We start from the raw sequence: 286040 nt of genomic DNA on the forward strand, positions 1-286040 counted from the left end.
TTTCTTGTCCTTGCTTGACTATGTGAGCCCCTGGCTCTCTTTCCTTACTATATCCTAGATCCTTAAGGGCAGGAACCAGGGCTTAAAATATCTTTCCTCCTTGTTCAGTGTCTCACCTTAGGCTGTGCACCAGCAGGTATTCGGTGTAAGCTGCTACCCTCCCGGGGAGGTACGTGCTGATGAGCTGCCGGCATTAGAAGGAGACAGGGGGTGAGAGAGACTGGCCCTTCCTGGGCGAGGATGCAGAGCAAGCTGGCAGCTCACTTCCAAGGTGAGAGGTGACATCCGTCCGTGGAGAGGAGGGCGGGGCATTCAAAGTCCTGGGAAGATCCCATTGCGCAGCATCCCGTTGGATTCAGGGGGTTGCAGGCAGCACACACAACCCATTTGAAAAGCAATATCCTGCCTCATAGAGATGAATGCAATCTGCGGGCACAGCGGCTCCGGGCTCACCGAGCCCGCCTCGGGGCCGCCAGCGCTGCCTCTCGGGTGCCACCAAGTCCGATTCTGCTGCTGTGTCAGCATTCTTGGAGTTGACCTAGAGCCAGAGGGCCAGCATGCTGGAACTGAGGCCCAGCGTTGTCTGGGTGGAAGGCTCCAGGGACAATGGCTGCCGTCCTGGGGGCACATGTGGACGCCAGAGGGGCTGGGCCAGCATGTGTGGGCTGGGGGGGTTGGCAGGAGCCGTCATCTGGGTCAACGTGAGTGGTCCGAGCCCGCAGTGTCCCGTGGAGTCCTGGAGCAAGGTGGCCTGTCCCATTTCCACGGCCTCTGCTTCCATAGCTGACATAAGTCACTGCATGGCCAGGACGTGCTAATGGTGTCAGCCCTCAGCGGCTGAGGACAGCATGGGGACCTGGCCTAGTGTCTTTCTCCGGAACACTGAGCCGCGTTGCTGTGCGCTGGCTTTCCCACTGACGGCTCCAGTGCAATTAGAGGCGGACTCGGATAGGGTCCTCGCAGTGAGAGCCCTGATGCTTCGAGCGCTGACTAGGACGCGGGCTGCTGTGTTGCCGGGGCCTGGACCTCACACCATGGCCTTTCCCACTCACCCGTCCTTGGAATGTGGTGGGATTCCTTGGAAATGGTCACTGTCTTCCTCCCCATACACCTTTCTCTGCTTCTGCCTGTGTGGGGCCTCCCCTCCTTGTGAGGCCCCCTCTCTGCCTTCTGAATCTCCTTCAGGAGGTATTTGGAAGTCCAGGAAGGAGGGATGTGGGGAATCTCACCCAATATTTTGACATCCCTGGAATTCCTGAAGAAGAGATGCTCCTGAGATGAACCGAGCTCGGGTTCAGTTTCCTGGCTTCACTGTCTACTCTCACCGCTCTCCTTCCCAGCTCTATTCCGGGGTCCCTAAGGGCAGGAACCAGGGCTTTATTCTCCTGTCACTCTCTGACGTCCTCCCCCTTCCTATCCCTTCCCAGCCAAGCGCCCAGTCACCCTCATCATCCACACTTGTCTTCCTTAGCTGGAAACAGGAGCTGCTTCTGCCCTTGCCTCCCTGCTCGGCAGATGTGTGATGTGGCCCTTGAGGAGGGTCCCATGTCCGGGTGATGCTGCAGGGAGTCTCAGGGCAGCGGTGGAGGCGGAACGGCCCCCACACCTGGGCCGAGCTTCACGTGCCCTGCCCGGGTGGAGACCTGCCGTCTGTCCTCAGAGAATTGCATGTCGCATGCCTGGCTGGCCCGGCCCAACACCTTGGTCGCTGCTTTGCCGGACTGGAACTGTCTCTTGCCCCACCCCCAGAGGCCCTGTGCAGCTGAGCGAGGCCTCGGTCAGTAGCGTGTCGTGTTTCTGCTTCATCTCCTGGACCCGGGGTGAGCTACCTTTCCCGATAAGCCTGGAGCTGAGCGGAAAGCTCACTTCTTGGTGGCTTTTCTGCTGAGGTTTCTCCAAGCCGAGGATGAGGCCTCTGAGGAGGGAAGACCTCAGTGTTTGCAGCATGAGGGACAAACAGACAGCCCCATACACCCCCCGCCCAGACACTCAAGCCAGCCCTGCAGGGGCCTTTCAAGGGGAACCGGACTGTGGGGCACTCAGGTGTAGCAGTTGCTGGCTTGCCTGGTCTGGGGCAGTGGTTGGGTCCCACCCTGGCCTTGGAGACTTCCTGACCCGGGAGTCAGGGTAGGTAGGAGTCTGCTATAGACCAGACAGTGAGCAAGTTTCTTTCCTTTCAGGAGGTCTGCTGTTTGAAGCCTGGTTCTCTGTGATCCAAGGCAAAAGCTCATCCTCCCTGGGCCTCAGGGTCTCTTTGCTCCATCAGGGCAAGAAAGCTCCTGGGCTCCTGGGTAGAGTGTGAGGAGATACTTTGCACTTGGAGAAGGAAAGTGAAACCAGAGTGCTGGCCATCATCAGGGTGCTATCAGGTGGGGGCTCACTGCCAAGGGACTCTGGAGTTCTTGTCCCACTTGGTTCAGATTCATCCACCCATCTCCCCATCACTCACCCATCTACCTAACTGTCCACCCATCCACCCATCCACTTCCATCCATCCATCCATCCATCCGTTCATCCATGTGTCCATCCATTTGTCCATCTACCCACCCATCCATCCAACCATCCATCCATCCATCCGTCCGTCCGTCCATCCATCCATCCATCCATCCATCCATCCATCCATCCATCCGTCCATCCATCCATCCATCCATCCATCCATCCATCCATCCATCCAGTTGTTGATAGTGTTAGGTGCTATGCAGGGCCACAGAGATGACTGCATCAATGTTCCTCCGTCAGAAGGCAGGACTCATAAGTATGTGCTTGTTTTGTCTCCCTACTCCTTCTGAATTTGGAGGATGGATGAAACACAAAGTTTATTACCTGTCACAGCCCAGGTGAAGCATGAGGAATGCTCAGTGGAGGGAGAGATCAGGTCTGGCTGGAGGGATCGGGAAAGGCTTCGGGAGGTGTCTTTAAGCTGAGCCTTGAAGGCTGCTCTGGTGTGGACACAGTGATGGGGAGGCAGCAGTGTCTCTGTGTGTGGGGGACGGAGACGGAGGCTGGTGGGCTTCTCTCTGTGGGCTCTTCCCTTGTGGGGAGGGGCTGGGTTTTTATCTGTTTCCCCGCTGAGGTGCCCAGCCTCCCTCTGGTGGCCCATGGGTGTTGTCTTCGGTTGGAGTCTGCGCTCCTGGAAGGTAAACAGACTCCACGAGGGAGAAGGCCCAGGCCAGGGCAGCTTAAACACAACCACATGGGGCAGTCAGAGAAAGGCCATCTCCTCCCAGACCCTGGGAGAGCTGCTTCTGCACCCAGGTGGGATCCTCATGCCAGCAGGGTGCCTATTTCCATAGGTTTCAAAGATGTAGGAGCGTTAACACTCAAGGGCCCCCTGGCTGTTGGGAAGAGGGAGAAGGCAGCAGCTGGAGGGTCCATGGGCAGATCAAAGGGTTGGCCTCCTGGGACCACCTCTCCCGGGCAAGCTTTTGGATTAGCTGGGGAAACTTTGCCCAACTTAATGAGAGCGGCCCACGAAGTTGCGCGGCTGAGTGATTGGTATGCATTGTTTTGTTTCTTTCATTAATTCCTGCTGCCATTCGGGTTGCAGGGATGAACAATAGCAGGGGCCTGTTCAGATCAATACCAGATTGCTGATAGCGCCTATCTGTTCTTGGAGCAGATTATTTGATAAATGGCGTGGGCCATACGTTTTGACAGGTGTGCGCCGTACTGCCCAGACCAAGCCGGTTTAGTGGAGCCCCATCACAGGGAGCCAGGAAAGCAGAGAGCATATTTCCTTTTTTGGTACAAACCCATAGAGAAATTGTTGCTTTTAAGCTATAGATAATGAATTTCTAACAAGAGATGGTGTGGGGCGGGGATAGAAAGGATCTGGGCTTTACAACCCCCTTGTGTCATTTCCCCTCCCACCCCACCAGCTTGCGGTTTAGCTGGGTCCTGGCTTGGATTGGGGCTCTGATAGGGGAGAATGTGAAGGGCTTTACTTTGAAGGTGCGGCAGCCCCTGATAGGGTGACTGGTTTACAGGTGGAAGAAGCTACTGTCCCCTGAGCTGTCGATGGGCCCTGGAGGGAACTCTGATGGCTGGAGGTGGGCTGCAGAGAGTGGCACCAGTCTCTGGGGGTGCGATGCACAGCTGGGCTCAGGGCAGACAGGGCAGCGTGTAAGGTCTGAGCTCCTGGACTGAGGAGACCGCGCCGACGGACGGTTGCCACGCCCAGTGGCTCTGCGCTGGCTTAGCAGTTGACACCCTCTGGCCAACTGCTTTCGCTGCTTCTTCACCACGGGGCGTTATGCTCTGCCGTTTGGTCAGTTTCGAGGGCTGCATTTCCCCTGCCTGAGAGGTTCAAGTTACTGTCCGTGCGCCCCACCTTTCCTGTTCACCTTGTGCAGGGCCGGCTACACAGAGGTTGTCCCCAGCGTCTGGGAGTTAACAGAGGAGGTATCAGAGGGGCCTGGATCAATGACTGATGTGTGGACAGAGTGAGGTGGGCAGGTGACCGCCTGCAGAGCCACATCTGCCTGCACCTCCAGCGCCCACACCTGAGTCCTGGGAAAGCAAGTGGGACTCGGAGCCTCCTTGGAGACAGAAGGACATGGTGTGTTGGAGGATCACGGTGAACAAAGCGCTTCCATGGCGGTGCTGTGTTTGAACTCCTCCGCGTTCCTGCGACATGGGCTGGGCATTCCCCCTGCCCTGTTGACATACCGCTCCCCAAAGTACAGTGACTGCTCAGTGACCACCACCCGGGATGAGGCCTGCTGAGCCCGTCTGCCTGCTCTACCTCTGGGGTGAACGGTGGCCCATGGACGGCAGCTGGGGTGCCAGGGATGGACTTGGCCTTCTTAGCTGCTCTGAAATCCATACCTCCACCCCCCAACAAAGGGGAACCTGGAGACCCTGAGGAGCCATCCTTCTTGGGATGCTAATCCTTTTCCAAGGACTTATTGCTGAATGAGAGGCAATTACACGGGGGATGGTGACCCTTGTCTTCCAGAGAATGCTGGGGAGGCTGGGGCCCTGATCTATGGAATGTCAGCCGTTAGATTTTAGACTTTGCTTTTAAAAATATCTAACAACCTCCTAAGGAATGATTTGACATCCTTAAGTTCAGCACTGGCACAAAAAAAGCTTATGGCAAAATTAACATAAATCATTAGCATTAATCATGCAGGGTTATTGATAGCCGTATGCAGGCGTGTATCACAATCCTGGCCGGGGACTCGGGTCGGGCGATATTTCTTCCAGCTGTCCTGGCCAGCTTCGCCACATATGGTGGTGGGGTCGGCTTTCTCTTCTAATTTTCCTCCTCAGCTTGAGCTGTCAGAGACTCCCCCAGTCCCATCCTCTCCTCCTCCCGCTGGGCGTTAACTTTGTGTCCTCTGCCTTTTCCTATCTCTCTTTTTGAGAGACCAGATTTCTAGTCCGGGTCAGAATCCATCAATGTCTGTGGCTGTCACCCCACCATGTGACTAGAGCAGCAAAATAGCTGGGTGACAATTAACAATAGGTGGCCGACATAGATCAGGTTCAATTTGGTAGCCTTCACTTTTACTTACACATTCATCTCCAAAGCGGAGAAACACTCCCCTGCCCCCGCCGCCTGGGTGCTGGTGTGCCCTTACCTTGCCCTGTGCTGCCTTGCCAGCCCAAGATGCTGGGGGCAGCGGACATTATAAAAGTAGAATAAAGCAAGGAACAAGGTTTTACTGTCACTGACAGCATTTTGAAAATTATTAGCAGGACATATGTTACCTCTGTTGAAAAATGAGGAGGGAAATTCCGTCGGTCTGACCCCGCTATAGGTCTCTCCAACCACAGTGCAATTGTGGTTGCATTAATGGGAGTAGAGTATAAAGAACAATGGAGGTGATGGGAGGGAGCTCTGTCCTACTATGCTGACCAGACCACGTTGGAAAATATTGTGGTCAGTAAAGATTAGGACAGGTGTAGATGTGTAGGGCCAAGGCTATATGAGGAGTGAATAGGAAACATTCAACTCAGACATATAAACACCCAGAGAACCATTACTTCTGGCTTTCTGTATTTGAAGAGCTTCCAGGGGAAGAGGAGGCAGTGAGTTCTGAGCAGCTCTGAGGGCTGAGAACTTCAGAAAGGTGAATATGTAACCAGAACAAGGGAAAACTTGAGACTTTCAGCACTGACCCCAAATGGTATTGCCTCCATAGGAAGTGGGGAGTGAGCTTCCCATCACCAGAGGTATTCAACACAGGCTATGTGGCCACTTGTAGGAGAGCTTGGGGAGGAAATAAACATTAAATGAGGAGTCAGAATAGGTGACATCTAAGGTCCTTTCCACCGATGCATAGCTTGAAATTCCATGTTTATACCCTGATCTGACTGCTGGAAAGAGAGAAAGAAGAGTGCAGTCTGCCTGGACCTCTCTTTTCTGCTGCCAGGCTTCAGTCTCAGTGAAAATATGGGCTCCTTGAACACATTTTTCTCCTTCCCCTTTTTGTAAGCCTTCAGGTTTACACAAGACTGTAGCAGCCTATAGCATGTGATCAAATTCAGAGAGAGCTATGTGATCCCTTAATGGAGAACTTGGGTGGGGGCATTTAAACATGTTTCTTTCTCACGTGCTTCCAGAATCTCTGAGAAGCTAGTGAACCTGGTTGGTAGGGGGCCTTAATCAGCGATGGATTTGGACAGTTCAAAGCAGGGGTAATTTCCAAATATTAAAGACTGAGACAGTCTGGATTTGATGAATAAGAACAGAGGTCAGCCACAAACAATGAGGGGTGGGTGGTTAGTCCTGGATGGCTGTCAGCCCTTACCCCCAGCTCTTGGGAAAACCATGGGCTCCCTGACCTTGGTAGTAACACAGCTGCCTTTCTTTGCTGTTGTTATCAGTTCTGTGAAACACTTGCTTGGAGTCCAGTCATCTTTAGGTGTTGGAGGGAGGGAGGGTTTGGAAAGCCTCTCTGTGCTCTAGGACACAGGATTCTAGAATGGAACTTCCACATTCAGGGAGCACTGCATGTCACGAAAACTACCCAACTCTCGCTGGATTAAATGAGAGGGAAAACGTTTTGGTCTCTGTAAACAAAAGTTCCAAGTCAGGTCTCCTTCAGGTAAGGTTTGATCCAGCAGACTATAGGACATCACCAAGGGCCCTCTTGGTATTGGTTTTCTTATCAGCTTCCACACAATATTACCTCCCCCTCCCAATAGCTCGAAGCCCTCCTTTCATGAATGCAAATGTTTCTGACATCAAAAGCTTTGTATCTATACATAATCATCAACTATTTGGCCAGAACTGGGTCAAATTAATTAATTCCTGTGGTCAGGGTAAGGTCATATATTGATGGACTTAGGACACTTAGCATCCAACCGTGGTGCTGCATGTAGGGTAAACCCCACCCAAACTTCATGACTGAGAAAAGAAGGGAGTCTTTCATCCAAGGAAATTTGGAGTATTGTTTTACCAAAAAAATTGAAGATGGCTGCAGGGTGGAAAAACTAAAACCTGCCCACTTTAGCCTGAAAGTGTCGAGTCCTTGGAAGACGTTCCCCACCTTAACTCTTCTCATCTCAGGTTTCCTGGTGGATCTCAGCATCTCTTTTCTCTGCCATCTCTTATCCAAATTTTTGCAGAGTTCAGACTCTGAGTCATCTTAATTTTCTCGGAGAAAATTAGAGGAAATTAATGCAGTTGAGAAAGAGATGTTCTCCTGATGTACAGCGTGTGTGGGCCGCCATTTTGGAAGAACCACTGGAGCCGATGTCCCACCTCCCATGAGTGATAAATCTACAAGATGCTCTTTGGAATGGGGCTTGCCTTGCATGAGACCAGCCATGCCTTCGTCGGACATGCACAGCCTTCCCAGGCTTGCAGAACCTGGGCAAACGGGTCAGCAAGATTTCTTCATTTTGGTCCTGGGAGAGTTTCCACGGAAGCTTGGTCTGCTTCTTGTAGAACTGTCCACCATTCCCCCGTGCTCAGGGGCAGCCTTGCAGAGGTTGGGGGTGGCACCGTGAACAGGCATGAATAGGTTCCTTAATTTCATGGTTTAAGAATACATTAGTTCACACCACTGTAAAGCAATTATACTCCAATAAAGATGTTAAAAAAAAAAGAAGAATACGTTAGTTGACCTCAGTATAATTCCTATATTTTAGTCATTTACATGTCATGACTCAGTACTCATTCATTAAATATAGTGCTTTTCGAATGAAGAACGGAGACGAAAATTTTTCTTAATGATGACAAGTGATATAATTTACTTTTATTTCTGTTGTATCATGGTGCCCGTGAGCCTGGCCGTGGCTAAGGGTCTGCCTGTGGCGCCATTGTGATCTCCTTTTAGCAGAGGGCTCCACTGGGCACGTCACTCGAGCCAATTCTGGTCATTTGTGTCTGAGTCGTCCCCCGTTTTGATCCTTGGTCCTGCTTGGTTTGAGCCTTTGGCTTCATCAAAGGATCTTCTCAGTAAAGCCACACCTGCTCTGAGGTGGGAGGTGTGGCCGGAGTGGGGGAGGGAAGGTGACTGGGGAGGCGGATGGATGCCGTTCAGGATCTTGGTTTTTGTGGCCATGAGGGAACTGGGCAGAGGGCTGGAGTGAGCCTGAGGATGGACGAGGCCCTCTTTTCCTCAATAGCGTCTCCTGGCCTGGCTGCACTGGACGCTGTTCACAGACTACGTTTATTGCTCTTCAGAGTTTGGGATGCGATGATTTGCCCTGTGCTTCCAGTGGGAGCTCTCTGAATAGGTACTTAGCCTCCTTGATGGAGTTGGTGTTTTGTAATTCCCTGAAAAATGAAAGTCTCATTTTGAAAACTGGAAAACGACTCCCTCCCAAACAGATCTTCCCAAGCCTGGGACTCAGGGACGCTCTGTCGTAACCCTCAGGACACACCCCACCAAGCCCCGATCATCCTCTGTTGTTAATTTCTTTTAGGGTGGTTCAGTGCTGCTTCAATGTGATTGCTTTATTCTACATGAATCTGTAGGGATATTAATACCGTTACAATTTATTTGCACAGAGCTTGTAGAGAGTGGGAAGAGCTGGAATCCACACATTCGGCACTAAACTCCTAGGATGTTTTAACTTTTAACGGACACTTTTTTAAAGAGAACCATTGTCTACCTTTACCACGTTTCCAAGGCAGACAAATGGCGTGCCACCCTGGCCCTGCAGCTGGCCCTGGGTTATAATCCTTGAGGCAACAGTGGCAGAAAACATTGATTATTAGTCAACTTAAAGAAAGCCCCAGTGCAACTGGGCATCTAGTGCTAAAGAGTGCCTTCCCCAAACTCTCAGAGGCCAGATGGTATTGGCCCTCCTCGGGTTGGCTCTTCCCGGGGGTCCAAGCAGGGCGCTGGGGCAATTTAGAGATGGAAGTGGATGCAAGCAGGCTGCAGTGGGTCTGAAACAGCACAGGGAGCCCTGGGTTGGGGGTCGGACCTCCTGGCTTTGAATCTAGACTTTTTGTCTGAGCCCTTTCCCCTGGGGTGTGTCAGTTTTCCCATCTGTAAAATGGCACAGATGGTCTCTGATGCCCCTTCTAGTCCAAGTATTCTGCAATATCCTTTCTTTGTTTTGACTGCTATTTGGAATTTCTGGAAAGTGGGCTGTGTCCAGACCTGCAGGCATTAGAAGGTGGATGAGTACATGTGAGAGTATGAAGGCTTTGTTTCTTCTTCGTGGAGCTTCTGCTGGGTGGGCGATGCAGCAGGAGGCATTTTAGCACGTCTGAGTGGACTCGGCGAGGATTCCCTTGCCCAGCTCCATGGAGGCAAATGGATTTGATCTGGGCCCTTAATGGTGCCAGAAACGAATGGACATGCATCAAGGCATTTTACGTCTACCTGAAGATGGGTGTGGTTGGTGCCAGAAGGTGGTGGGGGCGGGGGGAAGCAAAGACACAAAGGAAATAGTTGGAGTCACTCCCATTCCACTCCCCTGTCCTGTGACCCCGGTCACTCAGGACACAGCTATCCTCATAAGCTCCAGGGCAGAGCCTTCACCCCAGTGGTAGGGGTCTGCAGGAGGGTAAGAGGGAGAGGCCTCTCCCCTTCCAAGCCCAGTGCCTTCCGGCCAACCCGGGTCTAGAATGACCAAGGCCGCGCTCAGCTGAATTTGGGACTTGGAGGCTCTGAAAGGTCAGCTAATTTCCCGGCAGGTGGCCTTCCAGGAAGAGCTTCGCTGGTGAGTTATTCCCCAGCTCTGGGGCTTTGGGTCTCCCCTTATCCTTTGTACACGGTGTTGGCCTTCTTCCTGGACCACACAGCTTACAGCAGAGCTGAGCAGAGCTTCTGGGACTATTCTCGGCTGCATTTCAGTAGCCAGGGCTCTGCCAGTGTCCGTGGGCCACCGGGGTTCATGCTGGTGGCCGTGACAGGGCTCCTCTGGCCCCCATCATCCACCAGCAAGCCGGGAGCCCAGCCAAAGGGCTCAGAGTGTTAGGACCTTCCTGGTCTTCACTGTAGCCTCAAAAGTGAAAAAGGTACAGATGATTTTGTTTTTCCCCCCGTCAGAAGTCTTGTTTTTCTGGGGCCCAGGACACAGGCAGGGCAGAGTAGTGCTTAGAATACACACTTGGGGGGTTGGGGCCCAGCAGGAGACGGATGGCTCACTCAGAGGGTGCAAATTAGGGGAGTTTAATGAAAGGACCATTTGCAAAGGAGCAGGTGGGGCTTAGGAGTCCGTGGGGGTGGGAGTGAGGAAGCCCAGACCTGAGTGTTGCGGGACAGAGCAGCTTGGAGTCTGAAGACAGAGAAAAGCAGGGAGACAGTCACCAGTAAGGAGTGTCCCCACCAGGAGGGAGCTGGGAGAATGAATACCCCCAAATGTCCTCCCCCTCTCTGCCCTCTTACAGGGGTTCCCATCGTCTGAACCCGACAGGAAGCCCATGACACTGTCCACATAGGGGCAGCCTCCCTGTGTGGAGAGAGGACCCCCAAGCCTACACAAAACCCAGGGCTACAGCTGACTTGGGCAAATAACTTCCCTTCTGTGTGTCTCAGTTTCCTTATTTGTAAAATGGGGAAAAATAATGGCTCCCACCTCATAGCTGTGAGAAGTAAGTTAGAGAATGTCGGCAAATTGCTGAGCTATCGTGACAAGGCGTTCCTGGGTGTTTAGGAGGACCAAGTTCTGTGCCGTCCGCTGTATTAACAGAGTCCTTATATGCAACAGCTACTGAGAGTCACAGTCTGTGTTTGAGTCCGGGCAGCTTGAAACCTAAGGGCTTCTCTTAGCTCCTGCCCTTTTCTACCTGACCTGGGAAGTGGCTTGTGTAGGTGAATGTGATGATGGAGACTGGTCAAGGAGGTGTGAGCCGTGTGTGCAATTCGGGGACCCCATCTGAAGACCCAAGGCGACTGCTCTAAAGGGTTCCTGCCATGGGTGATCGGGGGGCCGTGGCTCCTACAGGTCTGTGTTAGATGAGGCAAAAGAATTGCAGAAGTGGTGACACTCAGCTGTTGGGAATGAGAGGCCTTCTTAACCCAGATGTGAGGCCTTCAGCTCTCATTCTGCTTCTTGTGTGTGAGTGGGGGGCAGTTTGCAGGACAAGCCCTGGCTCTCATACTGCCCCCGGGTACAGATCTGTCTGAGACCTGGCCACTCGGACGCAGTGTCCAGTCCTCTCTCCAGAAAGAAAGTTCTGCTACTTATGGGACGTGGAAGTTCTCTCAGCTGGGCAGGTACACATCTGCCTTGGGAGCCGGGGGCCAGAAACTCTCAAAGGCAGCAGGGAGAGAGCCGGCTGGGTTTGTCTGGGCACCAAGTGCACCCCTTATTTGATGATTTCTAGAGTGTGTTTTGATGATTTCTAAAGAGTTTAAAAACAATATACTTAATTGCTATGAGTAATTTCAGAGCTCATTGATGTAATAAATCTCTGGAGAGAAATATTCTTAGTTAACGATCAGCATAAAATTAGAGTCTCTCGGCGAAGCTTTTCTGTCATTCCGCAGTGGAGACAGAATGGTGGACACAGAGGCTGGAGGAGGCCTGTCTCTCCAAAGCAGGCTCATTGGCGTCATCAGTAGGTTTTGTGGCCTTGGGGCTTTGAACCTCCGACTTGGTGAATTTTGTTTAAAATGAGAATTGAATTACCCATCTGGCATTGGACAGCTCCCATGAGCCCTCACTGAGTGCTTTAGGAACTTACAGCTGCCCGACATATCCCTAAGCCAAAGCAGAATTCTTGATTCCTGAAATCCCCAGTATATTCCTCCCTCAGTCTGCCCCAGGTCAGTAAAAGGCAGCTCTAGCTGTTCAGTTATGCCAAACACCTAGGGCCATCCATGGCAGACCGATTGCAGAAGTGGCCTAAGTCCTCACCCTTTGCCATCTATCTTTGGGGTGCTGCTGTTTCCACTTGCTCCCACCAAAGGGTGTTAACAAACAAGACAGAAGCAGAGGTGTGAAGACGTTTTTCGACTGGGCTCGTCCACGCTTCTGCCTTGATCTTCACCACGAGGCCATGCCTGGGCTAGCCTGCTGGAGGAGGAGAGGCAGGTGGCCCGCTTGCCCAGCCAATAGCCGGCTGACCACCAGATGTGAGAGCGAGCCCTGTTAAGACAGGAAGAACCGTCCTGCAAAGCTCAGCCTAAATTGCCCAGCTCAGACTTGTTAGCTAAATAAATGCTTACTGTCTCAAGCTCCTGAGTTTGGGCATTTTTCATACAGCATCACTGTGGCAGACTGCAGCACCACCCTTAAGCCATCCCTCCTCTGCAAAGCCCCCACCTCCTGCCCCATACAGGTATCCTACTCTCCAAGTACATCCCTATTATGCTCACATCTCTCCACCTCCCCTGGTACCTAAGGTGCTGTCGTCGCTCATCTGGGACCAGTCACCTTGCACCTGCTCTTTCCCACAGTCCTTTTGCCCATTGGAGACCAAAAGGTCTTTTTGGCAACAGAGCGTCCTGCTCGCCTGCTCAAACCCTTGCGATGACTTTCGATTCATTTAAAATAAAACATCTCCTCTTGACCATAGCCTGCAAGGCCACATGTGATGATCTGGTTTACCCCTGTCTCTACTTCAGCCACAGGATCTTCCTTCTGTGCTTTGAACACACAGCTCTCCGTCCTGCCCCAGGGCCCTTGTACTTGCTCATGTCCCTGTCTGGAGGTGGCTGGCTGCCTTGTCCTTGGTGTCTCTGTCCAACTGTTCCCCCTCAGAGAGGCCTAGGTGAGCTGCTTCCTCCACCAGCACAAGCCTCAGAGGTGTGTTGCTTCTCACATTTGTCTTGTAGTTCAACCTTCTGGTAGAAGCCATGTGCTCAGACTGGCACATGCTCCAGGAGGATGCTCTGAATAACTGGGGTAAAAATCCATGTCACGGCCGTGCACGGGGAGAAATGCCGCAGGTGGCACTCTGGGCTGGGAGCAGAGCATTCTCTGGGGAACCGGGGCAGTTGGCCTTCCTGAAGCTGGTGGCCCAATCTGGGATCTGGCTGGCCAGGGGTGAGAGCTGCTCCTACAACCTGGTGAGAGATTTGGGGCTGAAGTCTCGGTGGGTTTGGATTTTCTTTTACAGATCAATCTGAAACTCCTCTGCTCTAGACTGGATGAGGTACACCTTCCTGGGGGCCCACGGGGACCCAGGCCAGGCAGCACAGGGAGGGTCCTGTGGACTCCAGCTCTGAGGAGTGTCCCGTCCTGGCTTGACGACCTGGCTGTGTGCACAAGGCACCGTCACCACCTCGTGGGTGGGGAGCAGAAGTCCACGCAGCAGCAGGGTGACACTGTACCCTGAAGTCATTACCGCCCAGGCCATGTCATCCTGGCACACTGCCAAAGCGTGGGACCCAGCTTTAAAGACACCAGGTGGGTCATCACCGCCTTTGTCTCACTCTTTCACTGCTTGCTGAGAGGTAAGCTTCCTTCAGAGGAAAATCCTATTTCTGTGGTTGGGGGTTATGGGTATTGAGTGGCATCAGAGTGATGGAGGCCAGGATGGAGGGTGGGGTGGGTGTGCCAGTGCCTGGAGGCTAAACCCTGCCCCTCCCCCTCCCCCAGGGCAGCGTGGGAAGGACAAGGGCTTAGCCCCATCCATCTGGGTTCTAGTCCTGACTGCACCTTAGCAAATCCTTTAAACCGGTGGTTCTCAAACAGGTGTCATTTGGCACCTCCCATCCCTCCACCCCCCCAGGGGACAGTTGATATTTTCCGGAGACATTTTTGGTTGTCACAATTGGGAAATGAATGCTACTATCATCTAGAGGGCAGAGGCCGGGGTTGCTGCTTAAGAAGGAAGCTGTGATGCATAGAGCAGCTCCACACAAGGAGCTATCTGGGCCGAAATGTCAGTGGTGCCGAAGTTGAGGAAACCTGCTTTAAACCTTCCCAGTTGCATTTCCCCCATCCATGGGTGTGCTTCACAGGGTGTGAGGGAATGAGGAGGGGGCTTGTGACACGCAAATAGCTACAACGTACACACTACTGACTCTATAAACTCAGGCCACAGAAACACCACACCAAACCAACCAACCAACCAAAACAAAAAGAAAAGAAAGAAAAATAAAAAAAATCAAATATGGGATGTTTCTAATGGTTCCACCCACTTTCGACCTACTTGGTGAGTGTCGCCCCAGAATGAGCTTCCTGGGGGTGATACCAGAAAAGCTTTATCAGAAGTCCAGGCTCTTGTTCAACTTGTCCAAAAGGAATTTGGACACACACACACACAAAAGAAAAGAAGGAAGAAAAACCCACTTAGGCTGAGGAGCGAAGAGAACAAAGAAGCAGTTTACTGAGGCAGAAGCGAAAGCACACACTCAAAGAAGAGTGCGGGCGGCCTGGCGAGTGAGGGTGTTTTGATCCGCTTTTTGTCTTATTTTCAGCCCTTTGAATGGGTGGGGTCTTTTTTATTAGGGGATGGAATATTCATTGAGGGGAGGGCTGAGGTGTGGCCGGGGTGGCACCAGGTTGCTTCAGCTCCTGGTCCTGTGCATTTGTCTCCTGAAGCCACCGTACATGCGCTCTAAGAGCTGTTTTTCCTTAATTTTCCCTTTGCGGGTCGAGAGTCCCATACGTGGAAGGTTGTACAGGGTCATCAGCAACCTGTGCATTTTATTGCGATGCTCCAGGGTTTTGCAAGATCAGAGTTTCTTGTTCAGATGCTACAAAGTTTCTGTTTTAGATGCCATTCCTCCATGTGTCATGGCCTCAATACGTGCGAAACAAGGAGGTGGTTTACCTTCTGCTTAACGCCTATACGTGAGGAGGCTGTCCTCGGGCAGGGCCCTGTCTTTCCTGCCTCAGGGAGAGGAGGTCAGAATGTGCAGTGCCCTCGCTGGGTCTCGGGTCCCCCCCGCCACTGTCCCTGTTAGAGCCAGCCCCTAGGCGCATGGAGTGAGGTCCTAGCAGTCATAAACCTTCACAGTTCATAATATGGTTCCTGTAGATGACCGCGTCATCTGCTGCTCCAGGGAAGAGAGAGAGATTCATCCCAAGGCTGGAGGGACACCCACCAGAGGGCCTCTGATTGAGGGGTGGGTGCTGCTCTGCGTTCCAGGCAATTCCCAGGGGCTTCCGTTCAGCAGTGACCCCATCAGGGACTTCAGAGTTGCAGCCCATCCACCTGAACCCATTTAAGGGACTGGTCCATCAGCCAGGGAAGGGGGTTGGGCTGGCTTGGGTAGGAATGAGGTCCAGGGACCTGGATGCACCCAAACAGGGAGATTGGTGGTGCTCAACTGGGGAGGGGTCCTCAAGGACATTCAAGCTTTGTTCTGCCCCAAAGATTTCAGATTCTCATGCAGCAGCAGTGGCAGCAGTTTTGCTGGTAGAGGAGGCCTCCCGGACCGCTGCCCACCTGTCCCCATCGTTGTCCGGGTGTTCCTGAGCTCAGAGGCACGAGGGGCCCAGCTCAGTCACCTCCCTTTGCTTTCCCTCTGCTCCTGGTGTCCCCAGGCGCTGCTTCAGGGCTACAGGAGTGGATGCGCTTTCTCCCTATGAGACGAGTTACACCTGTGCACGGAAGGTGGGAGGTGGAGACATATGAGCATTCTCACCCCCTCCAGCTCCGGGAGCAGGAGGGGTGTCTGACCTCAGCACGGAACCTGAGAGAACGGGGCTGCCACCTGTCTGGTTCCACCCTCCCTAGAGCCATTCTCAGACAGGTACAGAATGACGTGAAGGGGCAAGAAGCTTGTGTGTAAAGCAGACGTGGTCTTAGTAAGGTCTTCTAACAAGATTCCTGCAAGCCTCCTTTGTGTATAGTCTACTGCTGTGTAAAAAGGAAAGATCTTCATCAGTGCCCATGGTTTTAGTAGATAGCAACAAGGTGCTTTCTATTTTCATTGACGATTCAGTACGACCAAGGCAGGAAAGGAAACTAAGGAGCGGGGTGGCCTGGAGTAAGCTTTAAGCTCAGGGTTAGGTACAATGTGCCGTCTGCGCTTGCCCCAGACCTCGGTCCACAAGAACCACAGCGGATGCTGAGACAGGCTTTTGAACAAACAGCTTTCAGGTGTGTTGATGCGGGTGGTGTAATGAAAGTTGGAAAAACTAGAGTGATTTGAAGAGTGTGTTTGTACTCTATTTGGTTTTCTGCTCGAAGCCAGCAAACACTCTCTCTCTAATGGGACTGGTTAATTCCGTCAAAGGTGGAGAGCGGGGCACATGTCCTAGCAGCCTGTGAGTGATCCGTGCAACTGGGAAGTGTGTTTCTTCACTTTATTCAAAGCAAACTTACTCTCTCCTCTTGCAAGTCTAGAGAAAACACCCTAACCTCTCAGACGATGACATTACTGTCACCTGCTTAAAATAGTATGGCGTGCTTCAAGTCTCAGAATACTCCCCAGGGCTCTCTGTTTTCCATGAAAGTATTTATTTCAGTCAAAATACTTCGTGTTTTTCTGCACTCCGACACTTCGCCGAAAAGGAGTCGCAAGAGAATATAGCGACTCAAAAGACCACCATCTCATTTTTTAAGGAGCGATTTCCCCTCTTTGTCTCCTTGGGTATGGTCAGTGGGCAGGTGTGGCCCTGAGCTGCCCACATGGCTACATTTATCTCTGGGGTCTGGAGCCTGCCTGGGAGGGGCTCCCAGGGCTCCCACACCACTGTCTGGACTTGCCAGCGCTGTCCTTTTAACGCCTGCGCTATTCTTTGCCCCTGATTGAGGACAGGGCCAGGTGCTCCCTCCAGACCCCCCTCCTGCCTCACGTACACCTCATCCTGGGAGGCTGGGAGGGCCGCCTTCATCACCCGCATGATGAACCTTTTGAATATTCGGACGTGGGCTCCTGGCTGGAGATGTCATGTCTTTCCCTCTGTTGGTGGTCCGGAGACAACACGGACTCCCTGCTTTACCTGTGTAGTCCCAGGGCGTCTCAGGTGCCAGGAGCCGCTGCCGTGATCGCCTCGTCTCCTGTCAGATGTGGTTGGAGAGAGACGAGGACAGCATGACCACTGGGCACCACACACTACAGAGGTCAGCTTGCAAGGACAGCAGGACGGCGGTGATGTGGCCGTGACTAGTTGTCAAGTGAGTGCAGAAAAAATTGGCAAGGGTGGGGGGGACGTGGCAGGCAGGGTGATGGAGGAGGTGGGGGGGGACCGGGAAGAGAAAAGTCCTGTCATCCCTGATGAAATATTCAGTGTTGTCGGTGATGTTCCATAGGCTGTTTCCCCCAAGGGGGTGGATTTCTAGATCATTCTTCAGGCCCCTTGCCGGCGACTGGAGCACTTTGTTTAATAGATTGGCGGTGCTCATCAGAGACATCTGTAACGCATTACCAGCAGTTTAATGTTGGGGGGTGCTGGAAGGTCTGAGCGGGTTTTATTGTGTGTCAGCATCACACACGCATGCACGTGTACAAGCCGGCCCCGGCAGCTGGGACACACGTGATCCCTGCCCCCAATGACTTCCGCCTCCAGCACTCCACCTTTTTAAGCCTATAGAACTCTGAAACTGCTGTATAGTAACAAGTTTGTGAGATTTTGGAAAGGAAACCACAGTAATGATGCCAGTTCTTAGGATCATAAATAATCATAATTAACAGGACTGCTGTATATTTATGTTGGTTTGTTTTCAGACACTTTTCATTTTATTTTGAATTTTTTCATATTGTGTTGACTTGAAACACTTCTGTCTAGAGCGTGGCGTGCTCTACAAAACACTAAAGAGCGGCATACTTTATTTGTCCTCAGAAACAGACCACAATAATATAGTAACTTCTATCTGCTGGCAGGTTCACAGGATGGCGATATTAGTCTCGTCGAAACCGCTGTGTATTAGGGAGAGAATCGAAATCCAATGGTTCCGGGTTTGCTCTTGGACCAATAGCGTTTTTCCTGACTTTCCCCATGTATCTATAACGTGCTGCCACAAGAAGGCACATGTACATATTTTTCCGTTTAAATTCTTGATAAGCTTGGGTAGGATAACTTGACTATGAATAATTGTTCTGTGTCTGAAAATGTATGATGACTCATGGTTAGAAGCCTGGGAAGGAGAACAATAGCTCTCATTCTGACATTGAAAGAGAGGCTGTGGTCTGGGTCCTTAGTGATCAATAATCTATAACCCATACATTGATTCTGGGGGGAACACTCAGAAAACATCATGTCCTGTGAAAGTGCTAAAGTGCTCCCGGGGTTAGAAATGAGACCTCACTTCCATCAATCTCATGTGTAGAGTAAATTTCCAATTGTGGATTGTGGCTGGGTCTCTCTCCCTCTAAATTTCTCCCTCTGCACCTCCAAGGAGAGGTTTCCATCTCGACACGCCATCTGTGACAGTCACCCCCTCTGACGCCCCGGCTCAGAGGGAGAAGAGGGCTCTGGCCGGGAGACTGTGGACAGCTTCGGAACGGGCTGATCTTTCCAGCTGGAAGAAATGAAACAAAAGTTTGTTTTCCCTTCTCTCTCTTTGGCTTTCCCTGGGTTGTGATTTTCAACTTTTAATATGTGCTCACTGGTGAAGCATTGTCCCTACTTAAATTATTTGCCTCCCTGTATGGCAGTTTTGTTGGGAAATGAACTATTCGTGGAGCTTTTAACATCACTGTGGGTTTAAATTTAAGCCTTAGGCCAGGTCTACACACTCAAAGACCACAGATGATTATGATTATGGTTTCAAGCTCTCCTTTCCTGTGATTATCAGCATATTTCACCCAGAAGCAATAGCAGTTTTTTTTCCTTTAAATATTATATCCTCTGGCCGGGGGAGGCCCCTAACCATGGCCTCAGTAGATGTTGGGTTGCCTTACTCTGTTATGATTCATCAACTCCAGGCAGCTGGGCTTGTTTGTTCAGTGTAGATCCCAAAGTGCACAGGTAGTGGAGGACCCAGAGGGGAGACGTTTGGGGACAGGGCAGGAGGGTTGGGAGATGACCGTGAGAGTTATTGAAGATGAAGAATGGCAAGGAGACACCCAAGGACCTGGGTGAAAGGGAGAGTCTGAGACCTAGTCTCCCTCCCTCCGCACTGTAACAGGTACCGGTCTGGCGCCCCCTGGAGGTCCGGAGAGGCAGCACCAGGCAGTTACCGTGGAAACGGGCAGGGGAGCTGAAGAGGGGAGAACATGGCAGCGCCGGGTGGTGTCTGCAGTAGATGGATGGAGCGATCTGTGTTTGAAAAGCTCACACTAAAGACTCCCAGCGATAAATGAGGGTGCTTGGTAGAGGGCAGGAGGAGAGAGCCGGGATCCAGAATCAAGGCAGTGGGGACTACAGGCCATTGTAGTTTTGGTATTTAAAGTTAATGGGTGTGTACATGTCAATCCCAAACTCCCAATCTATCCTTCCCTACCACCCTTCCCCCCACCACCCCCACCCCGGTAACTATAAATTTGTTCTCTAAGTCTGTGAGTCTGTTATATTTAAAATAGATAATCAGTAAGGACCTACTGTATAGCACAGGGAACTCTGCTTAATATTCTGTAACAACCTAAATGGGAAAAGAATTTGAAAAAGAAAAGATACATGTATATGCATAACTAAATCACTTTGCTGTACACCTGAAACTAACACAACATTGTCAATCAGCTATACTCCAATATAAAACATATAAAATAAAATAAAATGACAAAAAATTAAAGTCATTGGGACCCCTTTTCAGCCTCCTGGATGCCGGTGACACGTGGATAGACCGGTTTCACAGCAAGGTCAGTGGCTGGAGTAGCCCACCATGCTTCTCTTTCCATCCTGTCCCTGTAGGCATGGGTTCCACGTCCCCAGGGCAGTGCTGGAATTCACTTTCACTCTTCATGAGAGGATGGAAGGAGCTTTGCTCTCAGCTGATTCACTGAGTTCTCTAATCACGTTGGGTCCCATGTCCCAGCCAGTGATGGATGTTCGGTCTGGCTGAGAAAACACTCTTATCGTTAATGTTGATATTCTGATGAACTGGCAAAAATGGACGTTTTCTTATTGCTTACTATGTACCTAGCACTTTACATGCTCCGTCGTCAACTTTTTCATGAGTCGGTAAAGTGGGTAAATGTTTTTCATACCCATTTTACAGAGGAAGCAAGTTAGGCTTATAAAGATGCAATACCTTCCTCAAAGTCGCACAGCTAAGTGGAGCAGGGGGTTTGAACTCAAGCAGTTTAATATTAGACCCTGTGCTCTTGGCCTCTTTATATCTGGACAAAGACCTCATCCTCGTGTATTTTCAAGTGGACTTTGCTCAGCGGGTGATGCGGGGAATAAGGAGCACAGGACTAGGAGCCGCGAAGCCTGAATTCTTCCGCCCCTGACTCGCTCTGTTATCCTGAGCAAATCACATTTGCTCTTTGGCTCTCAATTTCCTTATTTACCAGAGGCTTAGACTGGATTGACCCCCTGAGATCCACCCAGTTACTACATCAGGATATGCTCCTAAAATGAAGTTCCAGGATACAACCGGGGCATTAACTAGGACTTCCAGGATGAAACAAGAATTTGGGCGCAGCCTGGTTGCTTGTGGTGCTGTAAGACCTGCTCCAGATGTCACACTTCTCCTTTGACAGTGAAATGTCAGAGACCAAACAGGTATGCACACTGCAAAATTGCACCAGATGTCACATTTCTCCATGGACACTGCAGTGTCCGAGACTAAACAGGTACAGGGTGTTGGCTGCGGCCGGTGACTGACCGTGGGCAAGCGCTCTCCCTCACCTTCCGTTCTGCAGGCTCCCCCTCCCCCAGCCCCTGCCAGCCTCTGACAGTGTGTGTGTGTGTGTGTGTGTGAGAGAGAGAGAGAGAGAGAGAGAGAGAGAGAGAGAGGGAGAGAAGCGGGGTGGCGGGGCATACTGCTTAATGAACCCTGGGACGGAGCCTCGTGCAAAGCACTTGGAGAGCTCTTTGAAGGCGAATAACCTTTCTTTATTCTATGTTAAACTTTGCTTTCTTGAATATTGAACTTTCTTAAGGTAGAGTTTATTCATCAGCATGCCAATAAAAACTGCATGTCCCTTTTGGTTCAGCATCAGAGTTGAGGAGAGCTGAATTCTGAGGGATTTTTAAAACTCCTTGCGGGGAAGTACCCTGTTTTTTATACTTGGGGCTGAATGTAGATTTTGACTGCATAAGCCTCTGCGCTGGTTGTCACTCCCACTCCATCCATTTCCAGCCTTCTCTGCCTTTCCCTCTGCCCCTGGAGGCTGGCCATGTGGGTTGTCCTTGGTGGCTGGTTCCAGCTGCACTTGGCCACTGTGAGCCCCCAGAAGGAAATCAGAGGCAGGGGAAGAACTAGGGGGGGGCATGCTGTCTCAGTCCACCCGGCTTTGGGGCACCTCCCACTTCAGCTCTTGTTAGGGGTCCTTCCTCTGCAGTTCCAGTGCACACTGGGCTCTGGGAACACTGCTTCCTCCCTGGCCCCTCTAGGGGACCAGCTGTTTCTCGTTTCCTCCCTTGACTGAGCCCACACTCTTCTCTGTGGCCTCATCTGGGATGATGATGGGTTTCCTGCCCCTCATTCCCTGCCTCCTGCAGCCCCTCTCACCTCGCAGGGCACCTGCCGATGCTCCTAATACCAGCACGAGGTGGGCAGGCCAGCTGGGGGTGGGGGGGTTGCCAGTTCATTGAGGGCACGAAAACCCTGGCGAGATGCTGACAGCCAGAGTCACAGAACAGGTTCATGCACGAGCTGGGACTCAAACCAGAGTCTCCCGATTCCAAGTGTGGTATCAGCTCCACACTTCTTCTCACTGAATTGTTAAGCTTGCTAAAAAATTTCGAGCGGTCGTGACAGGAGGGCTTTCTTAAATATTTAGCTTGGCAAATAGGAGCAAAGCAGGCGTATAACTCACAATTTTCCAATTGTTTCCACTGCCAAAGGCAATAGCTCTCATTTAATCTTAAAGGAGAACCGATACGTTTTAAAGAATATTAATGATATTGAGATACACAGGAAGATAGTTATTTCCCCTGTTGACCAACAGGAGAATAGAAAGTAAATAATTAGTGAAAGACAAGTGGAATGTGTATTTACATGCTATGATGTATGCAGGGGTAAAATGAATGGGACAAATGCATTTTTAATTTGAGCGTACTTATTACTTGTGAACGTGAAGGCTGTGGCGCTGTCTCGATCCTGCCACTGCGGGAGAGTTTTTCAGCAAAGCTCACCCCTCTTGCCTTGCTTCCAGCATGGCAGCTGCTTCTCTACCAGGGTGGGCGCTGGGATGGGTTTTTGGAAGGAGACTTGAAGGATGAAGGGGAGATGGATTCTCTTCCCCTGTCACCTCCTCCCCAGTTGCCCATCCAGGTCTGTGCATAATTGCCACTCCCCCACCCCAACCCCACGACTTCTCGTCTGGCATTCGAGGCCGTAATTCCATTCCTCCTCAGTGGACCTCAGAGGGAACAGCCCACCAGGAGACGCGTGTAAGGTGTGGCGAATCTGTCCACTGAGGTTTTCAATCACTGACCTAAAGCCGTTGCCTCCGGAGTCCTGGGCTGCCGGTCGGCCCCGTGTTATTGGAGTGGCAGTGAATTCTAATTATAGGCTTCAGTGGCATCCAAAGGCAGTTCCAAACTTCAGCCAGGGCTAGTAGTTCCTCTTGGCATCCGACACAGACACCTGACTTGTGGGAGGGGCCGTGACGGCAGGACTCGGTGGAGGCGAACAAGGTGAGTGATCCCCTTGGTGGAAGTTAGTCCTCCTGCCCTAGAGGCTTCTGCTCAGGCTTGCAGTGGGTTGTTCCCCTCTCCACCCTCTGGTCCTTATCAGATTGAATATCTCTACAGATCTGTGTGACCTGTGGGCTTCCAAGCTTTTGTCAGTGGTTTTCAATGCACGGCAGAACAAAGTGGGGAGCTTTAGAAAGTTCCAGTGCCCAAGGAGCAGGCCGAGCCAATTAGGTTAGAATCTCTGGGATAAGATCTAGCTGATTCCACTCTGCAGCCAGGGTTAAGAATCACTGCTCTAGGCTGTGGGTGATGAGTAGCCTTGCCTGCTTTCTCCCCTCAAGGATGAGTTTTACTAGGGGCTGGTGGGGGAGGAAGGGCATTTACTGGAGGCAGCCTCTGCAGGGTGGCGTTTGTTAGCTGGCAATCTTATCCCAGCTTGAGGTTGATTCTCAACCTTACGAATCCAGAAACTGGAGTTTATTCATGATTCTGAGAGTGGATCTATCTTAGGTATAGACTCACATTAGTCAAGGTCGTGAGACTGATGTATAAACCCAGAAGCCCAATGTGTTACTTAACAGTGAGAAAGATAATAGTCTGAAAACTGGGCTTCCTGCATCAACATGAGCTGGCCTTTCTTGCGGCCAAGCTATTTCCTTGCAGCAGTGTTTTCTACCCTCCCCCAAATAGGCAGGTAGTTGCATCCGTAGGTAGAATGGGCCAGCTCATTCTTCTCAGATGACAGAGTCATTCAGGCGGGGCCTCTCCTAAATAGTTTAATTTTTAAGTTTTGGCTCCCATTTCCCACAAGCCTGATGAACTAAAATTTGCTAGGGGAAATCCAACTGGTTTCCCCGGCCTTCCTGGTGGCGCAGTGGTTAATAATCCGCCTGCCAATGCAGGGGACACGGGTTTGAGCCCTGGTCCGGGAAGATCCCACACGCCGCAGAGCAACTCAGCCCGTGCACCACAACTACTGAGGCTGCTCTCTAGAGCCCGCGAGCCACAACCACTGAAGCCCACGCGCTTAGAGCCCGTGCTCCGCAGCAAGAGAAGCCACCACTCGCGGCAACTAGAGAAAGCCCACACACAGCAACGAAGACCCAACGCAGCCAGAAATAAATAAATAAAATAAATTAAAAAAAAAAAAAAGGAGACTTGACACCTCTTGGATACTTCTTTGAACAAATGGCAGAGGAAGGAGATGGGGAAGTAAAGCCAGGAGAGGGGTGGTTCCTTGACCTCCGTGGCTATTTTTGCTTGTTTTCAGTGTGGGAGACCACACTGGAAGCTGTAAGCAGCAAGGAAGCCGCAAGGTGAATGGGGCCCTGGGAGGGCATGGCAAGTGGAGTCAAGTGGAAGCAGGAACTTAGAAGCAGCGGAAACTAGGAGGCAAGGAAAACACGTGGACACTCGGAGCAACAGCGAAGAGAGAGTCTTGTTGAGGACAGAGATGACGTGCGGAGTGGCAGGGGTGCGGTGGGGTTGGTTCAGTGACAGAGTCACACGGTCACACCAGAGCATGCGTTTCAGGGGCAAGGGGGCCACTTTGCAGGCTTCAGCCGGGGCCTTCCCTTGTAGAGAGGGCGCTCCTTCCCCAGACCCTGTACTCCCCTCTCCTGAATTCTGCAGGGACTGTCAGTGCTTTCAGCATTGGACCTGGGCATGAAGGGAGGCCAGGCCAGGCCAGCAGGGGGGTCTGGTTTGCCCGGGGCCAGGCTGCTTCCTGGTGGATCCCCGTTTGAGATGCCCACAGCCAGCAGCTGCCCACAGAGCCGTGCTGGTATGAGTGGGGTATGTTGGCTGGTTTAGAAAACAAATGAGGAAAAACTGCTTTTTTGCATTGTCTACACCAGTCGTATTCCATAATAGCTATCACTAGGAGGATAAATGAAGAAGGCCTTTCTTTCACACTGCCGTCTCTCACGGTGATAGGCATCTCAAGCTGATTTGCAAATGCACGGTTCTAAGTGGTGCGTGGTCGGAAGCAGTTAGCTCCTAATGTTATGCTGCCTCATGGGCAGCAGTCGAACCTATTAATGAACTAATCCCAGACTCTCCAGCGGACGCCGTCTGGGCTCCTCTGCGCCACACTTTGCATTTCAGCTAAAATCAACAATGTTAAAGAAAGAAGAATTTAAATGGATTCGGCTGCTTGTCTCTGGAATCAGACAGTGTGCTCGGCAACTCTGCAAGAGGGGCATAAGTGGAGGAAGGTCTCTGAGCTCGGGGAAGGGGATGAAAACTGTCGGCCGTGCACTGGGCATCCTGCCACCATCACACATCGGCTGTGGGCTCAAGAGCTCTGACTCGGGAGCCAAATCTCTTGGGCCTACCCCTCACTAGCTCTGTGACCCTAGGCAAATGACTTAGCCTCTCTGTGCCTCAGTTTCCTCATCTGTGAAATGGGATAGTGATAAAACTTTACATACGAGAGCTGCTCTGAGGGAGACCGAGTTATTTTCGAAAAGGGCTTAGAGGTGCTTGGCACATAGAATGTGCTATGGAAAGGTTTGTTAGACCAGTTCACTTAGTCCACAAGTATTTTTAAAATACCTATCTATGGCAGGCAAAATCCTTTGTGCTTGGGATTCAGCTTGAGCAGGGTAAGGTTCTTGCCCACATGGAGCTTACATTCTACTTGGAGTGGTAGGAAAGGGGCAATTCCAGATGGTAGTAGGTACTATAAAGGCACCATCAGCTTGAGGCAGACCTGTCACAGAGAGCTTCCTGAGCATGGAGCATTTGAGAGGAAACCTAGGTGATGAGAAGGCATCGCTGTGCCCAAGCTCTCCCCAACCTCCCCAGGTGGCTGATGTGAGGGGCAAGCGGGTATCGAGGCAGCCACATGCTGGACAAACATGTGGGACCTGGAAGCCAATGCAAGGTGTGTGTGGGATGGACCTGGGTCCTCTTCCTTTTGCTTCCTTTTTGGAGTAGAAGCGTCCCAAGCAAACAAACACTTGGGAGATAAGCACAGGTAGGGCTGTGTCTCAGGGTGAGGGAACAGACTGGGAAAACTGCCTCTTCAAATTTTTTCGAGCATCTACCGAGTGATATCTCAGGAGCTGACCTGCCAAATGCCTGATTTGAAATCTGCTGTCGTTCTGTGATAAGGATGGGGGTACACTCCATTGTCCATTCCCTTGGAGGGGAGCCACCAGAGAAATGTCTCTTGGGCCTCAGCTGCAGTAAAAGCAGATCCACTGCCTTTTTAGTTTTCTGGACAGAGTTCTTGATGCCTTTCGTTTCCCTCTTTGCTCTGCCTCCAGGGAAGCTCAGAGTTACATTTTCTGTGTCCCTCTGGGCGCTGCGTGTCTATGTGACTGTATTAACCTTATTTCTGGCTCTGGTACTGACTTTCGTGCTCTTGCCTTACCCAGGTCCCTTCATCTCTTTACTTCATCCTTTTGTTTCATGGGCATCCTTTTGAGAAGGGGTCAGGAGTCAAATGCTCCTGCCTTGAAGGTGGCAGCAGGTAGGGGTGCTCATCCCCCAGGGAAATTGCCTGGAGCAGGAGGAAGACATGGGGCTTCTGCCTGTGCTGACCCTGCAGGTGGCAAGCCTCGGCAATGGGTACTGGGGGCCTCTGACTGGTGCCTCTCAGAGCTGGAATATCTTGCTGTGTTTAATGGGTTATTATATGTTCAGAGATAACACACTTAAAAAAATACAGTATGGTCCCAAAGACAGCCAACCACTTCACCTGGTATTCAGCGGAAGAAGGAATCAGTGACCAAAGATGGAGGAAAGGCTGAGTATGCAGCACTTACCAGGAGAAGGATGTTGGTCTCTAATGCTCTGCTGGCCTAAGGGTCGTCCAAGGCCTACACAACTTTCCCTGCACGTGCTGACTTTGGAACCTCACTTCCTGTAAGTTCTGATTCCACTGCCTGTGTAGGCAGCGGGAGGATGGCGGGAAGATGGAAGGCACTGCTGAGTGCGGCACAGTCCTCAGGGATTTATTTCCTATTGACAGAGCTGTCCCCAGTGCTCCCTTGGGAGAACAGTGGCCAACACGTGCCAATCTGGCTCTGACCCTCACGGGTTTACCCTGCTGAGAGAGGGCATCTCAGGCTACTTCTCCAGCCAATTTGGGTTAACAGAGCATTACAGATCACCTGTTGAAAGACAGCTGGAGGCTGGGGTGGGTTGTCTTGGCTGGAAGTTGTGGACCTGGTGTGGCTCCACCTTACGGAAGACTTGTGTTAGTGAAAATCTAGAGTTATTCTAGTTTTTCGTTGTGGGTCATTTCAGCAACACCCCTCGTGATGCCCTTACCCGGGCTCACCAGATGTCAGTGTAGAAATGGCTAAGAGTGGGATCCTTCCACTACTGGAGGCATCATCTTTCTTCCCAAATGAAGGAGAAGTCACCCCTTCGGGTCTTGAAGCCCATGAATGCAGCTGAGACCCTGGGTGCTCAGGAAGCATCCGGATGAAGGTTGAATGTCTGAAGATGGGTCCATCAGCCTTAATTTGCACTGCATCACATTTGCAAGTTGCAAAGTGGAATTTGCAATTGCTTTTCGGCAATGTTCAAATTAGCACTTCTTAGCATATTAATGAACTACTTTTTTTTTTCCATTATGTGACCAATTTTAATGTGAATAGCAGCCTCCATGCAAAGATTAGGTCAGTGTTTCATGAGAATAAAGTTCTAAAGCTTCCTATGTAGGCTGAGAATCCAGCCTTTGGAGGGGCATGGCTTCAGCCCAGACCAACAGTCCAGAATGTGTGGATTTTTCAGACCCCCGGCCTGGCAGGCTGAGGTCCTGAGGTCTGGGATGAGGTTTCTGGCTACTGGCTCAAGAGATTAGACAACCATGAGGGAGGATGCAGGCTCTGTGCCTGACGAGGCTGGTGACTCAGCCAGGTGGGCAGGAGTGTCTGTTTATCTCCGTGTCCGAAAAAGAGATCAAAGTGTAGGCCACACGCATCACATCATGTTCATACTTACAGAGGGAGAAACTTTCTTCAAAACAGGTCAAAATCTGCCATGAAGGGGTGTTACGTGAATTCCCCTTTCTAAGATATTTTCCTGTACTGATGCTCCTCTGGTATATGTTTCAAGTAGCTAGTCCCAAGTCTTAAGAGCATTGTCCATAATCACCCAAGCGTTTTTTGGAGCAATGTCAAGAGAAGTTGGAAGGATCCCTCCCTATAAGGACCTTGTAGCTCCTGGCCACGAGCAGCCCGGTGATGGGATCCAATGCACAGAGGAGAAGAAACCAACACATGGGGCTTTTAAACGTGTCCAGAGACCACAGAGTTGTGTACCATCTGTCCTGCAGAGCCAGCGGTGGGTGAAATGAGAGACCTTGTATGGCCTCCCAAAGCCCTGGAGCTGGATGAGAAACCAGAGCCCGAGAAGTCGGCCTGGGTGGTCTCCAGCCGGCTGCCCTGCTGGCTGAGGACCGTGGCCTGGGGCCTCTGGAAGGGATGGTGACCTTCTGCATCAGGGTGACACGGCCACACCAGGCTTTCCAAAAGAAGGATGGATCCCAAGTTTTCTAACTGGCAGTGCTTTCTTGGTTCATTATTCAAAATGAAATGATTATTCATCCCCAGCTTGAATTACCAGCTAAATAGTATTTTCCTGCTGAGCATACATTTGTAACGCTATCCATTTCATCCTGCGAGATCGCATTACCTTCCAGGGCCTACGGCTACCTGGTCCTTGGTATCTATAGATGGGTGCGTGGGTGTGCTGATTGCATTTTAAAAACAAGAGTTTGTGTATCTAATGGATCTGGAAGTAATCAGTAACTAAGGTAACAGAGGGGGAAAAAATGTAGCTCCTGATGAGTAATTTTAAAACTGTGACTACTTCACAGTTTGATAGATTCCCAGGGAAGGAGTCCTTCAGTCACAGTGTCTCCCAAAATGCAACTGGGCCAGCAGGTGCTCTTTTTGGAGACCCTGGGAACCTGGTAGGCATTTTGTTTCCTGGGAGAAAAGAGCCTACTGCCTCCCATCATTCCTGTGAAATCAGTCCATCAAGGAAAAACAACCTTAGTCAAGACCCTTCCAGAAGAGCCCAAGTCACATGAGCTTGTCAAACCATAGATTATCTTGGCTTGTGTCACTGAAAATGCCAGCTTTAGGTGTGGCTCGATCCAGGGGCAAGAACACTGTCGGCAGGGTTCACCTTTGATTTCTTCTGCCTTGACTCCATTTTCAGGCAGTTTGGACACTCTTTGTGGTGGTGAGATGGCTGACAGCAGCTCCAGACATTTATCTATCCTATCAGGAACTCTAGGGAAAAGATTCTCTCTTCACGCAAACACCTGTTATTGAGTCAGTCTGGCCCTGATTAGGTCCTAAACCCACCCCTGAGCCAGTCACAGTGGCGAGTGGGATGTGATGTCCTTGTTGTTTCGGTCTGGGTCACTTGTCTATCCCTGGAGCTGCGGGTGGGTTCAGCTCCTCCCAAGACCACATGGATGGAGCGTGGGGGAGGAGTGGTTCCTCAAGGAAAATCAGGATGCTATTTCCAGTAAAAGGAGGAAAGAGGCTGGGCAGGCAAAAACAACAGATGTCCACCCTAACAGCTTTTCGGTTAACTATTCACATAAGTCCAGGAGCAAGTTATATCCCGAGAACAGAAAAGGAGGCTGATTCTACCAATTTAACTATTTATATTTTCTCAGTAAGTGGTTGGCCCACAGTCTGTGGGTTTCCTTTTATACAGAGGCTAGTAACTTTCACCCCTTATTTGCAAGCTCGTAGCATCTGCCGGGCTCACCTACCAGAAGCTCGGATCTCCCCCGGCTGGGGTCAGACTGGACAGGAAAGCTTGCTGCTCTGCCCCTGGCCGGGGATCAGTAGTGGTGCCTTCACGGGCTCTTTCTGCTCCAGCTTTCTGAGTGTGGAATTCTGCTGGTGGAGTCAGAAACAGGGTCTGGAAAGAGTCCTCACAGATGGTCACCAGTCTTTCAAGCATTCTTCTTCTGAGACACGGCTATACTCCCCTGTCCTCCTGTCCCGGATGTTGGCTCCTGGGATGTCTTCTGGAACTTGCGGCTCATTGGGTGGCCACAAGTTGAGTCAGTCTTTTCTCCTTTAACTCTTGCAGATTTAACCATTTGAGCCCAGAAATTCTGGAAAAAGCCACACCTCATGTCTCTTGACTCAAGGGCTGGGAGGCTGCGCCTGGGAGACTGTCCCTCTATTTTTGTCTCTTCTCCCTCCTCCCCTCCTTCCCAAACCTCCTTCTCTCCTAAGCTCCTCCCTGTGGTAGGTCCTGGAAGGAATTAGCGGTGGTCTTTTAGTCCCTTAGCTGATGCCACTGTTCCATTTTCTGCAGGTGCCACAGGCTGGGGTGGGGTGTAGTTTGGGTCCGAGGAGGGCGAAAAGGAAGAGCTGGCAGAGGTATCAGTGGCTGCCCTCCCGCTACTGGCATCCCACGGTTCCACCCCGGCCACCTTGGATCACTGGAAGGTTTAGGAGACAGACTTTGGCTGCTGGTTCAGGCCTGGAAACGAGCTCCCTGGCTCGCCCTTCACTCCAGGTGTTCAACTTCTCATCTCATGCCCATTCGGAGTTTGCCGTCCCTCAGAGGCCGGGTCCAATCCCATGAGGACAATTCAGAGGCAGGGGGCCGTGGACACCTCCTTCCCACTTATTAGGGCAGAATCGCTCTGACGAAGTGGCAACGGCCCGCCAGAGTCTCATTATTTTGGGCTTCATTGAAATGCGCCGCAGAGCCATCCCCGGTACTTTATGTACTAAACTTAACTACAGTAATGTATTCAAATCATTCTGAATTTATCTAGACTGAGCATTCTTTCCTCCTCCACAGTTTTTTTTTTTTTTTAAAGATAGCAAATGTGCTTTTGGAGACAACAGCTTAGGGCCTCCTATTCTGCACGGGACGCACAGGTGACCCCTTCGTGCCCCCCTCTGCCAGCAGCGGCCACCCAGGGCTCACCGGATGGCAATGGTGTTTGGGGACCTGAGGTGGCTCCGTGTCCCACCTCTTCCACTTGTCCCCCTACGTCCCTGCCCTTGCTGGGAAGTGCGCTCTGGAGTGGAGGGGATGGTGACACCCAGATACCAAACTGGGGACTCAGGAAACTACAGGAGAGAGGAGAGGGCGCAGAGGAAGGACCTGGCCTGGAGGTAGGAAACCACTTGTCACCCCAGTTTGGACACCAGCTTTCGGGGGGACTTTGGGACACTGTGTCCTCTTTTCTGGACCTCAGTTTCCTTGATATGAAAACTCACGTTGATGAGGGTGGTGCCTTTGAGCCAGTTCAGGGGCTCTTAGCCTGGGCTCCATCATGAGCTTGGGGATGGTCCGTGGACCTCTTGAAATCGTAAGCAATATTGTGTTTTTTTTTTCTGGGGGAGAAAGTCCATAGCTCTCACTGCGTTTTCAAAGAGTGCTTGTCTAGCAGGGGCTAAGATTTCAAACATCTGCAGGCGCTCAGGACCCCAGGCACCTGTGTGTGCATCTGCTCAATGCCCCGGTTTTACAGATGGCGCTGCTGAGGCCGGGTGAGGGGACCGGCAGGGAAGCTGGGCAGGGTTCTGGTGGGGACCATTGGAGACTGATCCTGGTGGGGCTCCAAGAGGAGGGAGGCTGGGAAGAACCAGCTAAGCTCCGCTGGACTCCCTCCTAGAACCTTCCAGAGGGAATCCCAGCAGAGAGGAGGGGTGTAAACATGAGCCATGTAGGAAATACATACAAACCAAAGCTTTGGGCCAAAACGACCAGGATTGTGTGGAATTGGTTAATGACCATTGTCTGATGTGAGTTTCTGCCTTCACGTCTGCCTCCCAGATACAAAATGGAAGCTCTGCTCCACTAGGGGTCTTGAGCACAGCTGAGGGCACACGGCTCCTCCAGGGCCATTCTCTCTCTGCCATAGACTGGCGTCTCCATTGTTGCAATAAGCAACTTCCTTGTGTTCCTCAGCATCTCTGCTACTCTTCAGTGTTCCAGGTCTCAGGGCCACATGAGGCAGTGAGCTTCCTTGAGTTGATGGAGGTGAAGGGCCCCTGCTCTTTCCTCTCAGGTGGAATCATCTGCGCTTCCTTCATTATTCCTGAATTTGTCTCCTGCTCTCTGTTTAACTGGTGGAACACTGGGGACCACGGTCTCTGTTGTCCCGTGGCTTCTCTTGGTGTAAAATGGCTGAGCCCCCATCCATCTTGCCTGGGCTCTTCCTGGTCGGAACTGTAAGTGGCGCTGCTGTAAATATCCCATGGGAGTCTGTGCAGCTACAGGTCCCATTTGGTTCCAACGGGAAACCCTGCACATCCCGTAAACAGTTCAGCATCCCTGCTTGCCTGGAAAGCGTTCTTCTCTGTAGCCTTTGCCAACCAGAGAGGCCTTTTGAAGCAAGTTTGCTTATTATTTATCCCCGACACTCAATGCTTTCAACTCTCCAGTCATGGAGGAAATATTAATAAAGAGTTGTTTTTAAAAATTTGGTTAAAAGACGTAATTCTGCTGTCTTTGAAAAGGCAAAGACAAGCTTGCTCTTTGCTTATGGAAGTGTCATCCTGTACAACTGAGCCAGAAGTTCTGTGTACTCACCATTAAATACATTTTTTTTTTTTTTTTGGCGGTACGCTGCGGCCTCTCCCGTTGTGGAGCACAGGCTCCGGTCGCGCAGGCTCAGCGGCCATGGCTCACGGGCCCAGCCGCTCCGCGGCATGTGGGATCTTCCCGGACCGGGGCACGAACCCGCGTCCCCTGCATCGGCAGGCGGACTCTCAACCACTGTGCCACCAGGGAAGCCCTAAATAAAATTTTATAATGAAAATTTTGTCTTATGAAGGTGAAACTTTGAGAACATATTAGAATCCTCATTTTTCTATGCATAGCAATCAAATGACCTTCCCATACTGCCGCATAAAGTATAGATTTAAAGTTAAATGATCCAGTCAGTCATTTACCATTTTCTTAAAGAGTCATTTCTTCTGTAACTATGGGTGTTTACGTGCGGTTTTCTCTTTTGGTATTTACCTTTTAAGAATTGAAGAAAAACTGACATTCTTTTTCGGAACGGTTTTTTAATAGCCTTTGTTTATTTTTAATACGTGGCGTTCCAGGCCCTTGCTCTAATGATTTTTTTCACACTGCATTGATAATTAAATTCATTCATTTTCCCAGCTGCACAATTCCTTTAAATAAAAAGTTATGGGTAATAACACCTCATACTCAAAGTACAGAGGAGGAAAGGGCATATCAGGAGCTCTTCATCGAGGGAAATCACTCAGATTGTGTAGGTCATGGGTTAAGGTGAAAAACCTGTGTACAGGTCCTCAGGTGTTCAGGTCCTCTTAATTCATGGATTATGACTTATGGGTTTTGACTTTCTGAAACTGAAAAATATGCATTTTTCTTTATGTTCATAAAGATATAATTTATCTCCATCTATCCTATTTAGATTTTTAGTTTACAATGTGTAGTCATCGTGTCAACAGAAGCACTAAAAGTGTTGGTTTCTCTTAAATGATTGGAGACTGTTTGCATGCTGTTACCAACCATCATATACATTAGGAGGGCAGTAAAAGTGAGCTGAGATATTTAGTGACATAAAAAGAACCATGTAGATTTGTGAAAATGTAAAACTGTGATCATGGAAGAGATTCTTGAAGTAATGAGAGAAATGCTTCGTCTCTGGGCTAGTGATTCACTTGTAGCTTCTGTAATTTCATGGATGCTATAAGGATTTGGTTTTTACACATTTTAATTTAGTCCAGAGATGTTCCTATTTTAATTATCCATACACAAGGGCACAGTATCTTTCTACGGTTATTGCTATATGTTACTTTTATATATAGCAATAGCAATTCGAAAAAAAAAAAACCAACAAAACGCTTTCACCTAGATGACCAAAGGGTTATACTCATTTGTTTTAATGACACTGTATGGACCTTTGCATTTTTAAATAGGATTTTTAAATACACGAGATGCAAACACTCATGGATGTGCACGCAGACGGTTACACACAAGAGAATAGAAAAAGAATCTTTTCGATGTCCCCCTTTTGTGAAGATTTGGTAGATGTTTCGGTGGCAGCCCCTGAATGGGGATACCTGGAGCCCCTCGCTTTCCTCGTTGAAACCAGAGGGGACAGAATCGGGGAACCTGAGAGCAAATTGATTCCCACTGAGCCTCAGCGATCACATTTCAATATAGAAAAGCCCATTTGGTGAAATGTAATATTTTCACTATTGCATTGGGCTCAATCTGTAGCAAGGAAAGAGACAAAAAATATGTATAACATATAAAATAAATACATTTCTAAATTATGTATATTTATAAATATACATAAATATATAATATATAAAAAGAACAAAATCTGATGGAAGCCAATGTTGGCAAAAGCTAAGATTTAAGTCACCCAGCTCACACACTATCGTGCGTCTGTGTAGAGGTGATTCCTTTATAACCAGGGGGTAATTCTGCCCCCTCCCATGGAGAAGCAGCAAGCAGAAATCGGTTGCATTTAAATGAATCCTCCCGCAAACCCTCCTCCCCGGAGAGGCTGTGGGACATTGTGCTGAACACAGACCTTCTCTGGCAACTCTGCGGGGATGCCTGGGAGCTCTTACCAGAAGCAGGCCCCCGATGTCACACGCTCAGAGCAAAGCCTTTGAATTCTGCCAAACTACCTAGTCCCACGGATGAGTCCCACAGCCCGGTGGGCCAGCAGAGAGTGTCACCTGTTTAATAGGGTGACACCTGATTTGCGGAAAGGAGAGGAAGTAAAGGGTTCACGTGAGCTCCCAGGAGCCTTGGAGGAAGGGCGTAAGCCAGAGTCACAAAATTGGGCATCTTGGGGGCCCGATCTACCCACAGATGTGTTCTGCTCGGTTCTCAGATTATTAAAGAGAAATATGAATTTGTTGCCAACATTTAATGATCGGAGAGTTCACACAATTATCTGCATTTCTGGCTTCATATGAATGTTTGGAAGTGCTGGGAATGTTGGGTCCTCACATCCTTGGAGAACAATCCATCAGAGCGGACCCCCTGCCCCTTTAGATGCTGCAGACCCCTCCCAGGCCTCCCTGGGTCTTCCACTGGCAGGCTTCCCCCATGGGCGATCTGTCTGGCCCTCCTGCTGGTGTCTGCTTGGGGACAGTTCGGCCACTGCCTCGGACAGCCCTGCCTCTCCTCCCTGTGCAGCCAGCTGGGGTTTGTTGCAAGTGACAGCTGGGCTAAGAAGTGTCAGCCGCATTGCTCAGAGGTGGGATCTTTCATACCCTCCACTGGGACCATGTTCCTTTAGCCTAGACACAACCATGCTTCTGAGAGCAAACTCCTCCCAGCCTCGGGAAGGAGGCTGATGTGTAAGGGGTTTACTGCGCAGCCCCCTTGCAATCTGCAAAGCTGGGGTGGAAGGCCAGCTCTACGCACCTGCCTCAGGTAGGACGGCATTCCTGTGGCATTTAAAGATGCTGTTGCCTCTGAAATTGGTGCCTGCTGAGATCTGGGGTCTCACGACACTGTTGTCCCCAATGATTAATTTTTTCTTTCCCTCCCAGTGGTGGTGAAACGTGTGTAGGTACTCAAGTGTGGTGTGTGTGTGCGTGCACACTCCCAGGTGGGGTCTCCACCAGCTCTATTCTTGTCTGGCACAAGGGGAGGCACTGTGAGAGTAGGTATGGCTCTGTGCAAGGCCATCCCCACAGCTGGGATACAGCTCAAAGAACCTGCTAATCGTCACTGTCCCCTGCCAGACTGGGGGTTCCTGGAGGATGGGGCTGATGTCATTTTCATCCTGTGTCTCCAGCACAGACTCAGTTACTGGTGCTGACTGAATGCCCGGACGGATAGATGGATGGTGAAGGGGTTCTGTCCTCTCCGTGCATCTGGGACCGGATGTTGCTAACTTAGCCTGGTTATTTGGTCCAGCAGGCTCGTGAGGCAGCGGGAGAAGCAGCCTAGGCTGGAGGGGGTGGGCCAAGAGGGCCCATGGGTCCAGGTCCTAGTCTGGCCTCTGCCACTTCTCAGCCATCTCCTTTCCTAAAAGAAGGAAAGAGGGGTCATATTTTTAAGGTTACTTTTCCTGTTAAACTTCTTCATTCCCCTCTCCTCTCCCCACCCCCTGTGTTGTCTGCTCAGCACAACTGCCAGACCCAGCCCTAGAACACGGTTTTCTGAAGGGCCTCCAAGATCTCACCCCAACCTGAGCTGGAGGTACCGTCGCTTACCTGTCTGGGGGAGTGTGTGCTTCAAAACTTTCATAATCAAGGAGAACTCGCTATCTCGAAACTGGACACGTGTCCTTTTCCTGCATTCTCCAAGAAGCATTCTCACCTGCATCCCGCTGCAGCCGTTGTTGGTTTGAGGACCCGCCCAGGGTGGCTGCACTTCAAGGCACCGTTCACTAAGTGAGTGCACAGCCAAAGAGGTGTTTGCTGAGATGGTAGTCACCTGAGAGGAGCATCTGGCCCAAGCTGGGCTCCGTTTTCCTGGGAATCTGTATTCAAAAGCTTTGATTTTGTTCACTGTGTCTAAGGGGAAATGAAGATGAATTCAGCACTTGAGACCCCAGTAAGGACAGAGACTGTCTCACACCGGGCTCAAGGAGGGTCCCAGTTCAGGCTACTCCAAAGAGGAGTTGGAGTATGTTTTGAGGGCACGCACATGGCAAAGGAGCAAAACCCTGTGGCCAAGGAGCTTTTGCTAGAAGTGTAGACTCCTAGATTATGTCGGTGACACAGGTTTTCTGAGAAAAAGGAATTGGCCAAAGGAAATTACCAGAACACATAGGATGAGTGAAATGATTCCCAGCTAAAGATCTTGGAGGAAAGGAATTCTTTTTCTTGTGTTGAGCATAAAGCCTTCCTGAGAAGATTCCAGAATAGAAGGTGGAGGGCGTATCTCCATCAGGGGTTACAAACCCAAGTGGCTGCCCAGGCCAGACGGGGGACGGGGGTCCACTCCCTGGACCACCCTTCTTGTCTTTGCCTGTCTGAACCCTACCAGAACGGTTGGAGGGGAAAGTAACTACAGGAGGAAGGAAAAGGCCCAGGTTAGTCCGTCGTGCGTCCTTGGAGGCTCATATGTACATATATCTCTGCTACACCTCCCCCTAAAGGTTTTACTGTTTAACTGTGTCCACATGCTCCCATCTTCCAAGAGCTACTAGTTAACCTGGAGTGGAGTCAGTCTGGGCATCTGGGTTTTCTTAACTTGTGCTGTCAAGAATTTATGCATGTTTGACATCCACACTTCCCCCTTCCTCACTCCCTACACACACTCCCCTGCCCCCCTCACCCATACACACACTGACCAGACTGTAACATCTCCCAGGGCGAGGCTGTTCCCCGAGGTACCCAGGACCGGTCAGTACAGCAAGTGCCCATGTATCTCTCTTTGTTGGTGGACTGGTGAGGTCAACGAACATTTGACCTCAGAGGTTTTACAGGCCTGGGATTCTCATTGTGAAGGCCACCCAAGACAAACTAGGAATTGTTTTAAACATATTGCCCCGAATGTGAAGCAGACACAGGGTCTGAATAGTCTAGAGGCAGTTGGAGCCCTAGGCTTTCCAGATCTGGCTAAATTAGAGAGCTACACGATTTACTGAAACACAAGAATATTCTGCTTTTACTGCACAGAGGCACCATCCCCAGTTATTTGTTTTACACATTTTCCCCATTAGAAAATGCAGCATAGGAATTAGAAGACGACCGGGATGTTCTGTGTTGAGGGGTTTTTGCATATCTACTTGGTAACTTTGTATCTGTAACAGCTTGGGCAGAGCACCCTTAAAGAGCCTTGTTTGGATTCGTCTGGATAATGTTTTCCAGTTCAGAGTAGCTGCTAGAGCAGTAAGAAAATGCTTTTTGGCAAAACTCAGATCCATTAGCTTTGCTGTTCACACCTGCAGGGCTTTTCCATCCAGGCATGGGGGTAACATAAGCACCTTGATATTTGCAAGGACTCTTTAGGAAAAATAGGGAAGAAAAAAAAAAAAAAAACAAGATGCCTAATCAGAAATTACCTTCCTCGTAGTAAAACCTAAATGCATGAGAATTTATAAAAATAGATTTCCTTTAAATGCCGGGGAAGAGATTTAGAAGCAATTGGGCCGATTGGGATGCGTGCGACCGACCTGCGCCAGGTTCTTCTTACGTTAATAAATATTCATTCTGTTTTTTTGGGGGGGATTCCAAGTACAAGACAGAGGGTCCTTGTTGTAGAAGTCAGATCTATTTCTACAGCAAGAATTTCCGATTCTGAAGTATCAGGTATTCTTTTCCAAAAATGTAACTCTTTCCTAACAAGTCAAACCTCCGGTGGGAAATCCGCTCCAGGAGATGGATTCAGCCATGGCCTTTCCTTCCCGCTTGCAGCTAAGCAAAGCCAGGTCTGAGGACGATGCTCTCTCCCCTCTGAATCACCAATTTTTTGGACATGCAGGAAAAAGCTTCATTCAATATTGATAGTGTTTTGATACATTAAAATCAACAGCAAGTCAGGAATCTTATGTAAAATGTGTACAGATGGCATTTTTTCCTGGTTTCACCTTTTTTGACCAGAAGAGTCCATTTTTAAAGGGATTTCTCCTCTCTTTAAAGCCTGCAATCGGTCTAGTTCTCAAGAATGCAGGTCCAATTGGTACCGAAATGGCTCCTCCCAAGATGTCTGGGAAGGTGTCGTTATTATTAGTTCCATCTATTTTCCACATGTGTTCAATTTAGCAAATTTGGAGCTTCAAAAAAAACCTGAAAATAATTTTTCTTCATCTGAGACACAAGAGAGTAACATTGTCCACAGAGGTAAAAATAAATGCCTTGTCATTCTAACAAATATTTTAAAGCACACCAGCAGATATATTCCAAGTGTATTTCACTGAAATTTATTTGAAAGACAAAGAGAGAGAGAAAGAGAGAACAAGAGAGACTTCGTTTTAGTTGCAGCTGTTTCCAAAGAGTTTGGGCACATATATTCTTTCATTCCTTCCCATGATTTCGATAAAATTAGGTCAAAGAAATGTTCATTTGAAAACAGTGCTTTGTCATATTATCTACAACACATGTCTAGCAAATTTATGAATCCAGCATTCATCGGCGTGAAGTTCCCAATCCTAATGAATGGTTTAGACAGCATTGTCATCAATTTTCCGCAGGTGCAGCCGAGGCAATCAGTCACTTCAATCAAAAGCCTCCGTCAACTTGCATGGCGCTGTCATTTTTTACACTCGGATTGCTGAAATTAACAAAAACGATCACTCCCGGGATGGCTTGACACCCCTCCCGCCTGTGGGTGGTGCTTTTGAGCAGCGCTTTGCCGCTAGCAGAGCTGCAGATTTTGAAAGCCTTTTTTTTTTTTTACTTTATACTAACATAATATTTCTTTTGTGATATTATGGAGATAAAATTGCACTGTATGTTTTAACACACATTACAACAACCTCTTAAGGCAAAAAAGTAAATTCATGCAAATGAGTTAGAGAACGTGAAAAGATTGGTTGCGGGGTGTGGTGCAAGGTGGGACCCGGAACTGCTGGGAAAGGCTCTGATGGCCTCCTGGGAGGCCGGCAGTTTCTGAACTTCCTCGCCGCTTCCCCTGTCAGGCCACATAGCAGATGGCAGTTTGGGCTCTGAACTTTGGAGCTGTTGCTTTAAGAGTTAAGATTGAAAAACCAGGCCACCTGGTTTCTTTCACCTTGTCTTTCCTCTGAGTTTACCTTTCACTTGCTTCCAAGTCTCTGGAAATCTTCTCCAGGGAAGGCTTTATCGATATCGGGAGAGGCACATTTTATTACAATATGGGTGATGAGAATTATACTCTTACCTTTGCAGCTAGTGAGCTGCTTCTCCTCAAAGGGGTAACAGCACCTTCAAATCCTCTCACCTTAGAAGACTCATGACAAGATCAGAAGAAGTAGAAGCTTTGGCTTTTTATATCACTGAAAAATAACCTTGTTTCCAAAACTCTACAGTCCAAAAATCATTTCAATAGTTGCAGCAATACAAAGAGAAAGCTGAGAGAGAAACTCTGCATGTGTCAAAGCTGAACACGCCTGTCTTAATCCTGAGAACACCACCAGGTGCCTTCTAAGTCTTTAAAATATATGGACAGACAGAAAGCACTTAGCATCGGTTCCTCCATGATGAATAGAGTTCACCTTTGTAGTTTGCCAAAAGTCAGGAAGCTTTTCTTTCCCATTTGTTTCAGCAGAATCAGGAGTAGAGATGCAGGTGGGACCAGATAAACTCACATTGTCTTGGCCTTTTTTGCTTAATGACAGCAGTCGGACTGCTCGTAGCAGCGGGTAAGAAAGATGTGCTAATATTAACTTATTTAAACGATCGGGTTACTTTTATTGACAGAAGCGCTTGAATTTATTAAACTGGCTGGAAAAATATTGAGGTGTCTGTCCCATATCACAAATGGTCAGTTACCCCAACGTTTCTGTGGCCGCATTAAACAATCCACATGGCTTCTGCAGAATGCAAATTTTAAGACTATAATAAAAATGTACTTTGTAATAACTAGTTGTGTCACTTTGCAAATAGCTTTGATGCAGGAGTCCTGCCTGCAAACGGTTGAGAGCTACATCTGTGTCATCCATACCTGCGTTTACGATCCCTTCCCTCAGAGAGCAATTAGGGACTGGCGAAGGCTGGAGTTCTAGCTAATATTTGAAACTACATGTGCGCCTGCAGCTAAATGGGGAAAAGGGGCTGTGATCATCTGTGCCTGGAGAAAATAATTCTAACAGCGCCCACCTTTTAGACACTTGATAAAAAATGCAGTTGGGGGAGCCTGCAGAGTCTCGAGGGGGTAGCTTTTCCACTGAGGAATAAAGATTGCCACCCAGTAGCCAGCTGGATTTGCTGGAGGAAGTCTACATGTTGGCTCACTTCCGTGGAGTTTGAAGTTAAATGGTCCTGTCTGCTGCTTCTCTTGTTTGTGTCACTTGTTAAAGATCTCTTGAAATGCACCATTACAGTTTCTCTTTAGTTTATTACAACAGAACTAAACTACTCAGTGTGCATTTGGGCTACCCCTAATTTCCTATGAGCTCCGGTGGCATAGATCTTTTCTTTTCCTTTTATTACCAAAATATAAAAACATTTGACTTACTGTCACTCTTCATGTAACTGTAGATGTCGGAATAAAAGGGGAAGTGAAATGGAGTGTCCATAAATCAAACAAATGGATGCAGGGGAAAGAATCAACAACATATACAACCAAAAATACGTATCATCTTAAAGGAGATGCTTTGTGTCGTCCGTGAGTTTTTATACCATGCTTTCCATTAGGCTGTTTTCTATTTTACAGGGAAGGCAAATATTTCCATATTTGATTTTTCCTTTCTCTTCCAATCCAAATGAGAATTTCTTTGTTGTTGTTGTTATTTTCTCGATAAAAGGAAGGGAATTAACATGGTTTTTTCCCCCATGAATATATGTGGTGAAAAGATTGCGGCGTGTTTTGACTAAGCATGCAAAATGTTTTATTAATCAGAGTACCAGAGTAGAAATGAAAGCACCACGTCTTTAAAAGTGCCTGGGCGTCCAGGTACACCGGGAGATCGGTAAAACCGTTGACCAAGCACAATATACGTAGACAAATGTCTTCTCATTGTGTGATGCGTGAAGGCCATGACAGATGGCTTCTAACAACAAAGCGTGGCCACCGAGACAAAATTAGTGTTGTTTTAATTACCAGTGTCTGTGATGTTATCTATCCATAACTGCCTGAAATAGACCATCACCGAGGGTGAGCGGACCACCTGAGCTGATACTTCCACACACGGCTCTTATCGGCCCCCCCCCGCCCCGGTCACAGCACTGTGCTTAAAAAAAAAGTTTAATGCTTCCCTCGAAACGTTTACTTATAGCGAAAAAATTGTTTCTTGTTTAAGGGAAGTGCCTTTATCTTTTCCTTTCAAAGCGAAGAAATGAGCTGATCTTATTAAATGCTATTTGGAGGTCAGAGTAATAGGCAGAAAATGGAACTGGCCTTGACATTCTTCAACTAAAGTTTACACTCTTGGAGCGGTGTTTTTTGTCAGTCACAAATAGCATTATGACACTAATAGGAAGGAAAATTCTTTATTTTTGAAACCTCCTTGAGCTGAGATGGGCCGCTCTTCAGACGTTAGTAAGTGTGTATGTTGTGAAGATGAAGTATCCCTTACTTTCTGAGCTTGCGGGAGATGAAAGATAGGCCAGCTTTTGAAAATGGCCTGCGTGGCACATGCTATAAATGAGCAAGGGAAGCAATCGAGCTAATAGATTACAGTAATTATCCAATCTTTGGCTAGTTTGTATTGGCAAACTATAAATACAGTACACATTAGAACAAGGTGCTTACAGAATGTACATGAAAGGTCATTGTAATTTGCAAGTCGCTAGTCATTAGAATATGCTAAAAACCATTGCTTCAGGGCTCAGATTTTAATGATGAATACATTGATTATTAAGTAGCAGAGGAAAAATGTACAAGAGCTGCTGTGGTGTAGTGATAGGTCGCTTTATTTTGGGAAGGAAATCAACTCAGCTTCAGAACGCATGCATTGAGGAATATAATTGCAGTGAGGAAAATTCCTCAGAGGAGCTTGGCCCATATTAAAAGCAAAAACTTGAGACATGTTTGTGATAAGATTACTAATAAATCTCTGCTAAGTCTTAGACTCCTGACAATAATACAGCAACAGAGTACTTCATCTTCTCCAAGCTTTAGAATTTAAGATCAGTCACAAACAATCTAAATTACGACTGATGCTAGGCAGATGCAGTACTGGACGATGCTGCTCGTCGTAAATCTCTCGTTCCTTATATGCAAATTAAACTCCATTTTAAAAGATAATTTTTCACATGGTGATCGCCTTTATTTGCAAAATGCTGGTGATTTTTAAGGGGGAGAGAAAAAGCCAGGCTCCAGATCCGGGAATGGTTTTGTGCGAGAGGGGGGTCAGGAGCACGTACCCTGGACCCATTGGGTGGCTGCCACCAACTTCGGAGAGAAGTTAGGAACCACGAGGCGCTTCAACTTGGCTTTGCTGTGCCCAGCAGCCGCCTTGGCAACTGGCCGTCGGGGTTCCCTGGTTCCATCTACACTGTGAGGCTCTCTGACCTTTTATAGCAGAGCTCGGTGCCCATCCTGCTCTTTCTGGGATGGAAACATTTTCTCTGACAGCCCCTCCTCCCCCAAGACAAGCTCCCCTCGCAGAGTGCACTGTGCTAACCTCCTGACTTTTTTCGTGTTTGTTTGTTTGCATTTTAGAGGTAAAGCAGCTTACATCTGTGTCCTGAGGGTGAAGAGCTTGTTTCTCTCCTTATCCCCGCCTGTCCTCTTGAAATGTTTGTGTCTCAAGCACTAAATTTTTATTGTGGGGCTGTTGGTGGGAAACTTGGAAAGAATTAAAAAGAGTTTCAAAAGAGTGGGCTGTGCCTGCTTTTTCTGAAATCTATCATTCCACCACGACAGTCATCAGCGCCTGGGGTCTGTGGGAAATGTTCTGCTTCGGGTAGAGCCAAGGGCAGTGGTACCCGGGTGTGGTGAGGTCTCCCCAGGTCCCCAGGGACACTGACGCTGGCTGCCAGCAATCCGGCAGAAGAGCCAAGCCAGGGGTTTTCACAGCCCACCCGGCTCCCCAGGGCAGCCTGGAAGTGGGTTGCCGGGGACAGTTTCATTCTTCATGTGCCTCCAAAGAAACGTCAGGACAGAGGGTCAAGGTGGCAGTGGGTTCTCTTCCGGAAAGCTGCACCAGACTGGAAATCTGGGTTGCATCAGAGGCTTGGCAAAGTGCCTGCTTTTCCCTGGTGCTATGGGCAGGCTCCTACTTATTTTTCGGATGTTTTCTTGGTTCTATGGTGTAATGGCAGGTCCCAAGGAAGTGTGAAGTCTAAAGTCTATTTGTGCTTCCCTTTGTCTGTCATTCTACCCCACAGTCTCCATACACACACACACACACACACACATACACACACACACACTCTCTCTCTCTCTCTCTCTCTCTCTTCAAGTTAATGGACTTAAAAACCCAAGTGCTTGTTGATCGGTGCCGATAAAACCCTTTCCAGGGGGAAGGGACTGGCAGCTCCTCAGGGGCGATGTCATCAGAACCGGGTGGTGCATCACAGCCTGTTGGGTCCCGTGTAGCCAGTGATTTCATCAGCCTGTGCATTAAGCGGCAACACCGCACAAGGGTAAGAGTATAAATATGCTTTACAATGCTCAGCTTCCTATCATAAGAATACTTCCTGAGTGGATGTAAATTTACAACAGGTGCTTATCAAATGTGAAAATGCTTGCAAATCAGAAACAAACTTGAGGGCTGTGAACATATTTCAGTGATGCTTCTTGCAAGGGCTGTGCCTGATGCCAAGCAATAATGTGTTCCTCTGTAGTTTCTACATGAAGTGTCTTTCCATGGTTTGCCACAGGGAAAATGATGATGGCTGAGCCTCGGATTCTGGTGTTAAGATGCAGATTTGTTTAAGAAAACCCGTATTTACCACTGGGGCACAAATGCAGCTGATATGCCCTAAATTCACATGAGAGATCTTTACTTTCAGAAGAACTAATATTTTCCTTAATTGCATGTTTCTACCAGAAGGCAGGCATCCTCTAACCGTCTCTGCAGAGTCCGTGATAGAAATGTTTTTTAACTGTCTCTTTCTCAATGACTGAGTATGTTGTATCCAGAAAATAAGGGGAGGGGATGGCTTCTTTTGCTGGTTGGACTGCCCTAAACAGTAAGTCCCTCAGTATAATTGGGCCTTGTATGTTTTTCTCTGAATGGCACTTTTATTTGTTTTGAAGCTTTAAAATAGTCCCCACCCCCTTGCCCCCCAAATCTTTAAGGTTTGCTCTCAAGATGTACTTGTTATGCAGGGAGTAATTAGCCTGTTACAGAGATATTAATTAACATGTTAGGAATGTTTTCTTTATTAATGAGAAATTCACACATTCTATTTAAATTAATTTGTATAGTTTAAAATTAATTTATCGTGGCCTTTGATGACCTCAAATCTACTAAGACAAAACCGGAGTATTGTACTAACTGGTAAACCATTCATTAAACATTTTATGCAAATAGTGTTTGTTTATAAACAAATTAACTGCAAGGATTTTCAAAACAGGTGCTGTGTTGTGAATGCGTACTAAATGATGTGGTACTGAAAGAATTAATTAGACCTTCAGATGTAATTAGTTGCAATAATTTGCGTGATTAGCGGCTTGGTTAAGAAGTAAGACACACACATTGTAATGCAGGGGAGAGTCACTGCAGTGGTTTTGTCTTTCATATGGTGAGGATAAGCCTTCTCCATGTTTAGGAAATTTTTCAAAAAATTGCTGACATAGCTGGAGTTAATTGCCAAGTGTCCTGTGGGGGGGAACGCGGTGGTGGTGGTGTTTTTTCCTTCTTTCTCCCTTGGCTTCTTCCCGTGTATAGCCACTGGCTGCGCTGCTGTTTGTTTGCACCTTTATGAATTTTTAAAAGAGAAAGTTGTTAACCCCAGATCTTTGCATCCCCAGAGGAAATGACGACACTTAACACTTTGAGGGTTAAAAGACAGAGAATGCAATTATTATAAGCCAAATGAAACATGTCCCGCATTTCAAGATGGGCTGTTATCGCTCAGGGAATAGCTGCAGTCATTTTTTTGACATCCCAGTGGAAGTGTCTCGCCTCTTCTTGCAGAAGATGGGCGGCCACGGTGAACGGTTTCGTCTGACGGGCTGTGAAAACGGGTAATCGTCACTTCTGATGGCTTGTTTACATGATGCTGGTGTTCTAGGGGCAAGGCCACCGAGGTGCCTGGACCACCGCATTCAACTATGTCTGTTCTCTAGGGCCATGTTGCGGTGACATGGTTTTCCAAGTCTTGGGACCCGCTGACCCCTGCCCTCTCTGCTGGGGAGCTTTACATAGCATGATCTGGCTTTGGAGAATCCTGGTGAAAAACAGACTAGAATTATTTCATTCATTATTTCAAAAATATCCTTTGCGTATTCTGGGGACATAGTAGTGATCGATACCGATGAGGCTCTTCTACTAATGGCGCTTTGTGTAGGGCAGAGACAAGTGAACATACGATGTTTCAGCTCATTTTAGCTATGAAGAAATACGAAGAAAATAAACCACAATAATCCGGTGGAAACTGACTGAGGGGAGTGGAGAGGGATTAAGTCTGTACAATTTTTCAGAGCTTTTATGTAGGTCCCACGTGCTTGCAACTTTCGCTCCATTCTATTTTAATATGAAACTTCTCTGACTGTAATACATGTTAATTTCTCTGTGTGTGGCTGTACTAAATGGCACAGCGTATGCATAGATACCTAGCATGGGGCCTCCTGGCAAAGCAGGTGCTCACTGAATGACTGCTGGATGTGAATCCGAATCTCGCTTGATCAGACGCCTGTGGACACTGTTATGATTTTGGTTAAGCTCTAGAGAAGAACTGGGATTATGCTTCTCGTTCAAGCATACAGTTCCTTCTGCAGCCCCTCTGAGCATCTGTCGCTCTCGCGTCCTTCCCTAGGCAATGGTGAGGAGACAGGCTAGAGGTAGTGGGTAATTGGTGAAGGGGAGCCCAAGGACTAAAATAAGCCTGTTAGTTAAATGTGTGTGTGTGTGTGTGTGTGTGTGTGTGTGTGTGACATGCCCTTCTCTTCCCGAAGCCTGGTAAATGACAGCAAGACTTGAAACGTATGGGTTTCACAATTTACAAAAGTCTCCTTTACTAAGGGTTAGCTAGTTCCTCCACGACCAGCCTGAATGGCCTTGGGATGATGTCTGAGTTCCCTACTGGCTCGAGCAATCAACGACTACTCTTGGCCTGGGAAAGACTGAGGATTTAAAGATGAAAACTTGTGAGTTTCCAGAGGCCCAAAGCTTTCTCTCCTCTGAATTTCTTGGTGGTGTTTGATTCTGTTCATCCTCATTTTCAGTCGCTGTTTGCCAAGCAGTCATTAAAATAGGGCCTTTTTGGACGATGTTTGAACTTGAACAAAATTAACATTTGCGTGTCATCAGTAGCCGCAGTGCATCATTCTGGGCAGTGAAGGATGAAAAGTCAAAGAAAGTGGGCCACTTGATTAAAATGAACAATCAAGGAAAGTTCTGAAAGATGGATACAGAGAGCTGGGCTGTTAATTTATGTGGACTCGATTCCAATTGCAAAGGGACATTTTTTTCCCCTCTGAAACTTTTAAGAAATTAGGTTTTAAAGCTGAACCGGTACACCACTCAACTTAGAAGAGAATTTGATTGTATGTGGTGCCTTTCCCAACCTGGCACTCTCTAATATTGCATATCAAGAGCTCCTGGCTGCAGAGTGGCAGGGAGGGAGGGCCAGTTTGAATGATTCCTGAGAAGGTGATGAACAACCCAGGCTTTCTGCTGAACCCTTGGAGAAGGACTTCCTGTGACGTTTTAAAGCTTCTCTTCTCTGGGCCTTTGCGCTTCCGTCCCTTCCTTGAACTATGATCATAAATACCATCGCATCCTGCAAGATCCAATTTGGATGTGGTCTCCCCCCACCCACCCCAGGTATCATTAGTAGTTTCTCCCTCTGAAATAACCTCTATGGCAACATTTCTATACGAGTGTGATCTGTTTCTGTGTGTCCTTAGGAAAGTAGCTGGCCTTTACAGTAGAGCACCTGTACTGTACCTGTGCAATGGAACCACTCACAGGATCGCCTGAAGGTAAAAAGAGAGAACACAGACCACGTGCTCATGATGCGGGCTCCTGACAAAAGCAAGGACCCTCTTGCTCTTTCTGCTTCTGCATGGGGAGGAGAGTGGCCCGCAGATGAAGAAACCCACCTGCCTCTCACAGACTTGCTTTTAAGTCTGTCTTTCTCTCCCAGGCTGGAGGAAGGCTTGGTGACTCATTAAGGATGGTTCTCTAAGTTACATATTCTTGAAATCGCCTCTGATTACAATACTTATTGTCTTTTTTTTTCTTTTTTTTTTTTTGCGGTACGCGGGCCTCTCACTGTGTGGCCTCTCCCGTTGCGGAGCACAGGCTCCGGACGCGCAGGCTCAGCGGCCATGGCTCACGGGCCCAGCCGCTCCGCGGCATGTGGGATCTTCCCGGACCGGGGCACGAACCCGTGTCCCCTGCATCGGCAGGCAGACTCTCAACCGCTGCGCCACCAGGGAAGCCCTACTTATTGTCTTTTGAGAACACACTCATTGTTCACATGCTACCAAGGAAGACCCAAATAACAGCCTAGCTCTTCTTCTTACTGGTGTGTTACTGCTCTTTTCTGAGCCTCAGTTTCCCCCGCTGCAGAACAGTTCTTGTGTGTTAGAGTTCCTCTCCACTCGGATACTTTAAGAGCCTATATTTGGTCTTGAAACAATTACAGAACCAGGGGATACATTAGCCCAAGTTATTTCCTTTGCCTTCCTTATGTCCTCTTTAATTTGGGGTTGCACATTTATTTTGGGGTCATTTTTTCTCCCTCTTTTCAGTGTAATGTACGGAAAAACAGTGTTTAAAAGAGCTCTTGTAGAATCAGACTTGGATTTAAACAGAATTCTATGAAATTCTTGCTTAAGCATGTTTGGGGTGAAAAAGATTTGTAAAGGGGGTCTTCTCTTAGACTTAACTAGGTGGAGCTAGAAATAAGTTGCAAGGAAGAAGGAAGTAGGTACCCAGAGAAATCCAGTGCATCCTTAAGGGTCTGGCTGCCTAGGACAGAGAAAGGGTGCCTGTTTGGTGGGAGGGCTCAGGTGATGCTAAAAACAAGGAAAAATCTGAACAACCGCAATGATTACTACTAACCCTCATCTTCAAAGAGCCATGAGCTGTTTAGTATCTACAAAATATATGAGGCTTCAGTTGAGGTTTTTATCGGAGAGATGCATCTGGGGCCGTATTTCATCTTCACTCAGATGAAGGCAACCTTGAGGGCTGGACGGAAGGAGGTTGAGGTAGGTGGAGAGAGTTCTGAGGATAGAGAAGCAATACCCTTGCAGGTGCCTTGGAAAGCTTGGTGTCCTGTGCTGGCGTATAGAAAAATTCATTAGGTGAGGCCGCCGTCTCGAATGGCGTCAGCTTGGGTGTTAGTCTCATCCGGCCCCCTTACTTGAGCAACCTCTCTGGGCCTTAATTTGTCTGCTGATCGTGTAAGAATGACAAGCTCTACCTTGCAGGGTTGTTACAAGGACTAGAATCTATGGCGCAGGCACTCGACAAGTGCTTTGTTATTAACCGCATGGATGCCGTCCCGCTGGTTTCCAGCTGTCCATTCTAGTTGGCGGTCTGTCTTCTCCCTGCCTCTCCCCTCACTGTTTTGAAGAGCTAGTATTGATAGACCATGTCATAGGTATATTGCAGGCTCCAGCATGAACATCTCCAAGTGAACATTTTGGAAACTCAAAGAAAAAGGGTTAGAGGTGTGAGAAGACTGGCATCAAAAGACGGCTCAAAGAAGAAGACAAGTCATCTCGTCAATGTAGGAATTCACTGATCTTGGCTCAGAGATGGGGTTATGGTCAACGTTCCTTATTTGGTCAATGTCCCTGGTTGAAAGGGGGAACCTGTCGAGAGCAGTGCCCTCACCAGGTGGTTTGTTTCTTTTTGGAAATTCCTCTCCATATCCGAGGTGCCATGATGACTCACCTGACCATTGCCTTTCGTCTGATCTCCTTTGGGGCAGCTCTGTCTAGAGCCTCTGCTTGGTGTTTCCTACCATTGGCAAGATGTAAAGGATGCTGGAGAACATGTTTCTCTGGTTCCTAAGCATCAGCAAATTTGAGTATGCGTCCGAAGGTAATTGTATTAGCCAACAAGATAGTCCTTCCGTAATGGTTGTTACGAACCCCAGTGATCAAGTGTGTATGTTCCAATGATTATAGGAATTTTATTTTCATCTGGTTTTTATATTGCTATAAATATTTTGCATTTACCAAATAAAGTGGTTGCTACGTAGAGATCATAACTTCTGGGACCTAAAATTTGCTTCAGATGATAGGCAAATTATAGACTACAATATGTGATCAAACAGCAGTATGGGGAACTTAAATAGAGTGAGCCCTGAGGACGGCGGCTGCTCAAGACTATGGGGGATGGACTAAATGGGAGTTTTAGCAAAGCTATCGCTGATTCCAGCAGATAAATTATGCTCTGCCTTTTTGTATCTCTTTGGGACTGTACTACATAAATTATGACCAAATATAATTTAGGCTATCAGCCTATATTTCTGAACATCCATCTTGTACATTTTAAGTACAAAATTACCATTTTGCAGAAGTATAAAATTGAGACAAATTTTTTTCCATCTGTGCATTTAACTTCTGCATACTTTATAGCAGCTAAAGGGTTCGAGAGGACCTCATTGCCATCCAGAGGGGATGATAGCCCCGCGACTATATAACTGTATTAAGATCTACATAAATGGGAGTAAAGTTCGAGGGACAGTAGAATGTGGAATTATATATTCTTTCTTAAATGGAGATGTAATTTTTATATAAAACTGCTCATCTCTGCTTTCCTGAATAAGAATAACTATTTATAAATTCAAACTTGCTGATGAAGAAGTCTGCGTTTATGAAAAGCCCTTTGAAACATGCAGAAAAGGGCAGGCTCTCAGTGACCAAGAGTGTACCATGGGGGCTTCCAGAGACGTCTAGGGTATTGGTCCGGACTTGAACACTGGTGTGGTCCACAGAGATGGTAGGGGACCCTTGGAGCCCCACTCTACTGTCGCTCAAGCCAACCTCAGCTTTCTTTTTTTTAATATTTATTTATTTTCTTTATTTTTCTTTTGGCTGTGTCAGGTCTTAGTTGCGGCATGCGGGATCTTTCGTTGCAGCGTGCAGCCTCTTTTCTCCAGTTGTGGCGTGCGAGTTTTCTCTTTCTAGTTGTGGCGCATGGGCTCCAGGGTGCGTGGGCTCGTGGGCTCTGTAGTTTGCAGCACGCGGGCTCTCTCGTTGAGGCGCGTGAGCTCACTAGTTGTGGTGCGCAGGCTTAATGGCCCCACAGTATGTGGAATTTTAGGTCCCCGATCAGGGATGGAGCCCTCGTCCCCTGCATTGGAAGGCAGATTCTTTACCACTGGACCACCAGGGAAGTCCCCAACCTCACCTTTCTTAGTGATGTCAAGTGGGGACCTTGGATATCTCTTGTGCCTACCCATCAGGGGTAAGGCATGGGGCTCCTTGTGGCTTCAGGTCATTGGCTTCCCAAGAGGCCAAGGTGGAGCAGGGGGGCCATGCTTGACTAAGAAGCAATGAGGAGAGAAGAAGGGGGGCAAGGCAGTTTCCTTCCATCTGCCTGGCAAATGGAAGTCTTCCAAGGGTACTTGGTAAATCTCCAGCAAGGGACCAGAGCAGCCTCTAGCCTGGATTTCCTTAAGACTCGGGGTGACACTGCATCTGAGGACAGTTCTTCTAGTGTTGTACTGCTGGTCATCTCAGCTGAAGTTGGAGCCTCTAATGGTTAACACCATGGAGTGATAGCAGAGAGGGATGATGTAAGACTTTAGACCATTCAGGCCAAGTGGACAGAGCTGTTTAACCTTCATCTCATACCCCTCACTCCTTCACATACCACAGATAGTATTTTTTTTTGAAAGATCTTAGTGAATTTTCTCTTAATCTTTCTTTGTTTCTATATATGACTCTTTGTTCCCCCTCTCAAACTACTTTTTCATTTTTATTTTCCCATGTCTTTTCTCTCTTCCTGGGTGTGTGTCTATTTCAGCCAAACAAGGTGGCTTGTTGGTCTACTCAGTACCTGCTGTGAGCGAGCTCTGTTCCAGCTGCTGAGGGAGGTGCCCCCAGCTTCGCCCTCAGGGGGCTGCAGCACAGGTGGAGAGAAAGGATGTCCAGGGGCCCTGAGAATGGACAGTCAAGGGTTCTTATCTAGCCAGAGGTTTGGGTGTAACTCCTGTGAAACATCCAGACACAATGGCGATGACCCTGGACACTAGTAGGGTTTGTTTCATGTGCCAAATAACATGTTAGATCACCGTTTACTCACAAGTTTGGGGACACATCGAACGGGATCAAGGGGAAGAAGGGTTTTGAGAGGGGAGGGATGCCTGGCCCTGCTCTGTGGGGGTGGCTTTGGGAGGATAAAAGTCCCAGCTCCACCGCTCCTGAGCACACTGTTCTGAGAAGGCGTCACCAGACGCTTCTTTCGTGGGGAAAGTCTGGTCCTATCTAACGAGGAGGACTTCTCATTTTCTCTAGGGGACATGGCACACAGGGGTGTCTGAGGGATTGGATCCATGACTGGCTCTTCTAAAGGGGCTCAGGGCCACTGTGGGATCCATCCTTGTCTTAGGTTCCCTGAATTCAAAGTGGAGAGGTGTCTAGCAGAGGAAGCCCAGCTTTTACATCGTTGACAAAATGATTGGGGGAGAAAGTGACAAGAAGCAGAACCCACTGAAACCCAAGATCGGGCCCTTGAAAGCCCCTCCACCTGCACCAGCCTCGGGTGGAGGATGTCAACTTACCATTTTTTCATTCCTTCATTCGCTAATTAGTAACTGTTTATTGAGGACCTACTATGAGCCAGGCATATTCTACCTCAGACTAAGTTCTACCTAGAGCTTTCATTTTTATTACCTAGACCACTAGATAATAAATAAGAAATATAAGAAATAAGTTTAAAAAATTCCAGTTGGTAAAAACTGCTGTTCATATCTTTTTTTTGCAGTACGCGGGCCTCTCACTGTTGTGGCCTCTCCCGTTGCGGAGCACAGGCTCCGGACGCGCAGGCCCAGCAGCCATGGCTCACGGGCCCAGCCGCTCCGCGGCATGTGGGATCTTCCCGGACCGGGGCACGAACCCGTGTCCCCTGCATCGGCAGACAGACTCTCAACCACTGCGCCACCAGGGAAGCCCCATATCTTCTTTAGAAAGTAGAACAGAGCCATCATTTAGAAAGTGACGGGAATTGGTGGCTACACTAGCATGGGCAGCAGGAAGTCCTCTCCGAGGAGGTGACGGCTGAACCTGGAAGGTGAGAAGAAGCCAGCCATGGTTGGGGGCCAGCAGAGGGACACACATGAGAAGGGCCTAGGAAAGCACCGTGAAGACACCATCCCCCCGACCCCCATGCCCCCTGGCTATACCCCTGTCCCTGGTTTACTCACCTCATTAGAGCCTTGAATCAACCCACTTTTCCAAAGTCACCAGCAAGTGAGTGACGCAGGGGGCAGCCGAATGCAGGCTTCCTGCCTCAGACTTCCTCCCATCACCCCTCTGTGTGTTTAGACTTGGATAGAGCTCCTATGATTTGGGACAGAGAGAAGCAATGATTGTCCATCACCTCCATCACCTTCAGGTCCTTGTAAATCAGGGGCAGCAATTTTGAGAACAGAGCAATGTCAAACCTGTTTAAAGAGGGTACTCCTTCCTGATGGCCACCTCTCCCCCCTCCCCCAGGGCCGTGACATCACACAACTATAGGGGCTGCCCTATTCCCAGTGGAGTACGTGTGAATGGGGGCCTGCGCCGTGCATCAGGGATAGAGCCACCCCATGGTTCACGTGTGCCCTGGAAACACTAAGCCCAGATGTACCCGTCATCAACACGTGACTCCTCTCTAAATCACAGGCTCAGATTAAGAAATGGTGCAAGTGGAGGTCAGCTTAGAGCAGGGACAGATGGACAGGGCCCTGCAGTATCGGGAGAGGAAGGTGGCTGACTCTGATCCTTTCTCAAAAGCCCAAGGTCTCACCCTTGGTAGAGCCTGGTCATCAGAGCTGAGACTGACTCTTACCAGTTGCAGATGCTGGGGGAACTAACCATTAATTCAACACGAGGAATAGAATGACCTTGACCTGGAAATGCACCTCTGGTTGTTATCAGCATACTTTATCCCTGTGGTCAGTCACCCCAGGAAGCCAGCCAGTAATCCCAAACCAGCTTATCAAATCACCATGAAAGGCCTTCCCTGGTGGCGCAGTGGTTGAGAGTCCACCTGCCGATGCAGGGGACACGGGTTCGTGCCCCGGTCCGCGGAGTGGCTGGGCACGTGAGCCATGGCCGCTGAGCCTGCGCGTCCGGAGCCTGTGCTCCGCAGCGGGAGAGGCCACAACAGTGGGAGGCCGGCGTACCGCAAAAAAAAAAAAAAAAAAAAAAAAAAAAAAATCACCATGAAAAAAATCATAGACACTGGGCCCTTATCATGGGTACACGTTTTTTGCTGAAGGCAACCATCCAGTCAGCTTGGACCTAAGCCTGAAGTCTGTAGGAGAGGTTTTGGGTGGCACCTGGGGTGGCAGTTAAAATGGTGAAGGGGCGAATGTGTGCAGGGAAGCAGGATGGATGGTCAGTGGAAGCCTGAGGAAAACCAACATCAAGGGGCAGGTGGAGAATGCAGAAGCCATGGAGTGTTCAGGGAAGTAGAAAGAAAACCGATGGTCAAGGGGGTAGATGGTTTCAAGGTGGCAGCAGTGGTCACCAGTGGTACATGCAGCAGAGATATCCAGCAGGTGTAAGGTTTGAAAAGTGCCTGTTAGATCTGGCTGTAGGAAGGTCATGGATGATTTGAGTAGGTGCGGGGAGCAAGTGAGGGTCGAGGGTGGTTTGTTTAGGCTGGAAGAGCCTTGAGCCAGTGATGATGGACAGACTGAAGGAGAGGAGAGAGAAGGAGGTTTGTCTTCAGCAGAAGGATGGTTTGCTGAGACAGGAGGGAAGGAGGTATGGTCACGAATGTTTCTAAGTCCATAGGTGGCAGACCGCACACTGCATGGTGGGTGAGGAAGAGGATGGAACAGGTTTGAACTTAGATGGTTGGCAGCGGGGAAAAGCTGGAGAAGGTGAGGAAACGGAGCCTGTGGCTGAGAGCAGTGAGTTTGATGAACTGACGCGGGCTCTGGGCTGAGCGTAACGCGGAGCAGCCAGGAGGGGGCTGATACAGGAGGGGAAAGTTGGGGTCCATTTCCCAGAGGTCTCCAGGAAGTCAAAACCCAAGTGTCTGGAGACTGAGAGGTGAGGCAGCTGTGATCAGAGACACGGGCGTGGGCATGTCAGAATCCTGAGACCAGCCCCACCTACCCTGGGACAACTCTGGTGGGTGGCTGTGCGGAGGAACAGTCAGCCTCGAATCCTGGGTCTCCTGTGCGAGTCATGCAAGATCCTTTACCTCTCTGGGTTTCCCCTGCCACAGTGATGCTGCTTCCATGATGGGGTTGGAGCTGCCATAATGCAAAGCAGAACCGTGTCAGGGATTGGGCGAAATGATTCACGTGATGGTCTCAGGCCAGGGCCTGGCATGGTGCGATGCTTAATACATGATACCACCACCATCACCACCACCATCATCTCATGGAAACAGGACTCTAGAAAGCTCTGTGGCAGGTCCTAGGTGGGGAATCATAGAAGAATGAGAATGTGCAAGGCACTAAGGGGGTGGGAACGGGAGCCTGCTCTGGGGGTGCTGAGCATGGATGGGTGCATACCTGAGTGTGTTGTGAGGCAAGAGGGTGGAGACGGGTCTGTGTAAACCCAAGTGTTTCTTCTTTCCTTGCTTCGTGCCTCAGTTTCCCTGTATTTGAAATAAAGAATTGGAGAAGGGGCCTTTTAATTCCCTCCAGTACTCTCATCCTGATTCTGTCTCCCTGTCCTGGGGTTTTGCTGAAATGTCACCCCGCCCACTCCTTCTGCAGGGCCTGAATCTCTCAGTGACAAAGTCACATGGTTCCAGGGGCCCCAGATGTTTCCCCAAACAGGAGGACGGTGCTTTGTGGCCAACCAGAAGCCAACTATTTGTACAGAACAAGGCTGCTAAAATGCAAAGTGGAAACGTGTCAGGGGAAAATATGTCCTGTCCCCCAAAGAGAGACGGCCCCTCGGTGAGTCAGACCCACAGGACAGTGGAGGACGCTATGCAGAGTTTCTGAGGCCTCCTTGTCTGTTAACTAGCGCTCTCACCTGACAAAACCAAGGGGTGACTAACAGTGGGTATGGGGCTGGGGAGGGACAGAGGGCCGGTTCAGTGTCCAAGACTTTGGCCTCTGCTTTGGACGGCGTGTGGTTATCAAGTGGGGTATCATCCTTCCCAGTGGGTTTGGGGGCAGTGGGGAGCATGTCTTCTATCAAACGACCCATCTGTGGAGTCATCTGGCCGTGGGGAATGACCTCAGGGTCATTCAGAGTGAGCAGAGCTCTTCCAGCCACCATCCCCCCAACATACACAGGCTGCCAAAGACTTGGACTTGGAGAGGCAAGGTCAGTCCCGGCCCCGCTGGGCAAGGAGCAGGGAAGTGAAATGCAAATCGACAATACAAACTGCTAGAGCCAAATTCTCCAAGGGCAGCATAGCCTGTGCCCGCAGGTCCCGTCTCTGCCTTGAGCAAAGGTGCTGGGACGTGCCTGAGGCCAGAAACCAAAGCCTTCAGGGTGAGACCTCTTCCAGAGCCGCACGGCTTCCTGATTTCCAGCCTGTGCTTTGGTGTAGGAGCGGAAGGCCCGGCGAAGTGGAGCCCATCCTGTGGAGGAATGCAATCGTGCGCTTGTTTGCCCAGCACCCTGTTTGTTTCCCGCACAGAACAATGACCTCTCGTAAGCCCGTGCTTTCCAACTTCACCAAGGGTTACCGTACGGCTCCGATTCCTCCCCTGATTATCTTGAAGCCTGTCAAGCTGTAAGGTTCTCCCTCCGCTCTCTGCTCTTTCTTCCTAATAGACATGAAACAGGCCAGTCAATAATATTTTACTTGTCTTCCCACTGCGTGTCTCTTCTTCTGATCAGTTTAGGCGGGTTTGACTGCAGAAAGTCAGAAGGGAGGTTAAGATCTGAAAAGTTCAGCCAAATGTTATCAGCCTCAGAGATGTTGCTAAGGGAGAGGCCCCCCAGCCCTTGGCGACCGGAGCCAATAATAGCTGCGATGCACTGATAGCATCAACGCCTGTCAAGGATCCAGGCGTTTGTGGTTCGTCTGTAAACGCAAACACCTGTATCCAGTCAAGCTATGACGGTTATCCTCTCTTTCCCTGTCATTCCCTTCGGTTCCTTGAAGGGGCTGCCAGGATGTTCTAAGCTGTGAGTTGATTTATAAAGTGAAGGGTCTCTCCGAAACTTTGGCACGGCCAGGGAAATTGACTAAAGCGCGCCTCTCCTTCGGGGTTGACGCTGCCTTTGACGATGGTGAGTGAAATCGACAGTCTTCTTTTAATTACATTTTTGAACCTGTGGCACCGACGGCCTGAGCAGTGGGAAACAGGGGCTTAGGCGGACTTTAATTGTCTCAACATGCCCCCTTGAAAGGGCGCTTGGTACTTGTTTGAGATGTTTCTGTGTGATGAATTAGATCAAAGTGACTAATAAACAGTGTCCGTGGAAGCTCTTCAGAACACAGTATATGAATATTTGAGATATTTCCAAGACTGAACAGGCAAGGTCCAACTGTGAAATAAACTTAGAGTATAAGGAGAAGATAGCTTATGTGTCGACCTTCCAGCAGGGTCGAGATTCGTGATGGGCATCGGGCCTTCCTCAGTGAAACGTCGGGCAGGGGCTTTGATGCCTGGGTCATCAGCTGCAGCGGCCTGGAGTAGAGAGAGGAGTCGAGGTCACATTGTGTCCTTCCCAGGTGTCACCTCATGGGACAAGTGGCTCCCTGAGGAGCTCTGCCCGCTTCGGCTGGGAGGGTCCGCATGCACTCAGGGTCCACGTGCCCGAGCTTCCCATCTCAGCAGTGTGAAGGCGCAGCTGCTCGGGGCAGGGCGGCCAGTCCACACTGCCCCCCATCCATGTGGCCACCTGCATGTGACTGTTCATTGGGTATACCTGGTCTGACATGTTTGCTCATCCTCTGTCATCAGCAGCGTGCGGCTTGGGGAGGGCTAGGGAGACGATCAAAGGATTGGGGAATCGGGTCAAAGATGGGCACTTGAGGGTCGTGGGTGAGGGCACAGTGTCTGGAATTAGACCTGGGGCAAGCTGGGCTCTCCCACGTACTGGAACTGCGTCCTCGCACCTCAGTGTACTCACGCAGAAAGAGGGTGAAATCAGTGTCCATTAGCTTGTTGTCAGGCTTATAGGAGACGATGTATTAGGATGAACAATATAAAAACTGGATCCACAAAAGTGGCAGTTTCCTAGGGCTGCAACACGAGAAGCACTTAGCAAAGCACCTGACACTTAGTAAGTGCTCACCGGTGTCTCCTCCGCCACCTTATTACTATTATCCTTCATCTTCCAGCCCATGATCTGGGATTCATGGAAGAATTCAGGTGTCCAGCTAATATCAGCATAAAGCCTAAAGAAAATATCCAACAGTGGTTTAACCAAGAACGTCCAACTCACACTCATAATGCCCTGTGGCGGTGTCCCAGGCTCCCCTCGAAAGCCCAGGTGAACAGGAGGGAATGTGGTCCAATCTTATGGCTAAGTTCTGTGCCGCAACCCCACTGGGTCAGTGTGAAGGTGCTTGTGATACTCTGGGGTTTAAAAGATTGTAGGCATCATGAGTCTCAGAGCTATTAAGGTGACAAAACCCAAAACTAATTTTTTTTTTGCCTGTAACGGTCCAGGTATACTGGTTCTATACTCCTTTAGAAAAAAATTTATATTGGAGTTTAGTTGATTAACAATGTGTTAGTTTCAGGTGTACAGCAGCGTGATTCACTTATACATATACATGTATCTATTCTTTTCCAAATTATTTTCCCATTTAGGTTATTACAGAGCATTGAGCAGAGTTTGCTGTACTATACGGTAGGTCCTTGTTGGTTATCTATTTTAAATATAGTAGTGTGTACACGTCAATCCCAAACTCCCAATCTATCCCTCCCCACATCCCCCTGCCCTGTAAACATAAGTTGGTTCTCTGTGAGTCTGTTTTGTAAGTAAGTTCATTTGCATCATTTTGTTTTAGATTCCACATGTAAGCAATATCATTTGATATTTGTCTTTCTATACTCTTAGTTGTTCCTATGAATTTTAATTAAAAGTAGCAAGACTGTGATGCGACAGTCCTTGGGCAACATACGCTGGGGAGAGGATGTCATTCCATGTGGGAAACTCAGGTGAACTGTTTCTGATGGGGGCTTGGCTAACTGGTGAAAATCGTATGAACTGCTGGATTGGAACCCTTTGCCAGATCTCTGTGGAGGAGGGTCTACGCCCCCGTCCACTGTTTTCCATTCTCCTTGCTCAAGTACTCATCATTTCCTGCTTTGGAGTCGGGTAGCAGCATGCGAAAGCCTCCGTCTTCTCCTTCCAGCGCAAGGTGGATTCCTTCTCAACAGCGATTGACTCACCTGTGCTCAGACTCCCACGTAGGAGCCATTTTCCACAGCCTGGTGAATGGGCTGCTACATCTGCCACTGCAAAATGGTGCGATTGTGTTTAATTTGTCATGTGTTGGGAGGCTTACACTAGACTGAAATGTTTGCTTAATGGAGGTGACCGAATCTACTGTTGGTCTGGGACTTTCCTGGTTTTAGCACTTAAAGGCCCACGCCCTGGAGACCCTTCATCTCAGGTAAACCAGGAGTGAGAGAAAAACATCTCACTCCTTTACGTTTGCAAGGGAAAGAATAACAGGAGATAAGAGAATGAGATAACAACATAGACAGGTGCCAAGAATTCAATAGAATCAGAAGCAATGGGTTATTTTGGGACACTCTTTACAGAGCACACGGATTGCTCTGAAGAGAACCAGAGGGAAATTTCTTTCTGATTGTGAAATAATAATAAAGGAAATTCTGTTCTATCCCTTCCCCACCAATCCCTTTAACACACCATTTTATTTCATTTCTAGAAAAATTTAATTCCTTTAGAAAAACATCATTTGAGAGGAAAGAACCAGGAATTTTTTCAACTGTGGACCTGCCCCACACAGGCGAACAGGCAGCTCTGAGAGTCAGGCCCTTAGGGATGAGAGCCCCTTTTGACACAGGCTGGTACCCCTACTGGGACATCCAAAGCGAGGCAGCTTCCGGAGGAATGGCTGCCTCCAGGTGGCAGGGTACCCAAGACACAAGCTGGGGGCAAACACAGCCTTAGGTTAGCTAATGAGGTAATGACATATTATAGAGAGAAGCCACCCAGCTCATGCCTAGACTTTTATTTTTCAAATCTTTCAAATAATATCATCCTCTAAAGTGAACATGTAGGTATAGTAATTAACACATCATTAATATCTCTTCTGTTGTTGATAAAGAATTCTCTTTTTGTCTTTCGTTTTCAAAGCTGGCTCTCTGGGAAATTCTGAGGGCAGCCCGTGAAGATTTGCAACGCAGGTGAGGGACCACTCAGGGGGGGCCACCTTGATGCTCGGGGCCATGGCTGCCACGGCTGCCTGCTCCCAGGGGCTCACCCGAGGATGTAATCAAAGTGGAATTCACAGTTGCTGCACACCAGCCCCTAATTCTGATAGTGAAACTCCAGTCACCTTGGGGGTTACTTCCACAGCTGCAGAAAAGCACTCGACTCCTCTCCCCAGAACCCGGGCTCCTTAAGAACGGACCTTTGAGACTGTGTGCTCAGTAGTGTCACCAGCTTTGCTTGGTTAAACATGGAAAAATGTTCCTCTGGATAGAACCAGCTCCTCATTTATTTCAGAGCATACTGTCTCTGACGTCATGCCGCCTGGTTTATGGCCTCGCTGCTCGGCGTCTCGAGTTGAGTAATGCCTGCCTGTGCACGAGGCACCGCCTCCATAACCACAAGGAAGGGGTAGCATCCAAGGCGAGTCTCCCAGGCATCTGCTGGGAAATCGTTTCCTTTGTGCCAGATGGATGAATGTTTTCCGTCTTTCTCACAAAAGGAAAAGGGTTGCATGACGAAGGTTAACATAACAATCTTCTCTTATTACCATGATTTATATGTGCATATGTCATCCAGGAGGTCTTTAATTGGCAGACTTCAGGGACCACAGAGGGAGATGACAGAGTGAGCTCTGGAGAAATGAGTGTCGGCTGCCATTCCTGGCTCATCCTCGCGGAGGAGGTCTAAATAAATCTCAGGGGGAAGGCAGTCAACTTTTAAACTTTTTATTAACCTGATCTCTGCTAATGAAATACAAAGAGGAGGAGATGTTCTTCAACTTCAGATGATTTGGGTCTCGTGATGTGGCAAATGACTGCCTAGGGTTCTTGAGACACGAAGCATGAGTCCTCTGGCAATTTTCATTCAAAGACAACAATACTGCAATTTGCAGTGATTATGACTTCAGTGAGTCACTTGGTCTCGTCTTGCCACATAGGATATGATCATGTATTTTTAGGAATGTCAAAAAATGTATTTTCTTTTGCGAATATATTCTAAGCCCTCGGAGAAAGGCGTCATTTTGAAATGGAAGCGATGCTGTCTTCTGCACTGTAATGTGTTTCCGAGAAGGGTCTCTACCCACTGAGACTAGCTCCCTGGGAGGTGGGCACGCACAGGACTGGAGATGGACCTCTTGGACAGCCCGGTCCTAATCTGGGTGTCACTTTAAACAATGCTGCAGTCTTTCTAAAATCATGATCAATGTCTATGGAAACATCTGTGTTTACATGGCCTCAGAGATTGCGTGGGCCTTTCTAGGCATTAAACTGTAGCACTATGGACATGTATCTGGAAAGGTGAAAACGCTAATTCAAAAAGGTACATGCACCCCAATGTTCATAGCAGCATTACTTAACAATAGCCAAGACATGTAAGCAACCTAAATGTACATCAACAGATGAATGGATAAAGAAGATGTGGTATGTGTGTGTGTATATATATATATATATATATATATATATATATATATAAAACTCAACCATAGAAAAGAATGAAATAATGCCATTTGCAGCAACATGGATGGACCTGGAGATTATCATACTAAGTGAAGTAAGTCAGCCAGAGAAAGACAAATTTCATATCATACCACTCATGTGGAATCTAAAAAAAATGATACAAATGAATTTGTCTATAAAACAGAAACAAACTCACAGACATAGAAACTTACGGTTACAAAAGGGAAAGGGGGTAGGGATAAATTAGGATTTGGGGATTAACAGATACACACTAGTATATATAAAATAGATAAACAATAAGGTCCTATTATATAGCATAGGGAACTATATTCACTCTCCTGTAATAACCTATAATGGAAAAGAATCTATCTATCTATCTGACTCACTTTGCTATACACCAGAAACTAATACAATGTTGCAAATCAACTATACTTCAGTAAAAAATAAAATAAAATAAACTCCAGCACCTGTGATACAGTGGTTCCCAAACCGGGCCAAGCTCCTTCATGAGCCACTGAGCTTTTGAAAGAGGAGTGAGAATATATAAACTTGCATTTATTTTCTAAATCATAATTTGCCCAAGACACAATGTCTTTCAGTGTGGTTCTCTCAGAAACCAACCCCATTACAAGAATTGGAGTGCAAGCTGTTTGTTTGAGGGTGCTCTTAGGACTCACTGGTAGGAAGGGGTGAGGGAGGGAGGTGTGACGGTTAATTTTATGTGTCCGCTTGGCTGGGCCAAGGTGCCCAGATATTTGGTCAAGCATTATTCTAGAGGCTTGTGTGAGAGTGGTTTTTGGATGAGATTAACATGTAAATAGGTGGACTTTGAGTAAAGCAGATAATGGGTGGGAGACCATACCCGTGATGTGGGTGGGCCTCACCCAATCAGTTGAAGGCCTGCATAGAATAAAGACGTACCTCCCCAGAGCTAGAGGGAATTCTGCCAGCAAACGGCCTTCGAACCTGAACTGTAACATTGGCTCTTCCCTGGATTTCCAGCCTGCCAGCCCATCCTGCAGATTTTGAGCTTGATAGCCTCCGTAATAGTGTGAACCAATTCCTTAGGATAAATCTCTCTCTGTATACACACACACACACATCCTATTACTTCAGTTTCTCTGGAGAACCCTGACTCTTAGAGGAGGGCTTTAGGTCCTGATTCCATCTGGCCTAGGGAAGAAGTGAAGGAAATGTGATACAGGGTGTGTCAAAGAGCAGATTTCTGCTCTGGGCAGTCGAGGCTCAATCAGCTGGGAACTCTGGGAGCGTGTTAAAACATGCCTCAGAGGTGTTCCAACTGAGCGGAGAGATGGTTGGGGTGTTAATTCACCAATTCCTGTCTGCCATTGGCATTAACTCCCTGGCACATGCTTGCAGCAGAATACCCTTGGCACGTGTACTAGAACTGTGAGTGCCAAGGGAATGTGGCAGGGCACTGATCGCTACATACAAAGACGACCATGTCAGGGTCTATAAAACTTTATGCTTCAAAAAACTTTATCCTTCAAAAATGATAGGAATATACATTTAGCAGTGATAAGGGTTCTGCAATGCAGGATTGCAAAGAATATATTACAGGCTATGTCTTTATGATAGGAAATATTTCATGTGCAACTTAGCCGTGGCTTAATGTGCCTTGGTTTATCGTGGACCAGCACAAGTAGGGTGGCCAGTACAACCTCGATGGGACTGAGTTGTGTGGAGAGACTGATGGGTTTTATTGAGGGCTCCTCTATGTACCTGACATGTATGTGGATCCAGAGAAGAGTTAAACCTAGAGCTGGCTATACCTGATGGTACCAGGGTGCCTGTCTTGGAGGATAGAATTCATTGGTTGAGGTTGGGTACTTAGTTTCTTCTTTGCAGGCAAACTCTTTATTTTCATGTTAATTCCTAAATGCCTGGTGAGCTAAATGAACTTACCATCTATAGTCTTTCAAGCGGACTGTTCCCTAGTCATGTGTTTCTAGCAGAGGCTCTTCTATCCTTCCTTTCTCTAAGCCAGAACCACGGGACCAGCTCTGATTCTTCCCTGCCACTCTCCTAGCCACACAGCCATAACATCCCATTTTTTCCTTTGAAGCCCTTCTCCATCCTTATAGCTTTGACTATTGCTATTATTTGAGAGGAAGATGAGCTTACTAGCCCACATTTTACATTTTAAAAAAAATTCCTTTGCTTATAGCTCAGATGTTCTAGGGGTCTACTATGCAGAAGGTAGGCTGTTTGCCTGCCAGCATCTCTGGGGTAATGGCTTTACCCTACCAACCTGTGAAACATTTGAACTAGCTCCTACGTAATAGGTGGTAAAATGCACCCAGAGTAATAATTTCATATGTTTAATAGCCAGTGTGCAAACAGGGCTGCCGTTCTCTGCCTCCTGCAAGTTCCAAAGAGTGCCATGCTTTTATAATCTTGTGGGGTGGGGGAACAAGTCCTTTAAAACTCAAAGTGGTTTGGGTGTTCTAATGTCCCTTGCTTTCCTTTTGTAAAATCCTGTGTGTCTGTGAGGCTCATGTGCTACTACTCACAAGGCGACAGCAGTGATCAGAAACATAATTTTCAATATTTATGATTGAAAATGTAATTTAGAAACGAAAGAAAGGGCACTGTTCCTCCTTAGCTTGAAGTGAAATCATTGTCTTGAGACATGATCTTTATACAGTTAATCTGGCCAGTATAATTTACCACACTGTGGCTGAATTGTAAGTCTGGCTCTCTGTTCATCAGGTAGGAATTATCTGTGCAAAATGCATATGAATTAGTAGGTGTTGTGTGGTGCCACGGTGATTTGATTTCAAAAATCTGGATGAGGCTTCACGGGCAAGAATCCAGTGAGTTAAACCTATAGCAGGTGTCGTCTCCAGGGAACAGGTTCGGTCAAGAAGTCAACAGCTGAGTTGACTCTAAGTGGGTCTCACATCAGGTCTGTAGGTCCTTATCCCACTTGGACTGCAAGGCACGGCTGCCCATTAGCCCATCTGGACTTGGTCAAGGGATGTCAACACACTTAAGGGAGAAAACCGGTGGCTGGTTGAAATTTGGCCTGCACTCTCTGGGTATATTTAACTTTTTGTTTTGAAGTAACTTAAGATTCACAACAAAGCTGTAAAAATACCATGGCAAGTCCCTGTGTATTCTTCCCAGGTTCCCCCAGTGACAGTACCTTATGTAACCACAGTACATTACCAAACCAGGAATTGACATTGGTGAAATACTATTAACTAAACTACAGACCTCATTTGCATGACGTATGTGGGTTTTGAAAATTGAATTGGTTGCCAGCATTGCACATTTGGGTGATGTCTTGCAAAAGTAAGATTTATTCAGACTGACCCTGTGTCCTGCAGGGTACCAGCCAGCAAGAGCTCACGAAGGAGCACGTGCTTGTTAATTTGCTGTGGACCTCACCCCTCCGAATTGACATACACCCTATTTGCTTTGGTCATGGACTTTACCTGCTGTTTCACTGTAGGCATTTGAGATGGAGACCCCTGTGATAATTGCTGCCAGCCCCCCAGTGGTCTGCTGGGGGCTGAGATTCAGCACGGCTGGAGGAGGGCTTTTGCTTCACGGGGTGACTCCCTCTGAAGTCTGCTGCTCAGCAGAGGAATTTCATTTGGAGTGAGGTGCGCTTTCTCTCTGCAACACACAGATGTAGTGGACGGTGGGACCACTCATTGCTGATGGGGAGGTGTTCAAGAGACACGGCATGTGCTTGTGGCCGAACTGCAGAAGCAGGGCATTTTTATTAAAAGTTTCTGGTATTGCTGGGGGGAAAGCCCCAGCATCCCTCCTGGATCTCACTAGCTCTCTGGCTGACCTGCATGGTGTTCTGTGGTATAGGGTTATCCTTTTACAAAGCAGTGGAGTAAATTTGGAGGCAGACGCATCCTCTCCCATTTCTCCTGTGATGACATTTAATTCATGATCAGAATAGGCATTAGATCTTGGTTTCAAGGACACTTTCCTGGCTTTCCAAGGACAGGGAAGATGGAAGATTTGATGGAGGTACCAGTTAAACAGAAGCTTATGATATGCTGTCCTTGGAGAGGTGTCAACACAGGAGAGGGCTTTGTAAATATAGAGCCCCTCAGGGGGCATTGTCTCCTCTCCAAATTTAATTCAGCAAACACCTGTGGATGCCCACTATGTGCCAGGCACAGTGTTGGTGCTGGGGCTGTGACAGATGGATAAGTCGTAGCCCCTTTCTTTGAGGAGCTCTTGGCGCTCTGGGAAACTGCCCTCTCCATCACTAATGACACTAACAACAGGGTGCCATGGCTGCTCTTTGACCAGAGCAGCCGGGAGAAGGATGTGATGAATACCGTCCAACATCAGAGGCTGGGGAAATGCACACACTCTTTATACCATAAAAAAGAGTGACAGGAGCAGCAAGTATTTTCTAGAAGGCTGCAGTCGAAAGTGGCTGTGTAAACGGTGGTGTTGGAAGTGGAGAAGGAAATGAAATGAACATCTGGAAAGAATGACAAACAGAATCTCTTTAAGAGTGCCTCTTTTTCTGCAGAGCTGCTGTGTCTCCCCGGCCTTGCGGTATTAGAGGATTAGTTCTGGATTCTCTTAGTAATTAATAGCATTTAAGTTCCAGGGCAGTCAGTTTTGATTAAGCAAACATTAAATTAATCCAATCTGCAAACACTCTCTAAGCACTACTGGAGCGGGGTGGGGGGGGAAGAGGCGGCTGGATGGACAGAAGGATGCATCCTCATTGGAGTGCCAGCCACCTCTGAGTAGTTACAGCTGGATCAATACGGCTCCTGGAGCTATAATAAAATGGCTTCGACATGCTCATCTGTGGCTGAGAACACAGTATACACATTGATTTCCTGGCCTGATATAACCCATTTACCTATTCAGCTACTCCGTTCAGGAAGGTGGAGGGGTCCCAAGGCCCAAGGGAGCAATGATGCCTGTAAGTAGGTTAGCAAATGCTTGGGAAATGTCTTAATCGGCTGCACAGTTCCTTCTCCAGGAAGACGTGTTTCTTTGTAAAGAAAAGGCCTCCTTAGAATCTTACTGGCTTCATCTGGGGGAAGCATTGGAAGTTGGGGGTGTCACCTTTTCTGCTCATGAGGATTTGCCCTTCTCATCATTTACCACTTTGATGTTGAACAATTGTCTTAGCTTCCTGCAGTGTAAGAGGCTCACTTACAAAATCATTCCAGGCACGTCTTTGACTCTAACTTAGGTGAATTTGGGGAAATCTCATAGAGAATTGGCCAGGATTGCTCACACGGGAAATATATCTGCCTGCGTCTATTTTTGCTTTCCCATATAATTTAAAAAGAAACAGAGGCTGTTTTGATATAAATTAACAAGAGCGGCATGGTATATCACATTTAGGTCTCAATGCTGTTTAATTATTTGAGGAGACTGATGCTTTAAAACCAGCCAATTGGCCCCTGTAAAATAGTCATCTTATCTACATACTTAATATCACAAATAATAAAGCTATTATTGTTACAAAGCATTAAAAAATTTTTTTTATTGAAGTATAGTTGATTTACAATGTTTTGCTAGTTTCAGGTATAACAAAGCATTTTTAGACCATGATGAATATGCCTGCATTTAAGTGTAAGCCTTGGGCAAGTGATTTCATGCTTTGAAAGTGTTTTAGGTGGGTTTCAGAATGGCCAGCGATTATTCTGAGTCTCATGCGGTGGTTACGTTGGGTTTGATCACTTTTGGTAAGGAACTGTCTCCTGGAGAAAGTGAAACAGATGGTTTGTGGGGTCAAGGTGTTTTCCTTTTGCCTCTGGCACAGAATCTGGCAAGTGTGGTAGGATTTCCACACATGGCAAACTGGAAGATGTTTAAGACCCGAACGTGGAGGAGGAAGTTCGGTCAGTGTACCTAAGACCCAGTCACTGGGCTTTCCATTGAGGATTTTGTGGGAGGTCTCCTGAGTGTCAGGACTGAGCATGAGGATTTCTGACTGGGAAAGGATGTGTAGTTGTAGAGCCCTATTGGAAAATCCACAGCTTTAAAAATAAATCGTCACTGGCTACCATTTCCTTCAAAATCATGTTCCCCTTGAGAGAGCAAAACAAACGTCAAATTTTCATCATGTCCATTCCTCATTTGACATCCTTAGCAGTCTTAGGAGATGTTTTCCCTTCCACTGGAGCTTCTTTGTTGAATCTGTTTCTTCATCTAAGCAGAAGCCTGCACGTTGCTATTGTTCTTTCAGAGTTTGGAGGTGGCTTCAGGGTCATCCTGGACATCTTCCCGGTTCTGTTTCGGCCTCATGCTAAAGCTCTTGACAAAAGTCCACCCCTAGAAGCTTCTTGAATGTGCTGGACATTTTTTTGTAGTCTTGTTTAGCCCTTTGTTTCCAAATTGTGTTCACAAAATCCTGATCAGTCGTGAGATATTCTCAAACCCCTCAATCTGTTAAAGTCATGGAGAAGCAGAAACCAGGTCAACTTTGTTTATCTCCCTTAACTGATCAGGTAATTTTTTATTTGTCCTATGGAGCACCTATTAATATTCTGATTGTTCCATGGAATGATGGGAAATGGTGTAAGTTCACTATGAATTTATTCTTTGCCTTAGTAATGAGGGTTAATATCTATTGATCATTTACCTTTTTTTTTTTTTTTTTTTCCGGTACGAGGGCCTCTCACTGTTGTGGCCTCTCCCGTTGCGGAGCACAGACTCCGGACGCACAGGCTCAGCGGCCATGGCTCACGGGCCCAGCCGCTCCGCGGCATGTGGGATCTTCCCGGACCGGGGCACAAACCCGCATCCCCTGCATCGGCAGGTGGACTCTCAACCACTGCGCCACCAGGGAAGCCCGATCATTTACCTTTTTAAGAGACAATGTGCTAATTTGCACGGACTAGCTCCTTTAATTCTTACAAAAATCCTAGGAGGCTGGGGCTGTTATTGAGTCCCTGTCACAGTAAGGAAAGTGGGACTTGCAGAGGTTGAGTAACTTGCTCAAGTTCACACAGCAAGGGCACAGCACAGCCAGGGTTTGGTCTGGGAAGGTCTGCTGCAGAGCCCGAGCACAGAGCCACCACACTCTTCTGCCTCTGAATGGGCAGTCCCAGATCGTTTTTATGTCAACCGGAAACCCTAAGTTCTGCTTAACAGGCTCGGGACACACAGTTGAATGGTTGAAATATATTATAACATGCCCCCGACAGCATGTTCCTCCTTTGCTTCTAGAGGCCACTCAGGATATAAAGAGTGTCTTTCATCGCTGCATGCATTTGTTGGTATCTTCAGAAATAGCTAGGGCAGGTGATGCATGCTGCAGTGTGGACGTCACATAGTCGTGGGCACCGCAGTCCTGCCATCTTTCCATGGCTGCTCATAGATACAGGTAGTGAATGAAGGCAGTTTGGTGGCATCAACCTTACACCAGTTCCTTTAATCTCTTAAATGATTATAGTACACCTTAGATGTTCATTCTGGCTTTTGATGTGGCAGCCTTTTTATTAGGTTGTATAGAATACAGCTTTTAATATCAATGTATGTCTTACACGTATGTTCAGAGAACACATTACGTTATCAGGTGCTGGAAAGAAAAAAGCTGCTAGTGCTCTTAAATACATCCAAGTGCCTTTATGAGATGCAATCAACCATGTATTAATTCCCTCTATCCATCATTAGTTGAGTGCTGAAAATATATGCAAGAGAAAATGGAACCTGGGTGGGAAGGTAGTGAAGAGGTTTTTACAAATGAGATTATTTGAGTAAATGATTCCTCAGACAGAAGGGTATTGTCCAAACGGCCCTTTAATTATTATTCACTTCCTTTGGCGCACAAGAGAATATTGTCAGGGCAGAAAGAGCACTTCACTGCCGTTGAATTAAAAGGATGAGTGTGAGGCCAAGGACCAGGTCCACACCGGATGCAATAGACTGCAAGGAAGGCATCTCTCTGACTCAGTCTGAGATGTTTGCTGATGTGGAACCTTGGTCCATGCCCATTAATGGCTGGGCGATTGTCCTGAGTCTTCTCCCTCTGTAGGTGGCTGAGTGACCCCTGAGTCCCAATCCCCCTTTTCTTTAATGGCACGTGCTCTGGCCGAGATATATAAGCAACTCTGTCTATCAACCAGCCTGGAACATCCCAGCCATCCAAGACTATTTTCCATTTTCTAAAAATGTGAGTTCTAAGTCAAGAACGAAAAGAAAGCAAAAACAAACAAGAATAACTTGGTTTCCAGCCTCTAGATTCCTCCATCAGGTGACTTGCTGCTTGTGTTTCCTTAAAAGGCAAATGTCTGGTGGACAGAGTCATCCAGCAGGGTCGGACTCCTTCACCTACAAGGTATTAGAAATGAGCCAGCTCTTTCCAAAGAATTTCCAGAATGATGCAGGTCGTTGCATTCTGAAAAAAACCATAACCTAGAGGTTTTCTCAAAGGGTCAGCGGGAAACAAAACCATCCCAATGTCATGAATGGGCAAAGTGCCAAAGACACCTCAAAGCAGGGCACCAAAGAGGAAAACCAATGTGATAACTTCAAAAATCAGAGTGGACATCATGGGAAAAAAAATCTGGACTTTTTTGGACTTTCTTGAACCTGATGTACGTTTACTATTTAGATTTTTAATTAGGTATTGTTGGGGGATGGGAACCAGGGAGCCCTGCCCTCTTTCTCCTGATCTTCCGGAGCTTGGCCTTTTCTGGCATGAACCTCACCCTGGGAGAGGTTGGCAGGGGCACCCCGCCTGTCCGCTCTCCTCTGGGACCCCTCTCCTACTCTCGGCCTCTGTCTGCAAGGTGTCCCGGGGCACAGCTGGGCATCTGATACTGCCCAGCAGGAGAGAGAGACTGAAAAAGTTGCTGAGAGGTGGTTATTAGATGCAGAGAAACTGTAACCTTGACTCACCTTATGGGTGTAATAATTACCAAAATGTGCTCCTCTACAGAGCACCTTGGAGAGAAGGAATTAAGCGAAGCCTTTATTAAACCTGCCTGAGAGGGTTGGGTGGGTGTGCATAACTGTCGTCCATGTCTGGGAGGTGTGCTAATGGGTTGGCGACGTTGTGTCCTTGCACCTTTTAGGTGGCTCAGACAGCAGTCTTTGTTCACATCCTGGCGTTTATAGTGACATAGAATTAAAATAAAAAATAATCTGATCAGTGGTCAGAAAGTAATGACAACAACAGTCTTGGCCTGGCCAAAAAGTTCATTCGGTCAGTGAATCCATTGTTCAATAAAGTTCTTGGTGAAAATGAAAGATGTGTCTTTTATTTTTGCTTAAAACCGAACGACCTTTTTGGCCAACCCAGTACCTGGAGATTTTACTTACCTCCATGTTTATTTTCAATGTTCTGGATTTTTAGCTGCCGTGTGTGCTGATCCCACCCCAGGCATGCCCACATTTCCATATATGGAAATCCTCACCTCCCTCCTCACTGGCTTTCTGCCACAGGGGCTGGTGGCCTCCATCCGAGGTTTTCATGGTTACTGCTTGCCTGAGTATTGGGATGTGGACAAAGAATCATCTCACTGCTGCTAGGTTAGGTGTTTATCTATTTTACTTATTAAGTCGTGGGCTAAACAGGTGGTGGGGTGAGGGGGGGACCTTCCCTGCCCTGCCACGTCCCACAGCTTCCCTTTAATGATGCTTAAAGTCACTTCATGCTTCCTCTCATTAAAAACAAAATTCTTTTTTTCATATTCATCACTAATACATGCTCATTGTGAAAAATTTAGAACACACATCTAAAGAAAATTATCAAATTAAAATCATCTGTCGTCTCAGCATTCAGAGATGGGAACTCAAACTTTTGAAATATAACGTCCCATTGTTTCTTATGCAGAGACATAGGTACATATCCGCATATAGATTTCTTTTAAAAAATGGATCACAATTGATATTCAGTTTTATAACATGGACTTTTCATTTAATATACCAAGGGCTTTCCCTCCCAGTATTCAAGTAGTTTTATATTATTTGTATTTATATTGTCCACTTACTATGTCATGACTATGATTTTATGTCAAAATATTATTTAAAACGTTATTTTAAATGATTAATAAATAATTTAATAGCTGCCTATTGCAAGGAAATTCCTTTATTGTTGGCCATGTCTACTATATAATTAAACTAACTTTCTTGGATTTCTAACTGAGATTGACTATTAAAAAGTGTTTAGTCAACACCTGTACTTCTAGCTTTTGAATTTTTTACTTTTCTATTTGATAATTGTTTGCCCATTTGATTTATAAGTTGATTATATATTAAAGACATACAAATTTTTATCATATATAATGCAATACATTTTTCCTTAAGGCTATTAAAACTTTTTTATTGTGAAATATAACACACATATAGAAAAAATGAGCAAAACAGAAACATGCAGCTCCATGATAATCACACATGAACACCCATGTAACTACCATCCAAGCCCATGGCCTGCAACCTCCCTGTGTTCCTTCCCAATTACTACCCCTTTTGCTATTAATTTTCAAGGTGTTTCATACGTTTTTCAATTTTTCTATTCCTCTTTTACTGCCTTCTTTTGTATTAAACAAGCATGTTTAGTATACCATTTTAATTTCTCTATTTTTTTAGCTCTGTATTTTTTTTTCACAGAGGTTGCTCTACGGGTTTAAATACACAGATTGAGGTAACAGTATTTCAGGTTAACGCTCACCTAATTCAAGTAAAATTTAGCCACTCTGCTTCAGTATAGCTCCATTTACTTCCTCCCACTTTATGGTATTATCATATATATTATATGTATTATAAGCCCAATGATGCAATTTTATAATTACTCTTTGCAATCTTATGCTTTTGGAAGAAATTAAAATAAGAAAAAGAAAAAAATTATATTTTAAATTTATATAAATTTTATATTTACCTAAATATTTACTATTTCTGGGCTCTGTATTTCTTCCTATGGATTTGAGTTACTATCTGGTAGTGTCATTTCCTTTCATCCTGAAGAACTTCCTGTAGTATTTCTTGTAAGGCGGGTCAACTACCAACAGATTTTCTTAGTGTTTATCTAGGAATATATTTTGCCTTCATTTTTTAAGGATTGTTTTGCAGGTTATAGAAGTCTTGGTTAACAGCTTTAAGTTGTTTCCCTAGCACTTTGAATATGTCACTCCACTGTATTCTGGGCTTCATTGTTTCTGATACAAAGTCAGCTGTTAATCATATTGTTATTTCTCTACATGCTGAGTCATTTTACACTTGCTGCTTTTAGGATTGTTTGCTGTCTTTGGCTTTCAACAGGTTGAATACAATATATTTATCCTACGTTTTGTTTGAGCTTCTTACATCTGTAGATTACACTTTTTCGTCAAATTTGGGAGCTTTTGGCTATTATGTTTTTGAATATTCTTTTCTCCTGCATCTTGCTCTCTCTTTCAAGAGCTCCCACTATATGTGCATTGGCATACTTGATATTTCCTATAAGTCTTTGTGTCTCTGTTTATTAAAAAATCCTTTTTTCTTTGTTCTTCATGTCGGGTAAGTTTTATTCTTGTCTCTTCAAATTTACTGATTTTCTATTCTGTCATCTCAGGTATGATATTGAGCTCATCTAGTGAACATTCATTTTGATTATTGTATTTTTCACTCTAGAATTTTCATTTTTCACTTAGGTCTTTTTTTATTTTAGTTTATATTTCTCTATTTTGGTTCTTGGTTTGAATAATTGTCTTTGTATATTCCTTTAATTCTTAATTTTTTTTTATGGAGGTGAAATTCACATGCATAAAATTAACTATTTTAAAGTGTACAAATCAGTGGCATTTAGTAAACTCGCAATGTTGTTCTAAAATATTTCCATCGCTCCAGAAAGAAACCTTGTACCCGTTAAAGAGTTGCTTCCCATTCATCTTTCCCTGCACTTGCCTGCACTTAATCTGTAGAATCTGTCTTCTAAGGGGGTGTAGCTGTTGATGTATCTGCTTAGTTTTTTAAATTCTGGCTTCCTAAGAGTTGAGGCAACTTTGCCTCAAGATTTAGTTTCAGTTTCTTCTGGTCTCTCTTGTGTCTTACCTGCACATGCCGGAGGTTCTCCAGGCAGCCAAAGGTGTGTGCATAGCTTATTTACCTCTTCCAAGATCTCCCCGTTACATTTCTGGCTATTCCACCGCTCACCCCAAGTGGGACTACAATTTCACACTAGCACAGCTATGCATTTTTCCCCATTAATTTTCCTCTGAGTTTGCAACTTTTACTGACAGCACCACCAGGTACAGATTTGTCCTCCACTCAAAAACATGTCAGCCCCCTTTGGCAGTGAAAATAATGTTTTTCACAGCCAGTTTTGCCCTGACAAAACCACTGTGCCAGCTGAGCTGGAGAAGTACATTGGGGCAACTGTAGTAAGAGAGCCACAGACTCCCACTGTTCTCACTCAAAGTTCACCCAGTTTTGCATGAATAAACACTTCCAATTTGTTGTTGCCCTTTGGTGCATTTTCAGAGCCCCGAAATGTTTGTTTTTGACAATTTTGCCCAGTTTTATAGTTGTTTTATGGTGAGAAAGTTTGCTGATCTCTTTTCTCCATTATGGTTAGAAGTCCGGCTACCCAATAATTGTTTGACCTTTTCATTTTCACATGATCAAATATATCAATGTTTTCTCTAGTGTCATACTTAGATATCTTTATTCCAAGATTATATTCTAATTAACAGAAATTTTATTCTATAGTATTATGGTTTAACTTTCCATTCACATGAGCTGACTACATTCCAAATTCATTTATTTCATTGTAAAGAAGTCAGACTCTGCTTATTTTTTCTCCTTGTTGTTAGCTACTTGTCCCAGACCAAGTTTCGAATAATCTTTTCTTTTTCTGCTTACTTGAAAAGCAACTGTATGAATATTGGAGTGATATGTTTGCTTATTTATTTGACCTTTGATTCTATTCCATTGATTTGTTTTTGTATCCACTCTTCATTGGAAATGCTACTATTTTAATTATTGTAGCTTTAGAATGGCTTCTAGTATCAAGTGGGACAAGACCCTCCCTTCTGCCCTCTTACTTTTCAAATCATAAAACAGACTTACATTTTTCACACCACAGAGTTAGCATGCATTCATTCATCCGCTCATTCATTGTTTCATCCTACAGACATTTTTTGAGCTTGTACTGTGTGTCAAGCAACATGATGACCAGGAAAGTGATGGTGAGCAGCAATGGCCTGGTCCTGGCCTTGCCTGAATTTGCATCTTAGCGTGGAGACAAGAAAAAAAGCAAATGAGAAAATTAATAAAATAATCGAAAACTAAAGCATGTAACGTGAAACAAACAGTTAAGTTGGTATGACGGAGAATAGCAGAGGGAGCCTGTTTTGGCTGGTGTGGTTGGGTGGGGGTTCTAGTCTGGAAAGTGGTGTTTAAGTCCAATCCTACAGGGGAGGTAGGAGCCTTACAGGAGCTAAAGATTGTTTTTTATTTCCAAACAGTTATCCATTATATGCCAATACCATTTCCTGTAAAATGTATCCTTTTAGCCATGGGTGGGAGGAAGCAGTCTGTGCAGAGGCAACAGCACGTGCCTGCCTACACTGCCACGGAAAGAGTCTGAGGAGTTGAAAGAAAAGCCGCGAGGCCAGAACCTGGAACGTGGGAGGGCTTGAGAAGGGTGCAGTAGGTAAGCAGACGGCAAGTGCTGCCCAGCCTTGTGGGCAGAGAGGGAAGTTTGCTTTGCATCCTTAGTACCGTGAGCAGCTCCTAAAGGGGTGTCTGCAGAGCAGTGGTGCACCATGTTTTCAGAAGACCGCTTCTGTTGTGATGTGGATAAGGGACCGGAGAAGGGAAAGAAGGAAGTGGGAACACAGCCTAGCGAGTGCTTGCGTGGCTGGGGAGAGGTGCTTGTGGCAGTGGTCCAGCCTGGTGGTCCGGTGTGGCTGCCAGAGGATGGGCAGCAGGTCCTGCTGATGAGCCAGACATGGGGCAGATGGAAAGACAGGTAAAAAGTGTGGGGGCAATTTTGTTCACCTGTAGGATCTGGAAACAGGCCTCTAGTAATGGGCAGAGAAGGAATTTCTGCTTAGGTGAGCTGCCTTTTTCCAGGTAGCATCTATCCTGAGATTGGCGCAGATGTTGTGAGCGTCTTGGGAGATGATTGACGTGGGGATGTAGCACACTTTATTGGAAATCCAGTGGTATGGACAGTGACTCTGAATCTCTTGGTAAGCGTCGCACACCAGGATTGGGAAGGACCCAGCATTGAACAGAAAAGGTGATCAGTGTGAGGAGGAGATGGAAACAATTGACTGACTGTTACGTCTTCGCAGAAATGTCAGGGTATTCAAGTGGGTGTCTGAGAAAACAGAAAGTTGCAGTCTGAAATGATGAGTAAGCCACTGCCAGTTGTCACAGAATGTGTGAGGAGCGTGTGTGAGCAGAGAGAGGTGGTGCTGCACTCCTGGGTGGCAGGCAGTGGTGGGCATGGCACTCATCCAGGCCTTCCTTCCAGAGGCTCTCCTGCAGCACCCTGTCCTCCACTCGCCACCTCTCCAGTCATATGTCCAGGCTCGCCCTCCTTGTTGGGATGGCAGTTCCACCAGGGCAGTGCGGTAGGTGGTTGAGATTCCTGCTGGTGTGCACCCCCTGTATCACCCCCTCTCCTTGAGTGTGAGTGAGACCTGTGAATAGGATGTGGTGTATGACAAAGGGGAGGGATTCTGCAGATATAATTAAGGTCCCAAATCCGTTGATTTTGAGTTAATCCAAAGGGAGATCACCCCAGGTGGGCCTGACCTAATCAGGTAACCATTTAAAAGTGGGTCTAGAAGTCAGACTTGAAACAGCAGAAATACTTTCTTGTTGGTCTTGAAGATGTAAACTGGTGCATTGTGGAGAAGGCCATGTGGCAGGGACCTGTGGTGGTGTCCGGTTGCTGAGGGCCTCAGTCCTATAATTGCAAGCAACTAGGTTCTACCAACACCCAGTGAGCCTGGAAGTGGACTCTGGGCCTCAGGTGAGATCACAGCTCTGGCCAGCATCTTGACTGTGGTCAGTGAGACCCTGAGCATAGGAACCAACTGAGCCATGCCCCCTGCCCCACAGAAACTGTGAAATAATGAATGCGTGTCATTTTACTCTGCTATGTTTGTGCTAATTTGTTATGCAGCAGTAGACAGTTTATACGGGCAGGGTCGCTTTGACTGCCTTGGTCGTTGCTGTGTCCTAATACCAGGCCCAGGGCCTGGCCCAAGTAGATATTTGATACATGATGTGTGTTTAATGAGTAAATGGATGGATGGATGGCGGACAGACAGGAACGCATGTGTGCTCTATCCAACCATGGGGTGTTGTATGTGCCCTAGCAAGCCATGGGGTTCCAGCTGCCTATGAGCTCCATGGGAGGCCCACTGTGATGGGATTCCTAACAGATACTGATATGACCGAGGTCCCATTTGCCTGGGTCCAGGGTGAGGGGCTGCTGTGAGTGTGTGTCTGCCGTGTTGCCTTAAGTTCCGCGTGCTGGGATTTAAAAGAGGCCCTGCAGTCTGAGAATATCATGAGAGGATCACCAGGTGAGCTTGGGGCTCATCTCAAGATGTGGGGAAGGGCACTTCTGGACTCCAGGACGGGAGGCTAGGGGTCGGGGGCAGGACACAATGGCATTGGACTTCTTGGGTAGGGTTTGGCCTACTGGTGGGAGCCTTGGGTAAATGGGGAGCGGATACCAATCCTGGTTCTACCAGGAGCTGTGTAAAATCTTCTGGTGGCCTCCCAATGCCTTGGAAGAAAAAATCTAGCTCCTTCCACATATGTGTCAGGCTGACATGCTTTGGCCTGGCCTTTGGATCTGGCCCCAGTTTGGGGCACCGGCCCCTTCTCTCACTTGGCTCTGGGAGGCTGGCCTTGTCTCTGTGCCCCAACATACCCAGCTCCAACCTGCCTGTCTGTTCCCTCTGCCTGGATGCTTGCCTCCAGCTCTTCTCTGAGACGGCCCCTTGCACCTCACCTCCCCAGAGGGGTCTTCTGGGCTCCTTATGTCTGAAGATACCTCTGCCCACCCGCCTACCCACCTGGTCACTTTTTATCACCTGCTTTGTCTCCGGCACAGCACTTATCACTCGCTGAAGTAACCAGGTGTACTCATTTGTGTACCTGCTTATTGGCTGCCTCAGCTGCTAGAATGTGGGCCGTGAGCTTGTTGGCCCACTGTCTTATCTCCAGCAACTTAGTACGATGTGCTCTGTACACAGTAGATGCTCAAATAACTTTTTGTGGAATAAAGCCGTTTTTCCTTCTGTCTTCATTTCTCTCCATCTCAACAGCTCGTCTCATTCTCCATGACCTCAGAGAGAGAACTCCTGAAACATTTTCAAAAGTGAACTGTGACCGTCATTGGAGAGAAGGAGATTGAATGAAGTCTGATGAAAATGGGAACAGGGCACATTGCAAAGCAGGGCTAGAGAGCGTGTGGAGGTTAATATTCCCCAGAGCACTGGGTACCAGCCCCCATGTTTCCCTGACCTGTGCTCAACCCACAGCTCCCTGGGAGGTCTTGGGGAAACCAGCTCAAATCCCTTCTTGTGGTTAGCACCATATGAAATGATCTCTTATCAAAAGCTCTTGGATTCTCAGAGGGTTAAACATCTTTGCCAGCAACAGTTAATGCTATAAAGATACAGGAAAACAAATGATGTGGATAGTTACTTGGAGTTTATTACACAGGAATTTAATTTATACAAAAAAGATACTGTTCCTGCCCTCGAGGCCCTTGTGAAATGACAGGTGAAATGGGACAATGATGGAACATATCTCAGAAAGCTTGGGATGGAAAATACTGAGGACTTCACTACTACTAATCGTGCCATTCATTCTCTGTACCAAGCGTCTTCAACGGACAGTGATATCTTGTTTTTTTGCCAGTGTTCTTGGATAGTCTCATTTAGACATTGACTTAGATACACAGTGATGCTTGGTACTTTTTCATGACCAGATATATTAGGGAAAAAAATAGGAATCACTCTGATTATCTCAAGTAGGAGGAGATTTGATAAAGATACGATGCTTCTAAAACCACTGGAAAGGCTGGAGGCATGAAGGTCAGGGTAATGGCCTGGCTCTCAGGCATGCTTCTGGCTTTCAGAGTTGAGACCTTGCTAGAAACCACCAGCAACGACTCCATCTGCCCCCAGCACATAGCCGGGTATTCTGCAGGCTGCTGCAAAAGTTCCTATCTGCAGAGCCCGCACGTTTGCCCACTGCTGTCAGAGGAGCAATGATCAGGTTCTGCCTTTTAAATACTGGGCAGCATCCGAGAGGTTCCGGAAAATGTAGTTTCCAGGTTTCTAGTCCCTGTGAATCAGGGGAGAACATACAAGAGGGGGTAAAGGTGCTGTGTTGCCAGCAGACAGCATGGGGTCAAGAAAACCACAGAAAGTCCATCACAATCCAGTGTGTGCTCTGTCCCAGAGATGCAGTTGCCTCCAATAATCTTTAGGCTCACAGACTAAGTACCCATTAATTCCTCTGATCTCATAACTGTGGGAAACTGGTGCCAGGGGAACCAGCATCAACTCCACTGAAACATCAAGGAGCTCAAGGTCAGCACATGCTTCCTTGTGTTAGATCAGATTCCCCGGCCTCAGCCTCTCCCAGTATCCTCGGCACCATCGAGCCATCCCTGCATGACTGGAGGAGAACTGGCAGTGGCCACAGAGAGAGGAGGAGTGGGGATGAGAAAACAGGTCCACACAGAGACTGCGGGCACAAAGGGAACATAGCCAGTACCTCTCTGCGGCAATTAGAGAGGTCCAAAGAAAGTGACTCTCGAGTGAACCAGGCTTGAGGGCACCCTGTGAGGTTTCACAGGCGTGATCTAGAGCTGTGCTGGTGAGTGTGTGCATGGATACACGTGCACGCGTTTTAAGTAAAGTACCAAGCAGAGTGAAATAAAGGGAGCGCCTTAGCCCTGGCGGCCAAGCCCCGTCCTTCAGCCCTCGAATAGAAGATCTGTTCCTGGGTCAGTCTCTGTTGCTTGTTCACTCCTGGTTTAGGGTCTGCCTGCCTCCTGAGAACCTGGGACGTGGCTCTGATGGAAGTTGGGAAGGAATTTATGTCGCAGCCCGGTCCCTGCAGCACAGGGCTGGGTCCTGCAAGCACGAGGCCCTGACCTAACACAGGCCTCAGGGAGGCCTTGAACACCTTTCCATTCAAGTTCAGATTGGTTCAAACATGGGAGCTCCCTTTCCCCGTGCAGGGACTCACCCACAAGCATGAGTTTCTGCTTTGAGGTCGGAGGCTCGGCCAAGTGAGGTGCAGGGACGCCGCTGCCTCGACCGTGGGAGGGATGCCACGGGGAAAGGCTCCAGAGGGGAGCAGAGCAAGCCCAGGAGCCTCCCCTGGGGGTCCAGAAGGGGGTTTCAGGATCAGTTCCATTGAGCAACCTTCTCTGGAGGAAAGTCATGTTACTGCTAAGCACAGTGATGGGCGCAGGGCAGAGACAGCCTCCAAGTTTGAGGGTCAAAGCCATGCCCCAGGTATGGGCACCCCACTCTCCACCACGCATGTGAATTTGACTTCAGGACATAAAAGGCAGTTGGCGGTTGGACAGACCAGCCAATCCACCACACCTCTGTCACCTTAAGCTCCTCCCCTTGTGGTACAGCCCACCCCCAAGCCACTGCAGGGAAAAAGGTTTCTTGGAGGCGGAATCCACCACACCTACTGCGATTCTGAAGTTTCTCCATCATCTAGTAACTTATCTAAAAGAAGGTCCTGCAAAGTTTGCATTCTATATTAATAGCTACATCTGCTTTAATGTAAAAGGTAATGTTTGAGCCTCGTGCCAGCATACGAAATGAACTCCAGCAAGGCATGCCCCTTTCACCCTGAGGCTTCACCCTGTGCCCCTCCCCCGGCTGCAGGGACACCCCCCTCCCCCCACCAAGCCCACGGGCCAGCCGGAGTCCTCTGGTGTGAGAGACTCTGCTGAGAGGATGGTGTCTTGAGAATGCCTGCAGCTGACCCTCCCCACCTCCCTCCACCCTTCCCTCCCTCTAGCCAGGTTCCCAGCAGCCAGGTAGTAAGGTTTGGGCCGTGATTTTTCAGGGGAGCGTGGTATTAGAGTTCTCTAGAGAAATAGAACCAAAAGGATACAAACACACACTCACGCACACACATATATGTAAAATGAGAAACTGTCCCGCATGATTATGGAGGCTGGTAAGTCCAAACCTGCAGAACTGACATCCTAGTTTGAGTCCAGAGGCCGGCAGGCTACTGTCCGACCGGGAAGAGCTGAGGTTCCAGTATGAAGGCCTCAGGCAGGAGAATTCTCTCTTCCTTGGGGGAGGGTCAGCCTTTCATTCTATTCAGGTCTTCCATGGGCTGGGGGAGGCCTACCCACACTGGGGAGGGCAAGCGGCTTCACTCAGTGCACTGATATAATGTTAATCTCATCCCAAAACACTTCCACAGACACATGCAGAATAACGTTTGACCGAATATCTGGGCACCCTGCAGCCCAGTCAAGTTGACCTGTAAGGTTAACCATAGCCGTGCTTAGGGCAGGAATTAGAGATGCCGAGGACTTTGTCTGGGTGGACACTGGGTTTCTCCTTTACTGAGCACCAGATCCTCAGCCCTCTCGTCTGTAAGACCCATGAAACGCGATACATTCTACACTGCCGGCCAGATCTGGTGACTGAAAGAGCAGGTGCTCAAGGATGAAAGGGAAGGGCTTACTGGTTTCTTCTGTGTCCAGGTGGGTCAGGCCTGACCTCTATGTGGTCTGAGTTGGGGGTCACAGTACAGAGCATGAAGGCGGCAGCTCTGCAGACTCTGAGGAATTTCAGCTCAGGTCCAACAGCAAGCCACGGCCACCCCCGGCCCTGAGCCCCATCAGCCCCCAGACCACTTAGCCCCAGCCAGTTCAGGGCTTGCCCACCACCCCACTCCCACCTGCACCGCTTGCCTGCAGCCAGTCGTGTAGCAGCTCTGGGAGCCAAGACGTTGTTGTAGCAGCTGGGCCTGGGCAGCACAGAGCAAGAACCGGGTTTGGGGGCCCAGCCTGACAGTCTGACTCAAGTAGACAATTGCCTGAGTAATGTAGCAACAAACAAAACACACTCAAGGGCTTCTCTCTTCCTCCCTCCCTCCCTCACTTCCTCCCTCCCTCCCTCCTTCCCTCCTTCCCTCCTTCCCTCCCTCCTTCCTTCCTCCCTCCCTCCCTTCCTCCCTCCCTCCCTCCCTCCTTCCCTCCTTCCCTCCCTCCTTCCTTCCTCCCTCCCTCCCTTCCTCCTTCCCTCCCTCCTTCCCTCCTTCCCTCCCTCCTTCCCTCCTTCCCTCCCTCCTTCCTTCCTCCCTCCCTCCCTCCTTCCTTCCCTCCCTCCCTCCCTCCCTCCCTCCTTCCCTCCCTCCTTCCCTCCCTCCCTCCCTCCCTCCCTCCCTCCCTCCTTCCCTCCCTCCCTCCCTCCCTCCCTCCCTCCTTCCTTCCCTCCCTCCCTCCCTCCCTCCCTCCTTCCCTCCCTCCTTCCCTCCCTCCCTCCCTCCCTCCCTCCCTCCCTCCTTCCCTCCCTCCCTCCCTCCCTCCCTCCCTCCTTCCCTCCCTCCCTCCCTCTCTCCTTCCCTCCCTCCCTCCTTCCTTCCCTCCCTCCTCCTTCCTTCCCTCCCTCCCTCCCTCCCTCCTTCCCTCCCTCCCTCCCTCCCTCCCTCCTTCCCTTCCTCCCTCCCTCCCTTCCTTCCTTCCTCCCTCCCTCCCTCCCTCCCTCCTTCCCTCCCTCCCTTCCTCCCTTCCTTCCTTCCCTCCTTCCTTCCTTCCTTCTTTCCCTCTTTCTCTTTTTCTTTCTTTTTTTTCCAGTGAGGGGAAAAGATGTTTCTTTCAGCCTCGACTGATAGGGTTTCAGCCACACAACAGAACTGGGTTTTCAATTGCTCCTCACACTTCATATAGCAGCTAGTTGGGAAATAAACATCTTTCATTTAGATAAATAAGCAAAAAAAAAAAAAAAAGGCAGAAAATTAATAACCAGAAAGATACACTCATTTTATGATCCTATTTCTGAAACAAAACAAAGCATGGGCTCTGTAAAAGGCAGGCTTGTGTGGTAGAGATGTGAGGGGGGAGCTGGGAGCTGGGCCGGGTCAGGCGTGGCAGAGTCCGGGCTGACTGCTGGCCCTGGGGTAGTGGACCCCGACCTCATCCACTCCCCATCCGGCTCTCTGCTCTCAGCCAGCCAGGGTGGGGCTCAAGTCTTTGAAGGCCTGGGGTGGGCCTCCCCCGCAGAGCCAGCCCTACGTATCACTGTGACCTAATCCCACCCCCAGGACTGCTTTCCTTGGAATGTGGCCCCTGTGAGGTCGTTCTTGCACAGAAGGCTCTTGAAGCTCTCCTCCGCCTGCATGTCCAGCCACCTCCACCCACGGCCTGTTTCTGGCATGGTTTCTCAGGCCCATCTCCTGTTCAGGACACATCACTGACATTCAGGACTGAGCAGCCGTTGACATGTATTAGCTCATTTAAACCTCATGACAACTCTGCCTGCTGGATGCTGGATTTGTTATACCCATTTAACAGATGAGGACGATGAGGCACAAAGGGTGCCCAGAGTCCACAGGTAAAGGCAGAGCTGAACTCCAAACCCAAGCATCAGGCTCTGGCTAGAGGAGGCCAGCTATAGGGTCAGGGACAGAGGCCCTGAGTAAATTTGAATAAAAAAGTAATAAAAAAATTAAAATGGGGGAATCCCAAAATAAAATTAAAACACTGAATTATATTTGAGATGATTGCTTTAAAAAATCTTGACACCTTGAGTACACAACATCTCTGTGCATGGCAATGGTGCCAGTCACTGGGCAGTAAAGGGGTTTACAGAAGTAACGTGACTCCCAGGGATGTGGTCCCGGGATGCCCCCGAGGTAGTAGTTGCTCGATGATTGCCTTTGCTTCCAGGGCTGTCTGCATGCTTACACGACTGTACATCGTCCTCAGGAGGTAGCAGGGAAATTCCCAGCTTCCTGTAGCCACTGCTGCTCCAGCCACCACCTGCACCCTCCACGCCCAGCTTTTCCTAAGCTGCAGTCAGGCAGGACCTACCTCGGTAACCGAGCACACCACTGCCCTTCCCTGCCCTCACACCTTTCCCGGTGTGGAACTCTCTCTCACCCCTTAGCTACCTCCTCTTTCTCTCTCCTAGTGACCATCAGTGTATGATGAAATCCCACCTACCCTCAAGTCCTGCTGGAATTCTAGCCCCTTCTTGACTCTGTCTGAGGGTGTCCGCCCCCGGTGATGTTTTTCTCCGGTGAGTTGTCCTGTGATCTGGAGATGATCACTCCGCCGGGGTTGTCATCTCCTGGAGGTCAGGGAGCTCGTCTGGCACGTCCATGCTCCCTGCAGGGCTTGGCAAAGGGCTCTCCGACCCCGCACACAGGTGCTGACTGGCCGGTGGCCCTGGGATCAGTCCACTGGGAACTTGTCATTTGGCAAAAGTCCTCAGAGTTGAGACCCTGTGCTCAGCCTTGGGTGGGCGCTGTGGCGAGACGTCAATGGGGGATCCGTCCTCAGAGGGGAGGGTAAGATACTTGCTCCAGTACCTCCGATAGAGGCATTGGCTCCTCTGCTTGGAAGCTGGGGTACATCGAGGCCTGTTCTCTGATGGCAGGATGCCAGGGTGGACTATGTTGGGCATTCTGCGGGGATTGGGGGCTCCCACCTTCTTGACACTGACCACCTGGCACACCTCCCTGGTCTGAGTGCCTGGGTGCCCAGCTTAAGGTCCTTCTTCACCACCTCAGGAGGCTTGGTGGGTGCCGTCTCCCCTGGAGCTGTCCCGGGAGCACCCCCTTCCCTTGCTCTCAGCTTACCGAGGTCCCGCCAGATTTTGGGGGTCCCCACAGTTTCCCACAAGAACCCCAAGTCCTGCATGTGGACCAGGCCATCCGGGAGACCGGCGGGCATGTGCACCAGGGGACAGCACGTACGCCCCCTCTGAAGGAAGTATTGGGGGAGGGGTGTCCCAAATTCAAAAGGCTCCAAGCTCCAAGCACCAAAACCAATGAGTGAGATGGGCCGTGTATGACAAGTGGTCTTCGTTTGTTTTCCTGACCTTTTTCTTAAAGAACTTTAAAATTTTTGACTCATTTTTGATTTACGGGCAAGTTGCAAAGATAATACAGAATGTTCCCATGCTCTTCACCTAGCTTCCCCTTAACATTAGCAACTTACATTCCCCGGGTACATTGGTCAGAACAAAGGCACCAAGGTTGGTCGCTTACTATTACCGAACCTCAGATTTTATTTGGATTTCACCAGCTCCCCCATTAACACCCTTTTTTCTGACCCAGGATCCAGTCCAGGATTCTACATTGAATTTAGGCGTTGCGTCTCCTTTCCTCTCCTCTGGTCTGTGACAGCGTCTTGTGTTTCTTGTGACTTTCTCTCGGTGAGTGCTTGCCAGGGATGCAGAATGTTCTCCCCACTTTGGGTAGAAACAGGAGGTAGGCTTAGAAAAATCCTGTTTTTTTTCCCCCCAAAAAGACAGTATATTTTCATGTGGAATTTCCTAATTTTTTTTCATTTAAAAAAAAGTTTTATTGAAGTATAGTTGATTTACAAGGTTGTGTTAATTTCCTCTGTACTGCAAAGTGACTCGGTTATACATATATATATTCTCTTTCAGATTCTTTTCCATTATGGTTTGTCACAGGATATTGAATATAGTTCCGTGTGCTATACAGTAGGACCTTATTGTTTGAACTTCCTAATTTTTTAATGTTACTAGTTTATAAATGCTGGTTACTACTAGTCAGCACCTCCAACTCTAGGAGGTAGGATTGGCATCAAGTCTACGGGAATGCTACCTTCTGAGCCTGTGCGCAGGTGTCAGGGAAGCCTCTGGAACGAAATCTCATTTAGCACAGGGAACTCTACTCAATGCTCTGTGGTGACCTAAATGGGAAGGAAATCTAAAAAAGAGGGGATAGCTGTATACGCGTAACTGATCCACTTTGCTGTACAGCAGAAACTAACACAATGGTGCAAAGCAACTACACTCCAATAAAATTTTTTTTTAAAAAAGGAAAAAAACCCCAGGTACCAGTCAAAGCAAATACATCTGCAAGCCCTACTCAGCCATGTGGCTCTGGTCCACGTGATTCAAAGATGAAGGGTCTTCCTTGGCTGCCCAGAACCATGGATTTGGAAAGAAGCAACATTTTAGTTTTTGCGTAGTTCCCTCTCACTCTTGCTACTGCCTACTGTTGAATCCCATCGTTTGATCTGTAACCATTTTCCTGTGGCTTCCTGGCTTTATCTGACCCCAGTGACCTTGATCAGGAAACCTTGTGCTGAGATGCTTTTCCTCAGATGTGGGTTGAGCAGGTGTCTTCTGGGTTTATAATGAACTTCAGTCCCTCAGGGCTGGAGTCCGTTTGGAAGACAATCCTGTCCAGGACTGGCCCAAGAGAGACTTACTTTTAGAAAATACCAGTGGATGTGTTTCTGAGCAGTCAGTCTGCTAGATTGAGTCTGCCCTCCCCGGCCACAGCTGGAGTCCAGATTCCTCCAATACCAGCCACTGCCGGCTCCTGTAACCAGGGCATTAGGTATGGCGCTTGGCAGATCTCCACTCCAGCCACTGCCACCCTCTCCTCTTTACAGATGAAGCCTAGGGAGAGTTAGTCACTGCGTTAAGATCAGTTAGCTGCTTGGCCTCAGACCTGAGGTTTGCCCCCAGCCCACTAGGTTAGGACCCAGACCCATCACCTCTGCGCAGTGCCCGAGACCCTGGCTGTTGTAACGGGAGAATGGCAAGTCTGCTTAGGGGAACATGTGTGTGAGGTCTGGAAGGAGGTGGCGTTTGGATGAACATCTGGGGAAGGGTTAACAGGATTTGTAGGTGATTTCCCAGGATGTACCCAGGTTTAATTGCATGAGACCCATCCCACAGAGGGGTATATATATAGAGCTCGGGAGCTTAGATTCCCACTTCTGGGGTCACAGGTACCAGCCAGAGTTCAGAGAAAACAGCAAGACTCAACGTTTGTGCAAAACACCAGCTACTAAAAGACCCCTCTGTTGGTAGATTTCCCTGCTCCCCACTGCAGCTTCTTGGGGCGAATGCTTGGGAGAGAAGAATATTTTGTGTTTGTAGAGTTGTCACACGACCCATCCCAGCCGGGCTCTGGGGCTGTTTGAAAACCCTCAGCTGCTTCTGAGGAGGAAGACGAGCCCTGCATGATCTGATCGGAACCCTGAAGGTAATGTTTTATGGGTCATTCAGCGCTCCGCACGGCCCGGAGATAGTTTTCAGTGGGAGCGACATTTCCAGGCCTCGTGGCATGCTGCAGCAATGTTACAATCGTCTTCCCCCTTATCTACATAAACAACATAACTTTGTCAGAACATTGAAAATCTGCACTTTGTCCCATCAGCTAAAATGGGCTGTCAGATAAGCCTTTTTTTTTTTTTTTTTCCTCTCTTGCATCCGATGAATGATGTAAATGGTTTTTGGCTTTGGAGTTTTTTTGCCAGGCACTAGAGTAAATGATCAGCGTAGTAACATTTTTAACCTTATCTATCATACTGAAACATTTTTTCTGCCTCCAATAAAACATGTCAGAGTCGATTAAGGACATTTTTCAATGAGGTATAATTCACAGATTTTAGTAGCGAATCCAAGAGCACTGAAGTATTAAAGGGGCTGTGAATAGTTAATTACGGATATGTTACCATCCTACCTTTTGCCTGAATTCCCAGAACGCTTTGGAGCTCTGCTCTGAAAATGCGCGGGGTCGGCGGAGCGGCAGGTACGATGGCCGGGGCTGTGTCACATCGTATCTGGTGACAGGGCTGTGAAAGATACAGCGGCTCAGTACGTTTGGCGGTGCTTATCTGGTACATGAGTGCACATCACTTCCCAAAGACCGGGATCACTTTGGACAGTATCATTAAATGTCACGTCATTACCTGTTATGGAGCAGTGCTTTAGCTTCAAGGGCCTCTTGGGACATGTGCAACAGTCAGAAGAATGATGGGCAAAGATGGAGCCGGCATTAAATTTTCAATGGAAGCAGTATTGGCTTTGACTTTTCAGAAGCCTTATCTGTTAGATGGTGTTTGTCACTGGGCCGCGGAGCTGTGGATGTTCGTCAGTTGAAAGTTGCAGGCAGTTGAACGATATGGACAGGTGAAGGCTCCGTGGGGACCGGGCCGGCTCGCGGAGAGCTGGAGGGGGTAAATTGAAGGTTTATTTATCCCATTCGCTGTCAAGGTCAGCTTGCTAGAGAGCTGTCCTATGGATGCTTACAAATGCCAAAATCCTGGCAAATTGTCGGAAAGAGCCTCCAAATCACTGACCTTTGTACAGCTCCCATCAACGTGCCTGTGTCTCTGAGCGGGGTCCTTAGAGGGAGTTAAATGGTTGGTAAAATGAGGCTTATGCTGTTGCTGTAATGTCAGCCGAGCTGCTATGTATTTTTTATTTTTGTGTTTTCAGCAACAAGGATGAAGTTAAAGGTATGAGTATTGAAAGAGGGATGTGAGGGGCTGTGCGCAATAATTATGCTGGTGTGGGTTTTGGCAAATGAGCCAGTCTGGATTTCTGCAGTTGAGGGTGTTTCGAGCTTCGAGTCAGAGGCAGGTATGTCAGCGTCTCCATTGTTCTGTCCTTGTTGCAAAGGGGAATTTCCACGTCCCTTTGTCCTCTTCCCCACCCACAGCCCCTGATGTAGGGTCTCATGGCTGTTCTGAGTGATGGGCTCTCTCGCCATGGACTTCTGGTCTGACTTTGCCAGGACAGCTAATTTAAGGAGCCAGGACAGAACCAATCATGTTGCCTTCCTTTGGTTGAGGGTGGGAATTTACTAAGCAACGTCGCAGTGACACAGACACCAAACATCGAGATAATTGCCCGGCAGTTGAGGAAGAGCCACACCACAAAATATTATGTATCCATTAAAAAGAAGGCACTAGGCAAATACCTGTTGGATTGAAGAGCTATCCATGGATCCTAAGAGAGAAGAGTGTGTGAATCCTATGATCAGACTTACAAAAGAATAAAACCACCTTCCACCCAGGGGTGCCAGATAAAATATGGATAATATATTTCAATTTCAGACAAATGAGAAATAATTAAAACATAGTTAAAAATTATTTGTTGTTTATTTGAAGTTCAAATTTAACTGGAAGTCCCGTGATTTCATTTGCTAAATCCGGCAACCGTCTCCTTCCCCCCACCCCCGCCGCCGGATATGACTTATGTCTGTACATGAGACGTGTGTGTGTTTATATGTATGTGTAAGGATGTGTATTTATATGTAGTTACATAGGCATGGAGTAAATAAAGAAGTACACATTCTAGATAATTAACAGGGTTTTCTGGAAAGGGCTGCATAGGGGTTGATAGGAGAGTGTGTGGTGGAGGAAGCAGGTGAAGAGAGGAAACAGAGGGTGAGGGGAAAAAGGAAAAGCCCACAGGTGTTGGGTCATGCCTTCACTTGTTCACTCTACAAATGGTTGTCCAGACTTTTTGTGTCAGGGTCTGGGCTGGACACCTGGGATTCCGAGAGGATGTGGCCAGGGGCTCCCCTTCTGGTGGGGAAGGCAGACAGGGAACAGGCATGCATTGTCCCGGTGAGGGCCGCCATGGGCCCTGCGTGGCTCACGGGAGGGGTCTCTGCTCGGGGCTGGATGGTCAGCAATTCCTCTTCTGTTGTTCGTTTGGAATAAAAAATAAAACACTGCCTCTTATGGGGCCTGCTTTCACTCTCTGGGAGTGCCTTCTGATCTCATCTTTCTCCTTAGCCCCCATGAGCTCAGGGGGATCCAGATGGCCTCCCAGTGCATGTTTGGGGACCTGGGGAGGGTGAGAGGGAGCTGCCAATGGGGGGTGCTGCATTCCATCTCTGTTCAAGGTACACTGACGTCACTGTGGGGACCGTGCATCCACTCTTTACAAGACGGTTCAAAACCCGCTTCTTATTTCCAAATTCAATTAAAGAGCTGTTAATATGTCCCAGGTTTGTTGTAATGAGCCCATAACGGAAACTGACATTATTATCAGTTCAAACAAAACACAAACGCTTCATCTTCTGTTTCCTCAGGGAAACCCCCAACTTCCCGAGCCCGGCCCCTAGCTGGCCGGGATGCTGGGAGGCGCGTCTGAGTTTTTCCTTTGCAAATACAAAGGGTTCTGAGGAGGGCCCTGTCTTCCTGCTCCACGCTACTCCCTTTGGTCAAACAAGACTTGGATGATCATGGTTCTGGAATGTTCTTTCTCTGGCCAATGTTTGATTTCCTTTTAGGGGAGGAGCAATTGCACAGAGACTGGTGATCAGGAATTTTCTGTGTCCTTGTGTGGCCCAAAGCTCTGACGTTCTGTGGCCTGGAGTATCAGCTTCTCATGATGCAAACTTTTCGAGGCTCCATCATCCATTCTCTGGAGAAGGAAGAAACCTGCTACCCAGCCAGGTAGCAATGTAGAAGGAGAAGGAGCATGGGGTGATGGTGGTGAGAGGGGACCAGGAGAGAGGGCAGAGAGGGTGACCTGGGGATCCCCAACCTTCAGCCAGGGTGGGGCGTGTCCAGATGGGCGCACCGATCAGACCCAAGAACTCACTGGATTTTGTGGACGGAGCACTGCAGGAGAGGCCGCAATCCGAGTGTAGGGGATGGTGCAGTGCCTGAGGGAGGTGCACATTGACCTTGCTTAATTTTCTAACAACCCACAGACATCGGTGGTGACGGCCTCAATATTTTCCGCTTAGGACAGTAGGTCACTGAGAAAGGTCATATCATTTGCCAAACCTTGAAAAAAAGCTAGTGAGTGGTTGAACTTGAGCTCAAAGATCTTGTATTGAAAATATTCTCCGGGCAGCTGAGAGATGTGAGGATTTGCAGAGAACACCCAACAGGTGTTCCTGGGAGCTGTGAACTCCTCCGCAGGTGACCCCGGGCCTCCTCTTCATGCATAAGCTACCCCCTTTCCTGGCCCCTTGGGTCCTTGACAGCTTAAACACATACTGTGGCTTCCCTTGTATGTCCTTCTCTGTATCCTGAACATCTTCCCTTCAGAAAGGGCACCGTGTTCCAGAGTCTCGCCTGGAAGGTCTCACATGCCCTGGAGTCCCTTGGTGCTCACCCTGATTTGGGGTGTGTGTCAGTGCTGATGAGGCTGTGAGCCTGAGCGCGGCCACGCTGAGAGCTCGCACTTCCCACATGCCCCAGGGTCCATGCAGCGGCTGGGCAGTACGTCTTGGCCCTGGCCCTGAAGCCAGTGCACAGCCTCTTTCTAAAGCCTGTTTTCCAAAAGGATCTGGTGCTTGGAGTCCTTGCTGCAAGACCCCATCAGCAATGCCTGGACGGAGCATTCTGATGCCCTTGTAATGGACTGAGTGCAAATTTCCTCATTTCTTCCATAAACTGCGCAGCCCCAGGGTCTCAGCAACTCCCACTACGTAGGTCTGGAGGCCTCCATTGCCCTGACCATGACAAAGTGGAAAGTGACCCGTGCGCTCTGCACGGAGCCCATCGGCTCTGTCCTGGCTCACTCCCAGCTGCCTGAGCTATGTTTCTCATGCTGCTTCACAAACTCCTAGAAAGGGTGGACAGCCACCAATTGGCGATCTGTGATCCGTGCCCAGATGACAGAGGTCAAAATGTGCCTTTCCCCCACTCACTCCTAAAGCTAGTTCTTTACCTATTAGCAGAAATTGTCCCTGCCTCTGAATGTAGTGGAAAAAGAAGACAAGATGCCTGAATTCGTGGAGGTTATTGGCTTTGGGGGAGCAGATGATAAATGAATAAACAAATAAGATAACTTCAGACTTATTGTGGAGAAAAATACCTCGGTGAATATGGTGGTCAGCTCTATGTAGGCCTCGAGATCTGAAAGTCCAAGGGAGGCAACCGAGGGAATGCAAAAGAACATCCCTGACTCTGGCAAAGTCATGAGCAAAGGTCCTGGGGTGAGAGAAGCTGGTGTGAAGGAAGCTTAGGCAACACAGAGGCAGGTGGTTGGAGATGAGTCGGGCAGGCAGGCAGAACTGGGTTGTGTAGGTCTTGTCCCTGGAGCTACGGTTGAGTCTTATTTTCATCCCGGCCCCTCTCAGAATCCCAAAGAGTGTGTGTACATTCCTGCGGTCCCTGCAACTCTGCTTGTGCTGTTCCCTTCCTGGGAAGATCTTCCCTCCTCTGCCTACTGAAATCTTACTCATCTGAGATGCCCCCTTGCCCGCAGAGGACCCATTTCTCTCTCCTCTGCGTCCCCATTGAACACTGCACCCTGTTTGCAGCACTGACATGGCTTTGCTGACTTGTTTCCGAGCCCTGGGCCAGGTCACATTCATCTGTGTGCCCCACAGTACTTGGAGCGTGGCACGCCAGCAGGTGACTTGTTCAGAAATGAGCCTCTGCCCTGGGAGATGAGGCCAGAGCTAGGCTTCCCATGTCGCCTCGCTTTGGAGGAGCCCTAGGCTAGGGACCCATGGTACCAGTTAGGCATCTGTGCCAGTTATCTTTAGCTTTGAGTGAGCTGCTGCGTAAGTGATGGCTCAGACGGGCGAGCAAAGGGAGAAGGCTGTGGACATCAGCAACATCTCAGGTTGTGGCACAGCATCTTTGAGGACCACTCAGCAGGGCTGCCGAAACCAGAGCTGTCGTTAGAACAGCCGATGGGGAGGTGAGTCTTTCTCACCCTGGGCAATAAAAATGCATCAGTCCTTGAGCAGGAATTGCTAGCGGGGGCAGCTTCTTTCTTCTTTTTTTCTTTAGCATTTTATTTTATTTTTTATTTTTTTAACGTCTTTATTGGAGTATAATTGCTTTACAATGGTGTGTTAGTTTCTGCTGTATAACAAGGTGAATCAGCTATACATATACATATATCCCCATCTCTTCCCTCTTGCATCTCCCTCCCTCCCACCCTCCCTATCCCACCCCTCTAGGTGGTCACAAAGCACCGAGCTGATCTCCCTGTGCTATGAGGCTGCTTCCCACTAGCTATCGATTTTACATCTGGTAGTGTGTATATGTCCATGCCACTCTCTCACCTTGTCCCAGCTTACCCTTCCCCCTCCCCATGTCCTCAAGTCCATTCTCTACATCTGCGTCTTTATTCCTGACGGGAATAAAGAGGCAGCTTCTTGTAGGTTAATGCCATGTGGAGCCCTCTGTCCCTGCTGACAGGCCCCAGACTCCTGAGCAGGCCCCTGGCCTGAAGTGGGGTTTCTGCAGGGTGGGGTTTCTGTCTGACTGATTGATGGCTGGCCTGGGCCATCTCCTAGCTGGGAGACATCCCACAGAGGGGCTGCATGGTGTATTGTTTCCGTGAGAGCCAATCCCAACTACCTGGTACCCTTCACGAAACAAGGTCTTCCTGGGACTTTTCCTGTGTGACCCCCTCCCCACCCCAATGCCCTTGCTTTGGACAAGCTCAGCTCCAGCCCATGGCGAGGTTGCACGTGAGTTCACCAGGAAGTATTTATTCTGCCAGAGCCCCCTGAGCACGTGGCCTACTTTGACTGCCTGGGCCTGATGAGAAAGGGGAAGCAACGCACTCAGCGCCCCTGAGGTCTGAGAGCCTTACATCCTCCTGGTACCCATCCTGCCTCTGCTTGGTTCCAGAGTCGGCCTTCTCCTCTGCCCATTCCCACCCACTGGCTCAGTCCTCTGGGCAGGATGCATGGACCAGTAGGGATCCCCCCACTGCCACAGCCTCTAACCTGTTCTTTACTGCACATAGGTCTTTCCTCCCTCAAGAGACAAGGAGATCTTTCTTCTCCTCGGGCAGCCTCCATCTCCTGCTCCCAACTTTGGTGGCAGGTGCAGTGAAATCAAATGACAGAAAACACATGATGGTTGTAACTATATGCCCTTAACTCATATTGGACCAACAGCTAACAAACTGTCCTTACTCGTGGTGGGTGCCAGTCAGCCCATGGTGAGGGGCAGGGAGGTGGGACTTGTCTCAGCTCCAGGGTGTGGGAAGGTCACGCACGGCCTCTCTCTGCCCCAGCAACCGACTTCTCGTGATGGCCGACAGTCAAGACCAGGGTGCAGCGTGCTCCAGCCAGCTCTGAAACCCCAGGCCCAGCAGAAAACCCGGCACTGAGTCATTGCTGAAACGCATGGCCCTGTGGCCTTTGAGAGGAGATTTTCTCCATCAGCAGCTGACTTTTCTTAAGGAGGTGAAACCGTGACCTTGACCTTGCGGCAGCACCGTTGTCATCAGAGCTGCAAGGCCATGCTCGGGGCCGCCTACCTATGCCACACAAAGTTGCAAAAAGTCCCAGGAATATTTACAGTTGGTCTTTAAACAGCAGTGGATATGAATAAAAGGGCAATACCTCACATCATTAGTCCATAAATATGCAGTTTAGTTTTATTTGTCAAATAAAATAAGCTGAGATTGAACTGCCTGGTTGAAAGACACAGACATACTTACACCCATCTCCTTGCCCCGCCTCCTTGTCCATCCTCCTGTCTGCAGCCCTTCAGGAATGTTCTTTTCCCAGGTGTGACTCCTCCTCTCTCCCTTTCTAGCTTTCCTGGGAAGAAGCATTCAGGCAGGTTTCCTTCCCCTCCCTCCTGAGGAAGCCAGCCGAATGCCTAACTGCCACTGAGACCATTGGCTCAATCTCCCCAGGGAAGGGACAGCTGGAACCCCCTCCCCTCTTTCCCTAGTTAAGGGAACCCCGTTTTCATTCTATAAGAGGCACGGAGCCTGGGCTGGGCTGAGAGTCAGCTCTGCTGGGCGAGGGGGACAGTGCTGTGCTCCCCCGCGGGAACAGAGCGGGAGAGGGTCGTGGCTCGCCAGCTGGGAGGTCAAGCTGTCCCTCCCAGTCCAGACGGGTCTGTGTAAACTGGTCAGAGCCTGGAATGCGAGCAGGAAGGCAGGAATATATTTCCCTAGGGATGTGGGACTTCAGATTAGGGGTGGGGGAGTGTGCCAGCCCTGTGTGCCCTGTTTCCGTCTGGCTCTGGGTATGAGAGCCCTGGGGAAGCTGGTGTACACTGGGTGTTGCCAGTGGAGAGGGCCCCTTGTCCAGAGCTGGGTGTCACCGTGGAGTGAGGAGGGTGGGAGGGTGAGGCCCAGAGGTCCCGATTAATAGGTGTGGCTGGGTGACAGCCCTGCTTCTCCATGGCACTGCGTGTACATCATGTGTCTCTGAAGAGAAGACTTGAACTTTATCTAACTTGGATACTGCTTAGCTAGAGCCAAACATGTTCCGATCTGAACTTGAACAGTTGTTGGTAATTTTTAAAGCAGAAATATTAAAGACATCTTATCCTGTCAACATACAGTATCGCCAAGACTCAGTATATTAAGTCTGAACTTTATCTCAGAATGTCAGTTTTTTTGCAGAAAAGGACTTTGACTTTCAAATTAGTGTTCACTTTGTAGGCTTAGAGGCTGAGCTCTACCAGGGAGCTCCATCAGGGGTGAGGGACGGCAAAGGGGGACCCAGCGACTGTAACGTTCACCAGTTCAAGGGGCTGCTGGGTCACGTGTTGGACTTGCTAAGTTTGCTTGTGCTTTTCCTTAGGTGCCGCGTTTGCTTCTCCGTGTATTCTTATGGCGACTATGGTAAAATGGTCACATCTAGATTTTAGGGAGGTGCTTACCGGCACCCTCTAACGTGCAGGACCCCAGTACATAAATAAACCGTCACCTTCAGACTTTTTCTCATTATGCCTCTTCAAGATATGTATGTTCATAGATGCCGCATTCGCTTAAACTAACCTGTGCTACATTTTTAAGAAGGAAGTCGGTCATGCAATGCAATTGTACTTTTCCATTGTAATGCTCTGTCTTACAGGTACTTCAGATGCATAAGGCTTTTGCATTACAAGTTGATACAAGTGATACCTTGAACTGAGAATTCAGTCTTCTCAGGGATCCAGAAGCAAAATGGGATTGAGAAAATTATAAAAAGTGGAAAAAGGACCATGGCTGTACCGGTCTGGCTTTGCCGGTCAGTTAGCTGTGGCCTTAGCACGTGAGGTGTGCGGAATTGTTAAACGGCGATGGGAGGTGTTGGTTTGAATGGGGTTTGATAAGAGCAGACCAGTTTTGACATGCTTTGTCAGGATGGTTTTGGGACATGGGAGGGGCTGGCTTTTCTATTGCACGTCTCCCATGAAATCCTACCCTTTTGGCATCCTTGTGAGTTTTATCTTTTCAAGTGATGGTCATTTTCTTGGTGCCAAGATACTGTTTTTGTGCTCAAGCACTTGTCAGAAATTGTGACATAAGACAGAAACTTACACTACTTGCCATGAACAAAAAAGAATGTGTCTTGTTAGCGGCACAGGCAGGATACACAGCCCGGGCTGGCAGCTTTTACTGCTTTTGCTGAGGAGAGGAAAATATCTAGTTCCATGATGCTCTATCCTTGAAGAAACGGGCAGGGTTTAACCTGAAGCACCAGAATGATGGCTTTCTGATGGCCCGGTCCTGCCGACCCCCTGCATTGCGTCATTGGGGAGCGACTCTCGGGGTGAAATGAACAGCCCAGAGTACTTTGCTGCGCCAGGTGTCTGACGCGGGGCCAAGAGTCTCCCCCAGATGCATTCCTGGTGTAGCCCACTCAGTGAAGCCACTTCCAAGGCCAGGTCAACCCCGTGAGTTCCTTTTTCTGGGCTGAAACAGGCATTCATGGAATGCGGCTGTCATTGTCAGGCTCACAAACTGGTTGAAATAAAAGGATCTGGCGTTCATTACATTGTTTCTTGTAGACCTAAGAATGAGGGAAAGAGCCCCAGCTATTTCAGGGACTTGGGTTCATTCCCTTTCTGGCAATTGTGAGCCGCCGTGCAGAGCCTGAAACTCCCTCCAGAAATGGAAGAAGATGCATTTAACAAGTATGTGAAGAGCCCACTCTGGGCAACACCTTCATCCACTTTAAGGTAAAGCCCCTCTTCACACGGGGAGACCAGGTAAGGTCGGATTGTGCTGGTCCTAGCGTACTCCCCAGTGTTCCGCAGAGTCAGTTACTGATGTGACAATCAGACGTGGGTCATTTAGAAAAGATACCAGATGAAAATATGGGGCCTCCAATCTTTATCACCTTTGCTCTCCATCCTCCCATGCTCCGTCTCAGTTTCTGTTAACCTGCGGTATTTCCAGAAGGACCATGCAGTTATTATCTCTTGATAATTCTGAGAGTCCCTTGAGAGCAGGACAGTATCTTATGTTTGCATCGCCAGCTAATAGCCAGAGTGTTTGGCAATAAAAGTTGATCCATAGGTGTTGATTGACTATTTGATCCACATTTAATTGCCCCTCCCATAAGACTGTGCAAAGTTATGATAGGAAATGCTGTGAGTGTCAAGTTTTAAGAACACAAAGTGCGGTCTCCATGAGAACATAAGCGCTTTTTTCGGATTTCTGAACAAGCTTCCCATGATGACTGCACTAATGCAGTCACGATGCCTTAATCCAGAATTTGAATTTACTGCCCATCTGCTCTGGGAAGTCCTCTCTGTGTCCCGCAGGGCAGACAGGTACCCACAGTACATGCCAGCCACAGGGCATCATCGCCAGGAAGGAGACTGCCAGGGCAGGTCTGAAAAGAGGGGTATGGACCATGGAGGAAACAGTCAAAAGTTGGGGCAGCCTGTGTCTGTGGCAGAGAGATGGAAGGGGATGCTTCGTTTTGGAAAGATGCGTGATGTGAGGTCGAGGAAAGAAGAGTGAGAAGGAAAACCTATTTGATGACTGAATTCCAGGATGACAGCCCCAGTCTTCAATGACAGGGACAACCAAGGCTGTGGACTTATGCTCAGCAGTCAATTAAAGTAGGAGGAAAGCTTCAAAGGAAAGGCATTCCAATAAAAATTTAACAAGCTTGGGGCTGCCTTTGAGGATGTGTGTGCGCTCACAACAGAACAGTTTTCCTTTTTTTTTGCTGAGCTAATTCTTGCAGTTCTTGGTGGATAACTGTTTGGAGATGGGACCGTTTTTTCCCTAAAGATTAAGTCTGGAGGCGTGGAGAGTGACTCTCAGATGAATCAGGAGGGGTGGTCTGGAGGGAGATGCCAGGAGGAAGGCCCTTGGTAGGGAGGCTGCAGCTGGTTGGGAGGTTGGGAAACACACCCAATGTCCCCCTTCTCTGTGACAGATGATGTCATCACGGACACACAACTTAGGACAGAGAGCATTAGGAACCTCTCGACAGCCAAGCACTGTCATGTCTCAGTGAAACTTAGCAGGCTTTTGTTGAAGAACATAGTAACCAAAGCAAAAAAGTCAAATAAATAACAACAACAACAATAATAATTATACCAGGAGAATGGTCAGCGCCCTGATCGGGATTCCCAGAACACATCTGCTGATGCGATGAAAAATGCAGTGCCGTTTCAGTCGTCCCATTTTGTTCCAGAGACAGATCAAAAAGAAAAAAAGATCACGAACTGCCTATCCCCCAATAACGCAGACACAACTGCAAATAAACACATCAGTGTCTCCACACAATGTGCCATTATGCAGAATCCATACTCTCAGCGATCCTTCAGTTATCAAGTAAGTGTCCTTTGGAGCCTGAGAGATGACGCCATTAATTCAGTCTTGGGGTTTGGGGTAAAGTTTGACGGTCGGTGAATAAAAAGTTGAGGCTAATTAAGTGGCATTCGCTGGGGATTTGGAAAAGAAGAGGCTTCTTGCGGGGAAGGTAATTATATCTTCATTGACCCTTGCATGGTCCCCCCACCCCGGCGTCGGGGGCGCTCTGCTGGGCGGTGTGACATCTCCTTTCGAGATGAGCTGCCGTCACCTTGCCAAGGCCCCCTCTCCCCGGATGCATTTTCTAATCAGTTCACATGATTGAGCTTGCAGCAAGTGATGTTTTACTTAATTCCTTTCCGACCGTAGGGTGTGAGGCTTGGAGGGCCTCTCGTCAAAACTTTGGAGGGCTGTGTCAGTTTGAAAAGAACATGACCTTTAAATTGTATCAGTATGTTTGCTGGTGCATAAGGGAAAGGAAAAGGTTCGCCCTGATGGAAAACCACTCAGAGAGAGACCAAGGAGTAATTCAGAGGGAACCGACTAGGGAAGTTAATTTGTTTATACATAATTTGCTAAGTGGGGCGAGAATGGGGTCCAGGCACCTGCCGGCAAGGAAGGGCTGACAGTTGGGTCTGGGGACATTTAGCCCATTTTAGGGTATTTTTCTTTCCCTTGCCTCTCCTGTCTGAGTCACAGATGTTGCTATGCTGTTTGTGGAAGAGGGAAATCAGTATCCTCCTGTTACTGAAATTGAGGGACAGATCTAAGAAAGAATTTTCTTCTCTACAACTGTCTGCTCTGGAGTTGAATTATTAACTCTTCCAGAAGGATTAGTGAGGGCCGTCCTGATGCTGTGTGACCGAGGCAGGAAGCGGAGGGCTGGTCTTGAAGAAGTGCATTAAACCCTGCTTTTCAAAGATCAAGGCCTATATTCTGATTTTCTTTTGAAAGTTTTATTAGAATAGAAGGAATTTAGGAAGTCCATCTGTTTTATACACACACACATACACATACACATACTTCTTGTGTATGGTGTATAGTTTTCACTGTGTGTGTAATTTTCTTTTCTGAAGCAGTTTGGCTTTGAGATTAGAAAACCTTTAACCGTGACCCTTTGCATTAGGGTTTGTTACTGCTTGCCTCTTTTTTTTTCCAGTTAAAATCTTTTGATTTATAATTCAGGAAAAAAAAAGGTTAAGATAATGGACATTTCTTGGTTGAAGGAGGTGACCAAAAATAGCAATTTGAGCTTGAAGCAGACATATATTTATTTTAAATTTTAAAATTTTGTAACCTTTCAGAATCAAGCAAGCTGCCCACCTTGCTGTTCCTCTCCACTGAGAGAAGAGAGAAACAGCTAACCCCGCGGAGGGGAGTGAGTGCGAACGGAGTTGGCTTGGCTCTGACGCTGGGATAGAGCACCTTTCTCTCTTGTAGATGGTTAGGTTATTCCTGGATATTAATAATTTTGCAGAAAAAGGGTAGCTCCCTCAAAAGGCACTCACATGAGGAGCAATGTATATGGTGGTCTGTCTCTTTCCGTAAACATGCTGTGACTTGACAATGTATTTGCTTTTTGCAGAAGAAAAGAGAGGGGAGCAGGTTCCCTCTCCGAGCCCGTTTATCCTCATGCTGTGAGGCACCAGAATTTGTCAGCTTAGGTGAAGTCCCCGTGCCTGACCATAGCACTGCTGCTGTGAGGTATTGACTGAGTCTGGGTTACTGATGCAAAGTGCAGAATGAGAATTGAAACACACTTGATGGAATTAAACCATTACTATTGGCTTTCAGCTCTTGCTTCTCTGGCTCCTGGCATAAATGCTGGGTATCTTAAAAATAAAAGCCAACAAACCCACAGAAAACAGCCACACGCTTTTGCTAGACAGAGGAGGCTCAAAACCTCTCCACGAGATCTGCGAATTGGTTTTCTCCGGTGTGGAGTAGACCCCTGCTTCATCTCTAACTTTGACGTATACTTTTCATTTATTTTAAGTAGAATGCTTTCATTTTTACTACGGGTACATGAAGATGCTGTGGCATCTTAGATCAATGAAATAATCCCCGTTACCACATTAAGCCGTATATAGGGAATCTTTAAAAGAAAGCGCCGTAAAAAAAGAACAGTTATACAGTTACTCTCATCTCAATGTTTATAAGCAAGAAGCACCATGGGATTTGGTGTCTGTCTCTTCCCAGGCAGTCCAAGGGGAATTTAACATGAAATAGCCTCCTAGGATACATGGATCTGGGTGTGGTCCCTTGAACCCTGTCCTCTATCAGTTAGGTTTAACATTCATCCAAATGGAAGGAACCAACATGCGTGGTGGTTCCTCTCTGCCACTGGAGGATGTTTACGTCCATATTTAATCCCAAATCTTGGGACTCTGATTAACCGTGAAGAGCAGTCCCTTTATGCCCCAATTAATCCAGGTACAGTTCTTTAGTTATATTTCCTCAAGGCTTTGGGAAATTTGAGTCTGGGTTACCACCCTGATGCTCACCAATGGGTGGCATGATCGGGCCGGCGAAGCAAAATGGCCCAAAGGGCCACGTCCTGGTTCCAGACATTCACTTATGCTCATACAATTGCCAAAGATCACAGCTGAAAGCAAAGAAAGCCATACTAACATTTTCTAAGCGATTTCCTTCTCCCCTTCATTTCAGAGGACGGCATTTCAGACCTCCGTCTGGTTTAGTCACTGATCCTCAGTCCCAATTCCTGATGCTCAGGCCCAGCGGATCCTTAGCCTTGGAAGGTGAGAGGGTAAATGGGATAGGGAAGGAGGATGGTGGGAACCTTCATCTGGTCCCAGGCTGTCCGCTCAGCTAGAAAGCCTCCGGGGGAGCCCACCACTCATCCAGGCTCTACCTCCTCTGGGTCTCGGGCTGGCTTGGGGTTGTCTTATCCTACTGTAACCCAGAGGTCTCTGGTCTCTTGTTACAAGGCTCTGCTGCCTTGGTAGGTTGCCCCTCTGAGACGCCAAAGGACCACGCAGCTAGATTTGCTCTTTTGAACCCAAAAGATTTCCTTGGCCTCAGAGCCTCATTCCTTCCAGACTCTGGGCCCCCAAGTTTCCAGGGTTGCCTCTGGCACTCCAGCCATATCTCTCCAGATTTTATTTCGAGGGTATTGCAGGGTGAAGCATGCAGTATGAGGAGGACCTTTGACCTTTGCCTGCGCGGTCCCTCTGGTCTGAAAAGCTCAGGATAATTTCTGGCGACTGCCCCCAAGGGGTGGGGGTGGTGTGGCTGCCTGGTTGGCGCCTGAGGCTGGTGCGCCCTGCTTTGGGTCGACAGGGGGCAGCTTGGCCTATTGAGCAGAGAGTATTCTCCTGGGGTCTGAAACTTTCCTGAGACTTGGGCCTGTCTAGGCGAGGTAAATCTGTGACTCTCCAGACATATTTTGAGTGAATTGGTTTCAGCTTTCACAAAATGCTAATGTTGATATTGTTTACGTCTTGTTGCATTGTTTTTCGCTTTAAAATTACAGCTTTAGTACATTAAGCTAATTTCATAATACTGTATTAACTTAACATTCTATAAATCACACATGTTAGATTGCATTGTTGCGGATGCACAAAATCCAAATTTACTACTCAAGCTCTCCCAAAACGTGTATTCATAATTTGCTTCAGCGAGCCCTGTGCCGCCATATAGGGTTAAGGAATTACACATTCCAATGGCAGGCACAGATCACGCCGCTCTCTCTCTCTGCAACTGTTCTCCATACAAATTGAAACAATATATTTCCAGCCATTTTCATAGTTGTAATTACTAGCAAAAATCGTAATACCGCAAACATATTTTAAACACCTGCACTTTGGGTCAACTCATTTTTTTCTTTTTTTTTCTTTGAGCTGAGCGTTTCCATTTGAATATGGTTGAGAAAGCTCACTGGTGGTAGCAACTGCTGGGTACCTTTTTTTCTAGGGGGAAGATGATAACTTTTGACTTGGAAGGAAGAGGTAAAGGGACTGGTGGAAGGAACTCAGCTTGCCCCTCTCTCTCCATTCCCCCCTTCTCTCCCTCTCTCTTTCACCTTGGCAAAAGGGATTTAATCAGAGCCGGACTGCCTTTTACACGCTGCCTGGCCCTTTTGCAAGGATGCAAAGTTCTGTGCTTCAGCCCAGCTTGCTGGTTCCGGGAACAAAGGGATGCTCTCCTTGGGGGACATGGGGGTGGGCTGGGGCCTTCGAGGAGCCTCTGTAGGTTTTTAAGCACACACTGTCTAGTCGGGCTCTGACAAGTCCATTGTAAATCAAAGGTCTGGTAAGTGGGGATGCCAGAAATGTTTGATCTCCGTCCAAGCCTTGAAACAACTTGCTTATTTTTTCTGCAGTTTGGCTCCTCACTAAAATAAAACATTGTGAGATGAATGTTCTGACGGGTCATTGTGTGTCAAGCTGTCACTCTGTAATGGTTACATATTTCAGCTGGATTGAGGTGGTGCCGGTTGGGGGAGGTCTGGGAGAAAGCGAGAGGCAGAGAGAGAGGGAAGGGAAGGAGACAAAGAGGAACAAGATTTCTGCTTTCTCCTTGTGGCTGATCTTCATTTAAACCAAACACTTGTCATGTTCAGGGGAAGTTTTATAAATTTTTAATGATATTGGGTACAACTGGTGCTTTGAAATTTGCTGTACTTTAATTTTTTCTTCGTTAGCAAAGGTTCACTAATGCATTGAAGTGCTAAGAGCGTATCCTAGGGATGCCACGATAATTGTGTTGTTAATAATATTGTGGCACTAGTAATGTTCTCCTGGTAATCAAGGCATGAGATTTTTTTTTTAATATATTCAGTTATTACACTGCATCTCGTACAAATCATGTCAATTACAATTGCCAGCCTGTGACAGTTAAAATAATTGTATACGTTTTCTAGAATTTTCCATTGGCTTGGCTAATCAAGCTAAAAAAAAAATCAACACATTATTTGCATTAATTTTGTTTCTAGTCTATTTCCGCTCCTAAATCATTTGTCCATCTACTTCAAAAGGCAGAACAGTAAGTATTTTAATAATAAATATACAAACACATTCACATCAACCTAATTTAGGAATACTTCTATAGGTCTAGCAAGACGGAATCATCTGGTAGGAAGGTTTGTGTGACTGGGTTTATGACTTTCACTGGCGTGCATGCATGCTGCTACTGAGCTCACACTGTACACGCTTGGGATATGTGGATTCTATGTTTATATAGCCAAGCCTTGTAAGGGCATTCACTTTAGCATTTTCTATTTCTGTATCCCATCCATAGTTCTGTCTAGGTCAGGAAAATTGCATGATTTTGGTCTTTCCTTTTTGGCTTCCCTGAAATAGCTCAATATTCCTCTGCACCAGGAAATGATGTACGTAATACTTTGCAGAAAGACCCTGCAAATTTGCAGCTCGAACACTAGTCTTCCACTTCAACGAGCTCTACCTCCTGACCGGCACCAACGCTTTCTTTATTTGGAACTAAAATAGCTAAACACTCAAAAAGTACTGAACGTGTGAGGCTGGCAGCTCACAGAATCCCCTGCAGTGTCTCAGCACATTTCCCCAAAGGCTGGCCTCTCCATCACCCAGAGTCGCTCCTTGTCACAGCCAAGAACGGGGAGGGATTTTGGTGACCTAGAGGCATTTTTGAATGAGGAGCCCAGGGTGCCCAGGAGCATGGGAGGAGGTGCTGGGCGGCCGGCAGGGGAGTCCTTTATTGCCTGGCTGTCAGCAACCCCATTGCAGTCGGAGACAGTGGGTCAGCACAGGGTGAGGTGTCCGCTTGAGGATGCCTCTCGGGCAGACCCTGAAGAGAGTCAGCCTGGCCTGTTTCACCTGCGGAAAAGAGGATCAGAAAGCAGGCAGGAGCATAGCCATTTCAGAAGGAGACCTCCAACAAGAAGGAATAGCAGCCCTTGCAAAACAACAGTGGCAGAGGGATCGGGCAAATGACAGGTGGACTGACAGGATTATTTGAGCAATTTTCGGCCAGCTCGGCGATATTATTTGGAGAATAATAAATAATCTCCCCAATTCCCGAGGTCCTCCACCCCGACCCTTGCTTCCCACCCCCTTCTCGGCCATGTCTATGGTGTCAAGATATTGCATGAGGGTCAGTGGCTGCAGGTTCTGGGGGTCAGGGAAGCAAAATATATTTCCCCCTTTTCATGCAATCATATTCTCTTAAACATGGCTTGAACAAATCATCTCTCAAAAACGTAGAATTTATTTCTCAACTCTGCCTGGAGGTACAGCAAAGAGAACAGATTTTTTTCCTCTCTCCGGCCCTTTGAGTCCTGACCATGCAGAATGGATGGCTTTAGAACTGTACACAGACAGGAAAATCAATGCGTCATACCAGGAGGCTTCAGGGGTTAGGTTCCCATGTCCATGTCAACAAGGCTATTGGTTTTTTTTAATGCTCCAAAGTTATCACTTCCCGCCTGCAAGAGCCACCACTGTGACTTGTGTGGTCAAACCTTAACAAAAGAATTTCCTTTTGCCCGCCACTCGGTGCCCTGGAATTTAATTACTGTGCAGGGAGAATTTTTCCAAGTATGACAATCGGAAACAAACTGGCAGGCCCCCAACAGCAGGTGTCCCCAAGGGCAGCTGACTGGTGCATTACGGAGGGGCTCATGATCTTACTGGGGGCCAGGACGCCACATATGTACCAGGCCTCAGGTCTGTGGGGGGGGGTGGTGACTGACCCTGGGGTCTCTGGTCCTTCTGGAGCTTCTGGGATACAACTTGCTGGGAAAGAGGACAGCTAGCCTTCTTCGGGAAGGTCACCTTTGTATCTGTTGGAATGTGGGCTGTAGAGAGAACTGGGACTGTGGGCATCTCTCCGGCTTTACACCACCAATGCTCTGTTAAAGATGCTTCAATCGGTCAACAGAATTATGCACCATCAGGTGAAAATAACACTTGTCATTAGATTTTAAACTGAATGTCCGAAAATGAAGCCGTGGCTAAATCTTTGTCAGTTTCATCAGTCCAACGCTTCACTTGGTTTACTGTGCTGGGAAGAGTCCCTGGACCCCAACAGCAACCCCGTCTGTAGACTTGGAATTTCTCAGATTCACCTAGATCGCAGCCTCACTGGGTCCAAACCCCTCCTGGATGCAGACACCGGGCGAAGCAAACCCCCGTGCCCTCCTAAAACAGCCCTGCGATTCCCCCTTCCATGCTGGCCACACCCTCCCCCTTCTGCTTTTCCCCGGGCTGTCCTGTCGGCGGTGACACAGTGCTAACGCCAGGGTGCTGGAGGCTACGGTGAGCATTGCTCACTCACAGCGGGCGGATGAAAAGGCAGTGCAGATGTAATTTGTTTTCAATGGCTGTTTCAAAAGAATAATTGCGGTGACATTGCGGGATCAATACTATAGATTTTTGTTTTCAAGTACACTGTATGCGTGGTGCTAAGAGGAGACAGGAAATACAGCACTGCAGCCTGAATACAATAAAAATGGACTGAGGTCTGCGGGTATTTGTCGGCTGCTAGCCGTCTGCGTCACGAGCATCATTGGCGGGATTGCCGAGTTTGTCCTTTGGGTGGGTATTTCCTGGTGAATGTGTGCACATTGCCTGTAGTTTTCCTCCTTGGCTTCTTTCGGGACCTGTTTCCTGAATCCGTGTAAAGTAACTGGAGATAGACGTCCGTGACCCGAGGCTTGGCTTTGCCTGCTACCAAGCGGAGGTGGCCAGGGCTGGCGTGTCCCTGTGTGCTGGAGGGGATGGGGGATGGCGGTTGAGATCTGTGGATGGGGCTGGACACTTCTGCGTGAAAGCAGCAGCTTCTAACCCAGAGTAGGTGTGGGGCCACTCGGGTGGCAGCCATATATCTCCCCTAGCTCTTCTTTCGGGGGGGCTTGTAATGGACAGCCCCCGCCCGCAGTGTTTTGGGGTCCTGCGTGGAATCAGGGACTTCTGTGATTAGGGGAGCACGTCCCCAAGCTCCCCTTCAGAATATCTTAAGCTGCAGTCTCGACCTCGGACAGGATGCTCTTTAGAGAAGCACTCTGCTCAGGAAGCTGGTCTGAAGGTAACGACTGTCAGGTTAAGACCTGTCAACACCAGAGGAGGTGATCAAGGCTTCCCGAGTTCAGGTGGGTTCCCTGGCTTGGGGCAACTAGACAAAAACGCAGACCCCAGGGTGAAAATTATATGAACAAAGAATGCGTAATAAAGCGGAATAAATGTAATGAGATGTGAAGGAGAGCGTGGTGCCTGTTTTCCCCCCATTCTTTCGTAATCAGCCCTCGAAAGAAATGGAAATTCTGCCAAAATACCTTTCTGGTTGCTGGCTTCCAACTGTAATTGAAAATGATGTGTTTTGGGATGAAAGAATTGTCAGGTAAACAGCAGGATTCAGAAGGACGCCTGGGTTAGGAGAATTGGACCATCTGGCCTAATCGACTCATTTGACAGATGGGGAAACTGAGGCACAGGCATTCCTGGGGACCTGCCTGGTCTTCCAGTGAGTTTGAAGAGGATTTGTAAGCTGACTTCCAACCTAAAGCCTCCTAAAGCCCATGAACTTGGCTCTCGCGTGGGCATATTTTGTTTTATCACAATGCCTTTTTTTGCCTTCTTTTTCTTTCTTTCTTTCTTTGTTTAAATTAACGACAACTATAAAATTGGGAGGGTTCAATAAAACCCAGGTCTGGATTCTTTTGAAAAATCAGGATGTCCAGCAACACTGAACCCATATCCTGCAGGTTGGCATCTGGCATTAAGTCATAGCAGACTCTCCCCCACTCATTCAGCTCAGCCCAGGAAGCATTTGGGTCTGTCGACTCTGATACAAGGCACACGGCAGTGTCCACGGGACCTGAAACCTTTCTGAAACATTTCATTTGGCAGAGTGATGAACGCCAGGGGCACATTTCCCTCAGAGTTAGGCTTTCTGAACATAGAATAGAAAGAGTAGAAATGAACTGATCTGCAGTCTCTGACCTCAAACACTCTGTGTGAGCAGTGTGTGTGTGTCTGTGTGATACAAACTGTCTGGAAGAAATAAAAACATCTCAACATTTCAAAATAGCCAGATGTTTACATTCACACTTCCTGAGGATTTAATTCAATAAACATTCGCCAAGCTCCTTGCTTGAAGTTCAGACAAGAGGGAACTCCTTCTTTCAAGGAGCTCACAGTCTAACAGGAAAAAAACAAAACATATATTAACAACCTAAGATGAACATGCAGGTATTGTGTACTGCACTTACTGTGTACTAGGTCCTGTGACTACCTCTTAAGTCACTGGACAAGGAAAATACCCACAAAAAAACACACTACGGTGAAAAAGACAGTATTTATGTATGGAGGCGTTTGAATCTAGTTTAAAGGAAGAATTAGCATATTAATTTAACAAATATCTATTGTCAGCTATGAGTTAGGCATTAGGATAGGTGCTGGAGCTGTCACGGTGAGCAAAATAAATGTGAATTAAATAATGACACAAATAGATCATTCAAACTATTAAGTGGTATAAAGAAAGAGTGCATAGTGCTATGATCACACACAACAGAATGACCTGATCAAGTCTGGGGAAGATCAAGGGTTTCTCTGAAGGAGACTTTGGTCTGGAGGTTGAAGGGTGAATAGAACAGAAGACCTTTCTATGCAGAGGAATCAGCACGTGCAGAGGCTCTGGGGCAAGAGAAGACACGTGTCATACCTAAGGAACACAAGGAAGATCAGTGCAGCTGGAACAGAGAGAGCGAAATGGAGAGGTGTGCACAGAGGATCTGCAGAAATGGATTGATAGGTGCCAGACCAAATAAATCTTATGGGCCAGGGTAAGGCATTTAGTCTCTGTCCTCAGAGGGACAGGAAATAAGAAGAATTTAGGCATGTGTGTGTACCTGTGGTAATACAAACAGATATGTCTTTTAAAGAAGCATTTATCATAAGCCAAGTTTCCCAGGAAACAGATTCTTAGACTCAGGGATTTGTGTGTAGGATGTTCATTGCGGGGATGCTCTTAGGGATAACACCTGAAAAGAACAGGGAGCTCCACTTTGGGCAGGGGAAGAAGTTAAACCCTGTATGAAGTTGCATCAGAGGCCCCAGCAGATCTATGGAGCATTCTGTAGCTGGAATGGCTCTGCAGAAATACCCCAAATTGAAGCAAACGGTTGGGGCCTTATGCCCCTACCTCCATCTCCTCAACCAGTCATTGGATTGGGCTTCCCCTGAGGAGGGGGTATGACCTTGGATAAGCCTACACTCTCCAGCTGAAGACAGTTTGCTAATACTCATGGTCTCAGGAGCTGGGATGAGTAGCACACACAGTCCAGGACAGTCCAGCCCTTGCACAACATAGATCTATTGGTTTCATATAATAAGTTTTGTGAACAGCTCTTGCAGGGTCGTGGTTGGTCTTTTTTCCAGGGGAGACTTATAAAAGGAGAGTTAGTGGGACAAACCATAGTCCCCATCACTGAAGCTGGTCTTTGCCCACATCTGTTACTCATCACCTCTGTCCTCTACTAGCCATTACTCTTATCCTTGCTTAGCAATTCTGTTGGTCTGAGTGACTCATCTGGTGCAATGATCAGACTCTCATCTCTAAAGGGAACGGCCCTCTGGTCACCATGACCTTTTCCAGCCATGGCTGCTGCATTCATCCATCTGTTTCTAAGTTAGGGCATTAATGACAAGAGATGCCTCAGTAGATCATCTGGCTCCCTCCATTATATAACAACAGCCCTATCTCCTCCTTTCTTTATATGCTACACTCTCATCATAGGAACACCAAATGAAGAGATGACAGATGTAGCTAAAAATGTAATGGGACTCTTACCAAGTCTCCTGAGGGTAGAGATCCTGGTCTGGGAATTAGAACCTATGGATCCATAGGGACAGCCAGCACAAATTCCCCAAGTGGATCACTGGGAGGGATGCTAAGTGGGGCCACCCCTACTTCCACATCTGGTTCCTGACCCTATGTCCTCTACCCATCAGGGACACAGAATCATACAATTTTCATTGCTTTTGAGTGTGTACTGAATCCTGCAGAAGGATCCTGAAAAACCAGGATATCATCTCCAAGTTGGTGCCTGGGCTGAATCTTCAAAGGATCATTCTATTGCTCAAGCTGGAAGCTTCCTTTGGGGTGTGGGGAGTGATAGAACCAGGGTATCTCATGGTCAGATTCCCACTGTCACACCTTCTGTGTTATAAAGTGGGTCCCTCAGTACCATACAACGTTACGTGAAATCCAGTTTTGGTGTAAACCCTTGGATAGTAGTGCTAGCTAAAGTCAAACTCAGGCAGGAAAGGCAAATTCATATCCAGAATATATCTCAATTCCAGTCAAGCTGAATTACTACTTTTTCCAGGGTGGAAGGTTTCAGTGTAGTCAAGTTGACCTCAAGTGGATGGCTAGCCTTCTTGGGGTACGATGTCATGTTAGGGACTCAACATTGGTCTCTGTTGCTGGCAAGTTGGACATTTGGCGGTTGTGGCAGCTAGATTAGCCTTAGAGAACAGGATCCCATAATATTGGACCCATGCATAATCTTTGTGCTTCCATGTCTCTCACTCCATCCATGAGGCCATTGTCCCAGCCAACGACAGAAGCCAGCTGACATTCTTCCATGTTTCCTGGTGGACGTTGTCACATGATACAAAGATCATCATACATTGTGTCCTCCTGTAGATCCTTATATGCTTCTTTTCCAGCACTCTGTCTCTAGTCTTCCAATTATTCACTTTCCAGGCTCTTGAACAACCAGCCAAGCCATTTGCCACTGCCCAGGATTCTATATATATTCTTATGTCAGACCACTTTTTCTTTCATACAAAGTGAATTTCAGGTTTACTGCCTGAAGTTCAGGCTATCGGGAAGATTTTTCCCTCCTTGTCTTTCAAGACCATCTCTGCATGGGGTAGTAGTGCAGCAGTTGTCTCTTTGAAGCTTATTTTCACATACTGAGCTGAGAACTGAGCTCAACCTTTGTCCTTCTCCATCAGCTGGTCATAAGAGTACCTATGGTACCATATTTGTTAGCTGAGGGAGAGGTGCTGGTGCAACAGTGGTGGATGACACAGGTTCTGGGCTACCAACTCAGGCAGCTTACCTGGGCCCTCTGGCTCTTCTTATGCTGATCCTGGATGAGATTCTTCCATCTTACAGTGGGTTGCTGCTGGATCTACCTGATCTTATGACTTCGGGTCTAACAAAACCCAATTCACGATGGGTAGCTCTGACTGCATGGTAATTTGATATTCCATGGGTAGGCACTCTGTCTCTACTAGGGCCCAGGAGTGTCCCATGAGTTGTTGTTGTGGGTAGTGGTGGTTTTCATGTGGTGTGCTTAAACTCTGTGTAGTCTTTCCCCACCTCAGCTACCTATAATAACACTCTCTCTGCCAGGTCATGGATCCTGGACTTGCCGCAGAGCCCTTTCCTGAGCTGGGTCCCTCTCAAAGTTGTAAGACTTTCTTGTTGCTCAGCAAATGGATTGGAGCAATATTCTGAAATGTGGAGTAACTGCCTCTAGAACCCTGGGATGGGGGTAAACTGACAGAGTGCTTTCTTTTTATTTGTGAGAAATGTGAGATGTGATAATTTGTCCTTTAATTTGGATGGGAAGTTCTGGTGTGTCTTTGGCCACTGAATCCCTAAAACCTTCATTGATTCGCGGGTCTCTGAATTTTCTTAGGATTCATCTCCTACCCTCTGGAGTCCATGTACCTTACCGACATTGGTCACTGTCATCCTTCAGGATCTGACTCTTGTGGCAGTCATTCTGGTGAATTAGATGAGATATGACAGAGGCCACCACCCTTTTATCACATGCATATTGACGCTGTTGGCTGGTGCAGGAGCAGTTTTAGAGACTTCCATTTGGCCTTCTGAAGTGTGATATTACTCACCCAAAGGCCCCAGGAAGAAATTTAGGGATTTACCAACTACCAAGGATGTCCATTCCAATTATACATTTTGGGCACTTGGAGATCTATCAGGTGGGCCTAAGTCAGTGCTGGATCTGGGCCAAGATTTCAGTTTTGATGTGGCCTCCACGTGTGCACACTCGGGTTAGTTTGCTGGAGAGCAGGGAGGATGAACACAGAGAGCAGTTGGAGATGTGGACGAGGAGGGGCTGAATCTGATCTGGGTCTCAGTCTGAGGAGGCTGCAGAGTTTGATGAAGTAGCCTGGGGTTTCCCAATGTGTGGGACCTATGAACGGTATTAAATAGAATAGGACGTGGTATGCAATGAAAATGAGTCGCAAGGTAAGTTATTCCTTTTTCAATTTAACATAGTTGAATATTTGCTGTGGTTCCAAAATGGACAGGTTGAAGCCTCTTGGGTGGGAGTTGAGATGAGAATACATTTCACAGACAAATGTGGCCTGGAAATTGGCTGATTTTTATAGGATTGTCTTCTTCCTGAAGTAAGACTTCTTCTTTTATTCTGAGACAAGAAATATTAGGACTGATTCCTGCAGAGGAACTAATGAGCTTCTTTCTCCAGCCGAGTCCCCACCTTGATATGATGTTTCCACCTTCTGGTTCTAATGACATGGGATTGTATGAGCTGTGAACTCAGGGGAGTCACCCAAATCTCTCCAATTTAACAGGAGAAAAAGAGTTCACCTTCTGGTTCTGAAATTTTTAATTTAAGAATAGTAGAAAATACTTTCCAGGATTTAAGTGGACTAACTACTGAACTCTCTTGGGTCAGAGTGTCCCTTCTAAACTTGGCATGTTCTCCCTGGTCTCTTGCTTCTTTGCTCAGCTTAAGGTACCTCATTGGAACTCATGTATTTCATGCTGGAGGTCAAAAGGGGAATAATCTTGGAACTCAGGGTTTTCTGATCAACAATTTTTCTTTTATTTGTGCAAGAAGTCATAAACCGTGCTGCTATACCAAATTACCCCAGACTCAGTGGCTTAAACAACTCAAATTTATTATCTTTTAGTTCTGTTGGTCACAAGTCCAACACAGTTCTCACTGGACTGAAATCCAGGCCTTCCTTTTGGAGGTTTTAGGAAAAAATTCATTTCCTTGCATTTTCCCCACTTCTAGAGGCTGCCCTCATGCCTGGGCTCATGGCCTTCATCTTCAAAGACAACAGAGTTTCACCTCTCTGACCTTTCTTTTGTCTTTCTCTCTGATCAAGGCCAGGAAATGTCCTCCTTTTTTTTTTTTTCCCCAAGAAGTCAGATGGTTAGTTTGGGACCACCTGGATAATCCAGGATAACTTCCCCATCTCCAGGATTCATATCCTTAAGCCATATCTGCAAAGTCCCTTTTGCCATGTAAGGTAGCATATTCGCAGCTTCTGGGCTTCCGGTTGTGGACGTTTTTGGGAGCCATTATTCTGTCTACCATAGACAGTAACATTGAAAAGTCAGGAGGAATCTTAGATTCTAATCTCTGACCTCCCACTCGTTTTGGAATTCCTCTCGAAGCATCCCTGATAGAAGTGCATCCAGCTTCTAATTAAACATCCCGTCAAAGTGAGCGCACTGCTGCTCTGTGGTTCTTGTTCCCCATTCCCTTCAACATCTCTTTAGACTGATTTGTTTTCCAAATCAGCCTTGACTCTGGAATTTGATAGAATGAGCACAGCCAGAAGCTGCCTCAACCGGACAGTGGATCGGCTGCACAGGGCTATGTCACAAGCAATGCTGTTTGCAAGTAAGTTCTGAGTTTGAATCTGGATTCTTTCCACCAGACACAGGATTGCAGGAGGTGTCCTTTGGTGACAAGTATCACCTCTTTGCCTTGTGTGAGCCTGGGAGTTGACAGTGTCCTGTTCCCGAGGTCTATTCATTTGCTTATTGACTCACAAGTATTAATAGAACCATTGCTATGTGCCATGTATTGTTCTAGGTACTGAGAACCCGCAGTGAATGAGCCAAAGTCCTTTCTCTCATGGAGCTTCCATTCCAATGCTGGGCGTGGAGCAAGAAATAATAACAAGTGAGTTCATATTGTCATATCTCAGAGAAACAGACGCTGAGATGAAAAATGCAGCAGAGGAAGGGGAAGGGTAGAGGCTGATGGGGTTGTTCTTCATCAGATGATCAGGAAACCCCTCTGGGGAGAAAGCATTGAATCAAGTTGTGAATGGAGTCAGTGGTATCCCATCCAGAATTGGGGAGAATTGTGGGGTAAAATTCTGAGAATTGTGGGGTTAAATTCTGAGATTTTAATCAAGTTTGTTTCCATCCCTCCTTTCCTTACCCCCAGCCCCTGCCCAGCTCTCCTTCAAGCTCAGGCATCCTACCACCGTGTTTCCAGAAAAGATTGCCAGTGCAAAACCAAAGGACAAAAAAAGCAATACTTTCTAAAATTTCAAAATAGTTTCTAAAACTCATGGCAAAAGGTTTTGCTTGGTTAGAGCCAGGCTTTGTGGATAGCAAAGTCCTGAAGAGCTCAGGGTGTGCAGTTCATATCAAACAATAGATCTATAAGGGCAGGTAAGCAGATTTCCTGCGTCCTGGATGAACATTCCCCCGGACTGGGGACTCCAGGGAAGCAGTAAACTCTCACAGAAAACAAAGACGAACGAACAACGCCTTTCCTCTGATGGAAGCCTGCTCGGTCTTCTCGGTTGTAAATGAGGCTTCTCCCTTGGGTAGTGACTGGTTTAGGTGGCGGTCGAGGGGGTAATTTTTCAGAAATGCTGCCTCCAATGGGCCAGTGTTCTAAAGGCTGCCCCGCTTCAATGGTCTTTTTATGCAGCAAGATAATGGCAGCTTACGCGTTGCTACATCAGGCCTGTTTTCTGAGGAATGGTTGCATTCAGGGCACTTCTAATTTGTCACAAGAAATGCAGACCATCTCTCCAGGAGTCTGCTGAAGAGGACATCATTTCTCTGTGAGCTCTGCCTTGGGTCAGTGTGCAGCTTGGCTAGCATGCGGTCCCCTGTTGCTTCTACCTACTGGGGACACTCTGATTTATTAGGATTCAACAAGCCATGTCCTGCTCCTGACTCAGTCCTCCCTCTCTGTCCCCTGCTCTCTTGCCCCTTCCCTCTGGAACCACCAGACGAGGGAAGGGGCACTTTACAAATGCTCCCTGTGTCTGGGGTCTGGTGGGAAGTGGGACCGAGGAGGGTCCACTCCGCTGGGGCTGGCGGTGGTGCTTGAGGGGCACAGCTGGTCCACGAGCAGGGCCAGGCCGCCGGGCAGCAGGCTCTGGCGGTGCCTGTCCTTCTGGTTTTCTAACTGTGAGATGACAGTGCGATCACAGCCTTTTGAATATTGGCGAAATGAAGCCGAAGCCTTGGTAATCGAATGCAATGACTTTCCCCAGTGTCCGACTGGGGGCCAGCGTCCAGCGAATCACACCGCTGAAAGCCCTCGAATGTCTGTCTTATAACCATTCTAATTGCATTTCCATTTGGGCCTCCCTCTCCATGAAGCTCGTTACTGAACCACCGCTCTGGCTGAGCGTCCGTTTTCAAGCTTTTTGCTTGGCATGGACTCATTTCATCATTATTATTATCATTCTATAAGTAATATAAAGGTAGTCCAATTTGCATCTTGGGTCACCCTCTGTCACCTTATCTCCTTGTGATGGCCTTTATCCTTGGGCGCCCAGACACCGCCTTCAGCAACAGAGCACTAGGGGGTCATGGCATGGACTCCCTGCTGGCCGCTCTCAGCTCTGAGATTCTGGCCAAATTACCTAATTCCCCTGCAGGATAACCATGGAACCCCCTCACAGGGCAGTGGTGAGAATGACACTGAGTTCCCGCATGCACAGCAACAAGACTGGCCCCTGGCATGTGATGAACTGTCCATAAGCAGGAATTCTATTATTGCTTGGTTAGCTGGGGCTCCCCAGCCCCATCGACTTTTCTGTGCTCGTGGCCCTGCCTTGCTTCTCTGCCTCTAGCAGGCTTCCCTCTGCTGAGACCCAGGAAATTTCTCCATCACTCAGGCTATTGCGCAGCAGCCCTTGTGCATGAGGAACCTGGCCACACGAGCAGGTCAGGGGAGGACTGTGGAGGGGGGATTGGGGTGGAGAAGTCTTTGCATCCTGAGCGGGGCCTGGGCCCATCAAGCCTGTTCTTCTAACAGCCTCCGTCTGACTGATGAGTACGTGGGGAGTCATTCTGCTCAGGGCTCGGGAGCTGTTGGACGTTGTCCTCCAGGCAGATTAGGGTCTGGCTGCCTCTGTCCTCTGACCCAGGGCTTGGTGCCAAGCAGCACAGCATTTTGGGAGGTGAACCTGCCAGCCCGCAGCCTGGCATGTTCTGAGAATCACTTCCTCCTTGGTCTCTCCATTTGAAGGATGTTGTTTTACCTCTTCTGGGTCTGTGTCCAACGGAACAGTCTTCCCCGTTCATCCACCCGTGTATCATCGGTTTATCCAGCCTACAAAAACATTTTGGGGACCCACTGTGAGTACAAAGACTTGGGAGGCATTTTACTTCCTGTTTATTTAGGTGAAGGCTGGCAAGGAATATGGATTTATTCATTTAAATATTTCTTCCTCTGACTTTATTATTTTTGGCCAAGTAATGAATTTGGCTGAAGCTTCAGTATTCTTAGGAGAGGTTGGTCTAGTTAGAGAACAAGGGCATGAGGCCCAATTCCTAGAAATATTAGATATTCCTTTCTTTCTTTCCTTCTTTCTCTCTCCCTCCCTCCTTCCCCCTCTTTCTTTCCCTTCCTTCCTTCCTTCCTTCCTTCCTCCCTTCCTCCCTACCTTTCTGTCTTTCTTTCTCAGCTTTTCTAACAGAGAAGCTGGATTGAAAACTTTCAGACTCGGTTTTGTAATCCAGCAGCTGGAAACTGTTGCCCTCCCTGACCCAGAATTCTTTTCAATGCCTGCATCCTGGCTTCTGCTCCAGCATATCAGCCCTAATGCTACACGGACATAGGGCGATCAGGGATGGCCCTCTCACCGGGCTGCAGACAAGAAAGCTATGTCCTTGTGCCCAGCTGTGTGAGCATGGAAGCAGGGACAAAGGCACAGAAGGCAAGAGGCTTTCAGGGTTCACGTTGCGAAGACCAGAGACACCTTTTCCGGGAGGAGCACTGACAGACCTTCCCTGGTAAGGGCACAGCATCCTTGGGAGGCCACAGGATGCAAGGCACAAGCTTTCATTGATCACAACCTTTATGATGCTCCCAGAATTCTGCTGTCTCGGAAACCATTTAAACTGGTGAGAAGAGAGTACAGTATTTGACAACGGTTGTTTTGTTTTAAGACACACGCATTAAAAATACATCTGAAATCCAGGGCACAAAGAATCCAAATAACGTTATTAAATTTCTCATTGAAGAAGGGCCTGCAGGACAGCTGGCTCTGCTCTTTTACGAAAAACTTGCAGAACTCGACTTGTTGCACAAACAAAGCATATCCTTTTTTTTTTTTTTTCTTCTCCCTCTCTCTGGTTCTCTTTCTTTGCATTTTCCACTTTCCTATTTCTCCCGAGGAGACAAACAAATCTCTGAAGGACTATTAAGTTGCAAATATACCGGAGCCAAAAATAGAAGATGGAGCCGTATAAACATTTTGCATATTTTGGTGTAATTTGTTGAAAATAGTATAAAATATGCTCACAGTTGGCATCTAGAATGCAAATATTAGGAATACAGTCCCCTGATACATTATGGTTTTTCAGCAGTATAGTGCGGGCTCATCCAATAGCTATTGTGTGACTTTGTAGTTTGTTGGAGTGTGAATAATATTGGTGACTTGTTTGTACAGTATATTAGGGAGATGCATGTCTTAAAGTGATATTAGCTCCTCTGGAGATTCCAAGGGATGAAAGCTGAGAGTGGAACTCGGGGGAAAAACAGAGGCATATATTTTTAACATCACTTAACGCTACTTGCTTTCCTGCGCTATTTCCTTAGAGTAAAAAACCGGGGTGGGGATCAAAGCGTGCAGGGGCCTTGTGGATGCACGGCCCTCTCCTTTCATGTTCCAGAACACGGGGTTAAGTGGAGAGCCTGTAAGTGAGAAAACTTGCAGCTCGTCTGTGAGCTGGTGCACGTCTCTCCCACCCGGAGGCTGACTGGTTTTACGGCTGATGGTAAATCCGTCTTCTCTCTCCTCTGACAGGTGAGGAGACATCCTCCCGTGCATGGGGCTTCCCACCGTACATCTGGCACCCACCTCACAGGTGAACCTTCCCGCTCCTAAATGATGACTGGTAAGAAAAACAAGATGTCTTTCTCGGTTATAAATTTAACTCTTCTATGATTAGCCTGGGCAATTAGGACACCCCTGAGGTTGAGTCTATGGCGGAGGCACAGGCTGGAAGTCTGATTAGCTCAAGTCTCTTGATGCTTGTTCCTGGTAGTGAATGCCTGGCACATATAGTATTGATTTCCATTTAGATATCTTAATGTTTCCAGACAATCCCGGCAGATGTGGGCTGAACTCAGATCTGCGGGAGCGCCGGTCTGCAATCTGCAAACATTTTTCTTGCCACTTTGTTTCATTTTTCCTAAACTTAACTGATTTGGAATCCGGAGATATAAATGAAAAATACTGAACCGGCCTATCAATCACGGCATGCACAAACATCGCCACTGCCCTTTCCTAACATCCTATTACCACCGGGTAGTTGGCTAGTCAAACAGGAATAAAAATTACACTGCAAACATCATAAGTTAGGCTTGATTTGTTGAGCAAGGAGCCTGACAATTCGGTAAGAGTTATATACCTCAGCTTCGCTGAAAATCAGCCTTGTTATGGCTCTGGTACGTCTATAAAGATTGTTCATTTCATATAAAACAGCTACCTGCACCGAATGCCTTAGAAGGAAGAATGATGCTGGTTATAAATATAGAGGAAAATCTATTTGTCTGCCCCTTCATGCTGTTAGCAAGTCACATGGAGGGGCCCTTTGGTGTTTCTCGGCAGCAGGGGGAGATCTCTGCGGCCACCTTCCCCTCTGCCAGGCTGGCCTGGATTGAAGCACAGCATCCCTCCCTGTCATAGGAGATAAAGCAGTGAAGTGTGACCAGTGCCACCGCCTTGCTCTCTGCCCACCAGGGGGATGCTAGTGATATTGAGAAACTAGACGGCATTGCCTTTAAACCAAATGTGAGGGGGAGGCTGTCTGTTGGCCGGCTGGGCTGGATAACAGTTAACGTCAGAAAAGATAAATAGAAATTATTAGAATGGGTTTGGAAGGGATTTTTTATAGGACAGGGTTGTATTCGTTTAAAGATACATTGTTGGACTGTTATATCTGATTTCAAGCTGCTGGGTAATTAAAATGATTAACATCCCTTACTCACAGGGTTCAATTCATTAAAGTTTTAAGCACCCTTTGTGCTCAGAATGGAGGGATGAAACATCCACGTTGACTCACGCCGGGGATCAGTCAGTTCTGCCCTGTGTTTATCGTCACTGATCTTGCAAGCCACTGCGTCCATTGCTAAGCTGCGGGCGCACGTTGGGTAGAGAGCATCGGCCATGAACACTCACCCCGTAGAATCCCTGGTTCAGAGAGGAAGGGAAAGGAAATAGAGAAAATCTTGCTGAGAATTCTCATCCAGGTTCTTCTCACAGGCACTTGGTTCTTTCCAGCTGCCGGTGCCTGGGGAACCGTTCCTTCTGGGGGCTCAGCAGTTGTGACCCAAGCACGTGGCTAGCCCTCAGGCACACAGTGTCAGCAGAGGGGTTGAGGAGGGCTCTTGCAGCTCGCAAACACGCTGAAACGTGCAGTGGACCAATTCTCATTATTATCCCAATTTAAATGTGCTCAAAATATTGTTTCCTGTGCTGTATTTCTTAGTTTTACACTTATAAAGTAGCCAGCAAAGTCTTGGTGAGTAAATGGGACACTTGTAAGGGCCCACTCATGTGATGGCAGAAGAAAAACGCTATTGTCTTTAGGGTATACTCATTTGCCACCTTGCCCCCCAGTGTTTGGGGAGGGAATGACATAATCCTATGTACTAGCCTCCAATATAAACTTTGACAATTAGGAAGAGTGATTTGCAAGACTGCTTAAGACACAAACTTAATTTTTTTAAGGCAAAGATAGGGCTTGGGATTTATCACTTTTTGGCAGATTCTGGGGGAAGTCAACACCAACGCTGAGCCCACCTGTGTGCAAGACAGTTAACCTCTCTGAGCCTCAGTGCCCTCATCTGTAGAACAGAGGTAAATATGTCTTCTTTATAGGATCATAAGGTTTGGACAGTATTACACGTATAGATGCCTAGTATGATGCTTGTCCAGAACGGTGCTTAATGCGTGATAGCCAATATTCTTAGCATCTATTATGACGTGAATAATAATATTACTATTTTATCCATATCTGAACATTGTAGACACTGAGAATCAAAAGGCAATATGCCAAATGTGGCCAGGCATTCCCAGCCAGGGCCCTCAGGAGCGTGGCCCATATGGTGAGCTGTCATTTTCTTAGCTGGTTAAGAATTCCCCAGCCGTCTCCTTGCCCAGATCATTAGTTGACACGGAAACTTCTGGAAAGACTAGATACAGTCTATAATTCATCGTGTTAGTGTCAAAAAGCACATGTGAGAGAGAGACAGAGAGACAGAGAGACAGAGACCATAAATATTGCTGTACAAGTGGGTTTCAGGTCACCCTGTAGGGAAACTATAGGGAGAGAAGGATGTCAGCAGTCTGATGAGGGTTCCCACACGTATTGGGGTGCCAAGCCCGGTCTCCATGACTTTGCAATTATTCTGCTTTCTCTGGAGTGGGGGTACCTGAGGCCACTGCCAGCCCACCCATGACTAATCATTCCCCGCCCTTTTTCCTGCATAGTGATCCTGTGTGAAGGGGTCTCCATCATATTGAGCCTCTCCCACTTTTCTTCAGGTAGGACGGCCTTACAGCACAACTGGCCCAGGACAGTCAAGGCTAATGCTTGTTTTCCTGGTCAAACGATGGCCCTTTCAACCTGCAAGTGATCCAGTGGGTGTGACAAGTTATACAACCACCCCAGGCCAGTAAGGGGTTTAGGGCAGCAGGCATTTTAGGTGTTGCCCCAGGAAACGTGGAAGACCTACCGAAATTACAGACCCGGAGTAGTGAGATCAAGGAGTTGGTCCCAAGATTATCTGTGTCAAGCCAAGGCCATGATCAAAGGGCAGAGACAGTAATGCATCCGCTCCCAGGTGTGAAATCCATGCTCCTTATAAGGAAAAAAGTGTTAGAGAAAATGTCATTTTAAGTGTTTGTGACAAGTGTTTACTTCTGGGGAAAAGCTCATTTTCACTCTTAAGACCAACTTCCTGGTAAAGTTTAAAAAAAAGTCAAGGCTCCCATTCATTTGATGACTCGTTACTCAAGGGGTTCTGCTCTGAAATTCTTCACAATGGCTTTGGTGAGTTCAGATCAAAGTCTATAGTTATTACATCAGAACAACTTTTCATTTGCACTTGGCAGTAGTCTAAAAGAATATCAGAAATTAAGAAGAATGGAGCATAAGTAAACAATGGTTTTCTTTCACCCTTTGTTGAGAGGGACTTTTTGGTCTTGGGAAAGAATGTGGCTGTCCCATAGTGATGTCATTCTAATCAAAATCACAAAGCCTCACACGTTGTGTTTCCAAAGTCGAGTTTCCAAGTCGGGACACAATTGAGCCAAGGCTGCATGGGTGGGTTGGTCATGGGGAGATTTGACACCAGCAGCGTGAAGAATTTTTCCCATGACGTGTTCTCTCTACCTCTCTTTAGACACTTTTTTCCCCACATTGTCTTAGAGTTACTTGTGGGGAGTAGGGTCCTTCCATGTATCATGGTATCTGGTCTCTGGTTCCCTGAACATCAGAGGGTATAAACTGGTGCCTACAGGGAAACAATCAGAAAACAAACAAAATTGATAGATGGCATTTAAAAAGACTTCAGAATAAAAGAATGGATATATGTATATGTATAACTGAATCACTTTGCTGTACACCTGAAACTAATGCAACATTGTAAATCAACTATACCCCCAATATAAAATAAAAAATAAATTAAAAAGACTTCATATCAAGCTGGAAATCTGTCTTCTCTGTGAAAATAAAAAGAAAGGGAGAGGAAGATAAAGCAATATGGGGGTGCATTTCTGCAGAAAGGGTGGAGCCACCCTCTTTAAAGGGGCACTGCTCTCTATTTCCTTAAACCAGGGCTGCTGCTTTTGCTTACTTTCTCTGCCTGGCCTCTATAGGCACATAAGTTTGAAACCCTTGCTATCCACTGTAGGTGCTTAATGAATGCTTAACAGATAAATGAACGCAGGCGTCAACAAATGAACAAGAGAATAACGCAAGTCAGCTGCTGGTTGCTGGTGTTTGCTGGTGCGAGGTAAGGATGCTGGAGTTTGGGCCAGATAGCCCACTCAGAATGCAGTGTAGATGACACCAGCCCCAGCACTGGAGCACATGCTGAAAAACATCTGTTTGTGGCCTACCGGCACCCCTTGATCAATGCTATTGGTGACTAAGAGGGGAATGAAGATGACCCAGGCCAACCTTTCCCACTTCTAGGATAACAAAACCATTGGATGGGTTGTGTCACTACTGCTCCCTCACTCACACGAGTTCACTGAGCCCAGGCTTCACATGAACTGCCATTAGACATGGGTACAGAGAGGCAGAGGGATGGTGCCCACCCCCATGAGCTGGTGGGTAAGGAGAGACGCTAAGTAATGGAAATCACAGAGTCTGCAGCTGACTCTCCACATGCCCACCCACATTCACTCTTCCTCTCTACTCTGGTCTCAGCCCCAGGAGGCAGATGTGTATGCATTATATCAAGGGGTCCCAGGTCATTTGGATTCTGGTTGGGTTCTGACAGAGGGGAGCCCTGGCAGGAGACTGGAGGGGAGTCTGAGGTCAGAGTATTTAATCTGCTGGGTTCCTCCCTCTGTGGTTGCCTGAAGGTCTCTGCTCTTCTCAAGACAATGCGGGATTCTCTTTCTAGACCCCAGGGACCTCTCCTTCGCTCCTTCCTTTAGGTCCAGACACTGGTTCCTACACCATCCCTTGAGGTTCTCCTATAGGCACTTCTCACCTTGTAATGGGCCCCTTTGTAGGTAAACGCTCCCTGGAGAATCCTCACAGAGCGTACCATCTGCTTGCTGCTGGGACCCTGACTGAGAGGAGGTCACGGTGTGGGGGGGCAGGTGAAGAGGCAAAATGCCTGTGCAGCATCTGAGGAAGGAGCGGGGATAGGATGAGGGAAAGGATGGAGAAAGCAGTATGGTGCCAAGGTGCGAGGCCAGGGCAGGGAGAGTGCAGATATAGGTTGACTTCTTCCAAAAATGAAGAGGGTCAAGAGTGATGAGTACTGTGATTGGAAAGTCAGGCTGGGCTTGTTTGTAGAGGGACTGGTTTCTAAGTTAACGGGTTTCATGTTGTTCACTATGAGTGGGGTAGTCCCAGAAGGCTTTTGGTCAAGGAGATGAAATAACTGGAGCTCACATTTTGATAGGGAAGATAAAACCCAAAAAACCCTCCAAGTGTGCATTCAGCATGAGGTTTCCTTTCAAATAGCCAAAGGAATGTAAATATAGGAAAATATCTGTGTTCATATTGGAAACTAAAAAAGGCAGCCAGTCATATTACAACGTTTTGAGAAAATTTCTGTGAAATATAGAGCAAAAAGCACCAGACCAAGGGGAAGACCTGTCCACAGATGGCTGCATGCAAATGAGCAACTTACCTGGAAGGAGATTTAGTAGGATCCCACTAGGGGAGGGGATGCCATGGGACTGAGAGGCTAGAAGCCTGGTGTCCTTCCAGGTTCCTAACAGCACAGACAGCCCGGGAGAAGGAGACTGGAATTAGATTCCAGTCTGACTACTGATTATCCATGTGGTTGGGCAAGTTGCTAATCTACTTGGTATCTCAGTTTCATCATCTGTGAAATGGAGTTAATCATGATCCCATCCTGATAGGCTTGAGTGAAGATCCGTTGAGGTGATCCTTGTAGAGCATGTAAAACAGGACCTGGCCGAGGGGAAGAGCTCAGTGCATGCTGGGTGGGGTTGATAATACCTGTGCTTCTGGTAGTGTGCTAAGACTGAGAATCCCATCCTCATCTTTATTCCCAAATCCAAGAGTGAGAAGACAGTTTCCTATGAAAGGAATAAAGAGCTGAACATGATTGAGAGGACCAATAAAGAGATAAATTCAGGGGTTAAGTCCAGGAGAGTCAAATTACATATGCTAACAATTCCAGAAGGAAATGGCATAGAGATACACACACATACAAGATGAAAGAAAGAAAGAAAGAAAGAAAGAAAGAAAGAAAGAAAGAAAGAAAGAAAGAAAGAAAGAAAGAAAGAAAGAAAGAAAGAAAGAAAGAAAGAAAGAAAGGAAGGAAGGAAGGAAGGAAGGAAGGAAGGAAGGGAGGAAGGAAGGGAGGAAGAAAGAAAGAAAGAAAAAGAAAGGAAGAAAGAAAGAAAGAAAGAATCTTTGAGCTCAATAAAAACTTTACCTTTTAGATGAAAGCGTTCACTGAATACTGGTCATAATTAACTGAATAGGGTCCCATGGAGATAGCACCTCATGACATTTTTTAAACTTCAAGGTTAGACAAAATAAGTTAGAAAGCAGTAGGAAGGCAGATGGGGAATCAAATTGCTATCTGAATTTTCTTCTGTAACACCAAATGACAGGAGCTCAACAGATATGCTTACAGGGATTTGGAGAAAGACAGTGCCTTAATAAAGATACCTAAGAAGGTGAGCAAACAAATCCAGAAGATATGGCATTTGTCCCAATCCATTCAACCACCCACCCTCAGAAAAGGGGCTTCTTCTAGATTAGAAGTAATTTAAGGGAATAACCACCTGGATTGCCTTTAGTTGAGGCAATCCATCTGTAAAGGACAATCAGGGAAATTTGAGTGCAGCCTGGGCACTAGATGACATTATAATTTAATGCTATGAAAAGGTGGACACTTATTTACAGAATAAAAGCATGTTATAAAACAATGTGCACAGGATGATTTTACTTTGATAAACATACAGATCCATGTATGTGTATAGAAAAAGACCTGCGAAGGCATAGTCTAAGCTGTTAACAGTGAAAAAATGATGGTTTTTGTTTTCTTTTACTTATCTATATTTTCTAATTTTCTACACTGTACGTGTACTGCCTTTATAATAATGAAAGGTATTTTGAATTGAAAACGCAATTCTACATTCTCTCAACCTCTCATTCCTGAGGCAAGCTTGTCAATTTTGAAACATGAAAAAAGAGCTTAGAAAGTATACCACCCATGTGCCCTTCATTTAAAAAATACTCAAACTGACTGATTTGTGGATGTTGAACAATCCTTGCATCCCTGGAAATAAATTCCCCTTGATTATGGTGCATGATCATTTTAATGTGTTGTTGAATTTGGCTTGCCAATAATTTGTTGAGGATTTTTTTGCATCTACGTTTGTCAGGGATATCGGCCTGTAATTTTCTTTTTTGTGGAGTCCTTGCCTGTTTTTTTTTTTTTTAATCAAGGTAATGCTAGCCTCATAAAATGAGTTTGGAAGAGTTCCCTCATATTTTTTGGAAGAATTTGAGAAGAATTCACTAGTGAAGCCATTTGGTCCTAGACTTTTCTTTGTTGGGAGGTTTTTGATTACTAATTCAATCTCCTGTCTAGTAATCAATCTGGTCCAATTTTCTATTTCATTATGATTAAGTCTTGGTTCAGTGTATGTTTCTAGGAATTTGTCCGTGTGAGTCCTTCAGCTTTACTTTTCTTTCCAATTGCCTTGGCTATTTGACTTTTCATAAGAATTTAAGAATCATCTTATAAAATTACACACACTCAGAATCACACTTGGATTTTGATTGGTATTGTAGCAAATTTATAGAACAATTTGGGAAGATTTGTGATTTTACAAATCAAGTCTTCCATTTATTTAGAACTTCTTTAGCTTCTCTCAATAACATTGTGTGGTTTTCAGTGGAGAAATCTTGTACATTTTCTGTTAGATGTATTTCTAGATATTTGTTGCCCTTTGATACTAATGTAAATGTTAATGATTTTTAAATTTTTATTTTCTCTGTTTGTTGCTGGTATACAGAAATAAAATTGGTTTTTTTCTATTTCCTGATCTCCAGCACCTTTGCTAAGTTCTCTATTAATTCTAATTGTCTATAGATTCTTTTGGATATTCTTTTTACACAATCACGTCATCAGAAAATAATGGTATTTTTTTCCTTTATAATCTAGCTGTCTTCTATTTATTTTTCTTGCTTTATTGCACTAGCTAGAACTTACAGGAAAATGTTGGGTAGAAGTGGTGAAATTGGACATCCTTGTTTTATTTATGATCTCAAGGAGAAAAATACTCAGTTTTAATCATCAAATATATATTTACTATAGGCATGTTTCTATGTATGTATGTATATATTTGTGGTTTTGATTTAAATTTCCCTCATGACTAGTGATGTTGAACACATTTTCATGTACCTGTTGGCCATTTGTATGTCTTCTTTTGAAAAAGGTATATTCAAGTCCTCTGCCCATTTCTTAATTGCATTGTTTGGGATTTTTTTGTCATGGAGTTGTATGAGTTCCTTATATATTTTTTATATTAAGCACTTATCAGATAGGTGGTTTGCAAATATTTTCTCCCATTCTGTATGTTGCCTTTTCTTTTTGTTGATTTTTTTTTTTCTGTGGTGGTGAAGAAGCTTTTCAGTTTGATGTAGTCCCACTTGTTTATTTGTGTTTTTGTTGCTTGTGCTTTTGGTGTCATATCAAAGAAAATTGTTGCCAAAACCAATTTCAAGGAGATTTTCCTTGATGTTTTATTCTATTAGCTTTCCAGTTTTAGGTCTTATATTTAACTCTTTAATCCATTTCAAGTTAATTTTTGTGAGTGTTATAACATAGGGATCCAATTTCATTCTTTTGCACATGCATATGCAGTTATCCCAGTACCATTTATTGAAGAGACTATCTTTCCCTATCATATCATGTTGGCTCCCTTGTCAAATATTAGTTGACTGTATAAACACGAGTTTATTTCTGGCCTCTTGATTCTGTTGCATTGGTCTTTTTTTTTTTTTTTTTTTTTTTTTTGCCAGTACCATACTGTTTTGGTTACTATAACTGTGTAATACAGTTATAAAGTTTGAAAGTTGGAATTGTGATGCCTCTAGCTTTGTTCTTTATTAGGATTGCTTTGGCTATTTGGGGTCTTCTGTGGTTCCATAAAAATATTAGAATTTTAAAAATACTGTTTGAATTTCAATAGGAATTGCATTGAATCTATAGATGGCTTGGTTAGTATAGATATTTTAACAATATTGACTCTTACAATTGATGAACACAGGGTATCTTTCCATTTATTTGTTTCTTCCATTCCTTTCATCAATGTCTTGTAATTTTTGATGTACAGATCTTTCACCTCCTTGGTTAAATATGTTCCTAAATATTTAAAAATTTTGATGCTATTGTAAGTGGTATTTTTCTTTATTTCTTTTTCAGATAGTGTATAGAAATGCAACTCATTTTTATGCTGATTTTATATCCTACAACTTTACTGAATTTGTTGACTAGTTCTAACAGTTTTTTTGGTAGAGTCTAGAATTTTCTATATATAAGATCATATCAGGCTTCTCTGGTGGTGCAGTGGTTAAGAATCTGCCTGCCAATGCAGGAGACATGGGTTCAAGCCCTGGTCCAGGAAGATCCCACATGCCGCAGAGCAACTAAGCCCGTGTGCCACAACTACTGAGCCTGCACTCTAGAGCCTGCAGGCCACAACTACTGAATCCCACATGCTTGGAGCCCGTGCTTCACAACAAGAGAAGCCACCACAATGAGAAGCCCGTGCTCTGCAACAAGAGTAGCCCCTGTTTGCTGCAACTAGAGGAAGCCCGCACGCAGCAACAAAGACCCAATGCAGCCAAAAATAAACAAATAAAAAATAAACTAAAATTAAAAAAAGATCATATCATCTGCAAATAGAAACAATTTTACTTTTCCTTTCTGATTTGAATGTCTTTATTTTTTTCTTACTTAATTGCTCTGGCTAGTACTATGTTGAATGGGTGTGGTGAGAGTGAATACATTTGTCTTGTTCCTGATCTTAGAGGAGAAGCTTTCAACCTATCACCATTTGTAGGCATGTTTTTCAATCAGTATTCTTCATCAGGTTAAAAAACATCTATTCCTAGTTTGCTAAGAGTAGTTTTTAAAAAATACATTGAATGAATACTGCATTTCTACCTTTCTTATTTCCCTTCTTTTAATTCAAAGGTAATGACTTGTAAAGTAAACAAAGAAGCAAACAGTTTGTATAACTAAATAGTTAGGGAAAATAAGATGCAAAAAATTTATAGTAGCTTGAATCGTGCTTGTTCTGTTCACTTCTGAATATTAGATATAATACATGGTAGTTGCTCAATAAATATTTGTTGAGTGGATGAATGGGATTGAACTCCTTCATGGATCAAAATAAATTGAAATTAAAGTTTTTTCCACTTAGGAGAAACACAGAGGTAAATTTTTAGAGAACATATAAGAATAAAGGTATTAGCAGGGATATGTTAATAATATATAAACCAAAAGAGAGCTGCATTGACAGTATTAGAACCAGAAAAAGTAAAATGTAAGATTAAATAATTGAATAGAATATAGTCATCTTACCTTGATAAAAGGTTCACTTTATTGTGAAGCTACAGTAGTCATGAACTTTTGTGCCCCAAACAACAGCATCTAAATATATAAAGCAATTTTAAAGTTGTTATTATAGTCAATAAAACCAAAATTATACTGAAAGATTTATACAAACCATCCAGTCTTTGACAAGTCAAGCGTATTAATTAAGGATATAGAAAAAAATTATTATATAATTCATCTTTGCTATTATACAATTAATCTTGATTTACTTGATAAATGTGTAGAACTTGTGAAAAATACACAAATGGTTTTAGTGTCTTTAAAATGATCATAGAACATTTAAGAATGTTTCATCCCAGGGAATTCCCTGGTATCCAGTGGTTAGGGCTCTGCACTTCCACTGCAGGGGGCATGGGTTCAATCCCTGGTCAGGAACTAAGATCCTGCATGCCACATGGCGTGGTAAAAAAAAAAGTTTCATCCTAGCAACCTAATACAGGGCTATGGCAGTGGATTCCATTAGCAGGAGTGGTTGCGATGAGCAAAAGATGAAGGGTGAAGAGGAGGTACATAGCTGGTTACACTTCGTGCTTTCTAAGATCCTGTGGTGATGAACAGATAGAAGTACAAACCAACAAATGACAAACAAACAAACCAAAAACTCCTATAGAAAGAAGAATAAAAGGGAGCAGGCAGCAGGGAGAAGGTCTTCAACCAGGAGGAAAACACATTCTGAATGATCATGAGTGGATAGGAGTAGGCTTGTGGATGACATAATTGGAGAACAGTGAAGACCAGAAGATGAAACAAGAGGGCTGCAGAGGAGGTGGGGGCTAGGTGGCCTTAGGGATCCCTGGTTCAGTATAGACTGTCAGTAAGAAGACAGCAGATGGAAGTTGGTCTAGAAACAGGGGTGTAATTGGAAGTCAGTGCACAGCATAGGGAACTGGTTCATAACATGAGCCCTCCCCCACTTCTACATGCTGAGCTGAGTTCAGGTTGCTGGAATTCATTTCTAGGGGAGGGTTGAAGGATGGCTTTATACCAATCAACAACAAACAAATAAAAGGAATGTATGATCCGGGAAATGCTAAGTCTTCTTTGAATAATAATGTCTGGGACCAACTAAACTATTCTCATTTTGGTAAGTATTATGGTCTTCTCCCCAACACCCTCCTCACCTAATCCAATGCCAGGCACACAAATTGCCCTGCCATTTCCTGCTTCTCAACTCCCAGTCAGAAATCACTCTGCAGTGAGGCAAGGAGGAACTTGTCTTGCTAATTCAACGCCAGAGGAAACTTACCCAACTATCTTATCCTTATACGTGAATAGACAACCAAGGATCCCTGTGTGTGTGTGTGTAGCTGATAAAAGAGGAAGACCAAAATAAAAAGCAGGACAAAATAAAATACTCTAAAAACACATTCAGCAACATTCAAGATGTTACATTCAAAGAACAAGAACAGTAGCTTAGGGAAAAGGATCACTCAGAAAACAAGAAGTATCTTAGAGATTAAAAACATGATTGTAAAATAAAAGAAGCAATAAAAATTCTGGAAAGAGAAGGAAGTATAAAATAAGAGATAGAAGAAATAAAGGATCAATCCTCAAGAGGTCTAATCCTTATTACTGGAAGTACTAATAGCGAAGAATAGAAGATGCTGAGACAAAAAAAAAAAAAAAAAAAAGGACAGGAAACAAGAGAAGAAACTTCCCCCCAAAGGATAGTGGTCTTTATATTGAAAAGGTTCTCTGAGTACTCAGAACAGTAATGAAAAAGACATTGTAACTAGATTTATCACTGAGAAATTTCAAGGCACTGGGAATATTGTACATAGAACAGGACTTGGAACACTGTAAACTCTCAGCAAGGGTTTGTTAATATCATTATCATAAAATTTTAAAGAAAGAGGAAAACGTCACCTCATAGGATAAGCGACACTGGATTATAGAAGATAATGCCTTCAATGTTTGCAGGAGAAAATACTATTTGACCTGAAATTCCATACTCAGCTGAACTATCACTTGAAAGTGGAGGTTGGTTGAAGGGCTTAAGAAAGTTTATCAGCTAAGCAACCTTTTAGAAAATTAGCTTTACTGAAGTAAATTTACATATAATCCAAGTTTCCATATTTTATCTTGTAATTGATAAGTTTGATATATGCACGATCATGATTCAGAACTTTTCTGTCACTCCAAAAAAATCTCTCCTGTCCCTTTGCAGCCACCCCCCTTTCCTCCACTCCTTTTCCTTTGCTAGAATTTCATGGATAGAGAATCATGCAATATGTAGTCTTTTGTGGCTTCTTTCCTTTAGCATAATGTTTTTGAGACTCATCGATATTGTTTATCTAATACTGTGAGCAGTGCCTTCCTTTTTATTGCTGTATAGTATTCCACTGTATGTAGCATCCTGTGCGTCTCTGCTCACCAGATGGGGCCATTCAGGTTGTTTCCAGCTTTTGAATTTTAAGAATAGAGCTTCTCTGAACATTTGTGTATTAGGTTTTGTGTGAATTAATGGTTTTATTTCTCTTGAGTAAATACCTAGGAGCAGAATAGCTGCATCATATAGTGAGAGTATGTTTAACTTTCAGAGAAACTGCCAGCCTATTTTCCAAAGTGACTGTACCATTTTGTATCTCCATCAGCAATGCACAAGAATTCCATTTGCTTTACATTCTTGGCAGCACTTGGTACTTTTTAAAGTTATTCTAATAGGTGTATAATGGTGTCTCACTGTAGTTTTAGTTACCATTTCCCTAAAGACGAATAATACTGAGCATCTTTTCACATGCTTATTTGCCACCTGTACATCTTCTTTTGTGAAATAGCTATCAAGTCTTTTGCTCATTTTTATTTTTTAATCACATTGTATAGTTTCTTTATATATTTTGGATACAAGTCCTTTCTCAGATACTGTTTTGCAAATGTTTTCTCCCATCTGTGCCTTGCTTTTTCATTTTCATAATTGTGCCCTTTGAAGCACAAAAGTTATTTTTGATTTTTTTTTTAAATTGAAATATAGTTGATTTACAGTATTGTGTTAGTTTCAGGTATGCAACAAAGTGATTCAGAAATATATATATATATTTTTGGATTATTTCAGATTATTTTCCAACATAGGTTATTACAAGTTATTGAATATACTTCCCTATGCTATACACTAAATCCTTGTTGCTTTTCTATTTTATATATAGTAGTTTGTATCTGTTAATCCCACACTCGTAATTTCCCTCCCCTCCCCATTTTTCCCCTTTGGTAGCCATAAGTTTGTTTTCTATGTCTGTGGATCTGTTTCTGTTTTGTATATAGATTCATTTGTTTTTTTTTTTTTTAGATTCCACATATAAGTGATATCAGAGACATAACCCTTCCAGACTTCAGACAATACTACAAAACTACAATAATCAAAACAGTGTGGTATTGGCACCAAACCAGACATACAGATCAATGAAACTTTGTAAGAATGTCTTGTATATGATGTGAACTAAATTGCTCTATTATTTAAACAATTGATGCAAATTAATAAGACTCCATTTGACTTTATTACTAGGCATATTCTTCTCTGAATGGCCCAAGAGTCATGACATTGATGTTCTGAGAAGGAAATGGAATTTTAGCATATTCCATGACCAGCACAGAATAGTTATATAGCAATAACACTGATTAGTATTTTTCAGGTTTTAAGGTCAGCCTAAGGACAAAGTATGGAAGGCTTGACTGACTGCGAGATGAAAGTCTAAACATCACCTTCCTTGACAATGTAAAGTTACAAAGTAGCTAACTGAAGGCAGGTTGTGGAGGTATGTGTGTGGGTGGAGGGGGGAAGAAGATGTAGAAAGAAGAGTTACACCATGATGTCTTGACTTTACAAAGTGGGGACTCAAGACACAACATCAAACATTGATAAAACAGAAGTAGAACTTTTAATATATTATTTAAATTTCTAAAGGTCACCAATCAAAAAACCAACAATAATGAAATGAAAAAATATGGGGAAGAGAATAAGGATGATATCTGAATGTGTTAAATTAATGTTTAATGCTGATTGGTAATAAAGCACAGCCCTTAAGAACACATATTCTGTCTCATATATTGCTAGTGGGAATATAAAATATTGCAGCTGCTGTGGAAAACAGTTTGTCAGTTCCTCAAAAGGTTAAACATAGACTTACCATATGACCCAGCAATTTTACTCCAAAGTATATACTCAAGAAATTTGAAAACATATGTTCACATAAAAACAAAAGTTCGTAGAAATATTGTTCATAATAGCCCTGTGATAGAAACAACCCAAATGCCCATCAACTGATAATGGAAAAATAAAATATGGTATATCCATACAATGAAATATTATTCAACCATAAAAAAGAATGAAGTACTGATACATGCTATAGCATGGATGGACCATAAAGCATGCTAAGTGAAAGAAGCTGGATACATACTGTATGATTCTATTTATATGAAATGTCCATGACAGGCAAATACATAGAGACAGATAAGGGGAACATTGGGAGTGGGGGTTAGGACTTACTGCTGATGGGTACAGGTTTTTTTTTTTAAGCAATGGAAATGTTCTGGAATTAGATAGTGGTGATGGTTGTACAATGCTGTGAATATACGAAAACTCACTGAATTGTATACTTTGAAGTGGCAAATTTTATGTTGGGTGAATTATATCTCAATGAAAAATGATTTAACAAAAGAGACTCTGGAATCTGGGTTGAAGAGCACTTCTGGATTTACTCTCTGTGTGGCTTAGGACATGTTATTCAATCTCTGTGCCTCAGTTCCTTATTTGTATAATGGGGATAATATCTACCTCATAGATAGTTGTGGGGATTTAATGGCTTAATATGTGTAAGATGCCTGCCACAGACAGCACTATACAAAAGACTGTTACATAAAGATTTTAAAAATAAGTGGGACACATCTATTAGAAGAGCCAAAATGGAACTCCGACCACACCTAATTCTAAGGAGACTATGGAGCAACAGGAATCCTCATTTACTGCTGTTGGGAATGCAAAGTACAGCCACTTTGGAAGACAATTTGTGGCTTCTTACAAAACTAAACATATTATTATAGTACCATATAATCCAGCAATTGCACTCCTTGGAATTTACCCAAGGGAGTTAAAGACTTATGTCTACATAAAAAGCTGAACATAGATGTTTATAACAGCTTTATTCATAATTGCTAAACCTTGGAAACAACCAACATGACCTTCAGTAGGTGAATGGATAAACTGTTGTACATGCAGACAATGGAATATTAAGAAACTGCTAAAAAGAAATGAGCTATCAAGCCATGAAAAGATATACATGAAACTTAAATGCATGTTGCTAAGTGAAAGAAGCCAATCTGAAAAGGCTATATACTGCACTATTCCAACTATGTGACATTCTGGAAAAGGAAAACTATGGAGAGATGAAGAAGATCAGTGACTGCCAGGGGTTGGGGAGGAGAGGGATGAATAGGAGGAGCACAGATGATTTTTAGGGCAGTGAAAATATTCTATGTGATACCAAAATAATGGATACATGTTGTTATACATTTGTCCAAACTCATTGAATGTACAACATAAAGCATAAACCATAATGTAAGCTATGGGGTTTGGGTGATTATTATGTGTCAGTGTAGGGTTTTCAATTGTAACAAATGTACAACTTTGGTGGGGGATGTTGATAATGCATGTGTGGAGGCAGGGGGCATATGGGAAATCTCTGTATATTCTCCTCAATTTTGATGTAAACTTAAAACTCCTCTAAACAATAAAGTCATAATAAATAAAAGGTTTAGAAAATGGGTGTAAAGAGTCCCAGAGTGATATAAGTCACAATTCAAAACAATGAGTAACTGTCATGGATGGTTATGCCCAAAATTACAAAGTACTAAATTATACAAAGGAATAGGGAGAAATGAACAAAAGCACAACTGTGATGATGGAGCCTAATGAATGCACATTTCTTAGTCCTTGAGCCACCAAGCAAACCAAAGAGGTGTTCAGTCTGAACTTTGAAATCCACACCAAAAGCCTTGACCTCTGCAGGTGAACGCATTCTCTTCACATTGAACACAGACTTGGCCATCAAAATGTCAGTAGACTTTAAAAAGTAGATATACTACAAGTTACATTCTTTGACCATTTAAAAAATAGTATCAGGGACTTCCCTGGCGGTCCAGTGATTAAGACTTTGCCTTCCAATGCAGGGGCTGCGGGTTCAATCCCTGGTCAGGGACCTAAGATCCCACAGGCCTCGGGGGCCAAAAAACCAAAACATAAAATGCAGAAGCAATATTGTAACAAATTAAATAAAGACTTTAAAAAATGGCCCACAGCAAAAAAAAAAAAAAAAAAAAAATTAAAAAATAGTATCAGATAGCAATAGAAAAATGCCCTCTGTACCTAACCATTTAGAATTTAAAACAATGATACTTGTCTTCAGAAGCAAAGTAAAACAAAACACTTGGGCTGAAGATAAAATCAAAACTGCAATTACAGAATATCTTCCTTTTAGTCCTGCACCGAGAAAAAAATTCATATTGTTTACCTTTTAAAAATCAGGAAAACAAAAAGGAAAATAAGCTAATTAAGGATTCAACTCAAAAAGTTGATTAAAAAGCAACAAATTAAACCCAAGCAAAATAGAAAACAACATTAACAATAATAAAAGCTGAAATTTGATGAATTAGGAACCAGAAAAACAATTGACTAAGAGCTAGATTAAAATATAGTAAAATAGCTAAAATTCTAGCAAGCCTAAATAAGAAAAAATAAATTAAAGCACAATATTAACAAGGAGAAAGGAAAAGAATCTCAAACACAGAGACTTGAAAGACTTAGAAGAGACTACTGTGTAAAATTCTGATATTAAAAACTAGAAGACAACATGGATGAAATTGATAATTTTACAGGGAAATATTGGATTGGCCAAAAAGTTCGTTCAGGGTTTTTTGTAACATCTTACTGATGCAAGAAAACCCCAAACGAACTTTTTGGCCAACCCAATATGAAGATTGACCTTGATGAAAAAGAAAAGCTAAATAGGCAAGTAATTGTGGTATAAATTTAAAACTTTGGTAAAGAAACACCTCAATTAGTTGTAAGCCCAGGTACTCCCCTTTCTTTTCAACCTTCAAGGAACATCTATGAAATAAAGAGTATTCTTGTTAACACAGGCAAAATAAATACACGTGTTAAAAACAATAGCTGACATTGCGCTTAATGGCAAAACAATCAAAACATTTACAACAAAATGAGTAACAAGGCAAGGGTGTATTCTATCACTACTATTACTTAACATTAAAAAAAATTTTAAATGCTTCTACTGAATTTTCTCAGTAAAATAGGTAAAGAAGTATTCTTCCTTAACACGATTAACAAATGTCTATCTCAAGTGACAGCTAGCACCAGGTGAGATATTAAAAAAGCTCTTTAAAATCAGTAACGTGATAAGTATGTGCTCAATTGTTGCTGTTATTTAGTATAATTATGAAATTGTTAGGCAGTATAATTAGATAGGAAAATGACATGAGATAAAAGTCGAAAAGGAAAAGGTGTATACGTCACTATTTGCAGATGATATATTTATATTCTTGAAAAACTGAAGATAATCAACTAAAAACTATGAGCATCAAGCACCTGATTAAGAAATATTTGTTGAGTACACACCTCATGGCTGGCACTAAAATTACAGTGATGCTCAGGAGAGAGTCCCTGCCTTCATGGAGCATATATTTCAGCTGGGGAGATGGACAATAGCATGTAAAACCCAACCAGTGCATAATGGAATGTCAAGTATTGATAGAGACCACAAAGAAAACCAGGGGAAGAACGTGAAAGATGGAGATGCCGACATTAGTTAAGGAGAGCAGGGAAGGCTGCTCTGCTAAACTACTTTTACCATTAAAACAATGCCAGTTAAGACTCTGATATAATTTCTTCCTTCCCCATCTCTCCCCTCCTTACTTCCTTTTTGAAATTGACAAATTAATTTAAAGTTTAGTTGGAAAAATAAAAGTGGAAGGATAAAACCAAAACTTTGAATAAAGACAAATGGGGGTCAATGGGGAGGGAATTAAATGTATTGACATATCTTTTTTATTATTAAGCAACAAATATCAAAATGGTGTGGTACTATTTCCATAAATACAAAATGAGACCAATGAAATTGAATATGAGGTCCAAGTTTATAAATGAGCTGAGTATATAAAAATCCTTGTGCATTAGCTGGAGCTCATGTAACATTCTGTATCATTCAGCAGACCTAAAAATATTAACATATATTAACACATTTCATTTATCCACATATTTCATTTTAAGTACAATTGGCAGTTTCATATTTCTCAGGTACTGTACTTAATGACTAATAAATGCTTTTATTTTTGCTTTTATTTCCAGATTCAAAAAAATGTTGCTATGATTTGTGTTAAAGAGTGTTCTGCCTGTGGTTTCCTCTAGGATTTCTATGGTTTTCAGTCCTACATTAGGTCTTTAATCCATTTTGAGTTTATTTTTGTGTATGGTGTTAGAGAATGTTCCAATTTCATTCTTTTACATGTAGCTGTCCAGTTTTCCCAGCACCACTTACTGAAGAGACTGTCTTTTCTCCATTGTATATTCTTGCCTCCTTTGTCATAGGTTAATTGACCATTAGTATGTGGGTTAATTTCTGGGTTCTCTATTCTGTTCCATTGATCTATATGTCTGTTTTTGTACATGTATCATACTGTTTTGATTACTGTAGCTTTGCAGTATAGTCTGAAGTCAGGGGTGTGATTCCTCCAGCTCTGTTCTTTCTCCAGATTATTTTAGCTGTTGGGGTCTTTTGTGTTTCCATACAAATTTTTAAATTATTTGTTCTAGTTCTGTGAAAAATGCCATTGGTATTTTGATAGGGATTGCATTGAATCTGTAGTTTGCCTTCGGTAGTATGTTCATTTTATTTGAAAAGATACAATCATCCCAATGTTCATAGCAGCATTGTTTACAATTGCCAAGATATGGAAGCAAACTAAATGTCCATCAAGAGATGAATGCATAAAGAAGATGTGATATATATATCACAACATATGGTTTTATATATATATACACCATAACATCTTATGGAAAGACCCAAATGAACTTTTTGGTCAAATATATATATACACACACACACACACACACACACACACACACATACACATATATACACACACACACATATATACATGGCATATATGGAATATTACTCGGCCATAAAAAAGAATGAAAATTTACCATTTGCAACAACATGGATGGACTTGGAGGGCATTATACTAAGTGAAATAAGTCAGACAGAGAAAGACAAATACTGCAATGATATCGTTTACATGTGAAACCTAAAAAATACAACAAACTACTGAATATAACAAAAAAGAAATAGACTCAGATATAGAGAACAAACTAGTGGTTACCAGTGTGGAGAGGGAAAGGGAGGAGGGGCAATATAGGGTTAGGGGATTAAGAGGTACTATTATGTATAAAATAAGCTATAAGTGTATATTGTACAGCACAGAGAATATGGAGAATATAAGATGAGAGTAATCAAATCTTTATTACAAAAAAATATCCAAGACTATAGGACTCTTGCACAAATGAATAAAATAGAAATGTTTAAAAATTATCAAAACTTTACTTCCAACAACGAGCAAACACAAGATGCTTTTATCAGAAGTGTATTTTTTACATAAACAGTTTTAGAGCATAGTAACCCCTAAAAACACTACCCAGTTTATTTTAAGAAGCTATGGTAACTCTAATACCATAGCTGGGCAAAGACAGTTCAGAAAAGGGTAACTCACTTTTGAGTATAATATGAAAATATTAAATAAAATATGATGAAAAAATTTGTCAGGAGAGCAAATTACTAGTATTGTCTGATTAAATAAGTTTTTTCCCATTAAGAGATTCAAGGATAATTAAGTATTTAAATATATTAATATAGCAAAAGAGAAAATTTACATACATCTCCTATTGAAATAATTTATAATAAAATTCGACACCCATTCCCAAGAAACAAAATCCAAAACTAATATCTATGAGTATAATAGAAATTAAACCTTCTTTATCAAGAAAGATGCTTTCACTTCCAAAATAACAGCTGAATCACATTTTAGAATGAAAAACTAGAGGCATTTCTATTTAAATGAGAATTCTCACAATCCCTGCCATATTTAACACAGTTCTTTAAATTATCGCCAATGGAATAAAACAAGAATAAAAAATAAGAGAGATGACTGTTTGAAAGTAGATGACACAGTTATTGTCATTTATGGGTGATAGAATTATGTAGCTGGAGAAGCCAAGGGAATACACTGAAAAATTACTACACTGTTTAGTGAATCCAGAATAAAGTTTGGTCAAAGTAAACACATAAATAAAAAGTTATAGTTTTTCTACATACCAGTGATATAATGATATTAAAAAATACCATTCACAATAGCAACCCAAACATAAATGTCTAAGATAAAGTTCACAAGAAATGTGTAGAAATGTGATGAAAAAAGAATAAGGGCTGAAAATGGAAAATTGTGTCATGCTATTGAATTAAAATTAAAAAGAAATATAAAGTTATCAATTATCTCTATAGTACCTAGAAGTTTAATGGAATCCAAATCAAAATACCTGTGGAACTTTGGAGGGGGTAGTGCTTTATAAAATTATTATGAAATTCATCAGGAACTTCAGAATGCCAAGAACATTTTGAAAAATATAGAAGGATGAGGAGGGACTTGAAAGACTTGAGTAAGCAACAAGCAATGACGTATTTGTAACTTTGTATACAGTGGCCCCCACTTACCCGTGAGAATATGTCCCAAGACTCCCAGCGCGTGTCTGAAATCACTGTTAGTACCAAACCGTAAATATACTATGTTTTTTCCTATACCTACATACCTAGGATAAAGTTTAAGTTATAGATTAGGCACAGTAAGAGGTTCTTAACAATAATCAATAAAATAGAACAGTTATAACAATATACTGTAATGAGTTGTGTGAATGTGGTCTCTTTCTCTCTCAAAATATCTTGTACAAATTTAAATGCCTTGGGTTTCCCTGGTGGTGCAGTGGTTAAGAGTCCACCTGCCAATGCAGGGGACAGGGTTTCAATCCCTGGTCAGGGAAGATCCCACATGCCACAGAGCAACTAAGCCCGTGAGCCAAACTACTGAGCCTGTGTGCCACAACTACTGAAGCCCGCGTGCCTAGAGCCTGTGCTCTGCAGCAAGAGAAGCCACGACCATGAGAAGCCCACACACGGCAACAAAGAGTAGCCCCCGCTTGCTGCGACTGGAGAAAGCCCGCACACAGCAAAAAAGACCCAATGCAACCAAAAATAAATAGATAAATAAATAAGTAAATTTATTTAAAAAAATTAAATGCCTTTTCCATCTTAACTAAGCACTTATCATGCACTGTGGCCATAACTTTTGCAGTCTGAGATGTGACAGCAAAACTAGCATGAATTCCTTTTTCCTCCTTCACAATTTCGTGATAGATTTGTTCTCACCGTAGATCTTATGAATCTTGTTTTTCATAAGAAAGAAAAAAAAAAGAAAAAAAGGTCTTTTTTCAGCAAACAGTTTTTTCTTTCCTTATTAAGTTGAGAACGTCCACCTTTTCACTTAAGGGAAGCACTTTATGGCTTCTCTCTGGAGTATCTGAATTGCCAGCACCACCACTGTTGCGCCATTATTAAGTAAAATAAGGGTTACTTGAACACAAACACCACGATACCAACATGGTTGATCTGATAATGGAGCTGGCTACTAAGTGACCGTTGGGTGGGAGGGATATGCCGGACAAAGGGATGATTCACATCCTGGGCAGGATGGAGAAAGACAGATTTCATCACGCTACTCGGAACAACATGCAACTGAAAACTTAATGAATTATTCATTTTTGGAATTTTTTTCTTTAATATTTTCAGACCACAGTTGACCGCAGGTAACTGAAACCGCGGAAAGCAAAACTGTGGATAAGGGGGCGCTACTGTATATTCAAAAGTCTGGTTTAATTGTAGGGGTAGACAGATAAATCAATGAAACAGTACAAAAAAACAGAAGCAGGCCCATATAAATATGAATTTCATATAAGATAAAGGTGACATTTCAAATCACTGGGGAAAAGATGAAGAATTCAGTAAGTCAAATTGGGTCAATTTGCTTACCATGTGAAAAGATAAAAGACCTTTGCAGCACAACAGGAACTAAAAAAATTTCAGATTGAGAAAATATTTTTTTTTTGAGAAAATATTTAAATATGAAATCTGAAACCATAGAAAGATTTTAAGAAAATACATGAATATTTATTTGAGGTCAATGGTGTGCAAGTACTTTCTAAGAGTATATATAAAGGCATAGTCCATAAAATAAAAGACTGATAGATTTGACTACTACAAAGTGACAAAATTCTTTATATCAAAATGATCATAAACAAAACTAAATATTAGACCACAATCTGGAGGAAATTTTTTTGCAACAAAAGCATTTAGTATCATCATTATATGACTCACAAATCAATAATTAAATGACAAACATATAAGAGAAAATGTGCAAAGAAAATTAGCAGGAAATTTCAAAATGAGGGATCACAGTGGCCAATGAATGTAAGTTCAACCTCACTAGATTAAGGAGTTACCATTAAAAGAAATGATATATGCAGTGCATTTAGCTCAGTGCCAGGAACATTGAAAGTTCTAGATAAGTATTAATTCGTTGCAACATGATGATGATGATGATATTAATGATGGTGGTAGTGGAGATGATTATGATGGAGATGATGATGTTTCTTTTTTTTTGCTTTTTAAACATATTTATTGGAGTATAATTGCTTTACGATGGTGTGTTTGTTTCTGCTTTATAACAAAGTGAATCAGTTATACATATACATATGTCCCCATATCTCTTCCCTCTTGCATCTCTATCTCACCCCTCGAGGTGGTCACAAAGCACCGAGCTGATCTCCCTGTACTATGAGGCTGCTTCCCACTAGCTATCTATTTTATGTTTGGTAGTGTATATATGTCCATGCCACTCTCCCACTTTTTACCAGCTTATCCTTCCTCCTCCCTGTATCCTCAAGTCCATTCTTTAGTAGGTCTGTGTCTTTATTCCTGTCTTGCCCCTAGGTTCTTCATGACCATATTTTTAGATTCCATATATATGTGTTAGCATACAGTATTTATTTTTCTCTTTCTGACTTACTTCACTCTGTATGACAGTCTCTAGGTCCATCCACCTCACCACAAATAACTCAATTTTATTTCTTTTTATGGCTGAGTAATATTCCATTGTATATATGTGCCACATCTTCTTTACCCATTCATCTGTTGATGGACACTTAGGTTGCTTCCATGTCCTGGCTATTAAAAATAGAGCTGCAATGAACATTTTTGTACATGACTCTTTTTGAATTATGGTTTTCTCTGGGCATATGCCCAGTAGTGGGATTGATGGGTCATATGGTAGTTCTATTCTTAAGGACCCTCCATACTGTTCTCCATAGTGGCTGTATCAATTTACATTCCCACCAACAGTGCAAGAGGGTTCCCTTTTCTCCACACCCTCTCCAGCATTTATTGTTTGTGGATTTTTTGATAATGGCCATTCTGACGGGTGTGAGATGATATCTCATTGTAGTTTTGACTTGCATTTCTCTAATGATTAATGATGTTGAACATTCTTTCATGTGTTTGTTAGCAATCTGTATGTCTTCTTTTGAGAAATGTCTATTTAGGTCTTCTGCCCATTTCTAGATTGGGTTGTTTGTTTTTTTGATATTGAGCTGCATGAGCTGCTTATAAATTTTGGAGATTAATCCTTTGTCAGTTGTTTCATTTGCAAATATTTTCTCCCATTCTGAGGGTTGTCTTTTCGTCTTGTTTATGGTTTCCTTTGCTGTGAAAAAGCTTTGAAGTTTCATTAGGTCTCATTTGTTTATTTTTGTTTTTATTTCCACTTCTCTAGGAGGTGGGTCAAAAAGGATCTTGCTGTGATTTATGTCATAGAGTGTTCTGCCTATGTTTTCCTCTAAGAGTTTGATAGTGTCTGGCCTTACATTTAGATCTTTAACCCATTTTGAGTTTATTCTTGTGTATGGTGTTAGGGAGTGTTCTAATTTCATTCTTTTACATATAGCTGTCCAGTTTTCCCAGCACCACTTATTGAAGAGGCTGTCTTTTCTCCACTGTATATTCTTGCCTCCTTTATCAAAGGTAAGGTGACCATATGTTTGTGCGTTTATCTCTGGGCTTTCTATCCTGTTCCATTGATCTATATTTCAGTTTTTGTGCCAGTACCATACTGTCTTGATTACTGTCACTTTGTAGTATAGTCTGAAGTAAGGGAGCCTGATTCCTCCGACTCCATTTTTCTTTCTCAAGATTGTTTTGGCTATTCGGGGTCTTTTGTGTTTCCACACAAATTGTGAAATTTTTTGTTCTAGTTCTGTGAAAAATGCCAGTGGTAGTTTGATAGGGATTTCATTGAATCTGTAGATTGCTGTGGGTAGTATAGTCCTTTTCACAATGTTGATTCTTCCAATCCAAGAACATGGTATATCTCTTCATCTATTTGTAGATGATGTTTCTTTCAAATGATAGTACTGACAATTGGCATATCAAATAGTGGTATAGGGATTATTCTGTTGGTGAAATAATAAAATAATGCATTTCTAAAGTGTGATTTCACAATATATAACCAAAGTGTTGAAAAGAAAATCTCTTTTGACAAGTTATTCTCATCCATATGTTTATTCTAATGAAATCTAATGAAATTCATTTCAAGGACTTATTTCCAGGATGTCCATTACAGTATTGATTATAACAGTTATCATAAAATTGGGTACAACAGATGATTGGTTAAAGTACTGGACATCTACACAGTAGAAAATTATGTGGTGGTTAACAGTCACATTGTAGAAAATAATTTACTAGCATGAACATAGTCCCAGTATGTTAGGTGAAATGGATATTACAGTTAAAGCATATATATACATACCCAGAAGAAACCTGAACATGCATTTAGAAGTTATCAGCATTTATGTCTGAATGGAGGGGTCATGGGTGATTTTTATTTTCTTGTGTGAGTGTGTGTTTCAACATTTTCTATAATGAGCAGGTAGTAATTTTGTAAGCAGAAAGATAGAAACCCCGCTGATAAACAATTATCTTTCAATTTTCAGAAGAAGACTCTTGGGAATTTGGGAGCTGAAATTTGGGGCAAATATTTAGGATTTGCTATGTAATCTCCCCACTATGGCAGTCCTTAATTAACAGAGGTGAGGCTCACTGGGAAGAATGGCTGGAGCCATGCAGCTGCCAGGGGCTAAAGACATTCAGGAAGCTTAATCAGTCTGGGATACGTGAGGTGCTTCAAGGTGGAGAAGCCCAATTCATCCCTCCTTATTGGCATTGTGTCAATAGGAAGAGAGGCATTTAGCTGTGTAAACACAGGGCCTGAGTGACCAATAGATCAGGAATTAAATATAGACCCATAGACTAGAGTTAGAAAACTCTCTGGGGAGAATCTGGTGCAGCTCCCCAAATCTGCAGGAGTCCTCACAGCATTTGTGCTACCCTCCGTGGCTGGCAGACCTACCATCCCTGCCATCCCAGTGATCTGCTCCTGGATGGGAGGCATGGAGCCTGACAAATCCCTCTCTGCAAGGAGTGTTGCTACTGCAGGGGGCAAGGAAGGTGCAAGGAGATGTTTGTAGGAAATGGATTCTCTTTGAAAGCTGTCCAGAGAGTTGACGCCCAAGATAGTTGCCTGTGGGACTGAACGTGTGCGTCTCGGGTAACAGGGTAAGGAAAACCCTGGAAGGTGCCACCTGCACAACTACCCATTTGCTCCTACCTACCTTAGTTTAGGTCAACAAACAGAACAGCCACTGTGCTCCAGACCTTGTTCTGAGCCTGGGCACACCCAGACCCTGCTTCCCGACTCCAGTTCTGCTGGGCTTCATTCTCTGGCTTAAAGTCTTCAAGTAACTTACCTTTGCCTCTATGATAAAAGTCCTACAAAGCCCCTCATTATTCTTTCAGGCTCTCTGATTTTTCCTCTACCGTCTCCTTCTCCCCACAGACAATTAATTTTTCACTTCTTTAACACCTGCTCACACTTCCTTCGGGAAGCCTTCTGTGTTTTCTTAAGACTTGATGGTCTCCCTACCACATGTCATAGCACTTTACCCATGATCTAAACCCAAGGTTTTGCTTATTGTTTCTCTAGTTGTGTCTTTGTTTAGGCCACTCAGTCCTGGGATGTTGTGTCTATCTTGGCTGGTACCTAGTATGGTTCACAGCCTATTGTAGGTACTCAATTTATTGAACAAACAATTGCATAAATGATTGAACTTAAAATGAGGAAGATTCAGCCTCTCTTTGCAAGAAGCTTAGAGGGGAGAAAGAGTTGTGAAAGTGTGATAGGGATGGCCTCAAATGGATGTTCATTCAAGGGATGTTCGTCGGAGAGGAGAGATGATTGATTAACTCGGTATGAGAGCAGATGATTCTGGATCATTTCTCAGACAGGAGGAACCTAGTGATCAGGTCCCTGGAGGGATGACTAGAGCATGTTCTGGTAACATGGCCCAGTGTGGAGGGCCTGGGAGTCAGACACACTTGGCAGGAGTGAGTTCTGGAGCATGTCACTGCTATTTCAGACTGAGCTCGCAATTGTGTGTCTGGCCCCGGGTACCGTGAAGCCATGGTGGGTCCAACCCCTCCAGCCCCCCACCCCCACCCCCGTGCCTGCACCCTTGGTGCCCTGGTGGTCTCTTTCAAGGCCTCTTGACAGTCAGGCCTGAGGATGCGGGCTGAACTTGGGCAGCCGGGGAGGGAGGGGAGGGCTGGCCTTACCCACCAGCAGCACCATATGCCCATGCCTTGGCCTATTCTAGTCATGTCCCTGGGCTGCCCAGCTGTCACTGTCATAATTACTGCAGCCACGGCTGGGGGAAGTGTGTGGTTGTGGGCACCCTTTGGTCTCCTTAGAACTTTACTACTGTTGTTATAGCGCAGGACAAGGCCTGCCTTCTGTTAGTCTCTTGAAAATGGCTGTAATTCCCATCCATCATGGGGGTGAGCCAGCTGCTTCAGGGGCAGCTGTCAGGGAGAGGGCTCTGCATGCTTCTGACATGCTGGCCCTGACCTTGGGGAGATGGCCGTTCCAAGCCAAGTGCCTTTCTTGGGACAGCATTTGGGCCATCTCTTTTTTCTTAACCTGGGAGCTGATCTCTTTGTACTTTATGCTGTGCCCCTGACCTGCTTGTCCATTGCCTTACGTCTGCCCTGGACCATGAACTTCCCAAGTGAAGGGATACTATATAGGTCACAGGCAATCTTCTGCTATGAAAGGCTTTATCTTAGATTTTAAAATATCTTTCCTTCCAACATTATAAAAGGAATATCCAATGATAATTTCAATAAAAATAGATAATATTTATTGGCTGTTTATTATGTTCCAGGCATTATACTTATAACTTTAAAGGATCTTTTAATTTCTTACTTTGAACAGCACCATGAGATAAGCATATGTTTCCATTTTACATGTAAGGAACCCTGTCCAGAGAGGTTACATAACTAGTCCAGTGTCACACAGCTAATGAGTTGGGGGCTGGGATTCAAGACTAGAGGAGTCTGCTTTTCTGGTCCAAGTATGTGCCTTAATTAAGGAAATTTGGAAAACAAAAAAGGGGAAAAAACCCACCAATTTCACTTCCCAAACACACTCATTATGATCTTGATATATTTCCTTTCATGATTTTTTTCTGTTCGTTATTTATACATAATTGTGATTATATTTATGTAATCAATTCTTTTAGAATTAATGTTATCACATAAACATTTTCTCATGATTGTATCATATCCATTTTGTGGGCTTACTATCTTTCATTGTTCCTTTTTTGTTGCTCATTTGGTTGTATCCAATTTTTCCCTAGTGTAATGAACAAAGTAACATTTGTGTGTGTGTGTTTGTGTGGCTCTGCAGATGTGTGTTACTTACTGGATACTTGGTTTCTTGTTAAAGTTTTTACAGACAGTATATAATTTATCTTTGAGTAGCCCTGTGAGGTAAGGAAATATTAACTCCCCCATCATACAGATCAAGAAACAAAGGTTTAGACAGTTAAATAAATCACCCAAGGTTACACAGCTGGCAAGGGGTAATGCCAGGATTGAAATGGATGTCAGTTTGACAAAAGCAATGCTTTTGGCCATTAGTCTGTACTTTGACTATAAAGCTTTTCCCCATATTATGTTTTTCCTTTTATTCTTGGCTATACTCCCATAAGTGGAATGATGGAGTCAAAGGGGGTAACTATTTTTTAAATGAGTGAGAGGAATTTACATTCTGTTTCTGTTGTGTCTCTCCCTTGCCAGCACTGAGCACGATCATTGAATCTGTTGGTAGGCTTATTAGTAACCCCAGTCCTTAATGATTTGTGACACCCAAGTTTACTTCTTGTTCATGCTCATGTCCACCCTGTGTCAGCTGGGCTGTGCTCCAGGTGTCCTCACCCTGGGACGACTGAGCAGTCACCGTCTGGAATGTGGCTTGGTCACTGATACAGATGGAGAGAGAGCTCTGGGCATCTCCCACTCAGTGAGCTGGCTCACAAGCAACCAATGTCTCCTCTGCTTATAGCTTATTGGCTCAAACCAGTTACACGGCCCCACCCACATGGAGCCAAGAAATGCAGATCTTCATGTGTCCTAGAGGGAGAGAGGGCTGAGAATATCTGATGAAGGCCCTAATGATGAAATAAATAAATGATGAAATAAAACTTTCTCACTTGATAGTTGACAATGAGACAGGCTGGGACCTGGGACCTGGGACCCTTTGCTGCAGTGCTTGCACCTGGACAAACATCTCCCTGAGCAACAAAATACAAAGAAACTATAAGGAACTAAAAATAACTGTGTGCACAGTGCAGTTGGGGCAAATTATGGACAACAAGATACAAAAAGACAAATAAAACTCAACCGCCATTTCCGAAGAGCCGGGAGCAAAAGCAGGGTACTACGCATGCCCTCACCACCACCAAAACGGGGGGAGGCAAACCACCTAAGCCCCTCCTCTGGCCCGACTGCTGGATACACCCCTACCCTCAACCCATATAAGGAACAAGCTCACCACCCTCAGGGGGTGAGTGAGCAAGGGGTACTGTTACTTGTTTTCACTCCCCCCTGCTGCAGCAGGGGCCCCATAAGGCCCTGCCTGAATTTCTTGTCTGGCCTCTTATCAATTTCTGTTGGTTGGGGAAGGCCAAGAACCCTAGTCGGTATCAACAACAGTAACACGTTGTTTTGTTTGCCATTATTTTTCTTGGTAAGTCTTAGTATTTACTAATATATTCTTGGCTGGTTGGACCTCCTTTTTTGTAGCTTGTTTGTCCCGTTCAAAGACCATTTATCTGCGATATCTGAATGCATTTCACAAATGGTTTCCTGATGGGGCAAAGCCCTTAAATGAGTGAGTGAAAACACATGGTGTCTCAAAAGCCAATTTCCCTCAGATATTTTTGAACCTTTATATGTAAATTACCCTATTCATGAATTCCTGTTTCCCCAAAGAAGTGGCCCAGAATTTACATTAATTTCAAGTTGAGTTAATTTATGTTAAATTCAGCTTTTCAGTTAATCCATGAAAATGAAGGGAGTTTTCTGAGTTTCTAGGGTTTTCAGCATCTGGGTTTTAACTCTCTGGTCTACTCTTGGGCTCCTTCTCCTCCCTGGTCACACATAACCTACAGGGCACCTGACTCTGGTATCCATTCTCCAACCATATTGATCCTTGAGTCCACCTTCTCCCTGCCATTCCCACTCCTCTGTCCCCAGGTTAGGGGGACACATAAACAATTGAAATAGCTTCCTAGCTGTATTGTAGAGGCCATTCTAACTATACCATCCTTCTCCACAAAACCCTTCACAGTGAGTCCCCTTTCCCAGTGGGCCCATTTACCATGGTCATACACAGCAGATTTTTAGGTGGGACACAAATGAACAGTTTTATAGTCATAAATAAATCTTCACATGTATTAGAAACGTAATTACCTAACAGAGTCAACTTGTGCATTGGCACACATTATTGCTTATGATAAGGCTATGAGTTAGGTAAAACATTCTCTGACGTAAATCGTACCAGTGTTTTCTTAGGTCAGTCTCCCAAGGCAATAGAAATAAAAGCAAAAGTAAACAAATGGGACCTAATCAAACTTAGAAGCTTTTGCACAGTAAATGAAACCATAAACAAAAAGAAAAGTCAACCTACCGACTGGGAGAAAATATTTGCAAATGATATGACTGACAAGGGCTTAATTTCCAAAATATATAAACAGTTCATACAACTCAATAACAAAAAACCAAACAACCCAATTGAAAAATGGGGAGAAGACCTAAATAGATATTTCTTCAAAGAAGACATATGGACGGCCAACAGGCACATGAAAAGATGCTCAACATCACTAATTATTAGAGAAATTCAAATCAAAACTACAATGAGGTACCACCTCACACCGGTCAGAATGGCCATCATTAAAAAGTCAACAAATGCTGGAGAGAGTGTGGAGAAAAGGGAGCCCTCCTACACTGTTGGTAGGAATGTAAATTGGTGCAGCCACTGTGGAAAACAGTATGGAGGTTCCTCAAAAACCTAAGAATAGAACTGACATATAATCCTGCAATCCCACTCCTGGGCATATATCTGGAGAAAACTATAATTCGAAAAGATAAGGTTATAAGTAAAAGTGAGTAAGATGTAAAAATTTGAAGGAAACTGTTGACTTGGTAACATTATAGGGAGTACATGGTTTTGTCAAAGATAATGAGAGGGCATATAAATGACAGAAGTTTGGGAAAGACTGTTCTACAATCTAACATCAAAACTTTATGGTGTCCATGAACCAGCCCCAACTTAGCTCCTGCCCCTCCCCCCCCATATCCTATTCCTAGAATATAGAAATACTGATCATCCCTCGTGGCTCCTTGGCCATAAAGCCTTCCCCCTTTCTTCCTGGCAAAGGTAGAATTCTGTTTGTCCTTTTTTTGGTCCTCGCTCATATTTTTACCTGCATTTTCCTTAATTATTCAATGTCTTACTTTCCCCTCTAGATATTTATTTGGAACCACAGCCTGGGCTTTCTTTCAGTGGCCAGCATTAGCCTACAGAAAGCATTTTACAACTTGGAAAGTTTCTGGATAGCTGTGTTCTAATGGCTTCTCACAACAGCCCCTTCAGCTTGTTCATCTCCATTGTACAGAGGAATTCATCGAGGCTCAGACATTGTGAAATGCCGTCAAGCTGATTGTTGCCAGGATTCAGACTCAGGAATATGACCTAGCAACCATGCTTTCCCCACCCTATCACACGGTGCTACTGCTCCCCTACAGAGCCTAGCGCAGTGCCTGCATAGAGTAGGTGCTCAATAAAGGTTTGTGGAGTGAAGGAACTATTGGCACATTCTTATTTCTATGACTTTTGTTCAGTTTATACGTGAACACATTTCCTACCACATTTCTTTACTCAACACAATACTTCTTTCCTCCTGCCTAAGTACTTGAGTGATACTTTGGAGACAAGGGCATCTCCCTCAAAGTAAGGATGGCTCGATTGGAAATGCAGGTGGAAGAAGAAGAACCCTTGAAAAACAATATTCTGAACTATGGTCTGAGAACTCCTTGAATGGGTTCAGCTATGTCCTCCGAGGTACCCAGGAGCACCTTTCATACTTATGTGGAAGACAGAATGTTGAAGAATTACCCAGTGCTTTAAATGTGACTATTATTACCACAGATGCCTTCCGAACCAGCAGAGGCATGCCAAAAGGCTTAGAATCAGTGAGTCAGGGCACAGGTATTGGGGCAACAATGATGTAGTAGAGAGAGCAGGAGATGCAGGTGAGCTGGGTTCTGCTCTGGTCCTTGCTACTCACTCCCGTGAACGCTGGCATAAGTAATCCAGCTGGGATGTGCTTGGCTTGATAAAGGAAGGAAAGGGACTATATACCCATAGCCTAGGCAGCAGGCACCACAGGGGCTGGAGGAGTGTGACATGGCTTGGATTCTGAGGGGGATTCATGGGGCCAGATTAGTAGGTTTCATAAGGGAGAGTTCTTTCTATATTGGACCACTCAGGCATGCCAAATTGCCTCTCCTTGACAAAGACCCCAGGAGTAAATGAGGTTGAGAGGCCAGAATATTCATGGAAAGCTGTGATAGAAAGGATTAAAAAATTCAGACAAGTAGCAATGTTAAATGTGTGGACCATGAAAAACTGATAAACCCTCCAGGGAATTATGTTCCAGGGGAAGACCCAGAAGGCACTCACGTTTTCAAAGCCACCAGGAAGGTGCTGGTGGGAAGGGCACCAGCATCCCTAAAGAGTTTGGTGGTGGCATGTCTCTGTTGGCCAGGGCTGACTTTAGGAGAGCTGTTAGAGGTCTAGGATCATAACAGCAATGGAGATGTAGGACCCCTCAAAACAACAGAGGCCAGGTGGCCCTGTTTAACCACCAGAAGTCAGGTAGGTGTGATTGTGTTGATGAGTACCCATGATGGTGGGACAGCCGGGTTGGCCTGCCCCACAGAGAGATACGGAGATGGTTAATAGTACAAAGGTGTCCCTCGGAGCAGCCAGCATGGGTACTACTCAGCAGTGCTACTCAGTTTTTCTTGATTTCAAAAGAAATCAAGAATGATTGATCAAGAGGCTGAAAGAAATTACCCCAACAAAATGACAGAATACCATGCCCGGTTTTTGGACCTCAGTGATTTTTTGAACCTGGTACCCTTGGACTGAAGAGAAGACAATACATTGCTGTCCACCAGAAACTAACACAACATTGTAAATCAACTATACTTCAATAAAATAAATTTTTTAAAAAAGAGAGAAGACAATACACCCAGGAGGAAAGACCCTGCACCCTATGGTAAATGTACATGGTTATGAGTCCCCAGTCCTTTCCCAAAGAGAAGAGTAGTCATATACTCGGGTAACTAAGTCCTGGGAAAAGGGAAATAGCCAAACATTTCAAGGAATATTGGGCTCAGGGTCTGAGATTACATCCTGTTTGGGGTGTTATCATGGCCCCCTCTAGATGCATGGGGGTACAATGGGACTAGGTAATAAATGGAGTCGTGGTCAAAGGCCACACACCTAGGGGTTGTTCGCCTGGTACATGAATAGACGGACTTGGTATCTGGCACAACTCCCATAGTGGGCCCTAGGACTACAGACTACGAGCTATTATAGTGGGGAAAACAGCATTATTCTGGGGAGAAGAATATAGTTAAAATTAGTTCCACTCTTAAAAATCTAAAGAATGTTGCAAGGGTGGTAGTTTGCATCCTATCCCTATCCAGTTCACCAGCGTAGTCCCTGTTAAAACCAGGTGGATCTTGAAAAATGTCAGTGACAACCACCAAGTCAACCATGTAGTGACCCTGACCACAGTGGCCATGCCAGATGCAGTCTTTTTTCTATGATGCAGGTTACCATGGCCTCAAGTTCATGGTGGGAAGCATTGATTTGGCAAATTTGTTCTTTTTTCTAATCCCTATTGGAAATGATCAGAAATAGTTTGCATTCACATGGAACAGACAACAGTATAATTTATAGTTTTACCCCAGGAAGATGTTAACTTTCCTACCCTGTGTTATAATATGGTCCAAAGTAGTGTGCTCCATGTGGGGCAGAATATAACAGCACAATATCGCATTGATTCATCATATCGAGAACAAGCTAATTGGACCAAATGAGCAAGATGTATCTAGCATGTTTGTGGCCTTGCTAAGACATATGTGTTCCAGAGGTTGGGAGAGAGACCCTATGAAGATTTGGGAGATGGCCACATCAGTAAAAATTTCAGGGGTTCCATAGTCAGGGTAATGTCACAACAGTCTATCCAAAGTAAGGGAGAAATGATCACATCTTGCATCTCCCATGATGATAAACGAAGCACAATGTCTGGTAGGCTTTTGGGGTTCAGTAGGCAGAAAAGCCTGCACCTGGGAATACTGCTCTGACCCCTATACCAGGTGGCACGAAAGGCTGTCAGATTTAAATGGAACCTAGAACAAGGAAGGACTCTACTGCAGGTCCTGGCTCCACTGCAAGCAGCCCTGCCCTTTGGGCTATAAAACCTAGTAGACCCAGTGGTATTGGAGTGCTCCAAACCATGCCATGTGGAGTTTATGAAAAGCTCCAGTGAAAGAATCACAAGTGCCCCCTAGCGTTCTGGGTCAAGGCCATGCCATCTGCCCAGGAGAATTATATTCCATCTGAAAAACTACTCCTGATTGTGCTATGCGCACAGTTAAAGAGGAAGCACCTGACCACGGGGCACCAGACAGCCATGTGGCCAAAGCTGCCCCTCGTGAGCTCATCTGTTAGACTCACGAGCTCATAAAGCTAGTCACACCCAGAAAGAAACCATCACAAAGTGGAAATGGTACACTGGGATCAAGTCCAAACAGGACCAGAGAACACAAGTAATTAGCATGAGAAGGTAGTTCAGACCCACACTGCATCCTCCACTGTTGTATCAGTACCTCTCCCTCATTTTGCTCCTCTGGCTGTATAGGGATCCCCTATGACCAGCTGATGGAGGATAAAGAACCTGAGATTGGCTCATGGACAGGTTGGCTCTGCAAGGGGGTGCAGGCTGAAAACTGATGGCAGCCACACTACAGTGCCTCTCAGGGATGGATGACCTTGAAAGACAGTGATGGGGGAACAGCTTCCCAAAAGGCAGAGCTTCAGGCAATGCTGGTCACTACCAGAGAACACACTATACAGCAAAGAAAGTGTGGGATTAGGTTCATGCTGATGGTATCCACTGGTCATGCCATGTACTGTCCCATCCAGAAATTGCTAGCCTAATAGAGTGTTGGAATAGCTTATAAAAGGCACGGCTAAGGCACCAATTCAGAGGTGATAACTTATGAGGATGGGGCTCCAACCACCCTCCAGGATGAGAAATACATTTTGACTTAAAGATGTTTATTGGATGTTTTGTCCTCATATACGATTATATTTACTCCACAGATAAAAAAATCCATGTACCTAGGAACCAAGGTGGTAACATGGGTGTCCAGCTACCATCACTCCCATGAGCCCCCTTAGGGAATTTGTGCTTCCTGTCTGTGCAGCTCTGGGTTCTGCAGGTTTAGAGGTCCTGGTTTCCAGAGAGGAAACACAGCTGAGTCCCTCAGTGGAGAGGGGAAGAAAAGCAAAGAGGGAGAGAGACCAGCAAAGGGCCTTTTAAGAGGACATGGAGGCAGCCTGGGCAGTGGCTGGAAGGTGACCACACAGGAAAATGTACTGACAGTTTATACCTGACATTCTGGCCAATTGTGGATGAGATCGGGTCCTTAATGGGATGGGTAGGGCCAGGGATTTTTGAGTTATTGTTGGGGGGTCGCCCACACGGCTGTACCCACGCTTCTGTCCTCAGCACCTTGTAAAGTGTAGATTTTTCTACTGGACCAGCTGGACTGTGCCAGGACTATATTTACGCATGTCCTGAAGGTTCTGAGTTTGACTAATTGATTACGCTTAGCAGAGCAACACTGCGGCTTTGGCCTGTAAGAAATTCACTTAAGACTGTATCCGCTCAGTGCGGCTCAGCGTTCACCCACCTCAGGAAAGTCTGCTCTTTTAATTAGCGGTGTGCACGAATAGATCTGGTGTGTGGATGCAGTTAATAACAGAACCGGTTCAGACTACAGGGTGAGACTTCTATAACGGGCTTAAAATATGGAACGTTGCCGCTAAAGACCTTCCCAGATCTTGGCCGTGTGGAAGGAGATTGGGCTGTGTTCACCATGTGTGGTGATGCATAAATATTAGCCTTAAATAACTGCGAATACCTTGTTTCCTAAAAAGATTAGTGGCTCTTCCCTGTGTGATAAATTGTGTGAGTTACAGTGCAGACCTGTCTTCCCAGTGTATCATCCCAGAGCCCTTTAAATAACCAAGTCCGTATTACGCTCAGCAGATTGTGGGGAACACTTGGCCAAGCTGTAGGCAGAAAAGTGTAATTTGGGTTCATTCTTCTGTTTCCACCCTTTCTCTCATACCTTCATTTCACTCTCACCTTGATCTTTTTCTCTAATTCAATTTCCCCCTACCTCTTCCTCCTCCTTTCCCTCCATCTCTGTCTGCATCTCTGACTGTTTTATCCTCGTTTTCATAGAATAATAATAGCTAACTTTTATGAGTTGTACCAGACACTTACCAAGTTAGTTCTAAGGCCTTTACCTCTACTGTCTCATTTACTTCTAACAACAACCTTGAGAGGCAGGCCCTTTGACTGTACTCATGATGGAGCTGAGATAACTGAGGCACAGAGAGGTTAAGGAACTTGCTCAAGGTCACACAGCCAACAAGGGAGAGGAGCCAGGACTTGCAGTCAGGCCTGTTTGACCTCCGAGCCAGTGCTCTTAGCCTCTGTGGGCCCTGCTGCTGCCCTGTAGGAACCTGTCAGGGCCCCAAACAGAGGGGGTGCCATGCTTCTTTCTCCTGGCAGCTCTGCTAAAGCACCCTTCGTGGTAGGGAATGAACGAGCTGCTTCATTCTGAAGGCACATTTCAGGGATGCACTGAGATATCCAGGCTCCCTGAATGAAGTGGCAGGGTCACAGGTGCCATACCCTCCCCCTCCCCACAGGCATCGGAAGGGGAGGAATCAGCACCAAGGGAGGCGCCGTACCTTGTGGTCAGCGCAGAGTCCTCCCCTCTCTCCTCTCTATCTGCATTAACTGGTTTTCTTGGGGCTTGAGTAACAGACGGACAAAAACCTGACTGTTTGATGGCCTGGGTGCACCCAGTGAGAAAGGACCACACGCTTGGTCTTAAAGAGATATGTCATTGAGCCTTCAACACCTTGGGCCCAGCCCTTTCCCACTGAGCATAATCTAAAGTGATGAGGGAAATTTTGTCATGATTGTTTTTTCTTTTTTAAAATCAACTTTTTAAAAATAAATTTACATAAAATAAAATGCACAGATTTCAGGTGGACAATTTGACGAGTTTTGAGCAGTGTACTTATTCATGTAGCCAACCCCCTTTCCAGATTTAGACCATTTCTGTTCCCTGGGAAGTTCTCACCAACCCTGCTGTAAGTCAGCCTCCACTGTAAGTCAGTCCAAGGCAACAAGTGACACGATTTCTGTCACCATAGCTTCCTTTGTTGGCAATAGGACCTCCTATAAAAAAAAATCATACAAATATTTTTGAGATTCTCCCATGTTGTTGCATATATCAGCAACATGGGGGAACAACGTGATGGGAATAATGCCGCCATGAACATTTGGGCAAGTCTTTTTTGTAAACAATTTTTATTTTTATTTTTTGCTGTACGCGGGCCTCTCACTGTTGTGGCGTCTCCCGTTGCGGAGCACAGGCTCCGGACGCGCAGGCTCAGCGGCCATGGCTCGCGGGCCCAGCCGCTCCGCGGCATGTGGGATCTTCCCGGACCGGGGCACGCACCCGTGTCCCCTGCATCGGCAGGCGGACTCTCAACCACTGCGCCACCAGGGAAGCCCTGTAAACAATTTTTAAAAATAAATAGCTAGGAGTGGAATTTCCTGGGTCAAATTGTAAGTGTTAGATTAGCTTTATAGCTGTTTTCCAGAGTGTTCCATTTTCCATTCCCCTCAGCAATACGTAAGACCTCTAGTTGCTCCACATCCTTGTCTGCATTTGGGGTTGTCAATTTTCAATTTTTGGCACGATGCTAGGTATGAGATGATATCTCATTGTGGTTTTAATTTGCATTTCACTGTAGAGCATCTTTTTCATGCGCCTATCATTTCCTCCTGTTTTGTGTGTGTGTGTGTGTGTGTGTGTGAAGTATCCATTCAAGTTTTTTTTTTGCCCACTGTGTACCTTGGGTTGTTTGTTTTTTTATTATTGATTTGTAGGCATTCTTTACATATTCTGCAACCAAGTCCTTTGTCCCATACACGTGCCCCGCATACTTTCCCTGAGGCTCTGGCTTGCCTTTCTGTTTTCTTAATGGTGTTTTTGGGGAGGGAAACTTTGAGAGCTGTTCCCACAGCATAAATATTGAGAACTTTAGTAACTAGCATGAATGTCTGGGGTGACATCCACTTATTCTAATAGGGCCCCAGGGCTGAGTGGACTAAACGTGACCAAGGTCAGCAGCAGCAGGCTGGTGATTCTTCAGGGCAGGGAAGACAGCCTCCTAGTGAATCACAGATTTCAAGAAAGCTGGGCAGGGAACGGTTCAACTTTACAAGAGACTAGAGTTACGGTGTGAGCTGGTGAAAAGTTAACAGTCAAGATAGTCTGCCATTAATCTCAATGGAACCTCACCACTTCCCTCAAATATAAGGCTTGGGGGTGCTAGTTTTCATAAACCTCTCTCTTTAACATTCAGCAGCTAGGTGCATTACAAACATTTCACTAAATCCTTTCAACAGGGATTGAGCTGAGTCACAGCAAAATGGAGTATTTGCCCAGGATCCCACAAAGTAGCAAGTGGTGGGGCTGGGATTGAGGCCACGGCTATTTTGCTCTGGGGTCCCACTCTTTCTACCATCTGCCCTGCCTCCCCACTTCCATGCCCTAAGTGTGCTCTCTGCATCTCTACAGAACAATTTAAATCCCTCTCCCTCCATCCTATCTTGCAAATAATTGTCATAATTCCATTCAGTCATCTTTTCCTTCCAAGTTCAACGTTCTTAGTACCTTAAACCAAGCCTGGAAGACTCACTTTCCAGAGACCTCGTTCTTGTCACAGTTCTTCTCTGGTCCAGCTCGTTTCTCTGCAAGGTGCCCAGAGGTGAGCACAATATGCTGGGATGCTCTTTCTGCACATGGCAACGTGGGATTGGTTACAGGACTGTTGTGCGGCCCCCAGGAAGAGGCACAGAACACATCGCTTTCTGAGCTAGTACCCAAGTCATTTTGTTGACCAGTTATCCACTGAGAATCCACTCTTGGCAAATGAAAGGCCAGAGGCCACAGGCTGAGCAGTGGGCATGGCAGAGAGCGCCTCTGTCCCCCCACCTCCCAGCTTCTCTTAGTGGCTCACACAGAGGACATAAAATAAACAACTAATTGAAATGAACATAAGTTGTGTAAGTCTCTCTTAAGTAAGTAAAGGAATATGATACAGAGAAAGGAGGGAGGAGCACTGCATGAAACAGAGTGATCAGAGAAAGTAGCATCTCAACTCTCAGACCCAAAGCCTGAGAGTTCTGTAGGGTGGGAGCAGAGCGTTGCAGACAGAAGAGCTCCATTTGGAACCCAGTGGGTTAGAAATGCCCACTGGTCATCAAGAGTAGACATCACTGAAGCTTCAAGCTGTGTACACCAAGAAGGTCTGGGCTGGGGGTTTCAGTTGAGGAGTCCTCAGCCCAGAGCTGGTGTTGCGTGTCCTGGGACACTCAAGAGGTTGTCGTGGCATTGCTATAGCAGCAAGAGATGCACCCAGCCAAGTGCCGAGTGCTCAGAAGAAGAATGCTGTGCTGGGTCCGTGCATTTATGTCTGTAGCCCCGGAGAGGGACTTATTTCTCCAGCAGTCTCCTTGGGCCAGTCTTGCACCTGCATTCCCCCTACCCAGACCTTCCGCAGTTGCATGCCCACTCTTAGTCAAAACTTTTCTGAGGAACGGGAGATAGAATTCCAGAGACTTCATTTGTTTTCATCCTCAAAGGAAGAGGCAACCAAGGTCTTATCCCTTCAGTGGTCACTTGTCTGAGCTGGATGCTTGTGGGTGGACAGAGGACCGAGATGCTTTCCCTCCGACCCTCACTCCTCCTTTGCTTTGCTAAAGCCCCTCACCTACCTTTCCTTCCCACTTCTCTCCAAGCGCATCTTGATGAAGAGCTTTCTGGGTGAGAGCCCAGTGTCAGATTCCCTTGATCTGAAAACTCCTCTCCCTGTCTTTGCACTTCGGAGTTTCTGAGGTTCCATTATACACAGACTCTGCCCACCACTTTCATTAATAAGATGTGAGAGGTTTTCATCAGCAGGTAGAAGGAGAGAGCTAAACATGAAGCAGGCAAATCAGTTACATTGTTCCCAACATCATAAGGAAATCAGCACAAGAGCCAGAAGCACATGCAAATGATGAAGAGAGGGAACGCGGTAACTGTGGTGGACCCCTCGGATACCTCCACACCTAACACACGGTCAGGACCTGCTCAAGGTGGGTCTCCCGGTAACTTTCTCTCTTCACATGGATCCTGACTATCTGGACTTGGAAACAAATGCTTTAACCTTGAAAGATTAAAATATTTTCATGCAATCAGTAAATTCTGTTATTAAATGTTAGAACGGCTAAATTAAATGATAAGAATAATTAGTGTTTTGAAATTCTGAACATCTTCTAATTAGACCAGCCTTTAAAAAATATTCCAAGTTAAGGCACATTAGAATGTATTCCACAACATGGAGACAGCCTGACAAAGAAACATTATTCTTAGATTTACAATTAATTACCCTTATGTCTATACCTTGCATTCAATTTGCATATCTTAAAAGTGCTGTAAATTTCACAGGACTCCTTGTTATTTAAGATCGGACAGCTTAGAAAAAGTTTCTTCAGTGGTAACTTTCTCTTGATTATGCAGTTGTGAGGTCGGTAAAGCTGGCTCTCTTTTGCTCTCCAGTGTTATGATTTTCCTTTTGTGTGTGTGTTTTTCCTTATTTAGCTCCTTGTTCCTTTCTGCCCTCTCATTTAGTATTCCCTAAAGAACCACCCGCGAGAGAAGCCGGCTGGAAGACTAAGTGAGTGGTCAGAGTCGGAGATGTTATCTTCTCCCCACTGCGCATTGGGACCGGGTGTCTGACATGTTCTATACATCTTTCCAGTGCCAACCTCATTAAACAAATACAACTTGATGTATAGCTCTCAAGAAATGACATTTCATGCAACAGATTCATTCTTGCCCCGATGGGTGTGCCCTGCCCCTTCGCTTGTCCCCCCCATCTCGCCCTCTTCCCCTCCTTTCCTAGCCCCTCACCCACAAAGTGAGCTGGTGCCTTGTTGCAATTTCATGTGGTCACCACTAATGCCATAACCTTTCATTTGACTGAGTTTTTATGCTCACTGTTAATGTTATATTTTAAAGAGACTGCACTGGGTTTCCTAAGTTCTGCATAAGGAGCCATTAGCACCCTATAACGTAGTCTATATTTTTGTGGAAGGCCATGAAATATGTTTACCTTGAGCGACACACAAGCTGCACAGGCTTTAATCCACACCTACCTGCTGTCACGTGTTGTGCTTTCAGAGGTGACCCCGTATAAAAGCGCTTTATGAGGGGTTCCATCCATGAGGGACTGTTCCAGCCTCCAAGGGGAGGCACACAGATGACTTTGCAGAACTGTAAATATCAATTGGAGCCTGTTACAAATAATTTAAAAGGGTTTGAAAAAGAAATAAACGTTTCAACAAAAAGCAACCAGTCCTTGAGTAAGACCAATTTTTTGTTCGTTTTTCAGAAAAAGTCACAAACAGAACTGCTGGGTGAAATTTTGAGTTGCTTTTTTGGTTGTTCTGTTTTGTTTTTCTTCCAATGGATTTTGTTGCAATCATTTGCCAAACCTAGGATAATATTCCACTTTGAAACTGAGTAAATTGTATCACAGATGAGTATGTGGTGCCAGGCAAGTATGGATTTTGTCTCAGGAGGGTTTGGTTAGAAAATTGAAACATGGTGTGTCAGAGCCCCATCCTTGGGCTTATGGAGAAAGGAGGAGAAAAAAGGCCGCCTCCACTTTTAATTTTATTTTAAGCATGACCAGGTAATTTTCCGTGATCTCCTCTTCTCACTTATGGATTGGCAGTTTATTAAAGCATTTTTTAAAATAAGTACCATTGCCATTTCTTCATTACGGCTACCAGAGCACTGAGTGGTAAGGCACGTAAGGGAAGGAAAAAGAAGCTGTCCAGGCAGTGGAGGTCCTGACAAACACACCAGGCTCTGAGGGTGGCAAGGACACCCGCCCCCCGGGGAGAGTGTGACTTTGACAGGGAAAGAGGAGCCTTACCTCTGTCTCAAAAAGTCTTCCTCTCCCTCCTTTCCCTGCCCTTGTACCCCGGTATCTTCTTCCTCCTTCTGGGAGGTGGGTGAATGGGAGACTTTTTACAAATTTATTCATTTCTGACAGTGACATTCTTCCTGACAATTTAATATGAAAGTGAGGCCCCGTGACTTCAGAAAGCCCATTTATCCTGGCTTTTGATAGGCTGAATGCAAGCAAATGTGAAAGTGGCTCTCTCCTCGTTGACTATAACACACAATATTTCTATTAAAATAATTTAAAAAAGGCTTCGGAAAATTTGAATAATACTTTTGCAAAGAATCGAAAGCTACGCCTCAGATTAGCTGTCCTAGAATCCCTTGGCAAAAGTATCCAAGTAGCAAGAGTTTTCCTAGTCTTATGTCCTATATACATCTGTTAAATTACTCTGAGATCTCATTAAATAAAGCTAATGTACTTGTAAAACAGTAGGGAGAGACAGTTTATCATTGTAACTGTTAGAGAGAGCCATTCAGGTAGGGAGGGAGACAAGAAGACTAGGTATATGCTGGTCAGTGTAGATGTTTCTAAGTCATAAATCTTGGCCCTTTCCCGCCTAGTTATTGTGTATTTCTTTAGGTGAGAGATTGATTGTAGCAGCTGAAGATGAATTTGCCCATAGTTCCTTTCTTCTTCTTCTTCTCCTTCTTTTATTTTTTTAATACTCTTTATGCTTCGCTAAGGTGATAATGCTTTTTCTCCCCCGTGTAATCATTTGTTTCAGATTAAAAGCATGAAATGGCATAAGCAACATGGGGAGGTTGGTCCCTGTGGCTGGGCAAACATGAGGGCATGAAGATGTATAATGTCCCAGGCGGGTAGAAGTCCTCGCTGGGCCCCTCAGGATTTATAACAGACTCACCTGAAGGAGAAACGGGGGCACTTACGCCATCAGATACCTGGAAGGGCACTGTTATTTCCCCGCTGAGGAGTTTTCAGGCAGATGGTAAAAGGGGTTTAATTTGAAAACACTGAGACATTGTGTATGCTCCAAACCATGACAATAGCAGTTTTATTGTCTCCACTCAGGGAAATGTGTGTCTGGATCATCTTGTGGCCCGAATGGGGAGAAAAGGTACTTTTCATGAATATACATAGATACTGAATTTATAAGGATCAATATAGTCGTCAAATGTTGTACAACGTGTCAGGATATCATAAAAAGCAGGCAGTTCTACATAAAATACCAGTTTAATCTTGGAGATTTTAAAGGCTTATTAAAATGTGGATAAAGTCCATATATGGAAAGTCAGCCTTCAAAAGGTTGAAGTTATATATCTGTAGGGCAGGGATTGTAACTGCCACTTCTGAATGTCAGTGGCCTTGTGGGTTGCGATGGGTGGGGGGTCAGAAGCTTCAGCCTGGGAAGTGTCCTAGTCTGGGGGGTGGCACTGCAGGACGTGGAACCGAGTGTCTGTCCGTGCTTTGGGATTCCCCACCCTCCCCTTTAGGGCAACAGATGTAGTTGGAGAAGCCGCAGGGGACAGGTCAAGTCTTGCCCTCTTTGGCAAACTGGCACTTTTGTGGATTTAATTATTTGTTAAATTGGAAGTCGACTCCCTCTGCGGCAGAGTGGAGGCCAAGAAGGTTACTTCAAGTTCTAGGTGATGTGACCGGGAGGCTGCATGATCATCTGCCGGTAGGGGGAGAGTTGACTTCCTCAATGGACCCCTACACTCCAGGGGTGAAGTTACTCCCCAGGAACTATTCCTGCAAAGAGAACAAGGCTCTTGTTCCTTGGTGACGGGCGTTCTACCCTCTCCTAACACACAGCTTCTAATTGATACAGCTCCTTTGTGTAGGACTGAGACCACGCCACAGCCCTCCTGCCGTGAAGCTGGAGTTTGCACCCTTATTGGGAGTCTGAGTGGTTTGGGCTCGTTGGCTTGTTTTTCCGGAGAAACTCTGAAAATCAAGCGAATACTTTTCTCCTGCCATTTCTGCAACACTGGCCCATCCTCAGTGCTTGTCAGCAGCACCAGTCAGCCAAGAGTCATCCGTCACAGCCAGCCGCCACTCCGTCGCCATTCCCATCAGCCCTGTTCCCCGGGATCAGGAGCGATCGGAGGCTGGCGTCGGAAGGATCATTAAACTTGAGGCTCCCAGGTAGCACAGGTAGTCCAGGGGCCTGCTGTTATTTATAATAAAAGAAAGCGCAACGGAAGCACTGGACGGTGGCCCAGGAGGCTGCAGAGGATGCCTGAGCGGTGTCACCTCTGAAGGACAGTTAAAAGTGGACTCTCCCCCCTCACTGGAAGCAAAGAGGATTTATTGAACATCTGTTCTGTACATGGCTGGGAAGATTGATTAATTTAATTGCTCACACTTTGCTTAAGTAACATTTGAATACTTAATATCAAGTTTGAAGGATATTCCAACATTTGCCTGCACACCTTTTCCTATGGTTTCCGAGGGAGCTTTGGAAGGGGGTGGGTGGCTTTGTGCAGCCACTTGGAAATTCTTCTGTGAGAGCCTGCAGGAATTGCCAGTGGGAAAAGCTGCCTCTTCTCCTAAAAGCAACTAGTTACTTTTCACATTTTCCCATTGTGATAAATCATTAATGTAATGAGGTTGGATCTTTTTTACTGAGTGATGGTAATTTTCCCTCTGGTATCAACTGTAGAGACAGTTGAACATGTTATATATTTCTGTACCCTTTAACATAATACTGTAATCGTATGAAAGTACCAGATGAGTTAAAGCTGTAATAATTTATGGCAGGTTACAGTCAGGCAGTGTATTTAGAAGGAACTCCTTCCTGAAAGTTCTTCAGGAAACCAGACTTGAAAATGGTTTTCAGCTCATCAACACTTGCCCTTTCCATTATCGGTTGGTTTTTCCAGGTTTCAGTCTTATCCAGTTGAGCAGACGAGGGGCTTTGGAAAGTGTGAGATGTTCCTTTAATGGAACTTTGTTTTGGGAGGGCCTGGAAAACTGCATCTCCTGCATTGAAACTGTAACATCTAAACCTCATGTTGAAAAGCAATCGGAATAACAAACACCCAGGCCACAGCGTGGAAGTTAATGTTGTAAAGCATTCCACAAAGATCTTCTTTCCTCACCCCTCAAAGTTCTTAAACATCTAAAGTGGGGTTCCATTTCCAAAGCAAAGAAAAAAAGAATTTTACCCAAATTTTCACAAATACGTCTGCAGTGGGAATGAGGCTGGCTGAGGTCTAGAACAATGAAAATCCTCTGAACTTAGCCTGAAAGATGACTAGGAAGGATTTGTTTAGAAAAACAATCCCATTTATTTGTTCATCCATTCTTTTATCCTTGCGGGCGTTCATGTATTCACTTATCCATTCAACAACCGTTTCTTGGGCTCTCAGCTCTTTCTAAAGCAGAGAACACTGCTATTTTGTTGCAGACTTCTTTCAGGAGTTGATTATTAAGGGAGGCTTTCTAGTTTAAATTTTTTAAAATAAATGATGATATTCTTGAGACTGGGGAAGATGAGGCAGAGGTGGGTTATGAGGAGGAGACAGGTGAATGTGCAACTCTAACCGGAGAATGGGACCGACCTTGCATTTCCTACTGTAAGGGACGCTGTGTATAACATGCTCACAAAAACACTTATATCTGGCAGGGCTGAGATCGAGGAGGCTGCACTCCTAATCTACTGCCACAACCATAGAAAGGAGGAAAATCACAGAGCTGAGGGCTGAGAAGGACTCCACCAACTGGCAGAGCTCTGTGTTCCAGGCAGGGTCCTTAACAGGAGCATGGGTGTGGTGTGAGGGGCTCTACCAGCAAAGACGATGCTTAACCAAGGGTGATCTTCAGTCACATCTGATTGAAGGCAGGTGTAGCATGGGCCAATTCTTCGAGAGATGCCTGTCTGTCCCCTGCTCTGACCGCACACAATACATCCTGCACTGGGCCTCAGACTGTCAAGGCCAGAGCCAGGTGCCTGGGCTACGCGTATCCTTCTCCATCAGTCATACTGCAGGGAGCAGACAATTAATTCTAGAGCAAAATTGAAAGTCAGAGGCAGAGTCTGAAAGAACAGAATGACAATAATAAAGTGCCCCAGCCTCGCATTAATCTCCCTCACTTCAGGCCTGTCACAGCCGGCCTGGCTGTGACTAATGCCAAGCTTTGCATACAGTGGTCACAGACACGAGCCGCATGCTCCCTTTACAGCGCCCGCGATGCGCTTTGTTGGGTTTTTGACTCCTGTGGAATCGCTGGGAAAACATCGCTGCTGGCCATAGGTAAGGGGGCAGAGACCTCCATCCCGCATCTAGTGACGGATGCTCAGATCTGGGACCCACTGCAAGAGCCATGGAAAGATGCTCCCCCCTTTCCTCCCTCCCTCCCTCTCTCTCTCTCTCTACCTTGAATATATATTTCCCTCCTTCTCTTTCCTACTTTTCTATCTCCTCTCTCATTCCTAAGCTCTTGGTTAGGTCAATTCTCACCATCTAACTCGAGTTTCCCACCTCTCCCTGTTGGTCCTGTGGGTTCTTTCTTTGCTTTTCCCAACGAGCCTCTCTCATCCAGGGACACATGGGGAGGGCAGGTGGGAGAGGTGAGTTCACATGTGGCTGACTGGGCAGGTGGTGGGGGTCATGTTCACAGAGGGGTCTGGACCAGTCATCTGGATCGACTCCTGCTTACCTGGGAGCTCTGAAGAGATTCAAGTGGGGAATGGTGGCATGTTGGTCCAGAGGAGCAGCAGGTCCCCACATGGCCAAGGGATGAGGGGACCCTAATGATTTTCTAGATCCCAGTGAGTTTCACGACCCCACTGTGAGCTGGGAGAAAGCAGCAGGGGGTGATTCCTCAGGAGCCGGATCAGTGAACATCTAAACAAATCCAACCCACCGAGGAAAGGAAAATGATTTCTCTAACGGAGAATCATGCCTCCCGGATTCAATTGAGTTTTTCTGAGTAAAAGAGAAGGGAATTAAGGGGGCAGGCATTGTGACAGATTTCAGTGAGACATGGGAAATTTTCCCTCCAAAAACTGTTAAAGCCTTAGCGCTGGGGGAACTTTGCATCCGTAGGCATTTGTTTTTGGAGGGAAAACAAAAGGCAGGGTTATTTCTTAGATGTAGAATTACATGTCCCCGGGGAGTGTCCTGCTGAGTTTATGGGAAGGGCTGCAGGAAAACCCCACCAACCAAAGTAAGTGAGTGGAAAAACGGTGGGTGGGCCTCGGGGGGTCTGGGGAACATCAGGTCCGTGGCCCAGTAGAGAGGCTCTTTCCGGAAGTCATCAGCTCATTCCCTTGATGCAGCTCTAAGAGGCAACAAATTGCTGGGGTGGAAGACAAACCGAGAGCATAATGTCACCTCAGCAAGACCCCAGGCATGTCCCTCTTCCCGAGGGATCGGCCTCTGAGTAGGAATTTAGCACCTAGAGGGGGCGCATTTCGTTGGCTCAGAGCCTGCTGCAGAATGTGCACCCCACACAGCCCTAGGGACCACTGTGGTCACGCCAGGGGCGGTTCAGGGCTCTACATGCAGAGACGTCCCGGAGCTGGCCCTGAGGGGATGGCCCAGACCGGCCGGAGCACCAGTGCGAGGGTGGGGCGTGTCCTTTGCAAATGGCCTTTTGTGTCTCATTCTCTGCTTTTTGCTGTCCTTTGATGCCCCGTCAGTCAGAAGCGATCTTACACTGGACAGACCGGGGCTGCTCTGCCACAATTGTGGCATCTCTTTTGGCTTTCTCTGTGCCCTCTCCTGGTTTCCATCCAGCCCCCCTTCCCCCCACACATGCCAGGGGGAGACAGCTCCGGCTGCCCTGGGCCCACACGGTGGCTGCAACACCACAGTGCAGTCTGTTTGCACCACTCTCCTACTGTCCCTTGCCTTCACCCGCCTCTGTTCCATCAAGCCTTTCCCACCCCTATTCCTGCTTCTCCGCTGCCATCAACATCCCCGTGTGATGTGATGCTGGTGAATAGGTTGAAGGCAGTGTTGGCCGCAGTGAATTCTCCTTCCGATAATCCTTACCTCTTCTCCCACCCAAATGCCTGGCCCATAGACATTCTAGAAACACTGGGCAAGCAAAGTTAGCACAAAGCTTATGGTGAGACTTCCCAGAACCTTTCATTTGCTAGCATATGCCAACTGCCCAGAACAGAAATTTTTATGGATCCTTCCCCAGACCTCTCTGAGCATCCAAGCTCTGCTGGCTCTTGTATCAGTCACACGACTAGGAGTACAGAACAACCTGCCCTCCTGGCTGAAGGTGTCACTTTGCTCTAGACATGTCTGTGTTCTAAGAGGGAATGCTGCAAGGGAAAAAAAAAAAATCATTCCGCTCCAAGAGCAGAGTGGTGGATAGAATTTTAGAACAGGAACCAGAAGATGTGGTTCTGGGTGTGACTTCATAATTTCTTAGCTGTGGGGCCTTGGGTGGGCCACTGCCCCTCTCTGGACATGTGTTCATGTCTCAGGATAATGGGGTTGGACCCGTCAGTCCCTCTAAGTGCCAGCCGGCTCCCAGGGTTTGCAATTTCATGTACTTGTCAATCTGCTCTCACCCTCCTCCCCTCATTCCACCCATTTGCTCATCCCAGGGATGGAGCCAACTTTTGAGAAGGAATGAATTTGGCAAACGGGGGTTAGCAGGCTGATAAGAGAAAGAATGTTACCTTGCTGGAGCTGGGCGTCCACTCAGGGTAGCATGAGATTATACCTCTTAGACCCACCGATCCATTAACATTGCAGAAGACTTTGATGGACTTTGGGGAATTGTGCAACATTGATTTTATTGTCATCTTTTTGCACAAGCAGTAAATAGGCTAACATTTTAAGTACCGAGTAATTATTCCCGAAAAGCAAGACATCAAAATAAAGTTTATAGTTGGTGGCCCGACGTTTTGACAGCAGTTGTGTGGAACTCCCAGCCATGTTTCTGAGCTACGGAAAAAGTTAAAGGTCAGTGTGCTGCAGAGGCAGGAGGGAGATGCAGAGGTGGCCCCTCGCTGGGGCATGTGGCAGGGACAGGGATCCCGGGCTGGTTCCCGTACAGGCCGACGTGGGGAGGGGTTGGGCGGTAACGTCGTGTCCACCATTGAGCTTGTCCCCTCTATGAATGCCACAAGACTCCTAAGCACAGTCTGTGGCACGAGCACACCTACTGTTGCTCCCACCTTCCACCTGGAAGCAGAATGCATGGGTGCAGGAAGTGGATCCACCCCACCCAGCAAGTGGAGGATGGGGGAACCCCAGTAGCTTCCACGAGCCAGTGGGGGATTGAAAGACCTGTACCCCTGGCTCCTGAGGCATGCTCTTTTTGGACATCTGACTTCAACCAGATCCTAAGAGATCATTTAGGCTTTGATTAAAGGACAGGATGGCTTTGCCTTCTTAGATGCTATCCTTCCAGTGGGGCCATGTCCTGGTCCTCTGCTATGCCAGCCAGGAAGGGCTTCTGGTCCAGACATTTACAACACAGATGGAGAGAGTGTGGCCCCTGCGTCCTGGGCAAGACCACTGTGTCTGGCCTCTGAATACCTCATGGTCTGACTGCCCTCCTCAACTACCTCAATGACCCAAGTTCCCTGCCTGGTCTTCTAGATCCTGAAATCCTGACACCGTTAGCTATCCTCGTGTGTTTGTATGACGTGGGAGATGTAGACGACTTACCTGAGTGGACTTCAATACAATCCCCAAGACAGTTCTTCAGCCTGAACGTCCTTCTCCCTCCCAGGGGTGATGATTCGGGGATTTTTTGTTTTTCCTGGGCTCCTTTTGGTGTTCTCCCCAATGCACTTGTTTTATTTGCAGGTCTTTGCAGTGCCTGGTCTCCTTGCAGTCCAAATATAGACAAATGTGCATCCCTCCAGTAGCTGGTAGCACCCCTTCTATTTGATTCCTGGCATGAGGCAAACACTCACCTAATGTCTTATTAAGGGAAAGACTCATTCCAAGAGCACATGTGAAGGAAGCTCCTGCTTCCTGTGTCTAGTGACTCAGCTCACGATCTTCCTTCCCTTTGCCCAGCTCCTTCCATGAACTCAACAGAGAGGTGGCTGCAAAGTTATTCTCAAAGAAGAATGGAAAAGGGCTTTTCCTACAGCCATCCTAAGATTCTGCTTTTTGGAAGGGACCTCTTCAAATGGCAGAAGGAGGCCTAGGAACTCTGGGCTCGCCCGTGGCCCTGGGAAGCTCCAGCTACACACTCATCTTGGAATCTTTTGTACCTGTTCATTTGTCTGCCTGGATGTGTCCTTTCCTCCCTGCCCCCTGTTCTTTACACTCAGGCATCTTTTCCTCCAGGAAGCCTTCTCTGACACAGACTGACGTACCTTCACCGCTTTGTCCTCACCAGGAACTTGCCTCATTGCCTGATGTAGCCATGTTCCTTGTGCCTCTGCATCCTTTTGCTCTGCCATGGTTTGGGTCCCCTTTCTCCCCTCCCATCTCAGCACCTATCACAGGTCATGGCACCCGGAGCGTGATCCCTGAGGATCTGTTGAAGGTGAGTCAGTCCTGCACATCTAACCAGTTACTCTTTGATTGTTTGTTTGTTTGTTTTGCGGTACGCGGGACCCTTACCACTGTGGCCCCTCCAGTCGTGGAGCACAGGCTCTGGATGCGCAGGCCCAGCGGCCACGGCCCACGGACCCAGCCGCTGCGCGGCACGCGGGACCCTCCCGAATCGGGGCACGAACCCGCGTCCCGCGCATCGGCAGGCGGACTCCCAACCACTGCGCCACCAGGGAAGCCCCCTAACCAATTAGTCTTGATCGCCTTTGTGGGGACCGTGGGTGTGGAGAGAGAACTGTTTTGTCAATTGTCCAGGGATCTTTGTGATTTCTCTAGCTCCTTCTTTGAAGATCCTCTTAGATAATCTTTTATCTCCACCCCCAGGAAATTCCAAGGAGAAGCTACAGAAGTAGAGGTTTTGACTGTTTATTTTAAGAGCTATTATTATGTACAATAGTAACTCACTATTATTATTTAAGATGTCAGTATAGAGGCTTTTTTCCCCCAGCTTTATTGAGATATAGTTGACCTATTATATTGTGTAAGTTTAAGGTGTACAATGTGTTAATTTGATACGTTTATACATTGCAAAATGATTACCACCATAGCATGAGCTAACACCATCATCACATCACATAATTATCATTTCTTTTTTGGAATAAGAACATTTAAGATCTACTTTCTTAATAACTTTCAAGTATATAATACAATATTATTAGTTATAATAATCACCATGCTGTGCATTAGATCTGCAGAACTTAATCCAGTTAATCTTGTAGCTGGAAGTTTGTATCCTTTGGCCCATTTCTCCCACCATCCCCCACCCCCCACCCCCAGACCCTGGTAACCACCACTCTCCTCTGTTCCTCTGAGTTCAGCTTTTTTGGATTCTATATATAAGGGAGATCATACAGGATTTGTCTTTCTCTGTCTGGCTTATTTCACTTAGCATAATGCCCTCAGCATTCATCCAAGTTGTTGCAAAGGACAGGATTTTCTTCCTTCTCATGGCTCAGTAATATTCCATTGTGTGTGTGTGTGTGTGTGTGTGAGTGTGTGTGGGTGTACACACACAATGGAATATACATTTCACATTTTCTTTATTCATTCATCTGTTGATGGACACTTAGGTTGTTTTCATAGCTTGGCTACTGTGAATAATGCTGCAATGCACATGGGCATCCAGATATCTCTTTGAGATCCTGTTTTCATCTCCTTTGCATATATACCCAGAGGAGGGATTGCTGGATGGCATGGTGGTTCTATTTTTAATTTTTTGAGAAACCTCCACACTGTTTCATGTGTAGTTTTTTTCAAGGCAAGGCAGTTCTTCAGGGATGCTAAAGGGAGCTGGATAGACATACCATAAGATCCTAGTGCCCCTGAGCCACTTGTGAGGTTAAGGGGTTCAAACCATGGAACATTTTTAATGAATCGCTTCCTGGGCTGAGAAGGTCCCAATTACTGTGTCTGTGCTCCATGCGGGAGCTGCAGCTTCCCTGTGGTGGGAGTTCTGCTTTCCTCCATCCAGAAAACAGGGAAGAGGGGATCCCCCACCCCAATGTCACTTTTGACTCTACTTGAACTCCATGGAAATTGTCCCACCTGCCAGTGAGGTTGCCCCTCTCCATTCTGGTTGGGCCACAAGAGGTGGCGTTTGAGACCAGTAGGAGCTGCTGAGAGTCTGAGGCCCGGGTCCTCATCCTGTACCTGGGGAATGCTGCAGAACCAAAACGTCCACCATCCAAATGGATGTTTTGTCTCCCCAAGGCCAAATTACCAAGTGAAATGCAATTATTAGATGCCGTTTCCTTTTTATTTCATTATGTTTTAAAGTCATATTTCATATTATAGTTTTTAGCATCATTATTATTCCTACTACCTATTTTTGCTATTGAAAGTGTCAACTAGGTCATGAAATGTCACAGATCTGCTCCACATGTGACGTTTATCTGCTCAGTCTCAGTTTCACTATTTGTAAATAAGGAAAATATTAACCCTGACTTCCTTGGGTGGCTGCTAGCATTAAATGGACTGATGGTGCAAAATGCTGGGGAGAGGCTGCATTCCTTAGCAGGACTGATGGGAGGTATGGGTTTGAGAGAACTCTGCTTTTTCTTTGCACAACTTGACGTGAGGGTCCTATTTCTGGCATTCAAATACTGGGCTTCTGATGCTTTCATGTGTCTTGAATTTCTTGAAGAGTCTGGAAGAAAGGCCTGAACCAGCACCGTCTCTCAGCATGAGCACCAGCCCAGCCATCTTCCCAGGCCATGGGAAACCAAAACCAGGACATTCACAATGAGACACGCCATGGTTATTCTTCTTCCTTTGAAAAAAAAAAAAAGAAAAAAAATTACATCGTTCTCCTTTTGTGCCACTGCAAACATTGCGACATTTTTGGCGGGAAGGGGAAGTTATTTTGTGTATGTGTGAACTAGAATTTTGATAGACAGGGTAAGTTGCAATCCAATTCTAAACTATAGATTTTCAAGCAGATTGATGCAACAAATTGTTAGCAAATAGCAGTTTGCAATTTGATGCTAATTAGACATAAGGCAAATATGTGCCATGACAAATTAGCAGCGAACCATACTGCAGAGGATTAGCAAGAGCTGGCACAGCTTGAGCCCGGCTTCGCACACCTCCCTGTCGCCGTCATCGGCGTCACCGTCGGGGCCTGAGCCAGCCTCGCCTCTCTCTGAGCAGGAAGCTGGGGAGGGGCCCAGGAGCATCCCAGGCCAACGCTCACAGTGCTGCTCTGCCTCTTCACTTTCCACCCCTGCCTGCCTGCTGGTCAGCGTGTTCTCTCCTGAGACCTATGGAAGCTTCTGGGACACTCACATGATATACATATATTTAGGTTATAAATATAAAAATAATCCTGGTAACATTAGAACATACACACAAGCAAACAAGAAAAGCAAAGCAAAGAAAAGAAGAAAGAAAGAATGAGAGAAGGAGAAAAGAAAATAAACCCAAAGATAACCACTATTACCACTATTAGGAATTTGGTATTCATCCACTGAAATCTTCATTTCCATGAATAAAAGTATATATATATATATGTATATGTATCTAACATGCAATATATTATATATGTAATTATTATTTAAAACAAAAATGAGCTCATACATATGTTGTTTGCAACCTTTGTTCTCACTTAATTTTACATTACGTATATTTTCTCAAGTCCATGAGCACAGATTCATATTAAAAAAATAGCTACATAGTGTTTTCTTTCATTAATTCAACACTAGGTTAGTCACCCATCCTTTACTGTTGGACACCTGGATTGCTTGTAGCTTTCAGCTACTGTAAACACTGTAGCATTAGAGGGCTTGAAAATTCATTTCTGCACACGTGTAATTATTCCTAAGGATAAATTCCCAGATAAGGAGTGATGGAGTCACAGCAGAGAGTTTGTATGAAATTTTTTCTCCCTCAGAGTAGCCATTTCCTAAGCCCTAACACTGGTTATTGTTTTAAATCTTTGTTAGCTAGACATACCTCCAAATGTTGCCCTGTTGACATTTGCTTACCTTTGTTTGTTAATAGGGTCATGTCTCAGGTCCTCACACTCCCTACAAATAATCACTGGAAATTGAATTCATGCTCAAAATTGCTTTGCTAAATTTCTCTGTCATACAGATTTCCATGGAATTTTAAAACCATGGGTTCTATGGAGATGATGCTAATACTGTGGCTGTCAGGCTCGAAGAAAGTGATGCAGTGTTTCTCAAACTTGACTCATCAGCGGTGCCTGTGAAGGTCTTCAGAATTCAGGTTCCCCTTCTTACTTTCAAGGTTCTGGTTCAGTGGGCCTTTGGAGGGGTGGGGATGCTTCCCAGTTACTTCTCATCTTCAGAGCATCTTTGGTAAACACGACTGGAAGGTGCATAACGTGTGTAGCATAGTCCTTCCCTCCACCATAGTAACTGTTGCTCCTGGGAGGTGAGGGGATGAGATCCTGGAGCCAGAGGGCAAGAGGGAGATTTTCCAGGCTGTCCTTACTGTGGGAAGAAGGGCAGGATCTCCAACGCTGGGCCCTGGGCCTCTTGGCATGCAATATAGAGACCTGGGTTCAAAGCCCCAGATCTGGACCCTCCTATTTTTGTGAACTTAGAAACATACCTTAACTTCTCAGAGCCTTGTGTCCTTGTCTGCAAAATGGAACAAGAGAGGCATAAATAATGCATCTCCAGCATAAAAATTAGTAGTTCTGTGTGTACTTTCCCATTTGAATGAGCACGGCACGTGGACATGTGTGATGAAAATGTATGAGAAGTTGTAAAGTGATCTGAAATTTCGTCAGGTACCATGAGGATTTGTATGGAAGTTGAAGATCTCATTATTTTCAGTAATAAGTTTGGAAGTTGTGTTGTTTTGGTTCATATATTTATAAATATGTGTGTCTATGTCTGTTTCTGCACAGACACATTCAAGGCCCATATACGGGTGAGCATAATCCCACGTGAAAATGAGTAGTAAGCTCTTTAGAGGCATTACATTTTTCTTTAACTTTAAAGTTTTTATTGAGATATAATTAGTATATCACAAATTCACTCTTATAAAGTACATAATTCATTAGCTTTAAATCTGACATCCAACTTAAAACAGTTAAGTTTAACAGTTTAATGATTATTCTCATCAGAATGGACTACCTTATTGTAAAACTATTTGTAAATCTCCTTGACTATTTATTGCAATTTTAAATTTAAAAAATCATTATAATAATTTAAAAAAATATTAGAGAAATAATCATGCTATGAATACCTTCATAACCTGAGGATGGATATGGGAGTGATATACATATATATATAAAATCATGTTTGTGTTGGAATTTTCTTTTGACCCTAACACTGTCATTTTAAGTATATTATTGGTTAAAATTTTTTTTTAAATTGAAGTATAGTTGATTTATAATGTTTCAGGTGTATTATATTTTCTAACTGATCATTGCTTTCCTTCAGGAAAGTGATTAATTTCTTAATGTTTATTATTTGGCCACCTCTCTAAAGTTTATTATTAGCTCAAATGTATAGTTTTCTTTTTTAGGTAAACATTCATAAAGTGTGTAAATAATGACCCTTTTTCCTTCTCCTTTCCTAAATTTATATTTTTTATAGTTTTTCTTATTGCTTTGGATAGAACTTTCAGAAAAATGCTGAATAATGGTGGTGATAACAGGCATCCTTCTAAAGATTTTCCCCCTAAAGGAATGATCTGGGGCTTCCCTGGTGGTGCAGTGGAATCCGCCTTCCAATGCAGGGGACACGGGTTCGAGCCCTGGTCTTGGGAGATCCCACATGCCTCGGAGCAACTAAGCCCATGCACCACGACTACTGAAACCTGGGCGTCTAGAGCCCATGCTCTGCAGCAAGAGAAGCCACCACAATGAGAAGCCCACACACTGCAATGAAGAGTAGCCCCTGCTCGCCACAACTAGAGAAAGCCCGTGTGCAAAAACGAAGACCCAAAGCAGCCGAAAAAAAGGGAATGATTCAAATGTTTTATTACTAGGTATAATGGGTGATGATTGGTTTGAGAAAGGTTTTTTATTTTTTGAGTCCTATAAAAGAGTTAGTATTTTATTTTTAGTATTCTATGCATTAAAAAATGTTAGGAGTGACTGTTGAATTTTATCAAATGTCTTTTCCTTAACTATGAATAATATTATATGTTTCCTTTGTCATACCTGATATTCTAAATTATATTAATATTATATTTCCTAATGTTGAATCATCCTTACTTTCCTTGAATAAAACAAACTTGATAATGGATCATTTGCCATTTTAAATATACTGCCAGATATGATCAGTCGAAGCACTTTAGGCAGAAGGACTAGAAAGTCAAAGCTATGAGTATAGAAAAGCATCTGGAATGTTGACTTAACTGAGTAGATTAGTTGGTTTGGAACACAGGGTATGTGAGAGGATAGTGGGAAATAAAACTGGAAAAATAAACTGAGATATGGGTACATAACACCTTGAATCCTGTGTCAAAGGTCTAAATTCTAGATATATAGATTGATGATGACATTTTGAACCATGAGAGGAGGTGAGAGGCTCAGGAGAGTGTTTGGAATGAGATAAGAAAACTCTGATTAGATCTTTGAGAAGTGCCAAACTTTTAGAACTCTTGAAAATGGTGACAAGGACCTATGAGGTCAGAGAAATAGGAAGAGAACCAGAAGAGAGCAGCAGTAGGGAAAACAAAAGGGGAAAGAGCTTTAAGAAGAGGCCGTGGTCAATGGTAGTGAAGTGAGATGAGAAATGAGACATAGGTTTGGAGTTGGTTATTAGAAGATTTTGATGTAGTAGGTCTAGGTTAGATTGAAAGAAATTAAAGAGTTAAGAGATATTGGTGAAAGGGAGGCAGTAAGGATACTTTCTTATCATGATGATTATTATTATAACATTATCATAGTTATTCACACCCAAATTGTTGACATATGATCCTGACATTGCATGAAATAATTCAACAATATTAAAACATTATGTGGTTATAGGAACACACATAATTATGGGAGCAAAACCAATGAAGTGGAAAAACAGCAGGAAACAACTCAGGAAAACAGTGTTTAATTTCCTTCTTAAGCCCTCTGGGGGAATTCTCCAGACAGTTTTGAGAATGATCAATAATGAATGTTGCTGTGAATTTATTTTCCTTGCAAATCTTTACTTAAACAGTATGTAATAGGCTGTAGCCTGCCAGTACTCTGGACTGCTTGGACTGGTGGGAATCCCTGGGGTTTGGGGAGTTGGTTATGACCAGAGAATATCTTTCTTTGCATAATAACTAGGCCAGTCTCTGGCTGCTGTGAGCTTACAATGATGGTGGTATCATCACTAGTGTATCATTGTTTTCTGAGTTTTTAGAATCATTGGTCACTGATGAGAGTCAAATAGGTTTGTGAGTGATTTACTTGAAAGATATCAAAGAGATTTGTATTTATCCCTATCATAATATTGTTCTAACTTCTTGAGTTCAATTGCTTTTTAAGTAGGTGAGAAAAGGGTGGATGTTACAGCTAGAAACCTAGAAACAGGCAGAACCCACAAAAGGTCCTATGGGTAGTTTTATGGGAATGTATCATTGTGGTATTTGAGGATGATGCTAGTCTTTTACTTCTTTGGGATATGCACATGGGAAGCTGCCACCTATTTGACCTTAACCCTCAACATATGTGCCACATAGTTACATCAGTTGCCCCATACAAAATGCCTGGCAAGTTATTTCCAGAGAGAACAGATTGAGACTCCTCACATAAGTTAGTGGAGCACAACCTCCTTTTATTTTTCTAGTCATAAAGCTTGGAGACTAGCTGATCCTACTCTAAGACAATAAACCTTGGGCTCCACTTTACATCAGTCAGCTGAACTGTCTTCAAAAAGGCAAACCCCTAGTATGTTCTCCTCCCATATCAACCATGAGATTCTGAAACACTATGATTGGGGTAAGGCCTAGGAATCTAAATTATTGACAAGTTCCCTGTGGATTAAGACATGGGTGATTCTCAGTTTACTGTTTTAATTTCAGCAGGGTCTGTAGTGATGTCCCCTCTTATTCCTGATATAGATGATATGTTCCTCTTTCTGTCTCTCTATGTCTCTGTCTGTCTTCTTTTTCTTAGTACATTTGGTGAGAGGTTTATTATTGTTTTATTGATATTTTCAAAGAACCAGATTTGGTTCCATTAATTTTCTCTTAGTGCCCTGTTTTTAATTTCATTGATTTCTGCAATTACAGCAAATCCCCTACATATGAACAAGTTCTGTTCCAAGGGTGTGTTCGTAAGTCCAATTTGTTCGTAAGTCCAAAAAAGTTAGCCTAGGTACCCAACTAACACAATTGGCTATATAGTACCATACTGTAATAGGTTTGTAATACTTTTCACACAAATAATACATTAAAAAAAACAAACACAAAAAATAAAGAAAACATTTTTAATCTTACAGTATGGCACCTTGAAAAGTAGAGTAGTACAGTACTGGCATGCAGGGGCTGGCATCAAGTGAACAGGCAAGAAGAGTTACTGACTGGAGGAGGGAGAGGAGGTGGGAGATGGTAGAGCCAAAGGATCGTTAGCAATAGGAGACAGAAAGCAAGCTTCATTTTCACTCATGCCTGATGTTGATGGAACGTATGTTCTCATCTTTGAAAGTTCATGACTTGAAGGATCATATGTAGGGGACTTACTGAATTATTTCTTATACTTGCCTTGGGTTTTATTTGTTCTTTTTTCTAGTTCCTTAGAGGCTTTGGTTATTAATTTCAAACATTTTTTCTTTTCTGTACAAACATTTAATGCTATAAATTTTCCTCTAAACACTGTTTTAGTTGCATCCCACAAACTTCAATATTCTGTATTTTTCATTTCTGTTCAGTTCAAAATAGTTTCTAATTTCCCTTGGTTTAACTTTTAACTCATTTGTGTCTTTGAATTTAGGGCAAGATTCTTTAAGACAGAATGTAGTTGGGTAATGTTTTATTTTTTAAATCCACTCTGACAATCTCTGCCTTCTAATTGGGTGTTTAGACCATTTATGATTAATGTGATTATTAATACAGTCATGTTAAATTTACCATCTTGATAATTGTTTCCTATTAGTCCCACCTGTTCTTTCTTACTTTTCCTTTCTGAATTTAGAGTAATAGAAGATGTATTATGATGATTCCATTTCATCTCCTTTCTTGGCATATTAGCTATTACTCTTTATTGTTTTATTTTAGTGGCTGCTTTACGGTTTATAGTATATATCTGTCACTGATCACAGTCTTCCTTCAGTGATATAATACCATTTTTCTTATGGTAGAGAACCTTACAATCACTTCCATTTCTCCTTCTCTTGGCCTTTTTGCTATTGTTATAATATATTTGACTCCTACATATGTTATATATGCCACAATATAGTCTGCCTTCCCTCCTTCTAGGATTCCAACATTAGTCCGCTTAAACTCTTCCTACCTAACAATCTTTATTTTTTCAGTCGTCTTTAGATGTTCAATGTGGGCCCTTCTATGTCTCTCCTTATCATACTCATTCATTATTTTACTTTATTGAACATGTGGAGTATATTTATAATATCTGTTTCAATATCTTCGCACTTAAACTTTGTAAGACGGGTAAGGAACAGCCTTTTGACTGAGGCTACTATTGCCCCAATATTGAGGCAATACTCTTCTAAGTACTCAACAAAATGTCCTGTGTGTTATGAAGCTTCTCTAATCTGGCTGTTGTGAATTGTTTTTAGCCATATGTGACCTTTGAAAATTTTTGCACCTGCTGCTTTCTGGTGGTTTTACCCTGGTTTGGGGTAATTTCCTCACACAATTGTACTGATCTGTATTGAGCTGAAGAATTGAGGGGACCCCTCTATAGATCTCAAGAGCAGAAATTTTTCCTCCTGAATTCTTCCCTGTGAATTCTGGCTTCCTTGGCTTTCTGAAACTCAAAAATTTGTCTTCTTACTCAAGGGGCTTACTGGGTTGTTTGGATTCTCCTTCCTTGTTGCAATGTAGTCTGGGAACTCTCCAGGAAGTAACCGCAAGCTGTTGTAGGGGTCACCTCATTTGTTTTATTCATTTCAGGGTTACTGTCTCGTGCTGTCTGAAATCCATAGTTTCAAACAGTTTACAAAACTTTTAAGGCAGGAGAGTAAATTTAGTTCTTGTTTCTCCATCATGGTTATAGGTGGAATCTACCTTCGCTTTTAAAGATATTTTCAGTAATAATATCTATTATTGATATTTATTGATAATTATTGAAACTTATTTCCTGACATTTCCATTTTGTCCTGATGTCCATCATTTTTCTATAGACTTAGCTGTCAGTTCTACTCTTGCTCCTTTTAAGGTAATATTTCTTTTCTTCTCTGGATGCTTTTAAGACTTTTTCTTTGTTACTATCACTTGAACTCTGATGTTCTGAGGTGTAATTTAAAAAATATATTTATCATGCCTACAATTTGTAGAGCTTCTTGAATCTTGCTTGGATATCTTCTAATGAGTTGTTGCTGTTATCTTGGCAAATTATTTCCTCCAATTATTCTTGGCCATTATCTCTTCAAATATTGCTCTTGCTCCATACTCTTGCTTCTCCCTTCATTGTATTCAAATATAGGTATATTAAACATTTTCAGTATTCTCTATATGTCCCTTATATTTCATTCTGTATTTTCTACACATTTTTCTCTATGTGCTTCTTTTTACTTATAGTCTATGGTTCTACTGTTCTACTTTCCAGTTCACATTTCTCTCTTTCGCAGTGTTCAATTTGTTACTAAATACTTCTTTTGAGTCCTTAATATCATTTAGTAAATCTTTTAGATCTAAAATTTACATTTTTCTTTAAAATATATTTTAAATAATTTTATAAAATAAAGAAATAAATAATTTCTATAAAATAATTTTATAGAAATTTTAATAAGAATTGTATAATTCTTATAAAAACATTTTTTAAAGTTCTCTTGGGAGAATCTCATCTTGTCTATTTCCCTATCACATGTTAATCACAGTTATTTTAAAACTAATGTCTGATAACTCTAAACCTATGAGAATGTTTCTATTTAAATATTTTTTCCTCCTCTTGGTTTTATTTCTTTTTCATACTTGATAAGTTTTTATTGTATGACAGACATACTTCCTGAAATAATACAGAATCTTTGGGTGATATTTACCAGTGCTCTGCCTCATTGCACAGTTTTGAACTTTAATTTTTGTATTTCCAGTGTGGTAAAATTATTGAAAGCTCCCCTCAGCTTTTCTCCCACTTTCTGCTTAGCCTCAGGGAATCTAGCTTCACAAAACTTTGGAATCATCAAGTGTCTCAAGGAGAAAACTGATGTAGAGTGCCAGGCAGTCACTCTCAGGGAATTTGGCCATTTACATGTAGCTACAGGGGCAGTTCTGAATTCCAATTTTTGTCTCCTCACTCCTGTGATATAAGAAGAAATTAAGCCCTGGCTTCTCAGGCTCTTGCCCTTTGTAGCCTAGAACTGGTAAATTCTTCAAAGGAAAAATCAGTAAGTGGAGTTTGGGGCTCATTTTCATGGCTCTCCCCATTTTTTTTCCAGGATTAGGCCCTTCAATCTTGACTACTTCAGGAGCTCTCTGATTAAGCAGGTATTTCTTGTTGCATTTTACCTGGATTTTATAGTTCAGTAGAAAATTAATATGCCATTAGCTACCACATGAAAGTCCAAAGGGGACATCTCCTCGAAACTCCACAGTACCCTTTGGACTTTAATTTTTTGTCAGTTGAAACAATGGATGTGATATCATTTTGTAAACTCTTAAGAGCTGGACCTATATGTGAGGAAAGGTGACTAAATCCATTCCATTCATCTCTGTAAGTAGCATTTGTATCCAGCATCCATCTGAGATTGAATTTTACATAATTTAAAACTACAAGAAAGGAGAGGTGGCAGATATTTGGGCAGCTTCCTCTCTCTTCCATTATTGTACTCAATTATCTCCTAAAATTCTTAGCAAAATTTGTTCAAATATACTGATTTCTTATTTCTAAACAGCCTGTTTATGTTTGTCTAAAAGGCAATTTTTATTTCATTTTTTCTTTCACAATTTTATAAATATTGCTTAATTGTCTTCTGGGATTGAATGACACATTAGTAATATTTGGGGACAACTTCATCCCCTTTGCCACCAGCTACCATAAATATCTTTATTCATGATGAATAATAACTGTACATGTTTATATCCCCAAATCAATCATTATGCACTAATATTCCCTGGGACATATGAGCCCTTCTGGAAGATAGCTTCACTTCTTACTTCCTTGCCTGAACTAATTCTAAGCTGGTATTTTCTGACCTGGGATCCCTGCATCCATAGAGATCTTTAAAAAAAGGAATGAGGATTTTCCAACTATTTCAAAAATTTTAATGGAAAATAGTAAATTTTCTTAAGAGGTATCTTAAGGATAAAGAAACTATCAAGTATCTAGTCCTTGTCTTGAAGTGTATCAGTTCAGCTAATGGTGGTCATCTCGGGGTGATCTGCATGTCTGATTGGCAACCACAAACCTTTGATTATAAAAAGAGTAAGAAATGCATTAATTGTTATGTTGCTTTGTGTCATAGACGAAGTGTTTCAAAGCTTGGGGTTCATTAAAAAGATAAAAGTAGGTTGTTGATCACATAAAGTTTGGTAACCACAGCTTCTTCCAAGGGGGAATAGTCTTTTGTCTCATTCTGAAATACGTCCATTGACAGGTATTATCCTGAATCAACAGTGAAGTAAGGAAGTTCTCCATTCTTCCCATAACATAGATGTTCTAACTGAAATGTACCACTTAGCTACGTGGTTCTACTTTGTGATTCACAGGTTTTATGTATATATATAATTATATATAATTATAATTTTATATACATATAAAATTCTCCTTTGTTTTCTTTGTCTGTTTGCCTCCTCCAGAGTTACAATTATTTCAGGATGATACTGATGTAATGTAAAGATGTTTTGGCACACAGGAATGAGATTTGAAGTACAAAGCGTATAAGCAATCAAGATTCTAGACTAGACCATTACTGTGCAAAGTTTTCTTTTGGTTTTGATCAACTGTATTTCAAGAAACCAACTGAATTTTCATTTAATGTGTGCATAGTAACAGTGGCTCATATTTTCATTATTTTCCCCACCCTTTTTTTTGCATACAAAATTATCTCTCCTGAAATTATTCAAAAGAAAAAGAATTATTACTCCAAATCCCAGTGATTGAGGCAGGATTTGCTTAATTATGTCTCATATGCACCTTTGTGTGGGCTATAAGACAGATGTTTAATGAAAACTGATGTTTGCTGCCTAAGAGATTATAAAATTTTTAAGGGATTTAAAATTACTACAGGTAATTTATTGAATATTGGGTGTAATATTGGCTTATATACATGAGACATGCTTAATCTTAACTATTATCTGTACAGTGGTTTTGTTCAATCATCTGTCAATATCTCTGTTCCTGAATGTAAGCTCCTGGAGGTCAAACTATACCCTGTGAATTATTTTAAACTGTATTTTCTACATAGACAAGCAGCTCTGAAATTTCTTCCCTTTATTCCAGGTGATGTTGTCTATAAAGCAAACACGTTTCCACTGACACTGGAAATTCTTTCAAGAGGTCTAATGCACCAGGTATCATTCAGATAACTGGTTGTTTATCTAAATTGTTTAGCTTTGGACTGAAGTAATCAGAACTTTAAAATATGTCTCTGAAAGGCAGGATAAGGTCTAGGAATAAGAGGTAAATAGAAGTAAGTAGCACTTACAGAGCATGGGGAGATTTTTGCTTGTACAGCAATTTCTAAAAATTATACCAATATCTCATTGAAAAAATGAAACACCAACTGGTCCCTTTGACTCTTTTGTGAATCTTCAGAACACATCAACAGTGAGATTATCTCTTCCAGGTCATAAAACTTAGTTACCATTGGTCTTATATTGGGACTGTCATGTTCATTAATCCATCCGTTCATCAATCCCTCTAACCAGTGACATAATCATGTCATATGTGAAAAAAGGCAGTTTTGTTTCTTCCCTTTCAATCATGTATTTTTTTTCCTTTTTATTTCTTTTTGCACTAGGTAGGACTTCCCAATCAAGGGGAAAACACCCAGTTTCTTACCTTAAAGTGTGATGTTAGCTGTTGTTTTTTGGGTAGATGTTCTTTATCATACTGAGGAGATTCCTGGTTAGCTGAAAGTTTTTATTATGATTGGGTGTTGTATTTTGTCAGATGCTATGCTGACCTAATAGAGTGAATTAGGAAGTATTCTTTCCACTTCTATTTTCTGGAAGCAAATAGGTATAGTTTCTACTGTAGATGTTTGGTAGAATACACCAATGAACCCATCTGGGCCTGGTGCTTTCTTTTTCTGAAGGTTGTTCATTATTGATCCAATTTCTTTATCAGATATAGGCTTATCCATAGTATCTGTTTCTCCATGTAAGTTTTGGTAATTTGTGTCTTTGAAGGAAGTTGTCCATTTCATCTAAGTTATCAAATTTATTGGCATAGATTGGTTCACAGTATTTCTTAATTATTCTTTTAGTGTCCATGGATCAGTAGTGATGAGCCCTATTTACTTCTGATATTGGTAATTTGCATCTTGTTTCTTTTTTTCTTCGCTAGCCTGGCTAGAGGTTTATTAATTTTATTGATTTTTTAAAAAGACAGCTTTTTGTTTCTTTCCTCTCCTTTATTTTCTTGTGACCATTTTATTGATTTCTGCTTTTAAAAAAAATATTTCCTTCCTCCTGCTTACTTTATGTTTATTTTGTTCTTCTTTCTCTGGTTTCTTTCTTTTTTTTGATTTTTTAAAAATTCTTTTTCAAATTCTTTTCCCATTTAGGTTGTTACATAATACTGAACAGAGTTCCCTGTGCTATACAGTAGGTCCTTATTGGTTATCTATTTTAAATACAGCAGTGTGTAGATGTCAATCCCAAACTTCCAAACTATCCCTTCCTCCCACCCTTCCCCCCTGCTAATCATAGTTCATTCTCTAAGTCTGTGAGTCTGTTTCTGTTTTGTAAATAATTTCATTTGTATCATTTCTTTTTAGATTCTGCATATAAACAATATCATACAATATTTCTCTTTCTCTGTGTGACTTACTCCACTCAGTATGACAATTTCTAGGTCCATCCATGTTGCTGCAAATGACATTATTTCATTCTTTTTAGTGGCTGAGTAATATTCCATTTTATATATGTATCACATCTTCTTTATCCATTCCTCTATTGATGGATATTTAGGTTGCTTCCATGTCTTGGCTACTGTAAACAGTGCTGCAATGAACATTAGGTTGCATGTATCCTTTTGGACTGTGTTTTTCTCTGGATATATGCCCAGGAGTGGGATTGCAGGATGATATGGTAGCTCTGTTTTTAGTTTTCTGAGGAACCTCCATACTGTTCTCCATAGTGGCTGTACCATTTTTCTGGTTTCTTGAGGTAGGAACTTAGATTATTGATTTGAGGTATTTTTTTCTTTTCTAATGTAAGCATTTACTAACATAAAGTTCCCTCTCAGCACTACTTTAGCTTCTTCCCACAAGTTCTGATATAGCCTACTATTATTTTCATTATATTCTATGCATTTTTTATTTTCAGTGAAACTTCCTCTTTGACTCATAGATTATTTAGAAGTGTGTCATTTAATTTCCAAGTGTTTTGAGTTTTTCTGTTGTCTTCCTGTCATTGATTTCAAGTTTGATTCCTTTATGGTCAGAGAACATAGTCTGCATGATTTCAATTCTTTTCAATTAGTTGAGGTTTGTTTTATGACTCAGGATATGGTTTACCTTGGTAAACAATGGATACTTGAAAGGCACATGTATTCTGCTGTTGTTGCAGGGGAATGTTCTATAATTGTCAGTTAGATCATGTCAGTTGATCAGCCCTTCTATATGCTTGCTGATTTACTGTTTAGTAGTTCTATCAATTGCCAATAGTGGGGTATTGAAGTCCCAAATATAATTGTAGATTTATCTATTTCTTCTTTCAGCTGTGTCAGTTTTTGTTTTGATGTTCTGTTATTTGGTGCATGTACATTTAGGATTGTTAGATCTTCCTGTGAATTGATTCATTTATCATTATGTTATGTCCTTCTTTATCCTAAACAATTTTATTTGTTCTGGTCTATGTTATCTGATATTAGTGTAGCCATATTTTCTCTCCTTCCTTCTTCCCTCCCTCCCTCCCTTCTTTCTTTCCTTCCTTCCTTCCTTCCTCTCTCTCTCTCTCTCCCTTCTTTCCCCCTCCCTTCTCCCCTTCTTTCTTTCTCTCTCTCTCTCTTTCTTATCTGGATTAATGTTTCCATGATATACTTCCCCCCCACCCAGTCTTTCACATTAACTTACCTAGTCATTATGTTGGAAGTGAGTTTCTTGTAGACAACATAGAGTTGGGTCTTCGTTTATTCTGCCAATGCCTATCTTTTAGCTGTTGCATTTAGACTGTTTACATTTCAGTAATTTACATTTACTTTAAGTAATTAATAGTATAATAAGATTTAAGTATGCTATTTTATTATTTATGTTCTATTTTCCCCTTTGTTTGTTTTTAACTCTATTTCTTTTTTGTTACTTTCCCATGGGTCAATTGAATATTTTTAGAGTTTCATTTTTGTTGATTTATAATGTTATTGAATATATCATTTTGTGTAATTTCCTTACTGGTTATTCTAAATATTACCATATGCATAATGTTTTACCACTTCAAGTGAAGTGTAACAGTCTATTTCCCTTTAGGTCCCTTTACTCACCCCACTTTTAAAATATAATTGTTTAAAGTAGTTCCTGTATATACATTGAGTGCCATATCAGATGGTGTTACAACTTTTGTTTCAACCACAAAGAAACTCATGAGGTAAAGAATAATCTATTATGTTTACTTCTATTTTTACCCATTCCATTGTTTTTATTTACTTTCTTAAAGTCCCAGCCTTCTTCTATTATCTTTTTCTTTTTATCTGTTTTGAGAACTTCCTTTAGCTGTTCTCAAAGGGTAGGCGTGCTAACAACAAATTCCCTTAGTTTTTATTTGTCCAAATGTGTCTTTATTTCTCCTTTATTATGAAGGGTAGATTTGCCAGATATAGGAATCAAGGTTGACAGATTTTTTCTTCCAGCACTTGAAAAATATTGTGTCACTTCCTTCTGGCCTCTACAGTTTTAGATGAGAAATCCACTGTCATTCAAATTGGAGTTTCTTTACAGGTAATGCATCATTTCCCTCTGCCCCTTTTAAGGTTATTTTTGTTGTCTTTAGTTTTCAGCAGTTTGATTTATTATGTGTCTTGGTGTGGATTTCTTTGGATTTATCCTTACTTGGAATTTGTTCAGCTTCATGAATCCACGGATTTAGGTTTCCCACCAAATTTGGGAAGTATTCAGCTATTATTTCTTTTAATAGTTTTTCAGTTCCACTATCTCTTTCTTTTCTTCCTGAAACTTACAGTATGGAAGTTAGGTCTTTTGTTACTGTCCCACAGATTCTTGAGGCTCTGTTAATTTTCTGGTGTTCTAATTGAATAAACTCTATTAATTTGTCTTCAGGTTCATTGCTTCTATCCTTTGTCATCTCTAACTTACCATTGAGCCCATCAGTGGATTTTATATTTTTGTTATGATATATTTTATTTCCATAATTTCCATTTGGTTCTTTTTTAATGACTTCTATTTCTTTGCTTGTATTTCTTATCTTTTCACTTGCTTCATGAAAATTTGTAATCGATTTTGTTGAAGCATTTTTATGATTGTCATTCTAAAATCCTTTTCAAATAAATTCAGCATCTCATTCATCCTGGCATATTGGCATCAGTTGCTTATATTTCTTTGTTCAAATTATGATTTCCCTGCCTCTTGGTATGAAGAGTGGATTTAGATTGTATCTTATACATTTTGACTATTATATTAGGGGACTTGATCCTATTTAAATCTTCTATTTTGGCATCTGTTTAGGCTATTGTACAGTCTGGACTATTTTTATGGGCTTCAGTTCCAATGGCAGTTTAGTATTCTGAGCCCTTGCAAAGCTGCTCTGGTCTGCTTCATTCTTTTGATGCAACTAGGTCTCCCAATCAATCTCTGCAGGTATAATTTGTAGGGACAGACGGTGCTTTCTTGGGATGCCTGCTGATGCTAGGTGACATTCTGAGAGGAGAGGCAGAAGTTAGTGGACCTGGGTCTCCTTATTCCCCTGATTGGAGACTGGGGAGATATAGTGCTTTGCTGCTGCTGCTGTTGCTTTCAGATTGGACTGTCCAATTCTGTTGCTGACATTGAAGACAGATCGGACCCTGGTTATAAAGCAAGGGTTGGAACAGCTGGGCTTTGCTACTACTACTGCCGCCTACAGATCAGAACTTGAGGCCCAAGTTGTGAAGCATGGTTGGAGTTTTCCACCAGGTTTTTGTTGGGCATCCCCCTTCCCAATCTCTTGGCTTCGTGTGTGTGTGTGTGTGTGTGTGTGTGTGTGTGTGTGTGTGTGTATGTGTGTGTGCATATGCCTGTAGGTAGTTCCAGGTTGCAGACTTCTCTGAAACCCAGTCTAGAATTATACGGAAAATAGAAAGAAAACCTGGGGGTACTCATCATGCCATCACTCAAGTTCTGAGATTCTTGGCCATTCCACCCTCTTCTTTTCAGTTTTCAAAGCTCTTTTATCTTGTGTGTTGCATTATTTCCAAGGCATTTAGTTGTTTTTAGAGGGCACAGGCAGAGGAATATGAGTCTATGACTCTTGTTCATGAAATGGAAATCTGGTCTACATTTTAAAAATTGAGGTATAATTGACATATACCATGTTAGTTTCAGGTTTTACAGCATAATGACTCTATTTTTATTCATATATTGGGAAGTGATCACCACAAAATGTCTAGTTAACTCCATAAGAGTTGCAATATTATTTTCTTATGATGAGGACTTCTAAGAGTTATTCTCTTAGTAACTTTCAAATATGCAACATGGTGTTATTAACTATAGTCACCATGCTGTACATTATATCCCCATGACTTATTTATTTCGTAACTGAAAGTTTATACTTCTTCACCTCCTTTACCCATTGCTCTCCTTTTGCACCCCTACCCCGCCTCTGGCAACACCAATCTGTTCTCCGTATCTATAAGCTTGCTTTTTCTTTTCTTTTCTTTTTCTTTTTTAGACTCCACATATAAGTGAGTTCATACATTACTTAGCTTTCTTTACCTGACTTATTTCACTTAGCATAATGCCCTCAAAGTCCGTCCATCTTGTTACAAATGGTAAGATTTTATTACTTTTTATGGCTGAATAATATTCCATTATATTTATTTATTTATTTAGACACACACACACACACACACACACACACACAGACACAACATTTTCTTTATCTGTTCACCCATCAATAAAAACTTAGGTTGTTTCCATATCTTGGCAATGAATGTAAGAATGCATATATCTTTTTGAGTTAGTGTTTTCTTTTCTTTCTTTTTTTTTTTTTTTGATAAATATCCAGAAATGGAATTGCTAGATTATACGGTGTTTCTATTTTTAAGTTTTTGAGGAATCTCCATATTGTTTTCCATAAAGGTTTTACCAATTTATATTCCTATTAACAGGACACAAGGTTTCCCTTTTCCCTTGCCAACACTTGTTATTCTTGTGTTTTTTATGATAACCATTCTATCTGACGTGAGTTGATATCTCATTGTGGTTTTGATTTGCTTTTCCCTGTTGATTAGTGGTGGTGAATATCTTTTCATGTACTTGTTGACCATTTGTATGTCTTCTTCAGAAAATGTCTATTCAGATCTTCTGACCATTTTTAAAAAATTGAAATAGTTGACATGCTATATTATGTTAGCTTCAGGTGTACTAAATAGTGATTTGCATACATTATGAAATGATCACCATGATAAGTCTAGTAACCATCTGTTCCTATACAATGTTATTACAATATTATTTACCATATTCCTTTTGCTGTATACGTATAACATTCCTTTGGCTTAATTGTTTTATAACTGAAGGTTTGTACCTCTTAATCCCCTTCACCTATTTTGACGACCTCTATCCCTCCCTTCTGGCAACCACCCATTTGTTCTCTGTATCTATGAGCCCCCTTTCATTTTGTTTGTTTGTGTTTTGTTTTTTAAATTCCATGTATAAGTGAGATCATATGGTATTTTTCTTTCTCTGTCTGACTTATTTCACTTAGCATAACATCTTCTAGATCCATCCATGTTGTTGAAAATGGCAAGATTTCATTTTTTAAATTGAATTTTTTTTTTCTGTTGAGTTGTATGAATTCTTTATATATTTTGGATATTAATCCCTTATCAGACATGTCATTTTCAAATGTTTTCTCCCATCAGTAGGTTGTCTTTTTATTTTGTTGATGATTTCCTTTGCTGTACAGAAGCTTTTGCGTTTGGTGTAGTCCCTCTTGTTTATTTTTGTTTTTGTTGCCTTTGCTTTTGGTGTCAGATCAAAAAAAATAATGACCAAGAATGATGTAAAGGTGTTCACTGCCTATGTTTTCTTTTGGGAGTTTTATGGTTTCAGGTTTTACATTCAAGTTTTTAATCCATTTGAGTTACTTTTTGTGTATGGTGTAAAATAGTGGTCCAGTTTCATTCTTGTGCATGTGACTGCCCAGTTTCCCCAACACTATTTATTGAAGGGAGTGTTCTTTTTCTATTGTATATTCTTGGCTCTTTGTCTACATTTTAAACATTGAAATTAAATAAAACAATGATCTTTTGTCTTTTAATCCAATGGATGTGCCTTTCCATTGGGTAAGGAAATCTTTGGGATCCAAATGGAAGAATTGTTCTCAACTCACATAGGGCCCTCTTTCTCCACTTCTGGTCCCCACTAGAGTCTTCTGACCCTTCTGCTTGCATTTAATGCAAATACTTTGTAACTTTGCCTTTTGGCTTTATGCCTGCCTTAACTAGTTCATCTGCTTTATTACTGTCTATCCCTGATGGACCCTCACTTCTGTGATGGGGACCTTTTGTCTGCTTAACTCACTCTGTCCCAGGCCTAAATTGGAGCTCTGTGCAGATGGAGTACTTTATAAATGGTTTTGATTATGGTGGCGTGGGGGACCAGAAATGACAGTAGCAAGAAGAAAGTTGATAAATCCTGCAGCACTTATGTTGGCCACAGTCCCTGTGTTGATAGTTTTTGACAGTAAAATCCACCCTTATCTGGCTGCTGGTTGACTCCATGGGATGCTGGCTAGTGTCCAAATTGACCCTGGGAAGGAACCAAGGCTGCTAGCCCATCTGAAGGAGCAATATTTAGGGACAGTTACTCCTGAGAGCTTTCCTTCAGGAGGGTTGCCCTGCACTGTAAGCCACTTCAGAGAACTTCCAGGGAATGTGTTGATGACCCCACTTTCAGGGGTCAGGGACATCACCTGTTACATTCTCATATCCCTAGAGACTCTGAGTTGCGAGGATTAGCCAACTGATGAACAAAGGGGCAGCAGGCCAGAGCATGTATATGGTTAGGAGCAACATATCAGCCCCTGATTTGGAGAGGGGCAATCTTAACTGGGCTCCTGGATCCCAATGAGACAATCAACACTGAACATCCTTCCAGGCCCAGTCCCTGGAAGGGGCATCCAGGACCACCTGGATCACATTTGCAGTGGGCTGGCCAAACTCTAATCAGAGTGGCCCTAATTAAGAAGTGGCAGGTTTGGGGAGGGAATAAACTCCAATCCCAAGCACAAGGAGCTGGGAGAAGACAGGGTCTGGGAGCTGCATTGGTGGTGGCTCAGAGTCACAGCCCTATTGACAGAAGGTGTCACGTGAAGTGGGAGCTTGGGAGTGGAGGCTTGTGCAAGGACCTCAGGTGTGGCAGAAGGTAGAATCACCAAATGGTCCATGGGGTAGAATCATCCCTACACAGGGGAACCAGTTCTCCATCCACTGCCTCCCTGATTTCCTCTCTTTTTCTCTTTTCCCTCCCTCACACTCAATAGACTGCTTCAGCCTCAGGGCCTTTGCATATGTTGTCCTCTCTGGCTGGAACACCCTTTCCCTAGATCTTTGCATGCTGGCTCCTTCTGGTCCCACAGGTCCAACGCAAATGTCACTGCCCCATGGAGGCTTCCTCTCCCCACCCATCATACCTGGACTCTCTATCCCATTGTCCTGCATTGTTTTGTACCACATGATCTCAAGTCACTTTGCTCATCACTCTTCATTCTCAGCCTGCCTCCGCTAGAATTGAAGGCCCTGAACATGGGAACTCTACATGGCATTCACTCTGTGTCTCCCTAGGACCCAGCCTTACGCCTGGCATCCTCAGTTGAATAAACGAATGTGCCCACTGTACACCAGGTTATTTTTCCCAAGACATTGTTTGACACAGCAAGAAAACTGCAGATAAGAATCTCAACCCTGTCAGAAAGCAGAAGGATTTGTTGGGAAAATGAAACAAAATATATTTTTAAGCTGCATAAACATATGATGAATGCTAACAAGGTATTTTCAAAATAAGAAGCACATAGAAACAGCTTATGTTTCTGGTCAAGTGAAGTTGTAATCAAATCGTTATCAAAGCAAAAGAAAAAAAAAAGAAATCAAAATGAGTCAGAAGAGTTTTTTGGAAAGAGTCGGCAACTTGACTGACGTGAAGAGGTTTTCCATGTTAATTCTTGTTACTTCTGGGGGACACGAGTTCTCAGGAGAAGCAAGGTGAGGTCCCAGCCCACTGGCACTCTGGAGGGGCAAAGAAACATGGCCTGCCATTCGCCACCATCTTGCTCTCAGGCCAAAAGAACTTCCACACAAAGGCTTGCCTTGGAGGCTGTGCTTTGCTGTCCAGACCAGCAGAAACAGCTTACCAGCAGAAATGCTTAATGACTGAGCCCGGACTGGGGCAGTCACGCGGTTGCAGCTTTGTTCCTAAGAAGCCAGCCAATTAGCAGTTCTGGTTATTATTTACATTTCATGCAATATATCACTAAAACTGTGTTGATGATTTATCATTTATATTATGGTATTGTCAGCATAATTTATTCAGATAGTGCTGAGATACCTGCAAATTAAGTAAAAGAAAAAGAAATGGCTTTGAATCCAAAGATATTTCTTAGCTGCTTCTCTCTCTCTCTCTCAATGAGGATATTTGTTAAGAAAAATCATGGAGGGACTTCCCTGGTGGCACAGTGGTCAAGAATCCACCGGCCAATGCAGGGGACATGGGTTCGAGCCCTGGTCCGGGAAGATCCCACACGCCGCGGGGCAACTAAGCCTGTGCACCACAACTACTGAGCCTGCGTGCCGCAACTACTGAAGCCTGCGCGCCTAGAGCCCGTGCTCTGCAACAAGAGAAGCACCGCAATGAGAAGCCCGCGCACCGCAACGAAGACCCAACGCAGCCAAAAATAAAATAAATAAATTTATTTAAAAACAAAGAAGAAAAAGAAAAATCATGGATCACTTAGCTATTAAATTATCCCAGGATCATCTGTATTAAAAGTTTATTTGGTATTCTTCTTTGGAGGATGACTTGGGCTTTCATTTGATTTTCTTCTGTGTCATTTGCTTTCAGTCTCACTGTTTCAAAGCAAAACAAAACCCCACAAAAATCCCCCAAAACACCAACAAACAAAAAACAAAGTAAATGCAATTGTTTTTAGAGTAAATTTGTGTGGATTAATATGAGACTAGAGGCTTCTCTTCCAATTTATAAAGCATCCTTATCTTCCGCCTTATATTCTATCTGCCCCACCCCCTGGGAAATAATTGTAGCTTATCAGAATTAGAGATAAAATATTCTGGGTGTTGAAGCCATGAATCATCTAGGCATTATAGAAAAATAGTCACTGAGCTAGAGGCAGGGTTTGGGGGGTCAGAGCCCTGGTTTCTAGTCCTGGCTCTGCTCAGCCTGTGTACGGCACCGGGTGTCACCGAAGCTTCTGATTCCTAAGTAGTGGGCGTGGCGTTTCTCAGAGTGTGATTGGTGGCTCTCCAGCACTATGCTCATGGGGCCCACCCCAGCCTGTGGAAGTTGGTTGTCTGGGAAGGCACACGGGGTCTTTTTGACACGTGTCGCACGTGATACTTCTGCACACTTGAGTTTGACAATCAGCAGGCTAGGATATTCCTATGGTCCCTTTCAGCTCCAATCTTCTTAGAGTTCTAAATATAACTATATGTTGTATTTTGCATATTCCTGAAACTTTATATAAGAAACAAACTTCTGGGGATTGGTTCTTACTTAAAAAGCTGAATGGTTTCTGGATATATATATATTTTTAAAATATTTATTTATTTATTATTTATTGTTGCCTGCTTTGGGTCTTCATTACTGCGCGCGGGCTTTCTGTAGCTGTGGCGAGTGGGGGCCACTCTTCATTGCGGTGCGCAGGCCTCTCATTACGGTGGCCTCTTTTTGTTGCAGAGCACGGGCTCCAGGCGTGCAGGCTCAGTAGTTGTGGCACACGGGCCCAGCCGCTCCACGGCATGCGGGATCCTCCCGGACCAGGGCCCGAACCCATGTGCCCTGCATCGGCAGGCGGACTCTCAACCACTGTGCCACCAGGGAAGTCCCGGTTTCTGGGTATTAAAGAGGACTCTGAAATCAATTGCTTATGGTATGAATCGTCTTTCATAATACGAATCCCTCCCCCACGTGCCACTGATTGATTAATTTTGGGTTTTTTTCAAGTGAGGCCCCTGTGTGTCTCCAAGCACACCTGGCAGGTGTGTGCAAGGCAAAGGGTGAAAATCACAGAACAGCCATTTCAATTTCACGATGCCGAGCCAGTGGTTTGCACCCAGGGCAAATCTGATGATGGTTTGAAACCTCAGGAGTCCCCAGGCTATGCCTTTGGACAAGAACATGTGCTTCTCTGAGCCTCCCAAAATGCCAAGTCCAGACCGAATCATCTCCCCGGGAAGTTATGTAAGGACTTCTCTTAGTTCCCAGGGGAAATAGCACTCTATACACTTGCCAGAAGATTCGGGTAAGGACAGAACCTTTAGTTTTCACCCAGAATTTCAGGGGACATGTGGCATCAGCCTTGGGATGTAGACCCACTGGCTACACCATAAACACCAGGTGACCTGCAGGCAGAAACGACCCCCACCACTTCCCTCTGACTGCCCCGTGGCCCCTGCTTTGAGAGCTGTATATACAAATCCCTTTCACACTAGCTACGAACTTGCCACTCTTTGACCAGGCTCATTATTCGGCTGTTACCACCAACAGACACCACAAAGCCATTCTGTCTCTAGCAGTGCTTGGTGGGAATCTCTTTCTCTACCCGGAGACTCCAAAACATGGTCAGGGCCACGTTTTACCTTTCTCTCCTGCTGGTCCATGTTGCAAGAACTTGGCAAAGGCTTTGCCGATTGCCTGAAACCATGGTTTAGGTGGTGCCTATTGTTGTTCACCAGCTATACCTGGTGATGGATAATTGAAAGGTGGTCACAATAACTACCAGTGGAAGTCCTGCCTGTGTGTAGAGAATACTCTATGTTTTCTCTACTTATCCCATTCGTTCTCCCTCTTCTTTTAGAATGTATTCCATCCTTTCCCTTCCACTGGATCCATATGGTAGTCAGCACCATTAATGTTGTAATGCCGATGGGTTCAGTCGTGGGTACTTGCCAACTGCACTTTTCTGGATTGGGGATGCAGGTAGACAAGCCTGTTTCTTTCCAGCAGTGGAAATGTGGGAATGTTTGGCAGCCTTGGTACCCATTTGGCAGAGAGAGGGAGAGGGAAGCAATGAGCAGAAGGAATAGTGATGGGAGGGTGAGGGTCCTGAATGTTCTGCCTCTCAGGGTTTCTGAGATCCAGACCATTTCTGTACTTGGCCCCGTGAGACCCCCAGAGCATGTTCCTGAAAAACCAGTTTTTTTTTAACCTGAACTGTCTTGACACTGGTTTCTTGCACTTGCAACAAAACTCAGAAGTGCAGTGAATTTTCTATTTTACAAACTGTCTCTGTCTCTTTCTTTTCTCCAAATCTCCAAAATTTAATAGAACCATCTGAATAGATATGAGCACCTAAGTTTGCCAGATAGGAGAGGTGTGACATTTATCCCTTATGTTAAAAATTTTTTAAAAAAGGACCTATAATGTGTCATGAATTTTATTATGTTATGGTTTCAGATTCTTGTCTCAGTTGAACGATAAATGTCATAATCTCATCTCAACTAGTCCTTTGTATATTTTCTCTTTTGTCTCCTAGGCTGGAATATATTTATTTCCTTTTGCCCTTGAGAGTATTTTAGAATGATTGCTGACCATTGATATCTGAAAAGCTATCAGATGGAGGAAACATTCTGGAGGTGGGGGAATATGCATGTGTATAGCAGGATGCATTTATGTGGTATTCTACCAGAGTGCTGGCCCAAATTCCAGGAACTGGAACTACAAAGGCCTGATGACCTTCAGCACTTTGTCATCACTGAGCAAGTGGAAGGGACCCACTTTGGCACTGGCCACGCAGGAGCCACATGCCTCCCATTACAGAACAGCTGAGGCATTTTCTCCACGCCCCGGAAAAAGTTTTGCTCCTAAAATGCTTGAGGGCTAGGGTCTCTGGGCAATTAAAATTGCTAGTTATTTGGAGGACAACCTCCCTAACTTTTGCATTTTTGACTTTCTGAAAGTACTTTTTAATATCTGCCTGTATTTTGCTGCTCCGGTGCACAGCAGAATCTGCATGAGGGTTGTGTGTCTGTGAATCAAGTTCTTGTTCACAGTTGGGAAGGTGTATCTTATTGTCTAAGATAAACTGATGTAGACACAGAAGGAGGGGAACAGGAAGGAGTCACCATTGGCCTTTAGTACCTAAGTCAGAAGCTGACTTTTCATATAGATCTCAATACCAACTTTTAAAAAAAATTGAAGTGTAGTTGATTTACAACGTTGTGTTAATTTCTGCTGTACAGCTAAGTGATTCAACTATCTATCTATTCTTTCTTAAAATATTCTTTTCCATTATAGTTTATCACAGGATAGTGAATATAGCTCCCTGTGCTATACAGTAGGACCTTGTTGTTTATCCATTCTATATATAATAGTTTGCATCTGCTAATTCCAAACTCCCAATCCTTCCCTCCCCCATCCTTTCTCTCCCTTGGCAACCACAAGTCTGTTCTCTACGTCTGTTTCTGTTTCATAGATAAGTTCATTTGTGTCATAGTTTAGATTCCATATGTAAGTGATATCATATGGTATCCAATACCAGCTTTTAAAAAAATATGCAGGAAAGGTAATAATTTTATTTTGATATGTTCAGGAAGTCTGTTAACTTTGAAATCCTTTCAGTGATGTCCAGTTAAGTGAGATCTTTGAAGGTATACATTAAAATGGGCATGACCTAGTGTTTGAGTGAATGATCTCTTGGGATTCAGTGATTTATAAGGATTGGTTGTGGTTCTTTTGTAGGTTCTCCAGTAGGCAGGCGATGACTGGATGGACATTTTGCCAAGGGTTCATTTGCAGGTGAGCCTGGAGCTCACCTGTGGGGTTAGCTTTTGTTGTGCAGGATGGCCTTGCTGGTGTGGGACAGAGCACCACTTCTGTATTTCCTTATTCGAGATGCTAGCTCAACCTGATCACTAGTAGGTGTCATGAATTGTCTTTAAAGAGTGACCAAGACTTTGTTATCTAATCTGAACGTACTGCTTAGGCCTCTGGCATGCAAAGCCATCCATCAGGGATTGTCTAGTCCAAGTTGTGAAGTATATGAAGTGGTCCTGAGGAAGAGGAAGAGAAGAAAAAAGTGGGAGCCATATGGGACGATGAAGGAAGGGCCCACAGTGGGTCTGAGGCTCAGAGAACAGGTGGGTAAGGGAGCTTGGAGAGGAAGAAGGAAGAGCAGGGAATTGTCACTTTGATCCAAGAAGCCACCGGTGAGCCCCAGCTGACTCAGGGCGGCCTTGGTCCATCTGGTGTCTCAGTTTACCTCAAATATACATACATGCAAAATATGGCACTGGGAGATATTAAGATGGTTTCCGAAAAGAGTCTGTGCCCACAGGAATTTCAGTTTGCAAAGACAAAGTCCTGTTTACAAGGACAGAATGAATCTCTTGGATTCGCCGTCCCTCTTCCTGGGATATTTGTTCTGTACACACTCAGAGTCTGAGTCCATTCTCAAGGTAACTACCTACAGTCTGCAAAAGGAAAATGCCTCATGGAACACACTATGTCTTAGCATGTTGGTATTTTTGAGTCATGGAGAAATGGAAAAAGCCTTTTATAAACTAGCATTATGTTTTTCCAAGCAAAATTTTTCAGCTATGTAAGAATAATCACTCCTCATCTTTATAAATATGAAATGAGATACTCCACAAATGCACACACTTACAGCTCCCCTCTACACCCACACACATGCATACACAAATGTGCACACACATGCACACTTGCACACACACACAGATGCTGTTAGTGATTATAACTTGGTCAGGTTGGAACAAAAGAAACAGACGTTTCCCTGTCACCAAGCAGACACCCAGGGCTTGTGCCTGCCCATCAGCCTTTCTAGCAGCAATTACACCGTCCATGGGTGTGATGAGCTGCAAACTAAACATTTGTAAAAAGGCTGTAATTAATGCAATTAGCTATTTACGCGATAGCCCATAATGAATCCAAAGGCATCGTTATTGACTATTGAGTAAATAATCTGACATTAAAAAGTCAATGATCTGCACATGAAAAATTCTCCCTCTTTTTTTTTTAAAGGAGGAAAGATGAAGGAAAGAAAATTAAGGAAAAGAAGAAAACAAGCAAAAAAGCTCAGCAAAGATGTCATGGCATAATAGTCCATTATGCCTCCAATTGAGCCGTGGTGAACTATCAAAGAAATAATTGCACAATAGACCATAATAGCTTAATCGTGTCAACATCTTTGCCATTTACACATTTTTTTTAATTAATGAAATTAAGTACAAAAAGGGGTCTTTGGGTTTCCATCCTGATTTCACCTTTGTGATTGGGGGTGGGGTGAGTGTGGAGGTCCCTCTGCCATCTTCAAGTAAGGCAGCAGTCCCTGGGAGTCCACCAGATGTGTCTGTTGCTGGCTCGCTTGGCGGATACTGGAAGGGCACTGGAGGGACTCAGACAACCATGATGCTGGGTCTGGAGGATGCACCCCAGTGCGTTGCTGGTCACTGTGGCAGAGCCAGCAGTGGTAAGCTTTGGTGTTGACCCGGGTCCTGGCTCGTTCTCTCTCACCCATGCTTACCTTCCAGGTCCCAGCCATTTTTCATGCATGCAGAGAGGCCCATAAGCAAGGCGCTTCTCTCCAAAGAGAAAACCAACGATTCAAGTAGCTTGACCTCTGAGTCATTCACCATTACCCTGGCCCAACCTTGATTTTGCTGTGGCCCTTCCCACTCAGGGTTTGGCTAGTGTAGCTGGATGGCCTGCTGGGGTGAAAAACAGCAGTACCAACTGATCCTTCTCTTCCTTCTTTTTCCTTCTCTCTGTGGCCTCTTTTGGGGGCAGGATTGGTTCAGTTTAGTTTTGTAGAGTACACCCTAACCCTCCCAGGGCCCTCCTTAAAGAACTGTTACAGTAGGTAGGCAATCATGGATCCTTCTCTATCTCTATCTATCTATCATCTATCTATCACCTATCTACACATACAAATATATATATTATTTTTAAACATTTGTTTTTGTTTTAACATTATATAATTTTAAATTCTGGTATTTATGCTGAAAGCTGCAGTGAGCAGAGGAATGCAAGACAAAAAAGGCACCTTGGAACTTGGAGGGAGAGAAAGGTTGTCATTGCCGTCTGCCCTTTCAGGGCATGGATGCCGTGTGCAGTTAGGAGATGGGGCAGGAACTGGTGGCAGCTATCCTAAGACACTGAGAGAGGTCAAGGGTAACCAATCAGCCTCCTCTTAGAGTATGACCTGTAGAAGAGACAACATTAGCTGACGTCTGCAGAGAGCTTTATATTTATAAAACACACCAACGTATTTCTTTTTAACATCTTTATTGGAGTATACCAACATATTTTAATTCCAGTTGCTTCTCAGGACAAAACTCATTAGCAACAGTAAGAGTAATAATAGCCATGATTTGCTTAGCGCTTCCGTGAGGCACTGCACCCTAAGTAGTTCCAACATTTGTTCATTACCATCGCCAGCACCTGGAACATCCCCTGGAGCCCAGTAAGAGTTGAGTAGGTATTTCCTGAATGACTAAGTGAATGAATACACTTGGAGATGGAAATCTCCATGTTACAAGCTCAGAGAAGTACCTTAAGTTGCCCAGAGTTGCATAGCACATCAGTGGCAGAGTTAGGCTTTGAAATCAGATTTTGCTGTCTTTCAAGCCTGGGCCACTATCCCTCCATTTTATAGGGAAAGCAACAGATTCAGAGAATTTCCAAGCCCTGGGACGTTGGAGCCAGAGCTGTGTTGGGTCTGTACCAGTGTGCTCCCACAAGGGACCCCGACCAGATGGAAGAGCAGGCTCACCTCCCCACACAACCATCCTGCTGGGAAAACTCTGTCCTTCCCTTCATCCCCTTGGATGGTGAAGAGGGCTGATGGGACGAGATTCCTGGTCTGCGGGGGCGGGGATGGGTCTGAAGTTATCAGCAGGGTGGTGTGTGTCCAGAGCTCCCCTGTGCAGCTGGGGGCGTGGGCAGGACTGAATTGTGCACCTGCATTTTTAGGGAACTTTGTGGCTTTTCAAATGCTTCTCCCTCATGAATGTGCAAAAGCAGCTTATCTCTCTGCTTGGTCAATACAACTTCTTTATTTGGGAGATTCTGATTCAGGGAGCAGGGGGTAGGCTACGTGGGTGAGGAGTAGACCCAATGCTGCAGGCAAAATGAAGGCAGAGTTGTGCTTTCACCAAATGATGGCGCCGGGGCAGTGCTGCCTCCCAAGCAGTAGCTGGGGCCGCTGTGCCACTTGCTCCAGGTAAAGGTGGATCTAAGCCAGGTGAGGATTGCCCAGCTAAGGGATGGCTCTGATGATTCTCCGCGCTTGTGCACAGGCCCAGGGCCCTCTGGTTCACCGTACAATGCCACCTTTGTTCCTATTCACGTACCCAAGATGGAGGAAGATGAGCCACACTGGCCAGGCTCTGGCGTTTCTGATCAGGGCTGTGAGTTTTTGTACTTTTCTGTTCTGTGGTACCCTTCAGCTGGAGCCTATCTCTGCCATCGCTCACTGGCGTGATGGCTTTCAAGCACTGTTGTCTGTGCTGTTGATTAAACAAAATGAAGCTGATTGCAGCAGGTGGCTCAGGGTAGGCAGGAGTAGGTATTGCTACCAGCGCACCGAGAAACCATTTATCAAAGTTTTATCTGATCTGAAGCTCTGGATTTATCAGTCACTGCTCACAAATGGCAGCAAGCCAAGCCCTGTATGAGTGTGTCTGGAGCCAGCTTTGCTCTTCCAAGGAGTTGCGGCCAGTGCAGACATGGCCTTGAGTAGCCTGGCTAATGAAGTACCCTTGGGGGTGGGGGTGCACAGGGGATTTTGCCCCAAGAGGTAGGAACGTGGAGTGATTTCGAGATGGGTGCTTTCTTGGTGAGGACTGGACAGGCATCCTGCCTGGGTACGTGCACTTCTGCTTGGGGAGGGGGAAGCACACAGATCAACTGTAAATCCCAAGAATTACCAAGGACTTGCCACCTGGTGGGATGAAGGTTCTCAGGGAAGGGGTGGGTAGACGTTCAGAGTTCTGACTTTCTTTATCAAGAAAATGTGTTGGGGGCTTCCCTGGTGGCGCAGTGGTTGAGAGTCCGCCTGCCGATGCAGGGGACATGGGTTCGTGCCCCGGTCCGGGAAGATCTCACATGCCGCAGAGCGGCTGGGCCCGTGAGCCATGGCCGCTGAGCCTGCACGTCCGGAGCCTGTGCTCCACAACGGGAGAGGCCACAACAGTGAGAGGCCGGTGAACCGCAAAAAAAAAAAAAAAGAAAAAAAAATGTGTTGGCTAGAGGATGCCAAACACCTAAAATAGTGGTAACTAGAAAGCATGATCCAGGGGGTTTCTCTTACAGGATTTTAAACTCAGGAGACAGAAAGAGCCACAGATCTGCTTACATATAAAACAAACAACCCACAACCACTCCATCTAGGGGAATACCATACACAGAGGCAAAAGAGCCAGTGTTAGACTGGAAAAAAACCTCTGCAATGTATTATTTTATAGACAACCTTTTATAAATGATATAAAATGGGGTTTTGGTCTCCCTCCTGCAACTGTACTGAAAGGACAGGAAAGGGTATTTTTTTTTTTTTTTTTGCGGTACGCGGGTCTCTCACTGTTGTGGCCTCTCCCGTTGCGGAGCACAGGCTCCGGATGTGCAGGCTCAGCGGCCATGGCTCACGGGCCCAGCCGCCTTGCGGCATGTGGGATCTTCCCAGACCGGGGCACGAACCCGTGTCCCCTGCATCGACAGGCAGACACTCAACCACTGCGCCACCAGGGAAGCCCAGGAAAGGGTATTTTTAAAGGCACATGGACAGGAGAAATAGGAGGTGACATTGTAGCAAGAGAGTTTTGGAAGGTGGCAAACAAAAGGGTGAAAGTTGTGAAATGCTTGGAGGAGTTAAGAATACCAATTCCACAAAAGCTAAAAGTGTGCATCAGCACTGAACTGACTGTAAAAGAAATGTTAAAGTGTCTTCTCTAAGTGGAAAAGAAAAGACTACAGCACGAAGAATTTATAGGAAAGGAAAAATCCCACTAGTAAAGGTAAATATATAATAAAGACTGTAGACCAACCACTTAAGTAAGCTAGTATGTAGATTTAAAAGACAAAAATTGTAAAATCAAGTATAATTACAATAAACAGTAAAGGTATAAACATGAAGATGTAAAATATGACATCAAAAATACAAAATGGGGGACTTCCCTGGTGGCGCAGTGGTTAAGAATCCGCCTGCCAGTGCAGGGTACACGGGTTCGGTCCCTGGTCCAGGAAGATCCCACATGCTATGGAGCAACTAAGCCCTTGAGCCACAACTACTGAGCCCACATGCCACAACTACTGCAGCCCGTGCACCTAGAGCCTGTGCTCCACAACAAGAGAAGCCTCCGCAATGAGAAGTCCACACACCACAACGAAGAGTAGCCCCCACTCACCGCAACTAGAGAAAGCCCACAGGCACCAACGAAGACCCAACACAGCCAAAAATAAATAAATTAAATAAATAAAATTTTAAAAAACACACAAAATGGGTGGGAGGGGAGTAAAAAAAATGTAGATCTTTTAAAATGTGCTTGAACTTATATAACTTCCAGTTTAAAACAGATAGATATAATTATAGGGCAACATATATGAATCTCATGGTAACCACACATCAAAAACCTACAATAGATACACAAAAACTAGAGAGAAAGGAACACAAGCATAGCACTAAAGAAAATTATCAAACTGCAAGTGAAGAAATCAAAAGAAGAAAAAACAGAGAAGAGCTACAAAAAGAACAAGAAAATAAGTAACAAAATGGAAAAAAACCTCTCAATTCCTAAGCCAGTAGGGAAAGCTGGATACCCCCAGGGGCTTGGGAATTGGCTGAGTCTGATTTAAAAGCTACCAGATCTTCTGATTCCTCCCCACCCCATGCAGCTAGAAGATATACTTGAGGGAATCAGCCAGAAAACAGGGCAAAAAGACCAAGAGATAGAAAATAGGAGATAAAGGGTAAAAAGAATATATTAGAAGGCTGCTCTAGGAATCATGCAGAACTGAGTTCCAGAAAGAGATACTGGAGAAAATGGAGGTGAAGAGGTCATTGAGGAGATGATTCAAGAAAATTTCCATGACAGCAGTGCAACAGTTCCCCAATTGAAAGACCAGTTCATTGCATGAACATAGGCCTATCACTGAAGTTTATGAGTGATGAGAATAGAAAAAAATAATCTACAAGAATGGGGAGAAGGAGAGAGTCTTCTCACCAACAACACTGCAACCTGGAAAGCCATGGAGCAATGCCTTCAAAATTTTGAAGGAAAATGATGTCCATCTTGGAATCCTTTACCCAGCCAAACTATCAATCAAGTATGAGGACAGAAGAAAGACATTTTCAGACATACAAGGTCTCAGATAACTTACTTCCTGCTTATCAGAAAGCTACAGGAAGAAGTGATCCACCAAAATGGGGGAGTGAACCAAGAAAGAGAAAGGCATGGATACAGGAAATAAGAGATCCAAGCCAGGAAAGAGGTGAAGGAAGTAGGTGTTCATTGGGCATGGGAGAGAGATTTCTTCAGGAAGTAGAATTTGTGATGCATTTGAACTTCTTGAGAAATGATTTAAACAATTGAGGAAAAATTTAGGGTCATTTAGTGAAAAGTGTATGGAAAACTAAGAAAACAAAAAACACCTACACAAAAAGAAAGCTAAGACCTCCAAGGAAACAAAAAGTTTTTCAAGAAAGAAAATGTAATGATGATTTATACATAGCTCAGATGTGAATGGCATTTACATGGTCATAATAACGTAACACCAAATACTGAACTAATCAACATTATGATATATTATTTGGGGGCGAGGTAGGGAATGAAGAGAGGGTATGTGTGCAGTAGAGCAGGGAGAGAAAGAATTAAATTTTCATTTTCCAAAGTGAAAACTTCATAGATAATACCTAACTGAAAAAAAGTCAAGAAGCGGTAATACAGACCTGTCATTTAGCGACATGGAGGTAAATACCAAATTAATCAGCGAGAAGTAAAAGTGGTTGTCTCTGCAGATGGGAAAAGGGAGAGGGTATGTGTACAGGGACTGCTGATTTCTACAACAGACTTATTGTGTTTAAAACTATTATACTTTTAAACTAGTGGGTTGAGCCATATAAACTTGAATTGTTTGTGGGTCAAAAATGATAAAAAAAAATCACCCATTATGCATGATTCAATCTAATACATGCATGTAAAATCTTGGAAAAATACTAAAAATAGGTACTAGATTAAATTATCTCATTTATTGTCCCAGCTTTATCAAGATATAATTGACATACAACGTTATGTAAGTTTAAGATGTACAATGTGTTGATTTAGTGCAGTTATATATTGCAAAATGATTAACACCATAGTGTTGGCTAACACGTCCATCAAGTCACATATCTTTTACCATATCCTTTCTTTCCATGATGAGAACATGCATGATTTGTTCTCTTAGCAACTTTAAAGTAAATAAAACAGTATTACTAGCTATAATCACCATGCTGTACATTAGATTTCCAGAACTTATTCATCTTACAATCGGATGTTTGTACACTTTGACCAATATCTCCCCATTTCCCCCACCCTTTAGCCCCTGGTAACCACCACTCTCTGTTTCTATGAGATTGGATTTTTTAGGTTCCACATGTAAGTGATATCATACAGTATTTGTCTTTCTCTGACTTATATCCCTGAGTATAATGCCCTCAAGATTCATCCACGCTGATGCAAATGGCAGAATTGCCTTCTTTATCGTGGCTGAAGAATATTTTATTTTATATATATATATATAATATATTCCATTCATTTGTTGACATTTAGGTTGTTTTCATATCTTGGCTATTGTGAATAATGCTTCAGTGAACATAGGGATGTGGGTATCTCCTCAAGATCCTGTTTTAATTTTCTTTGGTTATATACCCAGAACTGGGAATGCTGAATCATGTGGTAGTTCTATTTTTAATTTTTTGAGGAACTTCCATACTGTTTTCCACATGGAAAATAACTTATATTTACATTCCTACCAACGATGTACTAGGATTCCCTTTCTCCACATCTTCACCAATACTGGTTATTCCTTCTTTTTGATAATAGACATTCTAACAGGTGTGAAGTGATACCTCACTGTGGTTTTGATTTGCATACCTCTAATGATTAGTAAGTTGAGCACATTTTCATCTAAATGTTGGTCATTTGAATGTCTTCTATGGAAACATATCTATTCAGTTCGTCTGCCCATTTTTTAATGAGATTTTTTTGCTATTGAATTATGTGAGATCTTTATATATTTTGGATATTAACCCCTTATCAGATGATTTGCAAATATTTGATCCCATTCCATAGATTGCCTTTTCTTCTTGTTGATCATTTCTTTTGCTGTGCAGAAGCTTCTTAATTTAATGTAATCTCACTTACTAATTTTTGCTTTTGTTGCTTGTGCTTTTGGTGCCATATCCAATAAAATGTTGCCAAGATCAATGTCAAGGAGGCTTCCCCCTATGTTTTCTTCTAGGAGTTTTATGGTTCCAGTTCTTATGCTTAACTCTTGAATCCATTTCAAATTGATTTTTTGTGCATGGTGTAAGGTCAGGGTTCAACTGCATTCTTCTGCATGTGATTATCCAATTTTCCCAGCACCACTTATTAAAGAGACTATCCTTTCCCCACTGAGTATTCTTTGTTACCTTGTCAACTATTAGTTGACTGTACACGAGTGGGTATTTCTGGGCTCTTGATTCTGTTTCATAGGTCCATGGGTCTATTTTTATGCCACAACCATACTGCTTGATTACTATAGCTTTGTAGTATAATTTGAAGTCAGGAAATATCATGCTTCCAGTTTTGTTCTTTCTCAGAATTGCCTTGGCTATTTGGGGTATTTTGTGGTTCTATACAAATTTTAAGACTGTTTTTTTCTATTTTTGTGAAAAAATGCCATCAGAATTTTGATAAGGATTGCATTGAATCTATAAATGACTTTGGGTAGTACAGATATTTTAACAATATTAATTCTTCTGATCCATGAACATGGGGTGTCTTTCCTATTGTTTGTGTCTTCTTCAATTTTTTTCATCAACATCTTGTAGTTTTCAGTGTACAGAATTTTACCACCTTGATTAAACTTATTCCTAAGTATTTTATTGTTTTTGATGCTATTGTGAGCAGGATTATTTTCTTTATTTCTTTTTCAGATGTTTTATTGTTAGTATATAGAAACACAACTGATTTCAGTGTGTTAATCTTGTATTCTGTAACTTTACTGAATTTGTTCATTAGTTCTAACAGTTTTTTGGTGGAGTCTTTAGGACTTTCTATATAAGATCATATCAGCTGAAAACAATGACAATTTTCCTTTTTCCTTGCCAAATTTCTTTTTCTTGCCTCATTGCTCTGGCTAGGACTCCTAGTACTGTGTTGAATAGGAGTGGTGAGAGTAGATAGCCTTATCTTATCCCTGATCTTAGAGAAAAAGTTTTCAAGCTTTCACCATTGAGTATGATTTGACTTTGTCATATCTGGCCTTTATTGTGTTGAGATATGTTCCTTCTATATACTATGTGTTGAATGTTTCTACCATGAAATAATGTTGTTTGTCAAATGCTTTTTTTCTTTTTATGCATCTATTGAGATAATCATATTTTTCTTTCATTTTATTAATATGGTATATCACATTAATTGATTTGCATATGTTGAATCATCCTTTCATCCCATAATTTTCATCTCTTCATACTGTGTATTCATTAACACATTTTTGTAGCTATGGCTATTTTCAACACTTTTGTCCTTTAACATTTAGAGTAGTGTTAAGTAGGTAACACACCACCATATTACAATATTAGAGTATTCTGAATTCTGACTATGTGCTTTCCTTTCTCAATGTTATATATTTTCATGTTACTAATTAGTGTCCTTTAATTTCAGCCTGAAGAACTCCTTTCAGCATTTCTCGTAAGGTTTGTTTAGTGGTGATGAATTCCCTCAGCTTTTGTTGATCAGGGAAATTCTTTATCTCACCTTCATTTCTGAAAGACAGCTTTACTGGGTAAAATTTTCTTGGCTGGAAGTTTCAATCTTTTGGCACTTTGAATGTATTATCCCTGGCTTCCGAGGTCTCTGATGACGGATCTACTGATTGCCTTGTGGAGGTTCACTTGTATGAGATCAATCTTTTTTCTATTGCTGCTTTTAAAAGTCTTTCTCTTTGATTTTAGACAGTTTTATTATAATGTGTCTTGGAGAAGATCTTTTTGGTTTGAGATTTTGGGGAAAGCTATTAGCTTCATGAACTTGGATGTCTAAGTCTTTCCACAGGTTTGTGAAGTTCTCAGCCATTATTTCTTTAAATAAGCTTTCTACCCCTTTCTCCCAAAGAGGTAATAGGTTTAAAAAAAATAAGTAAATCAAAAGAGTAATCTTAGTTTTAAAAAAGTTCTACTTTAACTTCTATAGTTGGGAAGTTGTTCAAACAGTCAGTTTGGGGTTATCTGGTGATATTAAAGATATTGGGAAATAGCAGCTGATTTTGCAAAGGTTTGATGATGCCAGAAAGAAGTGGTAAGGCCTCAAAGAGGAAATTATCCTAGAGCTTCAAAGAATAGAACCTCTCCTGTACGTTGGGGAATGCATTGTAAGGCCTGTGCTGGAGTATCGATCATAGGAAACCACATTGATCCTGTCCTTTGATTCTTAAGTTGACAAAATTCAGCTTGGGCTTGTCTATAGTTTCCCTTCCCATGAGATACGAAGAAGAGGTTCTCCAAGGAGACGACATTTGAACCAGGCTTTACAGCCTGGTTTTATTTCTTTTATTTAAGTGGAATGCTTGATTGATACTCTGCTTACAAACATTATGAGTTCCTCAAACAGAGGGCCTTTCTATATTGTTCACTGACATTCATTAAATATTTGGTGAATGAGCTGGTAGAAAATCATAGGCCCAGAAAGAGCTCAAGTGGACATCATTCTGTTGGTTTCTAGTTTGTAGCTTTCTATTCTGATAGACAAGAGTCTCTAGCTCATTCTTCCCTTTTCTTCCACTTGTCCGAATTAGCTGACGTCAGCCTGGACACAGGGCATCTGGAGCATATTCTCACAGGCAGAGCAGTGCACTCCTTCAGAGAGGGGCGTGGGGTGTGGAAGAAGCCTGGTAATTGTGTTAGAGAAGGAGAAGTTGCTGCTGATGACCTTTGATAGAGAAAAGTGCAAGCGGCCCCCTTGGGAATATAAAAGAATCGTCCCCTGCACAGATGAAGAGATGGAGGGGAAGACATTGAGTCACTGTATACTGCAGCCAGCATACGAACTAGAAAATGGAAAAAGTGTTGGTTTCTTTGAGCGTGGAAGCAAAAATACAAAACTCACATTATATTTCAAACTTCCTTTAAGGTTCACCTTAGGAGTCATCTCTCCCTAAAAATTTCCTTGTTTCTATATCATAGCGTTCATCATCTTCTCATTCTCTGATTCCTTCCACCCTAAATATATGCTGAGTGCCCTCTAAGTGCCAGGCATTGGGGATACACCAGTGAATGGGGGAGACAATGTTCCAACCCATGTGGGGCTTACTTTCCAACAACGTCTATGGGGTCAATGCTAGTGTTCTCGCCTGGAAGACACGTTCAGGTGAGGACACTGAAGCCAGAGATCCAGGGCACACACCTGGTAGGGTGGAACCAGCATTCTGACCCATAGTGCCTCAAACTTTATTCCAGCAGGTAGTTTTCTACTGGACCGTGCTGGAACCTGCTGATTTTTCTTTTTAAAGTTACAGCCTGCAATTAATTAATTAATTAATAATATTATGTTTTTTTAGGCTGCACATCTTGCAGGATCTTAGTTCCCCAACCAGGGATCGAACCCAGAACCTCTGCAGTGGAAGGGCGGAGTCCTAACCACTGGATCACCAGGGAATTCCCACCTGTTGATTTTTATGTTCCTTGAAACCACTTCTTAGCACTGTCCAGTTAGACTCCGAACTGCCAGGGGCAGCAGCAGGATATCCTTTTCATGTGTCTTTTGGAGTGTCTTTGGATCAGCACAGTACCATAGAGCTCTTCAGATGACCTGCATTGATTATGACATGGATTATTGGGAAAGAATTCTCTCTTCTACCTGACACCAAGCATGACCTAACTGTTAGACTTTTGATCCCAATTCTGGCCATCGTACACTGAAGAGAAACAGAGGAAAAGAAGACATTTTGCAACGAATAGGGCAGCATCTGCTGTGGGCCAGGAATCAGGCTGGGCCCGGGCTGCTGGGATGAGGGGCGCATGGTGCCAGGGCAAGGCATTTAGCAGCTTGTTCTGGGACTCAGCCAGAGTCACAAAAACATCTCACTGGGAGGCATCAGGAGGATGGCATGGGCCCAAGGAGACCCAAGGCAGAGGGGTGGCTGATTTGGGCTGTTCCCCCAAGAGATGATTTTGGGCTAGACAATGGAGAGAGAAAGAAGGCTGTCCAGGCATTGGACACACGGGTAAGCAAGCAGAATGCAGGTGCATGGACCACTGGAGGGGGACGGTGTGTCTTACAGTGCAGTCATAACATAGCCTTCCTAAACCTCAGTGAGGGCACATGCTTCCCGAGAGCACGGAGACCTGTGTGTTCTCTGTAGGCCACTCACAGCCATTTGGGCAGGGACAGTGACAGGATCCAAGATACGTTTCAGAAAGACCATCCTGGGGGCAGGAGAGATGGAACGTGATTGCAGCCGTGGATGAGGAAGCGGCTGAGGACCTGTAGTGGGGCATCTCCCGGGAGGACAGATGGAAGGGATGGAGATGCTTCACAGGTGACTCTCTGTGAGACTCTGGGTTGTAGGCTGCCTGCCTGCATGGTGTTGAGCTGAGGTGCAAGATCAGGTCAGAGGCTCCCAGATTCCAGAGAAAGGTTTGGGCCAGAGATGTAATTTTGAGAATTTCCAGAGTGTAAGTACGTGGAAGCTGTGGGCACAGATGAGTTCAGCCAAGGAGAGTGAAGAGACAGAGTCAAAGTAAAGAGTAGAAATGTAGGTGACACCCACATCAAGGACCTGGGAAGCAGGACTCACCAAAGCAGGCAGAAAAGCAGGAGAAAGAGAGGATTATCTCAGAAGCCAGGGTGGCAGAAATCTTCTAGAAGGAGGAAGAGAGCAAAACTTGTAATAAAACTCTCATGTTGAAGATAGATCCATTTTCAATAATATTCTGTCGTGTTTTATGCTGTGCTCCTCACTGTAAAACTCATGTATCTTATTAAATGTCCTCTCAGGCTCCCTCAAATCCATGTGCTTGAGCACTACGGGGTTGTCCTGAACGGGACTTCTCTTTATTGGAAATTGAGGTCATGTCACTCAATAAAAGACAGCGGTCCCTGAGAAAATGGAATATGCTTGGCTGTGCTCAGAGTCATCAGGAAAAGGAAGGCTGGGAGACTGTCACTGTTGCTAGCTCTCAAAGATGGAACCTACTTTTGGGCACCCCATCCTTTGTTGAAAAAATTAATCTGTAAATAGTTTATTAAGGTCGGAAATGCTGCCAGCGACCCTTTGAAAACAGATACAACATCTTTAAGAGATTGCAAAGGTAAATCTTATTGTCTGGGGAAATGACTTCTGCACAGTTATTTCTTTTATTGCTCTGCTGAATGTGACGGCACTACTCAGTTTAATAAATCCTAGTGTATCTCTCAGTCCATGTAGGCTGATATAAATATCTCCAGTTATGTCACATTACCACCTTTGTACAGCTATACTGGGCCCTGATGACTGGGGTCTGATAAATGCAAAACCTCATTTGGTTTGTGAGTGATTGAGCGCTAACACTGTTTAGATTTCTTAATATACTTGTATTAGCATGAACAAGTAATGAGCATGCCAGCCTTTTTTGAATATTTGATTGTATCTTTGTAATGGATTTGTGTCTCTCTCTTTGTGCTAATGTCATTGTAACTTTGTTGGTGTCATATCTCCAAGCCACGGCAATTGATCTTTATCACCCCATCTTGAGTCAATCACCCTCTCCTTGCCGAATCACAGCGTGTTTGTGCCTTTCTTTCCTGCACAATTCTGCATTTGTCTTTTTGAGAAGAGGTGCTGGTCACCACCCCATCCTCAGGAAATGCCTTTCCTGCTTCATGTAGAGTAGGTTTTAGATTTTTCCAAAGAGGTCGATAGAGCCAAGGCTTGAAAGTTGACCATGCTCTCAAGTAAAATCCCCAAATAAGAGCCTTGTCCAGACCTTACCTCCAGCAAAACGCTATCAACATGTTCATTACTGACGGGTTGATGGGTTTACCATTGTACAAGTAGCTTCCATAAGCTGGAGTCTCTGAGGCAGAGAGGATCCCTTTTTAAATATAGAAAAGACTCCTTTAATAAGGGCTTCCTTGCCTGAATAGAGCAAAAAAGTTACCATTATATGCAATGGCCAATATTTTATGCTTGTGGGAGTAATCTTCTCATGGAAGATTACTTCATGTTAGACCTGTTAGCAACTGATAGCCCAGGTCAAACACCTAGCAAACCAGTTCACATGTTACAAGCCTGAACAGACTTGCAACTGTGGCTACCAGGATTAATAGTTCCCTGAGTGCCCACCAAGAATGTCAGTGATAGGGCAGAGCCACATGCTCATGGGGCAGGGAAGGTAGCACAGAGATAGTACTCTAAATTTGGAAAGAACCATGAGCACACTTCAAGCACAGAGACCTGCTTGTATTTCCACTGTCACACTAAGTCACTTAGTTAAGTAGAAGCTGTGGCTTGAACTGAGTCCATTAGTGCTGATGAGGATATAAAAATGTGTTTGGGGTATTCCTATCTTCTGTGTCACAGCAGAAATCTAGGCAGAGATGGTACTTTCATGAAATGATAACTGTAACGTGTTCATTGAATCTCTGATAAACAAATAAATCATAATTATTATTATAGTGATCATTATAATAAACCTGGTTTGAACTTCTAATTGATTTTCTCTAAACCAATGCTTTTGGTTTTTAGACATAGTGCATACGAATTGAGTAAACTGTTTTAGTTTGGCTTTTTATTTTGTTTCTTCCGGTACAATTATCCTTCCTCACCCCAACTCTCAGTATCCTCAACCTGGCCTTCTCCTTTTGCCTCCTTCTTTTTGATCACTCAGGAATCTCCTATGTGCCCTTGGCCTCTGCTTTTCTCCCTCCTATTTAGCTGCTGAGATCACGGTAATCTGGTTTCTGTGCCCAGCACTGCCGACTTCATTTTGCAAAGGCACCAGGGACAGCCTGATTGCTGGATCTCCTCTCTGCTTTCACTCAGCTTGTTCGCCCCACAGCCCTGGTTTCTAGGGATCAGCCTCCCCTGCTTGAACCCCTCCAATCTTGACTTTGGGGACCCAATCTCCTTCTCTTCCCTTCCCAGACTGTCTGGGCTCCCCGGGACCGACTGCTTTCCTTTCCTTGCTGGTGCACACTGTTTGGATGATCTCACATGTGAGAATGGGCTGGATTGTGTCCTCCCCAAATCCATATGTTGAAGTCCTAACTCCCCAATATCTCAGAATGTGGGTGTACTTAGAGAAAGGTCTTTAAAGAGGTCATTAAGTTAAAATGAGGTCGTTAGCATGGGCCCTAATCCAATATGACTGGTTTCCTTATAAAAGGCGGAAATCTGAACACACAAAGAGACACCAGGGCTGTGTGCACATGGAGAAAAGACCATGTGAGGACAAAGAGAGAAGACTGTCACTTACAAACTGAGGAGAGAAGCCTCAGGAGAAACCAAACCACCCAACACCTTGGTCTTGAACTTACGGATTCCAGAACTGTGAGAAAATAAATACCTGTTGTTTAAGTCACCCAGTTTGTGTGTTTTGTTATGACAGCCCTAGCGGAATAATACACCTGTCCTCTGAGCTCTCAGGTTCTGGGAGGCATGTGAAATGCAGGTGTCTCTCTTGGACCCCTGTCCTGGGTATCCAGTGGGTCGTTGGGCATCTAGAATGCTGAGCCAATGGGGGAATTTTTATTCCTTTTCAAGACAGGATTAATCTGAGTACGACAGGAGAAGGAACCAGCGGGAAGGAGGAGATTGAAGCTTCTGGGATGAGGGGACATTTAGAGATCTGGAGAAGGAGTGAGAGAGAGGATGGAGTATAAGGGTAAGAGATTTCGACTGGTAAGGTGGAAAACACCTCTTTCCTGAGGATGGGAGCTTCTGCTTGGACTGACTCTATTAGTGGTGAAAAGAACATAAAAATGTGTTTGGAATTTTCCCAAGTCTTCCAATTTACAGCAGAAATTCAGGTAGAGACGGGAGCCCTGTACGGAGTACAGGTGACAGGTAGTTGTGGAAAGGTGCCTGCTGTCTTTGCTCTTTCCAGGAAGTAGGGTGCGAGTCTTGGGAAGCATGGGGAAAATGTGTGTGGTCGCTGGGGGGCTCCGGTTGGGGGATGGACAAGACCCAGTGGGGATGGAAGGAGGGTTGAGATGGTGTTGTACAGCACAAATGTGCAGAGGATGTGAGTGAGATCCGAGATCTTATGAAATGCTTTGTGGCCCAAGGCAGGAATGGGGTAGAGGTGCATTGGGTCAAGGAAGCACCAGTAAGCGTGGTGCAAACGTGGGTCCCAGAGGGATCTCCAGGATGAGAGTAAACCATCTATATCTTCCCTGATGAATGAAAGGAGTCAATGGGACCCTGAACCAGGGAAGGGCTGAGTCAACTGGAGGTCCCAAGGGAGTAAATAAGAAATATATTGGTTTGGGGGAGGGGCAGAGGTGAACAGTGATGAGACTTTTGTGAGAAAAGAAGCAAAGTTTCTGAACCTCAGAGGAGAAATTATAGAATGACAAAGTCCAAGGATAAAGATCAATGCAGGACGAAAGAGAACTTTCCCAGTGGATTAGGTGTTCCATGGAAAGAACAGCCAGCGGTGGGGACTCAACAGGGCAATCCTACTTCATACCCCCAAGTTTTTGAGCACCTTCAAATGAAGGTGATGAGAAACCCCCGCCTTCTAGTCATATATGTCAGTGGACCCCAGATGCTGCTGTTTGGAGCCTTATTGCTGCTTTCCAAAAAGTGACAGGGCCTGAAATTCATCCCTTATTTCTCTATCAAACTACATGGTGAATTTTCTAGTAAAAGATTCAAGGATCGTTTGAGGCCAATGGGATACTGTACATGCATATTTCATTAAAAAAATATAATGACATGACACAAGTCCCATATTCCAGTGTCATCATTTCTGCTTCGCTTGGGGTAGGAATTTCTTTCCCTGATATTTTCATTTTTATCATGTAAATGAATGAGTCACCCTGAACCTTGGTGTCACTCTCTTCTCTTTTTCTCTATTTCTAAATAGTCTTTTCCTCTGGTGCAGTAGAGGAAACACACAGGCACACAACATAGCCAGATGCATTCTGATTTCCTCTGTTCTACTGAAATCAGGTCTCTCCCACTATATGTCACATGATGATGGGGGAAGGATGTGCTAAAAGGATCAACCATTTGTGTGGGTCTCCCTCTCTATGACCCAGTAGAGCTGAATGCCTATGGCAAACCGATTGCTCTGTAGATTTGGTCCTGATTATTAAACACTGAATGTGAAAAGCTAAGCATATAGGAGGAAGAGTTATCCTCTAGTTTATGTGAAGTCAGCAGTGAAAATAAAAATTGTGGCATGTAGGTAGTTGTTTATTTGCTTTACCTTATAGTCCTACTGCAGAGCTTTATCTTCTGTGCCAAAGTTTTTCTCCCCCCCCAGTGATGACAATGGATTATTTCTGTAAGCAAGTGCTCTATCCATTATTAAATTGATTATTCAAATCTCATTTAAAAAAAGAAGCCAGATGGCAATTTTCCATTATTTGTTGCTACTGACAACCACCAGCCCTAAACTGAAAGATTTTCCTTTTTTTCTTTCTTCTACTGGCTAAACAGCCTGCTGAATTTTCATGCAGACCAAATGTAGATCCTATATTGGAAACAAATAGCCAATTACCAAACAAGATTGTCATTATTGATTATTTTAGAATCATCTTTGCATTGACAAAGCTGTTGTTCTTTTGATGATTCCATAATTAACTTATCTATATTCAGGCAGAATAACTGTGTTCCCTGTAGTCATTCGGATGTGAGCATTATTGTTGTTATTTAGTTGTCATGACAGCAAGAAACATGTTTTTACATGTCCAGCATCCTGGTTATTTTAAGATCCTAATAAGTATGCCTTGCTAATGAATCAGAATAATGGCGATCCTGCAAAATAATGATTTTTTAAATTCTAAGGGAGTCTTAAAATCTAAATGTGAGATAATTGCTTGTGCTCGTGATAATCATGAAGTATGTTCCTTTCACTACGCTCACTCACGTGCGTGCTCACACATGTGACCTCTCCCTCTTCTCTAGGTGAATGCGTTTGTGTATTTCTGTTTTGGAGTTAGCATCCTCTGTGGCGATGGGACTTCCTCTGAAGCACTTTTCAAAACCAGCATTTGTCAGATCATCTCATGGCTGGGGCCACGCTCAGTGTGTTAGTAGTCTTAGAAACCTACTGTGGGACTCCATCTCCAAATTCTTGAGTGGCTAATTTTTAACACTTTATTTTGGCGTGTGTCAATTTAACTGTTTAGATGTCTTCTGCATGTGTGCAAGTGGGATTTGTTTTAAGTAACTGAAACTAGGAAGATCATACTCTAATTGATTGGATTCTTGCAGGTTAACAGTTTTCCCTTTCATGACTCCAGTTTCACCCTATGTTTTGGGTTGGTTGATCTTGCCAAGAGAAATGACATTCTAGTTACATTAAAGAGACTGGCCTTCAGTATGAAATATATGGACACAAAAGTCCTTGGATGCATCCTCAGAAGATTAAAACCATGGCCTCTGTAAGTTCAAGAGGATTTTGGAAACTTTCCAATTCATAGCCAGCTAATTCCCTGGGTGGGGGGAGGAACTAATAAACATTTTGGCCAGTAGTGCTAAATTCAAATTCCAGCCAAAAGAATGAGAAAATTCTGCCCCCTTCTGCCTTCCTAAAATCAGGATTGTTTTGTCTCTTGGAGAATGCCTGATTGTTAGGGGAGGGCTGGGGAGGGAGATGGGCTGCCTCCTTTCCTAGTGGTTTCTGGAGAACTCTCAAATAATTTAATAGCTAATAATGAGGTCCATACCGAAGGTACCCCATGGGCTACTTCACTCCACTCTCCAAAAATGAAACACCTCTTCAGCATCAAGAAACACTTCCTGGTAGAAAGAACATATTGTTCACCAGAAACATACTTTGGTTGTGCATTTCAGAATCTCTATTCTGGTAGTTGTAAGAAACAAAATTTTAACATATAAATGCTGTAATAGTAAAAATGTGTTAGCATACATGTTAAGTTTTTAATCAAACATTGCAAAAATGCATTAATCAGTATTTCATAGTTCATTACAGTCTGACTAATTTTGAAATCCCTCATGTAAATTGATTAAATGTCTTCTGCAGGCAGATAAATGGGCTTTTGTTTTAAGCAACCTTTACTGAGAAAACCATAATTCTCTGTGACTCAATTCTTTCACATTTGTGACTAGGCTAGCTGTAGATGATCTAGAATTTTCCTGTTTGCAACTGGACCTACAAGCCCATGGTAACATACTCTATGGCAGCGGTCCCCAACCTTTTTGTCACCAAGGACCGGTTTCGTGAAAGGCAATTTTCCCACACATGGGGAGGGTGGGTGGTGGGATGGCTCAGGCGGTAACGTGAGTGATGGGGGGCAAGGGGGAGCGGCTGTAAACACAGATGGAGCTTTGCTCGCTCCCTCACCGCTCACCTCCTGCTGTGCGGCCCGGTTCCTAACAGGCTGCAGACTAATACTGGTCCAGTGCATGGCTTGGGGGTTGGGGACCCCTGCTCTATGGGCCTAAGTATCTAGTGAGTGTCTACTTGGTGCCCAAGATTGTGCTAAATGCCAAGAGAGAAGCGAGGGCAGCAGGAGACATGATTTTTTCCCTTATGGAGAGAGATGACTCATATGTGCACAAGTAAAAGCAAAAAATATACACACTTAATCAAGACTGGGCTGTGCAGCACAGCCTATAAGCTTTTTCTCCTTTCCAAAAATATAAACCAACTCGGGATAGCTTTAAAAAGAAAAAAGCAGGGTGGTTACTTATTGGCAGGATTTTGGAGGTATTTTCATGTTAGGTTACAGAGAGGGAAGGGGTATCTGGAACCAGAGATTCAAAGCTCTCAGGACTTCCTCTTTTTATCTTTGTCTCTCTGACCTGTTTCCCTCAGTGTCAGCCTCCCCACAAGGCTGGCAGCTCCTCCCAGTTAGTTCTGAGCTTGCCTTCCCAGTGGAAAAAAGTTTTCCCCACCACTTCCAGTTAGAAACTCCATAGGAATGACTCTGATTGGTTCAGCTAACTCACTTGGACCAATCAGTGTGACCTCTAGAAGGATTCTGATTGCTTCACCTGATTCACTTGGACCAGTCACTAAGGGCTCCCAAAGACTGTGATTGGTTTAGCTAGGTTCGTTTCCCCACAACCTCAGACAACAGGGCTCGGAGAATAAATAAATCTAGGTCTCTTGCCAACTTCCTGGGCCATAATGGGAGCAATGGGAGTCAGATGTGCTGCTTGAAGAGGGGGACTTGGTCATATAATTATGAAGGGGGCTTCAGGGACAGGAGTGGTGAAAGCAATGGGGAATGTACATAGGTGGTCTGAGTATACCCATTTGGGGAGTGGTGGAAAGATCTGTCCCAGGAAGATAGTGTAGTCGGGTCAATACGAGATACAGGTGACAGGACTGTGTGTGGTCAAATATGGCTCGACTTAGAAGTCTTTCAGAGAACTTGCCCTTGAGTGGCCAGAAAATAGGGAAATATTGGCTATTACAGAGCAAAGGAACAGAAAGGTGATCTAGGCCAATTGGATGGATGGGGTAAGTGATGCAACTTGCTGGAGGCTGATTCTGGGACCAGGGAATGAAGTGAATAGAGATTGGTCCAAGAGTGGGAGTACGGTGGAAAAGAGAGGGTGGTGTGTTTATGTCAATCCCAGTCTCTCAATTTATCCCTCCCCGCAACCCCCCTGGTAACCATAAGATTGTTTTCTACATCTGTGACTCTGTTTCTGTTTTGTAAATAAATCCATTTGTACAATTTTTCTAGATTCCACATATAAGCGATATCATACTATATTTGTCCTTCTCTCTTTGACTTAACTTCACTCAGTATGACAATCTCTAAGTCCATTCACATTGCTTCAAATGGCATAATTTCATTCTTTTTATGGCTGGGTAATATTCCATTGTATATATGTACCACATCTTCCACACACTGGTATATATAAAGTAGATAACTAATGAGGACCTACTGTGTAGCACAGGAAACTCTTCTCAGTACTCTGTAATGACCTATATGGGAAAAGAATCTAAAAAAAGAGTGGATATATGTATAACTGATTCACTGTGCTGAACAGCAGAAACTAACACAACATAGTAAATCAACTATATTCCAATAAAAATTTAAAAATTTTTACATGACAATTATATCTCAATAAAGTGGATAAAAAATAAAAATGAAAAAAAAAAAAAAAGAGAGAGGGGCTTCCCTGGTGGCGCAGTGGTTGAGAGTCCACCTGCTGATACAGGGGATGCGGGTTCGTGCCCCGGTCTGGGAAGATCCCACATGCCGCGGAGCGACTGGGCCCGTGAACCATGGCTGCTGAGCCTGTGCGTCCAGAGCCTGTGCTCCGCAAAGGGAGAGGCCACAACAGTGAGAGGTCCGCGTACGGCAAAAAAAAAAAAGAGAGGGTGGATTTAATGGCTTCCTCCCAGGAAGAGACAGCAGAGCTGGGTAGAAGACAAGGAGGGTGGGGATTGAATTTGAGACCTTTGAAGAATGGAGTGTTTGGGAAAGATCTATTAAGTGGGATACAATAATAAATAGTAACTATAATGATAGCTCACACGTTGAGGATTTTTATGTTCTAGGTACTGTTCTAAGTGTTCACATGCATTAACTTATTTGCTCGGCCCTACCTGGCGGTTAGTATTATCATGCCCATTTTGCAGATAATGAAAATAGGGTGTGAAGAAGCTAAGCTGTGTGCTTGCAATCACACAGGTGTAAGTGGTGGGGCTGGCTTGTGAGCCCAGCAGTCTGGCTCTACCATCTACTCAGAATGGGTTCAGTTGTTGCCAGGTTGAGCTTCAGGTGACGTTGGCCCACCCCACTCATCGTGCCCTAGTCAGTAGGGAGAGGCTGGAAGAAGTTGAGGGGAGATTGGATTAGAAGAATGAACACAATCTGTGACTCACTGGCACTGAGACAGGAAAAGTCCCAAAGGATTCTGAGTCTCAAAATTGGAGAGCTTAGCAAAGACACCCTGATTCATCAAGGCTGACTTGTTTCCCCCCAAATGTGGCTTCATTTGAGTAAAAATCTTTGTCATGGTCTTGCTTTTTGGCAAAAGAAAGGCTAAGGAATGATTCCCAATGTAGAACCTGCATCCCTAGATCAGTGGGTTAAATACTTTGCAGTGGTAACAGAACGATGTTTTGGGATAATATTTTCATTAAAATAAAAATACATTAGAAGATTTGTAACTAGCACATGAAAATTATGAATTTGATAGAGCTCATTTCTTAGGGTGAGGATGGATTTTCTTTTTAAGTTAGGCAAATTTTTTTTAGTAAATTTAAGAACAGATGGTATGCAGACATGACAAAAATTTCCAAGATGGATTGAAAATGATAGTTTGGGGCCAAGGTCAGATTTCCACTGGCCTGGCCCCAGAGAGCAGGTCCCATCTTGCCTCTATTTATAATCAGACTCTTACCTTTCCACTTGTGCACATCCCTTCCTTTATGACAGCTACAGCTGACCCCTCACCATTCCTACACACCCTTATATTCATCCTTTCATCCTTGCTTTCCTGCCACCTGCACTGCCTCTGGATTCATTTCTTCTTATCAGAATCCTACCTTTCATTTCAGTATCCTATGGTTTTATTCACACATGGCAAGGGTGGCAAATGCAGAAGCCTACCAGGGCCATTCAGGTAATGTAAATTGAATGAAGTGGATCGGCTATAAGATTACAGGGTGTGGCAAGGATTCTGGGGAACTTGAGAGCAGATGCCTCACAAAAGGCAGTCAAATGTAATCTCTAAAAGGACTGGCTCTCCAGAGAGAATGCAAAGTCAGGCTAGATTTGCTTTTCAAGCTGTTCTTTGCTACTTCTATCTTATATTTATGGGGCATGCATTAAGTGTCAGACACAGGTGACAAAGGAGGTGCATTTACACCACGGGAGGGGTGAGCACATGCTCCGTAGAGGTGTGCAAACTTTGTGAACACGGGCACCTGTGCCGTGGGATCATAGCACAGACAAGCTCTGCCCCCTCCTCCGTGAAGCCTTCCCTGATCGCCATTCTCTCCCTCTGCATTGGGGCTGATTTCTCTCTCCTTTATGCACCCAGGTCCCAGTGAAAAGGACCCTGGGGAGTAATAGCATCTTACCTAGTAGGAGAGGTCTCCAGGGGAATTTACAGCTCCCACGTCACATGCTGAGACAGAGGGTATCTACCAGCTTGGATGTCAAGAAACGATCAGGGAGAATCAAGCCTCAGTTAGCTCTGAATCAACCCTCTGTTCAAGGCAAAACCCACCACAGGACTCTGCAAGGTGGCCCAGACCTGCCTGTGGAGAGCACCTCCCAGCTGCCCAGGCTGGAGTTTCCTGGCTCTCCCCATCGGCTGGCCCTCTGTGATAACACCTGAAAGTAGTTGGTAACTCTTTTCCTGTGCCTGTCATCCTGGTCTGGGGCTGCTCCCACTCAGCAACTTAATTCACTCGCCTGCCACGTCCCTGAAGGCAGCCATCCTGGGCCAGGTGCTGGAGGGAGATGAAGACCTCAGAGCCCCAGCTCACAGGAGCTTGCAGCCTGGTGTGGGAAGCGGCTTCCACTCAGTGTGTACAATGAAGGGAAACATAATAGATGCTGTTCCCAGGGCGGGGTAGCAACAGACAAGAAAGGGGAAAACAAGGGCGGAAGGGGACAGAGAGAGAAGTCTTCCCAGAAGAAGCCTTCCAGGATCCAGGCTTTCCAGCAGGTAGGACTGTCCTCAGAGAGAGATCTGGGGAGAGAAACACCCCAGGGGCTCAGTGACCCCAGGCCTATGTTCCAGACCAAATTATAAAATGCAGTTGCAATATATGTATGAAATTGAAAGTCTAATTATGAAATACAGTGTCGGATGTTCTCTTTAACATTTTATCCTTAATAAGACACCTTTTTTCAGCTGATAGTCTGGTAGTAGATGGTCTTTGAAGGCCCTCAAGGATCTTTTTTTAAAAATAAATTTATTTATTTATTTTTGGCTGTGTTGTGTCTTCGTTGCAGTGTGCTGGCTTCTCTTGTTGCAGAGCACCGGACTTCAGTAGTTGTAGCACATGGGCTTAGTTGCTCTGCGGCATGTGGGATCTTCCCGGACGAGGGCTCGAACCTGTGTCCCCTGCATTGGCAGGCGGATTCTCAACCACTGTGCCACCAGGGAAGCCCCCTCAAGGATCTTAAATGGTTCTGTTAGTCAGATAGAAAATAAAAACCAGTTTTAAGAAAAGGGCAAGGCTGACTTACTGACTGATTTTGTGGCTGTTTTCACTCCTTTTGGTGAACATTATGGAAGTTTTGATGGATATATTTTTCTTTTCATTCTTCACGAGGCTCAAGTAATTGGTGGGGTTTGAAGTGGCCGTCTTAAGTGACTTTTGTTCTTATCACCTGGATTGACTGACGTGATGGGTACCAGCAGGACAAGCCATCTCTGCAAGGGGCATGGGGAAGTCGTCGGTTTCCTTTGAACAAATCACAGGGACCCCTGGAGCTGGAATCTGCCCACAAAATGACCTCTGGTTTATTTTGTTTATTTTATTTTTATTTCTCTTTCAGATCCATCTGAGAAGAAAAAGCTCTATGTGGAGAACAGAGTGTCCCAGGATTACTTTTTTTCTTTTCCTTTCTTCAACTTTTCTGTCTGATCTCTTCATTGCCAAGTTCTGAGTCTATGGAAAAATTGATCCCATCCTCTGTGTGTCATTAATAAAATTATGATTTAAGTTTTGTCTCCAAGGATGTTATGATAGAGAAACCACAGATACATAGTTAAGCCCTTTCATCCTTTTGTCTGAAAGATAATGCTTATATCTGAGTAATTAGCTCATCATGTTATCTGATGAAGGAACAAGATGCAAAGGTGAGGCTTTTGTTTTTAATGATGTTAGGAATTTGTTTACCTGGATTCTTCCTCAGCAAGCAATGAGTCAGCCCTGGAACACACGCCTTCCACATTTAAAATATTAATAAATCTCGGGTGCCAAGTTGCTCTCACTGCGTGTCTAACATTTCCCTTATCCTGCCATCTAAGGGAAGCTTTCATGCCATGCTTTAGTGCCAAGAGCATCTTCCGACCTAAATGGTAACCTCAGCAGAAAGGATGGCTCACAGGTTGGGTTTCGCATCTTGACAAATCAATAGCTCCAAACCCGCCACCCCTCTCTCTCACTCGGCTCAACATTCAGCTTCAAACCCACGGAGGCCATGTTCATTCCTGGGCTTGTCTGTGGGCTTATTTCATAAAGGAGACTTTCGATTAATTAGCTCCAGGGACTTACATCCAGGTGTGCTTGTATCAAGTTCATCTTCACGTTCAGAGGCAAGAATCAAACACGTGTGGGAATGGAGTGGGGGTGGGGAAGACTGAGTGAAGAGGCCAGATGTTGTCCCTCTGGAGTGAGGTGAGGAAATGCTGACTGGAGAGGGGTCCCAGGGCATAGGCCTCAGAGCCCGGAGGACGAATGATGCCAGGCGTTGCTCCTGGCCAGAGGACTAAGTGCCCCAGCCTTCTCGTCCACCACCTTCTCCAATGGCGGCCTTCTCCTTTGTCTGGGATGTCAGAGCCCTGTAAAGGATGGGGCCTTATTTGGGAGGTTGTGATGGAGTACGAAGTGAATCCTGAATTGGTGGGGGTATTTCTACTTTCTGTGCTGAAGGAACACACAGCTATGGCCCCAGCAAAGGGCAGACGGGTGCATTCTGGGGTACAGTGTATGGTGAGCATTTGTTGATTCTGCCCATTCAGCCCCCAATATCCTTGTGACATTCTTGGGAGAAATGATACTCCGATTTCCTTTTAGAAAAAGACACTTCCTGTTCCCCCACTGTGGACGGCCTTAGTACGCCTGTCAATCAAAGTGCCATCCCACCCCGGCCAGGGGTCAGCGTGTGGTCCCAGCCTAGCCAGTCATATTCTCTCCTGGGACTTTGAATCTTGAACAAGGTGATGAAGGAACTGAAACAAAAAGATCGGTACAGATTGTTTCTAGAGGCCGCACTCGGACAGGATCATGGATTAACCCCCGCTACTAAGCCCCCAGATTTGCCTTGGTTCTGCCATTTGCTGACCCTGGTTTAACAGCCTTTCTTTTTGATTATGGAAGCTGAGGCTGCCCCACAGCATTCTAGGACACCCTCTTCTGTTTAAGAGTGGATTCCAGTCACTTACAACCAACCCTAACTAATACAGGTAGTTTAAGGGTCTGTGGCAGGCCTTCACGGAATATAACTTTTTATTTATTGGGGGAGGTGTTGTTAATACTAATCACATAGCAAAGGTTTCTTGTGATGGAGGACAGCTGGTTAAAGGGATTGGAACATGTGTGTTAAGCTGTGACAGAGACCATTTTCCTGATAATAAATATTACAATAATAATAGGTGATATGTGATTTCTTATTGTGTGGCAGTTGGTGCTAAGAACATGATACCAGTGACATTTTAACTCTGGCGTAATCTTATGTGGTCGGCAAGGTGAGCATCATCCTACTTTACATATGAGAAAATTGAGACCCAGATGGGAAGTCATTTGACCAAGGTCACCATAGAGCTGGTGGAGCTGAGACTTGAACCCGGGTTGGCTCTCTCCAAGGCTCTGGATCTCTGCTATTTCTTGTGCATTGATTCTCAAGTTCACCTCTATGTCCAGTCCAGTGGTTCTCAACTAGGAGTTATTCTGTTCCCCTGGGGGACATTTGTCCATGTCTGCAGACATTTTGTTCTCACACCTGGAGAGGAGGGTGCTCCTGGCATCTAGTGGGTGGAGACCAGGGAGGCTAGAAAGCATCCTACAACCCATAGGACAGCCCCTGACAACCAAGATTTTCCAGCTCCCAAGTATCAATAATGTTAAAGGCTGAGAAAGCATTCCTCTGCACAATTTGAGCCAACAAAAGCTGCAATTCTTGGACCAGAAATTGAGGCAGGTGAAACCCAAGAGGGAAAGAATTGTTTCCTTTATAATCACTTGTCTCCGACTTGTTTGTCTTTCCTTTTCCTTTTTTTCCCTACCTGCTGTTTTGAGAAGGACACAACCATTTCCTCCTCCCTCATTCTGCCCCTTTCCTTTAGCCGTTAGCCACTTTAGAAATGTTTTTGCTGGCTTGGAGTCATCCAGCCTCTGCTTATTAATAATTTCCTTTGGCATCTGCTGCCGCCTTCATGTTAATGGCTCGGATCGGAGCGAGACCCACTGCGAGGAGGACCCCATCATGTTGGGCGTCTGCTCGTCCAAGGGGTTAACACCTTTTTTGCTTCCCAGAAAGTGGCCTAACTAAGTGAAAGGGAGCTAAGTGCTCGAAGATCACACCACAGGGCTAAAGGCACCGAAGGAACCGTTATGATCTATCAGATAAATAAATATGCTTTTCCGAAATTGTCTAAAGCTTTATTTATAGAAGGGGCTCAAATGGCTTGGAAGGAGTCTGCTTAAGAAGCTCTTAGCTCTTCTGGCAATCCTCACGAAGTCAAATGAAACACTTTAGCGTTGTTTTCTATGCCTTAATGATGCTGTGAGGAAAGCCAAGATGTCCCCACCCGCAGTGGGCGGGCACGTGAGGAGGAAGGATTGTGTCTTCCTGGGAGATAAGGAGCAAGATGGCCCTGGATTCTTCCCAGCCTGTGACATCTTCCCACCCCCAGGCCACAGCTCATGCACCTGGGGGGAGAGGTGGGCACCTGCTGCTTGCAGGGAGCTGCCCTCTATCTCCTGGGAGGGAGCATGCAGCCTATAGGCCAAGGGCTGGTTTCGCCACCAGTAGACTCTAGTTGGCCAACTCATGCTTAAAATTGCTATCGGATTGGTTGCCAGCTCTAGGAGATTTCACACAAAAATCCTCATTTCTGGCTTTAATATTTTTTTTAGTAAAAGAGAATATTTGGCAGCACTGGTCCAACACAGCAACAGCTGCCCACTTTAGTCCCTCCATTCACAGCATCCTCACCCAATCCCCTGCACGGAATTCCCTGTCTGGCCCATGTAAGAACCCAAGTCCATGGTCCCTGTCCTGGAGAAGCAGCATTCTCTCTCTTTAGTCACCGTTTGAGAATAGTTAAGGAACAAAACCAAAAAAAAGGAAAGAAAAAAAGGAGGGGAGGGAGGGACCATGGGATTCTGGAAATGACAGAGCCATCGGGAAGGGCAGGGAGCTGGCCCTTGGGACTGTGTCCACAAGGATAGGAGGGGAGGAAGGAGGGTTCTGGGTGGCATTGGTGGGGCCAGGAAGGGGCATGAGGATGAAGGCGGGAAGGGAGGGATGAGTTTGGCCTGAGTGAGGAGAGGAGGACAGGCTGGATCAGAGGGTTCGTTTGGGAAAGGAAGGGGATTGTGGGCTTGAAGCCAGGAGCACTGTGTTGACCTAGTGGTCCAGGCCACATGTCTCGTAGTCATATGCCCATCTGCGTGTGTGATTTTGTGGGGGCCAGATTGGAGCAGAAAGGTTGGATGCAGGAAGTACCAGACTTCCTGTCAGACTTCTTTAGACAGTCAGCTGCTCCCATCTTTCCCTCTTTGATCCTTCAACCTCAACCCAAGATTAGGTCTTCTGCTTGGGAGCCCAGGACTCTGATGAACCCAAGTGCTGGATCAGGGTGGCATAGGAGAGGAATAACACACACTAAATGACCAGGGAGAGCCCTTGCTTGGTCCCGAGGCCCTGAAGCCTGGTGGCCCCAGCGTGGGCCATTTGGGGCTTAGGCCTTAGCCTTCTACCCTGGGTCTTCCAGGCCTCTGATTTCTGCTCTTCATGGCGGCCTTCATCTTTCTCTTCTTGGGCTGAGAAAAGACTTAGGGCCCTGTGTCTCCTGCTGCTGAAGCACTGCTCCAAAGCCAAGGGTCCCTGGAGAAGTGATTTCTATCTGGTTGCTTTACCTGCCCAGGAATGGCCAATGGAAAATTTGAGTAAGAGATAACCAGGATGTTCCCACTGACTCAATTGCAATCCCAGTCTTAATCTGCTATATACAAACGTGTATCAATTTAAAGCTCAGTTATGATTTTTTTGTGTAGGCATCACTCTGTTTGCTCAGGAATTAGACACCACATGAATGTAACCTTGTGGGATCTCCTGTGGAGAGCCAGACGCTCCAGATACCAGGAGTTTGAGTCCAGCATGGATATGTTCCTTCTTCCATGTCTTCTTTTTTTTATGGCTTCTTTCATCTTTTTACAAAATTGGAGTATATTTGCTGTGCAATATTATTTAAGTTAAAGGTATACAATATAGTGATTCACATTTTTAAAGGTTATAATCCATTTATAGTTATTATAAAATATTGGCTGTATTCCCTGTGTTGTACAACGTATCCTTGTAGCTTATTTCATACCTAATAGTTTGTATCTGTTACTCCCCTACCCCTATATTGCCTCTTATTTCTCTCTCCCCACTGGTAACCACTAGTTTGTTCTCTATATCTGTGAGTCTGCTTCTTTTTTGCTATATTCACTAGTTTTTTGTATTTTTTAGATTCCACACATAAGTGATATATATAGTATTTGTCTTTCTCTGACTTATTTCACTTAGCATAATGCCGTCCAAGTCCATCAGTGTTGCTCCAAATGGCAAGATTTCATTCTTTTTTTATGGCTGAGTAGTATGACATTGTATACATACCACATCTTCTTTATCCATTCATCTTGATGGACACTTAGGTTGTTTCCATATCTTGCAATCATAAATGATGCTGTTATGAACATTGGGGTGTACGTATCTTTTTGAATTAGTGTTTTTGTTTATTTTCATATATATACCCAGAAGTGGAAATGCTGGGTTCTATTTTTAGTTTTTTGAGAAATCCTCCATACTATTTCCCACAGTGGCTGCCCCAATTTACAGTCCCACCAACAGAGTATGAGGGTTCCCTTTTCTCCACATCCTTGCCAACATTTGTTATTTGTAGACTTTTTGATGATAGTCATTCTGACAGGTGTGAGGTGATATCTCATTGTGGTTTTGATTTGCATTTCCTTGATGCTTAGCGATGTTGAGCATCTTTTCATGTGCCTGTTGGCCATCTGCATTTCCTCTTTGGAAAAATGTCTATTCAATTCTTCTGCCTATTTTAAAATCAGGTCATTTGTTTGATGTTGAGTTGTATGAGTTGTTTATATATGTTGGATATTAATCCCTTATTGATCGGTCATATCATTTGCAAATATTTTCTCCCATTGTTTGTCTTCTTGCCATTAGAAATTGTCTGTGTCTGATGCAACCACTTTCTTTCTTCTCTTCTTTTTTTAAATTAGCCAAACCACATGTGTGAGTCTTCATGGAAACAGTCATTTTCTTGGCAAACTTTGCTCCCGTAATGTGGGAATCCAGGGTAGGGCACTTGGAATCGATATGGAGAGGCAGAGGGGGAGTTTTTTCCCTGATGGTTCGTGCCATGGAACAGAGTTCAGTGTGATAAAAAGACCTTGCATGAACTGGGATCGGGTGGATAAGGGTCAAAAGGAAGCTCACCAACCTGCAAAACTGTTCATGATGGGGGGAAAACTCAGAGCCCCAGAACCCGCCTGGCCACGGAGATGCAGTCAATCCATCTGGCATATGAACAGGCTGGGCGTAGAATCTCATGTTTGAGGCTACAAGGAATACATGCATGATTTCAGAGACTATTTTTGAACAGGGCCATATAAATTTTATGTTACAGGATTTGAACAGATTAAAAACATTAAAAAAATGTTCTTCTTCTGCTTCTATTGTATTTTTACTTTATTGCTGGTGCTTCCTCCTTTGACTTGCTAACGGGAATGTATTTTTTCTTGGTACTGCCATTACCTCTTCCTGCTACTTTCCAGGTCACTAATTTTTCTGCTTAGAGTTCATTCTGTTTAGACCGATGTGCTGTCTCTTTTAATGAGGTTATTTCTGGGTTATTAGCCTTCCTGTTATATGATACCTTATGTGGAGGCCCTAATTGATGTAAATCAAACACAGCTTGCAGAAAGAAATCAAAGTCATTCTTCAGATATTTGGTGGCTCTCTGGGCATCTGAGGATTTCAGTATTTAAAGCTACTTTGTTGAGAAGAGGTTACACGTAGCTAATAAGACAAATAAATCCTTTCTTATTCGTAAATTAGCAGGTTCAAAGAAGTGGAAATTGAAGGAGAGTGTTGGCATTTTGGTTTGCTGAATAAGCTTTAGACAGAAATTAGACTGAAAAGTATTGAGTGGGAGGGGTTTCATTGTACAGTTCAATAACCTTGCCAACATATTTTTATTAAGGCATTCTTACATAAACCATTAAGCTTTAGGTTAATTTTTACAGATATTTTCTAGCTGTACATAACGAAGAGGGTTAGAATGAAGCAAAAGAAAGAATTTCCTTTAGAACTCTCAGAGCTCTCCCAGCATAGCTGCATGCGGGAGGGATTTCTGGGGCTCTTTGGTTGTCAGACGGGCCTGTTGTTATGTTCACATTAGAAAGAGGAGGTTGCTATTTTCTCATTTTGCTCCTGGACATTAGCTCTGTCATGGGAGATTCTGACGTGCAGGCATATTATTTTTATCTCAAAAGAAAGAAAAATATGGTTTGCTCTCTTTCTTTCCTTAAGGTCTTGTTCATTCATTATGTTCCCTGCCTGTCTCAGGGAGAAATTGCTCTCTGCCTAGAAAGGTGTGGCCAGCATGGGACTCTTCAGAGGGAGAAGGTATTTCCCATTAGAAGCGAGGTTGGGTAGGAGAGGGGAAGTTGGGGGGATGGGGTAGTCCCCTGGAGGCCACATCCACTCAGGGAGGTCTTGGTGCAGAAGACGGTATTAGGAGGGTTGGGATCAGAGCCCCTGGGTTTAAAGCCAACTCTGTTCCTTAATAACCATGTGACACTAAAGAAGGGCTTTACTTGGTTATCAAGGCATAAGAAACTCAGAGGTGATTGGACCTGACCCAACTCTCTGGATACCCAAAGTCACCACTGCCTTAGCTCTCCTGAGACACACACACACACACACACACACACACACACACACACACTCACTCACACATACACACACACACACACACAGACACACACACACGGCCCCTGGCTTGGCACAATGGTCATATCCCCTGCGTAGCTTTGTTTGGGGGAATCCATGAATGTGAATAAAAGCAACGTGTAAACTGCCAGACACCATATAAAATGTTTGCTGTGGGGTCTTTTTTTTTTTTAATTGGAGTATAGCTGACTTACAATGTTGTGTTACTTTCTGCTGTACAGCAAAGTGAATCAGTTATACATATTCATAAAGCCATTCTTTTTTACATTCTATTTCCATATAGGTGTGGGGTCTTGCTGACCACAGTCAAGGAAGTCTAAGGAGGGTCCAGCAGGATATCTCCATGGCCTGCTGTAGCCCAGTGTCGGTGGGTGCTCCGTCACAGGGCACCTGGGGTTCACATTGGGGTTAAGGCCCTCGCGAGTTCTTTCCTGAAGCCCTGAACCTTGGTCTTTATTCTGCCTGAGAAGGTGGAGAGAGAGTGAAGAGGCCACAACACAATGGAGACCGGCGCTCCATCCTCGGGATCGTGGTTTTACCTAGGAAGAAGGCCACTAGGAGACACTGCTTAGCAGTGTTGGGGCCAGGGCCTGGGCTGTCCCCTTTCCTGCCATGATGTCACTGGGGTCAACTGTGCCCATGAGTCCTGCCAGCCCCGGGGTGAGAGGGCCATCCAGTTTCAGACTGACTGGTCAGAGGGCCTACTAATTCTGTCTTAACTCTTTATTAAGATTGATAGTAAATTTCATCATAGGTCTTTTAAGTTTCCAGAAGAAACGCTCAGCATTTTTATCACAGAATCATGGAGGATGAGATGATTCAAAATCCTCTAGTATGGGGTTTCCCAAATTTCCTCCTAAAGGATTATCCACTTTACATATTTTGTTTAAATAAACTTCCTTTTAAATGTTTAAACTTAGTTTTAAAGGAAAATCTATACCAATTTGGTACCTGGAACTCCATCTCATTTGCCGTAAGAAGGGGAAAATTCTGAAATGGCTACGACGCCATTCCCATCAGCCTGCTTAACTGACCACAGAGGCTCCAGCCACACCCAGAGCCACTCACCCAAACAATACACACACCCACAATAGCACAGCCTGCCCAACACACACCCACCTCCCACACGTGCCCACACAATGCACAAACACAAAATAACACACAACACACATGACAAACACATGGTACATACAATAGATACAACACGTGCACAGCACACAGCACACAATACATACACCATACACCCCACGCACACACACATTACATCCACAGCACACTCATACACCCACCATACGCAAATACACAGGCACTAATTCTGCTGCACACAGAACACACAACCACATAACATCTGCAACACTAACGTACAACACAGCAACATATGACACACAACTCACAGCACATGCAATCTGCACACAGATTACACACACTCCACATTTTTATGAAAAAGAAATGTGGAAGGAAAACGCAAAATGTTAGCGGTAGTTTTCGTTAGGTGGTGGTATTCTGGGTGGTATTATCATTTTCTTTGTTGTTCATTTCTACACTGTCTAAATTTCATAGAAGCAGAGGGTATTGATTTGTGATTTTAAAGAAAGTCACCATTTTCTAATTCAGTGGTCTCTTCCTGTGGCAGCCCTGGCCCACAGGGATCAACGGCCTGATGCCCGTCATGCTGTGTTTCTGGCAGAGGAAGGTGCCAGTGACCTGAGGAGTCCAGAGATTCTGAGAGGGCATCACTCAGCCCTGGGTTCTCCATCTCCCCAGTCCCAAAACCAATTTGGCTCCAAGGATGACAGGGTAGGGGGGCCCAGGCTCTGGATCCCCGCAGGGTCTCCAGCTCACTCCCCCACCCTCCCCTAGCTCCTCTTTCCTACTGTTTCATTCCAGTTAAGCTGTTATTTTGTCCTCAGTACTCTGGTTTGACAGAATGAGCTGTTACTGACCTGAGATAGATTTCATTTCTACGCCTGGCTGCTGTCTCCATGCAACAGACTCCTGGCTGTGGGCAGGTACCTGACTGCAGACTCTATATTTCAGTAAATAATCAATTGTCATTGTGAATCAGGCACTGTGCTTGGCTCTAGGGTTGTGGAGGTAGATTCTGGCCCCCTTGTAAGAAAAGGGAAGGCTCTAAATTACTAAAATATATTCATTGGTTAAAATTGCAGAGGGCTGGGCTTCCCTGGCGGCGCAGTGGTTGAGAGTCCGCTTGCCGATGCAAGGGACACGGATTCGCGCCCCGGTCAGGGAAGATCTCACATGCCGCAGAGCGACTGGGCCTGTGAGCCATGGCTGCTGAGCCTGTGCGTCCGGAGACTGTGCTCTGCAACGGGAGAGGCCACAACGGTGAGAGGCTCGCGTATCACACACACAAAAAAAATTGCGGAGGGCTGACTTGATATTCAGAGACTTAATATGAGCCACGATGACGCATAATATTCAAACAGAATTGCAATTGTGGATGGCAAATGTTTGTCTTCTGCATTCTCACACATCACCTCCACTAGGCAGGAGAACACAAAAGCCTAGATGTTCACATTCTGGGTTTACAACTTGCTCTTTTTTGTCTGTACTCCAACTAATTTCTTCTGGACTCCCATAGTCATGCTGCTCTGCCTTCTGATGGCAACTCAGGTTCCCTGAGAGGTAAGCTTTGCTTTAGTAATTTGAGAACTTCCGAGCTCCATGCAGCCCTTTTGAGGCAGTGGTGTTAGGCATGTGAAGGCCCAAGGAGTGAAGGCCCTGGGACATGTTGCAATTATGAGGTGAGAAACCAGGACAAGATACTTTAACACTAGGGTTTCCAAAATCTTTGCCATTTTCTCTCCCTGAGTGAGGCTTGAACATTGTGTCAGTCTCCATTGGGGTGGCAGGTACTGTGTGATGAATAAAACCAAGTTTCTTATTTTGTCTATGTTTCCCAGAACCCAAGGAGGTCTTGGCCATTAAGTATATGGTGGGTGTTGTTGATTTTGTAAATAAGCTATGAAAGTGTAATGACACACAAGGATGCACCCACCAGATGGACTTTAGGGATCCCAGGGAAGAGGAAGGGCATCTTTGGGGTGAGACCTTTAAACTGGAGCCTGAGGTTTAAGCTTGGGCTGAGAAAAGATGAGGTGAGAAAATATTTTATGCCAGCGGAGCCACAAGCATGGAAACCCTGAGGCAGGAGAGGATGGAAGATGTCTAGGACCACAAAGGAGCCCAGTGGTGACAAAAGAAAGAGCAAGGGAGATGATATTGGTTGAAATTGTAAACCTGGATTGGGATGAAAACCAGGTGGCCATATTAGGCTTTGGTGTTTATGAACAAGGCAACTTAACACATGAAAGATGTATTTTCAAAATGTATTCAGCAGTATGTAAGGCATTCAACAATATGAAAAATAATACAAGCCACACCAAAGAGATGTGCTCAACATCTCTTTGCCTGCAGATCAACTCTCTACCCTTCTCCACCTGACCTGTGCCCCAGAGGACTGACTCTTCTGGGCCTCCTTCTGGCTTCCTGTTGGGTTCAGAGATTAGAGGAAGCAATGTGTGAGGGTATGTTTATGCCTCTGGCTCCCGCCCTACAGCCAGGTTTTTCCTGAATTCAGGTCCCTGGAACTGCTCCCCTGTCCTTGTCTCCTTAGCCCAGCTGGTGAGAAAAATCCTAAGAACACTGTGTTCTCCCAGAACCCTGTCCTCACCTTTGTAAACAGTCCCTTGATTTATCCCGTTGACTGTGCCTGCTGTTTCCTGCAGGTGCCCACCACCTGGCATCAGTGCATTTGTGTCTCTCCTCATTAAGTCCCCTTCTAATCTCAAGAGTAAACTCTGTACTTGATGCGGCGTGCTCATTCCTCTACTGGGTTTATACTCTTGGTCCACTATGTACAGCAGCCACTGTCAGCACTCTGCCCATATCCCCTTGCCCTTCCCATTTCAGTGTGGTGTTGGGATCAACTCCCACTTTCCAGCAGTAGCATTCTGCGTTTTGCCTAGACTTTCTCTGGCCATCAGAGTCTACTTTGTCCCCATTGTGGTTGGCCAGAATTACTGGGGAATTAATGCCTCTTCCCAGCAGCCCTCAAACAAAGGGGCAGGAATTGGTATATAAATACTCCATCCAGGTCCCTCATCCTTCTGGTGAGATATCCTGGGGCACTGAGTTTCTCTGCAGGATTCAGCTCCAGTTACCTTGATGGTAGCTGGCTTAATAGTGCACCCTTATTGGCTACCTTTCCTGCCTTCTCACTTCCCTTCTCTCCTATGGTGTTTGCTAGAATCAGCTCCCAATAACCTATCTGCACTTAAGCTCTCATCTCACACTACCCACTATGATAATATGTATGTGTCTCTAAGTAAATACCGTGGTATGCTTACTTTTTGGTTTCATAAAATTGATATTACACTATCTGAAATTTTTTATACCTTGCTTCTGCTCTACATAGTGTTTGTTAGATTCATCTATAATGGTATCAGTTTCTGTAATTCATTCATTTTCTTTTACTTTTCATTTTTTAAAAATTTTATTGAAGTATAGTTGATTTATAGTGTTGTGTTAGTTTCAGGTATACAGGTATAAAGTGATTCAGTTATATATATACATACATATATATACATTCTTTTCATGTTCTTTTCCATTATGGTTTATCACAGGATATTGAATATAGTTCCCTGTTCTCTACAGTAGGACCTTGTTGTTTATCCATCCTATGTATAATAGTTTGCATTTGCTAACCCTTAACTCCTAATCCTTCCCTCCCCCACCCTCCCCATAATTCATTCATTTTTGCTGCCTCATAGTATTCCATTAGATGAATAGTCATTCTCCTTTGATGAAACTACAAACGTTTTTTTTGCAACTATAAGCAATAGTTCTATGAACATTCTTATATTTATATTTCCTTATTGGCATATAGTTGATTTACAATGTTGTGTTTATTTCAGGTGTACAGCAAAGTGATTCAGGTATATATGCATATATATGTATATTCTTTTTCTTATAAATGTATATAAACGTTTTTCTCAGCTAAAAACCTAGGAGTAGAAATTTGGGGTCATGGGATATGTAAGTTTCAAATATCATTTTTTTTCCAGAGTGGTCATTTTAATTCATAGGCATATTGTGATTCCTATTATTGCTCTATATCCTGCCAACACTTGATATTGTCAAACTTCTCAAAACTTTCCTATTTATGGGGAAGAAATTGGTGAATCATTATAGTTTTAAATTGCATTTCCCTGATTAACAAGAGGTAGAGTATCTTTTCATATTTTTATGGATCATTTTTATGAATGGCTGCTTTACATTTTTGATTTCTTCTTCTTTATTTTTTAAAATAATTATATATTCCAGATATAATAATTTGTTGACTAGATATGTTGCAAATATCTTCTCCCAGTCTATGGCTTATCTCCTCAGTTTTTAATAGTGTCTTTGAGTAAACAGAAGCATTACAAGATCTTAGGGGTGGAAGAAGTACTATGATGTGGCTGTGCTTTCATAAAGGTTTCCTTGGTGCTCTGGGATGAATAGACTGGGAAGGGGTTCAGACAAAGTGGATGGAGGAAAACCCATTGGACATCACTGGCTATAGCAAATAAGGGGGAAAAGTTGATGGTTTGAACTAAAGTGAAGACAATGAAAATGAGGAGAAATGAATACAACCAAGAGATAATTTGGAGTTGAATTCATGGAGTTTTATGGAGGTGAGAAAGAAGTAGGTGTTAAAAATTACTACCTAGAATTCAGATTCCAGCCAAGATGGGGTAACAGGGTCTGGACTTATGTTCCTGTCAGAATAAAAGGACAAAATCTACATCAAAAAATGGCATTGAATATTAGGCAATAAAAGACAAATATTCCTAAGAGAAAAAATGAACCCTATGCTTGCCCCAGCTCACTGCCTGGAAAGAGGTTCCAGGCCACAGTGTAGGCAAGAGGAACTTCACGGCAAAACAGACAAATATACAGTTATAATCAGAGATTTCAACATCCTTCAATCATTAATTTTTTTGAAAGTTTTTTTTTAAATGTGGACCATTTTTAAAGTCTTTATTGAATTTGTTACAATTTTGCTTCTGTTTTATGTTTTGGTTTTTTGCTGCAAGGCATGTGGGATCTTAGCTCCCTGACCAGGGATTGAACCCACACCCCCTACATTGGAAGGTGAAGTCCTAACCACTGGACTGCCAGGGAAGTCCCTCTCTCATTAATTGATAAAATAAGTTGAGTGAAAATCATCAAAGACATAGAAGATTTGAAAAACATTGTCCACCAACTTTACCAGATTGACATTTATAGAACATTGCATCCAAGAACAGTACATGTGACATTACCAAGATAGAACATATTCTGGACCATAAAAATGAACTCAGTAAATGTGAAAGGATCCAGATCATATAGAATATATGTTCTTTAACCACATGGAAGTAAATTAAAAATCAATAACAGACAAATATGTGAAAATCCCCAAATATTTGGAAAATAACAAACAACACACTCTAACCTGTTTGTCAAAATTTAAATAAAAATGGAAATTTGAAAGTATGTTGAACTGAATGATGAAAACACAATATATTAATGTTTATGAGACGCTGATTAAAGCAGCATTTAGAGGGAAATTCATAGCACCAAACATCTATGTTATAAAAGAAGAAAGGTCTCAAATCAATGACCTCAGATTCCAAATTAAGAAACTAGAAAAAGAAGAGGAAATGTAACTAAGAAGAAATGAAATAATATAGATCAGAGTAGAAATCAATGAGTTAGAAAACAGAAAAAAAATACAAAAAAAATGAAACCAAAACAAGGTTCCTTGAGAAATTTAATACAATCAGCAAATCTCTAGCTATTCTGATCTGGACAAAAAGAGCAAAGGCAATAATTTCCAACATCGGGATTGAGAGTACAATTTCTACAGATATCAAGAAGATAGTAGGGCAATATTATAAACTTTCATAACTTTATGAAACTAAATTAGCCAACTTAAATGAAATAAAAAAATTTCATAAAAGACACAAGCCACTAAAGATTTCTCAAGAAGAATTAGATAACTTGAATAGCCTTATATCTATTAGAGCAAATCAATTTTTAGTTAACTTTCCCACCAAGAAAACTCCCAGCCATGAAGTTTCACCTGTGAGTTCTGCCAAACATTTAAGGAAGAAATAATACCAGTTCTTCACAAACTCCTGCAGAAAATGGAAGAAAAGAGACTATTCTCCATCTCCTAGACCAGAATAACCCTGATACTAAGAATCAAAAACAGTATAAGAAAGTTGCAGTCCAATACTCCTCATGAACATAGATGCAAAGGTTCTTAACTTTACTTTTTTTTAAAGCAAATCAAGTTCAACAAGTAAAAATGGTAATATATCATGAGGAGAGATTTGGGAGATAGCTGGGGATGGGGGGGAGTTGAGGGAGGGGTTTTCATAGTTGGAGACATTTGTCTAAATTCTTAATAGGAAGGAATCAGCACCCACAGAGCAATAATGAATCACACAATCTTTTCTAGATCATAATTTTTCAACTCTGGTCATGCATTTAAATTGCCTGGACAACTTTGAAAAAGTGCTGATGTCTCAGCCACTATCTTTATCCCCCAAATCTCCCTTCTGGAGCGAGGCTGGGACGTATTTTTTAAAAATAAAAGCTCACCAGGTGATTCAAATGTGTAGCCATTTCCTATAAGACAGGGACTGGGATCCCAAGCACAGCTGAAGCAGTTGGTCTTAGGTATGAGGAAAGCTGCTCACTCTAACAGGGAGGAAGGAAAGAAAATAGAAACAGTTGCAGGTAAGTTTGAGAGTTAGGTGGGGGAACACTGAGATGGGTCCTCTTGGTTGGTTTATATTTTTATGACTCTTTACACAAAGTGACTCTATAATTCTAGACTCACCAACCAAATATTGTCCGATAAGGAAAATGAGGGAGAATGAGAGTGAACGACTTATCCATGTTTACACAGTGATTGAGTTGGGATAGGTAACTAGATCTCCTGGATCCTGTGACACCATGGCATCACATGTCTAAAGGGACCTAGTCTCCACAACCCAATCAGATAAACAGCTGGGTTTAGGATGAGTTTGAGAAGGAGGCAGTTAGGAGTATGTTTGTCAGTCTCTGGAATTCTCTCCTTCAGCAAACTCCTAGGAGTTGGACCTTAATTCATTTCAAAGTAGCAAGGATTGATGAAGACTAACAGATCACCAGGAGACAAATAATGGCTGTAAACACACAAAGGACTTACCTGAGAGAACATAATCATTTTTTCTTATCACTATCTCTTTATATTGGCTTTACCATGAAATTAATAATTTGCATTCAACTCATTCTAGAGTTTGAGGATAGTGCAACTTCTGGGTCTAAGAAGATAGATTGATGTGTGCTACCTACATGTTTGTCTTTTAGAATAAGGATGACAATTTCACTGAAATTCCAAAACAAGCAGAACATCATTGGTTGCATTTTACTTTTCTTGCTTAACAATTTAGAAATTGACTTCTGCAGCTTTTTAAAATTATTGATTAGCATGATTGGAGAACTTGTTTCAAAGAGAAACTTGATGTTACTGACCCAAGCCCAAATATGACTTTCCAGCTCTCTTTCATTTCAAGAATTTTTCATCTGTTGTCACAGTCAGGAAGATGGATGGGGTGTAGGAAACTGTGAAACCTCAGACCTAAAGGTAGTGAGTTTCTTTTTTTTTTTAAATAAATTTATTTATTTTTGCCTGCGTTGGGTCTTCGTTGCTGCCGAGGGCTTTCTCTAGTTGCTGCAAGTGGGGGCTGCTCTTCGTTGCGGTCCACGGTCGTCTCATTGCAGTGGCTTCTCTTGTTGCAGAGCACGGGCTCTAGGCAAGCGGGTTTCAGTAGCTGTGTCATGCGGGCTCAGTAGTTGTGGCACAAGGGGTTAATTGATCTGGGACATGAGGGATCTTCCCAGATGAGGGCTCGAGCCCGTGTTCCCTGCATTGGTAGGCAGATTCTTAACCACTGCGGCACCAGGGACGTCCCCAGGTAGTGAGTTTCCTGAGACATTTATAACTCTCTGCTTAGAGATTTCTCTGCCCAGAGGCCGTGGAGGTTGAGACTCCACAGAGGATTTTGACTAAGCTTGGGGGAAAGATGGGAGGGACTTTTGATGACCAAATATATTGAACAGTTTTAGCACTTGCTATTTCAAGTGTATGAACCAGCTAGCACTTACAAACAGGACAAAATCAAAATTTAATGAAAACTTAATAAACCTTCAAGCCAGAGAAGTCTTTAAACTATTCAGAAACAGGTATTTAAACTGTTGTATCTGCCTGCCTATGAAAGAAATGTGGTACTGCCATTCACCTGGGAACTATCTTCAGTAGTAAGTTTGGATGAGATTCCATCTGGTTTTCTTACCTATTCTTTTTATATGTGCCGTGTTGCAGGTGCAGGGGAATATGGATGGAGAAAAAAATGCACGTGGAACTATATTAGATTGGAGTTTGCCATTTCATTCTTTTGGCAGGTTAGCAGATGCAAAATGAGATTGTGGGGTCTTGGGGGGGGATTCATTTTGAGGACTACAACTAATGAGCAAGAGTTTGCCAAAAAGAGAGGATTATCAGTTAAGATTTTAAAACTTTTACTGAAGTACCATTAACGTACAGTGAAATGCATAGATCTTAATGTGAAGTTTGATCAGTTTTGAAGAAATGTGCATATCCATATGACAATATAGGGCATTCAACACACTCCAGAGTTGCTTCATGACCCTGCCCAGTAAATGTTGACTGCCTCTCTTCAGAGGCAACCACAGTTCTGATTTCTAACATCATCAATTAGTTTTATCAGTTTCATATAAGTGGAATCATGCAGTGTGCATTCTGTTTTTTTTTTTTTTTTGTGATACGTGGACCTCTCAGTTGTGGCCTCTCCCATTGCGGAGCACAGGCTCTGGACGCGCAGGCTCAGTGGCCATGGTTCACGGGCCCAGCCGCTCCGCAACATGTGGGATCTTCCCGGACCGGGGCACGAACCCGTGTCCCCTGCATCCGCAGGCGGACCCTCAACCACTGCGCCACCAGGGAAGCCCGCAGTGTGCATTCTTTTGCTCAGAAAAAAGTTTTGAGATTCTTCCATTGTTGCATGTATTAATATTTTATTCTTGCATTGCTGAGGAGTACATCACTGTATGAAAACACCACTATTTATTGGTCTATTCTATTGATGGGGGATATTTGGGTCTTTCTTCGTTTTCTCCTCCCTCCCTCCCACCCTCCCTTCTTTCCGCTCTTCCTCCCTTCCTTCCTGCCTCCCTCTCTCCTTCCATTCCTCCCTCCCTCACTTCCTCCCTCCCTCCCTTATTTCCTTCCTTCATCCCTTCCTTTTTCCTCCTTCCCTCCCTCCCTTTCTCTCTCCCTCACATCCTCCCTCCTTCCCTCCCTTCTCTCCTCCCGTCTTCCCTCCCTCCCTCCCTTCCTCTCTTCCTCCTTCCCTCCCTCCCTCACTTCCTCCCTTGCTCCGTTCTTTCCTCTCTTCCTCTTCCCTCCCTTCCTTCTTCCCTCCTGCCCTCTCTCCCTTCCTCCCTCCCTCCCTTCCTCACTTCCTCCCTCCCTCCCTCCTTTCTTTCCTCTCTTCCTCCCTCCCTCCTCCCTCTCTCCCTTCCTCCCTCCCTTCTGTCCTTCCTTCCTTCCTCCCTCCCTTTCTCCCTTCCTCTCTTTCTTCCTTTCTTCTACTAACATTCTTGTGCAAGTATTTTTGTGAATATACATTTAAATTTCTCTTAGGTAAATACCAAGGAGTGGAATTTTGGGTCATGGTGTAGGTATGTATGTAATTTCATAAGAAATTGCCAGAGTAGTTTCCGAAGTAGCTTTACCACTTTTACCATCATCAGTGTATGAGAGTTCCAGGTGCTCCATGTCCTCAACAACAGTTGGTGTGGTCATTCTTTTTTAATTCATCATTTTAAAGTTTGAAGTGGTATCTCATTAATGTTTTAGTATGCATGTCCCTAATGATAATGTTGAGCCCTTTGGTATGTGCATACTTGCCATTCATGTATCTTTGTGAAGTGTATGTTCAAGTCTTTTGCCCAGTAGTAATGGAGTGTTTTCTTATTATTGCATTGTAGGATTTCTTTGTATATTCTAAATGCAAGTCATTTGCCATATTTCTCCTTGTCTTTGCCTTGTGTATTCTTTTATTTATCAAGATCTATTGATGAGCAGTTTTAACTTTTGATGGAGCTAAATTTATCTATGTTTCTTTTATAATAGATGCTTCTGGGTTCTCACTAAGAAATCTTTACCGGCTCTGAGATCATGAAGGTATTCTCTTAACTTTTCTAATAGGAGATTTATAGTTTTAGCTTTAGGTTTAGACTACAGTTTACACTAAATTAATTATTGTCAGTGGTGTGAGGTAGGTCTTAAAGATCATCTTTTTTTTTCATACAGATATTGAGATGTTTCAGAACTTTTTGTTGAAAAGACTATTATTTTCCTATTGAATTACTTTGGTGCCTTTGTCAAACATCTGTTGACTCTTAGATGTGGATCTATTTCTAGACTTATTATTCTGTTTTATTGATTTTTTTGTTTTTCCTTATACAAAAACCACAGTGTTACTATTTCTTTGTAACAAGCATTAATAACTTTTGTTTTTCTTTCTCAAAATTGCTTTTGCTCTACTAGACCGATTTTTATATAATTTTTAGAATCAGCTTTACAGTTTGGATTCTTGTATATTTTTTGGCATGGAATTGAATGAAAAGATCAAAATGGGAAGAATTGGCATCTTGGAGGTATTGAGAATTTCAATCTAAAAAGTAGATTAGTTCATTGCTTATTTAGATTTAAAAAATTTTCTTTCAGTAGTTATATGTAGATTTTAGGGCAAATTTCTTGTACAACTTTTGATAAATTTATCTCTTAAGTATTATGTCTTTTTAATGCTATTTTAAAATTGTATAAGCTAATACTTTTATTGCTAATATGTAAAAATGCAATTGTATTTTGTATATTCACCTTGTATATATATTGTGATATTGCTAAATTCACTTATTATTTCAATTAATATTTTAGGGGGTAATTTTCTTAGGATTTTCTCTGTATATTACAATGTTATCTGTGAATATGCATAGCTTTATTACCTCTTTCCCATTTGTTATGCCTTTTCCTTTTTCCTTTGCCTTATTGAATTGTCTGGGGTTTCTAGTAAAATGAAAGCAGACATCCTTGGCTTATTCCTAATCTTAGTTGGAAATGTATGAGTTGTTCACCTCTAGGTGTGTTTTTGGCTGTAAGTTTTCAGCAGAACCCCATTAACAGATTGAGGAATTTTCCTACTATTTCTACTTTGCTGAAAAGAGGTTGTGTTGAATTTTATCAAAGGTTTTTGCTCTGGATCTATTAGATGATTATACAATATTTCTGCTTATTTTTTAATGTGGTAAATTGCAATTGATTTTCAAATGTAAAACCAGTCCTACATTTGGGGGAATAATATTACTTTTTTGAGATGTATTATGTTTGTAATATATTGTTGGATTAAATTTTATAATACTTTGTAAAGGATTTTATCATTTATGTTGATGAGGGATATTGGTGTGTTCTGTTCTTTTGTTATAATATCCTCTGATTTTGGTATGAGGATTATGCTGACTTTATAAAATAATATGTAAAATGTTCCCTTCTCCTCTACTTTTTGAAAGAATTTGTGAAAGTTTGATATTATTTATTCTATAAATATTTGAGAGAGCTCACCAGTAAAGCCATCTCATTATGGAGCTTTCTTTGTGGGGGATTTTCATTGGTGAAAGTAATTTCTTTAACAGATATAGGACTATTCATACTTTTACATTTCTTGGATGTGCTTGGATAGCTGCATGTTTCAAATATTTTTCCATTTCATCCAAATTTTTGAATTTTTGGCATAATATTCTTGTATTATCCTTTTAATGTCTGTAAGTGCCATAATAATGTCTCTTATTTATGATATTGGTAATTTGTGTTTCTGTTTTTCCCTTGATCAGTCTTTCTAGGAGTTTAGCAGTTTTATTTATCATTTCAAAGAAATGATCTACTTTACTGATTTCCTTTGATATCTTTAGTTCTTCTGTTTACTTTTGATTTAATTTATTCTTTTTCTAGACTTTTCAGTTGGAAATTAGGTCTATTGATTTTAAACCATTTCATTTTTCTAATATAAGCAATTAATTCTATAACATTACCTCAAATGGTGTTTTAGTTGTATACTATAAATTTTAAAACATTGTGTTTTCATTATTATTCCTTTTAAAATATTTTACAATTTACATTGTGATTTTTTCTTTGATCCATGACATATTTAGAAGATTTTGTTTAATTTCCAAACACTGTGGATTTTTAAAAAAGATGTATTTCATATTTTCTAACTTTTAATTTAATTCTAATAATTCTATTATAGTCATAAAATTACTCTGTATTTCAAGGTATAACATTTATTGATTCTTCTTTAATCTCTCAACATATGGTCTATTTTGGTGAATTTTCTATACTCACGTGAAATAAATATGCATTTTGATTTTGAATTCAGTGTTTTATGCAGCTCTGTTAGGTTAAATTGGTTGGTAATATTCAAATATCACTTTTTCTTATTTATTTATTTAGTCAACTTCTTCTATCAACTACTGGAGAGAGAATTAAAGTCTACAGTTATAATTCTAAATTTGTCTGTTTCTCCCACTAGTTTGTCTATTTTTGCTTCATGTATTTTGAAGATCTGTTGTTATATGCACATTCACTCAGTATGTCTTCTTGATCAATTAACCCTTTGTCAGTAGGAAATGTTTCTCTTTTGAAATATTTTTATCTTGAAATCTTCTTTGTGTGATTATAATATAGCTGCATCGCCTTTCTCATTCTTGTTGTTTATATATCATTTTATCATCCTTTTACATATATCTTATCTGTGTCTTTATATTTAGACTGTTTCTTGTAGACAGTATATAATTTGGTCTTCATTTTTTAGTCTAATATTAATAGCATTTAATATTATTAGTAATATTGTTGGGTTTAAGTTTACCATCATATTGGTTCTCTATTTTCTTATTGTTCCTTTTTTTCTACTCTAAGACTAATTGAAAAATTTTAGTATTTCATTCTTTATCCTTTATTCATGTCTGAACTTCTTTGTTGGTTTTAGTAGTTACCCTCTCATTCTTCCTGCTGTTGTTGACATACATTTTACTTCTACATATATTGAAACTCCACAATACAATGTTATTTCCTTTCTTCCAACAGTCAAATGTTGTTTAGGAAATTAATAAATGAGGAAAATGTATTTAATATTTAGTCCATGTATTTGCCATGTCTAGGGCTCTTCATTCATGTAGGCTTAGGTTTCCATCTTGTATCAGTTCCTGTTAGCCTGAAGAAATTCCTTCACTTCTTGTGTAACAGGTCAACTGGTGATGATTTTCTTAGTTTTTTTTAACTTGAAATATTTTTATTTTATTTTCCATTTTGATTAGTATTTTCACTGGATATACAATTTTAGGTTGACAATTTTTTCCCTAGTTTTTAAAGATATTATTCCATTGTCTTCTGACTTTCAATATTTCTGATAAGAGGTAAACTGTCATTCTTATCTTTATTTCTCAGAATCTTTTTCTCTGTGGTTTCTTTAAAGATTTCTCTTTTTATCATGGATTTCTAGAAATTACCATATAATATTCATTGGTGTGACTTGCTTTTATTTTATCCTACTGGAAGATCATTGAGATTTTGTATCTGAGGTTTATTTTTTATTAGTTAATTTGAAAAATTCTCAGCCATTATCAAATATTTTTTTCTATCTAATATTTTTCTCATCTTCCCCTGGTGCTCCAGTTCAACATATTTTAGAATACTTGATGTTGAATCACAAGTCACTGAGGCTCTTTTCATTACCCACGACAGCAATACCATACCCCATGTAATTACTGGGGTAAATTCAATGGATGCATAATATTGAATTGTAAAAACATGTAGTAATTTACTTATTGTGGTAGGTAGCTTCTGATGTAGATCCCCAAATATTTGCCTACTTGTATTCCCATTCTTATGTAATCCCTTCACCTTGAGTGTGGGCTGGATCTAGCACTTTGCTTCTAATGAATACAATACAGCAAAATCAATGAGAAGTCACTTCTGTGATTAGGTGACAAAAGACTCCTAGCACTCTCTTGCATTTGTTCTGCTTGTTCATTATAATGAAGCAAGTTGCCATATGGAGAAGCCCACAAGGCAATAAACTGAGGGTAGGCTCTGACCAAAAACCAAAGAGGAACTGAGGCCCTTTGTCCAAAAACCTGCAAGGAACTGAATCCTGCCAACAACTACATGAGTGACCTTGGGCATGAATCCTTTCCCAGTTGAAACTTCAGAGAAAGACCTCAGCCTCAGCTGCCATCTGAGAGCAGTCTTTCTCATTTAGATGATCCAAGTAAGCCATGGGCCGATATCAGAGACATTGTGATATAAGCTGTTGTTTTAAGTTACTAAGTTTTGGGGCAATTTGTTATACAGCAATGGATGACTAACACACTTTACCTGTCTACCATTTTTGGACATGTTCCCTCCTTTTATTTGCTGTTATAAATAATGCTGTACTAAATAGCCTTGGGCATATTACTTCATTTTCAGAAATGAATTTCCATAAGTGAAAATGATGAGTCAAAACACATGAGCAGTATGCACTCTGATAGTGCATATAATAAAATTTTGGAATGATACAGAGAAGATTAATATGGCCACTACTTAAGGATGATAAACAAAGTCATGATGTGTTCCATATTCTTTTTACAAATGATTAAAAGCAGTTCAATGAAGGAAGGATAGCCTTTTCAACAAATGGTGCTAGAATGAGGGGCCATCTATAGGCAAGAAAATGAAACTCAAACTAAACTTCACACCTTATACAAAAATTAGCTCAAAATTGATTATGGAGTTAAAACATAAAACCTTTAGGAAAAATAGAAAATAAAAATACCTTGGCATCTAGGACTAAGCAAAGAGTCTTTAGATTTGACACCAAAAGCACAATTTATAAAAGAAAAATTTGATAAATTGGACCTCATCTAATTTAAAAACTTTTCCTCTGTGAAAGTCCAGGTGAAGAAGAAAGAAAGAGAAGTAACAAACTGGGTGGAAATATTTGCAAACCACATAGCCAACAAAGGAGTAGTATCTCGAGTATATAAAGAACATGTAAAACTCAATAGTTAAGCAAAACAAACACTCAAATTAGAAAATATGCAAAAGACACAGACATTTCAATGAAGACGATATGCAGATGGCAGATAAGCACATGAAATGATGTTTAACATTAAGAGCCAGCAGGGAAATGCAAATTAAAACCATAATGAGATATCACTGTATACAGATCAGAATGGTGACAATAAAAAATAGTGACATTACCAAATGCTAGCAAGGATGTAGAGAAACTGGATCACTATTATTTTGTTGATGGGAATGTAAGATGGTATAGCCATTCTTGAACACAGTTCAGCAAGTTTCTTATAAAACTAAACATGAAATTGCCCTAGGAACCCCAAATTACCCTCTTGGGTATTTATCCCAGAGAAATTAAAACTATGTGCACACAAGCACCTGCATGTGAATGCTTGTAGTGGCTTTATTCATAATAGTCCCAAACTAGAACAGCTCAGATGTCTTCAGCAGATGGAGGGTTTAATTGTGGTACATATATACAAGAAATATTACTCAGCAATGAAAATAAGAAAACTATTGATACATGCAGTCATTTGGATGGATATTCAGAAAATCACCTGAGCGAAGAAAAAATCCAATCTCTATATGTTACATACTACATATTTTATATATTGTTCTTCAAATGACAAAATGTTATAAATGCAGGAGTTAGGGACAAGAGATGGAGAATGGGAAGCAGGAGAGTATGATTTTAAAAGGGCAGTACAAGAAATTCTTGTGATGATGGAAGGTCCTGTATCTTGACTGTGGTGGTAGATATGCGAACATATACATGTGATTAAATTGTATAGAACTGAATATATAATAATACACAAATGAGTACAAGTAAAATTGGGGGCATCTGAATGATATGTGGACTGTATCAATGTCATGGTCTTGGTTGTAATATTATACTATAGTTTTGCAAGATGTTACCACTGGTGAAAACTAGGAAGAGGTACATGGGATCTCTCTGTATCAGTCCTTTCAACTGAATGCAAATCTATAATAATCTCAGTAAAATTTCAATTTTAAAATAGAGTGAGCATTTTTATAATTTTAAGTATATTGACAACTTTTACACCAAGAAAACACACTAATTCATAACTATACTCACCAGATAAATGAGCAAACAAAAAAATTCACTCTAATTGCAATTTTAAAAGGTCTTTCTAAATATCGTGTACTAAACAGGGAATCAAAGCTGAACCTGTACAGCATTTATAAACATTAAGTGTTAGAAATAAATGATTGAATCATTCAATTAAAGAGACTAGAAAATGAAAACAAAACAAAACAAAACAAGACAACTCTGATGGATGCAAAACTGACCACAAATTCCTCCTGTCCTGGCATCTAAGCTCTTAGGTGGTGTCCTCTCATAATGACTCTAGTCTTGGCCATGGGACTTGGGTTTAGCCAACAGGACAGTGGAAAACACACTACAGGCAGAGACTTGAAACATACATTCGGCCTCACTCTCTTGCTGTGATCACCATGGGAGGAAGCCAGGGCTGGGCTGCTGCAAGATGAGAGCCATGTGGCCCAGTCACCCTTGTCACCCTGGCCAACAGCCTGCCAGCTGCCAGAAGCCTGACCAAGGACACCTTAGAACTTCCAGCTACCAGCTGACTCACCAGCTGACCACAGATGCATGAGTGAGCCGAGCAGTGGTTAGCTGAGCCAGCCTGAACTGGAAGAACCACCCAGCCAACCCATAGAAGCAAAAGCTACATGAAACATGGTTGTTTTTAAGCCACTAAGTTTTGGTGCTGTGGCTTGTTATACAGCAAGAACCGTGGCCTAAAAACATAGGGTTAAGAAAAAGAGGCAGTTCTCACACAAAGTCACAAGTCATGTCACTGCTCTTCCATCATCCTTGCTAATGAAATAAAGTACTAGGCAAATGGTCTTTAAAGGTATGTATGGGGCTATGGGCTTCTAAGGTGCCCAGAGTCAGGCTGAGAGCAGGGAACCCCCCCCTAGACTGAGGTCTGCTTAGAAGCATGCCTCTTCTCTCTGTCGTAAGGGATAGCATTCATTCTGGTGGCTTCCATGTCAGTTTTCCCCACCAGGTAATGAGCCATTTCATCTGAAACCAGAAGAAACAATATGGGAGTGGTCGGAGGCCTTACAGCCTTCACTGGCTGTCAGGGCCTCTGCTCTCAAAGCCATGGCTACGTGGACACAGGCCAGATAATGGAAGCAGCCTGTGCGATGCGGAGTTGGGTTGAACCAAGAGTCAGCCCACAGACCTCAAGGCCAAGTGGCACACAGCAGGTCCTCAGCACATGTGTGGATGAAGGTCTGCACATGGTAACGATCACGGGCACATAAGGTGTGGTGATGCTATGGGCCTGGGATTATTCTGTGGGGGATTCTTCAAGTTTCTCTAGATCTAGAGTGAATGTGTGCAGAAGAACCCAGAATCATTTGCAGGTGGGCTTGCTGAGCTGGCTGGCTTAGTCTCAAACCATCTAGATGGAAGTCAAGGATTTCTGCAGGGACCCGTTCTTCCACAGGTGTTCCTGCAGCCTTGTAAACAAGACAGAAGGGACAGTATGAAGTAAAAAAAAAAAAAAAAACCCTTAAGGACAGACAAGATGGTCCAGAGGCAACACATCTGTTGCAGTGGGATTAGAGGCTGCCAGCAGTGTTTATTTGGCTTTGTGCAGCTGAGAGGCGGACCTGGTTGGAGGTTACAGAGCTTGCTTTCCGAGTGCCTGTAGCACTGGGACAATTAGAGACATGTCTGGTCCTGCAGGATCAGGAGCTATGCTGTGCCTTTCTGAGGGAGCTGGTGACCTCTCCTGGGCCTGTGATGATCACTGCCATTAGGGCACCATCATCCTTGCCTTCATGTCATCCATGAGCTTACGAGATGGGTGAAGGCCTCCAGAATCTGAAAAGATGATGATACATGCAAAATTCAAAATGAAATTTTCTTTTTGAAAAATTACATTTACATGTAAGTGGAAATGAACATGTCTTCTTTTTTGATTTTCCAGTCTAGAAGTTCTGGGTATATTCACTGAAGCTGGGTTTTCCTTCCAGGCTGGGCCCCAGCTCCGGGTTCCCTCTGCTTGCTGGGCCTGGCAGCCCTGCATGACCCAGCCATCTGTAAATGCAAGCTCCAGGGCACAGGACCTTGGCCTGCTTCATTGTTATACTGTCCCTGGCCCCCAAAGAGGTCTGGAAACCATAACCCTCAAGTTGTTCACTCACAGTAACTCACTGGTCAGGAAATCCAAATCCACACGATTTCTGGAGATTCCTCAAAGTGGTTAGTCTCTCTCTTTCAGGATTGTTGGATTCTTCAAAGATCTGCCTTTGTGCATCTCTGTGGCATGGGCACTAAGACGGATGACTCACATGGTGACTCACACTGTCAGCATTTGCCAATTTTTAGGTTTCTGAGTCCTATATTGACTTTGTGTTAAAAAACTTAGAAATTAGGATGGGCAATTGTAATAAGAAAGAAAGAAAGAAAGAAAGAAAGAAAGAAAGAAAGAAAGAAAGAAAGAAAGAAAGAAAGAAAGAAAGAAAGAAAGAAAGAAAGAAAGAGAAAGGGAAAGAAGAAAGGAGGGAGGAAAGAAAAAGAAAATGAAAGAAAGAAAAAGAAGGAAGGAAGGAAAAAAGTAAGGAAGGGAGAAAGAAAGAAAAAGAAAAAAGAAAGAAACGGAAAGAGGGAAGGAAGGAGGGAAGGAAAGAAAAAAGGAAGGAAGGAAGAAAGGAAGAAAGAGTAAGCAAACAAATAAAAGTCTACGGGGCAGGTTGGATGGACATGCTGCTGCTGCCTAGCCAGGGACCTGTGTGCAATGCCCCACCCAGCCCAGGAACTGCACACCTTCCCTTTGCAAACCTTGGTCCTTCTACTTTCAAGCTTTGTTGTCAAACCTGAAGCGTGGCTTCATCTCACCATTCTCCTCCAGCTTCCAACCAACTGGATGGCACTTGGGGATCTGGTAAATTGTCCATTCATCTGCCCAGCTTCCCTCTGTTCCTCACATTCTGCATTTTCATGGGTGGCCATTTTCAGCCTGGGCGGCCACCGGCACAGGGAGCTTCAAGGAGGCTTGTCCCAAACCACAGTGTCTGTGAATGCTGGCATTGTCAAGATGGTCCCTGTTACATATCTGCTCATGAGAAGAGGAGAGAAAGCACCTTCCCTTAGCTTTGGGTTGAATTAATTTTAGTTCCACGAGACTGCAAAAGTCCAGACCCATGATGCCTATCTAAAAATCTAACCATATCAAAAGAAAATCTTTGCTGTATAAATGAGATTAGCTATCTCCCAATTTTGGTATATAAATTGGTTCTCCATTTAGACTTCCTCCCCTGCAGTACTCCTTCATTACAAACCATCATTGCATCAGGATAACATTGGAAAAAAGAAAAGCAACACAACAAAATACTCAATTTCATTAATCTGTTTAGCAATACCAATATAATGAGGCATAATATTGATTTTCTTACTTAGGATTTAAAATCTCTACTTCTTTGCACAGAATTAAATGCTTCAAACTGATATTCCACCTCTTTACAGTCGCATCTTTAATTTAGTTGTTATAATTAGGCATTAACGGGTGTCAGTAGGATAGCCAGTTAGAGACCATTCTGTTCTGCTTGTCTTGACTATCACAGTTTAGATGTAAAGTAAATTAGAATGAAAGACTATACAGTCCAATTACAGATAAAAGCAGCAAACTGCACTGTTGTAATTAGATGCCAGGACTATTTTTCTTAGACTTTGTATCTCTGAAGGCCCTTCTTGTAGCTACTTGGCTGAAGGCACTGCTGAAAGACTTCAGGATGGATCTGAGTTGTTGCAGCCACATTGTTTCTTGCAAAACTTGAACTTCTGACTGGGTTTTCTTCCTGGGAACCTTTCTCAGCCAGAGCCCATGAGGACTTGCTAGAGTGTTTCTCCCTTGGGGCCAGGGGTCTGCATGCATCCCTGCCTTTCACTGCCTGGGAAGCTCAGGTAGTTGGATGAAACAAGTGCAAAGGTCAGTTTCTATGTGAATCTATCTGGCTGTTCCTACCCTCATCCTCCTATCCTTCCTCCTTTTCCCCTCCTCCTCTTCCTCATTGATGTTGAATCTTGGGTATCGCACTGCCTTTTGGGTCCAGAATGCTGGTTAAAACCATGCCTTTTGTGGAATTTTCTAGAAGTGAGTTAGGTGGTGCCTTCCTGTAAATGCTGCTTATTTTTGAAAACTGACCAAGGAGAGCTTGACGTGGCCACTGAAGAGTGACTTGGAGGTAGCATGACGCATTCATTCATTTCACAAACATTTATCAACTGCCCAGCCTGCCAGGCATGAGGCTAGACCATGGGCTCATGGACACACCTGCTGGAGTGGGGCTCAAGGTCTGATGAAGGTGGGGCAGCCATGGAGTAGATAATTGATGATTATGATACAGCATGAAAAGTGCTCGCTGGGCTGAAAGCTGTGCATTCTAGGGTCAGAGCAGGAACACCCATCCCCATGAGAGGTGAGAACTCCCTAGTCCCTTAGGCTGTGCTGCCTGACTTTTTTTGAAGGATTAGGGGGAATTATTTAGGTGGGTGGAGAAGTAGCAGGGAGGGACTTCCAAAAGGAATACATGTTTAAGTCAAAGGTACACAGGTGGTCTCAGATGGCTAGAGCGTGGTGGGCAATGCAGCTCTACAAAGTAGGCAGGGCCAGGCCATGAAGGATCTTGTGAACCTATAAGCCAAAGGAGGTAACTCAGGATCTGTCATGGGAAAAAGTCCACAAGGACCTCCCTGTCCTGGGATAGACTCCCCAGTTCTCAGTCCTATTGAATTCCTGGCACACACTGGCATCTCTGACCCCCATTGCCACATGGTCGTTTTAACTTTACCCCTAGGCTCTCAGTGGAAAGACCCCCAGCCCCAGACCTTGGTGTGTGAGACTGTTAGGAAGGACACATACTGTCTTGATAGGGTGTACATGCTGAGGCGTGTCGGCAGCCAGGAGGGCTGGGAAGAGTGAGGACATCCTTTCATTGCAGGGGCATAAATGGTTACTGAGTACCCAGCTGATACTCCTCTAGAGGAGAGCCAAACCCAGTACCAGCAAACGTTTCTTACCCCTGAGGACCTCTGGATTCCGGGCCTGGTGATGAAATTTCTAGGACTCAGAGCCACCCAAGATGCGATGGGCTGAGGATCTGTGCACTTCTTGTCATTGAACATGTTTTGTGACCGGCTGGATGACCCGTACCCAGGACCCAAATGGTAAAGGGAGGACATGGCCTAGAGTGGCCTCTGCTGGACCTCCTCACCACATGGGTACCTCACATCACTGGATGCATGTGCAGAAGCTACGGTTATTTCAATCCACCAAGCATTGACTGAGTCGGACACCAACGTCTACTGGGCGTGCGTACATGAGAGGTGCCTAATTTTCATCCTCCTGGAAATTCACATATCCTAATGCTTCCTGGTGTATTTTGTAAAGCATCCCTACATTAGAGTGAGGCAGCTGCTCTGGACCCTCCCCAGGCTGGACCTGCAGTAATCCATGCTTCTCTCAAAGCACCTCCCCAGCCATTCGACCTCTTATGAAATTCGCTGGTGCCTCTCCATGCAAATTCGGGCTGGAGGCACTTCTTCTCAGGTGGTGCGAGCAGGGGAATCCATGCTATTCATATTTAAGTCATGCAATTTCAAGTGCTCAGCAAATGAGAAGGAAGGCATCTGAAGAGTTTGAACTGTGTGACCTCACCACCAAACAGAGCTCAGGCTTGGGTGTGCGTCTGATCTTGCCTCACGTAGGTCTCAGGTGAATATGCCTCTGGGCACACCCTTGCTCCATGCTAAGTGGATATTAGGGTTTAAAGAGATGTGATTTATGCAATACGGCCCATAAACATAAACCAGGTACTGTAGCTTATCGTCTCCTGCAGAGGCAGGAATCAGTGCTCCCAAACTGATAACTACTTGAGAGATGAAATGTCACTTTCCAACTTGGTTCTTCACAATGGACCTCAAGGGTAATTCGACTATGTAGGATATTAGCTATGGGTAGTGACCTTGGGACTCAAATTCCATGAAAGAAGTAATTCTGCTTTAGTGAACTTCAGTGCACGTGGGATCTGGGTCATCGTGAGTCTGACCTCTGTGGGAACATCGGTCAACTCTGCGTGGCCTCTGTACTGGTTTTATCAAATGCTCGTCCTCCACGCTAAGATGGCCCTTCAGAGGAAAATGCCACATGATATCCAATCATGCTTTCTCTGGGAGACATTTTTAAAGTGAGCTGATCCCATCTAGGAGAGAAGGATTGAGTAAAATAAGGTCCCACCATGACCTCTTAGGGCACTAGGATGCACTAAGTCTCCTGACGTTTAGGTCACGCTCTGTGCGCCACTAAGGAGGCATTTAGTTGTCTGGGTTGGCTCTGTGAAAACCTACAACCCCGCCCTTCAATATCAGTGCACATGTGCACACACACACAAAGACACATACAGACACATGAAGACACACACACACACACACACACACACACTGGATATCTAACCAAAATCAAAACCAAAGAGGAAACCTTATTCCCTGCAAATGTTCTTGGAGACACCAGTTTTAATTTAGGAAGATTTTTTTTTTCCATGATGAATTAATTTCCTAGAGATCATTTAAGGTGTGATCCAAGCGTATATTTTCTTTTGCAAACAGATCTGACCTGTTACTAATTTTGCCTACAATTAGTTTGGTGTAATTACTGCCACTTACAATTTAGTCTGCTTTCACTAAAAAAAATTATTGTTCACGGGGTCATAAAACTCTTTAAAAATTGCTTAATGAAAAATGGAGCCTTGGGAATGTTGCACAAGATAAGCCCAGCCATTAAATCCAGGACTTCCTGGGTGCATGAGGTAGTAGGCTGTGCTGGAGGCTCTCCAGCACTGTGTGTGTGTGTGTGTGTGTGTGTGTGTGTGTGTGTGTGTGCACGTGTGCACATGTGTAGAGCAGCAGTGTTTGGGAGAGAAGCCCCTTTTATAGGTGTCGTCTTCAGCCCTGGGTGTGTGCTGTGTAGCCTGGCAGGGCCTGAGTCACCAACTCAAAACAGAGAATACTCAAGATGCTCTGTCTCCATCTCCTGTGTTTTTTCTGCTGAGTCAGAATGGACAGATCTAACCAGAATAAAGAAATAATGAGAGAGCGGTCTAGAGGAACTAATACTAGCCTTCAAGCCAATTTTGACATTCACAGAGAGATGCTGTCTGAGCTAGGCTGACTCTGCCACGTCCTCTTGATAGAGACCTCACAGTTAAGGTGTCCACAGCCTGGTAGGCTCATATCCCATGACAAGCCTCCTCCCATGAGCCATCCCTGATGGTGTGCAGTGACAGCTCACTCTTCATTATCTCAAAGGCACTCAGCCCCTCCCCCTTGCTCACTCTTCTCTTTCCCCTCATTACTGGGCTGGAGAAAAGTGAAACCAACAATCCTTGAAAGCTCTCCAACAACACACGTCTCTGAAGTCTGAAGAACGCACTAGCTGAGTTTGTTCCGACGTCCTGCGTGGGCACACGTGTTCTGATGTCCTGAGCATGCGCACATGTGTTCTGATGCCCTGGGCATGCGCACACATGCTCTGATATTCAGGTGCTCTCATGTTCTGGGTGTGCACGCCTGAGCCAGGAGAGTCTTGTAGAATTCCTTAAAATTAGAACAGAGCAAAGGGCAGAGAGTGAGGAGACCCTAAGGACGAAGATGACATGTGTGCGGAGAATGAGGATTCCAGTCTACAGCAGTACCTGGAGAGTCGGTCACAGCCAAGTCTTCGGAACTAGACGTCTAAGCGTGTGGCTGACAGAGACTGACTCCCCTGAGACTGAACCTGTGGCTCCGGCCCCCACGTATCAGAGCTGCAGCCCAGCTTTGCTTTTTCAGTGGAGAATGGACAGTTTCTGCGTGGAAGGTGAGAAATGGAATAAGGTGAGTGAGAAGTGGAATGTGAGACTCCAGAGGAGCCCCTATGTCCAAGAGCATAAACCCTGGCAGGATTAGGATGCTGGGCATTTGGGAAGACAACTTTCCTCAATGTATCATCACATATTCCCAACAAGCACCAGCATTACCCGGAAGGAGATTAGCACCAGCATTACCCGGAAGGAGATTAAACTTGTGTAAGATATGGTCCTCAAAGTATGCTGTAGGTTCTCCACCTCTGAATTTAAATCTAGCAAAGATCTAAAGATCGTGTTAGCACCCTTCTCTAATGGCTTCCCATTACATTCAAAATAGAATTGTAACTCCTTGCAGACCCCATGAGGCCTTCCTGAGCCTTCCTGTCCCCTAGACTCATCTGCCCATCTCTGGGCAGCCACATCAGCCATCCCTTGAAGGAGCCCAGTCAGCCTTCTGCCTGGAGGCATCCCCCAAACCTCTTCATGACTCCATTCCAGTAGGGGATTCTCAGAGAGGCCACCCTACTCACCTTCCCCATCACTTCCAGCTCCCTCACTTGCTTTCCTTTTCATCGTGGCATCTGGGGCCAGAGCTCGGATGGGACACTGCCACTTACCAGCTCTGTGATCTTGACCAAATCACCTAACTTCTCTGTGCCCCAATCTCTTCGTCTAAAATGAGAGATCATAGTACTGCCCGGTACCATGGATGTGAGGATTCAACAAGGCAACACCTGTAAAAAAGGGCTTAGAATGGCATTTGGCAGAGAAAAAACACTCAAGAAGTGTTGGCCGTTTTAATTTTTATGATTATATTGATATAATATTTAATTACATAATTTGTATAATATACATTTAATTTGTAATAATAATTATCAGTAGTCTATTATTCCTGGCGAACCAGCGCAGAAGCTTGCACACAGCTTAAGCTAGCGATTGAGCAGTAGGGTCCCAACGTGCGTTCCCTATCCTGCCAGCTAAACGACACACAATTACGTGTGAGTGCTGAGTATTGTCTTTTTATAAATGTATGGCCCACAACTTCGTTATCTCCTGCAGCACTTTTTAAAGGTAAGGTATACTTGGCAAAAGTAACTAACAATAGTGTGCCTAACTTAAGTCAAGAACCCCTTGTGTGACTGGCCCCCATTGTTCCAAAATTCTGGGTGAAATATGATTTTATTTGCTATGGAATTCACAAGGGCGTTGCGGAAGGACAATTTACCAGTCCGCAGAGCTGGTGACTTCATGCCCGATGCCCAGGATGCCACAGAGCCCTGGCACTTGAGAGAGGGTCATGATGAATGGACCTCTTTTGTTTATGTAACTTAAATCCGGGCATTCTCTCCAAGGTAGAGAAGGATTATCTTTAGGAAAAAAAAATAGTTCTTTATATGCAGTGTTCACTTCTCTTAAGGGAATAGGATCGTTTGGAAGTGGAATTTGTTTCCAGAAATTAGTGCTGAGACTCTGTTAAACTGAGTTCAATATTCTGTTTCAATCCTGATGTAAAATCCTAACTTAGAAAGAATATGTTTTATGAAATGAGACATGGATGACTCAAAGGATGCAGTAAATTGAGTCAGTGATTCCACATTCATAAAGAAGCAAACAGTGTGGGGTTTTAAAGCCTTAGATAGCTTATCTTTGTTTAGAAATAAAATCAGGAGGTCTCAGAAGCATTCTGTTGGTTTGGGGAGGGCTGGAAAGAGGAATCTGAGTCCTGGGTTCACCTCTGGAAATTCCAGATTCATCCATTGGAACCCAGTGGGCCACAAGCAAGTCCTTGGTCCGGCGTTTCTGGGCATCGACATGGCCAGTGTTTTTTCAGCTTGTCCCTGTACACTAAACATGTACTGACCACCTACTATACATGGAGAACTGTTCTGTGTGCTGGGGAAACAGTGGTAAATGAGAGTCCTAGGTGTCTTCTAACAAATATTTCTTGACCACCTTCCAAGTGCCCAGGGCTCCTGTGTGGGGCCCAGGGATACAGCACTTCCCTCTGCTCATTCCCAGGTGGATGGACAACCAGTAAAAGCATAAATGATGTATAGTCACAAGTGACAGGTAACATGATGAAAATGAAGACAGACAAGGGCCTAGGAAGTGATGGGGGAAGGCAGGGAGGTCTCTCTGAGAATCCCCTCTGGAGACAGAGTCATGAAGAAGTGTGGGGACCCTCCAGGCAGAGGGTGGGTGGGCTCCTTTGAGGTGGCTGCTGTGGCTGGTGTGAGATGAGTGGCACAGAGATGGGTGGATGAGCCTAGGGGACAGGAAGGCTCAGATGGCAGTGGCTTCATGGGGTCTGCAAGAATTCTCTTTTGATTGTGATGGGAAGTCCTTTGAAAAGGGTACTAACATGATCTTTATTTAGATCGTTGCTAGATTTAAATTCACAGGCCAAACAGGTTGGGAGCCTACAGCATACTTTAGGGACCACTCCTGCAGATGGGGGCCAGGCAGGCAGGGGAATCAGGAAGGGGAAGGGGGTGGGACCCCACAGGGAGGGGGAGGGGCATCGGCAGACGCAAGCACTGGCTTGGCCTCGCTGCAGAAGGTGGACGTTCTCTTGCATCACAGAGGAGGGCAGCCCCAGAGAGAGAGTGCATCGGCACACACATGGCACCAAATGAGGCTTTCCTCAGACCATTATGGGCATTTATGTGTCTGATATTTTTTCAGCTTGTCCCTGGACGGCAACGTCACATGCTCAATTTCTAGTGCTCAACGAGGACTCTAGAAATCCTGCCTGCCCAAACCCACAGGGTGGCTGAGACCTTTGGATTTACCAGACAACCACTGTGGTCTTCCCTTCCCTTCATGGGCAGGGCACACATGTCCAAGTCCAGTTGTGTTTCTCTGCATGTTGAAATCTGAGTTTTCACAGGCATCAGGAGAGCGACCATGGCTGCGTAACATGCCCCTTGGCTTATCTTCCCGCCTTTTCTGTACCCTGGGAGCCAGGGTGGCTCTGAGCAAGAGGAGCAGAAAGGGACCATGCCCTTGGCTCTGCCCCGTGTGCCCTCATCAGTAGGGCTGTGCTGCAGGGCTGGGCAGCCCCTGGTTTCCGAAAGCAACAGTGTGCTGGCACTTTTCCTGTTCCTTGGCCTTTAGCAGAGACCAGCCACTGTGGAGGTGCTCACTGGAGGCTTCCCAGCACCCTGCGCCCGTGTTATTACGGCAACTTCAGAGTAGTAAATAAAAGGAACAAACAAAATAAAAACACAAAATGAAAAAAATAATTAAAACAATAACTATTCCATTCATTCTGAGCACATCATCTGAGATTGCATTAGAAAAAACTACAATAAAAACATGCTTTTAATCTGATAGTAAAAAAGCCCAATAAAATAAAAATGAGCTCCATTAATGAAAATAATGGCTCTTACCCCAGCCAGTTAAAATGCTAAGCTTATGTGTTTTGGGGTTTGGGGGAGCTGAGGACTGTTTTTTTTCCCCACAGCTGGTGATAGATTTGCTTTTGTTACATACTGGAGATGCCCCTCCCCCCCCCCCCCCCCCCCCCCCGCTAATTAGTATTGCTTAATATAGAATCTTACCTTTTGTATGAAGCCCAAAGAAATTGTGTAGGAAGACAACCAATTCCTGGGGAAATGGGTAAAAGAACTGCTCTACTTAAGGTTTGGACTTCAGTTAGGAACTCAGATAGGTAGCTGTATGTGTATGTGTGTGCATGTGTGTGTGTGTTTCTCTTTCTCCCTCCTTCATTTGCTCTTAACCTCCTCCCCCCACCAACCCTCCTCCTCATTACTTCAGTTTGCTTTTGCCCCTTTTAGGGAATGACTTTAATTTACTTGCACATGACAAGTAAGTCCTACCTCAGACTCTTTTTTTTTTTTTTTTTGCGATACACAGGCCTCTCACCGTTGTGGCCTCTCCCGTTGCAGAGCACAGGCTCCGGACACGCAGGCTCAGCGGCCATGGCTCACGGGCCCAGCCGCTCTGCGGCATGTGGGATCTTCCCGGACCGAGGCACGAACCCGTGTCCCCTGCATCGGCAGGTGGACTCTCAACCACTGCGCCACCAGGGAAGCCCCTCAGACTCTTTTTGGGTGAAATGGAGGTATAAATAGATAAGGTCACAATCATAGGAGACCTCAGCAAGACCCTTTTCCTTGCTAGAAAAATTGAGCAGCTTTGCTCAGGACTTCCTCCTGCGCCGTGCATCCCTGCATCTGGCATCCTGAATGGCCTTCCTTCTTCACAGTGGCCTTCTCCTGGGCTTTTCCCCGCGTTCCTCTCTAGCATGTATTATGGGCCGTAATTTGTAATTGCTTGTATGTTTATTTGCTTCATTTTGAATCTGTTGACTGTAGCTACAAAAGGAGAAATGACACCACTCACAGTCCGTGTCTTGACCTCTGAAGACTTTGCTGAGAGCCAACCTCACCAAACTCAGGATGAAACTCATTCAAAGAAACTCTGTCCATTTAATCAACTCCTCTGCTGCCCGCCCAGGGCCCTGATGCTATTACTACAAGTACTTATTTGTTCAAATGAATATTAACATTGTAATTTAGTACCTAATTATGCTTCTCTAGTCATAACTGGAAATGTGGTATTAAAATTCTTACATGCTCTTTGGCTATCAGCATGTACTTTTGTCAATAATCTGGAATTGCCGGAGATTTCTTTCATGTACAATCTTTGTGCTCATATCTCTCCCTGTCTCTGATCCTCCCTCGTCGTTACAGATTTACTCTCTGCCGTGGCCGGCTGTGTTGAGCACTGTGGTCTTGCTTGAATAAAATAGGGCGTCTAGAGTTCAGCTCCTTCCTAAAGAAGTGTGTGCATAGATGCTGTTCAAATGGCTTCATCTTTTGTCTGATAATAGTACCAGCCACAGAGCATAGATTTTAGGATTCCACCACTGGGAAAACCATGCCTGCCACGCATAAGTGCTCAATAAATTTTGCCTAATTAATAATTCTCGTCTTGTCTCATAGTTCTAGGCTGGTAGCCCTCATTCCTGGCTGCACATAAGAAAACATGTATCTTTAAAAAATCATCATGCCTGGTCTCATGTCAGAATGGTGAAATCCATGCCTCTATGAATGGGGTTTCCAGATGGTTCCAACAGGCAGGGAGGATTGAGATCCCTGCTCCAGGCAGAGCCAACATATGAATGCTTTAAAGAGCCACTGTTCTCTCTATAATCAGTTCCAGTGTATAGCAGCCATCGACAGATGATCGAAAAATTAGTTTCTGCTTGGAACTGTTCTATGAACTGATTAGCCATATCCCTTTTAGTGGTGATGGAGAAAGGAATGTAGGCTTTATATTGGTAAAATTGTTTTTGAAAAGAGATTTATCTGTAAATATTTTAAAAGAATGTCCTAATAGGAATTATTTGCATCTGTAATGATATTTGTTGCTCTAACCTACAAGTGTTTTGTGCAAGTTCTCCCATAAGGCAGATCCCCCTGTTGGCAGGACTGGGTGTCCGTCTACCAGGATGCAGATGGCTCATAACCAATAACCCTGCTGTTAAGAACACCATCCAGGCCTTCTGTTTTGAAAACATCTATTTACAACTGGGAAAAAAAGAAACACAACAACTGGTATGTCTAAGTCACCCTCTTAAAAAACGTGCATTTTCTGACAATCATGTTTAGAGATCGATTTGCTGAGCAAAGAGGATCCATGTCCTTGAGAATCATGGGTAGCATGGACCTTCTGTAGGCAGACTCCTTGCCTTACCAAGAATCTTCACCCATGTCCTTGTATGCCCTAGATAGCCCTCTTACCAAGGCAGAGTGAAATTCCCGAAACACTGAACGCAGCCTTGTTATCTTCATCCAGGAGCTCTAGCATCAGTTCAAATCAGAAAAGTGGATTGGGTTAAAGGCATCCCATGCATGAACCTTTGTATAATTTGAGCTGATTCTGCCCAGGGCCACACATCAGGAACAGTTTTATTTCTTCCTCACCAATCTATATGCCATTTCTTGCCTTATTGCAGTGGCTGCAATTTCCAGTACCCAGTTGAATGAATGGTGAGGGTGGACATTCCTGCCTTTCTTCCCTGTCTTAGAGGGAAGAGGTTTCTTTTTTTTGGTAACATAAATGGTTGTTGAGTTTTATCAAATGCCTTTTTTTGCATCAGTTGATATGATCATGCGATTTTTTTCTTTAGCGAGTCGATATGGCAAATTACATTGATAGATTTTTGAATGTAGAACCTCTTGCATATCTGAAATAAATACAACTTAAATCCAACTTGATCATGTGTCTGATTCTTTCTTTTATAACGCTGGTTCATTTGCTAATATTTTGTTGAAGATTTCTGTGCTTAAAATCATAAGAAATAATGGTTTGTAATTGTCTTATTTTGTACTGTATTTGTGTAGTTCTAGTATCACGGTAAATAAAATAAGTTTGGGGGTACTTCTTCCTCTTCTATTTTCTGGAAAAGATTGTGTAAAATTTTGTTAATTCTTCTTTAAGTATTTGGTAGAATTTTCCTTTGAAACTGAGCATTTCTTTTTCAGAAAAATTGTAATGACAAATTCAGTCTGTTTAATGGTTAGAGGATTACTTAGGTTATCTATTTCTACTTGGTTTTGGTAGTTTGTGGTTTTAAAAGAATTGGTCCATTTCTTCCAATTTGATAAATTTCTGAGTGTAAAGTTGTTCATATATTCCATTCTTACTCTTTTAATGGCTGTGGGATCTGTTGTAATATCCCATTTCATCCCTCATACTGATGATTTGTGTCTTCTCTCTTTTTATCTTGGTCAGTCTTGATAGAGGTTTATCATTAAAAAAATTTTTTTAAAGAACAGCTTTTTGTTTTATTGATTTTTTTCTACTGTTTTCCTGTTTTCAGTTCATTGATTTCTGCTCTGATCTTTATTATTTCCTCCTCTTTGCTTGCTTTGTGTTTACTTTGCTTTTCCTTTTCTATTTTCTTGAGGCAGGAACTTAGATTACTGATTTGAGACTTTTCCTTTTTTCTAATGTATTTAGTGCTATAAATTTCTCTCTCAGCATTATTTTAGCTGCATACTACATATTTTGATATTTTATATATTAATTTTCATTCAGTTATATGTGTTTTAAATTTCTGTTGAGATTTCATATCTGACCCATGGAATATTTAAAAGTGTATTGTTTAATTTACAAGTGTGAGGTCAGGGGAGAATTTTGTTGGCTTCTTGAAAGAGAAAATTGCCAGTTTGGCTTCTGAGCAGGTAATATTATATGAGCCTTGTAGGGTTTTATATACCTTTGATAAATCTAGATAAATACAGAAATGCCTCTAATAGGAACATAAGGAAAACATTTGCTTCCTTTACTTCTTTGACACCTCTTAATTAGGAGCACTAGCAAATCTACTCATTTGGTCACACATTTCTTTCAAAGCACTTCTCATCGTATTTTGAGCACTATACTCTGTACTCATGTGCAGGATCTTCCTGGGCCCATGGTTCACAAATTCCATCACTCACCATGTCGCTGTCCCTCCCATTCTGTGGCCTACCCTGTTTACATAAATTGCTGAAAACAGATCTTCTTATAGGGTATGGATTGTGCAAGTCATGAGATGTGGTGGTACTTAGCCAGTGACTTGGAGATGTAAATATGTGAGCTGCATCCACGACCAAACACAGACAGTTATTGAGTAAGATTATGGTTACACCATCCTTTACTGAAAGTGGTTTCTTTTAGCTATAGATATTTAGATAATTGCCTCTGTTTTTCATTTAGTGGGATGGTGACAATGTTTGGATGATGAGAAGGAGGAAGAGGAGATGATGTTCTGAGACTCTAAGTTCATGCCCTGCTCATATTCCTTATCTATCCATCCACTCATCTATTGATTTTTCCATCTATCTGTTCTTGGTGATCACACTTGCCGAGCTCATTATCACATCGGTATCGTTGCATTTGCTCTTCCTCTTTTTGGAAAGTTTTTTCTCTGACTTTTCATGTGCTGACTCCTTCTTGTCTTCTCTTCAACAAAGTTTGTCCTAATCATTCTATCTAAAAGAATTCCCTCTTAGTTATTATCACATTATCTTGTTTTTTCTTTTAAGATACTTTTCATTCTTTGAAATTGTCTTATGTATTTTTATCCACTTATTTATTTTCAGTCTTCCTTGCCAGAATACAAGTTCCATGAAGGCAGAGATATATATTTTGTTTCCCAGAATATTACCAACACCTAGACCAACATCCATACAGCTGACAATTCATACATACAATTATTTATTAATTAAATTAATAAATGTTAATTTTCTGACAATATAACGTAGTGATTAAAAGTGCAGACTCTGCAGCCAGACTGTCTGCATTTAATTCTATGTATGCAAACTTGGAAATAGCATGCAATGACCTTGGGCAAGTTATTTATCATTTCTGTGCCTCAGTGGCCTCATGAAAGGAAAAATGGTATGAAATGAGAATAGTACATAACTCAAACTTATCATCATCAGGAGGAGTAAATGAAATAGAAATTTAAAAAAGGTACAGTACCTAAAATAGCATCTGGAAACTCTGCATTTAAAAAAACTACTACGGGCTTCCCTGGTGGCGCAGTGGTTGAGAATCTGCCTGCCAATGCAGGGGACATGGGTTCGAGCCCTGGTATGGGAAGATTCCACATGCCACGGAGCGACTAAGCCCGTGAGCCACAACTGCTGAGCCTGCGTGTCTGGAGCCTGTGCTCCGACAAGAGAGCCCGCAATAGTGAGAGGCCCGTGCACCGCGATGAAGAGTGGCCCCCACTCGCCGCAACTAGAGAAAGCCCTCACACAGAAACAAAGACCCAACACAGCCAAAAATAAAATAAAATAAAATAATTAAAAAAAAATAAAAAAATAAAAACAACTACTACTACTAAATAATAGCCAAGGGCCATTTTTGGAAAATAAAGTAAAAACCAAGAAATACAACAACAACAAAAGAAAACAATCCCTACCTCAAATTTTAAATATAATGAGTACTTCTGAGAGATTCTCAAACCCTAGTTAAGTAGAAAAGAACAAAACAAGCCATTAGCCTTGACCGCATCACTAACTGACTTGGTGATCTTGAGCTCGTTCATTTCCCTGAGTCTTTTTTTTTAACTGAAGTGTAGTTGAGTTCCAATGTTGTGTTAATTTCTGCTGTACAGAAGAGTGATTCAGTTTTATATATATATATATACACATTCTTTCTTATATTATTTTCCATTATGGTTTATCACAGGATACTGGATATACTTCCTTGTGCTATACAGTAGGACCTTGTTGTTTATCCATTCTATATATAATAGTTTACATCTGCTAACTCCAAACTCCCACTTCATCCCTCCCCCACGCCCCTCCCCCTTGGCAGTCACAAGTCTGCAGAATCTTCTCTGAGTCTTAATCCCTCATATAGGAAGATTAAGGTTTGGACTAGAGAATCCCTAGGAGCCCCCAGATTTAATTTTTTTTTTTTTTTTTTGCGGTTCGTGGGCCTTCACTGTTGTGGCCTCTCCAGTTGCAGAGCACAGGCTCCGGACACGCAGGCTCAGCAGCCATGGCTCACAGGCCCAGCCACTCTGTGGCATGTGGGATCTTCCCGGATCTGGGCACGAACCCGTGTCCCCTGCATCGGCAGGCGGACTCTCAACCACTGCGCCACCAGGGAAGCCCCAGATTTAATGTTTTGAATCTCCACTTTCCAGGTGCAAGTTGTTGAAGAGTCCCCACTACCTTGTGTCTGGCTCTGGGCTGGTCATGTGTAGGAAGGAGAGTCTGGGCTGCCTTGAGGCCCCTGGGGACAAGTGCACCTGCCTCTGCATGGGGCCTTTAAAAAGCAGACCTCCCAAACCTGTCACTGTGCCAGACCCCATGACTGCAGAGAGCCACAGCATGGAAAATGACCTCAGCCTTTTGACAATCTGGCCCCAAAGCTCACTGCCAAGCCCCAGATTCCAGGCTTTTGGTAGCCACCCCACAGGTGCAACCTTTGTTGTGATGAGTGAGTTGGGGCGAAAAGCATACCCCCATGCACACACAAGGCATTATTGATAATAATTAATAAGCCCCTGGCAATTATACCCAATGATGTGTAAGATCAGGATGACATGCACTGTCAGTCAACGGTGGTACTGGAGAAAGGGTGAGTGGCAGAGCCAGGAGTGAGTACCACCTACTGCAGGATTAATCACCCATCAGAGAAGGGCTGTCACTCACTCTCGTTGGGCCCAGGGTGCAGTATTGTGAGGCCTGTCAGTTTCCCTGGACCAGGAGGTGTCTGATGGTGGCAACCTATGCAGTGGAGCTGGCTCAACACTCCACTCAAGGCCCCAAGACCCCATGCTTGAGCTCGTGAGAGAGCACATCCACCCAGGCAAGGAGCAGCCTTCCTCAGTTTTTGATAGCACAGAGGGGGTCAGCACTGCTTTCCCTGGAGGGTTTGCCAGGGGGACAAGGGAGACAAGCATAAGATGCTGAAGATGTGGCCAGCCCACAGACTCCTAGCTCCGTGTCAGGAGTCCTAAGTCCAGGTCCAGATTCCTCCACTTGCTCATCCTGAGACTTTAGAAACTCACATAATCTTACTGTGATGGGATGCTATTGCCAAGCATTAACTAATTTCTTTTATAAACAGTCCCAGCAATCTTTTCCATTCTCCATCTCAGGTCCTTCATCCACCCACCATGTACCCCCAGGCCAAGAATTCTAAGGCACACACAAGCAGGGAACTTGAACTCGACCTTGCCTAGGGCCTCAATCATATGCTCCTTGTTCTGCAACTTCGTGCAGCTGGACATTATGACTTGGCCAATGTGGACCCTGACCACTGCGCCCTGGGGCTTTCCAAAGGCACCTCGCATACCTGTCTGGAGCTTAGATTGGGGACAGCATGCCAGTCATGAATGTCCACTGGAAAGGGCTATGTGCAAGGTCCCTTAGGGCAACCCGTACAGGCCACAGGCTGCATGCACTACCGAGGAGGCTGCTGTTTGCAGCCTTTGTACACCGATTCCCCACGGGGAAAAGAGTACCTTCGGCTTAAGTGGCTGCAAAGAAAATTCATGTTTATTGAGTGTACTTTACATACAGCAAAATTCACCTTTTTAGGTGAACAATTCTGCAGCTTTTGACAAATGTATGAAGTTGTGTAACCACCAGTGCAATTAAGATAAAGAATATTTATATCACTGCATAAAATGTCCCCATCCTCTTCTAGTCAACCCCTCTCCTTACTCTTATCCCTTTTGTTTTTCCCCTAGAATGTCATACAAATGGAGTCCTACAGTGTGTTTGCTAATGACCTCTTGATTATCCCTGTAGTTTGGGTGAAGCTAAGCCCATCTCCCTGGCTCACAGGTGGGGGTTCAAGGATGCCAGCTGGGCCAAGGATGCCAGCTGGGCCAGTGAGACTCAAACCCAGGACTTCTGTTGTAACTAGTGCAGAAGCTGAGCTCCCTTTCCACGGGCCTACTGAGCTCCTGGAAGACAAGCTTAGAGTTGCTGAAGGCCATCTTGCAAGGATGTGGGAAGAGGGTGCTCATGAATAAAGCCAAGAGTCAGAGAAAGATCCAGCCAGGCCTGAAAATGCAGCCCTGAATTTATCAGTTACCTGAGCAAATACAATAACTTGCCAAGTTTTGTTTTTCTATGTCAGTCGGGGTAAGTTTTCTGTGACAGAAAAAGTCCTAACGAGGTTCCACATGCAAATTTTTTTTTTTGATGCCTACTATGAGCAAAGGCATAGAACATGAATTACCTGCATCAGTCTCAAAGCAGGTACACCAGAACAGGACTCTGATGAAGCATAAATGCAGATAAATTAAGAAGTTTTTAAATATACATATATTTTAGTCTGAACATTCTGAATAAGTCTATACAGTTTCAATTCACCAGATAAATTCCTAGACCCAGCTTCTTCATCTGACCCATTGCTTCTATTCTCAGTGGACACAGACTTTAATTTTCTCTAAGGAGCAAAAAGCAGTGGAGGGGACATCACTATTTTGAGTAAGTCCCCAAGACCAGGTCATAATTTACATAAGTGGATCTTTTATTCTGCCTTTTACAAATCAGCTTCTATAAAATTTTGGTGGTGTAGTGTCTCTTCATACACATATGGGTAATGAAGAAGTAAAACTGCCTTTATTTGCAGATGACACAATTTTCTAGATAGAAAGGTCTAAGGAATCTACAAAGAAGCTACTAGAGATAATGACTGAGTTTAACAAGTTCCAAGGTACAATATGAATACACAAAATATCAACTGTATCTTTTATATTAACAACAGATAATTGGTAAGGTGAAATTTTAAAATACCATCTATAGTTGTATTAATAATACCAAATGTACATAAAGATAAATTTATAAAGATATGTACAAGACCAATAAACAGAAAAACTACAAAACATTGCTGAGAAAAATTAAAGAAGACCTAATAAAAAAGAGAGATATACCATCTTCATGGACTCATTATTGTTAAGATGTCAGTTTTCCCCTAACTGAGCTACAGATTCAATACAATCCCAGTTAAAATCTTAGCATGTTTTTTTGATGAATAGAAACAGACAAGGTGATTCTAAGGTAGTTCTTTACTTTGTAAAAGCACAAGGAATAGAATAGCCAAAACTGTTTTATGAAGAACAAGTGTGGAAGTCTCACAACATCTGATTTCAAGACTTAATAGAAAGCATCAGTGATCATAACAGTGTAATCGGCATAGGAATAGCCATATAGATTAATGAAACAGAATAATGTATCCAGGTATAGACCCATCCCTGCATGGTCAACTGATTCTTGACAAAGGGACAAAGATGATTTATGGGAAAAGGATAGTCTCTCAACAAATGGTGATGAAACAATTGGATATCCATATGGAAAAAATCACGACCCTTAAATTAACTTGAAATGGATTGTATTATATTCATAATAAACATACAAAAGTTCATTTTTTAACCTAATAATAAAAACCACTTAAAAAATCAAGAATATAAACATCCAGGGAAAATTTCAAAAAGACAGCTGAACAAGGAGATTGAATATCTAAATTCCCTTTAAATTAGATTAGGGTTCAATGTAATCCCAATCACAGCGTGGAAAGGATTTTTTTTCAGGAGGGGATAAGAAACAAAATGTTTCTAAAGTAACATTAAATACCTGGAAGAAATTAGACAGGCAAGCAACAGTTAAAAAACTAAAACCAAAGAATAATTGGAGGAAGGGGAACTAGTTCTGCCAAATAAAATGTATTATAACATAAGAATCTTTACATTGATTTGATACTGGAACAAAAATAAATATACAAATCTAAGAAGCAGACTAGCGAGATCTAAATCAGTTTTGTTAGACGATCTTAATATTTGAGGACTATTCCCCAAATGATGCTGGGGTAGTTGGAAACCTACACAGGGTAAGGAAGCAGATTTTATTCTCGCATCATATACCTGATAAGTAAAAGAGTTGAAAAGTTAAATGGTAAATAAAAATCAAACTATAGAAAACTAGAGGAAAACATCAGTATATATTGAAATAATCTCTTGGCTGAGATGACTTAACACTATGGAAGAAATCATAGTGGGTCAATGGATGTGGCTATATTGGAATTTAAACATTTTACTTGTAAGTGAATTCACAGACCGAACTCATAACTGGGAAAATATTTTCTGCAAATATGATAAACAAAGTGTTTTTACCCTACCTACGAAAAGAATTCATATACATAAATTTATTTTGTATTTATTTAAAAAATGTATTGAAGTATAGTTGATTTATAAGTTGTGTTAATTTCTGCTGTACAGAAAAGTGATTCAGTTATACATAAGTATACATTCTTTTTCATATTATTTTCCATTATGGTTTATCACAGGATATTGAATATAGTTCCCTGTGCTATAGAGTAGGACCTTGTTGTTTATCCATTCTATATGTAATAGTTCGCATCTGCTAACCCCAAACTCCCAATCCACATCTAAATAAATTAAAAAAATTAAGATACCCAAAAGAAAAAAATGCCTAGGCCACATATAGAAAGTTGAATCATAAGAGAGTAAAGGTAAATGACAAACGAGCATATGAAAGTATCAATCTCATGAGTAAATTTTAGGGATAATAATAAAAACAATAAATATGATACCATCTTTAGCCATCAAACGTATAGATCTTTCAGAAGTGTCATTCCCACCACCAGCAAGGGCATATGATAGAACCTGGACCTGGGGGAAGAGTAAATTGTCACATCTATTAAGAAGGCAGTTTAACAATATTCATCAGCAGTTTTTAGAATGTTCATATTTTTGATTTAGTAAATTTACTTTTAAAAATGAAATTCTTAATTTTAAAATGTACTAACTTGCCTCATAAAAATAACATAAAATATGGACAGAGGTTCCCACATTATTCATAATATCAGAGAGAGAGACAGAGAGAGAGAACTGAATTCCAACAATATATAGGGAATGGTTAATCAATACCTTCACATTCACACTCTGGCATATTAAACAGGCATTCCAAATGTTTATAAAGCGGGTTGAAAGGTATGGGAAATTGTATGACTAAATGATAAATTGAGAAAAATATTTACAACACTTGGTTAATATACATAATATGCAAAGTGTATCCACAAATTAAAAAAAAAGACAAGTTAAAGACAAGACCCAATTAAAAACATGTCAAGGGCTATCAACAGGCAATTCACAGATAAGGAAATCCCAGTGGTCCATAAGCTGATGAGAACATATTCAACCTCATGGAATTGGGAAGTAAAAATTAAAGTAAAATTGAAATACTGTGTGTTACCCACCAGGCTGACAAGAAGGTACAAGTGATAACATTAAGTGCTGGCAAAGCTGCAAGGATCTAGGCAGCCCATATATTGCTAGTGGGAATATGACTTGCTTCATTCAGCCTTTTGGGAAAGTAATCTTAGAGTAGCTATTAAAATTAAAATATGCATATCCTTTGACCCAGCAATTCCATTTTATAGCTCTATTGTATGGAAATAAAAGCATTATTTTTAAAGGAAGGGGGGAGAAGACATCTTCTGAATGTCCATTAATAGAGGAATGATTCGATATACATTGTGTGTGTCAGAACTATGGAATCCGATGCGGTTATGAGAGACAGATGGATCTGTTTTCCCAAAGGGATACCATGATAATTCACTGAGAAGAAAACAAGTTATAGAAAAACAAAAAATATGATATAGGTAGGAGAGTAAAACCCTATTTTTATTAAATCTTTCATTTTCTTTTTAATTTTTCGTGTCTTTTATTTCCCTTTCATCTTTTAACTCAGTTCCTCCCTCTCTCCCTCCATTCCTTCCTTCCTTCCTCTTCCTCCTTCTCCTTCTCTCTCTCTCTCATATACCTGTCTTCTTTCTTACCTTTCTTCTTTCCTCCCTTCCTCTCTCTCTCTTTAATACTTCTTTATCTTTCCGATGTCCATTATGTTTTATGGACAAAAATGCAGTATGGATTATAGCACATGCTGTTAGCATTGGTTATTTTCTGAGGATGGAGTGGAGGGAAGGAGACAGGTTGTTAATTGTGTTTTTTTTTTTCATCACTGGTTACACAGAACACAGGGTGACTTTATAATTTTGGAAAAAAGATTTTAAAAAAGAGATTCTATGACATGATTATGCTCTGAACTCTGTTTTTGTTTTCTCTTGGTTTGTTTGTTTGAGATAAAGGTAAAAAAGATAAAAAATAAAATCTCCAAAAGGTCATTTACTCTGATGAACAGAGTATGTGGATGAGTTTTGCTCCTTTATACTATAATGTGCTTTCCAAACATAAATAAAAAGCATTAATTACAACATTTAAAAAAGCATATTAATGAAGTCAGTTTGCTCATCCTCTTTCATTCAAGGGAGACGTGGATTTTGCTTTTTCCGAGGTGTCTCCAGGGATGAACTGCCATACCCAGTTCCCCAAGCAGTTGGGAGAGGACATTGCTGGCCCTGGTTTCTGGGACCTGAGGACCCACCCACAGGGGGAACAGGGGTGGCTCGCCCTCACAGTGGAGCCCAGACAGAGCCCTGCTCACGAGGGCATGTCCTCATCCTGCATCCGTGGGCCCTGTGCACCATCATCAGCCCTCCTGTCAGCCCAGGAGGTGGCCCTGCAGGATTTGGCCATGGAAAGAAGAGAGAGCCCATTCCAGAGGCAGGAAAGCAGTGAGTCAGGGTGGTGGGGATGTTAAAGGAAGAGCTGTGTGGAGGAACCGTTGGCTCTGTGTGTGTTTGGGCCAGAGCCTGTCCTTCCAGGGCTGAGTGGGGCCAGAAACTTCTGGAGAGATCTCACTTTGGGGACCTTCTGTTCTCGGCATAGATGAGTAACTCTTCCAACCCGAGCAATAAAGTGGGGAAGTAGACAGTAAATAAGCAACAGGCAAAATTAAAACCAGTAATGAGGTGCATGAATATTGTGGTGTGACAATGCTGGAGACACATTTGTCTGGGAGCACGCATGGTCTGGGAGAACATAATGGCAAAGTGGTTGGCGTCCTCATTTTCCTCCCCTGAGTTTCCGCTTAGTGGCCCTGGAGGCTGGCACCTGTGCCCAGATGCTTTTAAAACCTTGGCAGGGAGAGGCAGGCCCATAACAGAGGGAAGCCAGAGCTCCAGTGCCTTCTCAGTTGGGGGGGGGTGGCTCATGAGGGCCGGGGATGTGGCCCCCTCCACCACTCTTGCCCCCCTGGGCCGGGGAGCAGAGGCAAAGTCGACCAGAAGGTTGCCTGTGGCAACAGTGTCGCCCTGTATCCTTCAAGGGGACAACTGTCCTGAAACTTCACCCCAAGGGAGATCTCACACATGTGGGACGTCTCATGAGTCTGTGCTGAAGAAAGGGCTGGAGTTCGTTTGAATCTGCTGCACCTCTCTAGGGAGCTGCTCCCCATTTGGGTCAGGGCTTTCACCCAGAATTGCTTCTTCCAAGGGCCTTTAGAAATGCCCTTTGGGTGCGAATGTCCTGAGACCTAGAGGGAACAAGAAGCTGAGCTGTAAAGGGAGGATGACAAGACTTGGCCAAAGGGGGCTGGTTAGGATGAGAAGATGTCAAGAGCCAGTTTTAGAGAAGGGTGTCCTCAGAGCCCATCCACCCTATGCAGGTGATGGGGAGTCAGGGAGCAAGGGTTTGATGGACATGTGGTGTGTACCACAGGATCCCAAACCTCCCACGCTACATTACTAAGAAAGGGGTGAGGCCAAGACACCACTGCAGAGTACTTGGAGGTGGGCAGAGGGGTTTATTAAAGCAAAGGTGACTGCATCCTCAGATCACTTCTCCCTCCACTGGGTGGCCAAAGAACCTGGCTGAGGTGGGGGCTTCTAGGGCTGGCATTTTGTGGCTTTCCTCCTGTGGGCAGGGGCACTGTCATGCCTGTCCACTACTTCTGAAGTGACAACAAAGTATACTTTTCTGCTGGAAATTTTCAGCTAGATTGCTCTAAAACTGGGTAATGGGTTTGAGCCTGATCAACTTGTAGAAATAGTATACAGCTGGCCATAATTCCTCAATGTATGTATACTTATGTTTTTGTTTTTGTTTTTGTTTTGCGGTACACGGGCCTCTCACTGTTGTGGCCTCTCCCGTTGCGGAGCACAGGCTCCGGGCGTGCAGGCTCAGCAGCCATGGCTCACGGGCCCAGCCGCTCCACGACATGTGGGATCTTCCCGGACCAGGGCACGAACCTGTGTCCCCTGCATCGGCAGGCGGACTCCCAACCACTGCGCCACCAGGGAAGCCCAATGTATGTATATTTATGAATTAAAATATGCATGTATGGTGAAAGAGAAATAAGTTACATCATGCAATGCATTCATAATTGACATATGTACTCGTAATCTGTCTTCTCCATATACACATATGAAGGTGTGCTGTACTTTAAGTAGTTTTCAGGGACAGTTTTAACTCAGCATGATTCTGACCGTGTGCTGAGTCTGGACCTTTATGCGTGATGGAATTCCACTGTAGCTAGGAAGCTCTGAAACTCCTCTGAGCCATTGTTTCCATCATAAGCATGGGAGAAGCAAAGTCCAGAGAGGGGAAGGTATTTGTGCAAGATCAGGGGACAGGGCCTAGGGTGAATTATGTGGGTACACCTTCCATCCATCCATCACCATCTTCCATGCCTCGCTGCCTCCCCAACTCTCCATGCAACTCTGCCCAGCTGAGGACCATACTGTTGCCTCCACTCGCGGCCCTGATTCACACAGCCCAGATCTGAGCACCTGCTCCGTAAACAGTCCACTCCTCTGCCCCAGCCACGTTTCCTAGGCCTTCAGAGGCCGCATTCCAGATGCTAACTTCTGACAGCGCGTGTGTGTGTTTATGTGTGTGTGCGCGCGTGCACGTGAGCACATACGTGCACCTATGCTTGCAGATGATCTAGATGTGCTGGCATGGGCCCATCCCCTGCAGGGCCAGGGGCATGAGCTGGTCTGTGGATGCCCCCAGTACAGTGGCCCACAGAGGGGCACTCTGCACGTACCTCAGGCGACATCCTGTGGATCTGGGCCATGGGAGAGAATATTTGACCTGTTGGCTGGAAACTGAGCTGATAATTGACATCAAGAGGGAATTGGCTCTTTTAAGACAAATGCTTCCAGATGCCAGGATCACTGGGTCCAGGTTACTACCTAGATGGATCTGGGTGGGAGCCAGAAAAGGAACAGCATTTGATAAATTCAGAAAGGCAGTTAATCATCAAGTAGCTAGCATGGTCAGATTCCTGCAAGGTCGGGCTTACTTAAGGATGCCCTAGTAGCGCAAGGAGTATGCCAGGACCTCAGAGAATCAGGGAACTCCACTATCTTTCCAGTGACAGTCGGTCCAAGCTTGGGGTGCTGTGATGTATGTTCGTTGCTGCCAGCAAGAAACCTGCTCCCAGATAGGGCCCAGCCATGTGGGGTTTGGAAAGCCTCTGACTGAATCAGGTTTTCTGTGTAGATTACAATTGATGACCTGTTTCCTGGTCGCTGGGAAGCCTTCATGGGCAGGGACTGTTGACACATCGGTTTCCAGATGCAGCTGGAACCAGTCGAGGTAAGTGAAAAGCAGGGAAATTCAGTAGAATTGAACCTCTGGTAACCTCAAAGGGGCCTTCTGTTTAGCATGTGATTTGGGGCCTTTAAATATTTTAAGGATTCGGGCAGATGATCTCACATTCGAGGGAGCCCTTCTGACACCACCATGTTAGGAGGGCAATAAACCTATGCTGTTGTTTATAGTCCGGTCGCAGTTGATTACATGTGCTCTGAAGGGAACCCCCAAATATATTCTGGAGTGATAAGTCACCAGGGGGTCCTCGTTTTTCACCTGGATGACCACAGTAGCCTCTTGAAAGGTTTCCCTGCTTCATTCTTGCCCACACAGTAGCCAGAGTGGTGTTTAAACATGGAAATCAGGTCATATCAGAGCCCTTACTTAAACCCTCTAATGCCTTTCCATTGAAATTAAAATAAAATCCAAATTCCTTATTTCCTACAAGGCCTATGTGAAGTGGCCCTGCCTACGGTTCTGGTCTCATCTATCCCCCTCTGCAGCCATACTTCCTGTTCCTCGAAACTGGCCTGCCTCAGCACATTTGCACTTGCCCCTCTCTGTGCCCGAAATGTTCTTCCCGGGTTTAACCATTGTTATCACCTTTTTGCAGCCAGCCATCAGCTCAACGTTCACCTCTTCAAAGAAGTTAATGAAAAAAGCACCATCCTAGTTGTTTTCTTTCCCATTGCCTTGTTTATTTTCCTCAAATCATTGGTCACTTTCTGACATTATCATGATGATGTTCTAACTTGTTTACTGTGTGACTTCTCCTAGAATAGAGGCTCTGCAAGAGCAAGACTTTGTCTGTTTTGTTCACTGCCTTATCCCCAGCATCTAGAAAGGTTCTTAGCCAAAAGTAGGTCTCCGTAAAAATATGACGGGCAGTTGGATGAATGGACAGACAGATGGATGAGTAGATGGATGGATGAGTAAATGGATGGAAGAGTGAGTGGGTAGATCAAATGGATGGATGGGTAGATGGATGAATGGGTGGTTATGTGGATGGGTGAGTGGATAGATGAATGGGTGGGTGGACGGATGGGTGGGTAGATGGGTGGATGGGAGGACGGATACTAGGGTTGGCTTTTGTGACCCAGGAAGAGTTCAGGGTTTCCAGATAAATGTCATTGCAACAGGATTCCTTGAGAGGGTCAAATAAATTGGCAAAAGATCAAGCCAGAGCCATTCTGTCATTTATGCTTTTCTAGTTTAGAGAATACTTGTTCCTTCAAATGTTGTCTACACGAAGGACTAGCTGTCGGGAACTCATAAGTTATTTTCCTGGGGATATTTTTTCTTCCCTTTTATTCCAGCAACAAGGAACTAGAAATAAATTCTGGATGAGCAAACTTTGATAATGAACTTTCTCTTTCCATTGTAACATTGCAATAGTGACTGCCAAATTTTTCACCAGATCATCTCCTGTCACTGAGTAGAACACTAACTTGAAGAAAATATTTTGTTATACAACTAAAAAATGGACTCTCCTGAGAATGAACTCTTCTTTGGAAATGGTGTATTTCATGATGAGATGCCACTGAGGGGTAAATAAAGGCTAAGTGTGCTTGTAAATTATTTACTTTAGCAACTTTCAGGCAGGATGCATAGCTACAAATAACAATATTAATTATTATGGGGGATGATTTCCTTTTTAGTAACATTTATTATTTGTTGATAATGAACATAATAAAAAAGTTATTTGAGGAACATTTAGAAGTGTATAAAGGAGACTACTATACTCACACTCTAACCCCACCATTCACTCTGAGATGAATATTTTAGCTAACTTTTCTTTCTGTCAGTTTCTGTCTACATATATGTAAACATATATGCATATGTTACGTGGTTTTAAGTACCCTCTACTTACAATTTTTTACTGCTTTTGTTCATTGGAACGATATTCTGTATATTTCCCCAGGTCATTTAAAGACTCTTGGCAAACATTATTCAATTGCTCCATGGTATTTAATTGTATAGACCAGCCTTGTTTAATAGACATACAACGTGAGCTGCATTATAATATGTAATTTAAAATTTTCTAGGAAATACAATAAAGTTTAAAAAGCAGGTGAAATTAATTTTAATCATACATTTTATTTACTCTCATATTTATAAAATTTTGTCATTTCAACATCTAGTCAACATAAAAATTATTGAGATTTTACAGTTTTTGAACTGTCTTTGAAATGTATTTTACACTCAATTTAGATCAGCCACATTCCAAGTGTTTAGTAGCCACATATGTTGCATGGCTACCATGTTCACTAGCCCAGGACTAGTCTATTGAAAATTAGTATTGTGATGGTCTATATGTAATGGAAGGGATTTTACATTACTTCTCATATTCTAACTTAAAAGGCCATCTTCCAAGGATAAAAGCAGCCTGAAATTAGAGTTCCAGTTATCATCTATCAGGTCTCAAGGTGATTAATTCAGCGTGATAGCTACAAGATATAGCCTCAATTCCTCAAAATGCTAAATGAAGTGGAAAGATGTTGAAAACAATGTTTTTCAAATTACGCATTTGATACCATTTTGCCTCTTTTCAAAGATGATTTCCTAGGCTCTAATGGAAGCTGATGTCTCCTAGTATATTAAAATCATATTCAATGCAAGGCAAATGAATTGAATTAGGTCGGATGGTATTGATTATTATCAGTTCGACTTCAGCTCTGGGTCTGTCTGCTCTCTTCAGCAGAATCCTGGGTCCTCCAGGGAAGCTCACTGATGTCACAGTCCCCTCCTCCCTCCCCTCCACATATTGGAATAAAATGCTTATCACTGGGTACAGTGGCAGGGCTGTGCTGTTGCAGACTCAATTTTAAAATGTATTCCTGAACCAAAGGAATTTGAGACGGATCTGACGGATGCAACTGGTCCTCAAGTGATGTTTTGAGGTAGAAACATTCTGATTGAGTGTGTGAACAAGACATCATGCAGGAGGGAGGAGAGGGAAGAGGAAAGACCATCTCCATCCTGAGGGACCCTCTTGCCTGGTTATGAAGTCCAGTCCAGCAGCTCACAGGAGCCAGAGAGACATCCCAGAGCCCATCTGAGCTAATGGAGGCTTACCTGTTGGCTTATGGCAACATGGGTCCACCCAAAAGCTCTTACTGGCCGCCTCCCATATGTCATGTTTGGGTCCCGGGGGCACAGCAATGAATCAGATGGTGTGTCTGTCTTGAAGGTGATTCAATGAGGGAGATGGACAAGTAAACCCTACACTACAGCTTATCTCGTGTGATAAGAGATGTACCTGGAATGCTGTATGTGGCACATCCAGTAGGTTGCTGAGCCCTCAAGGATGGCTTCCTGGAGAACAGGACTGACTAGCAGTGTGACCTCAGGCAGACTCCATGTGACTTTCACAGAGTCACTCTGTGACTTTCACTCTGTGACTTTCACTCTGTGAATTTCACAGAGACTTCCATGTGTCTCTGTGAAATCAGTGTAATAAAAGTAACTTCCTCACTGGGCTGATAGGGGAGAAGATGAGATAATTCCTGTTTAACACCTAACATGGTTTGCCACCCAAAGCAATCAATCACTGAGTATTGGCTGCCGTTACTATTATTGCTGTTGTTGTTTTATTAGAATTCAGGAACCGCATGATAGAGCATAGACTGTGGGTGATGGGGAGACGTTTAAAGCAAGGGAGAGATGTGCGTAGATCTGCAGTTTTAGACAATTACTTTGGTATAGGGGCTGCAGCATCGCCTTGCAGGAGGGTCACTGGGCTGCCATCCAGGTGGGAGTGGCATCTATGTATTTTCATAACAAGGGTGTTGCTTTTATTAGATTGTTAGTTATGATGAATAAAATAACAACATTTAAAAGAGGTGCATTTATTCTCATGTAATTTTTTTTTTATGTACCCTTTCTTCTCCTTGCCATCATCCTTGTCATCGCCGTCATCATAGGATGTGTCTTGGAAAGATAAGGGCATGGGGGAGATGGGTGCTCCCACCATTCAGCCCACTGCTTGGGAGATAGAGAGGTGTGTGAGCATGGGAGGGGAGCTGGGAACAAACCCCAAGTGACAATATAAAGTAGCCTCGACACCCACTCCATGGAGGTCCCGGCAGCTCTGCCCAAATAGTGGCTCCAGATTTACACAGCTTCCTCCTTCTCCTTTATCTCAGTCATCAAAAATTTAAGGAGATTTAAAAACCACTGGGGTGTTATGCAGAAAATACAGCCTCGGGTCACTGATGGAATTCATGCCCAGGTTCTGCCAAGGCAGAGCTGGAGCCCACCCTTCCAGGGTGTCTGGGCTGTCACTCTGCCCATTCGTTTTCTTGACTGTAAAAATTAAACACATGCACAGGAGGGCTTGGGAGACAGAGTTATGGGGGATGTAAAGTGCCTTCCTGGAGAAGGCACTATACAGCATATAAACTTGGCCGTCCCGTAGTGGAACACCCAGTCCCGTGGTGCCGAGAAGGGGTCCTGGAGATGCGGAAGCAACAGGCAAATGGCAAAGGGAAGAGGAGGCCGGGAGTCTGCTGGCCGGGAAGGGGCTTCTGCTGGACCAGATTTTCCAGGAGCTGGGCTGGTCCCCGCTGAGTGTTCCCCTGGCTGGTGGTAACAGGGAAAGGAGGAGAAGCCACATCTGGGGGGACAGGTGCCAAAGCAGCTGTGGGGTGACAAGGGTGAGGCAGGAGTTCCAGTGCAAAGACAGATGGGGGGGGACACCCGGGTCCCTCTCACGTGAATGTTGAAGGACAACCATCATTCACTTTCCTAAGCATGGCCCCTTATAGTCTTCAGAGGAGATGTGGAGAAATTGCCAACCTGCTGGTGAAATCTCGAGCTACAGATACATGAAGACCAGAGGCAAAAATTACATCTATGAAGCAGGAAATCCAAGTGACTGAGGCTCCTTCCCACAGGGCATCGGGAGGTCTCCTCAGCTTCAGGGCCCCCCAGAAGGCCATGGCCACCTGATCTGGGAGGCCTCGTGCAAGGGCTTGGAACCTTGTCTGCTGGGGGCTGGCTCCCCCCCATACTGGGAAACTCACCAGCAGTTCCACTGCAAGGACATCTGGAGAACAGAGGCACAGATGCCTCAGTGTGTCTTGGAGAACGGATGTGGCACGAGGCTGCTGGTGGAGGTCCCTTGGTCAGTGTGTGTGTGTGTGTGTGTGAGAGAGAGAGAGAGCCAGGAAGAATGGAGGGAGAGGGAGGGGAGAGGGTAGAAACTACAAGTGCCATAAGGACTAATATGTGCTTATTCACTGTTCCTTGCTTTAGATATTTCTAGAACACCTACTATGCACCTGCACTGTGCATACCAGACTCAGTTCCAGCTTCACTGAGCTCACGGAGGGATATTAACCAAAAGATCACACAATTATTTAATCTACAACTGAAGTAGCTCGTTTATTCTGTGCCATATCAAATGTACACCGCCCACCTCCACTGGTGCCTCCTTTGTTTGGAAACTTGCCTGTGCATCTTTCAAGGAAGCACATGGATTTCATGATGGAAAAGCTAAGGGAGAAAAGCATTTGCTATGTCTAATTATTTATTTTTTTAAGGATTTAGATCTGGTACTGATGAAGGTGCCGATGCTCGTGGGCACCTCTGAATTCCGGCTTTACTGCTTCTTCTGCCTAGAGGAAGCTGTAACCCCCTTTTAAAAAGATATTTAATTTCAAGTGTAATATTCATAATGAAAAGTGCACTGATTATAAGAGCCCAGCTCAACAGACAGAACGTACCTATGTAACCAGCACCTAGATTAAGAACTAGGACATGAGGAAACCTGGGCACACCTCCCCAGCCAACATCTTCCCAGGGCATCCCCGTCCTGACTCACGTACCCCATGGGTCAGCCTTGCTCTTTAACGGACTTAGGAGACATGTGATCTCTCTGTGTCTGTTATTTTTCTTCAGCCTTGTGTCAGGGAGATTCACCCATGTTGTGTGGGCTTTGCTGGGGGGTGTCTGAAATGTCCCTCCATTGAGTCTGACCAAACCAGGAAAGGTGGCAATGACCTTGACATCTAGGGGATACAGGCTCTGATGTTACCAGCAGGTGTGCCCTTTTCCCTTGCTCTGGCTCCGTTGGGCCTCACCACCATCGAGCAACACAGGGCCCTCAGGGTACCAGTAACCTGGGAGAGAAGTTTTGCGTCCCTCCTGTTAGCCTTTCCCATCCCCTTGCTCACTGCCGAGGAAGTACAGTTAAGAGACTCACTCAGGAGCCAGACTGCCTGGGAATGAACTGCCCTTTGACCTTTGGTCATTTCACAAGCTGTCTGTGCCTCAGTCTCCTTGCCTCTAAAGTAGGGTTGGCAATAATGGCACTTACTTCCTATGGTTGCAGCGAGGGTTTGATGTGAATGTTGGAAGTGAGAGCTGCCATCGTTTTTGGACCAGCGCTAACTTGGGGATATGGGTCAGGAATTTTTATTCTTTCTTCATAGGTGAAGACACAGAAAGCTAGAGAGGGGAAGCAAGCTACATCACTTAAGGATTCCCCTAATGAGTCTTTTCTAAACAGGACCTTAAGGTATCATGGAGAGATATGCAGAAGATGAAACTGCTGTGACGATGCTGCACGGAAGCTGAGTGTCCCATCGTGTTCAAAGGCTGTGGGCATCCTTTATTTCATATGCCCCTGTGGCAATCCTATAGCATCAGATGCACAGCGAGAGTTGGCCTCATTATTCCCATTAGATCCCATTTCACAGATCAGATAACTGAGGTCCTGGAAAATCACATTAGCTACCAAGTTGTCCACCAGGGTGTTCTGACTCCTGATGCACCTGCCTGTGCTTCTTTCTTCCAGTTATTCCTCCAGCTTGTAGGGGAGGAGACTTAGGAGGTATTCACTAAAACATGGTCTCTTGAGCAGAAACTCCTAGTGTGAACCCTGGCATATTTTAAGGCTACGATTTTTTACTCTGCTTCTCAGTAGCTCTAGAATTTTCTCACCCTCTGTGGGGAGCTCTGTGCCGATTAGCTTGTGACAAGTCCACATATTTAATAGAATGTTTCAATAATGCTTTCAAAATAGGAAAAAGAATGCTTACATATAGAAGGAATAAGCAAAGAAAATATATTGGTTAAGTTGCTCCAGTTAACTTTTTTGAGCTTCCTGGCAGCCAGAGCAAGTGAAGGTTTAATGCTAGCAAGAGGCCCTCTTCCAGGGTTTCTTGCACACGATGCTTTTATCTTTATGTGGTTGTTTTCCCCCTGGGCACTTGTAAAACTTAAGACCGGGGCTGGCAACTTCGCTCCTGGTAGTCTTTCTGGAGACGACTGGGAGTCGGTGGGTCCGGGTAGCTGTGTGGTGGACAAGTAAGACTCCACTGGGGAAGCGCTGGCCCAGGCTCGGTGGGTGCTAGCAGTGACCTTCATGACCATCACAGTCATTCCTCAGGGTTGTGGGGCCCTAAACCAGGTGTCCTGAGACAGGATGATTACCAGAATCACCTGGGAATACCTTATTTCTAAAACATATACGTCCCTTGGCCCCGCTTCAGGTGTCATGACTGTGACCTTGGCGCTAGGAGGTTTAAATGTCATGTTTCAGAAACCCTGGAGCTAGAAGGTTTAAATGTCAGAAACCACACATTTATATATACCTGTTACTTCCTTCCAAGTAGTAGATAGAGCAGCTGAAGAAGCTATACTCAGAGTGTCAAGTGACTTGTCTGAGTTCTCAGGATGGGAGGGAGGGGGTATGAAATAAGCCTACTACTGCCAGTTCCCATCTATTCCTTCCCCAACCTCCCCAGAGAGGGCCTGGTGAAGAGCATCTCCCAGGGAAGCAGGTGTTTAGGAGAGGGTTGCTGGGCAGGGACGTGGTGATGTGAAGTGAGGACTCTCCCCACCCCAGGGAGGCAGATGTTTCTCTTGAAAGTTTTGGTTCTCATTTATGAAGAGTTTATTTCACAGTAGTCTGAGGTGCAGTCCTACGAGGAGCTAGACGCTATCGAATGCTTAGCAGGAGCCAGGCAATGTTCTACTGAAGTCTTAGGTCAAGGCATCCTCCCAACAGCCGAACGGGGGATACGTTATGATTATACCCACTTGACAGATGAGGAGACTAAGGCAGAAAAGTTGAACTCAGTTGATCACGACCAAGTAGCTGGTGGGTGATATAATCCGGGTTTGAACCCGGGCTCTTGCCTCTGCACTGCGAGTACTTCCTGTGCTGACCCAAGTCAGAGGGAGGGCTTGCCCACTTTATTTTCTAACTTGACTACAAACAATTGCAGTGTTTATGCTGCCCCAGGTCAAATAGTTCCAGGATGTATGTTTTTATAGTTTCTGTAGCTGATTTCATGTATTCTCAAGTTTCATTTCCTATTATGTTTCTGAATGGTACAAATGATTATTTTTTTTTCCTTTGGTGCCCTCGGGCTGTGAAATTGGAACATGGATGTGATCTAATACAGTAAAGTGAGGTGCCTATTTCCATCTGTGTGCCCTCCCTGCACTACTCTCTGTTGTGCTTGGGATGGCCATTCGTACTTTAGTATGAATTGGGAGATAGTGGGGCTAGGCCTGCTGTTGTAACATTTCGGTGCATGTGGTCCACCTCTGGGGGTGGGAGTTGGGTCCGCGGCAACCACTGGAATCCCTGAGCTTCTCTTTCTCAGCCCGAGGATTCCCCTGTTTGTCCGTTGAGGGTGGTCTCTCCAAACACCCCATCTGGAGGCACCGCCTGCCCCTGACATGTGCACAGAGCACAGACATGTCAACTCTAGCCAAAACCCTGGCTCAGGGAATGCTTTCCCCCAGACAAGTAAGAGAAAGAGGCCACGGTTGCTATTTCCCTGGGCAGGGGTGGGGGAGATGTCATGGCTTTAGAAAAAGAAAATGAAGCCTCACTCTTTAGCAGAAGACAGCGAGAAGTCCTTGGCTGTCGGAGCGGATGCCAATTTCCTTATAAGGGTCTGGCTGGGCAATGGGGGAGACCAAGGAAGGGCAGGAAGGATTTTTGTTTTGATATATTTTTAATTCTGGAACAGAAAGCGGGCCCGGTTGGGGACTGGATCCTCGTCCCACGTCTCTTGCATGAGAAGGACACACATACATCACAGGAGCAGGCGAGCGAGCGGGTCATCTGTCTTGGGGGGACTTATTGTCCACGTGCTCAGGAAAAGGTATTAATTAATCCAGCTGGCCACACAGCCTTCCTTGTTTATTAGGGAAAGTCACGGCATTTGGCCGGAATGATGGGTTTTAAAGATTGGAGATTTAATAAGAGGACAACATCTGCTTACTGTTTTGTGAGAATTCCGTGTTTCTTTGCAAGGGTCTCGGGAGCAGGTGTGGTGCATAACAGAGGTGAGCACTCCTTTCGTCACTCTCTTGTCTTATTCCTGTCAACACTGGTCCTCCTGCCCCACCCACACAGAGCCCCCCAAAGGGGTGAGCCCCTGCCCCTTTGTTGTATGGCTGGGGGCCCTCGGGGTCCTCTCCAGGTTAAGGCAACACAGCCTCAAATTCTAAATTCAATTACCCTAGTGTATATGGAAGAGCTATTATGTGCCAGCTGTGGTGGGGGCCTGGTTGGCCCTCAGGTACCCATGAAAAAGTGTAGTCTTTGTCTAGCAGCAGCTTGTAGGACAGGGGATCCACAGACACTCAGCTCCGGAGCTCAGCCAGGGAGGACTACCCTTCCACATAAGGCCTGGGGGAGACCACTGAGACTTCCATTGCACAGATTACTAAGAGCCCTCCTCTTGGCTCTGAGCTGCAGCCTCCTTCCCACCTCTCCATCCCCACTCTGGGTTCTGAGGAAGGCATTTTACTTAGAGATCATCTCAATTAACCCCATCTGTGTCCCTTATCTACTCTGATACAGACCCCTGAACTGACATCTGTAAATATTTGTGTGTGTCTTGAAGGCTTGGATTGAAGAAGATTTAGATTGCAGGAACACAAATGATGTCACATCCCGAGTTGTGTATCCGATTTGTAAAAGCCCTCAGCTGTTGCCACGGCTGCAGATGTTTTGAGCATCAACTTACAGCTCCTCAAAGCCTCAATGATCCCCCCAGAACCAGGAGCCCAAAGAGGGCGCACATGCTTCTGGACAGTCACAGGTGATTTTAAGCCATGCAAAGGAGACCATACTTTATTTAAATACTTATTTATATTTAATTCCGTTGCTACCATCTCTCCGTAGCAAGTGATGCTCATTTCACTTTTATGGTAGTCATATAGCTTTCCTTTAAAAAACTATTTTTTAAAAAAGTGAGCCATGGGTTTCCCTGGTGGCGCAGTGGTTGAGAGTCCACCTGCCGATGCAGGGGACACGGGTTCGTTCCCTGGTCCGGGAAGATCCCACATGCCACGGAGCAGCTGGGCCTGTGAGCTATGGCCGCTGAGCCTGCACGTCCGGAGCCTGTGCTCCGCAACGGGAGAGGCCACAGCAGTGAGAGGCCCACGTGCCGCAAAAAAAAAAGAAAAAAAAAAAAGTGAGCCATTTTAAAGGAGAAATGTTAAGTAGACAGCAGAGCAAGTGTTCAGGGATGTGCCAACGCTAGAGAATGAGATGCATAGGGACCCAGGTGTCTCCTTCCTGGTAGAGCTGGTAAATCTGGGTCCTGCATCCGAGTCCTTCCTAGGTCCACCTTGCAGCTTTGGGTGGTCAGTCAGTTTCGTGAACCTCCATTTCCTCATCTGATAAGTGGGGATGGTTTACATTAGCCTCTTTTACCGCCTGAAGATAATGAGAGATGGATGAGATAAAGTGAATAATAATAACTGTATCATTGCTGTTATTTACGTTAGTATGTGTTAAATGACAGCTACCACGTGCTGAGCTCCCACTCGACGCCAGCCCCTTGCTAGCCACCTGTAGAGATGGCTCACAGCATCCTCTGCCAGCCAGTGCGAGACAAGCATTACCCAAGTTTTAAAAACAGGTCTTTCAGGTCTTTTCAAGGTAAGAAGTCAGGGATTCTCACACTCCCCATTGTAGGATGGCAGAGAGCAAACAATGAGAAGACAAATATTCTCTATTTCTACAGAATTAATTAACCTCACATTTTGAAATGTTGATTTAGTTCTGAATTTAACTGTCTCCTGTTTTCATGAAGCTTCTAAAGAGAATAAAAATATCTGTCCAGCAAAGTATCTTTAGCCTATGACCTGCTTTCTAGCAACCAAAAGACAGAAGAATTCAGGAACATGGCCTTTATGATAGAACATTAGGAGAAATAGTAGAAGTACACTGCATCTATGCTGATGGTGGTTATATCTGGGCTATAGGATTATAACTGTATTTTCTTTTCCCTTTCCTTTTTAAAAAAGACTTTCTACTTTACTGTATTATTCCAAAGGTCTACACATTAAAACCAGTAAACACACAAGAACGTTTCAGCGTAGATCCCAACCTATAAATTTGCTGAAACTCCCTCAGGGGTCTGAGAAGCCAAAATGATCTTCATAATAATACTAAGACATCATTTTGTGTTGACAGTGAGTGAAACTGCTGGTGCCTTAGCATGAATCGAGAAACTAGCAGGGCTTGGGGTCCTCACCACCGCGCGTGTGCAGAAGGAGGAAAAGCCACCCTCACGTGGGATGCAGTGGAATATTACTCAGCCTTCACAAGGAGAGAAATTCCGACACATGCTCCATCACGGATGAACCTTGAAGACGTTATGTTAAATGAAGTAAGTCGGTCACTAAAAAGACAAATACTGTATGATTCTAATTATATAAAATTCTCAGGATAGTCACATGAGTAGAGACAGAAAGTACAATGGTGGTTGCCAGGGGCTGAAGAGGCTGGGAGAATGGGGAGTCATCGTTTGATGGATCCAGAGTTTCAGTTTTGCAAGTTGCAAAGAGTTCCCCGAAATGGATGGTGGCGATGGCTGCACAACAATGGAAACTGCACATTTAAAAATGGTGAAGATGAGGGGTGGGTTAGGGAGGGTGGGAGGGAGACGCAAGAGGGAGGGGATATGAGGATACATGTATACGTATAGCTGATTCACTTTGTGATACAGCAGAAGCTGGCACACCACTGTAAAGCAATTATACTCCAATAAAGATGTTAAAAAAAATAAACAAAAATGGTGAAGATGGTAAATTTTGTTATGTGTTTTTTTCCACAATTAAAAAATATATATACATACATAAATATTCATAGTTATGTATGATTACATGTAATATTTAAAAGATTCTGAATTTGAAAAAAAAAGAATGAACTTGATGAAGCAGTGAAAGTTATTAATTTCATCCCATCTCGTTCTCTGAGCGCAGGCCTTTTAGAGATTCTGTGTGATGAAACGAAGCACGCAGAGCAATTCTGCCCTGTGTTGAAGCCGTAGGCTCCCTCCAGGAGAAGCAGCTGTGCCATCTCAGGGCTCGTGAGCTGGACCTTCTGCTTTTTTTCATGGAGCACCATTTTTCCTTGAGAGAACCACTGATAAACAAACTCTTATTCAAACTTGATTATTTGGCAGAATTTTCTGGAAAATGAACAAATGAATCCTGTCACTTCCAGGAAAATAACTGACAGTATCTGTTGCCAATGATAAAATTCAAGCTTTCAAGAATTTTGAAATACTTGTATCAGCCACCATGAGCTTGACAGCTTTCCAATACTTAAAGAGATACTAATGAATGTGATTTTTTTAATATTGTACAATGAATTGTGTCAACATTGGAAGATCTGCATAGCTCCTTGAATTGATAATATCCAAGTGACCAAACCTGCTTGTTACCAAATCATGCAAGGGTAAAAGATTCATTCAAATAGCAAGATAATCCAGTGGATTTTAATGTAACAGAATCTAATAAGTTCATGCATTTTCAGATTTCCCATTGTAAGTAACCTTTAAGAAACTCTCAGGGACTGTGTTTTGGTGTACTATCAAAGAAGAATATCCACAATTATGTGAAAAGGCTACTAACATACATCTCCCTTCTCCAACCACGTATCTGTGTGAAATCAGATTTTCTTCATAGACTTGAACAGAAACAACATATTGCAACAGACTGACTGTGGAAGCAGATATGGAGTTTCAGCTGTCTTTTATTAAGCCAATCACAAAAGAGGCCTGCAAAAATGTACCGTGATACCACTCCTGCCACCAATTTTTCGAACATATTGTTATTTTTTTCATGAAAACATTCTAGATATGTTAGTATATAATAGGCTTACTGTTCTTTTGAAATAGATTATTAAGGGACTCTTTAAAACTTGTCGTACTTTTTCTAATGACCCGCCTCAACAAAAGCACTAGGGTCTTCAGTAACTTCCCAAATGTTTACATTTTTAAGAGTTCGGAGACCCAAAAGTTTGAGACCCACTTGTCGAGAGCTAAATCAGCAGAAGCTTTATAAGTATTCCCACCTCCATTTCCACCCAAGCCGATTGAAATTTTTGGTGGCTCATGCTCAAGCATGGGCATTTCACAAGGTTTCCCCAGGATGGTATTATGCAGTCACAGCTTAGCATTTGCTCTAGGAGTCATGCCATGTAGCTACCCCTAGTTTCCTGTGGAGAGCGTGGAGCGTATCTGGATGAGACCCGGTGCCCACCTTGGAGAGTTGACTCCTGCGTTGGTCATGCTGTGTACTGAATTAATAAGTGACTCTACAGAATCTGGCTATCCAGATTGAAGTAGGAGTAGCTGCCTTATTATGACACCTCTTTCTTCTACTTCAGATTAGAAGTCCAGATGCCTTGACAACACGGCCTGTCGTTTATCTTCTGTGTACCACCCTCCCTTGTACCAGATGTTTGTTTGAAAACTGGCTGAAGCTTGGAACCTCCAGTGCCACAGGCACAGTTAGAGACCAGACCTGGCCACGGGGACCAGTGAACCAAATTCAGAGATCTTGAGGTTCTTTGAATTGGGGAGAATTCTTTGGATTTGCAGTACACCCACCTGATAGCTTGCTCTCAGTCAAGGGTTACAGCTGCTTTTTCTTTTCTATTGGTCACCTTAGTGCCACATGGTATACTGGGCCATTGACCTAAAAGCTTCAGAAACAACAGAGGAAAAAGAAAAGGTTGGCCTGTTTCTTTCTGAGTCATAAGAACAATACCTTTTCATTCTGACCACCCACTGGCTGGGGTGACATAACCGGGATTGAGAGGTCCTATCGTTCTGTTTCTTGCTACAAGAAATTAACATGCTTTTGGAAAGCTGGGTGGAAGCTCATTGGTCCACAGGCCATTCTTCCTTTAATGCGGGATTGCAGTGGAGGTCTTTCTTTGCATCTTTCATCTGGGTCATCTTGGGCTTCT

General features: G+C 44.2%; 1 long non-coding RNA gene and 2 other non-coding genes across 4 annotated transcripts; 2 read left to right on the forward strand and 1 right to left on the reverse strand.

Moving 5' to 3' along the window:
* Nucleotides 1–30856: 30856 nt before the first annotated feature.
* Nucleotides 30857–220378, forward strand: LOC132594067 (uncharacterized). 2 transcript variants are annotated; one of them, XR_009560180.1, is made up of 3 exons: nt 30857–31133; nt 117106–117196; nt 220239–220378. It is a non-coding gene; the product is annotated as an uncharacterized lncRNA (long non-coding RNA). The 2 variants fall into 2 exon arrangements; XR_009560181.1 differs by lacking the exon at nt 30857–31133 and adding an exon at nt 112909–113000.
* A 22972-nt stretch (nt 220379–243350) lies between these two features.
* LOC115862707 (U6 spliceosomal RNA) lies at nt 243351–243455 on the forward strand. The gene has a single exon (XR_004043192.1). It is a non-coding gene; the product is annotated as a U6 spliceosomal RNA (small nuclear RNA).
* Nucleotides 243456–263680: 20225 nt separating this feature from the next.
* LOC115862712 (small nucleolar RNA SNORA70) lies at nt 263681–263815 on the reverse strand. Its single transcript, XR_004043196.1, has one exon. It is a non-coding gene; the product is annotated as a small nucleolar RNA SNORA70 (small nucleolar RNA).
* Between the last annotated feature and the right edge of the window lie 22225 nt (nt 263816–286040).

This window comes from Globicephala melas, chromosome 19 (assembly GCF_963455315.2).
Source record: "Globicephala melas chromosome 19, mGloMel1.2, whole genome shotgun sequence".
NCBI lineage: Eukaryota > Metazoa > Chordata > Mammalia > Artiodactyla > Delphinidae > Globicephala > Globicephala melas.